The sequence below is a fragment of the Marmota flaviventris genome, chromosome 14 (genome assembly GCF_047511675.1).
Source record: "Marmota flaviventris isolate mMarFla1 chromosome 14, mMarFla1.hap1, whole genome shotgun sequence".
Classification (NCBI taxonomy): domain Eukaryota; kingdom Metazoa; phylum Chordata; class Mammalia; order Rodentia; family Sciuridae; genus Marmota; species Marmota flaviventris.
The window spans coordinates 86609497-86865901 of NC_092511.1; the positions used below are offsets into that span (position 1 = coordinate 86609497).

General features: G+C 37.9%; 4 protein-coding genes across 11 annotated transcripts in view; 3 read left to right on the forward strand and 1 right to left on the reverse strand.

Moving 5' to 3' along the window:
* The window catches only part of Aff3 (ALF transcription elongation factor 3), a 577149-nt gene extending 564206 nt beyond the window's left edge, over positions 1–12943 (forward strand). Inside the window, exons 22-24 of the mRNA XM_027950674.2 lie at positions 3601–3650; positions 3781–4004; positions 8459–12943. Of these exons, the coding sequence (XP_027806475.2) occupies positions 3601–3650; positions 3781–4004; positions 8459–8580 (396 nt within the window). The 3' untranslated portion in view covers positions 8581–12943. The remainder of the gene's footprint in view (positions 1–3600; positions 3651–3780; positions 4005–8458) is intronic.
* Positions 12944–66527: 53584 nt separating this feature from the next.
* Positions 66528–145125, forward strand: Rev1 (REV1 DNA directed polymerase). 7 transcript variants are annotated; one of them, XM_071601838.1, is made up of 26 exons: positions 66528–66723; positions 68482–68525; positions 79144–79227; positions 89791–89854; positions 90541–90667; positions 103371–103539; positions 109496–109648; positions 112403–113091; positions 115183–115290; positions 116806–116922; positions 121246–121354; positions 126306–126434; positions 127184–127338; positions 129345–129374; positions 130328–130447; positions 132412–132632; positions 133554–133726; positions 138817–138919; positions 140509–140674; positions 140886–141088; positions 142185–142418; positions 142913–143033; positions 143563–143783; positions 143887–144043; positions 144248–144350; positions 144721–145125. In XM_071601838.1, exons 4-26 carry the CDS (start codon positions 89801–89803, stop codon positions 144830–144832), a joined length of 3774 nt encoding a protein of 1257 aa, XP_071457939.1. In that variant the 5' UTR covers positions 66528–66723; positions 68482–68525; positions 79144–79227; positions 89791–89800; the 3' UTR covers positions 144833–145125. The 7 variants fall into 7 exon arrangements, with proteins under 7 accessions (XP_071457939.1, XP_071457938.1, XP_071457941.1 ...); XM_071601837.1 differs by lacking the exon at positions 79144–79227; XM_071601840.1 differs by lacking the exon at positions 79144–79227 and having other exon boundaries at positions 121249–121354.
* Positions 145126–145848: 723 nt separating this feature from the next.
* Eif5b (eukaryotic translation initiation factor 5B) lies at positions 145849–203843 on the reverse strand. 2 transcript variants are annotated; one of them, XM_027950637.2, is made up of 24 exons: positions 203623–203843; positions 187692–187817; positions 187506–187590; positions 186176–186851; positions 184393–184604; positions 183869–184019; positions 174393–174491; positions 173793–173882; positions 172113–172187; positions 168047–168330; positions 162346–162453; positions 162051–162161; positions 160717–160784; positions 159325–159466; positions 153857–153988; positions 153128–153310; positions 152832–152993; positions 151600–151731; positions 150608–150739; positions 150420–150496; positions 150162–150326; positions 148487–148625; positions 146907–147068; positions 145849–146558 (listed from the first exon to the last, which is right to left on the reverse strand). In XM_027950637.2, exons 1-24 carry the CDS (start codon positions 203655–203657, stop codon positions 146451–146453), a joined length of 3654 nt encoding a protein of 1217 aa, XP_027806438.2. In that variant the 5' UTR covers positions 203658–203843; the 3' UTR covers positions 145849–146450. The 2 variants fall into 2 exon arrangements, with proteins under 2 accessions (XP_027806438.2, XP_027806437.2); XM_027950636.2 differs by having other exon boundaries at positions 168047–168333.
* An 877-nt stretch (positions 203844–204720) lies between these two features.
* Txndc9 (thioredoxin domain containing 9) lies at positions 204721–214173 on the forward strand. Its single transcript, XM_027950664.3, has 5 exons — positions 204721–204879; positions 206808–207026; positions 208543–208661; positions 210184–210438; positions 213948–214173. Exons 2-5 carry the CDS (start codon positions 206838–206840, stop codon positions 214063–214065), a joined length of 681 nt encoding a protein of 226 aa, XP_027806465.1. The 5' UTR covers positions 204721–204879; positions 206808–206837; the 3' UTR covers positions 214066–214173.
* The last annotated feature ends 42232 nt before the right edge of the window (positions 214174–256405 follow it).

Genomic DNA, 256405 nt, shown 5'->3' on the forward strand with positions numbered 1-256405 from the left:
CCTTCTTGCCCAAGTATTTTTGTGGCCTCAAGAAAAAGAATATCCAGTTATTCCTTCCAGGGTCCTAGGAAATAGATCTATAGAGCAGACATAAATTCCTCACATCCAAGAGAAGATTTCTTCTCTTAGAAGATTTCTTCTCTTAGAAGTAACTACTTCCAAGCCATTACCCCTTCGTTATTCTCTAGTGGCTAACTTAACTTTTAATGGAGGTGCTATTTAAAAGGGTAAGAGATGGATGATTAGAAACTCAGAGACACTAGATAGCAATGTGTAACTGTAAGGATTGAATTCTCAACCATGGCAACTTTCACTTACCTCGGGGAATGAAATTATTTTCACTGGGAGAATTTTTTTAGATGGCAAAAAATAACAACAAAAGTCCCTATCTGGTGTACTGTTGTAAAGTGAACTTGAAATTCATCATTTGTTTGAGATTCCTGGGCCTGTTCTCTGTTTATCCGCATAAATCCAGTATCCTGTCCGCGAGCCTTATTTCAGCTACACCACCTTCCCTAAAAATCATTTATTCCCAACTTCCACTTCTCAGAGCTTGTCTGACCAGGTGATTCGGGGTCCCTTGGGATATTTTTAGCATGGTGCCTCCTTCCTGAGTGTGCAATTAGAATAACCAAGTTCAGAGCCAAGGAGATAACTTTCCTGGCCCTTTGGTGGGTTATAATGATGAGAACTGGCACAGAGCCTTCCCTCTACAAAATGAGTAGTTTTCAGAAATTCAGAATCTAAGAGCTAATACCAAAGAGAGTTGTTTCAATCAAGAAAAACAATGCTTGAAGAAATAAGGAAGTTGGGGCTGGGGCTGGGGCTCTGCGGTAGAGCCCTTGCCTGGCGTGTGTGAGGCACTGGGTCCGATTCTCAGCACCGGGTGTAAATAAATAAAATAAAGGTCTGTCAACAAGTAAAAAAGAAAATATTTTTTAAAAAAAAAGAAAGAAAAAGGGAAGCTGAATTCTGGAAGCCCAAGAGGGTTACAACCAGAACTTTTAAGGGACAACAGAAATAAAGAAGTTCTTAATTTACACATGCAGTCCAGGGGTACATAGAGAACAGGTAGAGAAAGGAACCTGAGCTTCAGACTTCTCCTTCAGGAGTTATTGGCATTTATCCTTCATCTGATCAACATTATTTAATATATTAAAAATATTAAATATTATTCATATTAAAAATGAATAAATTAGCCAGGTGCGGTGGCACACACCTGTAATCCCAGCAGCTCAGGAGGCTGAGGCAGGAGGATCGCAAGTTCAAAGCCAGCCTCAGCAACTTAGCGAGGCCCTGAGCAACTTAGTGAGACCCTGTCTCAAGAGAAAAAATAAAGAAAGGGCTGGGGATGTAGCTCAGTGGTTAAGCACCCTAGGATCCATCCCTGGTACCAAAAAAAAGAAGAATATATTAAAAATATTTGAATGTATTTTTAATCGGCCAAGGATTGATCCTATGTATTTCTGATGTGTGTGATTTTTGATACATGCATACATTGCAGAATGATAAAATCAAGCTAATTAACACATCCATCACTTCATATACCTGTCATTTTTGTGATGGGAGCTTCCAAAATCTACTCTGAGTGATTTTCAAGTGTACTAGACGTTATCTTTAATTTTAATCACAGTACATCTCCAGAATATGACCCTCCTCACTGAAACTTCGCATCCTTCCCTACCCTTTGTTAAGTACAAAGTTTCAAAACCTTCAGGTGACAGTGACAGTTCAGCTATAGAGAATGTGTTTTATTCATCCAGAACTGTCTCTGAAGGGGGACTTTGTTCCTGCCCATGTTTTTGCCATGGCGCTTCGTGGCTGAATGGGTTCAGCCATTCTTCCCATTGGACACCCCCTTCTAGGTGGTTTCTCCCATCCCCAGGCCTCCCTCCCTCTTTCCCCTTGGTGTTCTTATATCCAGAACACCCAGAACCATGTGGTGAAGTGAAACACCTTCTTGGGGCCCCAAGCACCCCACCGAGGAAGGTGCCAGTCACATCACAGCAGGAAGGGGAGATGCTCCCTCCAAAGAAGGCAGTCCCTTCTCTAGTTCTCTCCATGAAAATGGAGTCATTTCCTGCGACAGATAAAAGTGACTGGTTTGCAATTCTGTCCTGTATTTGTACCTTGCTGTGGAGCCTGAGTCCTGGCGGGCCATTTCCGGCCGTTTTGATAACTCCACGCTGACACTAAAGAAACCAGCCACCACCTGGTAAAGTGCCTTCCGACCCAAAGAGATGCATCATCTGGGAGGAACCAGGCTGAGGATGTTTTCTTGTCTCTGAAAAGGAAAATTCACAAGAGCATCACAAAGATGAGATTTCTCCGCCTTTAGTAGATTTCTCTCCAGGAAAACATTCTTGGGCCCTCAAAGGAAAAAAAACTGTGCATTTAGCAACTTTCTTTGCCAAAGGGGAAATTTTTCTGTTTTGGTTTGTTTGTTTGGTTTTTGGTTTTTTGCAATACTGGGAATCAAACCCAGGGCCTCACATACGTGGGCAAGCACTCTACCACGGAGCTGCACCCCACCTAGAAAAAAAAAATTCTATTAGTGCATTATAGTTATATATATTATTAGGGGTGACTTTGACATAATTATACAAGCATTCAATATAATTTGTTTCAGTTTAGTCCTCAGTACTACTTCTTTCCCTCCCCACCCACCCCCACCATTCCCTTTCCTATATATACTTTCTTCTATTTATACTTTTTTTAAATTAGTGCCTTATGGGGCTGGGGTTGTGGCTCAGTGGTAAAGGTCTCACCTGACACATGTGAGGAACTGGGTTCAATCCTCAGGACCACATAAATTTAAATAAATAAAATAAAGGTATTAAAAATTAGTGCTTTATGGATATATATAAAGGTGAAATTCAATATGGTACATTCAAATGTGGATATAGGAAAATTTGGTCAGATTCATTTCCTATTCCTCCCTTTTTAAATGTCTGATGCAAACACTTGGTTCCTGCAGCAGTAACATCTTAAATCAGAATATCCAAATCATTCAGAGCTTTTGAATGTCTTACCTGTTAAGAAACTATATTTTCATCTGTTCTTTTTGGAATATTTAAGATTAGATTCCTTTAAGAGAAATGCTTTTAAACTTTATAAGCTATGATGCAAGAATTTGATGACATCTACTTTCAGGCATTAAGTGCATAACAACAGTTCTTGCAAATAACCCCTAAATTTAAATATAGGGTATGCTCAGGAGGGGTTGGGGAGCTTTCCTACTCTGTTTATTTCCTTTTCAGAAAAATTAGAGTAATTTATGATGAGAACAATTAGAACTGTTCAGACCCAAAGACCCCCAGGACTGTCATTTAATTTGATACCTAAAGTTTGTACATAGAAGCCTAGGGGTGAGCCCTTCAGTTACCCCACTTTGGAGCCCCACAGTCCAGGCAGCGGCCCCTCCCCAGCTCCAGACAGGGAGCCAGCAGCCTTATTTCCCAGACCCAGTTTCTAAGAATCTGCATCTTTTCTGTGGTGCCTTCTGTGATTTCTCCCCACCGTCACCTGAGAACGTGTTATGGTCTGCTATTTACCCTTAAGCAGGTGGAACTCACTGTCCTTGTCTCTGTTTTCCTGCAGAATTCATCCAAAGCTGCCCAAGCCCCATCTCCGTGGGGGGCCAGTGGAAAGTAAGTTCACTTTTCCCAAATGCAGTAAGCCAGGCAGTGAGTGCATGGTGCTTTCTGTGCCCTGATGGGCTGCCCCACCTCGCCTGCTCCCGACCTCTCCACTCTGGTTTTTCTACCTCTCCCATTCCAGGAGCACTGGAACCCCATCCCCCATGTCTCCCAACCCCTCTCCCACCAGCTCCGTGGGGTCTCAGGGCAGCCTCTCCAGTACCAACGCCCTGTCCCCATCAACCATCGTCAGCATCCCGCAGCGCATCCATCAGATGGCGGCCAATCATGTCAGCATCACCAACAGCATCCTGCACAGCTACGACTACTGGGAGATGGCGGACAACCTGGCCAAAGAAAACAGAGGTGTGCATACTGCCCCCAGGGTGTGGGGACCTGCCGAGGCTGGGGAGAGCCAGACCTGGGGATCACTGCGCAACTTTACGTGGCCTTTCAAAGAAACAGAACCTGTCGTCTGCTGTGTGATACCTTTCCTGATCTCTCCTCTCACTCAGAGCCTTGAGTGTCTTTATTTACCTTTATCCTTACTGTGGAAGATGGTGTCACATACATCAGATACAGATACAGGTGCAGGTGCAGATAAAGGTGCAGAAACAGATACAGGCATAAATACAGGTATAAATACAGATACAGGTGAAGGTACAGATACAAGTGTAGGTACAGATACAGGTGCAGGTACAGATACAGGTGTAGGTACAGTTACAGGTGTAGAAATAGGTATAAGTACAGATACAGGTATAGGTACATATACAGGCATAGATACTGGTATAAGTACAGATACAAGTGTAGGTACAGATACAGGTATAGGTACAGATATAGGCATAGTTACAGGTATAAGTATAGACACAGGCATAGATACAGGTCCAGGTACAGATACAGGTATAGGTACAGATACAGGCATAGATACAGGTATAAGTACAGGTATGAGTACAGATACAGGTGCAGGTACAGATACAGGTATAGATACAGGTATGAGTACAGATATAGGTGCAGGTACAGATACAGGTGTAGATATAGGTATAAGTACAGATACAGGCATAGATACAGGTATAAGTACAGATACTGGTGCAAGTACAGATACAGGTATGGGTACAGATACAATTGTAGGTACAGATACAAGTATAGATACAGATACAGGTGCAGATAAAAGTGCAGGTACAGATACAGGCATAGATACAGGTATAAATACAGATACAGGTGAAGGCACAGATACAAGTGTAGGTACAGATACAATTGTAGGTACAGATACAAGTATAGATACAGATACAGGTGCAGATAAAAGTGCAGGTACAGATACAGGCATAGATACAGGTATAAATACAGATACAGGTGAAGGCACAGATACAAGTGTAGGTACAGATACAGGTGCAGGTACAGATACAGGTGTAGAAATAGGTATAAGTACAGGTACAGATACAGGTGTACTTACAGATACAGGCGCAGATACAGGTGAAGGTACAGATACAGGTGTAGGCATAGATACAGGCATAGGTACAGATACAGGTGTAAAAATAGGTATAAGTACAGGTGCAGATACAAATACAGGTGTACTTACAGATACAGGTGCAGTTACAGATACAGGCATAGATACAGGTATAAGTACAGATACAGGTGAAGGTACAGATACAGGTGTAGGTACAGATACAGGTATAGAAATATGTATAAGTACAGGTGCAGATATAGGTATAAGTACAGATACAGGTGTAGATACTGGTATAAGTACAGGTACAGATACAGATATAGGTGCAGATATAGGCATAGATACATGTATAAGTACAGATACAGGCATAGGAACAGGTCCAGGTGTAGATATAGGTAAAAGTACAGATACAGGCATAGATACTGGTATAAGTATAGATACAGGTGCAGGTACAGATACAAGTGTAGGTACAGATACAGGTATAGGTGCAGATATAGGCATAGATACAGGTATAAGTACAGATATAGGCATAGGTACAGGTACAGGTATAGGTTCAGATACAGGTATAAATACAGGTATGAGTACAGATACAGGTGCAGGTACAGATACAGGCGTAGATACAGGTATAAGTACAGATACAGGCATAGATACAGGTGCAGGTACAGATATAGGCATAGGTTCAGGTATAAATACAGATACAGATGGAGGTACAGATACAGGCATAGATACACGTATAAGTACAGATACAGACATAGATACAGGTGCAGGTACAGATACTGGTGCAAGTACAGATACAGGTATGGGTACATAAACATTTGTAGGTACAGATACAGGTATAGGTACAGATACAGGTGTAAATATAGGTATAAGTAAAGATACAGGTATAGGTACAGATATATAGATACAGGTATAAGTACAAATACTGGTGCAAGTACAGATACAGGTATAGGTACAGATACAATTGTAGGTACAGATATGCATATAGGTACAAATACAGGTACAGATACAGATACAGGTGTAGAAACAGGTATAAGTATAGATACTGGTACAAGTACAGGTATAAGTACTGATACATGTGCAGGTACAGGTATAAGTACTGATTCAGGCATAGGTTAGGTACAGATACAGATGCAAATACAAGTGTAGATATAGTACAGATACAGGTATAGGTACAGATACAGGAGTAGATACAGGTATAGGTATAGACATAGTCAGAAGTACAAATACAAATATAGGTACAGATATAGGAATAAAAATATATATACATTTTTCCCTTTAGACAATAAACAGCTACATGAAGGTAAAGACTATATTTCATTCGGCCAGAGGCTGAGGCAGGAGGATCACAAGTTCAAAGCCAGCTTCAGCAATTTAGCAAGACCCTAAGCAACTTAGTGAAACCCTGTCTCAAAATAAAAAATAAAAAAGGCTAGAGATATAAAAAAAAGAAAAATTAAAAGAAATAATATATATATATATATATATATATATATATATATATATATATATATATATATATATATATATTTCATTCAAATTTGGACTCCTGAGACCCAGCCCAGTGCCTGAGACCCAATTGGAGCTCTGAAATATCGACTGAATGAGTGAATGAATGAATGAATTAGGGTTAGTGCTAGCTCCCTAAGTGCCTGCTGCTGACAATTGAAAAGAGAACCCATTTTATGTGGAATGGTAAAAGCTGAATTTTTAAATAATTTTTTTTCTGATAATAACAATCATGCATGTTTTCTGTGACTAAATTCGTGAAGCATAATAAACCATAAAGAAAAAAAGTTCTTAAGTCACCAGTAATCTTAGAAATGACTGATAAGTAAATAAAACATTCTACCAAGTTTCTTTTAGCCTTTCTTCCCAAATATGCATTATTTTTACCAAAGTAAAACCATAGTGAATATAGTTTTAAATCCTTTTTTCACCTAACATTATAGCAAGCATTTTCTCATGTCATTAATTTGCCAAAAAACTCTCTTTGTAATCGTACTGTAATGCTACCATAACATGTTGGTTATATGATCACAAAATACGATATTGTGATATTTGTTATCACGGTGTTAGATATTTAGGTTTACTTCAAATTTTTTTTCCCACTTTTGGTAGAAAACACTCCCAGTTTTTTTTCCATATCCTGATAAGTATTTCTATAGAAGTCATTATCCATATTTCTGGTTATTTTCTTTGGGAGAATAAAATAAAAATAGAAGTAGAAATTTGGGGTCCACGGGTACAGATTATTTTAAGATAATATGTATCGTTTTATATCTTAATATATATTGTTACCTTTTCTCCTCAAAAATTGTATCAAGTTACTACTCTTCCCCCAGCAACAGGTAAGAGTACAAACCTGAGTTCACTTTCAGGCCCCTGAATGAAAATCATGTCTCTATGACAGCATAAACCTTTGAGGTCAAGAGCAGCATGTCCACAGTGAAATGAGGAATGGATGACAGATGAGTCACTAGTGCAGGAAATTGTTACCAGATAGTCTATAACATGCAGCCAAGCTGGTGCCCCTGGGAGTGAGTCCAGTAGGAATATCATGGTGGTCAAAGGCCACCAGGAGCAGCTCATTAGAGGAGCTAGAATGGAACAGGGTTTTGAAGAATACATATCACTTGCATGGCTGAAGTGGGTTGAGGTGGGTTTCCCAGGGAGACAAACAGGAGGGATAAATATATAGAAATACGTATGTCCAGCCGGGCACAGTAACGCACATCAATAATTCCAGTAGCTCTGGAGGCTGAGACAGGAGGACCATGAGTTCAAAGCCAGCCTCGGCAAAAGCAAGGCTCTAAGCAACTCAGTTAGCGCCTGTCTTTAAATTAAAAATACAAGATAGGGCTAGGGATATGGCTCAAAATATACATGCCCACTTTGGAAAACCCTGAGTGAGCCAGGTTCTAGATGGCAATACAAGCCATCCTCAGCACCACATAAAAGTAAATAAATAAAATAAAGGTTAAGCGCTGGGGATGTGGCTCAAGCAGTAACGTGCTCGCCTGGCATGCGCGGGGGCGCTGGGTTCGATCCTCAGCGCCACATAAGATAAAATAAAGATGTGTCCACTGAAAACTAAAAAATCAATATTATAAAAAACTTCTCTCTCTCTCAAAAATTAAAAAGTGAAAAATAAAAATTAAAAAAATTCAGGTAAAAAAAAGAAAAAGAAAATAGTAGACGTAGTTTATTTATTTGGGTATAGAATGAGTCCCCCACCCTTGGATCTTATTTTGTTCAAGGGTATGCAGAAGTCACAAGATGCAGCAGGAGATCTGTGATTTTGTTGGACCATAATAGTCCTGAGGATGAAGTAGCACACCTAGCCTGTGTGGCACACTTAACCACTCTCTCTGTCCCCTAGAATTCTTTAATGACCTGGATCTGCTCATGGGGCCTGTCACCCTGCACAGCAGCATGGAGCACCTGGTCCAGTACTCGCAGCAGGGCCTGCACTGGCTACGGAACAGCGCCCACCTGCCGTAGGGACCTCACCCTGGAGCCCGGCTGTGCTCTCATCTCCAAGATGGCTCCATGTTTCTGGACACTGTGCTGCTGAAATTCCCAGCCACAGCATTTATCAAGCTGCATTGAACACTTCCTTTGCATCAAGCAATGATCTTTTCCCAGGGCATGTGTGTATTTACGTGTGGGTGTATAAGAAGCTGCCTGTGTACGTAAGATACACAGTGCTTCAGAACACATATTCTTTGTCTGGTTTCCATAATCCCAGGCTAGACAATGTGATCAGGAGTTCCTGGTTAGAGGAACTACACATACACAAACACACACACACACACACACACAATCACACACACTTCCTTTTCCAATTGCTAAATCATGACTTCTCCAAAACTTCAACCAAAATCTGATGGGTTAGTTCACCAGGTGCAATACAGCACACCAAAAGCTTAACTGCCAGTGAAGATGAACCTGACTCTTATATTATTGATTACTTTTCAGTATTAATATGCTGTTTCCCAATTATTTTTGATGGGTGTGTATTAATGGGTAATTGAATAATGAAAACAAGTCAGTTATTTTTGTGCCAGAAGTTTACTAGATTGCATGTTACCAAATCCCCTGCCCTTCCTCTAATACCCCCTTCAACATTATTATCAACCAAACACATCGTAAGCAAAGAGATGGATTCACACAGCCTTCCCTGACGCCCCATGTCATGACAGCGGCACTGGGATTCAGTGACAACTCAGTGTCTTTAAAAATCCACACACACGGGAGCAACAGCCACTGTGCTTTGGAGCTGGGCTGGGAATTTAAATGTGCACTGTGACAACAAGCCCTCCAGGCACGTGCATTTCTTCCTCCTGCCACTGTGACTTGGTGGCTGTAGAGCCATGTGGCTTTTGTCAGCCAGTACATTTCAAGTCTTTTCTTTCCACGGTAGCTTTCTTGCAAAATTTCGTGGCCAAATGGGGACATTGCCTAGAACGTCCCTTCTCTAAGAGTCCATCTGCTGCCTATCAGACTGAGAGCTCTCAGCTGTCCTAAGGCGGTCTGATTCTCTCTGTGCAGAATGGGCCACCGCTGGCCTTGGCTGCGTTTTGATTTGGGGGATATTTTTAATCAGGCTTTGATTAGCAAGCTGCTTCCGGTGCGAGGGAACTTATTCCTGCACCGATTGCCATTCTGTCTGAGGTAGCACTGCCCAAAGCGTCTTGCTTACGTCTTGTGCATCTAGTATGTTTACGTCTTGCCTATGGCTCTTCTTTTCTTTCTTTTTTTTTCTTTAATTAAGTTTACATTTTAGTTTTTTGACATCTTGTTTACAGTTTTTTTTTTTTTGTCTGAATTTTATTTGTTTGGTAGTATTTTTGTCATGTCCTAGATTTAGTCTTCTTGTTAAATATATTTGGATATGAAATACTGGTAAACAGAAAATGACTCCTCAAAGTTAGGGTCTGTCTTGCCACCCTTTAACCACAAAGAGGATGTCCTTGAGGCCCCTTACTTGACAGAATTGCACCAGGACAGTCTGAGAAAGACAGGTGTTGCAATCTATGAAACAGTCCCTTGTTCAAGGTGATGGTGGCACCCACATGCTAAGACTGATATTTTTGCAGGTTTGGTTGCAGTGATAACGTTTTGTTAGCTTGGTCTTATGGTGGGTGGGAAATAAGATATCTACAATTTCTATGTTCTAAGCCATTGATGCAAAACTGGACAAGAGGTTGACCAACTTTGGTGATTTGAATTAATTGACAGTGAGCAAGTGAAGCGCCTGTGAAGTTTGCATTTGACTTTGACCTTCAAGCACCTGAAAAATACTAACAGTTCATATTGAGCATTCCTCCTCCAAAATGCATGGGACCAGAGTGTTTTAGATTTCAGGTTTTTGAATATTCACATACACACAATGAGATATCTTAGGGAGGGGACCCAAATCTAAACTGAGATTCATTTATGTTTCATGTACTCCTCAGACATACAGCCCAAAGGGGCTTTTATACACATTACCCGAAGGATATATTTTTAGTACACTTGTGTTTTGACTGAGACCTGTCACAGGAGGTCAGTGTGGAATTTTCCATTTATGACATCATAGGGACATTCAAAATATTTTAGACTTTGGAGCATTTTGAATTTTGGATTTTTATATGAGGGATTCTCAGCCTGAATTTTCATCTTACATTTAATTTACCCAAGTGAAGTTCTTCTTAAATCCCTTTCACTAATTGTTGGCAGAGTTCATGATCCCATCTTTGGCTGGATTTTTTATTTTGGTACCAGGGATTGAACCTAAGGGTGCTATACCACTGAACCACATCCCCAGCCTGTTTTTTTCTTTTTCCTTTATTCTTTCTTTCTTTTTTTTTTTTTCTTTGAGACAGAGTCTCACTAAGTTGCTCAGAGCCTTGCTAAGTTGCTGAGGCTGGCTTTGAACTTGCAATCCTCCTGCCTCAGCCTCCTGAGTTGCTGGGGTTACAGGCATGCACCACCACTCCCAGCTGGAAACTTTAATCCAAAGAAATATCTGATCTTTTTTTTTTTTTTAATTCTACTTACTTTGAGTGAATGCAGATGAAAAGTTTAAACTTTCACATAAAGTGGCCCTTGGTATCTGCTGTGCATCCCCAGGGAGCTTTCTTGCTCCTGCCTGGCTTTAAAGTTGCAGGCTTTATGGAAGCACCTCTGAGATGTGCTTCCCTGAGAAGCCCAAAAGGTGACCTCTGGGTGGTTGAGCTAGCACACGTTCAAGCAACAGGGTGATGATCCACACATTTCTCATCAACACTTCTAGAACCTGATCATTTGGGGAGATGGTCAGAGCATTCAGGTCCTATCAGTGTCTCTCTTTCCATCTACAGAGTGTGTCAGGCAGCAGTTCCTATTGGGTTTGGGTAGGTGATTTTGTTAAGGACCCCTCTTCTAATTGTTACTTCTGAAATCATTCATAACTTGTTCTTTTTCCCTAGTTTGGTTCCAAGTTGAAGCATCTTTCTTGTATTTTCTGATTATAAATGTGGTACCTGTTCATTGTAAATATTGAGACGGGTGTGGTGACGCACACTTGTAATCCCAGCAGCTCAGAAGGCTGAGACAGGAGAATAGTGAGTTCAGAGCCAGCCTCAGCAACAGAGAGGTGCTAAGCAACTCAGTGAGACCTTATTAAAATCCAAATAGGGCTGGGATGTGGCTCAATGATTGTTGAGTGCCCCGAGTTCAATCCCCTGTATCCCAAATAAAAAAAAAATTGAAACAATGCAAAAAAGTAGAAACTAGTGTCAGTCTCTGATTGTCTCAACCCCCTGAGACAACCATGGTTCATGGTTTGATGTCTATCCTTCCAGAGAGTCTTGTGTTTAAACATATAATGTTTTTTAACCCTTCTTTCTATTTGAAGACACGTTCTTTCCTCAGAAGTTCAACACAGGTTCGACTGACCTTGTCGCCATGACCTGAATGGGTGCCACCCTTTTATCACAATGTTAGAACTGTCTTTCAGAGAGAGCAGCCCAATTATATTCCTGATCAGACTTTGGCATTAGTTAATACTCTACACAGATCAGACTCATGTGCAGAATTGTGCCTGGAGGGAGAGATTTGGTTAAAACAGATATTTCTGGAAACTTTCAAATTTGCAAATGGAAACTTGGACCCACTATCTAAAAAAGAATGTACTGGAAAAATAATCTGAAGAGTTGACAAATTGTGTGCTAGATTGAACACATGGAATGCAATGCAATGAGATTTTTTTCTGCACCGAAACCTGTACAACAATGATGTGTGTATTATATAACAGTGATGTGTACATTTCTGACACCCCATACATAATATGCACAGTTTGTATAAATGCATACATTTAAAAATATATATGTACAATACAGCTAACATAAAACTGTAGTACGCCTGACGAATATTACTAGTGCCTAACATGGAGTATAAGTCACTGCGTGTTCAAATCACCTTGGAAGTGCAGTCATTGTTATAAAATTAATCAGTGAAGCCAACGTTATTTATGAACCACATCTTTGAAACTGTGCAGTAGCATATACATATATATTTTTAAATAACATTTTTCACAGTTTTCCAGAGTTACTGTTGAAATCTGTATCACCAAAAGAAAAAAAAAAGGCAAGATTTTTTTTAATGATGTAGACACTCTTCAGACCCAGTAATCTGCGTGTGATTTCCTGTTTGTAGATACCCAAGAGACTTCAGCGGTCACCAGCCTTAATGCATGTACAGGATATTATTGTGACTTAATTTATCTGCAGTTTTTAATCCATGTGAAATTGGAATTTATAAACGGACTTGGATTAAATATGTCTGCCTTTCTAAGGTTGCAAACGTTACATTAAATGATTTATGTTGTAAATGAGAGAAATTGAGTTGTACGAGAAAAATGTCCACCAGTTTCTGTGAATATGTTTACAAAACATATTGAAAGATGTTCACATCAGAGGTATGGTTCCCAGCTCATCATCTCTTTAGAAGCAGCCTTGTTTCCTGAATGTTCTCAGCATGGCTTCCATGGATTATCATTGCTAAGTCTGATAATTTTTCACAGAAAAAAAAGTATGTTTTTTTCTTTCATTATGACTGTAGTTTACTACCTGTCTTTCCCATGTCCCAACACTCGTGCACACACACACACACACACACAGGTGAACATCTTCCAGTGTCCCAGGGAACAGTATCTGAGAGGCTACAGAAACTGATTTGTGATTTCCTGGGTGCCTGTCCAGGAGCAGCCCTGGGACACTGTGCTACCAACATTTTTTAACATCACAAGCCAATTCCTAGCTCATGTGCCAGCCTTTTCCAGTTCAAACCAACATGGGGACTCATGTGAGAAATACTTGGTCGAGAGAATTAGGAACTAAAGACAAGGAAAATGTTAGTTAGACCCATGGCCTGACATGATACTGCCCCTGTGTGGGACGGTTGTTTTTGTTTTGTTTTGTTTGGGGCATTTTTGCTTTTTTTTTTTTTTTAATTTGGTATTAAGGACTGAATCCAGAGGCATATTACCAGTGAGCTACATCCCTACTCCTTTTTATTTTTTTATTTTGAGACATGGTCTCTCTAAGTTGCCCAGGCAGGCCTCAAACTTTCGATCCTCCTGCCACTGCATCCAGATGGGAGGGGGGTTTTGGTAGCCAAAGTTTCACTCTTACCTCCCTTCCTTCTCCTTCTCCTTCTCCTTCTCCCCAAACTAAAGAAGCAGAATAACAATGAAAACAAAATGAAATGTCAGCATATCCAACCCATATCCTTAGAATCAAATACCCCTTATCCTTTGCCCCTCACCCCATCTTACACAATTCACAGTGAGTCCTCACCACCAAGCAGAGGGGTCACCTTGATCTTGGTTGCCAAGGAGACAGCCCCTCACCCCAAAGATGACCACTGAGCCTAATACACTCTCAAAGGTGGACTAAGAAATACCTGGAAAGCTTCCAAACAAGACCGTCTCTTAAGGCAGCTTTGCCTGATACACCACTGAAGTCCATGTATTCACGATCAGAACTGTATTTTTTTAAAGTATCACATTTTCAACGAAACTCAGACCAACTGAAGTTTTGGAAAATATTTTTTTTAGTATAAGAAAAACAACAACAGGGGCTGGTGTTGTAATGTAGCTCAGTGGTAGAGTGCGCTTGCCTCGCATGCGTGAGGCCCTGGGTTTGATCCTCAGCACCACATTAAAAAAATAAATAAAAATAAAGATATTGTGTCCATCCACAACTAAAAAAAAATTTAAAAGAAAAAGTAAAGAAAAGAAAAACAACAATCACATGAACTGTATTTCCAACCATTAGAGTTTATTTCCACTCCCGGGAGAGCACACCTTGGCAAATAGCACAAGAAATGTTCAAATTGGAGATTCGTGTTCTTAGTCCAAATTATCCTGTGTTTATCTCCTCAGAAGGGGTTAATTCACAAACTTGGCATGAGGACATTTGAAAACTGTTCTCAAACTAATTACATCTGACCACAGTTTGGGTGTTTTATTATTTAATTGGCACTGTGAGGCAGCAGGGGATAAATTTGGGGTCAGCTACAGGGGGAGTTAGATTCACAGCTCTTACAGTAATGAGAATCAAGGGATTAAACCCCTATGCAGCACTTAGCAAATCCACCTCTTACAGCCAATTTTAAAGACATCGATCTGGAGAATGCATGTGGAAAGCTAATTGCCACGCGCACACGGAGCTCAGCATTTGTCTCTGAGTATCGATGAGGCCTGGAAAGCTGAGTCAAGTCCTTGCTCTTACTCACTTTTAAAATGGGAAAAGCTCGTTGAGAAATATTTAGATCCAGACACGAGGTAAAATAGCACTCATGTTTAGGATCTTCTCACAGTGCTGTTTGGCTATAAAAATCATTACAAAATTCTAGTCTCCTTATTGCTTTTCAGTGCTTTTTTCCTAGTCTTTTTTATTATTATTATTTTTCTATTTTTTTTTTCCTGCTTTTTTTAAACCTTTATTTTATTTATTTATTTTTATGTGGTGCTGAGGATTGAACCCAGGGCCTCACGTGTGCTAGGGAAGTGCTCCAACACTGAGCTACGTCCCCAGCCCCTGATCTCTTTATTTCTAGATACCCAAATAAGTGAAGAAAATAAAATCCTTAATACCGAGGAATGTGTATTTTCCGGAGCAACATTCCATCCACAGTAGCCAAAGGTGTTGGACTTTTTGAAGAACATTCTTTGAGTCCCCACTGTTGCCTTCGTCTGATGACATCAGTGCCCAAGGTCTGGACGTGTAGTTGAGATGCCAATGATTCTGAGGGCAGAGACTTTCAGATCATCGCCAGCCACAGCTGGGGCCTGTTTCCATGGGTGAAGTAGCCATACCGATGCTTTGCTTTGAGTATTTTGCAAACTGATTATTCATCCCCTGAATTTCCCAGGGCTTCCAGCTCAACCCTAAAATGGCCCTCTGGGTGATCTGAGTTGTGGGGTTTTTTTGTTCCTTTGGGTTTTTTCCTTCTGTAAATCAGATTTAGCATTTCAACCCTTTAGTAGAACAAAGCTTCGGTATAGGAGCTCACTGATGTTGGGGACTAGCCGTGGGAACTCTCACAGGGTGCCCACTCCCCTCCTTGAACCTGCTGCACCTGACCCTGAAAGAGAGCCCCTTACTTTCCTCTATGAAGTCTAACTCAAAACTACCTCACTGAGCAAGTGTGAGGATGAGAAGCTTCAGGCAAGCATTTTGGGAACCCCTGTTGCCACACTCATCAGGGTCTCAGGGTCAGGTAAGAACAGAAGCAAAGCATCCACTCCGTGCGCGCGCAGGCAGCAGCACGCACAGTTGTACAAGGCGGGAGGCGGGACTTCCTCAGAGGCTCTGGATCTGACAGCAAGGTAGCAAGAAGGGTGACAGGAACAGCCAGGGCAGATGATGGAGGGGAGCTCCTCCACCCACATTGTCACCACTTGCAGTTCTTCCAGGCTGAAGACAGCACTCTAATAGACCAATGGGGGTGGGGCAGCAGGGTACCCCTAATGGGTTCAGGTTCCTATTCCTTCCTCATCCAGCCCTGGCCTTAAAAAACCAGGAAGCACCCAGGTGGAAGAGGTCCAAGTCACCACTGGGTCCAAGACACTAGAGTCTGCCATCTTCCTTGCCTACTTTGTGCCACACATCAGTCATCCCTGTAGAGCTAGAAGTCCATGGCAGTCTCGTCCCCGGTGCTCCCGTGGGTTCCTTTGGAAGCCGTGAACCCTGTGTTTCTGATGCTAACTTTTTTTGTGGGGGAAGGGGTCAGGGGTGGAAGACAGCTGTTCTGGGAGTTTGTCCCCGAGAAAGGAGAGCTGTCCTAAGGGATTTGGTGTGTCTTGCGTGAGCTTCGAGAAAGAGGAAACCTCTCTTGGGAACCGGATGATTTTTTTTTTCCTCTAGGGGTTTAGGCAACTTGCTTCAACATAATCTCTTAATTGTAGGCAAAACCCTAGTCAGAACACCAGGGGAGAGGATCAGCAACAACCTAAGAACTCATCAATTTTTGTGACACCAAACTGGACACTGAATATTCCAATGCAGCCAATGAGCTGGATTCCAGTCTCATACAGCGAGGGTCAAAGCCCTAAATGGTCAATTGATTTTTTTTTCTTCTCTAATATGTTTATTATTTAGGCACAGGCCAATGTGTCTTCCATGTAGCTCTAAATCAGTGCTTTGAGCTTAACCAAAATAATGGTGAAATATGCATTTGAAGGAGCTCTTCCTTTCATACTCCCTGGAAATCCCTCTCCCAGCCTTTCTCTGGGAAAAAAAGAACAAAGGCCAGAAAGTCCAAGAAATCCAGCCTTATTTAAGCCCAAATCAATATTAACACTCTTTCCGCAGGAGCACAAGACCTTGCCTGGTATGAATACTGTGTATTAAGGTGAAAAAAAAAATTCACACTCATTAGCAGAAGAAGATACACCAACTGGACCCCTGGGCATCATCTTTTCTCAAGCAGGACATTCAGAAACAAATTCTCCCATTGCAGCATAAGTTACTTGTTTTTCTGTAAAAATTTAGTCACTCCCATGATTTGCCTCAGTCAGTGAAAGAATTTAAAATCCACCATTTTTCATATGCTATGTCATCTGGGAGGTTTATTGATGGAGCTGGCAACCCTAATTCAGTATCCCAATATCCAAGGCCTTGTGTGTCATATCAAAAGCCACTCCAAATTCTGCACCATGGTCTTGGGAAAGCTGTCAGCAACTTGGGAGACTTATCTCCTAGGGGACTTTGCCAGTGACACAGCTTCAGCAGCCCCTGAAACAAATTATAGTGCCTTCTCCTTCTCCTATGGCAACAAGCCTGAGCTGAGGAGGATCCTAATAGGACAATTCTGTAGTTATTTCAAATTTGAAAATGTACATATCATAGCATGCATGAAAATGCTGAATTAGGTCCAATACCATTTCCATATTTAGTCTAGTTACTCTTTATTAAATAGCTCAGGTTCATTTGGGTTATGTGGTACTCCTCAAGGGCTTCTTGTTAGAGCATTTGGAAACTGTTAGGACAAAGTCCAGGACCTGTGTTGACAGTCACTCTTTTAATCCAAGTAGCAATAATGGTTCCCATGAAGCATCAACATCACTACCGATGAAGTTGTATGCCCTTATCTGTGATTTGGGTACGTGACAAAAATCTTAACCCAAGCAATTAATAAAGACCAGCACCTGGGTTCAATCCTCAATACCAAAAAAAAAAAAAAAAATCAGTGGCTTTAGTAAGGATCACTTCCTTCCAAAAATTCATGAACGCTTTCTCAAAAAAAAATTCTAGTGGATCCCTGCTAAACAGGCCAGATCTCTTTTTCCAGTACAGGGGTCTTATCTCCCAAGCTGCTTCTAAAATGTCCAGAGCCTGGAACACAAAGTCTTGACTTTGGTGGTGGCTCAGATCTGCACGAATGTGCAAATGTTAAATCCTCTTTCACTTTCCCCCTCTTGTGGAAGAATAAAAGTTGCTCCCACACAGCTGAATCTATCATATTGCAAATAAATAAAACTTCACACTCATATCGTGAATAACTCAATAATGAAATATTCCAAATATCCAAATATTCCTAATATCCAATAAGATATTAGGAAGGACTGGAGAGCTCTTCTAATGTTAAGAATTTGTCTAGAAGCATCTTGTGTTTGTCCAAGTCTAAACTCTACAGGTACAAGATGGTGGAATCATTGACCACATGTTTCACTGTTTAGAGATTTTGCTGTTCTTATAATTCACATGAAATTCACTGGGCACAGTTCTGGAATGGGAAATGAGCCTTAAAGATTTGTAAGAATAGGGGCTTTCATATTATTTTTCCATATTTTTATTGGTGCATTATAGTTGTACATAATGGTGGGATTCACTGTTACACATTCACACAGGCACACAACATGACAATGTAATTTGGCCAATATCACTCCCCAGTATTTCTCCTTTCCCTCCCCTTGCTCCCTCCCCTTGATCCCTTTCCTCTACTCTACAGATCTCCCTTTCATGAGGTTCCCCACCCACCTTTCTTTTCCCTTTTCTTCTCTAGTCTCCAAATAAGATAGAAAACATCTGACCCTTGACTTTCTGAGTTCAACTTCTTTTCCTTAACATAGTATTTTCAAGTTCCATCCATTTTCCTGCTGATGAAACAACTTCATTCTTCTTTATGGCTGAATAAAACTCCATTGTGTACAGGAGTACAGGGGTGCCACATTTCTTTATCCATTCATCTATGGATGGACACCTAGACCGGTAAGTGCTTTTATATTTAAAGGGGAATATTAATTCATCAATAAAATTACTTTTTAAATGTCTTAGTAAACCTTGAAGTCAACATCATGTTTTTTTAAAGAGAGAGAGAGAGAATTTTTTTAATATTTATTTTTTAGTTTTCGGTGGACACAACATCTTTGTTTGTATGTGGTGCTGAGGATCGAACCCGGGCCACACGCATGCCAGGCGAGCACGAATACTGCTTGAGCCACATCCCCAGCCCTCAACATCATTTTTGTCTCCAAAACATCCTAGTGTCTCATCTTCGAACTTCTTTCCAAGTAAGGCATTGTCCTTTCTCATGTTACTGCATTTGTTTTAAATATAACCAACCAGTCATTAAATATTCCACCTTGCTGGACTCGGTGGCGCATGCGGCTCAGGAGGCTGAAGCGGGAAGATCAAGAGTTCAAAGCCAGCCTCAGCAACTTAGCAAGGCCCTAAGCAACTCAGTGAGATCCTGTCTCTAAATAAAATCAAAAAAAGGGCTAGGAGTGTGACTCAGTGGTTAGCACCCCTGAGTTCAATACTTGGTTTAAAAAAAAAACTATATATTCACACACACACATATATTTTTCCTATTTGCAATATATGTATTTATATTATATATAATATATTTATGTATATTACAGATTATATATATAACAAATAGACAAGAGTTCCCCGTGATTCCCATCCAGTTCTGCCCAAAAGAGAGCCATTCTTATCTATTGGATTTATCAGGTTTATCTGTCCATGATCATTTTATTTGTATGTTTGTGTGTGCGTGTATTTTAAACTTGCTAATATCATTTAATAGCAAATCTCGGGCATATTTCAATATCAGTACATGAAGATCTACCTCATTGTTTAGAAACTCTGCACAGTCCCTCCATAGAATCTTCTACCATAGTTCATTTAACATTTTATGGGTGAATTTTTAGGTTGACTCATTATATTTTTAACTTGAGATATAATTCACAGCTCATAAAATTTGCCTTTTAAAGTGTAGAATTCAATTGATTTTAGTATATTCACAAGATTGCAAAACCATCAACCCTAATTCCAGAACATTTTATGCCCCCCCAAAAGTAAATGAGTATCCATCAGCGGTCACTTCCATTTTCCCCTCCCCACAGTCTCTGGCATCCACCAACCCACTTCCTGTGACAGGGTTTGCCTATTCTAAACATTTCATCTATATGGAATCATGCAACGTGTGGCCCTTTGTATCTGACTTCTTTCACTTAACATAAAAGGTCCATCTCTGTTGTAGCTCGTACCAGCTCTTCATTCTTATTTATGGCTGAATGATAGTCTGTTGTATGGACACCACCAGTTGTTTCCCCATTTTTAGCTGATGAAGATTGGGTTGTTTCCACGTCTGTCTAGTATGCATAATGTTTATATGAACATTCATGGCACAAGTTTTTGTGTAAGGATATAGTCCCAATTTTCTTGGGTTTATACCTAGGTATGCAGTTGCTGGGTCATGTGGTAACTTTATAGTTAACTTTTTTGGGAGAGGGTGGTACCAGGGATTGAACTCAGGGACACTCGACCACTGAGTCATATCCCCAGTTCTATTTCGTATTTTATTTAGAGACAGGGTCTCGCTGAGTTGCTTAGCACCTTGCTTTTGCTGAGCCTGGCTTTTTTAACTCGTGATCCTCCCACCTCAGCCTCCTGAGCCACTGTATAGTTAACTTCTTGAGGAACTGCCAAACCCTTTTCCACAGGAGCTGCACTACTATACATTGCCACTAGCAAGGAACTCACTATGAGGGTTCCAGTTGCTTTGCATGCTTGCCGACACTTGTTAGTGTCCATCTTTTTTTATGATAGCCAACCTAGTCGGTGTTTAGTGTTTGTGGCTTCAGTTTGCATTTCCCTAATGACTAGTGATGCTGAGAATTCTTTTATGTGCTTATTAGCCATTTTTATATCTTCCTTGGAAAAATGTCTCTTCACATCCTTCATCCATTTCTAAGTTAGGTTGCCTCTTTATTGTTGTGTTTTTTATGTGTTCTGGATACCAGAAGTTTCTCAGATAAATCATTTGCAAATATTTCCTCCCGTTCTTTCTTAATAGTGCTCTGTGTGTGTATGTTGTTAATAGTGCCCTTTGTGTGTGTGTGTGTGCATGTGAGTGTGTGGGTTGTGCAAGTTTTAAATTTTGATGGAATCCAAATTATCTATTTAAAAAATTGCCTCTTGTGCTTTCATGTCATATATAAGAAAGCTTTGCTTATCTCAAAGGTCATGAAGATTTCCTCTATATGTTCTTCAAGGAGTCTTAAAGTTGTAGCTCTAGATTTTAAATCTAAGATCCATTTTAAGCTAACTTTGTGTGGATGAGAAAGGAGTCCAACTTTATTCTTTTGCATGTGGAGACCCAGTTGTCTCAACACCATTCATTAAAAAGTCTATTCTTTCCCCTTGGAATTGTCCTGGTGCCCTGTCAAAAGCTAATTTGGAATTACTTTTGAGTAATTTTCTGGCTTCTGGCTTCTCAATTTCATCCCAATGGTCTCTCTGTCCAACTTTTTTTTTTCTTTAGTTGGAGATGGATACAATAACTTGATTTATTTCATGTGGTGCTAAGGCTCTAACCCAGTGCCTCACATGTGCTAGGCCAGTGCTCTACCACTGAACCACAACCCCAGCCCTCTCTGTCCGTCTGTATGGCAGTACCACACTATCTTGATCACCGTAACTTTGTAGCAATATTTGAAACTGGGAAATATGAATCCTTCCATGTTGTTCTTCATTAGCTAGATTGGGACAAAAAATTTAATTAAATGTACTTTAAAAAAATGTAGTTATAGATGGACAGCATGCCTTTATTTTATTTGTGTATTTTTTATGTGGTGCTGAGGATCGAACCCAGTGCTTCCCGTGTGCAAGGCAAGCACTCTGCCACTGAGCTACAGCCCCAGCCCTAATTAAATGTACTTATATATTAAATTTCCTATAAGTAAATTTTTTTAAGCAGGTGACCCTCTATCCCAGTTTAAAACAAATACTATGTGCCCCCAGATGCCTGTAGACCATGCACACTTTGGAGACTGTCCACAGTGATCAAGTGCCCAGGCTCCCTACTCAGGTACCACCACAGCCAGTGTGCACCAGGTGGCCACCCTGCCCTGCGAGACACTCAGGTCTGACTGAGGTCACTAGATTGTCCTGTGCTTTCTGGGTAGGCTGGACCCCATGTGTTCTTGGGACTTTAGCTTCTTTTATATCTTTCTGGTCACTTTTCAATATATTTCTGGAGTCCAGTGGATTCTCCCGTGATGGTCAAGGATGCAGATTTACTTCATTGCTAGCATATGGACACAGTGAACAGGAAGAACAGGTTAATCCACAAGGAACAGGAGGAAAACTGCTTTCCACCTCCTACTACCAGCATTCAAAGCACCCACTACTGCCCATGCAAAGGTTCTGTCGAGGTCAGCTCTCACACCCTTGGATGAAATCTAGGGTGATTTCATAACATTTCCAGGGACCTCAGACAATAAAATCTTCTGATCCTCTAGTCACAAGGGTGATCTCATCTTAGCTATTAAAGAACTGGTCTGGGTTCCAGGTAAAGTTCATGATTTTCCCAACCCAGTGGACATTGGCAGTGGGCAAAGGAATGTGGCCGGCCTCTACTGCTTCCCTGCATGCTGACCTCCAGTGAGTCCCAGCTCCTGCAGCCAAGGTAGTGGAGAGGACTCTTCCTCCACCCATTGGTTGTGCCTGGGGTCAATTCCTTGCCTGGTACTGACTCAGTCCAGTGCTGTCTCTGGGAGATCTTTAGAAGAAAACCCCTCTCCTCCTTCCTCTTCTTCCACTCCCATAAGGGATCTCACAGGTGGGAACTCTCACCTGTGAGTCCCCTGACAGGCCAAGGCTAAGTGTGCCAACTTGTACGGGCCGAACCATGTCCCCTTCAAAAATATACAGATGAAGACGTCTTAACCCCTGTTCCTCAGAATGTGCCTGTGTTCAGAGACAGGGTCCTTAAAGAGGTAATTAACTTAAATGGGATCATTAACGTGGGCCCTAAACCAATCCAACTGATGTCCCTTTTTATTTCTTTATTTATAAAGAAGACATTTGTTTTTTATAGTCATGGGTCTGGCTTGCAGGGCCTGTGTCTGGTGAGGGTTTTCTTTCGGTATTAACATGGCAGATGCATCACGTGACCTGGTATTCTAGTAAGAGAAGATTTGGAAACACAGAGAGACAACCATGTGGAGCGACAGCAAGGGGCAGCCATCTGCAAGCCTGGAGAGACCTGGAGCAGATCCTTCTCACAGTCCTCAGAAAGAACCAACCCTGTTGGAACCTGGGTCTTGGACTTCTGATCTCTAGAATGGTGAGACAATAAACGTGGGAGGCTTAAGTCATCAGACTAGATTTTTGTTATGGCAGCCCTGGTAAAAATATCTACAGCCCTTCCTTAGCACCTGGGCATCTGACAAGATCCCCCACCCTCCTTCTGCATGCAGGGGCCTCCTGATCTCCCCAGGAGATATTTCAGGTAGAACTGGAGACCAGGCTCTAAGATGAGCCCAGGCCAGCTTTCTCTTGCTTTAGCCCCTTTGATCCACAGAACACAACTTGGGCCAAAGCATGACAAGACAATGGTTACCATCCAAACATGGCCCCTTCTCTGCTGCCACCTTTAACCCCCACATTTGCAAATGTGAGAAATCATTGTGTCCCCCACAGCTGCAGAAGAACAGGTCATGCTTTCTATGTGGCCCCTCTCATTGTATTTGAGGTGATACAGAATCTCTTTGAAGTGGGAGTGATACTCATAGTTCATTAACTCTTCCTCTTCTCAATTCCAGCCCTTCTTGTGGTCTCTATGGCTCTCTTTACAGGTCCGAGGAGGGTAGTCCCCTCAGAATCTGAACTACAGTTCCCTGACATCTCTGTTGTAATCCCTGTTTAGTGAGTCTCATCACACTTTAGAATATGGGAGTCGTTGGCACTTACTGTCTTGGAACTACTCAGAAAGGAGAAAGTCCTATTTCAAAGGACCTGGGTGGTTTCAAGCAAGGCTTAATTTGAGCAATGCCCAGTAAGGTGGCCACCTTTCAGGCAGAGAGTAAGGCCAACCACCTGGAGTGTACAATGTTACTGCTATGGAAAACAATTTGACAGTTCCTCAAAAAGCTAAACACAGAGTTACTATATGAGCCAGCAATTCCACACCTAGGTATAAACCCAAGAGAACTGGAAACATCACACACACATGAAAAGGTGTCCAAGAATTTTCAGAGTAGCATCATTCGTAATAGTCCAATGTCCATCAGCTTATGGTCAGATAAACAATATACCCATGGAATAATGATAGATGATGTGACATAGATGAACCTTGAAAGCACTGGGCTCAGTGCAGGAAGCCAAATGCAAAAGGTCATGTGCCATGTGAAATGTCCAGAATAGGCAAACCTGGGGGACAGGAAATGGGCTGCATTGCTAGACAGAGGGGAGGGTGGAGAGCAAGGGCTGATAGGGATGGGGGTGATGGAAATGTTCTGGAATTAGATAGCAATGGCGGTGGCATAACCTTGTGCATACACTAAAAACCACTCAACTGTATACACCAGAAGGGTGAATTTTATGGAATGTGTATCCTACCTCAATTTAAAAAACAGTCACCATGTGATTAGACATTCCAGTTTTTCTCTTACTTGTTGTTTCCTATTGTGTGAGGTCATTCCTCTTTCAGATCAGATCTGAAGATGTAAAATTTTTTAATCTTTGTGTGTGGGAAAATATCTCACTTGTATGTCTGCAAATTGCCAGTTCTCTTAATTCTGAATCAGTCTCACCTGTTATGGATTTTTTTTTTGTTTTGTTTTTTTGAGCAGGGGTCTCACTATTTTGCCCAGGCTGGCCTCAAACTCTTGGGCACAAATGACTGTCCTGCCTCAACCTCCCAAGTAGCCGGGATTACAGGCAGGCACCATCATGCCTGGCTTGGAATTCCAATTCAGGAATATTTTCCTCAGAAGTTGGAAGATATTGATCCACTTCTTCGTGCATTCTGTTATCTTTGTAGTAATATGGTCCTTCCTCTCCATACACCCCTCCCCTAGAGGCATTCGGGACTTTCTCTGTATCTTTCACCATGTCACCATGACGTGGCTTACTAATGCTGTTTTGTTGGCCAGGCACAGTGGCTGTGCACCTGTATGTAGTCCCAGTTACTCAGGAGGCTGAGGCATGATGGTGACTTGAGCCCTGGAGTTTGAAACCAGCTTGGGCAACACAGTGAGACCCCATCTGAAGACAAACATAGAAAAAGTGCTCTGCTTGGGTATGTTTGTCCTTGATTCCACTCAGCCGTCTGTGACAGGGCACTTCCACTCTGGGTCTCAGCGGGGTCCTCACTTGGGCATCTGTCTTCTCTTCTTCTTTATTCTGTCTGTCCTTTCCTCCCAACGCTGTTAGATGGATTTTGGGAACTTCGGGGTTTCTTCCAGCTCTCGTAACTACTTTGTCTACTTTCTATCTGCTTGTCCATTTGTGCTGTTCTAAGAGAATTCCTTTGCTTGGCCTTTTGACTTATTCTTGTATCCACTTTGATGCTTCTGCCCATTTATAGAGATTTTATTCCGATCATCAAATTTTTCATTTCCAAGATTTCTAGAATATTCCTTTTTATGGGTACAGTATCATTTTATTTCTCCCTGAGTCTAATTATATATGTACCAAATTCTTGTTCCATTTGCTCTATTAACTCTGCTTCTTTGGCATAAGCTTTCCCTCTCACTGGGGTTGGTGTTTCTCTTTTATGGCTTCTTTCAAATATTTATAGGTTAGGATTTGTGCTCAACTCCGCATTTTGTTTTTCAGCCTGGCCACAGATGCTCTTTCTATTCACTTCATTTGGCCTCCTGGATGTGGAGGACACCACCATCCCTCATGGGGTTGCCAGGACCTCACAAGACCTCTGAGTCCCCATCTTCTGAACCCACACTCCATATTTGAGAACTCTCACCTCTGCCTGCCTCCCGACCTGAGGCTGGAGAAGCACTGCTCCTATGTGGTGGCCCACGCAGTCACTGCTCCCACCCTGGACATTCTCCAACCTCCTCACAAGAGCAGGTTGAATAGCACAGAGTGGGTGTTATGGTTTGGATCTGAAATGTCCCCCAAAGTCTCATGTGATGAAGGCTCGGTCCCCAGTGAAGCAATATTCAGAGTTGAGGCTTTTTAAGAAGTGGTTGAATTATGAGGGCTCTGACCTCACCAGTGGATAGATCCATTAAGGGATTCACAGCTGAAAGGACTACTGGGAGGTACTAGAAACTGTAGGAAGTGAGACTTAGTTGAAGGGAACGGAGCCTTAGGAACATGCCCCTGGGGACTTCATCTTGTTCCTCTCTTTTTCTCTCTCTGCTTCCTGATGGCCATGGGCTCTGTTCTGTTCCATGATACCCTCTTCACCATGTTCCTTTGCCTCACAACCAACCATAGCAATGGAGATGACCGATCATGGACGGAAGCCATGAACCAAAATAAATCTTTGCTCCTTTAAGTTGACTTTCTTAGGTATTTTGACACAGCAACTAAAAGCTGACTAACATCCACACTGGGTAAACAGGAGTTTATACGGCTCATGGTTCTGGATGCTGGGAAATTCAAGACTTACGGCCACCTCTAGGTAGGGCCTTTTTTACTTCATCATAACATGAAGAAAGGCATCACAAGGTGACAGCACAGGAGCCAGAGAGCAAGAGGAAGTGGATTTATCCTCTTATCAGGAACACAATGACAACATCAATGCCCCCCTGAGGGCAGAGCCTTCATGACCTAGTCACTTCTTAAAAGTCCCACCTCTCAACATGTTGCTTGGAGATTGTTTCCAACACATGAACTTCAGGAGATAACTAAAACCACAGCAAGCCCCCATCTTTTTAGTTCTGCTCAACATCTGGACTGTGATTTCCTTCTTCATAATATCCCAGGTTTCTTCCATCTTTTAGAGATGCCTCAACACTCCTGTACCTTTTCAGGGAAGGCACTCTTTCTTGTTTTCTAAGTGCAGTCATAAATGTTATATATATGACATAAATATATATATGACAGTAATTTGGGGATAGGGTCTCACTATTTTGCCCAGGCTGGTCTCAAACTTGTGAACTCATGTGATCTTCCCACCTCAGCCTCCCAAGTAGCTAGGATCACAGGAGCGGACCACCATACCCAGCTCATTCCCTCTAGCTCACCCTCCCTCTCTCTCCTTTAGTAACATCAAGCCCTACTTTTCCCACTGGCAGGGGACTTTCCATGTAGGGCTCAGGCAGGAGGTGGCTTAGGCTTCCTCACGGGGTGCTCTGCATGTTGGTGGTCTGCATTCCTTCTCGTTCCATGTAACCTGCTTTCTGAGATTGTCTTGGACGTGCAAACTCAGCGTTGCTAGGAGTCTCGCTGAGACTACATCCCGATGGCTGCCACTTTTCTCTGCCTTCGGCTCTGGCCACCCTGGCTTCCTGGTCCCCTCTGCTGTTCATCCCAAGGCCTGCTCAGTATATCCAGTGGTGCCCCAGTGAGGTTTCTTCTCCCTGCTAGTAGTTCTTGGCCTTTGTAGTCTCAGCCACCCCCATGAACATAGTGTAAGATGGATGGGGGGCATTCGCCTCTAGTTTAGGCTTTAAGATACTCCCTGGAGGTAGAAATGGCATCTCCAGCATAGCCCAGGTTAAGGCCATTTCTACTCTGGCCTTGAAATAGCCACATGAAGAAGCCAGGTCAGTCCATCCTGTCGTGCACATAAATCAGGGACCTACCACAAGAACAAGGACACATTCTCCCTGTGCACAGGAAGTCCCCAACAGGTCCACAGCTCCCTATCACGTTCTCTTCCTCCTGAAGAGCTATGACAAGCTGGGTCACCAGGGAAGGCCAGAGGCCTGCGGAAGAAAGAAGGGGAAGGGCCCAGCAAAGCAGCACAGCGTGTGGCTGAATCTGAACACCACTCCAACTCTTGATTCTTCACAAGTCATTTACCTGAGGTCATCCGCCTGTAACATGGGACCTTGACTCCAGACATGGCTGACTTCCTGGGAACACTTCCCATCCATCCTGCGCACACAGGCAGAGCGGGAATCCAGGTGGAAACTCCCCAGTGGGTGAGTTCAGCATGTTGATCTGGGGCTTGAAATTGTAATTATGATTGAGTAGAATGCCGCTTCCTAACATCTTTTTCTTTGTGTCCTGTAAACTAAGCTCCCAGTGGCATGTGGGAACGCACGTGTCTCTAGTCCTGTGGGGAGCTGGAGAATACATTAGTCACTGTCTGGGAAGTGCTTCATAGATTAAAAAGCTCTGCAGAAATGCACAATATTATTATTAGGTGCTTTCGATTTGTAAATTGTCTTGAACGGGTTGTTCTGTTTCGTTCGGTTTTGTTTGGGTCTGATAGCTTCAAACCCCACGCTCAGCAATGGCCACAAATGTGCCAAAGATAATGTGTAAGACACAAATGCAGGTGTTTCAGTGGTCTTGATTTTTTTTTACTCCTAGGACTGGGAGGCACTGAGACTTCCAGCTGAGGAAACTGACACTCAGGGGTGGTGCCACTGGATAAACCTGACCTTGAAAAAGTGTCTCGACTTCTCTGGGCCGTGGTCTCTGCACCTGGAGGGTTGGGCAGTTGGGCTAGAAGATCCCTGGGGTCTGGTGTTCTGCGTCACACACCCCTGCACACATGCCTGCAGCTGATGACCGCCACAACACAGGGCCTGGGATGAGGGCTCCCTGACTTATCTGAGGTGGTTTTACACATAGGGAAAGCACAGGTGTGCAGCTTCTCCCCGGTCACACAACTAAGGGACTGCGGTGGCCATGCTCTCAGCCACTCTTCTCCTCTCCGCTCATGGAGCTTCCAAATGGTTCTAGAACATAAAGAAGAAAAATATAAGTAAATGGGCTATGGATTCTCCTTATTCTCTTGCTCCACTGCAGCCACATAACCCAACCTCAGAACTGGTCAGGAAGGATGAGGACTGTTAGAAGTTCTCATCAGTTCCGTTCCCATTTCCCCCTCCACATAGCTCTAGCCTCTTTCCCTACAACTCAGGTGATAGGAGAGACCTGTGGACTGCCCCTCATGTACACCTGATCACCTGAAGGAGGAGCAGGGAGGGAGGAAGAAGCAAGAGAAGGAAAGAGAGAGAGGGAAAGAAGAAAGGAAACACAGTTGAACAGACTTTAGATCTGCCTGGTTTATTTTAATTCCTATTAAAATTGGAGAAGAGGTCAGCAACTAGGTTAAGGTAAATATCTGTCGGAGGTCAGAAAAACCATTTTCCTGTTTGCAGGGATACGCCTACCATCTGGTTGTACTATCCTGACACTCACAGGAATACCCACAGCAGGTATTCTGGATCAGCCTCCGTCCTTTTCCACGGGATTCACACTTCAAAGCTATCTTCCTGTGACAGACTCATTCTGAAACGGTAAAAGTTTGGTCTGAGAATCCCCATATAGTGTGGCTTGGAAATTCTGCCTCTGGGGTTGACAAGTGGGTAGTAGAGAGGTAAGAGCTGTATACCCAAAGCAGAGTGTGTATAAAGATAAGGTGCAGGGAGGGGGGCTCTGAAAAGGAAGAGGAATGAACAGGAAAACAAACTGGGTGTGGGCTTTTGCATGAGGAATGCTGGTGCATGATCCTCCCAGGCTTTGGGAAGTTCCACAAACTTTCCCAATCTCCAAAACCAAGGTGAAGAGTTGCATGCAGCACACTGCACAGATGGTGGGCAAAGTACACAGTCTGTACCTCTTTGTCAAGTGAATGAAGGAAGGAATGAACCAATGAATTGGTAGATAAGTCCTGCCCTGTCCTCAATGTCTAGAAAAATAGGGCTTTTTCCCCTTTTGTAAGATGAGCTACTCTAGGTTTGTGGATTCACAGACCTAGAACTGAAAAGGAAGATTTTTTCCATTTGCTCTGAACAACAAAAAGGGAAAATGTACATGAGACAAACAGAGACACAATAATTGGGTAATGGTCCATTCGTGACCGAAGTGAACCCTGATGAGTGTGTGTTAGGTCAAATGTTGTCTTCCCCAGCTTCTGGAAATACTCATATTTTTTTCCTGTCCAAAGCTTTTTTTAAAGGTGTTGTTTTTTAAGAGAATTTTTAAGTTCACAGCAAAACAGAGAGGGATGTAAGAGATTTCTCATATACTTCCCTCCCCTATGCTTGCATGGCCTCTCCCATCTTCAGAGACCCTATAAAAGCAAGCGGTGCATTTGTTGCAAGTGATGAACCTACACCAACAAATAAAGTTTAATCACCTTAAATCCACAGGGCTCAATCTTGGTATTATACATTTTTTGAATGTGGACAAATGTATAATGACATGCACATATCACTACATATAGTATAGAGTACAGTAATTACCCTTCTTTGATGTTGCTTTCTCCAGTTTCAGTTACCCAGGGTCAACTGGACTCATCATGGCTCAATGATCCTCTCTCTGACATATCATCAGAAAATCGATATCACGGGTTACAAAATCAATATACAAAACTCAATAGCTTTCCTATATACCAATAATGAATCTACTGAGAAAAAATATCAGGAAAACAATCCTATTTGCAATAGCCTAAGGGGGGAAAAAAACTAGGAATAAACGAACCAAGGAGGCGAAAGACCTCTACAATGAAAACCATATAATGTTGAAGAAACAAATTGAAGAAGACCTCAGAAGATGGAAAGACCTCCCATGTTCTTTATAGGCAGAATAAATATTGTTAAAATGGCCATACTACCAAAAGCATTATATAGATTCCATAAAATCTCCATCAAAATACCAATAATGTTCGTCACAGAACTAGAAAAAATACTCCTAAAGTTCATTTGGAAGAATAAAACACCCAAAATCGCCAAAGCAATTCTAAACCAAAAATACATGCTGGGGGCATACTACAGAGCTATAGCAATAAAATCTGCATGATAGTGGCATAGAAACATACACCTAGACCAATAGTACAGAGTGGAAGACACAGAGACAAACCCACACAGATGCAGTCATCTGGTCCTCAACAAAAGACGCCAAAAACATAAATTGGAGATAAGAGAGCCTTTTAAAAAAATGGTGCTGAGAAAAATGGTTGCCCATAGGTAGAAGAATGAAAGTAGACTCTTATATGTCACCCTGTACAAAAAAAATCAAATTAAAATGGATCAAAGACCTAGAAAATGTAAGGTTAACACACTAATATATAGGCACAGGCAGTGACTTTCTCAATAGGACCCCTAAATCTCAGGTCGTAATGTCAAGAGTTAATAAATAGGATAGAATCAAATTTCAAAATTGGCTTCTTCTGCACAGCAAATAAATCAATTAATAATGTGAAGAAAGAACCCACAGAATGGTAGAAAAATCTTCTCTACTCTTCTGATAGAGAATCTAGAATATATATAAAGAACTCAAAAAATAGCAACAAAAATAACTCAATTAACAAGTGGCCAAATTTATTAAACAGATACTTCTCAAAAAAGAAAGACAAGTAAACAACAAATATGTGAAAAAATGTTCAATAGCATTAGTAATGAGGGAAATGTAAATCAAAACCACACCAAGATTTCATGTCACACCAGTCAGAATATCAAAAGCATACAAACAACAATACATGCTGGAGAGGATGTGGAGAAAAAAGAACCCTTTTACACTGTTGATAGGAGTATAAATTAGTACAACCACTATGGAAATCAGTCTGGAAGTCCCTCAAAAGACTAGGCATAGACCAACCTATACCAGCTATACCACTCCTTGGTATTTATCCAGGAATTAAAGTCGTCATACTGTAGTGACACATGCATACCCATGTTTATAGCAGCATAATTCACAATAGCCAAACTATAGAACCAGCCCAGGTACCCATCAACTGATGAATGGATGAAAATGTTGTGTATATACACAAGCTTTATTCAGCCATAAAGAAAAATAAAATTATGCCATTTGCAGGAAAACGGGTGGAACTTGCAAACATTATGGTAAGCAAAATAAGCCAAACTCAGAAGGTCAAGGGTCTTTTCTCTCATATGTGGAAGCTAGAGAAGAAAAAGAAAAAGAAAGGAAAATTGAAGGGACAACCGTACAGTAGAGGAAATGGATCTGGGGAGGAGGGAAGGGAAAGGGGAAATACTGGGTAATGATATTGGCCAAATTATAGTGTAATAGTGTGTACATGTACAAATACGTAAAAACAAATCCCACCATACACAGACACCATAAACAGACACATAGACCAACAGTACAGAATAGAAGACACAGAGACAAACCCACATTGTGCATTATATACAACCATAATGCACCAATAAGAATGTGGGGGAAAAGTATGTTTATCTTCTCACAGCATCACGATAAAGGTGAGCACAGCATAATGGGATATTTTGAGAGAGAGAGAGAGAGAGAGAGACCACATTTACATACATCCATTACCGTATATTGTTAGTCTTATTCTATTTTATTATTAGTTGTTATCATGAATCTCTTATTGTGATTATTAGTTAAACTTTATCACAGATATACAGTGTATGTATGCACTTAAAGAGGAAAACATGATATATATAAGATTTGGTACTGTCCATAATTTGGGGCATCTGCTGGGGGTTCCTGGAACATATCCCCCATGAATGAAGAGACACTATCATATCTTTGCTACCATAAAAATCCTTTGTGCTCTCTCTGTTCATCCTTCCTCCCATCCTAATGATATTCTGCACATTCTGTTGGGCGATCAATTAAGACCACAAGTGGCCACATGCATTTGTTTGGGGCACAATGCTGGAGAAGAGAAGAGTTCAGGGCTCCCCTCTGCAACACATGTGCTCAGGTAAAGAGGGTCACAAGCGCTAGCAGGCAGAATCTGGCTCAGCAATTGCTAGAATAAATCTGCTTCTTTCTATTTATTTGTACAAATCTAAAAGACATATCTTGAAATATGCATTTTAGATTTAAGTTATTCAGCTTCTAATGCAGTGTTTTGCTTCTAAGAGAAACATTGGATAGTTCAGGACAAATTTTTCATGGTATCTCTTCCCATCTCCTATATTAGACCACTTTGCATATCAGGGTGACATGTGCCTATTCTCAAAGCGACTTGTTAATGCTTTGTGCAATTCATGGCTTTTGTTATATAGTTCCTTGAAAGTAGTGAGTTTCCAGAGCTGTGAATACAAAAGAGATAAGCTTTAAGAACCTTTAAGAATTATCAGAAGCCAAACCAATTTTTAAGCATGTCTCACTGTGTTTATCTGTGTGCAGGAGGTATGTGATCTCTCCCATACCACTGGTTTCAGCCTTATAAAGAAAGGAGAAAGGGATACTAGACATGGCCCTTAACCCAAAATATCTTCCTATTCCACCAGATGCCTACAATGTAAAGGCTCATATCTTGGCCTGTTTAACTTTGCCTCCAGAGTTCCTCATTTAAAAACACTTGGGAAGCCACTAGCTGATACCTTAGTGGGGTGTATTAGTTTGCTATTGCTGGGTGATGAATTACTACAAAACTAAGGGTTTAAAACAACATCTTGTTATTATCTCAGAGTTCTGTGGGTCACAATCCAGGCAGATGACTGGGTTCTCTGCTGAGGTTTGAAATCAAGGTAAACCAGGCTCTGCTCCTAACTGTGCCTTCCCATTGTCTTGGATTGCTGACAGCATTCCATTTCATGCAGCTATAGGGCAGAAGTCCCATTTCCTCACTATTTGTCAGAGGTCACTCGTCAAGGAGAGGCTTTTCTGGCCCTTGCTTATGGCCCCCTTCTGTCTTCAAAACCAGCAACAGCACTTCAAATCCTTCTTAAGCATTGAATCTCCCCCTTCATCTGCCACAAGCCATAGAAAATGTTCTGCTTTTAAAAGGGTACAATAAGGTCAGGCCCGCCTGCATAATCTCCCTTTTGATTACCTCAAAGTCAAGTCATTATTAATCTTAGTTACAACTTCAACATCTCTTTTGCCAGTAACATAACATGAATATGGGCAGATAATCTTACCAAAATCCCCATCCCCAGGATTTAGATAGGAAATCTCAGGGCACCATTTTAGAATTCTGTCTACCACATGGAAATTGGTTGGTACCTGGCTACACACAAAACAGAAATGAGCAGAGAGAAGAACTTAAAGAAGATGGAGGAGTTCCCACAATTCGAGTCTGGATATGCAGTAACTCATTATGCACAATTTTCTGGTTCAACTGCATGCTAAGCATTGCCACCCTTACTTCTCCGTGGGACCCAAGGATAATTGAATCTCCAGACGTCTTCTGTACATAGGGGACAGAGTCACCTTCATATAACTTCAGTCTGGCATGATTGTGGGTAAGTCATATCCCACAAAATAGATATACTAATGGCAATACAGACCCGAAGGGAGACACTATAATGAGTAGGAAGTCAAGTGAGATGCAAAACAGTCCCTCTCTAACTGTGCATTCTCTCCGTTCCTTAACAAGACGGCACAACTCTCATATTTTATGTGCTATGGAGCAATTTACCACCCGGGATATTTTCAGTTGAGAATATCAGAAAACTCCTCTTCTGGTTACTTTCAACTGGAGGAAACCATAAAGGAGATTGTAACTAAGAGGCTTAAGAGCCTGACAGGGGAGCACTATTCTGCCAACAATGCAGCTCCATTTATTTGCAATTCTCTAAGCTCTGCTTTTCTTCTTGTGTTGGCTTTACCGCCATGTGGCTTCCTTCATGGTGACAATTTGGCTGCCAGCAGCCACAGCAACAGGGGCTCCCTGTTTACACTGAGGAAGAAGCAAGCAGGTTCAGAACATTGAGTTTCAGTTGCCTGTCAGTTGGGTACTCCTTTCCTGTGGCCTTAAGAATACCATTACTAAGGCCTCAGTTATACAAAGATAATCACTGTGGCTAGAGTATCCTAGGTGACTTACATAAGGCAGGACTCTTCCCTAGAGCTGGGATTGGGTCAATTCCCCATGCAATGTGGCTTCTATACAATGGAGTCAAGAGATACAGGATGTTGGAACAGCGATTTAAATGGCAGTGTTAACTCTCCACCCACCAGCATCTCCAGTGACCCAGTGAACCACTGCCCTGGAGTGAGCTTGGTACAGAGATGAGGTCTGTTCTTCTCAGTCGGTCTCAGTGCCCGTGGGCCCATCCTGTTGAGCATCTCACCATAGTGAGTGCTGTTCCAGTGTTGAAACATTTCCCACACAACACAGATGCTAAACACAAGCTACCAGCTCCATCGCCCACCATCTCAAATACAGGAAGAACATTCTGTACCCAAGCTGGAGGAAATCTGGTAGGTCTGACATGGCAAAAAGGAGTAACTGTGCCACTCGGTCCCCTCTTAAGGGACAATATGCAATTGTTTTTACCCACACTGATTTTTTTAATATTCACCCGGCAGAAAGATAGAACCACACAATCCCTACGTGAACCCAAATACTATATATCTACCAGAAAGATTCTTCTGAAGCATAATCTGCTCTTAGCACCTCTTCCCAACTTCAGTATTACCTGGCTGTATAGAATCCTCAGTGGCTCCCTATTTCCTTCAGAATACAGCTAAGATTATCTTACTGATGTTGTGAGACAGATGCAGGGCTGGATTCCTGGATGTGTGACCTGTGCGATCCCACAGGATTCCCACTCAGAAGGGCCCTTCTCTTGGTTTCATGTTCTGCTGTAGCAATCTTGAAATTCTCAATAATCTTATCTTAAAAATTGTGTTTTGTAAGTGAAATCCAGTAGGCAATACAGCATGCCCTGAGCAGAGGGGATACACACAAAGTGCATTCCAGGGTCCTTGCTGCCCTATCTGCAAAATAGACCTAGGAAGCCCCCTGAGAACAGAATTCTAGCAGATCCTAACGCAGGGAAGTTCAATGAGAAATCAAAACAAGTACAAAATATACATAATATACAAAATATACATTGTGTTTGAGTAAGCAGAGGCCTTAAGATTTCCCCATGCTTTCTAACCAGAAACTTGAATGCTGAAAGCAAGCCCTGGCCCCTAAGGAATGCAAATGACCAAGAACTCCAACATACCCTCTCTGACTCATGTTACCTCCCTGAACGAGCCAACCACTTACACTGAAATCATGACTTGGAACTTAGGTCATATTTAGCAAATAAAAATGTAAGGTACATGTTACATTTGAATTTCAGATAAAGAATAATTTCTTAGAATAAGTATGCCAAAATACTGTGTGGAACACACTTATACTGAAAAATAATTTGTTGTTTATCTAAAATTCAAACTAAACAAGTATCCTGTGATTTATCCCTACACAGAAGGAAAGGGAAAGATTAGAAGAATTCATGGTTACTTTTTTCCTCTCAGTCCTTCTTTGTTTGTTACTAAGCCAAAGGTGAAAGTATTGGTTGAATTTGTCAACATGAAGAGGTGACATAAAAACAGGTGGATGGGAGCTGGGGTTGTGGTTCAGTGGTAGAGCACTTGCCTAGCACGAGTGAGGCACTGGGTTTGATCCTCAGCACCACATAAAAATAAATAAATAAAATAAAGATATTGTAAAAAAAAATATTTTAAAAACAACTAAAAATTTTTTTAAAAAAACAGATGAACCACTTTTATGCATCATTTTAGCGTTCTGCTGAGAACAAAACACAACTAAAAAAATTTTTAAAAAACAGGTGAACCACTTTTATGCATCATTTTAGTGTTCTGCTGAGAACAAAATACACATGCATATATAAACTACAAAATATGAATAGTGTGATTTTGAAGTTTTGGCAGATGAATAAAATGTTCTCATATTTTTAGTTTAAAACTGGCATTGTATAATACAAGAGCAAATGGTAGGCTTTAGACTGGCAATTCAAATATTTTAACTTTATTTAGAATGACATTCAAGTTGGGCACAGTGGTATACACTTGTAATCCCAGTGACTCAGGAGGCTGAGGCAGGAGGAGCAAAAATTTGAGGCCAGTCTCAGAGACTTAGACCCTGTCTCAAAATAAAAAAAATAAATAAATAGAGGGCTGAGACTGTGGCTCAGTGGCAAAGCGCTTGCCTAGCATATGAGAGGCACTGGGCTCTATCCTTAGCACACATAAAAATAAACAAATAAAACAAAGAAATGCTGTCTACCTACAACTAAAAAAAAAAAATAGATGGACAGCATGCCTTTATTGTACTTGCTTATTTTTTTTAATGTGGTGCTAAGGGTTGAATAATTTGAGGCACCCAGTGCCTTATGAGTGCTAAGCAAGCACTGTACCACTGAGTCACAGTGACAGCCTCCTAAAAAAATAAATAAATAAAATTAAATAAAAAAATAAAGAGACCTGGGGATGCAGTTCAGTGGTAAAGCAACTCTGGGTTCAATCTCCAATACCACCACCAAAAATAAATAAATAAATAAACAAACAAACAAAAAAAGATATTAAGTAGGAAATTTAAAACACTGACAAATCACAAAAGAGAACATGGAAGAAAGAAAATATACATATTTTAGTACTTTCAGTGACATCTTTTCTCTGCTTCTTAAACAAGGGTTCCTCCTATTCTCATTTTGCACTGGACCTTGCAAGTTAAATAGCCAGATCTGGGAGCAGGAAGCGGGGAGATCCTGCTCTGTCCATTGCAGGATGTTTAGTGGTCACCTTAAGCTTCACCCACTTGAAGCCAGTAGCACCCTCACCCTGTGACAATGAATATTGTCTCCAGACGTTGCCAAATGCCTCCTGAGGGGCAAAGTCATCCCATAAGAAATAACACTGCTTTAGAAGAAAATCCAGCCTCCTTGACACATAGGACCCTTGATGATCTGGCCCTTGCCTCTCTTCTCAGCCCACCTTTCCCCACAGAGTGCTTTGTCTTAGTCAGATTTCCATTGCTGTAACAAATACCTGACACAAATCACCTTAAAAGGAAGAAAGGTTTATTTGGCTCACAGTCTTAAAGGTTTTGCTTCCTCATTTTTGGTCCCATTTCCTTTGGGCCTGTGGCAGCACAGTAAGTTATGACAGGAGCACATGGTGGAGGGGGCCTGTTCATCTCATGGCAGCTGGGAAGCAAAGGGGGGATCCCATATCCCATCATGGGCACACTCCTGCGATGACCTAACTTCCTTCCATTAGGCCCCACCTCCTAAAGGCCCCACCCCCTCCCAACAGTATCACAGCCTGGCAACCAAACCTTTATACAGGCCCTTTAGAGGACATTTCAAATCCAAACTATAGCAAGCTCCAGCCATGCTGAGCCTGCATGGGTTTCCCTGAACAAGCCACACTGGAATCCTTCCATGCCTTGGGACACCCTCTTCCCATTCCTAGACTGCCTTTCACCAACTTCACTCAACCAATTCCTTATTAGCTTTCAAAACTCACTGTGGCATCACCCAGTCACTCACCTCCAAATCCATCCTTCCTTGGATGTTCTCCTTCCTACCACCTGGGTGAAGCACCTATCCTTTGGATCCCCAAACTCCTTCCTTGTTCAGAGTTCCACCTGGCTCCCTCCTGCATCTGTGTGCAAAATTTTACTGGCACCAGACTGTGAGCTAGACTGTGAGGGCAGGGCAGGACTCATCTTTATCTCTTTATTTGTAATACCTAGCACAACACCTAATACATAGTAGATGCTCAATAAATGAATATGGGCAGAAAGAAGGGTAGAGAAGGATAAAGAATAAAAGAGAGAGAAAGAAGGAGGAAAAGAAAAATGGAGGAGACAGGCTGTTAGAGATTTTTCTGATGTTATGTGAGCAGTAAATGTTGCTCTATATATTCAACTTTTATTTCTAGAAGTCCATTAACTAAGCCATAAAAATAAATGCTGGCCCTCATAAAAACAATATATGTCAATAAAGTGAGGCCTTTAGTACTTACATTAGTTGCTGAGGATTTTTTTTTTAAGTCCCGGGCAGGGTACTTTACCCTTTCTCTGGTGGTTATTGCTTGTTCCAGATGGTCCTGTTCAAACACTGGCTTTTCTCAAATGTCCCTTCTTGCCTAATGTGCTCCCTGCAATAACTGGCCTTATGGCTGCCCATGCATGTGTATGGAGAAACCCGTTAGTGACCAGCTACAAACACTGAGCCCTCAGACCTGTTTCTGCTGCCAGACCTGCTCTCTGCTCCTAGACTAGTCCACTTTCTCATTGGCCACCTGAGCTGCACCTGCCACTTACTGGCTCCATCATCAAGTGATGGGAGCCTTGAAATCCCCTTAGATGCTACCAGAGTTCCTCTTCCTGTCCCCATGCACGAATCCTGGGAGGGGAACTGCCCGGGTCACTCCCTGAAACAACTGAACTGAATCCGTGTGTAATCCCCTGGCTCCCTGGAAATGGAGGGTCACCTTCCTATTGGAATTGAAATAACACAAGGCACCACAAAGGTGAATCCAGTCCCTGAACTTATGGCGGAAAAGTCATCATGGATGAGAAAACAATTAAAAAAAAAAAAAAAGGAATAGTTGGGGGGGGTGGTGTGACTCAGGGGAAAAGCAAGCCTAGCATGTATGAGGCCCTGGATTCAATCCCCAGCAATAATAATAATAATAATAATGCAAAGAATATACAGTAAATCAGCAGAGAGCTAACTGTAGTCCTCCTCTGTGTTCAGGGGTCCTACATCTATGGCTGCAAACAAGCATGGATCAAAAATATTTAAAAAAAAAGAAGGGGGTCCTACTGGGGACCGATATGGAGAAAAATAGGTTATAAGCATTTATGAATATGTGAAAATGAACCTCACTATTATGTATAACTACAACATACTAAAAATGGAAAAATAAGTGTTAAAAGCAAACAAAAATTTTTCAAAAAAATTGCTTCTGCACCAAACAAGCACAGACATTTTTCTTGCCATTATTGCCTTAACAACACACTGTAACAACGACTGACACAGCATTTGCATTGTATTAGGTGTTATAAGTCATCCAGAGATGATATAAAACATACTGGAGATCCTCCATGGCTTATATTGGAAATTCTATGCCATTTTATACAAGGGACTTGAGCATCTGAAGATTTGAGAGTTTTCCAGGATCTTGAATATAATCCCCATGGATACCAATGAAGGATTACATTCTCTTTTGCTGGAATAATCCTTTTTGAGGCATTTGCCAGTTTTTCCATTTTTTTAAAAGCCTACCACCTGCCCCCACCTTGGAATCCAAGCTCTCTTGCTCTTTGGGCTCACTCAAAGGAAGGATTTGTCAGGGAAAAAAGAGAACTGCTGGGTAAGGAGCAAAAAGCCAAAAAACCCAGGAGAGTGCAGAAGATTTTAGGACAGGGCCCTAAAATTAGCAAGGGTAAAAGCAGGGGGCAGGGTAGGGGTGGTTAGGGACAGTGGTTGTTTGCATGGAAGACTGAAAATTTATCCCCGGCTCACTGGGATAAAAACATGATCGTTGGCTAATGGGTTCCAGAGAGAGGGCCCTGCATCCACCTCCTGATAGAGCTATACAGACAGGGAAACCCCCAGACAGGGGTGGAAGCCAGAGCCGGGGGTAGCTGTGCCCTCCTCCCAAGAAGAGCCCAGAGACAGCAAACCCAGAGTGAGAGGCATGGAAGTACCCAGGCCCAGGGACGACGTGGAAATGAACAGAGACAGAATGGACCATGATGGAACCAGTCCATGATAGAGACCAAGGTTGTCAGGCACCGGGCCCCAATGGAGACCCCAAAACTTACGCAAAACTGAGCAAAAGAAGTTGAACAAGATGGAACATCTGTCACTCTAGGGGAAAACATGGCTCAATGCAAAAACAAGCTAGGAGATTATTTTGGCTGCTGGAACAGACACTCAAAATTACCAGTGGCCGCATCAGGAAAGAAGTTAATTTCTCTCTTGAAAATGTCAAAAGGTAGGTGATATCTGGCTGATCCAGCCCAGATGCCAGCTGTCTTGTGACCTGTCTTGTGTCTTTAGCAAGCAGCTGTAAGGACAGCATGAGCTCTTTTCTAGTCCTCACTCTTATTCCTTCCTCACTGGCCAGACGGTCTGGCAGCCTAGCTGCAAGGGAGGCTGGGAGATGTAGCCTGTGAGCTGTCCTGCTGGGGTGGAGCCCAGCTCATTGTCTTACAGAAAGACAGAACGTTCCATCTATTCCTGTCTTCTTCGTTTGTCCTGTCAGGCAAGAGATAAGAAAATGGTATTGTTTTTATTTCGGAAGTGCTTTGTCTCCCAAAGGTGTACGTACTGCAAGTTTGACCCCCACTATAATGGTATTGGAAGTAGAGGCCCCATGCTCAAAAGAGGATCAATACCTTATGGCCAAGGGGGTCAGGCCCTGTAAGATTGAAATGGTTCCATTGTCATAAAATGAGCTCAGCTGTCCTATGGGCTCCCAGATTTCCTCTTTTGTTATGTGATCTCTTCTGTATTTGCCACTCTCCACTTTTGCATGCATTTCTGCTATGATGCAGAAATCAATCAATCAATCAAGATATGGTCCCTTGATCTTGGCCTGTCAGTCTTCAAGCCAAATAAACCTCATTTCTTTATAAGTTACTCAGCCTCAGGGATTTTGTAATAGCAAAAAAAAAAAAAAAAAAAAAGACTAAGAAGTTTACCAGTAATATGGAGGTATCACGGTGCTTGTTTTTCACAAATCACAACCTGCTATCCAATGTCAAAGCAGGCCACAGATCAGACATGGAACAGACAGTGACAGTAATTGAGGCACTTCTGGAATGCTGCCAAGGATTACAGACTCTTCTGTTATGAATGACTTGGAGTCTGGTGCAACTTATAGGAAATTCATCCCTGGTCATTAGCAGGTGAAAGGAGTCCTGCTAATGACTGGGGATGAATTTCCTATAAGCCCCACAAATGGGAACCTGGAGATGAAAGTAACTTCATTTAGAGGAAATAAAGGTGGTAATGATTTTTGCTTGTCCAGGTTGTAAGTTGTAACTGAGATTCTCTCTCCAATTGCCTCCGCTGAGCCTCTTTTTTTTTTTTTTTTATATTACACTCTGCTGGCTTGTGGCATGCAGAGCTGGAGAGAAACTCAGAACACCCCAGTGGGGGTTCTCAGCTAGTTTGCCATAGTCCCCAGGAGGACCATGAACCAGATATGCCCTCAAGTCTTGATTCATGGCCAACATTTCGTTTTCTACCTCCAAGTGTACACAATCAGTTGTTTTGCCCCGTTGGAGGAGCATTGAGCTGAGCAGGTCCTGTCAGTCTGTTTAAAATTGTCACCTGACGGTCATCTTTCAAGCTAATTCTGGAACAGAAGAGGCCCAAGTTCTCCATCGACACTTTATTTGCCGTTTCATACAAATTATGTGATTATTTAGGTCACCATGTATTCTCAGTTGTCTTACAGGTTGTGGTTAAGAAGTTGGTAGCAATATTGGCTGTGGTTAATTGCATTAAATTTGGCCTATGTAATAATGCTGCTTGGGTGTGTATTTGAAGTGTAGCCTCTAGGTCTCTCTCCACATAGTGAACTGTAATCTAACTTGATGTATAAACATACTTAACCCAGTCTTGTACCAAGTAGAAGAGACTCCGCCAATCAGAGCAACAGAGTTAATCACATATAAGTGGAATCATTTCAACTGTTCAGTCCACTTTCAAATGAGGCAAAAACCAACCCATGACTCATTGAGCCATCTCTGGACCTCACTTCCACTTTCTGTATGCCTCTTCACTTCCTTTTCTCTGGCTATAAATATAACTTGTATGTGTGGTACAGTGGACCACTCTGAGTTATTTGTGGTCTGGATTGCTGCCTGACTCTAGAATCATAAAGCCAATTAAAATCTGCAAAACTAGCTTTGTTGTAACTTTTCCTTTCAACTGATGGAAGAGAACAAACTCATGTGCCATTCCAAAATGAAGATTTGAAGAGAAGCAGGCAACGGACCTGCAGTCCTGCTTGACCCAAGAGCCATACTACATCCACCTCAGGAGCCCCAGCACCATGTAGCTACCATGCACTTGAAATGGAGCTAGTCTGGACTGAGATGTGCTCTTAACTATAACATGCCCTCAAGACTTTGAAGACTTGAAGACAAAATAAAACAGGAAACTCTCATTGGCAACGCTTTTATAGATCTCATTTTGAAGGATAATATATTGTATACATTGGGTTAAAATATTATTTAAAATAAATTCACCTGCTTTTTACTTTTTTAATGTGACTTCTAGAAAATTTCAAATTATGCGTGTGGTTTGCACTGTATTTCCACCGGACAATGATATCCTAGAGAAAAGGAGAGAAGAAATGACCTTCAGCCAGCAGCAACTCCTTCCTTGAACTGCATATCAAGTCACCCAGCAGTGTTCTTCTGGGCTTGAACCAACATTTTTAATGTATGAAGAATCACACAAAGTCTTTTATGATCTCTTCATTATTTATGCATTGCCTTTAAAGTTTCATTTCATGAATTTGGAAATACATAAGTGGATATAATGTTGGATGATGGGAGTTGGGAATGTATCTAGTTGTTTTACATTAATTCTTAATGGAAATAATTATGTTTTGCCATTCTTTTGACTGCAAGTTGCATCGTCTTGTAATACAGTATGTGTGTTGAAGGCATTTTAATTTTGTTAAAATTGGGTTAGAATAGACTTTTTCCACTCAGACAAGGTGTTGTCAAGTCGTCTTCCCCTGTTTCTCCAACTAACTTACAATTATAATTCCTAGAAGCAACACTGAAGCAGATACATGGAAGGCGGGAGGAACCAGGACTGGAGGACCAACCTAGCCACAGTGTCCCAACGGATCACCTTCAAAAAGAGGGGAATCCAGGCCTGACCTCTCCCAACTCCAACCTAGCAACAGAAAATGACCCAAGTAGGCTCATTCCTTGCTTGATGGAATGGCAGTCCCTTTGACAGCAGGAAATACGCCCAACAATAATGGCAAGAGGGTTCCTGCCACACTGAGTATCCAGCCTGGAAGGCTCTCTTTCCTTGCTTGTCCTGAGAATGCCTTCCCCTAACCAAGAGATACCACCACATGTGGGGCTGCACAACTAAAATAAATTCTACCACAGGAAGTACCCACTCGGGGCAATCTCTTCCCAGGTCTGAGGTCTATCCAGAGACACTGGGTGGCCCAGAAGGCATCAGGAGAGAGAATCCCATCATGGTGAGTTTCTTGGACAATTCAAAGGTATGGGCAGATTGACTATGTTCATGGATTGTAAGGACTCGAACTAGTTAAGTTGCCAATTTTCCTCTACATTGATCTAAAGGGGTACAATGTAATTCCAAATGAAATCCCAGCAAGGATTCTTGTGTGCATAGACAAGTCATTCTAAAATTACAGGAAACCGGGGCTGGGGGTTGTGGCTCAGCAGTAGAGTGCTTGCCTAGTATGAGTGAGGCCCTCGGTTTGATCCTCAGCACCACATAAAAATAAATAAATAAATAAAGGTATGTGTCCAACTGCAACTAAAAAATAAATATTAAAAAAAAATTACATGAAAAGATACAGGCTAATCCATCCTGACAAGGGAGAATCAAAAGGCAGGATTCACTCTTCTGATGTTATCTTACTAAAAAAGCTATAGAAATCAACATAATGTTCTGTTATCATGGGTAGAGACATCAGAGATCAATAGAAATAGAAATCAATAGAGATCAATAGAAATGGAAAACCCAAAAGTAGACCCAGACAAAGGTGCTCAACTGATATTTTTACAAAGGTGAAAAAACAATCTAGAAGGAAGACAGCCTTTTCAACAAGTGGTGCTGGAGTAAATGGACATCTGTAGGCAAAAAAGTGAATTTAACTGAAATCTTGTTTTTTATACAAGAATGAACTCAAGGGCTGGGGATGTAGCTTGTTGATTAAGTACTTGCCTAGCACATCTAAGGTCCTGCATTCAACCCCTGGTACTACCAAGAAAATAATAATAATAATAATAATAACAACAACTCAAAATGGATCATGGACTTAAATGTAAAATGAAAAACTATAAATCTTTCAGAATCAAACACTGGAGAAAATCTTTGGCATCTAGCCCTTTGTAAAGAGTTCTTAGATTTGACACCAAAAGCACAATTCATAAAAGAAAAAAATTATAAATTGGATGTCATCAAAATTAAAAATGTTTGTCTTGCAAAAGATTCTGTTAAGAGAACAAAAAGATAAGTTACAGACTGGGAGAAAACATTTGTAAACTAATATATCTGACAAAGGACTAGTTCCCAAAATATATAAATAACAGAAACTCATCAATTAAAAAACACCAATAATCCAGTTTTAAAAATAGCAAAAGATTGGAACAGAGGCATTTCACTGAAATGTAATGCATGGCAAGTAAGAATGTGAAAAGAAGTTCAACCTCATTAGCCGTCAAAGTTATGCAAATTGAGATCACAATGAGCCGCTGAGGCATAGCTCCCTGGTAGAGCACATTCTTAATGTGCCTGAGGCTCTGGGTTCAATGCCCAGCACCAGAAAAATAAGCATTTGGAAAAACTAAATCACTCATGCATTGCAGATGATAATATAAAATGCCACTGCCACTCTGGAAAACATTCTGACAACCTGTAATCCCAGATGCTCAGGAGGCTGAGACAGGAAGATTGCAAGTTCAAAGCCACACTCAGCAATTCAGGGAGCCCCTAAGCTACTTTAATTTTTTTAAAAATATATTTTTTTGAAAAAGGGAGGAGGGACGGTGGCACCTGGGGATGTAGCTCAGTGGTTAAATGCCCCTGGTTCAATATCCAGTACCAAAAAAAAAAGCAGGCGGGGGGTGGGGGGGTGGGGGGGGTGGGAACCAACTAAGCATGCAGCTGTCAAATGTCCCAGCAATTGTGGTTTTGAACACTTATTCCAGATAAATGTAAATTTTTGCATACACAAAAACCCAATGTGAATGCTCATACCATTTTTTTCTATTTTTAGTCAAAAACTGGAAAAAGTCTAGATGTCCTTCAATGAAGAATGAGTAAATGGAATACTACTCAATGATAAGAGGGAATGAAGTATTGATACACTCTACAGCTGGATGAATCTCCAGAGAATTATGCAGAGTGAAAAAAAGCCACACTAGCAAATTTAGTTTATACACTCAAAAGTTTATACACTCACTCCATTTGTCATTTCTGAAATGATACAAGTTTAGAAATGAAGAACGATTTATCGTTCATCAGAGGTTAGGAGGAAGGGGGTGAGAAGGGAGATTGATGTGACAGGGGACAAGAAGAAGCCCCCTGGCAAAGGTGGAACAGTTCTGTATCCTGACCATGAGAGTGACTACAGAAACCTTCACAGAGAGTAAAATGCATAGAACCAAGTACACATCCATACACAGAAGTACAAGCAAAACTGGAGAGATTTGGCTAAAATGTGTAAAATCTGTGAAGTTGTGTTTTAGTTTGCAAGGTACTGCCATTGGAGGAAACCAGATAAAGAATATATGGACTCTTTCTGCACAATCTCTTACAACTGCATATGAATTTTCACTTTTATCAATAAAAATGCTAATTAAGAAATAAAATAAATTTAAAAATGGATCTGGGCACAGTGGTGGACACTTGTAATCCCAGCGGCTTGGGAGGCTGCGGCAAGAGGATAGTGAATTCAAAGCCAGCCTCAGTGAGATCCTAAGCAACTCAGGGAGACCCTTCCTCTGAATAAAATATAAAAAAGGGCTGGGGATGTGACTCAGTGGCTAAGCACCCCTGGGTTCAATCCCTGGTACGGAAGGAAGGAAGGAAGGAAGGAAGGAAGGAAGGAAGGAAGGAAGGAAGGAAGGAAAAGAAAAACCTGGAACTGGAATGGATTTATACAATTAAGACACCTTAAAGTGCAGCAGTGAATGAGAACCTTTTGGAACAGCAACCTGATACTTTCTTGTTAGGATTCAATTTTAATCCAATTTTGCAAATAGCAAAAATATGAAACAAAAGAGACCAGTGACAAACTAATGCATACATTCTGGATTAGTACCTGATGTTGGCTTTTTTTTTTTTATGCTCTTTCCATTTTTTCTTTTCGGAGGTTCCTGGGATTAAACCCATGGGTGCTCTACCACTCAGCTACATCCCCAGCTCTTTTCCTCTCCCAATTTTTATTTTGAGACAGGGTCTCACTATGTTGCTGAGGCTGGCCTTGAACTTGTGATCCTTCTGCCTCAGCCAACCTCAGATCACAAGCATATGCCACTGTGCCCCGCAGCTACCACTTTTTTTTTTTTTGTGATGATATAAAACAGAAATCATGATGTGGTACATAAACAAAAACTCAGTTGACAAATTACCCCATTGCATGAACCCCAACATTTGGCTGAACATTTTGAAAAGGCTCTAGAGACCCAAAATGAAAACAAAAAAAAAAAATGTAAAATACACCATTTTACAACTTAATTAACTAAATCCATCCTTCCCTCCTTCAGGAGATGGTAAAATTCTCCCTTTGACAAAGACATTGCTAGTATTTTAAAGAAAAAAAGAAAAAGAAGGGAGGGGCACTAGAAAAATAAAATGAAACAGAAATAGTGCTTCCTCCTAGTTATTCTAAACAAATAAAGAAGGACTCTGAATAATATTTTAGTGCTTGATTTCCAGTGATTCTTTTAAATCAAAGAAAACTATATTTTTTCTGGGCAGGGTGGGGTACCAGGGATTGAACTCAGGAGCACTGGACCACTGAGCCTCATGCCCAGCTCTATTTTGTATTTTATTTAGAGACAGGGTCTCACTGAGTTGCTTAGAGCCTCACTGTTGTTGAGGCTGGCTTTGAACTTGAGATCCTCCTGCCTCAGGCTCCTGAGATGCTGGGAGAGAATTATCTTAAATAAACATTTTGAAAAGGTTCTAATTTTCTGTTATTTCTAATAATAACAGAAAGAAAAAAAAAAAAAAAACCTTTCTGATAAGTACAAGTACTTCTCTGTCAATTTTCAATCCCACTACGATTTCTACCCATTTTCCTCTGAGAGGTTAAGCTTTTAGGAATTTCAAACAGCACTCAGAACCATCCCATAACCATTATGACTGTAACTCTTCACCCCCTGCCAGTCAACAAGAATTCCTTTTCTGTGACATCACACTAGAAAATTTAGTCAGGAGGGATCCTTTATGTACACAGAATTGCCAACTCCAATGTTCCACAGATAGACTAGATACAAAAACACGGGAGGGCTCTCTCCTGCATGAGCCTTTCATAGAGCCATTTATTTATTCTTTATTAATTTGTCTGTGGTGCTAGCAATTGAACTCAAGGCCTCACACATGCTAGGCAAGGACTCTACCACAATGCTGCACCTCCAGACCCCCAGTTGTGCAATTTTGATGGAACTTTGTTGATTTCAATAAATTTAACACAATTTCAATTTGAGGAATGATATCAGGACCCCGATTATTCTGGGGCAGTAGTTGTACTGATAAGAGAACTCTAAGGACCAAATCCATAAAAGAAGATGTTGACTTTTCTAAACTCTTACATTTTCTTACATTTTCTTGCCAAATACCCTTTAAAGCCTGAAGCTAAGAAAGGGTTGAAGTCTACCATGGAAGATTTTATAAACTAGGGACTCATTATTCCTTGCAGCAGCCCTGGTAATACTACAGTGTGTTCCAGTAAAAAGCCTCTCGGGCATAGACACTGATTTATGCAAGACCATAGGACCATAAATAAGATTGTGATTTCTTTTTTCCCAATGGTCCTTTAATCCAAATTCTATTTTGTCTTCAGTCCCACCTGAAGCCACTCACCACTGTGAAGGGTTTGTGTTCTTCTGACATCCCATTAGAGTCTGGAAGTCAATATTTATTTCCCTTCTCGTGGGGAAAATCAACAATACACCTGGACTCTTTTGCTTCTGGGTTTGACTGAGCCTCTTCTTACTTCTCTCACATTCTTTTTTTTCAAATGTTTTTATTAGTGCATTATAGTCATCCATAATAGTGAGGTTCATTTTGACATAAGCATACACACACGGAATATCATTTGCTCCATTTCAGTCCCCCGTATTTCCTCTTCTCTTACATTTCTAATTGGGAATTTGAGGATTTGAGATTTCCTTGTACATTGGTTCTAATACAATATGTAGGTGGTCTTTTACTATGTAAAAAAAAAAAAAAAAAGAGCAGAGCTTTAAGCCTGAGTGTGAGTATTTATTAGAGACCTTAGTTCAGAAGAGGTTCAAAGCCTTCAAAGAGAAATTAAAATTCTGCTGTAACAACAACAAAAATAACCATGGCAGCTTTGTGATTTAGGACATACCATATCACAAGAAGAGAACCTCTCACAATGCAAAAATTATAAACTATTCAGAATTTTCCCATACCAACTCTTACAAAACAACTCTTGGGTCACTTGGGTCACTGTATGCTATGACGATGAGAGCCAGCTCCTTTTGCCATGCATCCTCTTTGCGTGAATTGGGCCCCTGAACCTCTGCCCCAGGAAAATACCTGGGAACCTAAATAACACTCTGCCATAGCACCCAAAGAAGGGGGGGGTCCCTAATTATCATAAACCCTTTTCCCTTTTGTTTCAGAAGGATCTGAACACTAGGAATACTGACTCAATCACCTGAGAACACTCAGAGGCCCATGCTTTTTTTCTTCTTTTTTAAATTTTAGTTTGTTTTCAATTGACACATAATTGTACATATGAATGAAGTACCGCGTGGTGCTTCCATATAGGTACACATTATAAAACTATCAGTATATGATGTATAAGGCATACATATATATGAATAACATAGAATGTATAATGATTTAGCATATCAAGCACCTTAAGCATTTAACATTCCTTGGTGGTGAGAATATTCAAACTCCATTTCTCCTAGTTATTCTGAAATATAGAAATACAATATTGCTAACGAGAGTCATGCTAGTGTGCGAGAGAACTTTGGAATGTAGTCACCCTATCTGATGATTTTATACCTGTTGACTGTACTCTCCCCATCCCTTCCTCCTCTATCCTCCCCAGCTTCTGGATACCATTCTTCAACTTTCTACTTCAATGAAATCTCGTTTTAAAGACCCATTACCATTTTCAATCTTTCATTAGATCCAGCAGCTAAAACAGAGTTACCCGGTCTCAGCGGGAGTGCAGCGCTCTGGAAGCCTCACCTGGCTGAGTGCTGGGTTCTCCATCCAGTTTAACGGTGTCCCACCTGCATATTCTTTTACATACAAGTGCTCAGTATTTCTCAGCTAGTTGCCTGACATCCTATGAAGTACTATGCTTTCTCTCTCAAATACCACTATCCGTGCAATACACAAAACCAGCCATTTGGTCTGGGGCTGTAGCTCAGTGGCAGAGTGCTTGCCTAGCATTTGTGAGGCACTGGGTTCGATCCCCAGCACCACATAAAAATAAACAAATAAAATAAAGCCATGCTGTCCAACTACAAAAACAATCAAAAAACAACAACAACAACAACAACAAAAAAAAAAACCCTCAGCCATTCCCCTTCCTTTACTGGAAAAGAGACCTTCATGATTATTAAGTCTGTCTCACAGACTCACCTGTGTCTTACACCGATTTATTACTGATTCCCTAGATAACCCTGACCTGATTTTATTTGCAAAGGGTTTCTTTTTTAAAAAAAATAAAAATTTTAAGTGATTAGGCATATCCTACTAGCCCAAACCTGAATTCAACTTTGGAATATAAACCATTCCCAGAAACCTAATCAGCTCAGAAGGCTGACTTCATTGCCCTTGCCCAGATATGCCAACAACTAACGAATAAAAGAGCGAATACATAATATTGATAGTAGATGGGACTTTAAAATTCTTTGGAAACAAAGAGGCTTTCTTATGCTGACAGGATCCTCTACAAAAACTGGGTGAAAAATTAAAGAACTTTTAATGTTTTGATTTTACTTAAGACAATAGCTATAATAAAAGTGGAAGGTCATTCAAAATTCAAAGACCCTGAATGTCATGGAAAGGCTTGAGTGGACCACTATGCCAAAAAGGCAACATTGAACAAGATAATTGTTCCAGTAATCTCACAGAAAAGAGAAGTCAAAGAGGCTGCTGTTAGCTGTCAGAGACAAGCTCCTGATTCAGAAAAAAAGCAAATGGGAAAAATTAGGATACTTACTGCATACAAATTATATTTGACTCTTTCAGGGTAGTAGGCTGGTAATGCCAAAAAAAAAAAAAAAACTGAAAAGGGAGTTTAGCAAAAGTGTTTCATGAGGGCTGGGATTGTGGCTCAGCGATAGAGCACTCCTCTAGCATGGGCAGGACCCGGGTTTGATCCTCAGCACTACATAAAAATAAAGGCATTGTGTTGTGTCCATCTACACCTAAAAAAAATAAATATTTTTTAAAAAGTGTTTCATGATATTATACATAATAGCAGAAATAAATTGGCAACAGTGTTAGACTAACACAAGTGGGCTAATTTTAGAGGTATTGGAGAGAATGTTTTCAAAATGTGTTCTACCTGCAGTTATACAATTCTGGCAAAATCATATAGATCAGACAGGGACAGGAATCAAACCTCAAGAACCATGGGGGCACTATAGATGGACTTTATATAAAGTCCTCCTGCACTGGGTTATGAATAGATTCTGGTTATTGTCCATTCAATCTCAGAGTAGGTTAAATCTTCTCTTTGCCAAAGAGCTACCATTCTAACTATGCAAAAAAAAAAAAGTTACTTTTGTTTTTCCAACTAGGGAAATTTCCACTTCCATTCATCTTAATGTACTATTAATCTTTCACTCAGCAATTTGTCATCTATAATTCTCAGGAAAAAAAATAGACAGAACTAGTGGAATTCTAAAAATTAGCAAAGACCTTGGAAATCCGTGGCCTAAAGTATACCATTACCTGTAAAGTCTTTAATATTGGCTCTGTCAAAACCCACAGATTACCCTTTATGAATTAATAACAGATTGTCCCATGTGCTTGGGAATTTTACCACCAATCTTACATTCTATCTGCTGTGAGTTGAACTGTCTCCCTTTAAAAGATACTTTCAAGTCCTAACTTTAATACCTGTGAATATGACCTTATTTGGAAATAGGATCTTTGCAGATGCAATCAGGTTAAGGCTCTCCTCCAATAACAGGTGTCCCTACAAGGAGAGGAAATTTTAGACACAAAGACACATATCCAGGATAAAGAGATTGGCAGAGATTGGAATGATGCTTCTATGAACCAAGGAACCTCAAGGATTGCCAGGAACCATCTGAAGTTAGAGAGAGAGGCAAGGAAGGATTCTTCCCTGGAGTCTTCAACATCTTGATGCTAAGCTTTCTGCCTCTAGAACCGTAAGGAAATAAACATTGGTTGTTTTAAGCTACAACAAGTGCCCAGTTTTGGGCACTTCACTATGGCAGCCTTAAGAAGCAAATAGACTACCTTCTTTACAAACACCTGTGATTAATGACAACAAGGGACTTTATGATAGTTCCAGATATAACATCAACAGGCGAAAACTACACTTCCAAAATACTTGCTTGAATATGTTCCGCAAAATCTGCAACATGGAGATTTAGTCTTCTGGGTAAGACAGCAGCCTAAAACTGCCCTTGAACCTCAACCAAAAGGACCTTACTGGGCACAATTAATGAATACCACAGCAATAAACCTTCAAGATAATGGTCCTTGGATTCACGTTTTCCAGCTCAAAAGATACAAACATGTCCTCTTGACTACTGGGTTTCCATTCCATCTGAGACATTAAACGTGGTTCTTAGGCGTCCCCCAAAAGTTTCCAGCTTCAGAGATGGAGGAACAAAGAGTACATCTCAGAGAAGACAGCTTCCGCTCCTGGCTATGAAAAGAGGTGAATTTTCAGATTCTTCAACAATTTTACAATTTCCTTTTTAAATTGTTTTCTATTGCACCATGTTAACACCTAGAACACATCTAATCCCTCTCACCTTCATCCTTTTATTTCTGATCCCTGTGGTCTCTTATCCCTTAAAGAAAAAATTCCCTGTGTTAGGGCAACTGGATGGGTAAGGGGAGTAACTGTGAAATGAAATTGACCAAATTAGGCTGCATGCATGTGTAAACACATCACAGTGAATTCTACTTTTATGTATAACTACAATGTGCCAATAAAAAATAAACAAACAGGGGCTGGAGTTGTGGCTCGGTGGTAGAGCGCTTGCCTAGCCCGTGCGGGGCCCTGGGTTCGATTCCCAGAACCACATAAAAATAAATAAAATAAAGGTATTGTGTCCAACTACAACTAAAAATAATAATAAATAAATAAATAAACAGCCAAGCATGTGGTGCAATCTCAGCCTGTAATCTCAGAGGCTCTGGAGACCCAGGCAGGAGGATTGCAAGTTCAAATTCAGACTCATCAACATAGTAAGACCCTGTCTCAACATAAAAAATAAAAAGGGCTGGGGATGTGGCTCAGTGTTTAGTGCCCCTGAGTTCAATCCCTGGTACCATACAACAACACAAACAGAAAAAATAAAAATTTTAAAAAAGCCCACAATAAATAAATAAAAGAAAGACCAGCAGTAAAGTAGAGAAAGGGGAAAAGGCAATGGGGGAACAAGGAGAGAAGGAAAAGGGGAAATGCTGGAGATTGAGAGGGAGAAAACCATGTTATATGCACTTCTGAATAAGTCAAAATGAACCCAACTGTTATGTATAACTATAATGCACTAATACAAACACTTTAAAAAATCACTTGACAAAAACCAGAAAATAGTATGTATGTTACTTTGAAATTATTTGGATTTTTGGAATAAATTAGAGTTCTAGAATTAATTCTATTCTTCCTATTCCATGGTAGTAGCTTATTTTCTTCTTCTCTCTCTCCCCCTCCCCCCCTTCTTTCTCTCTCTCTCTCTCTCTCTCTTTCTGGGGGGGGGGGGCTACAGGGGATTGAACCCAGGGGTGCTCTACTATCAAGCTGCATCGTCAGCCCTTTTTATTTTTTATTTTGAGACAAGGTCTTGCTAAATTGCCCAACCTGACCCTGAACTTATGATCCTCCTGCCTCAGCCCCCTGAATTGCAGGGATTATAGGTGTGGACCACTGCGGCTGGCTCGCTTTCTTTCTTTTTTTAATGTGGTGCTGGGGATTGACTCCAAGGCTCCGTGCATGCTGAGCACACCACCTTCTCTATGCACTCTTCTCTTCCCTCCACTGTGAAAAGTTAAAAAAAAAATCAACTTTTAAGGATAGTTAAAAGGGAAGATTATAGCAAATTTTGAATTCTTGCCCTCTCCTATCTGCCTTTGACACAATAGACCTCCAAATACTGTCTGAAAAATGATAGATCATTGTTATTCCTCCTATGAAGATAGGATCAAGACAGTAACCAATGAACCTAGAATAAAAACCATTTCCCTATTTCTTCTATCTCATTTTCCGTCCTACGCTGTTGCTCAACCACCAATTTTGCATTCCATGTCAAACTGGGGAATTAGTTTTAGAAATGCAAAGTGTAAAAACAACCCCCAATCAAATATACAAAACCATTGGATGTTTCAGTCAACCCTGCTGCTGTCCCCGAAACTTTCATAGCTAAGTGGGATTAAAAAAAAAAAAAAAAAGACATTGAAAAAAATATGTAATATGTTTACATAACCTTGCATTGTCTAAAACAAAAACAAAAACAAATTAAAAAATAAAAACTGCTTTCTACAGGCCACAGTACTACTCTGAAGTCAAGGGCCGAATCTGTAATTTCTTAACTGACATTTCTGACAAAAAATATAACCTTGTTCCTTAAATAATTCAGGAGGAAAATGCCTTTATTTGGACTCTTGTTATTTAGTTACTTCCAAATTATCAATCCCAACCTCTAATCTCACAAAAATTGGATGTTGACTTAAATCAACAAATACTTCTGCTGAAATCCATAAGTTCCCATCAGCCAATTCTAGTCAATCTGGCACTGATATCGGGATCATCCTAACCAAGAGAGTTTGTTCTTTTCTGAGATATCTCAGTCTGCTTCGCAGGACGGTTTAATTCCACTCAGTAGGTATGTCCATCTTGAGAGAATTCATTCTGCTCCATTAAGAATACTGCTTCTTATTTTTTTAAATATATATATTTTATATGTATATGGACATAGTACCTTTATTTTATTTCTTTATTTTTATGTGGTGCTGAGGATCAAACCCACGTGCTAGGCAAGTGCTCTACCACCGAGCTACACCCCCACCTGAAGAATACTGTTTCTTATATAGACACCAAGCTTCTACCTGTCCATCGCATGCTCACCGATCCTGTGTATTTGGAGCCATTGATAGAGGTTGTCAGATATTTAAGCTACTGTCCTTCTGTGGGTTTTTGTTTCCTCAAGGATACCAGAAGCCTCCAAAATGAGGCAAGCACTAATTATTTGAGAGAACTTTCAGGAGGACTACCCCTCATTTCATCTTCACGCAGACTCTGAGAGCTGCAATTCCCATCATGAGAATAATGGGATCAGGAAACCTATTTGAACCTTGTCTCTGACTTTAGCAGAAGTCATAAATGACAATTCTGCTCTGGAAACCCAGAGAACTAGGCCAAACTCCTTAGCCTGAGTTGTCATAGACAATCCCATAGCCCTTGATTTTCTCTTGGCCAAGCCAGGGGGAGTTGGTGCCACAGCAAACACTCCTGTGGCACCTATATAAATACTACAGGGTACATAGTACAGTCTCTGACTGAGCTAAAAGAAAAGGCCATCTGTCTCCTCCAGGTGGATTATGGGACATGTTTTCATTGCCTGGGTTTCACAATTGAAGTCCATGACTTCAAGCCCTGTTATAAAGACTAATAGTCTTTTTACCTCTGATAACTGCCTGTGTTGCAGTTGGCTGATGGATCCCATCCAGGGTCTCACCAGCTCCTGTGCTACCTGCTGTTGTTACATCAGAGATTCAACGAGTCAGCCTACAACAGAAGAAGAAGGGAAGACTGACCTGTTCTATCATAGTCTGCATTCAAAGGACGCTCTTCTCATCTTACTCAATGGTTTCTTGGCAATGGCAAAAATCTGGATGTTGCGATTAATGGCCTGACTTTGCCCCTGACCAAAACAAAAAATAAATTTAAAAAAAGAAGATTTTTAAAAATAAAAATTAAGGAGCTGGGGATATGGTTCAGTTGGTAGAGTGCTTGCCTTATGCACAAGGCCCTGGGTTCAATCTCCAGCACCACCAAAAAAAGAAAAAGAAAAAATTAAAAAAGGAGCAGCCCGTGACATTCAGAAGCAGGCCTGGCTTTTATAGTTAGACATATTAGGTATCAACCACATCATAAAACCCACTCTCAGCTGAGGCCACTCTGAGACTGTGCCAAAATGACCAAAAGAAAAGGGTGAGGGGAAGGCCACTTCATCATGTTGTCTAAGCACCCGCTGAAATGAAGTCACTCTGCCTCTCACAAAATACACAATATCCCCTTTCTCAGGCAAATGAATGACTATTGCTTGTCTACCAAACACAACCCTGTTTTGGTTCTGGCCTCCTCTCCCTATGGATCAGATGTATTGAGACATGCAGTTGTAGAGTTACCCCTGTTTTCTGACAATATCCAATCTAGAGCATAACCTATTTTCCTAGGCCCATCCCCCAAATCACCCAACCAAAGCCAAACCACATCATAGGTTCTTTTCCTCCCTTTGGCTGAGATAACTCTTGATTCCCAGGGTGTATGTTTCCCTCACCCCAATGAATAATCGACCCAACTTGTTCAACTACAGGTGTGTCTTTGACCAACAGGCAACGAGGAAGCCACCATCGGAAGACTCATAAAAATAAGAGTGTGTATTAGGAAGAATCACCTGGAAAAAAAATGAATGGAAAAGGCCAGAGAAAGGGGCAGGATAATTATTTAGGAAACAATTATACTTATCTAGGAGAGAGGCGATGAGAGAGTGTGGGAAGTCTGTGGTTATTGGAAGAAAGAGAGGGAAATCCCACGAGCTATTTTGGGAGAACTGGTAGGAAATGACAAACTATCATGATGTTCTTCATGCAACCAGTGCATGCCAGGGCTGATAAGATAATAAGAGCTCATGTTCCAAAGAGGGAGGACAATAACTATACCACGTGGGCATGTCTTTGGAGAGACAGGCAATGAATGGGACGGGAGTGAACAAAATGCTGTGGTGGCAATGTGAGAAGGCTGGTCAGGGAAGGTCGCCCTGCCATGATGAGGGGCAAATTGAGACCCAAATGAGAAGCAAGAGCTGGCCAGTGAAGGGGGCACGGTTGTTATTTAGGAAATAATTGTGCCTGGATATAGAGAGCGGCAGATAACACGCTAAACTCTGATGCAAAGTCAAGGAGAGGCACAAAGCTTGGTTGCAGAGCAGAGAGCCAGGGGAGAGCTTAACAAAGGGACATTGGTGAGGACACAGAGTCAGAAGCCACAGAGGCTTGGATGCCAAGAGAAGAATCTTACTAAGGAAGAGGAACCTGATCCTGCAGATTCATGCTGTTCATTGCAAAAGCCTCTTTCCTTGCCCTTCACTCCTTCTTTTCTTCTTTGTGTTGCCCTTCCCAAGTGCCCCCCTTGGATCTAAGAGGCTTTCTGAGCAGTGGTGTCCTGGTCCCAGGGCCAACTTCCTAGCTTCTGACTCACTCAGCCTTTGAAATTAATTTCCCATGAGGTGATTTGCAAATAATCCTTACCAAAACCAAAAATCAATGTGTGCAGAATGGCCCCGTCACTGGCTTGCCTTCATAATTACAGATGACCTCTAGAGAGGCCCAAGGTTTGGTTAAGAGTAACCATTCTATGTCTGAGACCAAATATTGCTTTTAAAAAATTCCAGATGAGTGCAGTGGCCCACACCTGTAATCCCAGCAGATCAGAAGACTGAGGCAGGAGGATAGGGAGTTCAAAGTCAGCCTCAGCAACTTAGAGAGGCCTTAAGCAACTCAGCAAGACCCTGTCTATAAATAAAACATTAAAATGTGTTAGGGATGTGGCTCAGTGGTTAAGCATCCCTGAGTTCAATCGCCAGTATTAAAAAAAAATTTTTTTTAAAAATCGCAGTGACGTTCCCATAGCTTTGCCACTTTTCCCACAATAGATTTTTTTCATTTGTCTGCTTTGTTCTAGAGTCTGAATTATTCTTTTGGTGTTTTGTTTTTTTTCAGTTTGGTTTTCCCTCTTCAACAATGTTTGAATCATTTTTTTTAATATTTATTTTTTAGTTTTTGGTGAACACAACATCTTTATTTTATTTTTTATGTAGTGCTGAGGATCGAACCCAGCACCCTGCACATGCCAGGCAAGCGCTCTACTGCTTGAGCCACATCCCCAGCCCTACATTGTCTTCCTTCTATTGCTTTTTCCCCTTAATTTGTTTTCCAAGTTTCACCTATATTGCTGCTTATGCGCCCAACCACTTGTGAGACGATAATATCTGAGGTTGGTACTTTGCTTCACTGAAATGCATTCTGCCTGCTAATTATCATTTTTACTATTACTACCCTTTAACTCAGTCCCCTGAATGTCAGTTGTTGTTCCCAGACACAAGATCTTCATTTGGCAATTCTCCACTCTCTCCCTTGGCGAGTAATGAAATCGTCTTTTCAAAACCTATCTTTCTTTATACCTTTTGTACTCCAAACCCTTTTTTCCTCTGCAATAATATTTGATGTCTTGTGTATATGGTTAAAAAGCCCATGATTATGAATGCTGCTTGCAATATTGAGCCTCTTGATTTTTTTAATCTTTCCCTGATTAAACTCATATAATGATTAATTCTGCTTGTCTTTTGTAATTCCCTTATCTTTATTCTGGCTTCCTTAGATCTTAAAAAAAAAAAAAAGACAGAAACAAACCCCCTGTATTGTTCTATCTTTAATTGAATATATTTCGGGGGCCATGTTAGCTTTTTAAAATTATATTAAATGAGTTGCATTATTCTGAAAATTTCAGTACTACGTGATATAACTGTCACTTCAATTTATTCAGTTGTTAAATCTTTGAGATTAAGATTTTCATAGAATTTGGGAGCTGGGGATGACAGGTTAGTAGGACTTTCATTTATGGATCAGGATTTGGAGGTCTGGAGAAGTTAAACAATGTGTCCAAAATTAAGCAGCTCATTCATATGGCAGAGTCAGAAGTGGAAACTTGGTCCTGATTTCCTGTCTGCTGTTCTTGCTAGGACACAACTGCATCTCCTTTTAAGGTGTCATTTATATTCAAATGCTATCAGCAGGTCACCAGTTTTACATCCTGTTCATTGTTTCTCTCTCCTTCTCTTCTGTATTTGTACTTGGAACACCCACAAAAGAAAAATCTTCCAATAAAATCTAGAAACAGGCTCCATCCTTCAATGTCCCTGGAGGTCCCTTGAGTTTTTACTGATGGAGTGGGCAGTAAAAGTCCCTGGGTTTTATTTTCAGTTCTTCTGCTGATTTGGTGTACAACTTTGGGGATATTTGCCTCTTGGGCCTTCCTAATGTGTTGGATTCCAGTTAGAGAGAGACTCAGTGAAAGACCTTATCTAAGAAAATCAAAATGGGATGAGCAGCATCATTTAGGACATCTGATTTGAGGAAGTACAGTTATTTTTAATCCAGAAATTTGATTCTCGTGCCTCTCATGGTAGTTAGGAGTGCATTTCTAAACCTCTCATAATAAGCCCTAAACCCAGGATTTAGGGCATTTTAGACCTTAAAAAACAACAACAACAACAACAAAAAACTGTTTTGGTGAAATTGGAAAAGGAAGTGCTGATAAAAGAGGCCTACATCTTTAATGCAGCTTTTCTCTATGTGGTGGGACATGGCCATGGCCAGTGTCTGAGATCAAGTCCTGCTAAGCCTCACGAATGATCCAAGGTCATGGGAATTTGCTTGCCTCCAGGAAAACTGAGTTGAGAGCTGCCGTCCTGAGCTGTCCTTAGTAGTCAGTAGAGGGGGACTGCTTCAATTCTCTAGAGAAAGTTTAGTAGTAGTTTGGAAAGTTGAGTAGCCTTCCTGATCAGTGAAACTCACATCTTTGATCTTAGTAAGTACCCCTTGGCAGCAAGTACCTGAAACCAAGTTGATTCTGCTCAAACAAGAAAGAGAAATCTACTTTAAGTATATGGCCTGCGTCATATAGCTCAGGGCAGACACAAGGCTAGGCTAAGAAGATGTAAACTAGGGCTTAGAAAAATCCCTAGGAGGGAACCCAAGAGGGGTTCTCTCCAATTCTGGCTACTTTGCGGCAAGAATCAGCAATAGGTTTCATGCCCACCAGCATATGAGTTCATGAAGAGGTCCGGTTTTGATTCCAAATTCCCTTGTGTGAATCAGGTACCCATCCACTAAGGCTTACAACAAAAGGAGGGGGAGGGCAGGTAAATGCACACAAGTTTGTTGGTGGTGTTGTTGTTGTTTTTTATGACTCTATTCTCATCAAAGAATAAATGTGCATAAGGGCAAAGCTTTGAATTCAGACACACACACAAAACCCATACCCTCACATATTTTCATATGGCCTAAGCCACACTCCCTGTGGTTTTAAATGATTATGGCATACTTTGACTGTTTTCAGGGTGATGCTCAATGGTAGGATTCTCAGGAAACTCATAAATAAAATTCACTGCTTCATGCAAGGGAAGAAGAAATAGGAGGAAAGCAGGAAGAAATTCTATCACTTAAATGAATGATTGATTCCTTTAACTCAGTCAGAAAGCACAGGCTCTGGAATATCTGATATAAGCCTGATGAAGGGCCAAATGACCTGCTCAAACTATGATAATGATCGTTTGCTAATTAGAAAATAAATAAAACAAGGAGACTTCCCACTGAACTCCAGGTTGAACATTCATTATGTTTCCTTCTAAATATCACAGATATTTAGAAATGATTGTAAATGGATTTTTGTTTTAAATTCAAGGGACTAAAATACACAGAAAAAAGAGAATGGGGAAGGAGAGAAGTAAGCAAAGTTTGGAAGCTGGAAAGCAGAAGGCTTCATAGCCACACTCCTGGCTGATAGGGGAAGCTGAAGGCCAAGTGCCCCTGGTGGGCCAGAGGCAGGAGCAACCTGAGGACCCTTAAGAATGGGGATCAGTTCGCCTCTCTGAAGGCAGGGGTGAGGGTAAGAGTAGGAGCAGGTCTCTACATATGTAGCCTCATTCTTCTGGTCGTTCTAGCCAAAACCCAGAAATTCTTCATCCACCCTAAACCCGACTCGCAGTCCAACATCAAATTCCATTGACTCAATTTCAAAACCATCTTCAAAGCCTGCCTATTTCTATCATCTCCATTATGAACAACCTAGACCCAAACTGCTCTTGCCTTTCACCTGGATCTGACCACTTCCTCTAATTTTCTATTGTGTCAATCAAGCTTTAGTTCCCACTTTCCTGCAGGACTTACCCACTAGTGACCTCCACATTGTCAAGTATATTCATCATTCTCAGTCCTTACTTTATTTGCAACCCTCCTGACTTCTGATTTTCGGAGTTTTGCAGTCTTTTCCTTTTCTTTCTTTCTTTCCTTCCTTCCTTCTTTCTTTCTCTCCTCCTCCTCCTCCTCCTTTTTTTTTGGGGGGGGGGATTGAACTCAGGGGTGCTTAACTACTGAGCTACATCCCCAGATCTTTTTAAAATATTTTATCTAGAGAAAGAGTCTCACTGAGTTGCCCCGTACCTAGCTAAGTTGCCGAGACTGACTTTGAACTCCCGATCCTCCTGCCTCAGCCTCCTGTGCTCCTGGGATTACAGACAAGCACCACTGTGCCCAGCTTCCCCCCCCCCTTTTTTTTTCCATTGACATCGTACCCTTTTAAGCTTCTTTTGCTGGTTCCCCATTATCTGACAGCATCTAGGCATCAGAGTGCTCCCCGTCTTAGGCGTCAGTTGTCTTCTCCACTTAGTCTCTAATTGATTATATGTAAACAGTTTTAAGCATCATGCATAAACTAAGAACTCTAAAAGGTATATCCCAACCTGGATATCTCCCCAGACATCTAACTGTTTATTTAATATCTCCACTTGCATATCTCATGGATATCTCAAACATAACCTGACTAAAGCAGAATTCCTGATTTCTACCCCCTTCCTAACATGCTCTTCCTTAATTATTCCCCACACGGCTGCTGCAGAGATTCCTTTTAAAAGTAAACCATATGCGACATTCACCCCTCTGTTAAAAACCCTTCAATGGCTCTATCATACTTGGCATAAACGAGCCAGTGAATGATATGAAAGGCTTTCTGCCAGTCTGCACCCCCATCCAGTCATCCTGGTCCTTGTCATTCTTTTGCAGATTCATTGTCCTTAAATATCCAGGCATATTTCAAGCTTAGGGTCTTTGACCTCACAGTTTCCTGTGCTTGGATTGTACTTCTTTAAGAGAACTGCAGGGCATCTTCCCAACTTCAAGAGGTTCCCACTGGCTAAATCTGGGACAATTTGTAAAAATCTATGAATCCATTAGGACTTTCAAGAAAATGAAGGAAGAATAAAGAGAGAAAGAAAAAGTTTATTTACTGCCATTGGAGGTTACTATTAGACAACCCTTTTCTATATAAAACAGTAATTAAATAGAAAGCATTAAACATTTTCCCTGATTTCTAAGGAGGAATTATAATAAATACACCCCTGTGCATAAAGGAAAGTTCTTTAAAGAAGAATGCTAGCCAATAAATAGAAGGGATGATGGAGTGAGGAAAACTTCCTTTGCAACCCAATAAAATGGTTGACTGGGGCCAGGATCATCAATAGAGGCTGAAGATTAAAGAGAATATTGACTTGGTAAAAAAAAAAAATTTCCACCCCCACAGCTTACACAGGGGGAAATGTAGTTTCACACCCAATAGATTTGGCTGCCACTACCCAGCCAAGTGATCCAACTTAGTTATCACTAGAGGCAGGAAAATCGGTATTTCTCAGTATGATGGAATTTGAAGTACACAGCAGTATCATGAAACATTCTTGCCAATGTGGAATAGGAAATGAGAAAGTGACAGTGTCAACCTGATTTCAAAATTTGAGAAGTGATACATTGCCCATAGGACACACATGCCCCATTTGCAATGATGGTGAAGAATGAAATTAAAATATTATTTTTGCTTTCAATTTACATGTTGTAATGTTTTTCAATTAGTTGCCAAGTTGTTAGGTTAAAAATACTTGTTTGGCCCTCTCTATATAAAATGTTAGATATTTCTTTTGGCCTAGGGGAAAGAAAAAAAGACAGTAAGGATTCCATGAACAGAAAAAGCTTGGGAATCTCTGCCTTAGGGTCATCATTGTTTGAGAATTAAACATATGATATTCACCCTTTTGACCTAAAGTCATCAAAATGGTGCTCTGACTCACTTTCTCTTTCTCTGGTCTTTATTCCCGATGATTTTAACATGCATAGTAATGATCCCTCTGACCCTTCATAGTCTTGAACTTCTCCCTTTCAATGTCTCATCCTCCATCCTATCACAGCCACTAATTCCCTCTGCAGTATTTCCCTATTCTCTAGTTCTTGGCTCCAAAAAAATCCTTTGAAATGGTCCCCCATTGACCACTGACACCATACACCACCCACCCTTGGTTTGTCCTCTTCCCTCCTCTGCTTAGGTTCCATGATCAATCATTATATTATCTCTCCCTTGCCCATGTCCTCAACTTCCTTTCCCTTTTCTCATTTCATTATAGTTGCTTTGCAAACCCTACCTTAGGCAGATCTACTTCCCTGGCTCTTCTGGGTTACACCTGAGCACCTGGACTACTACAAGACCCCCATATTGCTTCTCAAACCTATTCTCCCTGCAACAGCCAGAGTGACTTTTTCTTTTTTTAAAATATTTTTTTTTCAGTTCTATTTGGACACAATACCTTTATTTTTATTTATTTATTTTTATGTAGTGTTGAGGATCGAACCCAGAGCCTCGCACATGCTAGGCAAGCGCTCTACCGCTGAGTCACAATCCCAGCTCAGCAGCTAGAGTGACTTTCTAAAGTTTCCTTACTGCTTAAACTCTTATTGGTTCCTTGCCCTTCAGAAAGTCAAAACACATGAATCCTCATGCTCTGACCCCAACTTACCTCTCCAACCTCCTTTATTAGCATTCACCCCCTTCCCACAGCCCATGTTACACTGTGTGAATCCTGGAATGTTCCCTGTCTTCCCTCCCTTTTCTGCTTTTCCCTAATTGAACTAGTCTATCAGTCCTTACTGTGATCTCACTTTTCCAGGAGACCCCTGATATCTTCCCTACATGCTCCATAGACTACCCTTAGGTGGTAGCCCTGAACCTGTATTCCAGGTGATTCTATCTCATTTGCCTTCCTCACTATATTGGAAGTTTTTTGAGGACAAGAAATGTCCTCATATGGAATGTGCACCATAACTAGTTGTGAAATCGTGCTGAATTTTGCGAATAGTGTCGTTTAAATACATATACCTTTGTATGTCTGAAAGAATTCAGTCTTGGCAAATCAATTCTGGCTTCAACTTCCTAAGTGTCCATGGGCTTAAGGTCATTTTCCCTTGTTATTTCATCTTTCAGCAAAATGTGCAGCATGCCTTGCAACAATCAGCATTATGACTTGAGTTACTGTGACCACATCACCCTAGGGACTGGAGTACCAACTTTTTTTTTTTAAATAGTTTTATACTCTTTTTCTGTATTGATATTTTAGACACTAGCTGTGGATGTTTCCAAGAAAGTTAACTGCTAGATACTGATATGAAAGAATAGCAGCAGTCAAGTCCTTATCCAGGGCTGTCCCATTAGGATCACTAGTCTGGACTTCCATAGGTCCCTTGAGATGTCAGTAATGAATTTTAATCAAGTTCAGAAAAGAGGGAAAAGGTGAAATTCCCTAAAGCACTCCCCTAAATGGAGGTCCAGGTTGACCATCTCATTTCCTTTCTTCAAAATTTGGTTTTCTTGCCTTATATGGGAAAGATAGTTCTTCTGAGAATAAACAGAAACAGATAAATGAATGTAGTGACTAGACAATGTTGAAATAAAAGGTTCTTCAGATATCATGAGATGGCATAAGACAGAATATTCTGGAGCAGACAAAAATAGAACCTCACAAAATTGTTCATACCAAGGATTTTAGTGTTTGTATACATCTTATTTCTGTACTCCTCATCTTTTTTAATATTTATTTTTTTAGACATAGGTGGACACAATATATTTTATATTTATGTGGTGCTGAGGATCCAATGCAGTGCCTCACACATGCTAGGCAAGCTCTACCTCTGAGCCACAACCCCAGCCCTTCATTTTTTAATCTAGAGAGCAAGGTGGTTTCTTTCCTCCTTACTAGTAAAACTTGCATACTAATTTGCCCTGAAGTGCAGTTTATACCCTTTTATATTCTACAGAGGTACTATCAGGGTGAGTTAGTTCAACATTTATTTCTTGCTTGAGAAAATTCAGAGAAAAAAATCTTTGACACAAATAATAATAGAAAACAAAATTGAAATTGAAATAATAATGATGCAGTTCCTATAGAGTTCACAGGCTATTTTTTAATTTCAAAATCAAGTCTTGCTATTTATTACTGATGAAAATAATGCCATGTAGAGAGAGAGATTCTTAAGCCTCATAAGGAAGAAGGTGTTGTCACTGTTTTTCTGTGGCATCTCAGCACATGAGCCTACTAAAATGACACCATTTGTTTTAAATTGTGGTGTCTCAGAAAAGCATGCAATCTGTATTTGCTTGGTTAGGAAGAGAGTACTGAAGTTGAAGGTTTATAGAATGGCAAGGAAAAAAAGGGAAAAATTAATAAACCATATTTGATTATCGTCTTTCTTACCAGTAATCAAGTCCCAGGCTTGCAAATTGGTTTTCAAAAGTATACTGAGTGTTTCCAAAGTACTCGCAAACTCGTTTTCAAGTATTTTAGGTGAAGAAATGAGGGGGAAAAGTATTAAGCCTTTGGAAGGAATGTGGACTTCATTTTTTGGGTATTAAGACTATTGTAACAATGTAGCGTCTCCCGCTGAACGGACACTGCAGCAAGGTGGGATGGTGGGGGAGAATGGTGCTTGTAGGACGCTTGTTTTCTGCTGGAAGGCCCTTAGTTAAAATTGTATTTAAGCATATATGACCTAGGATATTAATTGTTTTTCAACTTTTAATGGAAAATTGCCCATGTAATCAATCCAGGTGCTGCAGGTGAGAAGGGATACCTGATGGAGGCTTACACATACTCAAGTGCAATGCAAGACCGCACTTAAAAGACGGGGATGGTCACTGGCCTTCCTGGAGCTGACTCGATTCCTCAACCCCAGTGGCGCAGTGTGCATTCTCGCCGACCCACTAGGTTCAGGATTCTCGGGGCTCCCTGACACGGGAAAGTGTTCGTTCATATGTGGCCCTTTCTCCACTAGATGTCACTGCAAATCAAACGCTAGTGTTTGGACCCTCTTCAGACCGTACCAGGGTTTCAAACGCGGTCAGTCTCTGCACTTGTGTCCTCCGCGACCGGGGAGCCCAGAGCGGGCGGGGCGGCGTGGAGCGGAGCGTCCCTGCAGCGGGAGCAACACACCGGCCCAGGCTCCGCGACCCGACAGGGCGGCGCACCGGCAGCGGGGTGATGCTGAGCCTGGCCAGCCCCCTGCACCCCCGCCCCCGCGCGCGAGACGGTCACGTGCTGCCGAGGCGCTGCCCCCCGCGGGCGGCGGCGAGAGAGGAGGGCGGGGCCGCAGCGCTGCGCCGCGCCTGTCGCGCAGGGTCGTTTTGGGCCGGGCGCGCGCCAAGCGCGTGCGCCACGCGAGAGTGAGTGTGAGCCTCGCGCGCGAGCCGGGCGCCGCAGCCGGGGTGGGCGGGGGCGGGGCTAGCGCGCGCGCGCCCGCCGGAGGGGGAGGGGCGGAGCCGCCGCGGCGCGCGCGAGACCGGCCGCCGCGACTGTGGGGGAGCGTGGACCGCGGCGCGTTGGAGCAACTGCCTTTCCTCGCGCTCCTCCCCGGCCCCGGTGAGGGCACTCTGCAGCGGCGGCGGCGCTGGAGCCCGCGAGGCCGGAGCAGGCAGCCGGGCTCGGGCATGGTGGTCTGGGGCAACGCGGAAGGTGAGCGACCCCGGGCCGGCGGCGGGGTGGGGGAGGGGTGGCGCCGGACACGCGTCGTCCGGAGACGCCGCAGACCCGCGCGGCGGCGGCCGGCCTGAGGTGCGGGTGGCGGCGGGCGCGCCGGCGCGGGCGGCACGGGCCGTGCTCTCGCGGCCTGGGCTGCCCGCAGCGCCCGCCCCTCGGCCGGCGGCCGCCGGGTTATGTAACGCGTGACCTCCCCTTCCCCCTCCACCATGGCGCGCCGGTCCCGCCGCCGCCGCGGCTCGCGGCCGCCCCGACCCCAGCCCGCGGCCCTTCCCTCCGCGACCCGCCGCGGACGCCGCCCGCCGCCCCGCGCCGCAAACTCCTTCCTCCTGCGCCGGCGCCTCGGCCGGCCATTGAGTCCCGCGCCATTCATTCGTGCGCGCGTTCGGGCGTCCGCTCCCCGAGCGCTGGCAGAATGTCGGCGGGCGCCGCGCTCCTCCGCCCGGCCTCCAGTCACTGCCTGTGCCCCACGCCCGGGCCCCGCAGTCCCTGTCGGAGTATCCACAGGCAGTTTTTATCACTCGCGTTTCCTTGATACTTCTCTGGCCCTTAATGTGCAGCGCACCTTTCCCCAACTGTCCTTACAAGTGTCCCTTTCACACTTGCACACACTGTTGAAATGACTCAGCCCCGGTGTGGACGGAAAGTGGCGTTTCTGTGTGTTTCACTGCTCTTCCTACGTATTCCCAGTTGGAAAAGCAAGAACCTTAACATAGCCTAGCTCCTTAATTGAGCCCCCTTGTTTAATTAAAAAATGACAGATGATCTAGGTCCAACTCAGTCTTCATCCTCTCAGGTCATGTACTGGTAGAAATGGTACGTGGGTGACAAGAAATCGTGTAGACTGGCATGCCATAAAAAGCGCTTGTAACTATTAGCACTTTATGTAACAAGTCTTCATTCTGTGTATCTGCCTGGCCTCTCTGGCTCCTCTGGTCTCCAAGAATAAGCCATTATTTGCTCCTTAGGTTGAGTAATACATATCATGGCCTTGGTTCTTGCTGTGGAGTACCCAGTAACTCATTTTTTGGTTTTTACAACCTACCTGCTTTCCAAACGTAGGTTTGTGGTTTCTTATAGCCTTGGCTTTGCCTTTGCAAATTCTGCTAGCATAATGTTACCTCATGTGCTAGACTTCTGTGCTGGACACTTGGAAACTCACTTAAAGTCTCTCTTCCAAAGATCCAGTCTAAAGGTTATCTTCCCTTCAGTGGTTAGGCTATTTGCCATTTTTCATGTGTTGTGATACTTATCTTTTATCCCAATCCTGTTTTTCTCTATTTTATAGGTCCTTTAAGGTCAGACTGTACCAAACTCATAAAACTTTACCCTAATTTTATAGTAAACAGTACCTGTTAAGATTTTTTTAAGAGATGGAAATTGCTCTTTTAGTATTAATTTCCATTAATATTAAAATACTATGCTGTTTCAAGCATAAAATACAATTTTTTTCAAAAAATGTAAAATCACTCCATTTCCCCCATCCCCAACTCACAACTCAAATTTTACATAAGAGAATTAAAGAAATCCTATCCTCATCAGAAATGATTAGTCATTGTTAATGAGAAATTATAAAAGTTACATATTTATACTTGATAGTCTGGTCTTTGATAGCTTCTGTGGTGTAAAGATAAGAACTTAGGAGTGAGATTTGGGTTTGAATTCTGTGTTATGACCTTGGGCAAGTTAAGTTAGTAATATCATTGATTTTTTTTTTTTTTTTCTCATTCATAGAATGAAGACATCATTTTCCACCGTGGGTAGCTGAGGATTAAATGGTGAGACCTGGATATATACACATTGGTTACTCAATAAGTACTCCTTTGGTATATATCCCTTCACTATCTAGAATGAGCCTGAATGTGCTAGAGAGAAAGCATGAAAGGAAAACTAATCAAAGGAGACATTAGGTACCTCTTATCTCCAAATAAAAGGAGTTCTAGATTAAGAAACATTACGATTCTTTCTGCTTCTCCACATATGGATATCTGTGGCATAGTAAAAATCACAAGGTAGATTAAGCCGAGCTTTTTGTTTTTCCCCTTTCTCTGAACTGTTAACATGGATATTAATTTTCCCCCAAATGCAATTTGAGAAAGGGAGTGTGAGAAGAGAGGGATATTACTGTCTTTTTTTTTTTTTTTTTTTTTTAAAGAGACAGTGCAGTTGCAGCAGTTGCAGTCTCCTTTAGTATCATCTACTTGTAGACCATGCATGAATTCTAGTCTTAAGTTCTGTTATCTTTTGCTTGAATTGTTTGAATAGTGTCTTCACTGGTGTCCCTATTTCTCTTGCTTCCTGACTAGTCCCTACATAACAATCAGAGTGATGTATTTTTATTTATTTTTTGATACAGGGGAATGAACCCAGGGGTGCTTTACTACTGAGCTATATTCCCAGCCCTTGATATTTTTTTATTTAATTTTTATTTTTTTAATTTTTTTTTTTAGTTTTCGGTGGATACAACATCTTTATTTTATTTGTATGTGGTGCTGAGGATTGAACTCAGCACCCTACGCATGCCAGGCGAGCGCACTACTGCTTGAGCCACATCCCCAGCCCTAGCCCTTGGTATTTTTATTTTGAGATAGTCTTGCTGAGTTGCTTAGGACCTTACTAAGTTGCTAAGGCTGGCCTCAAACTTGTGTTTTTCCTGCCTTAGCGTCCACGGTTGCTGGAATTATAGGTGTGTCCTACCATGCCTTGTCAGAGTGATTTTTTAAAAAACAAATAAGATTTGTCATTTTCTTGCTCAAAATCCTGCAAAAGCTTCCTGTTGCATATAGAATTGAATTCAAGACCCTTACCCCAGTCTATCAAGGCATTGCCTGACTTGGCAACTGCCAACTTCTAATTTATGTCTTGCTCTAGGACTATTCATTACCCTGCTTCACTGGGTACTTAAACTGTTCATGCCTTATAATGTTATCCTTGCTGTTTTTTTAGCTGTATTACCCCTTCCTCTAAATGGTCGTGGCTCTTATCTTCACGTCTTCTGTTTGATGCAAAAAATTCATCACTTGGAAGGCCTTCCAATGATCTCTAAAACAGAACCTGGCTTCTTCCTCTGTCCCTTGATTTCATGGTATTTCTCCTTAGCATGTAATACTAGGTGAAGATACATTGTTCACTTATTTATTGATTCTCCCATTAGACTTGTTTGTTTCCCCTTCCCAACTAGAGGGTAGAGATCTTTTCTGTTGCATCATTCCTTAGAATTTTGCTGGTTTATATTAGATCCTTAGTCAAACTTGTTAAAGGAATGCATGGTATAGTTGATTTGAACATTGGTTCTGGAATCAACCTGGGTCAAAATCCTGGCTTCTACCCTTTACTGATTGTGCAGCTGTGGGCAGGCTTTGGGTGCCTTTGTATGCTCATCTATCTGTAAGATGACTATAAAGGATTACAGTGAGTAATAATTTGAATTAATACATGTAAGGTGTTTCTGTGAGAGTTATTTTATACTTTTTAAAAAATTACTTGGGGACTGGGGATGTGGCTCAGTTGTAGAGCACTAAGGCCTGGGCAGTTCAGTCCCTAGCACTGCAAAAAAAAAAATGTTTTGACTTAAGATTTGGCATGAGATAAAATATGAAGTAATTGATTTTTTTTTATACTTATGACCTTTCTTGGCTGAATTTTTATGGGCTACCAAATTATATTTATGGATTTATGGAACTTGTTTAGTTTTTAATAAGTAGATTTTGTATAGGTCTAGAAAAAATTAAAAAATAAACTGCTGAGAATGATGACCTGTATTTGGTCTTAATGTGTAAGTCAGGTTTTTATTCTTCGGATCTGTGGAAGATACTAAGAGTGATTATCTCAACAGCCACCCACCAGAGTGGCTTTTATATATTTCCCTTTGAAGTTCTGCTGGATATATGATTGTGGTGATGAAAGGACTTGCTGGAGGCTTCCTGTCTTTAGATAGGGAAGCCCTTGAAGATCCAGTTAAGGTATGAGTCTTGTAGTATTTGGGAAGGAAAAGATGTTTTATCCTCTTTAGTGTGTTGAATTTCTGCCTTTCATTTTGAGTTTTTCCCCTCAAATTGTGTTTGGTTCTTAATTGGAGCTTAACACAGTCCAGCTATAACTGTATATCTTTCTTTATCCTTCTGTTCTTTGCATAGTGTAATTGCTTCTTCTGTAGCATTTCCAGAAATAGTAAAGAATTTCTAGACACAGTGACTTTGTAATAATAAATAGTTTGAGCTAAGACAACTTGAGTTATTTTTGTAAACTTAAGATTCTTCTGTTTTAATTATATTTGCATAGTACCAGTTATTTTTACTTGATCCACTTGTCCTCTTTGTAGTAACATGTATTATTTCTCAGTCTGCCTAGAATCCTCGACTTTGGGCTTTAACTTTTTTAAAAAATTGAAATACTGCTTGTATTTACATTTGTCCAAAATCTAATAATTACTAAATTATTAAATTATTAAATAATTACTGGGCTCTTTGCTAAGTGCATTGTCTTGTTTAATATTCACAACCACCATATAAGGTAGGCACAGTTGTAAAGAGACAGATTTATAGAGGTGATGTTGCTGGGCTGGATCACACAGGTAGGTCAGAATATAGCCAGGGTTTCTACCTAGTTCCACCTGATTCTGTATTTCAAGGTCATAACCACTCTTCTGTGAGCCACATTAAAAATAACAAGGTTTCTGTTTGGAAACTTGCCATTTTATTTTATCACATTATTTGTGAGTAGGTAGCCTCTTAAACTACTGGCAGTTTTACCATTTTTTATGATTTTAGTTTCTTTGGATTTAACTATCACTACACTTCAGTGCCTACATGTTCCTTATGTGTGAGACATTAAGTTGGTAATATGCAAAATCATTTACATTTTTTTCTTATTCTAAAAAGCCATTAAAAATAAGTCAAAGCATCATATATCTCATGGTACATCAGCTTTGTAAATAGTTTGGAAAAGTTTTGAATGTAATGGATGTGATAGATTTGATTTAAGAAAACAAATGTCTTTAGATTTGCTGAAAATAAGTTTCAGGTAACATAAATATTTAATAAAATATTAATGTCTTTCTGCTGATTACAGAGCAAATCTTTTGTTATCTTTTTTTATAAGGAAACATTTGTGGAATATTTTAACGTAAGTTTTAATGATTCTTGATGTCTGTTTGTAAGACTTTCTTTTGTAAGAACAACTAAAGTAAAAATTGTTGAATTAATGCTTAAGTAGAGTCAGATTGCTGGTGCTAGAAAGAATCTTAGATTGTATCCCTAGCCTTCTGGAGGAAAATGAGATCCAGATAATTGTTCAACTGTGAATGAGGAGAAATTTAGGGCTATAACCTAGGTGTTTTGTTTTTTTTTAAATTCTAAAAGTGATGTTTTTTTCTATTACATTCTGCTCTGTGCATCTGTTGTCCAGGGAAAAATCAACACTTTGAAATCTCTTATTTAAGAGGGCAGAATATTGAACAATATGTTTTTGTAAAATTGTGATTTAAAGTCTTGAATTTTTTTTATCATTGGAAGTGAGTAGAAAAAAAAATTGTCCTCTATTTATAATGCAGTTAGAAAATTTGTTCTCTTGTGTAGAAAGGTAGTTGCTTTATCCACATAGGATGGTTTAAAAGAGTGAGAATGGGAGAAAAATATGGCTGTTAAGTAAGTAGTTTGTACTTGAATCCAGTATGTGAATAACCAAAATATTGCTTACTAGCTTCTGTCCTTCTTGGTCAGACCCAAGACTTAGGAGAAACTTCTTAGAGGTTTAGTCACAAAATAATGAGTGCACATTACATTTTCTAAACGCCATCATTCTTACATTTGATATTACTCAAAATTGACTTAATGCATTTTTATCTTTTAGACATTAGTCTGAATTATGTAGTTGAAATTATAATTATTCTTTGCCCTTTCAAATGCCTTTTACCAAGTTAGGAATCTTATTCTTATAATAATAGGCTCTAGTTCTTGATGACTTGTTGGCTCACTATTTTAAGCCTTTTTTTTTTTTTTAAGCTTGGATAGTCAATTTTATTTTAAACCCCCTTCCTTTTTGGTGGAGGGTGAGTACTGGGGATTGAACTCAGGGACACTCAACCACTGAGCACTGAGCCACATCCCCAGCCCTGTTTTTTTTTTTTTTTGTATTTTATTTAGAGATAGGGTCTCACTGAGTTTCTTAGCTATTGCTGAGTCTGGCTTTGAACCCTCAATCCTATTTGTCTCAGCCTCCTGAGCTGCTGAGGTTACATGCATGCGCCACCATGCCCAGCTCTCTTTTTTTGTTTTAACATGGATGATTTAAGGTAGATAATCTTTAATTTAAAAAACATTTTAATAATTCTTTAATATATTAAAGAGCATAGCTTAAAATAAGAAACTTTGTACTAAGTGGGATGTTTTATAGCTTAAAGAATGGTTTCACTCAGCTTTCCTCCTTTAAGTCCCAGAGTCCTGGGAAGAGAAGTAGGTCAGTATATTCTGTATTTTAGCTGCTGAGTAATTCTGGTACCAACTTCCCAGAGTTAAGTTAGGCATCACACTGAGGGCATGGCCTGCCAGAATCCCCTCGCTTTAGTTACCAGTCGCAAACTCTAGGATTTCCAGGCCACTCACAATTCTGATCAAGGCACTATAACTTCTGAAGTCCCCACTATCCCCTAAGCTTTGTTAATTTGCTAGAATGACTCAGAATTCAAGAAGCTTGGAAGAACAGGATATGATAAATGAGATGTGTGGGGGGAGGATAAAGCTTTCATGCCCTCAAGACTTTATGCTTCCAGTACACCAGCCAGAGAAGCTCACCCAAACGTAAGTGTCCAGAGATTTTATTGACGTTTTATTATATAGGTAAGACTGAACTACGTCTTTAGTCTTGTTCCTTACTTGGAGGTCAGGAGGTCAGGCTGGTATTACCTATCTCAAAGTTCCAGTTCTCTAATAACATCGGTTGACCTTTCCAGCATGACAGCCCCTGACCTGAAACTAGGGGTCCACTGGGAATCACTTTGTTAATATAAATTCATATGTCAGATATGGTTTGAGGAGCCCACATGGGTTACAAAGACACTGTACCATTTGGGAAATTTGAAACATTGAGTCTTTTAGGAACCAGGGACAAAAGCTAGTCAAATTCATTACTATACAACATTAGCTGAAAAAGTGAGAACACATACTTGCCAAATGTGTTACAGCTAAAACTAGTAGTAATGGTAGAAGCCTAAATTCTACTCATTATATATATTTTGACATATTTATATTAAATATTGAAGCAAGTTGTATTAAAGTATATTTATATAAAAAGATTACCTTCTGTTGAGGATTATAACATTTTCTTTCATTAATACAGTAGAATTAAAGCCTGGGTTGATACTCATTTAAGTCATATATCTTATTTATGTAAATTTTGTTGCAGGTTGGGTTATAAACTAAATATTTCTTGGTATTTTAAAAGTGCACTAATTTTTTCTGTGAAAAGTTTGATTTTTTATTTCTTTGTGAATTGTTTTTTTAGATTTAAATGATTATTTCCTACTACTAAGTGAAAAGAAAATAAATCTATGTGAGATTTTTGTGGGTGAGGTAGAGAGGTTGATGATCTATTTGTTTTTAGAGTTGCAGAATGTTTCGTAGTAACTTAATTGCTGTTTTGAATTTTAGCACTTGAGAGAAAGTTACTAACACTGTTTAACTTTATGCTTTTGGAGGAGTATTTTTTTTTTAATATTTATTTTTCAGTGTAGTTGGACACAATACTTTTATTTTATTTATTTATTTTATGTGGTCCTGAGGATCGAACCCAGGACCTTGCACATGCTAGGCAAGTGCTCTACCACTGAGCCACAACCCCAGCTGGAGCAGTTTTCTTTTGCATGTTGTTTATGCCCAATTGAAAATCTTATTTCTGATTGTCATTTAAAGATTGTTTTGGAGCTCTCACTGTTACATGGAGTCTATTAGTCAAGTATAGAGTGCTGAATAAATTGTTACATCAAATTAGACTTTTAGTGTCTTGGAGAATGTAGTATGTTGCCGGGGCTGTAGCACAGTAGTAGAGGGCTTTCCTAGCACATATGAGGCCCTGGGTTCCATCCTCAGCACTACATTTAAAAAAAAAAAAAAAAAGGAAAAAAAGAATGTAGTGTCTCCTTATGTTATATCTATAAAACTACTGACTCTTATGTTTTAAAATATATGATAGGGAGTTCTTGGCATGAAGGCAAGGAAAGAGTCCATAAGCAGTGGCAACTTTTTAAACATTCTATACCTTTTATATTCACTTGCAATTACATTTAATGTAAGGATTTGTGAGAAAAGAGATTGGTGAAAGATGGAACTGATAGCAGATCCAGAAAAGAGTGTTTGACCATATATTTTTAGTTGCATTTGCTCAAAGTGATTTGTTCAATATCATCATTTGCCAGTGTCATATGTGAGTTCAGAGATCTAATGAATTATATGGGTGGAATGCACAAGACAAGGACATCCGCTAAGACAGGTTTGTGGATCTTCATGTAGACTGAACTCATGAGGCAGAAACTCTCCATATGTATCCAACTCATTGTCTACTGTTTATATATACAATTTTATAGTTTCCTAAAGCTTAAAAAGTAAGGCTCAACATGCTTGGAATGACAATCAAGGCCTTAGTTACCTTGGTTAGTATTACATCTGGCCATGTATTTTATAAACCAGTCAATTCCAGAATGTTTTCTGCTTTTTTTGTGGTTTTGATGATGAATTTTCTTTCTGGCATTATTGCTCTCCTCTTCTTAGTTCCCTTTTGCCCCTTCAGATCATTCTAATCATTCTCATCTCAAATCTACCTACTAAGTGATGCTGACACTTAAGTGATAAGGGAGTCTGAGGAGAGCTCATCAGAGCCAGAAGAGACCCCCTCCTCAGACCTTCCAGGCTCTTAACCCTATCACATAAAAGAATTTAAGGACAGTCATGTTTTAGCAAACAGGAAAGAGGCTTTATTAGAAAAATGTGAAGGTGTACATTCTCAGAGCAGAATGTGGGCTATCTTGAGAGTGAGAAGTGCTTTGTTTTTTTTTTTTTTTTTATTGGGGGCATAATAAGGTAGACTATGTTCCAAATGGGCCAGACTTCCCTCTAGATCGGGAAATTATTAAACAAGATTGTGTTTCCTTTTTGGGTGGTCTGGACTGTTAGGTAGGTGTATTAGCTTTTTGTTGTTATCAAAATACCTAACAAGAATGACTTAGAGGGGAGAAAAGTTTATTCTGGCTCAAGGTTTCAGTGGTCCCAGTCTACTCCCTACTGACTATTGCTCTGGACTTTGGATGAGGCATAACATCATGGTGGAAGCGCATGGTGGAAGAAAACTGCTCAGCTCATGGTATCCAGGAAGCAGAGCAGGGAAGTGCATTGTGTTCCAGGGACAAAATATAATCCCCAAGAGTATGCCTCTCCCCTCATCCCCCCGAACCTGTGACCTACTTCTTCCAGTCACCCCACCTGCCTACAGTTACCACCCAGTAATCTATTCAAAGTATTAATCTGTCAGATAGGCTAATCCACTGATTAGATTATAACTCTCAAGATCTAATCATTTCACTTTTGAATGATCCTTCATTAACACACAAACTTTTTTGGGGACACTCATATCCAAGCCGTAACAGTAGGTTTCAGCTTATAACAGTGTCTCTGGCTTTTTTTTTTTTTTTTTTTTTTTTAATATTTTGTTTATTTAGTTGTAGTTGGACCCAATACCTTTATTTTATTTTTATGTGGTGCTGAGGATCGAACCCAGGGTCTCGCATGTGTGAGGCGAGCACTCTACCGTTGAGCCCCAGCCCAGTGTCTCTGGCTTTTAAGTGGTAGATTTGGATGATGATCAGGTACGTAATTGGGCCTTAGAGTTAACAGTCTAGTCAGATGTCAGCCTCTAGCTTCAAGGAGGTTAATGTCTTTTAATATTGAGGTCTTCTTGCTGCTTTGCTATGTACCAGAAAACTTAAAGAGAGCTGGAAATTTACAAAGTAATATATGGGTTGTTCAGTGTGCATATATATTTTGGTTCCTTTTTACCCCTTAGGCTCCTTTGTCCCACTCAGGAGTTGTTCACAATCCACCCATTCCACATTCAACAGGGACTTTTTCTTTTAGAGACTTAATTTTCTTTGTACCCCCAAATTTCTATGCTGCTGCCTTTTTGGGTCTCTTCTCTAATATGAGATTTGTTTTTCCTACATTTATTGCATTCTGTCAGTGCCATTAATATAGGGTCCTCTATTGTAGTTTTCCCTCTAGTAACCTAGAATTGTGGTTTATACTTATCTTGAAAACTGTGAATCATAGCGAATACGTGGTAAATATGAAGTAAACCGTGAATTCAGACCTGGAATTTTAGGGGAGAAGTGGGGTGCAGAGATTTTGTTACTGAACCAATTTAAAACCTTCACTGGGTGAGTTGTATTTAATCCAGTTGTGAAATTCATTCTACTTGGAGCACATAGTAGCAGCATTCTCTCCACTAAGTGTATACTACTTTGGTTACACTTTAGATATAGGCAAAATCAACCTAAGATTGGCTGCATCTGAATTACTTGGGAACTTCTTAGGAATGCAAATTAACAGTCCTACCCAAGCACCCAAAGTTTCTGAATCAGAAAGTTGGGGCCCAGGGGTCTATATTTTAATAGGCCTTTGCAGGTGATTCCGTACATGTTCAAGCATAAGAACCACTGTTTTAGAGAAAACTCCCCTCTTTGATCTTACATCCTTCATTCTTCAGCTAGGTTGTCTATTACTAATCCTTCTACTGTAGCCTTTGAAATCCCTGATTTAATGCATCCTGAACTTTCCTCTAGATAATCATTTGCCACTTCTCCTTAGTGAAGGTCAGTGACTTTACTCTTCCTTTAGGCTTTTTTGAAAAATCATGTCATCTCCAGGATATTTTTGCTTTCCTTTGTCACTGATCCTCCTTATAGACATGCTGACTTTGAGGTGCACCTGAGATATCCTAATGGAGATAGATGTTTAAGAAAAACTTTTGGGCCATGTGATTTGGAACATAGAAAACAGAAAACTGAGGGAGGGTTTTTGGAAACTGGGTGAAGAATTCTCTTCAGCTCTGGAAAGCCAGAAGAGGAAGTCCTCCTTGGTGATTCGTTAAAACAGTGTCTATTTCTTTTTTTGTCCCTTTGGGAATCTTGTGATTCCAGGAAAGAAAATTATAATTCTTTCAGAATGCACCCTTCAGTTTGTATCACATGGCCTTGTTAAATCAAATATCATTTTGTATTTTTTTTGTAGTTATATACCAAATGATGAGAGAGAGAAAGCTCTTTTATTTTGAGTTGTTTGGGATGGAAATTTTCCGTTCAATAAGATCCACCTCAGCTGGGTGCTGTGGTGTACACCTGTAATCCCAGCAGCTCAGGAGACTGAGGCAGGAGTCTCATAAGCCTCAGCAACTTAGTGAGACTCTTGTCTCAAAATAAAAAGTAAAAAGGGTTGGGATGTGGCTCAGTGGATAAGTGCCCCTGGGTTCAATCCCTGGTATACCCTCCACTCCCCCCCCCCCCCCCCAAAAAAAAAAGATCTGTCTCAAACTAGGGCATTTTACAAGTGTTTCAAATTTGCAATTTCAGTTTTTTTTAAAAATATGTGTCTTTTTATCTTTATTTCCTTTAATCTGTTTGGTTTACTTAAATATGGAATCAAAATCATAATAAAATGCTTAAGTATTTTTACATTTTAGGGGACAGGCTAAGCCTGTATAACAGAGACTTCTGCATACAATGAAATCAATATTGGAAGTTTTCTTCTTGCTAATAATAGTCTAAAAGTAGGCAGGAAGTACATAGCAGGTGAGCAACTCTGCTTTTTCAGGTCATTCAGGGTCTCAGGTTCCTCCTCTTTTTTTTTTTTTAGCTATTCCTAGGTTATTTTATTTTATTTGGTTCTGGGAATTGAACCTAGAGGTGCTTTACACTGAACCATCCCCCAACCCTTTCTTATTTATTTGTTTATTTGAGGCAGGCTCTCACTAAGTTGCTTAGGGACTTGCTAAGTTACTGAGGTTGACCTTAAACTTGTGATCCTCCTGCCTCACCTCCCGAGTTGCTGTGATTTGAGGCCTGCACCATTGCAACTGGCTATTCCATTGGTTATTGTATTCTTTTCCCATAGTTGAAACTGGGTTACTGCACAAGTGTATTCCTGAAAAAGAGGTAAACAACTCCCAGTCAGTCTTGAGCATGGGAAAGGGGAAGAAGAAAATAGCATATATATATATATATATATATATATATATATATATATATATATATATTTTTTTTTTTTTTTGTTAGGCATTGTTGTGTTTATATCTCAATGGTGAGAACTTAGTCACTGCTGATTTGATGCATTTTTATGTGGGCTCTCTCTCACCCAGCGAGGAGGTCTACAGAACAGGGTAGAGAAGATTGTGTCTGTGGAGTCACGAATCAAGACCTTCTGGAGACCAAGCTGGAAGCAGGTCTGATTTTATTGCATAGTTACCATGTATATATACTCTTGGGCAGTCGTTAAGCAGATTATAGGCAGCCACCAATACAATTTCTGGCCAACTATCCTTGCGGTGACCAATCGAGGAGTGGACCATGGAGCAAGCACTGGGACCACAACACATGGCCTCATGCTCAGGCGCTGTGCATACGGGGTAACCGTTTTGCTGCTCACGCGCCTACCATGAGGGGGGTGGTTTGCCACTCAGGCACCCTTAACATATGCCAGGTATGCAGTACTCCATGCACCTGTCTTCAAAGATTTTTGGTATTGGTGATTGAACCCAGGAATGCTTTCCCACAGAGCTATATCTCCAGGTCTTCTCTTAATTTTGAAACAGGGTCTCACTAGCTGAGGCTGGCCTTCAATTTGTGATAACTCCTGCCCTAGCTTCCCAAATTTCTAGGATCACAGGAGTGTGCCTTATGCCTCTCCTGATTTTAAAGAAGGCTGGGAAGTGTAGTCTCTAGTTGTCACCCATTTCCCATTAAGAGGGATAGGAATGGTATTCCATTTTGAAAGAAAGAAAGGGGGAGGGAAAAAGAGGGGAATGAAGAAAGAAAGGAAGAATGAAATTTGGAGGAGAGTGCCATTCTGTCAGCTGACCATCCTCACTTTTGACACCCACCTGCAAGTTTGGGGATCCTCATGATTATTTTCTGGTTCAGTAATTCTCTGAATGAGATCACAGAACTTCTGAAAGTTCTTGTACTGATGCTAAAAGTGCTTGTACTTATGATTGGATTTATTATAGTGGAAAAGGTACAGATTATAATAGCCAAGGGAAGAGATACATGGGGCACAAAGAGTTCCACATGTGGAATTTCTGGTTATTCTCCTAGTGGGGTCATGGACAGTGCTAATTTCTGGCACTTAACGTATGACAGTACTCACTGAATATTGACTAAAGGAAAATTCCAGGTCTTGGTGTCCAGATTTTGACCAACGTTTATATATAATTGATTGCTGGCATGGTTGACTTTTATAAAGTCTTCAATTTTTCAGGAGGTTGATAATACATGGTCCAAAGCTGCTACCTTAAATCACATTGTTAGACTATTTAGAGTGGTTTGCAGCCCCTGGTAAACAAAGGCTTTGGATATGCAGGACATTCCAAGGGTTTACAGATTACTTCCTGACTAAGGCTAGACTTAATTTTTAGGTTAATTCTTTACTACTATCCAGCTGTACTTATGGATAGGCACATCTTTTTTTTGGGAAGGTATATAAAAAGTTGCATAATATATGTATGTGTCTTAAAAGCTGTGTGTGTGTGTGTGTGTTTTAATGGCTACAATAAATGCAAGAGACTAGATTTGTCATGTCCAACTCTGTCCACATAGGAAAGATCTAAAATCTGGCTGATGTATGACTTGCTGGTTGTCAGTGAGCCAATTAGGAACAAAGTTGGTGTTGTCTCTGGGGTCTCTGTTTATCATGAATATAAACGAGATGGAGCTAATCTAGATGGAGCTTACTTGTAGCACCTGTTTTCTTCCCTAGTTCTATTAGAAGCATGGTTCCTACTATGTCTGACTCAGACTAATGCATAAGCATCTGTTTTGTTGAATTGTATTAGGTGAGTTCAATTCAGTAGGAGTGTTTTTATACACTTTTTAAGCAGTTCCTGGTGATACCATTGTGATTTTCTCCATTGAAAATTTGGAAACCTTCCTTGTTTTCAAGATGTATCATTTTGAACCACAAACTGCTACTTCGGCATTATCAAACATTTTAGCTTCTCTACCCTAGAAGGCAACTGTGTGCAAAATAGTATTTGGCCTGCCTGTTCTATAGAGTGCTATATAAACTTTAGGGCTGGGGATATGGCTTAGTGGTTGAGTGCCCCTGAGTTCAATCCCTGGTAAAAAACAAAACAAAACAAAAAACAACAACAACAACCACCCCCACCCCCCACCCCAAAACTGTAGATATAGCTTTTTGGAAAAAAGCGTTGTGGGAATGTGAGGTATTTCTAGTGGTGTAAAGAATTTTAAATTTAAATGTTAAAAAAATTTAAAAACCATGAAAGGAAGTAAATATAAAGTTAGTCAACAGGTGAATTTTTTAGATGGTGTATTATGGGTAATTCTTCCTCCCCCTTACTGTTTTTTGTTTATTCTAATCTATACTAAACATAAATTGAGTTTATAAATACAGCAGGGAAAAACTATTTTGAAAAGGAACACCCAGCAAGACTTAGCATAAAAAATAAATGTATAAAACACAAATCAGTGATCAAATAATAGAGAAGGTCCCCCCAAAAGAGAAAAATCAGACTGTAGCCTTTTAAAAAATTTTTGGATAGTGTTTTATGTCACCTTCATTTGATAGACTAAAGTTTTTTGTTTTTTTAGTTATAGATGAACACACTGTATCTTTATTTATTTTTATGTGGTGCTGAGATTAGAACCCAGTGCCTTACACATGCGAGGCAAGTGCTTTACCCCGAGCTACAGCCCCAGCCCTAGACTAAAGTTTTTGAGTTCTGTGTTTATTTGGTGTTGATCAAAATGGATCTCAGTTGTGTGTGATGACCAATTCCTGTAATTCCAGCTACTCCAGAGGTTGAGGCATGAGGATCACTTAAACCCGGGAGTTCTAGGCCTGCCTGGGCAACATTCTGGCTCAAAACAAAGCAAACAGACAGAGTAACTCATCTAGTTCAGGAGTTGTTTTATTGCAGCAGAAAAATTGGAAATAGAAAAATGTTTCTGTATACTGAAGGTAAAAAAATTATAAAAGACGGTTGGTTCTATTAGATTTGAAATAAAATCTAATGTAAATATCTTGGACTTTTATTTTTGTATATTTTTTAAAAAGGTATCTTAAATACATGAAATACTACTTGGATGCAACACTGTTCTTAGAAAATGTACACTGTTACTTGATTTTAGAACACCTAAAAATCAAGTGTAAAGTCTAAAGTTAGGTACTTCTGTGGAAATTGCTACAAGGGCATAGTGCACTCAGGTGTCTGATTTTTTTCCCCCCTAAGTAGCTTGGTGAGAGTCCCTTCAGAGAGGAAATCTGACTACAGTGTGTGCCATGGGTCTGAAAGAATGCTGTACTTCCCTGGTTATGAAATTCAGGATATTCTATAGTGCTCTTCTAATAGCAGCCTGAAAACTATAGCTTTTAGACAATGATGGTCTCAAAACAAAATATCCAATCAGCTATTTTAGATCTGAAAGTTACACAAAAAGCTGCTTCTCTGGTGTCAAAGCCTTTACCATTTAAGGACCAAATAAGAGCATTGGAGTAGGCATTGTCAGTTATTTTTTAGGCCTGTGGTCTAGCACCCCATTACTTAATTTCTCATAAGAACAGCACATGGTCCTTTTGCAGTTGGCCTCCCACTGCCCACAGTTCCAAGAAAGGATCCAAGTTTTGCAGTACAGATTGCTTGGAGAGGTAGCCTCTTTCTCAGCTTTGCACTCCGACTCCACACAGTGGTTACACCCCACCTCCCTTTCATGTATTTTGCCCATTTCTGTGATCCTAGTGCATCTAGCTTCAGAAGTTCTATTTAAAAAAAAACAAACTTCCTTTGCTCCTTTAAATATTATTTAAAAAAATTTTATATCTATGTAAAGTAGATACGATATAAAACTTACCATTTGACTGGTTTTTTTTAATGTTTTATTTTTTAGTTGTAGTTGGACACAATAATACCTTTATTTATTTTTATGTGGTACAGAGGATCGAACCCAGGGTCTTGGACATGCTGGGCGAGCGCTCTACCGCTAAGCCACATCTCCAGCCCCGTTTTAACTGTTTTTAAGTGTACAGTTTAGTGGATTAGTTACATTCACATTATCCTACAACCATCACCACGATTCATCATCAGAACCCTTTCACCTTGCCTAAAACTTAACCCATTGAATAATAACTCTTCCCTACAACCACCATTCTACTTTCTGTCTCTGAATTTATCTGCTTAAAGTAACTCATGAATAGAGTCATACATATTTGTCTTTTTACAATGGCTTGTTTCACTTAGACTTACGTCTTCATGGTTCATTCATGTTCTAGCATGTGTTGGAATTTCCTTCCTTTTTAAGACAAAATATTTCATTTTAGATATATACTACATTTTCCTTATCCATTTCTCCCATCAACAGACACTTCAGTTTTCCTGCCTTTTGGCTTTTGTTAATAATTAAGGTGTGAATGTGGACTAGAAATAAATAAATATGTGCTTGTGTTCACACTTTATTTTAGGGTCTATACTCAGAAGTAAAATTTCATAATCATGATAAGTCCATTCCTAATTTTTTCAACAACTGCTGTACTATTTCATTTCCTTCCTTTCTTCCCTCCGGGATTGAACTCCCAGGTGCTCTGTCACTAAGCTACATCTTCAGTCCTTTTTTTAAAATTATTATTTTGAGACAGAAACTTTCTGAGTTGTTCAGGCTGGCCTTAAACTTTTGATTTTCCTGTCTTGGCTTCCTGTGTTACTGGGATGGTAGACATGTGCCACCATACTGTGCTGCTGTAGTATTTTCTATAGAAGCTGCACCATATTTTATTTTCACCATAGTGCACAAGGGGTCCCAGTGCCTTTCTATCTTTGGCAATACTTTTCTTTTTTTTTTTTTAATAGTAGCTATCCTATTCATTGTGCTTTCAATTTGCATAATGATTAGTTATGTTGAACATCCTTTCAAGTGCTTATTGGCAATTTGTGTGGTTTTAATATTAAGTTGTAGAGATTTTTTTAAAAAATATACAACCCCTTATCAGATATAAAATTTGCATATATTTTCTCCCATTCTGTAGCATTTCCTTTTACTGTTCTGTTCTCTGCCCTTCTTTTTGTGATGCCAGAAATTGACCCAGAAACTTGCCAGTGCTCACTATCACTGAGCACACTCAGATCCCCTGTTGGGTCTTCTGATGTACAGAGAAGTTTTAAATTTTTAATGGGGTCCAATTTATCTACTTTTTGTTGTTGCCCGTGCTTTTGGTGTCATAGCCAAGAAATCAATGCTTTCTTAGTTCTAAGAGTTTTATAATTTTAGCTCTTATGTTAAGGTTTTTGATCCATTCGGAATTAATTTTGTATATGGTATAAGGTAAGGGTTCAACTTCCTTTGCATGTGATATCCAGTTTTCCTATCACATTTATTGAAAAGATTGTCCTTTTCTCATTGAATGGTCATGCAGAAGTCCTTTTAAACATAGATGTCCTTGGGACATCATACCTTAAGTCAGTTCAGTAAATACATTGGCAGAGAACTGACAGCTAACCAATTAAGATAAACCTTGAGGAAAAAAAGAAAGATGTTGAGAGATGGAAGAGAGCCAAAGGCAAGCTTATTTTATTTCAACTTTGCCTAAAGTAGGGTAGTAACCACAGGCTGCTGTCCTTGTCACATTCATGAATTGTGCTACACAACTTAAAATGTACACATTGCATTCATTCATTGCATATTTGCATATTAATTTCATAGAATAAATATGTCTTATGTAACTATTAAATGAAGGTAAGATAACACCATACATTTATAGATGACCATAGTAATGACACTGATTAAAAGCAATTTAAAGGCGGTTCCATTAATCTTAATATTCAGTAGACTTTAGAGTTTCAAATATGTAACCAACAGATTAATACTGGTGAATATTTGGGCATTTTTTCTCTATATGGGGTGAGTTTTACTTGTGTCTGATGAACTGTTTGTACTTAAAGTGTTAATAATTCTTTTGTAAATACATAAAACATCATTTTTGCATGAAAGTGATTGCTCCTTATGATGAACTTCATTTCCTTGGTATATGTTAAAATCCATCAGTAGCCATAGTAAAGAAGGCAGAATGATAGTCTTTTTAGTGGGATTTGACCAGCCTCTTAAAATGTACAGAATGTGTTCTAGCAAACGATGAACTAAAGTTAGGTAAAATGCAAGCATAAATAATCTTGTTATATTTTAAATAATCCCGTCCTTAATGAGAAACTTCCTATAGTTTGGACATCCCTTTTAAAAGAATAGAAGTCAGGAAGTCTTGCATTGTAGGCATTTCAAATCCTTGGCTCTTATAGACACAGCTGCTCTACCATTTGCCTTAAAATTGGCCTTACCTGGGCAGATTTCCAAAACATTAAAAAAAAAAAAAAAAAGTCTGCTTAAATTAGAAGGGTTTAGGGAGTAGAATCTTTCTTGCTTGCTGTTTCTTTCCGCCACATCCACTTTACATTCATATATGGCCACCTAAGGGATTCTTCTGAGTGCTGATTCGTTATACTTGTTTTTTTAGGTGAAGAGATGTCACGCCAAATGCTTTAGACTTACCCTGTGTCATAGCTAGGTAGTCCTTTGAACTGGGGTTTGAACCCAGATCTTGTGTCAGTAAATCTTTGCTTTTTGTTATGTTGTAGATAGATCATGGATGTTCATTTAAATAAACTGTTTTATATGTAGTCTCAAAATTTGATTTTCACTCTGAACTAGCAAGGTATATTCCTAGAATAGTAGCTAATGTTTATTGAGAACATACTCTATATGCTAGGAATAAAGGTACTATTACATATATGAATTCACTCATTTTCCATTTTTAAACTAATTTTTGGAGATCCATAACTACATTATCTATTAATGTTGCTGGATCAGAAGAAGATGGTAGGTTATTTAGGTTGCACAATACAGGTTTAGAATCCTTTAACGCTTGCCCCAGGGTCATCAAGCATTGTGAAATTGGCTTGGGAACCCAGTCTGCAAGAGTTGGCTCAGAAAACAAGAATGTGATATTTATTTACAAGTCTAATCTTGATAATTGGTTAGTTGTCAATACTAGGAGGTTGCCTCTCAATGAGCAGATTTAGTAAATAAGGCATAATTCAAAACATTGCTTGGAACCAAGAATAAAAACAGGGAACACATTATTTCTGAGGCATATTTCTGTCAAGTAGTATGCTGATTGATTGCCTTACTCCCTTTTAGGGAAAAGTCTAATTTGAAGAATCAAATCAGTCACCTAGAGGGAAGAACGTTTCCCTGGATGTATCTATAGGGACATTGGCAGAGCCACTTTCTTTTTATGATGGTCCTTACTGGCTTGCAGGAACTTAGGCCTTTTACATCTTAACACATTACAGTTTCTAAGAATAGGCACTTTTTGTTTGTTTGTTTTTTGGGTACTGGTAATTAAAACCAGGGGCTCTCTACCAGTGAGCCAAAATCCTCAAACTTTTTATTTATTTATTTTTTGAAACTAAATTGCTGAGACTGGCCCCAAACTTGCAATTCTGTCTCAGCCTGCCAAGTCACTGAGATTACAGGTGTGCACCATCATGCCCAGTTAAGACAGGGTTTTACATTTGCTCCTTCCTGATTTTACATTATATAAGCAGCTCTCTGGATGATTTGCCATTAATTCCCATCTATTGTGTGGATCTCGTTAGCATTGAAGGTGTGTTACTTGCTGTTTTACCTGTGTTACCACATTTTGGGGGAGAGGTATCTATGATTGATAAGTAGATTTAGTAAATATTTGAGTGTGAATATTTGGAAAAATGTTATTAAGAGACATAAAAGCTAAGATTAAAAACTCAGGATATCTTTTCAAATATTGATGTATTGGGCAACCATATATTTGGGATGTATTTCTGTTACTGTGCTTTATAGGTTACATGTAAGTTTACTTTCTTTACTCAGGAAGTATTTATTGCCTGACTACCTATCATTTACAGTGTATTTTAAGTGTTTGCAACATATAATGTTTTGAGTATCTGAAAGGAGGTGCATGTGGGTCTCTCAGTGAAGTATGAATTGTATGTATTAACAGAAGTGTTGATAAACATAGGGTGGTTTGTTTCCTGTTGCAACATCTTGCTTTTATTTGGCCTTACACTTGAGGTGGTCACATGGTGGCTTTGCTGCATGCTAAAATTTGTCCTCTAAGTAGCATTGTTTCCCAGCATTGTGGAGCTGAATCATGTAGTTTGCTTTGCGCTCCAGGGTGCCTCATCCTGTCCTGCTGAAAATCTTCCGTTTGAGTTTATTTGTAGGACTTGTATTTCCTTGCCTTGTGCTCATTTATTTTTTGGTTGGAAAAGTTTAGAACTTTTTTTTTTTTTTAAATCTCCTTTAACATAGTAATTATGCTGGTTAAAGTTTGTGTTAAATTCAGTATTTCTAGGTCTGTGATTTTATTATTCTGTTTTTACTTGTACTTTGTGTCACAGACTTTATATTTTATTTGCAAAATTGATTGTAGAAATATGTGAAGTTTAGGATGTTGCTATCTTCCATAGTGGATTTACATTTGCTTCTTCTAGTTGTTTTGAAGTTTTAGCAATCCAGGAGCACCTTAACTATTTTCAGAGATAGAAATAATGTAAGGTAGGATTCAGTTTCTGCAAAGTTGTAATCAGTTTACTTTCAGTTTATTCTTCTACCTAGGGCCCTAATCCCAAGCAGGGAGATACATGTGTATCTTTGGAAGATGCTTCAATTCCAGTTCTTATTCTCTTAGCACCATGCTTGTCAAAAACATTGCCCAGCCTTTCAGACACTCCTTGAGAACTGGTGAATACCTTCAGAGGGAAAAGTGATCCTGCTTTGGGGAGGAGAACTGAGTTGGTAGATTTTCTTTGTAGATTTTGTCTTGTGATTCTTGGCCAGTAATTTCTACTTTCCCTAGGCCTTCTATATCTGGAGGCAAGTTTTTTAAAAACAATTTCTATATAAAGTTCTGCATTCAGCTTTGTTTTATACTTGTATTCTCAAACCATCAGTAAGGATTTTCTTATTGGCTTTTTAAAAAAGTATATATTTTTGTTGTAAATGGACTCAATACCTTTGTTTTATTTATTTATTTTTATATAGTCCTGAGGATCTAACCTAGTGCCTCATACGTGTAAGGCAAGCGCTCCATCACTGAGCTAAAACCCAGCCCTCTTATTGGCCTTTTGCAGTGGGACTGTAGTAGAACTTAATAAGTGGGACACTTAAATGATTGAGCAAATGGATTAAGCTTTTAAAATATATTTTGTTATTTGATTTACCTTTAAATTTAGTAGTTTAATAGTTTTATTATTGTGAGTTTGCATCCTTGGCCAGAACTCCCAAACTCTTGACTTGTAAGATCAGGCATATGGATTCAGAGTTTATGTGAAGTCAAGAAATGTGTTAAAACATTTCTTAAACTCCCTTAAAATAAGGGGTGAAGACTTTGTTGGGGGGGCCTAGGCAAAGAAGAAATATTTAACAGAAAATATGGCACTTCTGGGACTTGATATTGAACACATCAGGTTTCTATGCTCCTGCGTATAGCAAACTTAAAGTTCTCTACAAAGAGTTAATCAGTTTACCTTCTATTTTCAGAGCATTTTATATATGCCCCTAAAACATTTATATTATCTGTCTCTCTGCTGGGACTTAACTCTTTGAGAATTATTTCTTTGTATCTTTAAAGTACAGACAGAACAAATTCATCATTCATATATGTGCCAGTAACTAAACCCCACAGTATACCAAGAACAAGAGTATTTGAAAGAAAATGCTTTGTCTTTCTCATCATGTTTTAAAGTGGTGTTAAGTAAAAGATTCTCATTAATCATAACAAAGCTCATTTGATGACTTTGATAATTTTTTAAAACAATTTTTAAAAATTCTCCAAATTTTTTTATTAATTTGCGCACTTTTTGTGGTGCTGCGGATTGAACTCAGGGCTCTGTATGTGCTATCAGCTGAGCCTCACTTTGATAATGTTGAAGGCTTCATATAGTAACCCATTGATACAAACCTATGCAGTGACTTGAAGAAAATCCTAAATAGAAGTTATATTAAATTTGTGAAGGTTAATGCAGTGTGGCCATTTCAGTTAAAAGATTTGACCTTACAGGGAGTTGTATTTTGTGCCATTTTGACGTAAATAATTTTTTGTCTTGCAAGTCATCAAGCTTGCCTAACACTTGTGATGGCCATCATTTGGTCATCCTGGTGGTTTTTACAATATAGTTGGCTGACTAAGTGTTGCCTTAAGAAGAATGCCAGATGTACTCGATTATTATACGTGATAATCTTTCTGCATCATGTCCTCTATGACGTATTGTTTTAATTGACTTCTTTTAGGGCTTTTTGTAGATTGGTGAATTACACTGGAGCACAATTGTAAGTATCCACTATGTAACAACAAAGACAGGAGTTGAAGCTGTTACACAATGGTTAATGAAAGGAAATGTTTTATTAATTAATGGTAACAAGTTAATAAGTGTGGCCATGTTTGTTGCATATGATGATGTTTTTATATGAGTGAACATTAAGATACCTATTTAGGAATGCATAAAAATTTATCTATAAAAATTGAAATTTACAGTAGTTAAACTCTAGGAGGGTGTTTTAGGGACAAATTTCACTTGTAAAGCAGTCTGAGAATAATATATTTTGGAAAAAATTTACTAGGTATTGGATTAATTGAGCATTTGAATTTATTTTAATTTTTTATTTTTCTTAATACTGAAATAAAATGATAATTAGGAGTACACTGTGTTATAAAATTGATGTTTTTTTTCCCCCCAATACAGAAGCTCCACCATGAGGCGAGGTGGATGGAGGAAGCGAGCTGAAAATGATGGCTGGGAAAAATGGGTGTGTTTTAAAGAATAAAAATATTTTTTATTCTTTTAGCTTATAATGTGGCTTAAGGCATAAATTTTAAATCACTGTGTTTTAAGTGATAGCTTTTGATATTTTGAGGTTGAAGTTACCTAGTGGAATTAGTGCTACTGTCGAGTAGATTAATTAGATCCAGAATTTAGCCATGGAATCATTCATTGTATTCTTAATTCCCATGTGTAGAGGGCTGCTGGTTTGTTTAATTGATTTATCTTATGCTTCTTGTATAGAAATAGTAGAAGGCACTCTAAAAATTTGCTCTTAGACCACTTGTTAAATATCTGATTGTTTTAAACTTTGGTGTAACTCAATCAATTGTATATGTAAATAAGAACAGTATAAATATGATAAATTTAATGTCACAAAAAATTTTGTGACATTAAATTTATTATGGTTGACTTTTTCCTTTTTAAAAGTAATATCATAAGAGTGTAATAAGGTTATTAATATTAAAATTGAGTTGACAGAGGGAAGAGTTTTACTTGATCTGCCTGTTTTTTACCTTGCTGTGTGGTTCAGGTTTAGGATGTCATTATTTTATCCTAGTAACTAGCATAGAATAAGGTTGTCTTCTTATTTTTAAAATTTAAGTTTCTTGAGTGGGGAGTGGAGGGAGAAAATATAACCTTTGTAATTGTTTTATCTTTCTTTAATTCTAGGGTGGATATATGGCTGCCAAGGTCCAAAAATTGGAGGAACAGTTTCGAACAGATGCTGCTTTACAGAAGGATGGGACATCATCTACTATTTTTAGTGGAGTTGCCATCTATGTTAATGGATATACAGGTTGAGTACTTTTTATTGTTTAGGTACCTATTTTGACATGTACTTTTTTAGGCTTGAGAATATATTTTGTTTCAAATTTTCTGCTTTTAATTATTTGTCATGTATATGAAAATGATTTTTAAATGATAAAATGCTGGCCATCTACAACATGAAGAATGAAGAATATTTTATGTTGCCCTTTTATAGCCATTCCACTTCCCTTTCTGTGCTTGTCATTATCTTAATTTCTTGCAACCAGTAATCTGGTCTCCATTTCTGTATTTCGTCATTTGTCATTTGTTCAACATATAATGATGTTGTATAAATAGAAACGATAGTATGTAAACTTTTGGGATTGTCCTTTTTTTTTTTTTTTATTAACTCAGCATTTGTCTCTGGAGATTCATAAAAATTGTTAGATGTGTAACTTGTTTTTTCCTTCCTATTGCTGAGTTGTATCCCATAGCATGACTATATGGCAGTGTTAACCATTTGCCCATTAAAGGACATCTGGGTTAGTTCCTGTTTTTTTGTTTTGTTTTTTGCTATAAATGTTGTGTAAAACTTGGCATCTTTAGTTTTTGTAAGTTAACAAACTTTTCTGAAGTGTTTACTGTTTTATATTCCCACCAGCAGTGTATGAGTGATGCATTTTCTTTGCATCCTTGCCAGCATTTTTTTTTATTTCATCTATTTTAGTAGGTGTGCAGTGATATCTCATCATAGTTTTAATTTATATAATTTATATTTATATAATACATAATTTATATTTCTTTGTCATATATGTGGTATGTATATTCTGTTCCCCATGCTATAGCTTGTTTCATCATCTTTTTGTGAGGGGTGGTTACTGGGGATTTGAAGTCAGGGCCACTTGACCACTGAGTCTCATCCCCTGACCTATTTTGTATTTTATTTAGAGACAGGGTCTCACTGAGTTGCTTAGCACCTTGCTTTTGCTGAGGCTGGCTTTGAATTCAAGGTCCTCCTGCCTCAGCCTCCCCAGCTTCTGGGATTATAGGCGTGTGCCACCATACCCAGCTCTTTCATCATCTTGACATGATTTTTTGCAGAGCATGAACTTTTTTTATTTTACAAGGTGTAATTTATCCATTTTTACAGACTGTGCTTTCAGATCTGCCGCAGTCTGGCTGGGCACAAATGCCGCAGTCTGGCTGGGCACACAATCACGAGCCACCACACAGCTTGTACATTCAAACAGCAACTCTTTATTCCCGAACTCACACCAGCCGTCTACAATCACGTTCTGGGGAAATCCACGTTCTCTGCCCAAATCCACCTCCACTGGGCTTCTATCTCCCAAAAATATACTGTCTGAATCCCGTGAGAACTCAAGGGGAACTCAGGCAGCAGGATACGCCCTATTCCCAGCAGGAATAATCTTAAACCTTAAACCTGGAACCTAAACTGGGAACGCCCTAAACCCGATTATCCTGAACCGGGAACACCCTAATCCGCCCTGGTCCTTGAGCAAGGTCACCTACATTCAATGTCACTGCAACATGGGGTACGCTGGCAAGGAAATTGTCATACCTACTTGGCTAATGGCTCCCAGCATCTCCCCCCTTCTGATTAATTAAACAACAAGCAATGTGGCTTAAGGACCGTGCCTGGTAAGTTGTCCAATTCAACATATGGTTCTTACCCGTCATCGGAAAACTGACATTTAGGCGTCAGCCTCCTGTCTTAGGTTGATACCACTGCAATTGGATCATACCCGTCACTGACTACCGGTCCAGCATACAGCCATTGGCCCCCAAATTTTAGACCATCACTAGCAGAAGGGAGGAGGATACAGAAATGCCACGACACCAAGCCAATAGATGGCTCCTTGGGAAAAATTGCATCACTGGTGACACCATCAGCAAAGATATGTCAGCACTACCACAATTAACATGGGGTGCGCTGGCAAGGAAATAAAAATTGCATCACTAGTGACACCATCAGCAAAGATATGCCAGCATTACCACAATTCGCTGCACCAAACGATAGTTACATAGTCCAGGCAAGTTCTGCAAGCAGTTCAAAGCAGAGGAATCTATCAATATGTCCATTTCCTCCCAAAATCCGTTTCCTCCCAAAGTAAGTTGACTCCTTGATTGAGCATTACTTGTTGAGTTATATTCATTGATGCATCAGTTTATACAGTTTACTGTGATAGCTATCATAGAAGTTGTAGTTTGGTTTTATCTTTGTCTTCACCGGCACTGGGATGAAGATAGGAATTCTGGCAATGATGCTAAAGAGACATTATCCTGAAAAGAATTATTAAATATAATGAAAAGGAAAGGTGAAAGTAAACAAACAGATCTGTTAACCTACTTTAAAAACAATCCTTAACAGCTGTTTACCTAATTTAAATTAGTAAACAAACAGATCTGTTAACCACCTTTAAAAACAATCCTTAACAGCTGTTTACCTAATTTAAATTAAACCATTTAAATCACGTGAATAAAAAAAAATAATAATTCGGATCCATTTTTTCATGAGCACTCCTCATAAGAAATATGGACATATGCACATACAGACATACAACACAAAACACAAGAGTGTACACAAACGTACAACACATAAGAAAATAGTAAAGGCCTTGTAGCTTTACCTGGGTGAAATCTCCATTGCAATGTTTAAAAACTCCACAGTCAAAAAATAAAACTGATCAGAAAAACATTAACCTAGGTTTGTATGAGCTCAAAAAATAAAAATAGAACCTTATGATGTGGAAAAATGCAATAATAAAATAGCCATTGAAAAAAGCATCCTGGTTAATCACTGTCGCAGATGTAAGAATGGCCAAGCTGGAGTTCTGGATATCAGCTGTTATGGATTTGAGTCAAATCATCTTCTTTTCGATCTGTAGAAATTGTTTTAGTTAATCTCTCTGGAATCCAAATCGGCTGCTGTTCTCCCTGTGGAAAAACACAAACAGAGCCCCGACTCCAGACAATCACTGGGTCAGGACCTTTCCATTGTCCTGTTAGAATATCTTTCCAAAGTACTTTAGGCTTATGTACATTTTTTGGATACATATGTCTTTCCGCAGCACTAAGTCCTTATGAATCCAGATTTTAAAAGTTTAGAGTAAAAAGGGTTATTTTAAGTTTATCTTTGGGGGATATATACCCCTTTTCAATTCCCTCTTTTTTGCTTTAATAAGTACATGTCTGTATCTAATAGTTGTCTTAGCCTTTTGCATTTTCTATCTGAAATACCTTTACTTGACATTTTCAAGCATTTTCTATCTTATTTCTATCTTCTAGTTTTTTTTTTTCCTAAGGTTTGTATTTTTACCCTTAGTTGCTTATTTTCCTCCTAGTTTTTTTTTCTTCCTATTTTGTGGGTTTAAAATTCTTGTCTTCCTACATTTTTTTATCTTTCTACATCTTGTTTATCTTTTTTCTTTTTAACTTTCTATACTTCTGTCTTTAAAGTTTTTCACTTCAAATTTTTAATCTTCTTTATCTAAATATCTTTTATCCTGTTATCTTCCCATTTTTTTTAAGTAATGCCTTTACGATTAACTAGGCTTCGAATGATGCAATCTTTCCTCCATCATGAAGGCATCTTAACCATCTTCAATTTAACCTTTTAAAGCCTTTTAATTATCATCTATACTGTACTTTTAAATGTACTTTTTCACCACCTACAACTTCACTCTTTTAAACGAGGCTTAGATTCTGTTTAAATCGCTTTAATGTTAGTTTACATGGCTGCCCTTCAACCAAAGGCCTTTTTTTTTTTTAACTCCATTGAGAAGCTTTGTCTCAATCTGCCATGTACAAATATCTTTTTCTTCTTTCTTCCTTTCTCAAGCTTTTAAAGTAAGTCTAGTTTCCTCAAAATCTTTTTAAATGGCATTTTACAACTTTTTCCTTTACCACACAGAGATTATCTCATCTAGAAACATTTCTTTTTCTTTTAACCTTCCATATTAAAATATATTCCCACATCTTGAATCTTTTTATATCTCTTTTTTAACTGTTAACCCTTTTTATAAATTTACATTCTGAAACAACTCTTATAAAATTTCTGATTTAGACAAATTACTCCACTTTAATAAGATGAAAGACTTTCATGTTTTTTATGATACTATAATTGAAACCCAACTGAAAATTTTTCTACTCTTTGTATATAAATTACACATGATAGAATCTTAACACTTAGTAACCTTGTTTTAGCAAAGACACAGACCAAAGCAATATTAAACATTTTTCCATTTACCAATTTATGAAAACACACATGTTTAAATATATTACCTTATGGGACTTAATAAGTAAAGAGTGGTTGCTGTTTCAACATTTTAGCTTTGTAAATTAATCAGAACTTTGTAGAAACCAAGATCTTAGACAAGTGTAGCAAACAGAACTAGCCCTCTCTTTCTTGTTGAAGAAAAATCTTTCTACAGGATACCATGATGGTCCCATTGATATACTTAATAACTTGTCTTTAAAAAGCCATGGGCTACATTTTTGTATTGTATCAACATATGCCCTAATTGTTCTTGGTCTCACTGGGGTGCCTCCTTCCTCTAACAATTCTCTTGCTCGGAGGCGAACAACTTCAAACCTTGAGTCAACCATTTTCCCCAGTTTGCCTGAGAAAGTTCTAGGAACAGGCAACTTGAAATAAAAACAAAATAAATCAAAACAATAACACATTGTTTTTTGAAATGTTCACCCATTCTTTCTCTCTTCCTCAAGAGCGAGAAATTTCACTTACCTCTAAGCTTCAGAAGTTCCCTGTATGGGACGCCAAATGCTGCAGTCTGGCTGGGCACAAATGCCGCAGTCTGGCTGGGCACACAATCACGAGCCACCACACAGCTTGTAGATTCAAACAGCAACTCTTTATTCCCGAACTCACTCTGGCTGGGCATTTGTGCCCAGCCAGACTGCGACAAGATCTAAAAACATAGCTTAGTGCCAGTCTCTATAAAGATTTTTCTCTGGGTGTGTGCGTGTATGCACACAGGAGTTTTTGTTTTTTGTAAAAACTTTTTTAAGTTTTGTGTTTTACATTTATTTTGAGTTTTGGATTAGTTTTTTTTTCCCCTCCATGAATGTCCACTTGCCTCAAAACCCTTTGTTGAAATGGCTATCCTTCCTCCCTTGAATTACTTTTTTCTTTTAAATACTTTTTTAGTTGTCAACGTACGTTTATTTTATTTATATGTGGTGCTGAGAATCAATTCCAGTGCCTCACACATGCTAGGCAAGCTCTCTACCACTGAGCTACAACCCCAGCCCTTGATTACTTTTGTACCTTTGTTAAAAAGTCATTTGGGTATATCTGAGTGGAACCTTTTTCTGAGTTTCCTACTCTGTTCCACTGTTTCCACTGTTCCACTTTATCAGTACCACACTGTTCTTGTATAGTAAGCTTTATGATGGTGTAGAACAACGTCTCTCAGTTACTACTTCTTTTGTCAAGATTATTTTTGCTATTATAAGGCCTGTGCCTTTCCATATGTATTTTAGAATAAATGATAAAATTCTGTTGTGTACCTTCCTAGGGTTTGATAGTAATTAAATTAAACTGTAGTTCATTTTGGGGAGAATTAGCATCTTTATTATGTTGAATTTTCCAATTAATAAACCTTCCATCACGTTTTATTCTACTTTAATTGACTAAGCAAACATATTTTGGATGCTGCTTGTGTGGAAAGATGTGTGAAAAGAGGTAGTTGATAGAGAACATGGATTTTGTGACTTATAAATAATCTCTGTGAATTAGAATAGAGATGAACAGAGGAAAACGGAAGCAGTTGCTTGTGGGAGCCTTAGTGAATCTCCTTCAATAATGCAACTGAATTTTTAAGCTGGGTCTTGGATAAATGGGTTGAGGCATTCTAGTCCTAGTCCTTAACCTGAATTTTCACTTGCAAATTCTCAGGTTTACTTTGATTTTCTAGATTTGTGTTTTTACTTTGCAAGTTTTGTGTTTCTATTCATTCTTTTGCTCTGATGAAAAGGTTCTTCTCCTCCGATTTCTGTAAATTAGTAATGCAGTGCATCCATGAAGACCCAGATTAAATCAGTTTTTGCCTCTTTCCCTAAGTCAGTTCATAGATGTAAATGTTAATATCATTACTGCTAGAAACATTTATTTTAAACCTGTGTTTTCAGGAGAGAAAGCGGACCGTCTTGAGCAAAAAGCAGCTTCCCCTTGGTCTGGTGTGTTAATATTTATGGAAGTACAGTAGCTAGAGCCTGCTGCAGTTTTCCCCATGCATGCTCATTGCCCTCTTATCGTATTACTTTTTGGGTGCAAACACTTGAGCCAAGGATGTGGTCTGGATTGCTTACCATTTGCTTGTTTTGCATTCTGGTGGTTCATGTGTTTCCTGCATGATGGCCACTTTTTGGTGGGATTCAATGTATCTTTTTATGTATCCCCACATTCTTTTCTTAACCAATCTCAGAACCTTAAATTTGCTTTTCTTTTTCTTTATAAACTAGTATTGAACCTAGGGATGCTTTAACACTGGGTTACATCATCAGCCCTTTTTATTTAAATTTTGAGACAGGACTTTGTCAGGTTGCTTAGGGCTTTGCTAAGTTGCTGAGGCTGGCCTCAAACTTGGGATCCTACCACCTCAGTCTCCTGAGCCACTGCAGGATGGGCCGCTGCACCTGGTTTGTTGTTCCATTTGTTTCTTCAGATCTTCATCATACAGACTGTTCTAAATACCTCTTTAAAGAGACCTTTTCAGACTGCCTTTATCCACAATTGGTGTCCATTGCTCTCCAGTTGCTCTCTAACCCCTAATCCAACTTTATTTTTCTTTATTACGTTTATCTGTAACAGGACTGATATTATTTTTCTGACCTGTTATTTTGTCTGGCCAATGAAATACAAATATCCTGGAGCACAGACTTGAATCTTGTTGATTGCTGTATCCTGTGCCTGGAACTTTACCTAATACACTGTAGATGCTCAATAAATATTAGTTGACTGAGCAAATAAGTAAAATGTTTTTGTATTTGTACATCTGAATGTTAAAATGTTTTCAGTCACAGTCGTCTTAAATATTTACTTTTTAATATGAAATGGGCCACATTCTAGGCCTACTGAAGTATAATAATCTCTAGAAGATAGACTGGGGATCTGTTTATTTTTGTGAAAGCTCAAGTGAGACAACGCTTTATATATAGTGGACAGTAATTGCACCACTGTATTATTGGTGGGATTGGGACAGTTAGAGAAAAGAGATGTTCTGGTTATCTTGTGTAAGCCACAAGATAACCAGAATATGTGGATAAAATCCAGGTTTTAACGACTTTAGCACGTTGGAGTTTGTAAAAAAAAAAAAAAAAAAGGCAGGTGGGTGGGCAAATACTTTGGCACAACTTGCAAAAAGAAATGAGAATATGCATATGTAACAGATGTACAATTCAAGTGACAGGGATTTGTTTGAAAACTTACAACCATACATTAATGTTTTCTGAACACATGAATGTGATTGTCACCAGAAGAAATCTTCAGATTTTGTGTGCTGGAGGTAATGATTTTAGTGTATGGAATCATGTAACAGTTTTATAAGGGACCTTCGTTTTCATCTAGTTTAGTCTCTCATTTTGCAAATGAGGAAATGAGGCTAAGTGAGGTGAGTTGAGCTGCCCAAGATCACATGACTTTTCAGTGTTAACCTGCACCTGGAAACCAATTTCTCATTCTAGGATTGCCACCTGTTAAGGTTGAGCAAGGGCTGGGTGTGGCACAGTGGTGGAACATTTGCCTACCATGCTCTAGACTTTGGTTTTGATTGGATTCCCAGCACTGTACCAAAAAGAAAAAGAAAAAAAAAAAATGTTGTTTGAGTAAGACTTTCACAAGACTGGACCTGAATCTGAATTTTGGCCATTTTCGTAGCTGCATGTGACTTTGGAAAGTTAACTTCATTTCTCCAATCTGATTTGTTTTTCTTTGAAATGAGGATTATATTACTTGGTAGGATTGTCAGGAGTAAACTATAATATAGAATGCAATGTTAAAGCATTCAGATATTTCCAGGCTTTTTTTTGTTGTTGTTGTTTTTGTATTTCTGATCTTTACACTATGCATAGAATATAACAATAAACATTGATTTTGAAAGGGTTCCACTATTCAAGATTAATCGGCCTAAAATTAATGCTATTTATAAAAACTTATATCAGGCACATTGAATGAATAATAATTTGTTATTTAAAACCTTAGTAGAACTTTAAGGAAATAGTTCTTTGGCACATGTTCCTTAAAAACCTCATTCGAACCAACACTTTATTTTTTTCTATTGGTAAAGTCACCTATGAAGCCATGAGCCTCAGAAACACTGTTTTATTTATTTAAGGTCCTCACTAAAAGATTTGTGGGTAATGATTTTGTTGGCTGGAATATTGTCATTTTCATACTCTTATTAATTTAAAAGTAATATGTTCAAGAAGGATGTGTAATGAGGGTTTAGGGATGTTAATTTTATCTGCTAACTATTTGAATTGGTCCAGTCTGTTTACTTTCATTAGGTTGTGTGTACTGCTGTGGGAAATGAAATGGTCATTAGACATCTGAAAAGCTCTTTTAGTTCTGACACTCCCTAGGGTGTGACATTGATTGTAAAGATGGAGGGTTGAATTTCCCTTAGTCTATTTTTGTTTTTTCATTTTCTATTCTTATTCCTTCCCATACATTAAGGACATTCTTAAATGAAGACTTACTGAAGGGTGAGCAATAGAGAAAGATTTGTTAGGAGGAATTGTGAGTTGGAAAAATTTTATGGGTGGAGCAGCCTCACCTGATGCTGCTTCCTTCCTGCTTTGGGATAAGAAATGGTAATGTTAATACTAATAACACTGGTAATAGCTGACATAAGTATTTTTTTCTGTCCAAGGTACTTTTCTCAGTCATTTATAAATTTTAATTCATTTAGTCTCCACAACAGCCCTCTGTTGTTATCCCTGTTCTACATATGAGGAAACTGAGGCTCTGTGAAAATAAGAAACTTTCTTGGGGTCCACATAACTAACTAGTGACAGAGCTAGAATTTGAACGCCCTTCATCTTTGGTGTCTGTCCTCTTAGTAAATGAGTGGTGTGTGTGTGGAAGGAAGTATTGCTGCCACATGCATTCCATGTGTGCCAGAGAGGTGGACTCCAGGAGGGAGCCTGTGATGCATTGAGGTTGTCAATTAATTCAACACATACTTACTGCACATCTGCTTTGTGTAAAGGATATGAAAACAAGACAGGGAAGATTCCTGTCCACAAGGAGCATATGTTACAGGGGTAATTGACAATAAAGTAAACAAATAGAGAAGGTAATTTCAAATTACCAGTGCTATGAAGAAAATTATCTGCTGCAGGCAGTATGTCACACAGTGCATACAGATTTCATGATTTTGGACACTATCTTCCAAATATTTTTTTGTAATTAACTCCACATTTGATGAATTAAAGGAGCATCTTACATATAAAAAATGAATTTATTATGTAAACCTTCATAGCTATTTGTTTATATTGTTTTGAGGTTGTAAGATGGGAGCATGCTTTACTACTGAAGAATTAGAACCAGAAAGAAATACTGTTTTGAGAGAGAGAGAGAGAGAGAAAGAGAGAATGTGTATGTGTGTTTTGAGAGAGAGAAAGAAAGTGGTGTGTGTGTGTGTGTGTGTGTGTGTGTTGCTAGGGATTAAACCCAGGGCCATGTGCATGCTGGGTAGATGCCCTTCTGCTGAGTTATAGCCCCTATTTTGAAAAATTTTTTATATCTCAAAATAAGAGCAGCCACCAACTACTAGGTATGCTGGAAGATACCATGCCAGGATATGTCTTGATAGAGTAATCCCTAGCCACTGTCCTTAGTACACTGTCAGCAGTTGTTGTTTTTTTTTTTTTTTTTTGAAAGTTAGGGCTACCACATGGTAGTCTATATATCATCTACCCCCACCTCTATTTTAATAAGGGTCCAGGTCAGGACCCTCAAATTATATAACTTGAAAGGAGTTCTGATGTCATCATATTGTACAGCAGCTTTCATATTGAGGGCTTCCTATGTGCCAGACTTAGATCATTGTTACTCTTTTATTTCTTATTTGTAAGAAAGAAAAAAGCCGAAACAGCTAAAGGGTGTGAAAGCCAAACTCAGGATTAAAGTTGGGTCAGTCTGATGACATAGTTTATGAGATTTCACCTTTTAATTAGATTGGTTTTTATGGTTCACTTCATGCTGAAGAATTTGCAAGAGCTTTCAAACTTGAGCTTCAGATAGGCTGTGTGTCTTCATGCAGTGCAAGAACAATGAACTCTCCAGGTTTTCCAGTTCCAAATTTAATTAGCTTTCAAAGATTGTATTTCAAGTGGTAGAGGGAAGAGTGCTTTAAGAGTATGTGTTTGCAAAGTTAGTGGGTTCTGACTTATCTTTTGACTAACTGAATAGAGGATAGCTAACTATTTTCTACTTAAATAACTTAAATCCTGTTAAGCCCCAAGTTTTCATTTCTGTGAATATTTCAACAGAGTTGACACAGGTGCATTACAATAATGTTGGAAGTAATAGTTTAGAGCTTATTTATCGTCATATTAATATCTAATTATAATTATGAAGTTATAAAATTATATATATATATTGTATTTAAGTTTTCATAGGAGGTCCACATAGGATGTGGAACCACATGGGTTAATAGGATTGGAATTAGTTTAGGAAAGTCAGAGATTAACTTGCAAAAATGATTTTTTAGATTTGTGTGCTTCTTACTGGATTTGGGGTTCTTATTGTACTGTACTCTAGCCTTTAATTTAGTATTTTTTATTTGTCATTTTATAAGGTCACTTAAGTTCTTGAATCTTTGCTTTAATTCAGAGAAAGTAAGTGGTAGATTCCTGTCTGTCTAGTTGTTTCATACCACCATTTTATATAGATTTATAAACTAAATGATAACTATTATTTAGTTTTGGGGATCTTTAAAAATCTTCCATTGTGAATTTTGAATTCATTTTATTCAGAAGTATATTTTTAATTCTCCACATGTGTTGAGCACTGGAGAAGTGGTTTAAATATAAAATTTAAAGTAAGGAGTGTTTTAAATATAAAATTTCGACTATATTCTGGAGATTTAATTTAAAAAAGAATGTAAATCTCAATTTTATATATCGATTATATCCAAAATAGTATTTTGGCTCTAATGGATTAAATAAAATATTACTAATATTAATTTCACCTTTTTTTAAATCCACTGAACTACATCCCTGGTGCCTTTTAATTTTTCATTTTGAGACAGGGTCATGCTAATTTCCCAAGCTGGCTTCAGACTTGTAATACTCCTGCCTCAGCCTCCTGAGTTGTTGGAATTATAGGCATGCACTATCATGGCTGGCTTTTTAAAAATGTTTTTCATGAGGCTCAAGAAATTTTTAAATTATATATTGTGCATTGTGGATTTCATTTCTGTTGGACATTGCCAGTACATGTAATAAGCATGAAATGAATACTATGCTTCAAGAATTTATCAATAATTAGACAAAACTGGCATGCATATATATATATATGCTATTAGTTCCCCATACCCCCTCTGTCTTTGTACAGAAGACTGAAACCTAATTAGAGAGGTGTCGTTATAAAAACATTTAAACACTTGGACATACATTGTTTGGGCTTAAGGAAAACTGTTGTTGAATAACAGGGCAGATACATAAGGCTCCTTTGGAAACTTCCCTCGGGTACAGTTGTTAGGGAAGGTGTGATTTAGAGCATTCATTAAGATGATAGGTGAAAGAATCAGAAAAGTGAAAATGGTTTAACATGATACTAGCATTGTAGGTTACAACATCACTTTAGTTAATCACATTTCTTTTTTATGGGAAAGCATACATCATATTGATTTTGATATTTCTTAAAAGTTTTGGATGTTTAAGATGTTTGCTATAGTTTTACTCAGAATAAAATAATTTCAAACAGTTTTTAAAATGGTGTTTCTTAGTTTTTGTTTGTATTGATGAATTTTATTTTTTGGCCTTGATGAGGTTTTTATATTACGGAATTGAATGAGATTAACTTATTTAATTGACTTTAAAATTTTTTTATATTTTAATTTATTTTAATTAGATATATATGACAGCAGAATGCATTTTGATTCATTGTACACAATTGCAGCACAACTTTACATTTCTGTGGTTGTACAGCTTGTAGCGTATGTGCGGTCATACATGTTTAATTGACTTTTTAAGTGTTTTCTTAAATACAAACTAAAATTGTTAAGCCTCATAAGAGCCAAGTCTTTATTATAAGCCCTGCAGTAAGTCTACTTATGGTAAGTATGAGTAATTTATCTGATTACTCTTTTATTATTCTGAAGGAGTTAAAAGATTATCGCTAATTTTTAAAAAAACGAGATACTAGTATTAAGGACATGTTAAATATGATAAAATATTTTAAAAATTGTTATTTGTAATTTCTGTGTGACTTGAAATCCTTGTTTGCTCTTTTAGGCATCTCTTAGAGTAGATGTTTTTATATTGGTTGACTGTTTCTGGTATCCATAGGAAGAGGATGTGCTAAGGTCAAATAGCTTTATCACTTTGTGATTTTCCTCCTACCTTTGTTTAATGGCAACAAAGCCAAGGAGAAAGTGAACCAGTGATCTTTAAGTTGGTGTATTTAAGGTATTACTCACCTTAGTGTTCTTCTTTCTCGTACATGAAACTCTTAATGTATTTTAATATTGACTTTACAGATCCTTCTGCTGAGGAATTGAGAAAGCTAATGATGTTACATGGAGGTCAATACCATGTATATTATTCCCGATCCAAAACAACACATATTATTGCCACAAATCTTCCTAATGCCAAAATTAAAGAATTAAAGGGAGAAAAAGTAATTCGACCAGAATGGATTGTGGAAAGGTAAGTTTAACTTTTGATGAAATTCAAATTAATAAGTTTTTGGAAATATGGAATACTTTTTATTTTATCATACATATTTGATTTAATTGCCTCATAATTGACAGAGTGGAAAATAATGTCTTAATACTACTGTAGTCTTAAACTCACATTAGTTCCAGTAGCCTAAGATTTGGCATCCTATTAAAAGTAGTGTGTTAGCCATCACGGTGACAAAATACCTGAGATAATCAACTTAATGAGAGGGAAAATATTTGAAAAATATTTTGTTCAAATATTTATGCATCTATTATGGGCTAGACTGTTTTGTGTATATGGGAAATATCAGTGAACGAAACAAAAATCTCTCCACTATCTCATGGAGCTTACCTTAGTCAATAAACTTAATATATGAGCAAAGTTCATCGTTTTTTATTACATATTATGTACTTTTTTTTAAGAGAGAGAGAATTTTTTAATATTTATTTTTCAGTTTTTGGCGAACACAACATCTTTATTTTATTTTTGTATGGTGCTGAGGATCGAACCCAGCGCCCCGCGCATGCCAGGCGAACATGTTACCGCTTGAGCCACATCCCCAGCCCCTGTTTTTTTTAACCTTTACTCTTTTATGTCAGGATAATGTGACCTGGAATGCTGGAAGTAGGGGCAGTGGAAGGAGAGCAGTTTGCAGTATTATTGTTAGCTTTTACTATGGATTATGTGTGAGAGAGAAATCATTTGTGTCAGTTATTTAACATAATTCTTAGAACATTGTAGAGGCATAATACACAAGAAGCTATTGTTATGTTTATTCTGTAAACTAAAATAAATTCTAAAAGTTAAAAAGTGCTTTTACTGCTTTCAGAAAACTAAATGTATTTTACAGACTAAGGGAATTTTAATCCTTGGGGGATTAAAATCAAAGGCCTTTCTTAAGAGCATCCCACTGATCTTGTTTTGTACTGTGTTCTCATGACCCAGCTACTGTCTGTCCATTACATAGGATTAACATGGCTTTTAGTTTTTTGTCTCCTTATGAAGTTCTCAGTGTAAGAAGTTAGCATCACTCCAGAGTTGAGCTGTGTTGTCAGAGACTATCCTGTCATTGTGTTAGAGCCAGAATTTTGTTCTTGAGGTGTTAGTTTGATTTGGACAGAATGGGGGAAACCAGTGGGTGGTAGGGAAGTCAGGGAGAAAGGGTTCTTTCTGGGTGGGGACCAGATTTGCTTTGAAAACAGTGTTTTTTTTCATTATAGCTATTTTCTTTACACGTATTCTTACTGAATGTGGCTAGGGAGATAATGCAGCTGAGATTAAAAGTTTAAAAATAGGATTTTATTTTAGTCTGGAGTTCTGCTTAGTTATCTGTTTTTAAATAACTGAAAGTGATTTTGAACATTATGATTATATGGTGTGTTGACCTCATTTTGTGTATGAGAAGGTAGGGCCAATAAGTTTGATTTGCCCAAGAACAGAGCAGAATTGAGAGTCCAGGTCCATATTTTCTGACTCCTATTTGGGTTACCTCTTTACCATTAATTTTGTTACAGATGAGTAGGCCCATGTAGAAATGGATCCTTTTGGGCACGTATCTTAATATATAAAATAAATTCCAAATGTCTTTACGTCATTATAGCATAGGATCATTTTGGTTAAATCATAGTACTGTTTTCTTTTACTTTTTAAAATATTCTTAATTCTAGATGGACACAATACCTTTATTTTATTTATACGTGGTGCTGAAGAGTGAACCCAGTGCCTCACATGTTCGAGGCAAGTGCTCCACCACTGAGCTCCAACCCCAGCCCAGTACTGTTTGCTTTAACACTCTAATTCCTGTCTTGTTGATCTTGTCTCAGCAGGGTTTTAATGAGATTTTGTTATACTTTTAAATTTTAAATACATATGTTATTTAATGGATGATAAATACTATTTTTTTTATAATTAGTTTTTCTGTTTTCATCTGAGTGGTTATAAAAGGAACTACACCTTAAATATGTAAGGCATTGCTTTCATTAGAATTCCCTTATGCCAGTGTATGTGCCATTAAACTTGAGTTAATACAGGTGTGATCGTAGGGCCCTAATATCCAAGAGGCAGGGGAGTCCTTTAATGAGAAGTCTGTGTATACTAGTTTAAGTATGAGATTATTTTACTAAAATTTATGCTTTGCAAGTCTTACACTCTTTTATGTAGTATAAATTATTTTCAAAATTTTGTCATAATCCTTTTTTTGAGACAACTTTACATTGAAATTTGAAATGTAGTAGAGAAGCTGCTAGCTTGCCAAACCTGAGGTGTTCATGGGAGCGCAGTTTAACACCATAGTCTTAAGTTACTACAGGTCGGTTTTGTTTTTGTTAATATTGATTTTTGTTTTGGAGTGTGGGAACCTGTCTCCTATGGTTAGATTCCCAAGTAGATTGTCTCTGAGTTGAGAGATGCTGGTGATTTATTGTTGCAACTAATGCCAGTTCACTTGAGGTCTGCTAATAGTACTGGTTCCCTATCAGAGTGTTTTCTTTACAAACTCCCAAACTGACGTTAGCATATTTGTCGTACGCTTAACAATACTCTGAAGATCTCATACTTGAAATGGGCTAAAACTCTGATTTCTAATTAGAGTGATTATTTAACTCATTTAAATGAAAGTTGATCATATCTTCAGAGAATATTTGCAGGATTCTAGTTTCTCCTATAAATTTCGCTTTTTAAAAAAAATTAATCATGATATCATTTTACATTTTCTCACGAACTAGAAAATTCTAAATTTATTTTTACTAATGTAAACAGTGCAATCATTTCGGGACATCTCTTAATGATTTGTGAGTAATATCTTCATAAAAATATATTCTCGGTTTTAGCTTAACTCCTAGTGTCTGTAGTGAAAACACACGTTTTCATCCTTACTTTTCTAAATACATGGTGTCTTGGTGAGTGGCTGAAACGTTCAGGAACTTGAGGGTGGGCCAAAAGGAGTTTCAGTTTTGAGTGCATAAAAATGATTTTTTTTTTTTTTTGCCTAATGGAGAAAAAATAGGCAAAGAACATCTTTTTTCTTGGCACATAATTAGATCCTTTCTTACCTTAAATTCACTTTTGAAGAAGAAGGTGGATACCTGAATGGTTGTGCAGGTGGATATATAGGTGTTAGATGCTGATTTTCTAATAGAGAAGGACTGGGGGGCATTGACTGGAACTATAAAACTTTTGATTTTCAGAATTATTCCTGAAACTCTAAAAAGAAAACACAGTTATTTCAGACTATAATAGAACCCAACACAGTGAATTTCTTTCTTTTTTTTCCTTCTTCTTTTTGGTGCCTTTTTTGTTGTTCTGTGGTGCGATGGATTGGATGAAGGGCTTTGGGCATACTCTTTCACTGAGTTATATTCTGGCCCCTTGTATCTTAAGTTTTGAAAAATTTTCTAGACTCTCTTTATAACTACCAGTTTAAAGTTGTTCATTGGCAGTTGATAGAAATAGAATATGACTCAGAAAACTGTTAGATACAGAATTTTTTTTCAGAGATAACTTTTCTTTGCTATAGGACAAAGCAAGAATTGATATTCCCCCAAGCAGATGAATATTTCACTTGCAGTAAACATGTGTCTGATCCATTAGATAGAATGTAAAAAAAACACTTTTATATATTTCAGAATATATTTGCAGTGAACAGAAAAAGCTATATACATAAAAAAACAATGTTGTATGTTTTGGTAAAGTGAAAGATTTCTTTATATTTGTGCCTTTGGGTTTTTATCTTTTATTTCTTTTTGGAAGGAAAATGGTAAAAAATGTAAATACATTTTCTTTGTTTTTAGGATAAGCAGGGAAATTAGTAAATGTTAGAAATTAATTCCTGAGAAAATATTTTAAAAGATCTTTTCAAAATATACTTCCAGATAATGTTTCTAGAGTGCGTGCATTGGGCTTTATTTCCTTCTGCTAAAATAGCTCAGAGGATATCTTACTTGAGACTTGTGGTATTTACGTTTGTCTAATTTTATAATAATCTCCATGGGCTTGCATAAGCCTAAGAATTCTTCTGGGCCACATGGCTCTCATTAGGAGCTGGACAAGGTGTTATCCCTTTGAGTGTGGTCAGTGTTGACCATAGGGAGCACCTGTAGAAGTCTGCAGCACTCTACATACTGTTAATAGCCTGAAGAAGTGAGTACACTATTTGGGTATTTTGTCTGGTTTCTGTCTTTCGATTTTACCTCAGATGTGTACTAATCCCTTTGTTATAACTATCCATGATGAAAAGTATTAAGTTAAGATGGGATTCTATTTTAAGTTATTGAGTACCTCCACTTTTTGGTAGAAGAGAAAGGAGGTGAATTGAGATAGACAATACTGTAAGAAGACAAGAGACTTGTAGTTTGGCAATTGAAACCAACTTTTAAGGGAGAAGAGTTGATTCAGTAAAGAATAAAAGTAAAGTAATAAATGGTCTAATTTTAGAATTTTGTTTCTAGTATTTGAATGTAACATATAATTTTGATTTGCCCTAATAAATCCATTTGAGTAAAATTGAAATGTCTTGTGACTTGTATATTCTTTACTACCATAGTTTACTAGTTTACGTATTTGGATATATTTTAAGGTACTGAGGGTAGAATTATTAAATAATTGATGTAATTGTGTATGTAATTGACATAGTTAGATGACCTAGGCTGTACCATTTTATGGCTCCATCTTTAGGAGGGGGAAAAAAAAAAATATATATATATATATATATATATATATATAAAATCTCATCAGTGTATTTTTTTGGATTCAAAGTTATTGACTCAAGTTTTTAAAAATAATTTTCTATAAGATTATTCTTTCATTTCTTTCAGGGCCTTTTTTTTTTTTTGAGTCACATAGAGTGCCATTTAAGAAAATGAAAGTGTCAAAAATCTTGGATTTATGAGACAAAAAAGTATTTTAGCCTGTTATTAATATGTTCTTTTCCTAAATAATTAAGGGATAACTTCCTTAGTATGTATTTTAGGTTTCAGAATCAAACAGTTTAAAAAAAATATTTCCAAATATTTAAGGACCTGCCTGTTTTAAAATTTGTATGTTTACACATTTGTTGGCAATTTTAAAAGTAAAAGGGGGAAATGACATTTTTAAAGATCCAGTAGCCCAAAATCAATTTAATACAATCTAATCCGGGTAGCTTTCCTTGGTTAGGAAGTATGACAGGAGTGCCAGTACCACCTAGTATCGCCATGCTGGTGGTGTTCCTCTGGGTGGTGATGTTTGCTGTGAAGTCAACATTTGGGACTATATATGTGTGATAATGTCTGCCTTCTTAAAGTTCAAATGTTCATGTTCTTTTGAAACCCAGATACACATTTAAATAGTATAAATTACTAATTAGTTTTAATGTTGAGATTCTTTATTTTGTCCTAAGTTCTTAGTTTTAGTTTTCCATATTTAGTAGACTAGCAGGAATGTAACATAGAATTTAGGAAAGTTTTTTTTTTTTTTTTTTTAATTTTGAGAGAGGGTTTCCATGAGTTGCTGTGGCAGGCCTTGAATTTTCGATCCTCATGATTCAGCTTCCTGAATTTCTGCGATTACAGACATGTGCTACTGTGCTTGACAAGAAAGTCTTAATGATTCTCTGTGGCTTAATAGGGGAATACAGGTAAATATTATAGTCATGAAGTTTAAAAATACCAGCTTAGTGCAACTAGTGCTTGGAGTTTTTCTGATCTGCCTCTGGTTTTATAAGATTATTAGCCACTAATTTAAAAAATTCCAGATCCCTTTGTTTTCATGGGCAGAATTTCTTATCCTTAAGTGCTTAAGTAAGATGGTAGTGTATTGGGGCCATTAAAATGGAGAAGGAATAAATTAGGAAGGCAGGTGGCCTGTTGCTAGTGAAGTACTTCTATGTTTAAGAACACTAATTTTTCGTGAAGATCATTTTCATCGAGTACACAAAGCTAAACTTGGCATTGCTTTCTTGTTTTAGCATCAAGGCTGGACGACTCCTATCCTGCATTCCATATCAGCTGTATACCAAGCAGTCCAGCATGCAGAAAGGCCTCAGCTTTAATCCTGTATGCAAGCCTGAGGATCCTGTGCCAGGTCCAAGCAATATAGCCAGACAGCTCAACAACAGGGTGTAAGTTTATCTAGTTTGAGAAAACAACAAAGCTGGTTTTTAGAAGTGAGGATGGCTCCTTGCCCTGCTGAAGATAGAAACAAATATAAAACCTGGCTGTTCACCACTAATAAATATGGAAATATGTCTATACAGATGTCTGTCCCCCAAATTAACTGTTCTTATGGTGAATGTTTCATAAGTAAATGTAAACAAGTTTTTCTGATTGTACTAGATTCTTGTGTTAAACTAACATCTTTTAATTCCTTAGTTTTTCTTGAATTCACATAAAAATAATTATTTCCCCACAGGGAATATTACTTTCTCAAAAATGGAACTAACTTTACCCACTGTATTTTTGTTATGTGCTGTGCACAGAAAGAATGTTTACATTTCTAATTATTTTTGAAAAATTCAAAATCTATACATATAATCCTTAAATATATAAATATTTTATACCATTGGAAGTTTGGTCAGTGATCTTCAGTTGTAGAATTGGGAGTGAATTTAGATTTTATTATGTGTGACTGATTTTTAGAAATATATTGATTTAAACTTTTATTGCAATAATCCTGGGTAAATTGGTTTCACAATTAATTGGTGTGTTGTCTTAACTTGTATATGAAGTGGTTCATTATCATTAACCTTCTCCTATTTATTAAATTGCTTGCTTTGGGAGTTGGATATATATTTTTTCCCAAAAGATCAAGAGTCTGATTAACCTGGGAGGATCTGATATCACAACCTTCTGTAACTCTGTTTTTGTCATTTGTTATTTAACTTGTGTTCACTTACAAGCATGTCCGAATGTTTTTCATGTTACTAAAATTTTTAATTTCTAAAATACTGTCAATGAGTAAACCAAGTAATATTAGTAAATTTTTGCACAAGTATACAGTTTATTTCTTAACCTACACTAATAAAATTAGAAAAATAGATATGTTTTTCATTGTTGACAATTTTAGGAAGACATCACATTTTACTTCTTAATATATTTATACTATTGTTTAATAAATGTATGTCCACCAATGTTTAGTACAGCTACTTTGCAAATGTTTATTTTTCTAGTCTGGGAAGCTAGTACAGAAAGAGTGTATATTGATGTATTTTCTTGCCAATATATTAATTTATTTCATGTGTTGGTAATTTCATGTAAACAGTCTTAGTGGTTTTGGCCTGGAAAACTAGATGCTAAGACTTTTCTTTTGACTTATCCCTTTTGTTCCTTGATTTTTGTTGGGGGGGTGTGTGTATATTCAGAATATTTTATAAATTTCTTTGAAGTGCTCTTAATGTGACTTTTCTGCTTCCTTGCTTTCTCTTTATCTTAAGGGATAGGCTTTCTTGGACATGTGAGAAATAAGATTTCTTTCTTTCTTATTTTAACTGTTTCCAGTTTTTCTGCTTATTTTCCATTCACTGGGCTGATTATCTGTGAGGATTGGATCTATTCAAAATTGGCCGTCATATTCCATGAGATAGTTGGCCAGAGCCTGAGCCAACCCAGAAATGGGTGGTAATGTTGTGCATCAGACTTACATGACCTTTGCTTATTTTCACACCGTCATTACTAATAAACCATGTTGATATTAGGATGAGGGAGTTTAGACCAGGTAATGTTACCTGTGTTGTGGTGCTATGTATGGCACCCCTTCATCTGGAGCCTGAATTGTAATTGGATTAATGCTGTCAACATTTCTAAATAGGATGAATTACTGCTTTTTAATCCAGGTTTTCGTATTTGTTTCTTCGATTATTTTATAAGTGTGGATGAGTTTTGTTGTAATTTCAGAGCATTACTAAGGAAACATCTAGAAAACCCAGGATGTGAATTTTTAACATAACTTTTGACATAGGTCCTTCAGTTATAAATCTGTCATTGGATTGCCTTTGGACCGTATCTTTTCTATTCCCATTTTCACTCCCTTCCCTTCACTCCCCTTTGTCTAATCCAAAATACTACTATTCTTCCCTAACATCCCCCACCCCCAGCATCTTGTTTTTCTTGGTGTAAATTTTACTGAATTATCCCTGTACATTTGTCTGGTTATTACTTTTCATCTATTTATTCAATAGTTAGTCTCATTTAATAGTTTGTCAGTTTTTCTGTCTGAATTTTAACTGACCTCAAAACTTTAGTCTCATATGTAGTGGTATTAAATGGAGTTAATGTGTGGGACAATGGTTTACATAAAGACTAAATTTAAAAGTAGGAATAAGAATTTTATTTTTTTGCCATGGAGTTGGGGTTTCTGGGTGTTGAACCTAGGGGCACTTTACCACTGAGCTTCGTCCCTGGTCCTTTTAATTTTTTTGAGACAAGGTCTTGCTAAGTTGCTGTGGCTGTCTTGAACTTGTGATCCTCCTGCCTCAGCTTGCTGAGTTGCTAGGGTTATAGGCGTGCGCAACATACCCAGAAGGAAAAAGAATTCATGTGAAGTTTTTTGCCCATTTTTGTGGAAGTTATTCATATTCTATTAATTTAACAGATATTTATTGCATATGTCATCAATAAATGCCAAGCACTATGTTTCAGAATTAGATATTTGTACTTTACAGAGTCTGAGTTTTTGTGGGAAAAGTAATTGAAAACCATCATCTTGCTATATTGGTTTGGCCAAGAATTATCTTTTGTTGGAACAAAAAGAAAATAAAGTTTATTATTAAGAGGGAAATATTGAAGTGTTATCAGTAAGAAAATATTTAAATGAAAAAAATGTTTTAACCTTAAAGTTGGATATTATTAACTTAAATAAATTTGTTCCCCTACTTTAGAAATCACATAATTAAGAAGATTGAGACAGATAATGAAGTCAAAGTCAACGGAATGAACAGTTGGAATGATGAAGATGCAAATAATGATTTTAATTTTGTGGATCTGGAGCAGACCCTTTCAGGAAGGAAACAAAATGGAATTCCGCATCCCAGAGGCAGCACTGCCATTTTTAATGGACACACTCATAGCTCTAATGGTGCCTTAAAGACACAGGATTGCTTAGTGTCCGTGGACAACAATATTGCCAGTAGGCTTTCTCCAGACTCTGTCCAGGAGGAGAAGGCTGAGAAGAGCAACACTGACTTCAGAGACTGCATTTTGCAGCAGTTGCAGCAGAGCACCAGAAATGCAGATGCTTTGCGGAATCCACACAGAACTAATTCTCTCTCACCGTCTTTGCACAGTAACATTAAAATCAATGGTGCTCACCACTCCACTGTTCAGGGGCCTTCAAGCACAAAAAGCACTTCTTCAGTACCTACTCTTAGCAAGGCAGCACCTTCAGTGCCATCCAAACCTTCAGACTGCAATTTTATTTCAGACTTCTATTCTCATTCAAGACTGCATCACATATCAACGTGGAAGTGTGAATTGACTGAGTTTGTCAATACCCTACAAAGACAAAGTAGTGGTATCTTTCCAGGAAGGGAAAAGTTAAAAAAAATGAAAACAGGCAGGTCTGACACAGGTAGATACTTACTAAAATTGTTTTCTTAAGAAGTAGTTATGCTTCATCGTTTCACTCTTATGCTGTCATTGGTATTCTGATCAATACTAATTTATCTATAGATGTCTCTAGGAGTGGCAGATTATATAAGTTACATGGAAAGCTTTCTTATTAAGATATTTTTAAAAAATTAGATTTAATCGTGGCTAAGTGAAAATTGTCAGGACATTTAAATATGACACTCTTGGGTTTCTGAACATTTCAGTTCTCATGTAGACCTTACTAGTTGTCAAAGTTTGGAACTGTAAATATAATGTGTTTTATATTCATTACTTAATCTCCTGTAAGAATGAAGTTGATTTGGTAGGAGTAATTGTTAATTTCTAGATACTTGCATCATAATGATTTTTAAATAATTAAATAATTTTCATATATAACTGTAATTATGTATAGTGAGATTAAGTTTTTTTATTTCTAATTAGATTGCTTGATTTGTATTTTGTTTAAGAACGCTTTCTTTGTCATCAAAACCAAACAAACCCAATAGAGGTGGGCTGTCATGTAGCAGTCATTATAAAGTAGCTTATGGTTTTTTATATTAGTTGTTTTTGACAAATTATAGGTTTTTGTTTTTAAATCTTTAGGGTAAGAGATCTCAGATTTATAGCTTTATAGTCGTGGTAACTGAGGCACAGAGAGATGCTTACTATCCTAGAAAGTTACAGAACCTCTCCATGTGTTTTGTTTTTTTTTCCCCCCTGTGGTATTTTACTGTATGATTTTAGTTAAAAAAATGCTTTTTTAACTTACAAATATTTCAGAATAATGTTATAGGTATTCAGTTATCCTTACTTTGTATCTTGACCTTGTAAACTGCTGAAGGTCATTTAATTTTGAAAGCTTCAAAGAAACCTCATGAATTAGTTCCACAGATGAGAATAAAAAGAAGTTTTTACATTATATAATAGCATTTGATATGGTTTATGCATTCTGTGCTTACTGGATGTTTAAAACCATTATTTTACATTGTTTGCATTGTGTTAATACTTTCATAAAGCAGAATTGTGATTGTTAAAATTTGCTTTACAAATTATTTCTCCAGGTAACATAGAGGGTAGTAAATAAGTATGTGGCTTTGGAGTTAGATAGATTAGCCTGAATCCAAACTCTGGTTCTGCCATTTTTCTCCTGTAGGACCATGAACTAGGCAACTTGCCTCTCTGAGTCTCAGTTTCATCTCCAGAGGAATGATAGGAATTGATGATGTTTGATTCACAGGATTGTGAGCTTAACAAAGATAAAATGAGCAGTTTCTGTACCTTGCACATAGAACTAGGTAAATGCTGTCAAACTCACACTTTGGCAGATGGACTGGCTGAACTCTTTCAAGGGATGAGTCTTAAGTTTTTAGAAGCCTATTATAATATTCTAACCCTCAGTAGAAAAACAGATTAAAAGTTTTATAAGCTCAGGGTTCTTATTTCCAGGATCTGTATTATCTTGCAAGGCCAGGGAAATAACCCTAATATTCTTTGTAATCCAAATAGTAGGTTAAAATAACTCTTAATGAATCTGTGTAGCTCATTGTTACTGGAAGCCATTGTCCATAGGAGAGGACATTCATTTTTATCTCCTCAAATGATATATATGTGATGGAGAACTAAATTTATAGTCCGGCACAAGGAGAGAAATTCCATTTGTAAACAGATCTTTGTTTTATAGACTATTCTTAGAGTATGTTTACTTAGAACAAGAGCTTGGTAGTTTTAATAAAATAATTAGTACACAAATAATTTTAAGTTAAACTTTTTGACAAACTATTGTAATTATTGACTTTATTAGGATATAGATTAGGAAAAGATACCATGGTATCACGAAAATTGATTTAAAATTATTGTTCAAGAAATCAATTTATATCTGTACTTTCAGAGCTAAAGAAACAGATTTCACTCCTATTAAGATGGTAGAAATAGTCTGTAATATATTTTATATTTTTTAAAGACTTTATTTTCCTTTTAAACATCTTTTAAGTGCAACTTCTAAGTCAACGTGATCTAATTTTTTAATATGAAAAATTAGTTTGGGGTTTGAATGTTCTCTTTTTCCTTCTAGGAAATATGTCAGTATTGAGTTCACCCAGACATCAGAGCTGTATAATGCATGTTGATATGGATTGCTTCTTTGTATCTGTGGGTATAAGAAACAGACCAGATCTCAAAGGTCTGTATTCTTGTTTATGTTTTATTAAGAAAATATTATTACGAATGTGAATATGTGTGTACGTACGTACGTGTGTGTGTGTGTCTGTGTGTGTATGTATTCAATCTAAGGGATAACAAAGGGTTCTTTGAAAAATATTTATTCAGATTTTCCTTGGCAAAAATCAGTTCCTGCTTCCAAACTTTCTGAATTGTATTGTCTAGAAGTAAGGTGAAGAGAAATTAGAAACTTTTCTCCAGGTAGAGATGAAGAGGATTCATTTTCAGCTGAGGGATATGTCCTCTAAGACTGATAGAGGCAGGGCCCTGCCTTGGGCATTTTCTGGATTTTATACTACTTGTTAATGAAAATTTTATGGTAACCTGTATCTTTGGCACAGGGATCAGCATACTTTCTTGTGTGCAAATAATTTGATAGTAGTCTTGAAGCAGGTGAACATGCCAGTGTTTTGGTTGTAGAATAATTTTGTATTGAGTACAGCTAAAATATATTAAGTTACTTGGGCAGGGTTTGTTTTAATGAAATTTCAGATGTTTGTGAACTAGTCATTACTTCTAAGAACATGTATTTTAGATTTTTCAGTAGTTATCTCTGTCTAAAACAGAGAGCTATATTAGCATTTTCTTCTGAGATCCAGTTCTTCGCTTCCGTAAGAATCCCTAATTATGGCACAGAAGATTCTGGGTTAATATCAAAGCTTTATCTTGGTCATGGGTAGATGCTGCTTCAGTTCTGAAGGAATTTTTAACATGTTAAAATTTTGATTTTTAACTTAGGAATAATTTTTAATGTATTTTCTTGTGCATGCTAATCAGAAGCTCTCCAACTGAGTTATCTCCTAGTCTCCCCTTTTTGTACCCTTCACAACAACTATATTTAATAAATATATAAAAATCATCTGTGCTAAAGCTTTACAACATTATGGTTACTCATGGAAAAGGAAGTGATAAGTGAAAGTAATTTTCTAACTAAAGCAAAAACTGAGAGACTATATTTATGCTTGGGCGAGGTAGGGTCAGATTGAGATCCTATACATATGAATCAAATTTATTTCTCTTACTATAAAATTGAATAGATGAGTGTAGATGTTGAACCTGCTCTTTGGATACCAGAAATATAAAAAGTGTGTGTGTGTGTGTGTGTGTGTGTGTGTGTATACATACATACATACATAACACAAATACATATATTAAGGTTTTCTTTCTCTCCCTCCTCTAATCTGAGTATCTGGTTTGAGTTGTCTGTTTTCTACCATAAGAAATCTTAGAAAGCTAAGTGATGTTGCTTTTAGGTTAAATAAATATATCAAAGTTGTCTTCAGTAGTTTACTTTTCAGGGGAGAGCTAAGGAACTTAAATGACATTTTCATAGTGATTGATAGTAATTTTAATTTCTTAAGGGATTAATGCCTGAAGGAGAAGAGTATATATTAAAAATATATGAAAATTTTTTCTTTACTTGCTCTTATCATTTCTATGCACTTAGATGTAAAATAATTTAATCTTTTCCTTACAGGAAAACCAGTGGCTGTTACTAGCAACAGAGGCACAGGAAGGGCACCTTTGCGTCCAGGAGCTAATCCCCAGCTGGAATGGCAATATTACCAGAATAAAATCCTGAAAGGCAAAGCAGGTACAGATGAGCTCTTTGAAGTCATAGTGCTCCTGTGGACGACTTCTGGATTTTGCTGTTGATATCATTTTAGAAATGAAAGCAGAGTTACAGAAACTAGCTTTTTCATTTTCAATCAAAACAAAATCTGAATACTACATAACTGGCTTGTAGTTAGTTAGGCTTTGTTGAATTGGATGGTTATATTTTCCTGGAACAGAGAGAAGACTGTTTTTAAAATGTGATTTATTTGCTTTTATATATTAAGATGGGGATGAAAATTATGGACATGCTTGAGAAACTTTTATGTGACTTGAGACTGAATTACTAGTAATTTGACCCCTGCATCACAGTAAGAGCACTGAAGTTTGTTAAGATTCAAATGAGGAAGAGGAATAAGAAAGAGTAGAACTTTAATTTATTGGAATAAGAATGTAAATACCAATAATAATTCTTCATGTCTTTTATTGAACCTGTTTCATATGAGAAACATTTTCTTGCCCCTTTTGGCTTTTATTTAGATACTAATAAACAAAAATCATAAATTTTACTACTCAAAATACTAAGATTTTTATGTATCTTTTATTGCCCCCCCCTATAAATTCCCTGAGAAAAAGTCTAGAAATTTCTTCAACATTGATCAATTTCCTCATGTATGTCTTGCAAAGCTCCCAGTTTTTAAAAATTAGTCTTTCAGGAAAATATTGATCAGAAAGTAGGTATACAAGTGATACAGAAGGCATGCAGTTTGATTTTATCCCAATTTTTTTCATTTCCCTAATTTGTCAGTCATTAAACTTTGGGCTTATTTTAGAAAAGACCCCTATTAAGGCAAAAGGAAAGAGAGTGGGCAGCTCTAAGGACCTTTATTGGGATTACAGTCTTTTTTATTGGTTTAGTCACCTGTTTACATGGTATGAATGTGAAAAAAAATTTGTAGATAACACATTTATGCTTGGTGTGTGCAATATTTTCCAAGTTTTCTTGGATTTTTTCTTGATCTAAGTCTTTGCAGAGATTTTTGAGATTGTAGGCTTTTGTGTGTCGTGAGTAGATCTTGGGGTAGCTCTTATTGAACTTGTATTGTGGTATGGTTAGTTTCTAAGTATTGTTAGTGTGGTTTTGTAGTAGATTGTTTTTGTTTTCTATATTTTCTACGTGATTGTTACAAAGATGAAATCTTCAGTTCTAGAAAATAAGAAAGTAGCCTAAGGAAGTGTACCATACTTGTCACATATTGGGCACTTAGTAAATGCTTTCTGAATGTCAAAAGAAGAAAACAATCCCAGGTGTATATGTTCGGTAGCATCACTCGGTTATTCAGTGCTCAGAGTCCTCGGTGGGTGGAGGACTTGAGTTTGCTACACATGTCCTTATTTCAGCTCTCTACATCTAGAGCTTGACCTTGGCAGGTACGTGTTCCTTAGGAGTAGCTGTAGCTGGTCCTCCTTTGTCTTTCCTTTCATCACTGTCTGACCATACGTTGTTTATGAACAGAATATTGTCATTGGTTACTTAATTATCTTCATCAATTTAGCCACTGGATTTTTATAATGTTTAATGACCTTTATAATTCACACACATCCCCTTCACCTCTATGTGTGGGTGGTATATCAGAAGGCAAAAAATAGGACAAATACTTAAAATTTCACTTGCTATTGAACACTGTCAAAAATAGATTTTTTTCTTACTGGAAGAGATGAATATGATACTTTGATGTTATACTCTTGCTTTAACTTGATGTCATTCACTTTTATATCCTAAGCTTTTTGACCTGTTAGGAGCTTACCAATATATTTATTACATAAGGAAAGGATTAGATTGTCCTTTATTATAATAAAGTAAGTTTGCAATTAAGCTTGTGCTCAGAACTTGTTTTTTCCAATACCTCTGTTCCTCTTTCCTTGTTATTCTCCAGTCTTTCTTTCTCTGGGTCATTATTAGACATGACACCAAAAATTTAAAAAATATTGAGGATCAATTTAGGAATTAGAATCTTTGGCTTCTTTTTTGAAAAAGTAAACAGTTCTAATGTTTTGGCTTGCATGTCTATGCAGAGGTTTAGGACAAATAAGCATCTTTAATCCTTTTTAGAAACTTTGGTTTCTTTATTGTCATATTCAGAAACATGAATTAGACCAGTGTAACCAGGGGATCTTATCCATCTGTGACTTCCTTTGGAAGCTGCTTCCTGAATAGTACTCGGTAGTGATGTCTCATTGATGATCTCATTATTTGGAACCTTTTAGACACTAGATTTCATGATTGGGGCCTTTTACCCCATTCCTGGATTCCTGGGATGGAGATGTTTTCTATCCCTTCAACAGCTTCAGTTTTCATTCTAAAGAACAACGGTTTTTAAAGTCATATTAGTCATAGATTTATTCTCAGCGATTTCTTTTTCACAGACTTGGGTCCTGGCCTCTGATTTCTCCAACCGTTCCTCCACATTCTCCATGTGCCCGTCTAGTTTGTCAAGTTTTGATGAGCAGTTCTCTACTTTGCCCTCCAGTGAGGACAGTGTGTCCCTGCATTTCCCTGAATCTCACATGAAGCAACTCACTCCGCTGGTGGAGGGACCCACGCACTCTGCTGCACTGTGGAACAGGTCAGCCAGCCCAGTGAAGAGGAACATGATGGTGCTGTCTCTCAGGCCAGGGCATTGGGGGCGCATGGACCACACTCTGTTCTTGCCTCAAGCATGAGCTTTCTATAACTTCCAGATGAATATTTTAGGTTAACTAGTCCCAGTAAAATAGTCACATAACTCCCCAACTTTTAAGGCATAACTCATGGTTACATTACTGTGGCTGTTCAAGCTTCCATACTCCTTGTTTTGGTCTAGTAGCACCCTCTGTTGGACTGTCTTACTGACAGTCCTGAAATTCTTACAGATTAGAATAATGGACTGTTATAGAAACACTGGATAATCTGCTCTGCATTCTGTCTTGAATTTGTAACTGTGACATGTTACTCACTTTTTATCAGAAAACCTAGCTCACATTGCATACTTTACTGTTTTTATTTTTTGATGCAAATAGGATTTGACCCTATTAAGATGCCAGTCATGAGTGTGATTTGCATTTATGCTGTGCGTACATGGGTGTTCCAGTCCAGAAGTGCCTCGGATGAGTTGCATAGTTAGGTATAAGACGTTAATGATTACCAGTTAAACAAGGAAGAGTTATTTTAGCGTATGAAGCCAAATACCTTGCTGTGTTTTTCTGGTGGTACATTAACTTGGCTGAGTTTTTATGGAAGATTGAGTCTCTTAAATAAACAGAATTGTAGGATTTGTTAGGTATGTATTGTTACAAGATACTCAAAATAGGCTTTATAGAACTAGAGGAAGTGGTATATTTTGGACTTAGTTTACTGACCATTTGTTGTTGTTGTTTATAGAAGAGATATGACTGAGATTGCGTTTGTAGAATGTGGTGTGTGTTTACAGCATATTCTTCTTGTAACCTAATAGTATTATCCGGAGAACCATGACTGGAGTTGTATTTTAGTCTGTTAATTACTGGGGAATGTGGTAAAGGAACTAAAGTGGCATGTAACCAGTAGATTTTCTAGACTGTGCTTTTATGTTCTTGTGTAAAGTGGTAACTTTGGTTTGGATATATTAGGCTAGAGTTGTGTTCTGTAAAGCAGTAGAAACTCTGATCACACTTGAATGGTTTTTACTTGAATGTGCATTTTTATACCAAAAGTAGAATTGCCTGAAAGGGGAAATACTGCCATGAAGCTCTTTTACCTGATGTGTATATAAAATGAAAAGCTTAAATTTAGGATGAAACCTCTTTATTGTTTTGGCCTATTCAATTATTGTTTGATCAAATGGTTGGTAGGAATTTGATGATTGTTGATCATATTAATTTGCCTTAAGTTCTGCAGATAGTTTTTTTAGGAAACAGAAACGTTCTGAGAAATGCGTTTTTTCCTTTAACTTTTCCCCCACTACGAAGAGCTGTGAAGTCTCTCTAAGGCTGTAGTTGGGGAGTTTGTTTCCCTGATGACTTTTCATCCTTGTCTACCTTCTGCGGGTTACAGGATAGTTATATTTACCTCAGTGTATTTTAAAAAAATTTCTATTATTAAAACAGGACACTTTAAATTTGTTATTATAAGTTTTTATCTGACTGCTGTTGAAGAATACAATGGAAGCAAGTAATTTTAGGTTACAGAATTTTATTTTATTAAGGAGATAAAAACAAGTAGATATAACCATATTAGGATTTTACTAAACATTTGTATTTAAAATAATGAAAAATAAATTTCTTGAATAAAAGTTAAGAAAAATCAATTTTTAACATATAGTCATTAAACTTTGTTATTTTAAAGCAGATATACCAGATTCATCAATGTGGGAGAATCAAGATTCTGCACAAATAAATGGAATTGATTCTGTTTTGTCAAAGGCTGAAATTGCTTCTTGTAGTTATGAAGCCAGGTATGTAGAAATACTAAGTGTGTTGTCTTTCCTAATGAATAGTTGATTTAATTATTTTTATATAATTTTTGGAAATAGATTTGGAAATGTCAGACCTCTCATTTGAATGTCACAAAACATTATGAAGTGTTTTTAACCTTAATTCCTTCTGTTCTCATCTACCCCTATCTTCCATGCTAAATAACTTTAAACAATTTAACAATCCCTTATGAACCTATAGGTCCTGCAGTGGAAACCAAAAGAAATTGGGCACTGTCATTTTTATTCTCTCTTAAAGCATGGAATTAAAGAATTAAAAAATTTTTAAAATGGGAGAGAGCCTTCATATTTATCTACTGAAATCTTCCCTTTTATAGATAAGGGAAACCCCTTGTAACAAAGCTGATAATTGGTTTGTCGTTATTTAAACTCTATTGCCAAGCTGTGCACAGTGGTACACACCTGTAATCCCAGCTGCTTGGGAGACTGAGGCAGGAGGATCACCAGTTCAAAGTCGGCCTCAGCAGCAGCAAGGCATTAAGCAACTCAGTGAGACACTGTCTCTAAATTAAATACAAAATAAGGCTGGGGATGTGGCTCAGTGGTTGAGTGCCCCTGAGTTAAATCCCTGGTATCAAAAAACAACTCTATTGCCTTTTTCAGAAGTAAATGATTTCATGCACTTATACCCAGTAATCATCTCACTTCAAATTGGTAAGAGTGGGGCTGGGGTTGTAGTTCAGTGGTAGAGCACTTGCCTAGCATGTATAAGGCACTGCGTTTGATCCTCAGCACCACATAAAAATAAATTTTAAAGAAAGGTATTGTGGGCCTGGAGTTGTAGAGAAGAGGTAGAGCACTTGCCTAGCATGAGTCTCTGGATTCAACCCTCAGCACCACATAAAAATAAAATAAAGGTATTGTGTTCACCTACAACTAAAAAATAAATGTTAAAAAAAAAAAAAAGGTGTCCATCTACAACTTAAAATTTTTTTTTTAAATGTTAAGAATGTCAACGTATTAGCACCAACTTTGTGTGTAGGTCTTTATCTTATAGTAATCTTACATCCTTATTGCAATCAACTGATTAAATACAAAGAGGAACACACATATGTATATTCCTTAAACATTAAAAAAATCATGTTTTAATAATCAATTACAGTGGTTGTGAAAATAGAGGGAGTAATAAATTAATTAATCGAAAAAGGAATCTATTTTTCCTATTCTGATAACTAAACCCAGACATTTTTGCCTTTATAACACAGCATACATTTATTATTGATGATAACTCTAAGTATTCAATAATTAAAAGAACAGCCTTAAATCAGTTATATTTTTTTCATTTTCATTCAAAGTTGGGGCTTTTCAAGCCAGTCTAATCTGAACAGAAAAAATGTTTGAGCTCAACATTATCTAATCAGAATAGTGTGTTTAAAAATTTGCTGATAGTTTTATTAATATGATATTCAAATTAAAAAGTTCAAACATGCATAATGTAAAATATAAAATATGTTCAGTTCTTTTCCATTATGACTGTCAACCTAGTATTCCCAGGCTAACTTTGCCTTTCTCATTAATAGAACCTTTTTTTTTTTTTTCATTGCCAGTTGATAATGTGGCCAGAGACTTAAACTTATTTTAACAATTAAGAATTAAGTGAAATACCAAAAGCATTTAGGATTGTTGGTACCGCTCTTTATTAGCACAGGCAATTCAGAGCTGAGTTTGTGTGGTGCTCAACAGGTTGATCTTTCTTCACCCACTTGGTTTTAGAAGGGTAACTTGTACTTTTAGTGGCTAGATAGCTGTGTGGAGTATCTGTCGGATGCAGTGACACCCAAAAATAAATATGTCCTTGGGTTTTGCTGGTTGGTGAAGTAAGAGTTTCTCCCTCTCCATGCTGCCTCTGCAAGGACACAGCAGCAGCACTCCTGGATGCCTGCTAGATGGATGCTAGACAGGGAGTACAATGGCTGCCTGGAGGCAGAAGCCTTCTCAGTTTCTGATGGCCTTGGACTTCACCAGCTAGGTTAAGTGTATCTAAGTGCTGGGCTTCTGGTGTTTGGAGTTGCATTCGTATTGACCCACATAGCAGCAGTGGGGTGACAATATATGAGCCCCAGATACTATGCTGGAAGCCATTTAAGTGCCAATTAAATAGCAAATGTTTATTTTAAAGACATGCATAAAGAGATAAATATGAATTTGCATGTAAGTTGCAAAATAAATTAAGTCTGTAGCTATGGGATTTTTGTCCTTTCATTCTAATTTTCCCTTTTCTAGAAGGCGGTTCCTAATGTTTTAATAACCAGTAGAAATTATTTTCTAAATACCTTTTTATTTATGACTATCCAACAGGTGTTTTTCTTTTTGTGAAAAGATTTATTAAAAAGCAAGTATAATTAATAATTGCATCAGAGAAATGTTTCTGAGATTGGAGAGGGGATTAGATGGTCATCACAGTTCTGTGCTTTGATGAGTTTTTGATAGACATGACCTAATCTGAAGTCTGCCAAGAATGGAATGTGAATATGAGATGAGATAAATCATTAAAAGTTAGACTATGTCATAGTATGCATTAATTTTAGAAGTTTTACCCATAATTAACCATAAAGAATAAGTGTACAGGGGCTGAGGCTGTGGCTCAGTGGTAGAGCGTTCGCCTAGCTTGTGTAAGGAACTGGATTCGATCCTCAGCACCACATACAAATAGAAACAAATTAAAATAAAGGTATTGTGTCCAACTACAACTAAAAAAATATTTTTTAAAAAAGAATAATTGTACATACTAAGTGAGAAAGTAGATATGTGGATGAATGTAGGTAATGATAGACTAATACTCTATAATCATAGGTTTTTTAAATTAAATCTCTATTTTCAGGTGCTTTTGTAAGGACCTTTACTGTTCTTTCTTACTAGTGACATGAATAGTATGTGGAATGGACAGTATTAATGAATTGATGGTTGATTCCCCCACACACACACATTGTCTGATCCAACACCAAATACCATTGTCTGAGCAAAGCCTATTGCAAGGAGTATGCTGTCTGCACTTTAAGCCCGGGAGTAAACTAGCATACAGTTACCAAGTACAGGGCTGGTAATTTATCCTTCATTGAATTCTAGTTGGGAGAAATAGACTAATCTAATTTTGTTAAGGGTCACTTCAAAAGTTTTTGTAATTATCTGTATTCGTTTATTTTCTGTGCAAAAAATGTTAATTTCCCAGGCATCAATTCAAAGTATTTTGCTTCCCTTACTTATGGGAAATCTTTTTGGTTTTGGTTTTGTTTGTAAATTCTTTGTAGTGTCTAGTGATTGTTAATCTTTTCTTTTTGCAAAATGTGCACAAGTACCTTAAAAGGTACTATATTTTTCTAATTAATGTGACTGAAAATTTTTGTATAAATGGAAATTTAGAAAGTGAAATTATAAGAACATGATATTTATAGGAACTGTAACACATTTCTTTAAAAATGAGTAATTTCATTAATTTGTAAGTTTAGATTTTACCTGCTGAACCTTTACATCTCACATAATTATTACTTCAAGTTTACCCTTTTTAATGCCAGATCTTTTTTTATTTGCTTTAATCATTTCTGATTAACTTTTCTAAATTATGTTTTCATATACACATCTAAACTATTGTATATACACTTCCCTACATTAATAAGCAAGGTCTATTTACTGTAATTCTTCTTTTGCTGGGTGAATGCAGGGTCATCCTTATGACCTTACAAAATAATTGGAGTGACTGTATATGAGCACTAAACATATCTTTTACCTAGCAACTTACAGAATACCTGAGACAAAAGTATTTGTTGAGAGAATGAAAAGTTCTTTCCTTTGCTATTTTCTTTTACAGTCATTCCTTCCTTTACTATCATTTTTTCCTTCTTACTAGATATTTTTTATTTACTAGAGTCTTAACAGTGAGATAGATTGTTATTGTTTTTGTAAACATTAAAAAATGCGTGCGGTTGGAGGATTCTTCCCTCTTGGCTCTCTCATCTGAATGATGGGAGAGTGCCAGAGGCCTTGGAGTAATTGAAGACTGTTTGTATTTGTTTCTCTAATGGGGCACATCTCCATACTAAGTAAGCTCTTAGTAAATAATTTGAGTGAATGTATAGGATAACCATGACCATACTGTATTATAGTATTATGTAATCTGGTGAAACATTGCTCTTATTACTTTGCTTGTGTTTTACTATAATATTTTTTTCTTGATTCATTTACAGAGTGATAAAGTGGAATTTTACTAATTATGTATAATTCCATAATTATAGTTTTGTGCTGAATGCTCCAAATATCAAAGGTAATGTGGGGCATTGAGACACACAGTAGATTTAAAATTTACCATTTTCAATTAGGTCCCTCAAAGTTCTGGAACCCTGGCTCCTGCCCAGAGTGATGTCCTACCATATACAATGCTGTTGGCATCTCAACCACTGTGGAGCCACTTCAGGAGCATGGAATTGGTCAATTGGGAATTGGGTGGTAATAGGATGAGTACATTTTGTCTGTTTGTCACATAGCACTGTTTTGTGTAGTTCTTGCGTTTATATTCTTTGTCTTTGGGGGAATGAACCCTGGCCAAACCGTGCCATGTATTAGGGGAAGAAAACCTTTTTGACGGCATATTCCTGCTCTGTGGTGGTTGTGATATCACCAGCACCAGCATATGGCATGCTGGCAACTCTGCAAAGGGGCCAGAGGTTGAGTCTTAGGAGAAGTCTTCAGATTCAGACAAGAGATATATAAATTACACTAGACAGACAATTGTGTCATTTTCCTTTGGGGGGAAAACAAACCTGTACATTTTCTAAATGCCTATTGTTAAGCCCTAATAAGAAGGGAGATAAATGGAAATTTTATATTAGTGGCATGGGGAGAACTTAACATATTCAATTTTGGCTTTTAGTTTGAGGCCTTCTAGTATAACCACCATTATGTTTTGTTTTCTCTCTAGACAAGTTGGCATTAAGAATGGAATGTTTTTTGGGCACGCTAAACAGCTTTGTCCCAATCTTCAAGCTGTTCCGTATGATTTTCATGCTTACAAAGAAGTTGCACGAACAATGTATGAAACATTGGCGAGGTACATGTATAATATAATCATTTCCATGTGTGTTATCTCCTACTTCTTTTTCTGTTATAAAGACAGTCCAGTGTTTTTGTTTTTTTACTGGGGGGTGGTGGTAGTATTGTTTTTAGCATTGTCAGGGTCACTTTTGCTAGACCTTTCTCTTAGAAGCCCTTTCTTCATCATCCCACTTTGACAACTTTCTTTAAAAGGAAAAACTCATTTTCAAGGGACATTTTTGCATTGCTAAAATTGTTCCAGTGCTTCTGATGGCCTCAGACTTGTGATCCCTCTTGCCTCAGCCTCCCAGGTAGCTGGGATTATAGGCATGTACCACCGTGCGTGGCATTGAGGAGATACGCTTCTTGTCTCCATCTTCACCTCTGCTGCTTCTTTCTTAGGCTTTATTTTGAGCATCTGTATCCATTTAATACAAATGGCTGCTAAATACTGATCTCACTGAGAAAAATAATTTTTAATCCTTGCCTTTGTGAGAGCTTACTTTAGTAGGGGAAAGAAAATATAAAAGGATAAATTAAGTTATCTGGCATCTATATGTCGGGGTTCTGTGCTAAATGGTAAGTGAGTTATAATCACAGTGGTCCTTAAGATCCCAAATAAAGAAATGTTGGTGTTATCAAGTAGAAAGCACTTTAAATGCTGTTCCAAAGCTAATCAGTGGTTTGTATACTTTATTTTGCAACATTTTTGTCTACCAGATGGTGCCCTGGCTGTGATTCATTGCCTTTGCTTTTTGTTGATAGCTACACTCACAATATCGAAGCTGTCAGTTGTGATGAAGCACTGGTAGACATCACTGAAATCCTTGCAGAGACCAAACTCAGTCCTGATGAATTTGCAAATGCCATCCGTATGGAAATCAAAGACAAGACTAAATGTGCTGCTTCTGTTGGAATTGGTTAGTATCTGGCTTATCTTATATTTTTAACTGTACTCAAAATAGTTGGTTTGGGATCCTTGAGTAACACTTAACCTTTAGAGTTTTTATTAGCTTGCTTGCTACATGTTGCATAGGTGGGCCTCTCCCTTCTGATATTTTTTAGCATTGCTTGCAGCTGCAGGTAAAAGGTTTGGGAATGCAAGTGAATGGTTGATGATAGAATATCTTTGCAGTGAACAAGATATAATAATTCTTGTTCTTCAAAAGTACGAAAAGTCTAGGGGCTGGAGTTGTGGCTCAAGTGGTAGAGTGCCTCGCCTAGCACATGTGAGGCACTGGGTTCGATCCTCAGCACCACATTAAAAAAAAAATAAAAATATTGTATCCACCTAAAACTAAAAAAAAAATAAATATTTTTTTAAAAAAGTGGAAAAGTCTAATTATATTTGTGGACTCCCCCCCCCCCCAAAAAAAAGGCACAGAGCTAAAATAGTATTAAAGCAGGGTGGTGATGTGGAATTTAGCGTTAGGTATGCGTATTGTTATTCTCTGTTATTCAGTTTCCTGAAACACATAATTCCTGGCTGTCTCAGTACTGAGAGTCACCCCAAATGACAGTGTTCTTATTAATTCCAGTTTCTTTTGACTCTTCTCCAACTGTTTTGAGCCTTGAATTTTGTTTCTTCAGCTTCTTCTACCCCCTGTCCTTTTTTTTTTTGATACTAGGGATTCCACCTAGGGGCACTTTACCACTGAGCTATATCCTCAGCCCTTTTTATTACTTATTTTGAGACAGGTTCTCACTAAGTTGCTAAGACTGACCTTAAATCAGTGATCCTATTCTCTTAAGCCTCCCAAATAACTGGGATTACTGTGTGCCACTACGCCTGGACCACCTGTACTTCTTTTGTCAACACTTCCAGGTGTGCTCTCTGGAATTCTTCGTCATACCTGTGCTTCTATGCGTCACTCTTCCTTTCTCCGACTTCTCAGTAGCTACTGTCAAAATAGCCCTGTTGCCCTGATCTCAGGTAGAGCCCGTCTGTCCCTGCTCTACTGTATATATGCCACAGGCTTGGAAGTAGAGATGATAATCTCTTAGTTTGCCGTTGTCTCTTCCACTAATAAGGCCTCTATCCTCATGCTGAAACTCTGAAGTTCCTGTCTCCTTACTACCCCTGGGATTTACACAGGTGTTTGAGTGACAAGGAGAGGCTAATCTCATTGAAAGAATTGGTTGCTTCCATTTCTCCAGAGCCAGACCACCACCATACAGTGGGGCCACCAGGGAAGCACCAGGATGGTCAAGAGGCAGAAGTAGGAAAACCAGCAGAAAACTGAGGCCAGAGTGTTCATTGAGGTTTCTGCAGGAAAAGCCAGGCAGGGCTGAGGAAGCAGCTTAGCATTAGCTGTTTGTCTAACCTGGCAGTTTTTCACTATGGGAGTGGTCTCTAACTGCTTGGTAGCTGGCACCGGGGGGATATAAGGGAACAGACAGAAACTATTACCTTGCTCTGTGAGAGTTTGATAAGGAGGAAGGTAGGGATGGCTGGCCTACATGTGAAAGGTGTGTTTTCAGGTAAGTGGCTTACCGTTTTAGGAGTTTAGCTAGTCCTGGGAGGGTGGTCTCTCCCAAGGCATAAAAGAGATTCGGCCAGCAAGATTTTTAAGATGTCACCATATCCCAGGATGTTAAGAATAATAAAATGATTAGCCAGGTGTGGTAGTGCAGGCCTGTAATTCCAGTGGCTAAGGTAGGAAGATCACAAATACAAAGCCAGCTACAGCAACTCAGAAAGACCCTGTTTCAAAATAAAAAATAAAAAGGGCTGGAGATGGTTCAGTGGTTAAGCTCCCTGGTACAGTCAATCCTTAGTACCAAAAAAACCCAAAAAGAGTAATAAGTTGGCAGTGTATTAATTCTGGCTAGTGTATTAAGTGTGTCACTTTTTAAAAAAAAAATTTTTTTTTAGTTGTACATGGACACAATTTTTTTATTTTGTTTATTTTTATGTGGTGCTGAGGATCGAACCCAGTGACTCTCAACATGCAAGGCAAGTGCTGTACTGCTGAGCCACAACCCTAGCCCCTCAAGTGTGTCATTTTATTCCTTGCTATTTGTCCAAAGATCCTTTTTGGTATTTCCTTTAGGTCTTGCCTTCTGTATTCCAGTGTCAGACAGATTTTAGTTATTTTGTTTTTAAATTGTACTTATTTTTAAAGTACAAATAACATTCTTTTAAGTTTAAACATATAATTAAAGCTAAATCTCACTTGATATTTCCACTCCGTTTCCTTTTCCCTTCCCAGAAATGCACCACTTTTATTATTTTGGTGTGACTTTCTAGAACTCCTTGTGAATCTCTGTATTTACCCTAGTAAAATATATAGTGTTACAGAAGTCTTCCATATGTTGTTGGTGCAGGTCTTCTCTAGTGTGTGGAGATGCCATTCAGGGAAAAGTTTGCCCATCAGCCAAGCTCCATAGCTCCCTGGCCCTTCTCAGTAGCCTTTCCCTCCTCCACCTTCTTGGTCCACACCACACATCAGGATGCACTGCCCATTTCTAGCTGTGTTTTGAAGACTCTCCTGTCCTCAGTGCCATGACACATGTCCTGGTTGTTTGGGTTTTCTCTTTGCCCTATCCAGTGGCCTCATTTTACTACCTATGCTGGATCTTATGGTTGGGAAAATGAACTACTTTCTCTTCATTGCCCTCAGTTCCTATTAAACCCCCAACACTCAGGGTTGCTTTCTCTCTCCTACATCCCAATAGATGTTGGAATGGTATGTGTTTTAGAAGAGAGAAAAACACTTACATCCACCAGCCATCTTAGCCAGATTCACATTACCAAAATTGCAAGGTGTATACTTGTTCAAAATGATTTGTATTTACTTTTATTATTTTTAGAAATTTGATAGTTAATCTTAAGTGTCTTTGTCAAGAAATTTTAAAGGTAATTGTAGCTATTTTTGAACAATACTTTTTCTCTTCTCAACTTTATAGGTTCTAATATTCTCCTGGCTAGAATGGCAACTAGAAAAGCAAAACCAGATGGGCAGTACCACCTAAAATCTGAAGAAGTAGATGATTTTATCAGAGGTCAGCTAGTTATTAATCTACCAGGTAAATACACATTTTTTTAAACTTTTATCTACTATAAAGGTATTCATTAGTGCTTTTCATAGTTCTATAATCTTTTTTTAATATAATATTGTGCCATGAGAAAGAAAATTTGAAATTCTATATTGATATCTTCTTGGTTTATCAAGATATGTTTTTTTGGGGGGGTACCTTCCAGTTAGCTTCCACTGGGGAGTGAATCAATTTGTTTTAATTTGTCTGTTCCACTTCCATACTGACCTCCCCCCTGTGTCATAGTCACTGCTTCAGAGGTTCTGGCAGAACCTGGCCTGGCTAGTTGTTCCTACCACTGAAGATCACACTGGGCATAGGAGCCAGAATTAACACAGCCATGTTGAGCAAGATAGTAGGCTGCACACTGAGCTCTTTTTTAATAATATCCTACAGAAGAATAGAAACACACATGCTATTTTCTTTATTGATAGAGAATATTTATTTGATGATGTGGGGGTTTTTGTTTGTTCTTTAGAGATAATAAAAATTGGACCCAAGGACATACAATTAATTATACCCCCAGCACTATTAAAAAAAAAAAAAAAAACAAACTTGTTTTATTGAGGCAAAACTCACATAACATTAACCGTCTGTAAGTGTCCATTTTCATGGTATTCAGTATATTCAAGTCCAGAAGAAGAAAGCCCCAGAGCCATTAAGCAGTAACTCCCTGAACCCCTTCCCAGCTTTCAGCTAGCACTCTGTGTACATTATAGACCTCATATTGCTGAATTTTAGAAACTTGTTTTTAGCTGCATTTTAGTTTTCCTGTGGCTAGTTGTTTTCTCATTCTCTCTCAGCATTCACAGAAAGGCAGACAGGCACCGAAGGAAATGGGGAAATGAGAAGAGAGGAAAAAGAGGTAGAAAGGAGATAGGGTAAAAGAAGTGGGGGAGGGTGTCATGGACAGAAAGAGAAGGAAAGAAGAGAGAATTAAGAGACCCCCCCAACCCTTTTTATTACCTATTTTGAGCCAGGGTTTTACTAAGTTGTAGAGGCTAGCCTTAAACTTAGATCCTCCTCTCTTAGCCTCTCAGGTGGATGGGATTATCCGCTTCCGCCACCATGCCTAGTGTGTTGAATCATTTTAATAAGAAACACAATTCAGGTTTCTAGGAAAGGCATTCCTAGATGTACATACCTTTATAAAGCTAAGGACAAATGGAGGAAAACCAAGATCCCAACTTAGAGCCGCAGAACTCATCAGCATCTTTTGGGTGAGATACAAGCCTTGTACCCTGTATCTTATAGTAAAGAACGTAGGGGGGCTGGGGATGTGGCTCAAGCGGTAGTGTACTCGCCTGGCATGCGTGCGGCGCTGGGTTTGATCCTCAGCACCACATACAAATAAAGATGTTATGTCCGCCGAATATTAAAAAATTCTCTCTCGCTCTCTCTCTCTCAAAAAAAAAAAAAAAAAAGATTGTGGGGATCCTGAAACCCGGCCCATTCTAGGAAGGTAGATACTACCTCTTCAGGGATATTATTCTTTTGATAAAATTGTAGGAGGTCTATCCTTCTCCCCCCACCAATATGTTGCTTAGAAACCTTCAAGCCCAGGTCACTGTTGCTACTATTGTCCAATATGATAGAAATAAACTGTTTTGGATTTTGGCCTATATTTACAAATTTTTGTTTTGTTACCCATTAAAGAAAACATGGCTGAAACCATCATGAAATTTTTAAAATTACCAGTATCACGGTACAGTCGCTAACACTGTGGGTGACTGAAAGTGTGTAAGTTGTACTGTAGCCTCATTTAAACAGGAATCTTTCTTAATTAGTTGATTTTGTGGATTAGATACCAATCTTGCTTGTCACAAATAAATTACATCCTTTTGATGACACTTAAATTTTAAATTGTTTTGACATGTTGGCTATTTTCCATTAATAAAATTATTTTAATAGTTTGACCTACATAACTGAAGAACTTCATATATTCCCTTTTCTAGGAGTTGGACGTTCAATGGAATCTAAGTTGACATCTTTGGGAATTAAAACTTGTGGAGACTTACAGTATATGACCATGGCAAAACTCCAAAGAGAATTTGGTCCCAAAACAGGTCAAATGCTTTACAGGTTCTGCCGTGGTTTGGATGATAGACCAGTTCGAACTGAAAAGGAAAGAAAATCTATTTCAGCTGAAATCAACTATGGAATAAGATTTACTCAGGTACTGATCATGTAACATTTTACTTTATGTTGTTAATATTTTCACATAGTCCTTTCCTTCCAGTTAACCATAACACTCTTAGCTTGAAATTATATCTTAAACCTCAAAAAAGTTTTGTGAGACAGTACATGCTAAGTTAGAACCCCAGGGAATTCTGATCTTTGGGAAGGATATTAAAAAATTATACTTTGGGGGTCAAAAAAGATTTGTGATTATAATTATTTCAATTTCCAGTGAAAGAAAAAGACCAGAAAAATGTTTTTAGTGTTGAATATTTTAAATTTTGAGTTAAAGTAGGTTTCCTCTGACTTATTCATGCATCTAGAAAGTAGTGGTACAGGTGATTGAGTTTTTGCTTTCTTTTAAAATACATGTTTGGGTTGATTATCTCTCTGGAATATAGATGAGAAACTCCCTCTTCCCTCCCAACACCTCGTAAAGATTTGGAATTTGATAAATGCCTGCCCTTTGGAACTCAGTGCTTCCCATTTCCTTTAGAATGGAAATGGTGCTGGGTTGGGGGACACATGCCTGTAATCCCAGCTTCTTGGGAGGCTGAGGCAGGAGGACCACAAGTTTAAAGCCAACCTGGGCAACTTGAGGCCAGTAAGATTCTGTCTCAGAATGAGTAAAAAAAAAAAAAGGCTGGATATGTAGCTCAGTGGTGGTGTGCTTGCCTAGCATGCATGAGGCCCTGGGTTTTATCCTCGGTACTGAAGGGGGAAAAATCCTTTAATTTTGCTTCATTGGGAAGGTATTTTTACCTAACATATAACAAGGTAATGAAAATGTTTATTTTTAATATATGCTTAGGATAGGAAATAGCATTCTAACTCAATATTACAGTTAAAATACTTGAAAAGAATGATTAGGCATATAAGAAAATAACATGGGAGTTTTTCCACGTTTGTCTTTCTGTAGCCAAAAGAGGCAGAAGCTTTCCTTCTGAATCTTTCAGAAGAAATTCAAAGGCGACTTGAAGCTGCTAGCATGAAGGGCAAACGTTTGACTCTCAAAATCATGGTACGAAAGCCAGGTGCCCCTGTAGAAACTGCAAAATTTGGAGGCCATGGAATTTGTGATAATATTGCCAGGTAAGCTCATCTTAAAAGGAATGTTGGTATTTACATTTTAATGCAGGTTATGATAATTCATAGAAAATAAAGAAAATCAAGAGTTTGAGTAAAAACCTAAATGTGGTGTTGTTTGACTTTCTTTAGTGCCAGGCCTTGGCCTAAAGTCATTCATCTTAGGTTAGTATACTTTTATCTGTCCATTTTCCAATGCTGTAACAGAATACCTGAGATTGGGTAGTTTGTAAAGAAAAGGGTTCTTTAGCTTATAGTTCTGAAGTCCAATATCATGACACTGGCAATTCCTTGGCCCTGGTGAGTCTTTTTTCCCTCAGCAGATGGTAGATGGTATTGCAATGGTAGGAACATGTGACAGAGATCACAGGCAAGACAGGAAGCCAAGGGAGAGGACTAGTCTTGCTCCTTTTTTTTAGTTGTAGTTGGACACAATACCTTTATTTATTTATTTATTTTTATGTGATGCTGAGAATTGAACCCAGTGCCTCACACGTGCCAGGCAAGCGCTTTACTGAGCCACAACCCCATCCTGGTCTCGCTCTTTTATAACAACTCTCTCTTGAGAACTAACTAGGGTCCCATGAAATGTATATTAGTTCCTTCCACTTACTAGTTCCTAACCCAGTTACTTCCCACCAGGCCCCTCTGAAGAAGGTCTCAACACCTCTCCTCAACCATCAGCCATTGAGTGCTGAGCTTCCAGCACAGGAACCCTTAGGGTACCGACCACATCCACACCACAGTAGCTGGCTCAGCAAGTTATATGCAGACTGACCTGTTGTTGGCTTCCTGACCCTTGGCAGCCTTTCCTTGGGTCTCCAGACTCTTTTTTAGTGTGTGGTCTGAAAGAAAGGGCGAGGCTGCCAATCTGCAGACCAGTGGGGACTGTTGTGGTTTGTAAAAGACTTACTGCTGTTTTTGCAGCAGATTGTGGTGTAGTACTTGAAAAAATGGTTTGAAAAAGACTATTTATGTAGGTATAATTTCTCTTCATGAAAAGAGTAATCATTAACGCTGAAAATTGGTAGAAAGCATTTTTTAAAACTCTGGTTTTTGTTGTGTAGGCCATTTAATATTAAATTTCATGTAAGATGTGTGACCAATATGAAAATGCTTGATTTTGCATACCATCTTATGAAGTGTACTACATTTTGGCTGTGAGATCACAGTTTTAAGACTTGACAATGAAAGCCACAAAGAGATTTATATCTTTTAGTAAAAATTACTTCCTCGTGCCAATCATATACATTCCATTCATGTTGTGGTGATACTGTTAAGTCATGAGATAACTCAAACAGAAGCTCCCAAATTTCTCATTAATGGCATTTGTTCGCTGTGAAAATAGGAAGTATAAATTATGCAGTTTATAAAATTTTTCTGCTTTTGGTTATCACGAACAATTATATGTTACCTACTTTAGTAAGTGTGCTAATGCCCACATCTTTCAAGTAATAGTTAAGTGTAGTGTTACTAGACATGTTTATACTGAACTGCTTAATTAGATCCTTACTCAAGAATATGATTATCTTCTTAAACATATTTTCTGTGGGAAAATCTGACTCATTTTAAAATACATTTTCTGGGAAAGAGGTCTTAATCTATTATTGAATTGGAAGTTTTTTGTTTTGCAGTGGAACATACTGTTCACACCAGCAAAGCCCCAAAGGCCCTGTAGGGAGTGGTAGGTGAGCTTAGTGTGTTTGGGGCACCTAAAAGTGCTGGCAGGTCCTCTGTTTTTCTTTCATGTGTTCTCAAAAATCCAAGAATCCGGCATTCTAGCCTGTGACCTTTAAACCCATATTTTTCCTTGTCATAGTATCCACAGAGTTGTTACTCCATTTATAGAATCTTTTAAGAGAAAATAGTACTAGATAAGCATATTCAAATGTTGAAATTATTCAGTGATTTGACTTTAAACATGAGTCAAGAAAGAACAGAAATTAACTTTTCATTCTGAATATTGACTGTACTTCAACTTAGAAATCTTATGAATTAAAAATTCTCTTAGAATCTAAAACCTTGGATTACCTTGTATTCACACTTTAATTGCAACATATATATTGTATATGCATTAACTAAAATTTCTTTTTCTAAATTTCTTTTTTTTATTTTTAGTGGATGGGGTCTTCATTAGAGAATTCACCTTAAAGTGTCAGTGTTCTATGTAATTTTTCTTTTCCCTCTTTGCTGCCAGTGTAATTAATATGGTATTTAGCTTCTTACAAGGGAGACTTTCTCATGCATTTTGTAAACTTTTACGTAACTAATATCGTGTAACTCTTTGAACAGTTCCATACTACGAGGTACTAATGAATACATAGGAAATGTAGCCTTTGTTTCTCTTAAAGTTATTCTACCACTTATCTGACTAGTTACATTTTTGGGGATGTGTAAAATCCTAATGAAGAGACTCTTGGTTACATATTAATACATGCTCACAGTATGATGTAATTTGGCCAGTATCACTCCTCAGCATTTATCCTCCCCTCCCCCTGTTTCCATCCCTGGTCCCTTTCCTCCTCTACTGATCTGCCTTTGATTTTGATGAGACCCCCCCACACACACACACATACACACACACCCTCTTTCTTTTCTGTTTTCCTCTCTAGCTTCCACATGAGAGAAAATATAATGACTTTTGACTTTCTGAGTTAGGCTTATATCACTTGACATGATGGTCCTCAGTTCCATCCATTTTCCTGCAAATGACATAATTTCATTTTTCTTTAAGGCTGAATAAAATTCCATTGTGTAAATATATACCACATTTTCCTTATCCATTGATGAATACTTAGGCTGGTTTTATAGTTTGGCTTATTGTGAATTGTGCTGCTGTAAACATGGACATACATGTATCCCTATAGGATAAATATAAAGGAGTGGTATAGCTGGGTCACATGATGGTTCCATGCCTAGTCTTTCGAAGAACTGCCATACTGATTTCCATAGTGGTTGTACTAATTTACAATCCCATTATCAGTGTAAAAGTGTTCCTTTTTTCTCCACATCCTCTCCAGCATTTATTATTCTTTGTATTCTTTTTTTTTTTTTTTTTTTTTTTGGTACCAGGGATTGAACCTAGGGATACTTAATCACTGAGCCTCATCCCTAGCCCTTTTAAATATTTTATTTTGAGACAGGGTCTCACCAAGTTACTGAGCCTGACTTTGAACTCTCAATCATCTTGCCTCAGCCTCCCAAACCGCTGGGATTACAAGCATGTGCTACTGTGCCTGACCTATTGTTTGTACTCTTGATGGCTGCCATTCTCACCGATGTGAGATTAAATCGCTGTAGTTTTGATTTTATTTCCTTAATTGCTAATGATATTGAGCATTTTTTTTCATTCATTTTTGGCCTTTTTACATTTCTTCCTTTTAGAAGTATGTTTAATTCATGTACTCCTTTATTGAGTTATTTGCTTTTTTGGTGATAAGTTTGAGTTCTTTATATATTCTAGGTATTAATTCTGTCAGAAGAGTAACTAGCAAAGATTTTCTCCCATTCTCTAGGTTCTCTCTTTGCATTCTTAATTGTTTCCTTTGCAGTGCTGAAGCTTTTTAATTTGATGCCATTCCATTTATTAACTCGTGGTACTAATTCCTGAGCATTTGGGGTTTGCCTGTGCCTCTGTTCAGGAGTGTTAACCCTACATTTTCTTCTAGGAGTTGCATAGTTTCTAGTCTAATTCCTAGGTCCTTGATCCATTTTAAGTTGATTTTTTTTTTTTTTTTTTTTTGGTGCTGGGAGCAGGGTGAGAGATAAGGGATTTTTATTCTTCTACATATGGATAACCAGTTTTTCCAGCACTATTTTTAAAAAGGGTGTCAAGGATCACATAACTGTAGATGTGTGAGTTTGTCTCTGTGCCTTCCAATCTATTCCATTGGTCTGTGTGTCTGTTTTTATGTTATTACCATGTAGTTTTTGGTACTATAGCTCTGTAGTATAATTCGAAGACAGGTATTGTGATTCCCTTTAGCTTAGAATTTTTTGGCTAATTTGGTGGCAATTGTATCGAATCTATATATTGCTCTTGGTAGTATGGCCATTTAGCAATATTAATTCATGCCAATACATGAACATGGGAGATCTTTCCATCTTCTGAAGTCTTCTTCAGTGTCTTTCTCAGTGTTCTATAGTTCATAGTAGAGGTCTTTTTACCTCCCTTTGTTAGTTTTGTGTGTGTGTGTGGCGGGGGGGGGAGGTATTGTGAATGAGATTGTTTTCCTGTTTACATTCTCAGATTTGTTGTTGATATATAGGAAAGCTGTTGATTATGTAACCTGCTACTTTGCTAATTTTTTAGTACTCTTGGAAGATCATCTAAATATAGGATAATATTATCTGCAAACAGTCATAATTTGACTTCTTTTCCTATTTTTTATTCATTTTACTTCCTTCTCTTGCCTAATTGCTCTGGCTAGATTTTCTAACACTATATTAAATAGGAATGACGAGAGTAGATATACACGTCTTATTCCAGATTTTAAAGGTAATGCTTTCAGTCTTTCCCCGTTCAGTATGAGGTTGGCTTTGGATTTTTCACATATAGCCTTTGTTGAGGTAGCTACTTCCCTAACTACTTCTGTGTTTTTATCATGAATGTGTGCTGAATTTTGTTAAGGCCTTTTCTGCATATATTAAGTATTTTTGCATCTAAGTTCATTAGTGTGTTGGTCTATTTCTTGATGTGTTATCTGGTTTTGGTATGAGTATGATATTGGCTTCATTAAATGAATTTGGAAGTGTTCCATCCTTTTCTATCTCATAGAATAATTTGAGAAGTATTGGCATTCGTACTTGTTTAAAGGTTTGGTAGAATTCAGCGGAGACTCCATCTGGTCCTAGACTTTTCTTTGTTGGACTATTATTACTGCTTCTGTCTCATTATAGGTTATTAGTCTGTTTAGGTTTTTTGTGTCCTCAAAATTAAGGGTTGGCAGGTGTATTTGTCTAGAAATGTATCCATTTCATCCGGGTTTTCCAGTTTAATGGAATCTAAATTTTCAAAATAGTCCCTAATAATCTGCTGTATTTCTGTGATGTCTGTGGTGATTTCTCCTTTTTCATCTCTAATTTTATTAATGCAGGACTGTAACTCTTGACCATGCAACAGACAGTGCAAAAATAATTGGAAAGGCTACGTTGAACATGTTTCATACAATGAAACTAAATATATCAGATATGAGAGGGGTAAGTGTGTGACATTAAACTCTGTAATGTTGTAAGCTTCATTTGTGGCTTGGTCTCTTTATCTACATATGGATAACCAGTTTTTCTGCATATTTCATGGTAGGGAATAGGAAGTTAATAGTTGCAGGTCTTCAGCTCCTTTGAGTTAATCTAAGGTAAATTTGACTTTCTCATCAGATCTGAGCTTTTTAGACTTGAGAGAGTAGTCTTATTTGCTATGGAAACTATTTTATGCTTAGATCAACAATTCTGTATCGTAGGATTTATTTTTGGTATTGGGGATTAAACCCAGTGGTGCTGTACCAGAGTTCACCCCCAGCCCTTCACTTTTATTTTTTTGAGATAAAGTCTTGCTTATTTGCTCAAGCTGGCCTTAATTTGAGATTCTTCTGCCTTAGCTTCCTGAGTCAGTGGGATTAAAGGCATATACCACTGTGCCTGGCAGAGACCTTATTATTTTTTCTTGTTTTTCTTTCTTTTTTTTTTTTTTAAATATTTTTACTTGGAATTGGACACAGTACCTTTATTTTATTTATTTATTTTTATGTGGTGCTGAAGATCAAACCCAGGGTCTCACACATGCTAGGCGAGCACTCTACTGCTGAGCCACAACCCCATTCCCAGAGACCTTATGTTTTTATAGTACCTTTCCCTCAGTTAACCAAAGGTTAATTTTTATATGCATTGTATTGTTTTTCCTGTTCTTGTTTCCTTAGAAGTAGATAGCACTGAGAAGTCTGAATCTGTAAACCCTGTAACTTTGAGGTCTTTTTAAAAATTTATTCTGATGTCTGTAGTTTGATGATCAAAAGAGAGAAATCACAGGCCTGAGCAAATGGCTTTAGATGGGCAGAAGGCCTCCCACCCCACCCAGATCACACCTCACATTTCTGTTCTTAAGATGAACTTCATAGGTTTACTTCTGGGTACCCAGATGAATAAGGGTAGTTTTTTGGTTCATTGTAGAAGGATTAAAGTCAGTACACCAGCCATAATTGAAACTTTTTCCTGAATGTTTTTTAATAGTTTATGGTGGGGGAGCTAGTAGTAACTTTGCAGTGTACCTTTGCTCATCTCCTCTCATTTTTTACTTGAAAAATATTTAATTTTTAAAAAGAAAAATGGTCAGTGAAGGAAAGTTGCCATAATATTCCCTATTTGGGGTGGTGGGGCTTTGAATCCTGGGCCTAGCATATACCCAGCACGTGCTTCACTACTAAGCTGCATCCCTAATCCTAAGTGAATTAATTTCTTACATTTAAATCCTACTTTCAAAACCTTAGTTGATTAGCATATCAGTGGAATATAATATTCTACTTGTTTGATTTTTCTGATTTTTGAAGACATTGTAGCACATTTGAGATGAGTTGGATACTCAAGGTTGAGAATAACTGCTTAATTGCTTCCCTAAAAGTCATATTTTTTAATGAATCTCATAGAAGACTGTGTATTTGAATATTTTCATTTAACCCTTTGTTCTAAAAACAAGATCTAGAAGATAGTTAAAAAAAAAAAGGATTAGATGAGAATTTTGCTGAGCAAAATTCATATCTGTTTTCCTAGAAACATACTCTTTATTCTGGTTCTAGGTTGGGATTCATGTGAATCAGCTGATTCCTACTAATCCAAACCATTCCACATGTTCCAGTCGCCTTTCAGTTCAGCCAAACCACTTTCCTGGTGGGTCACATTCTGTCCGTGACCTCTTCCAAGTTCAGAAAGCTAAGAAGTCCACAGAAGAGGACCACAGGGAAGGTTGGTGGTTGTCACATGGTTCTTGTTTGGTTCTGATTATGTCCTTGGGAAAGCAGTTAATTTTCAAATTGGCCTGACTCTGTAAATTTTTCCCTGAAGAACAGATTTACATTTTAACTATGGCCCTAATAAGTATTTACAGCAGACAAAGGGATGCCTGGGATTCAAATTACCTAAGGAGGCTATAAAGCGTATTTTTCTATACTTGTAGTGTTTCTGACGGCTGTGGATCTGGAAATATCACCTGCCTCTCGAAGTTGCACTTTCTTACCATCCTTTAATACACATCTGCCAGCTAGTGTGAGTCCTGACACTAACAAGGGAGAGTCTTCAAGGAAATGGAATGGTCTGCATTCTCCCGTCAATGTGCAGTCAAGACTTAACCTGAGTATAGAGGTCCCGTCACCTTCCCAGGTATGTTTTTATACTCCTAAGTACAAAAGTAGCTTACAAATGACATTTTTTATTCCATCCGTAGAACCAAAGGGAGAAAAGGCTACTGGTTAGAATAAATAAGGTTTCCAGAATTTTACAGGACAGTAATTCGTGTAGATGAAAGTGCTTTTGCAAATATTTGCAACTCTTGCAAGTTGTAAAAGTGTGGCTTAAAAGGCTGTCCTCATGAGCTGGCACTTTGTCAGTGTAATCATGCAGGCTTGCTGTATTCAACAGAGCAAATCTGGTGATCTTTAGTGAACTAGGATCTAATGTCAAAGGGGTTTGCAGCATTTGCAAACCTTTCTTTTTGTAGAGTGAATGTTTTAGAGTCTAAGCTTAAAATTCAGTTTGTGTAGGCTCTAAGTGTGGTTGGTACATGGTTGGCATCCTTTGCCCCTGGGAAATGATAGCACTTTTAAGCTCTAAAGGAAGTTCATTTGTGATCTCCCTCTATCCCGTACTAGAGAAGATATCAATGCTGGCTATAGTACTAGGGAGAGGGAGGGTCAATTTTGATATCCTTGCATTGGCTCCCAGTTGCTGGTGACACCCAACAGTTGTTTCTGGCTAGGTAAGATGAGTCTATCTAGGTTATGAGATTGCCATGTTTCCCAAGTACTGGATGTACGTGGGCAGAGAAAAGTATTTTCTAGAAACCCCCTTTTCCAGCTTCCTTTCAGACTAGATTTATTAGTATTTTGGGGCAGTCTCATACAGGAAGGTAAATTCTGACATTAACTGTCCCAGAAAGTTAATGTATCTTGGGCTCTGGCCTCTCCCATGGGTGAGCTCCTCCTACAAGACAGTATACAAGTATATGTGGATTTACCTGATTTGTGGTACTGGCAGGGTTCCACACTTACCTCCAGACTCCTAATGTCACATCAGGTGTCAATGGCAAAAGGCAAAGACATTCCAAAGATGTGCTTGTGGGGGCAGGGGCCCAGGAGGGACAGTAGCTTTTCTAGCCCAGTGGTTTGCACTCTGTGTTCATGATCTAAGAGGTTCCCTCCCCTAAACACCTCATGTCTAAGCACACTTTAACCTCAAATTCATGTTTGATATTTTACAGCTTGATCAGTCTGTTCTAGAAGCACTTCCATCTGATATCCGGGAACAGATAGAACAAGTTTGTGCTGTTCAGCAGGGAGAGCCACGTGGTGACAAAAAGAAAGAACCGGTAAATGGCTGTAATTCGGGAGTTCTAGCACAACCAGTTGGGACAGTATTGTTGCAAATACCAGAACCTGAAGAATCTAATAGTGACACAGGAATAAGTGTTATAGCCCTTCCAGCATTTTCACAGGTAAGTTAAATTCAAGCACCTTCTACCATAGTTTTAAGCATTCTCATCCATCCTACACCATCTTATTTCCCTTTCCCCTCTGCACCCTAATTCAGTAGCTCATGCTGTGTCCAATGGGGAGTGGGATTCTTGGTTCTGCCTCATCAGGAGACCATAGACTTAATGGAGCAGATGGTGCATGGGTGCCTACCTAGAATAATGAACATATTCTGCTTCTGTCGCATTGGCCAGAGCCCGTCACCAGGCGGGAATGTAGTCAGATATGGGGGACAGTAACAGTCTCAGCTCCTGTTTTAAGTTCCAATTAGTGCTCAAATTTAATTCCTGTTCTTACCCTAAAGTCTTTCAAGATTTAATATTTGATACTGAAGACCTAAAGAATTCATACAGGTCAGCAAAGGTTGACCTGAAAACAAAACCTTTGTGAAAAAATATAAACCAGCTGCCATTTAAAATTAATCCAAGTTTGACTCTGGGCTTTGCTTTCCCACTAGGTGGACCCTGAGGTTTTTGCTGCCCTTCCTGCTGAGCTTCAAAAGGAGCTGAAAGCAGCATATGAGCAAAGACAAAGGCAGGGAGAAGACACTAGTTACCAGCAGCCAGCCAGTGCATCTGGTAAGCCTGGGAAGTGGCTTAAATAAACGTTCATTCCATTAACAGATTTCATTACTGGAGAATATCTGAACAGGGCTACAGTAGGGGTGGGAGCTGGCATAGTCCTAGTTAGAGTCTTATACAGACTTTGTTTTAAAGAATGAAGTGACAGATCATTTCAATATTTGTCAAAGACTCACACAACATCATCTCAAGGTTTGTGGATGTGCATCACAAACACCTGAATCCACTTTTACTCTATAAGAGTAACAATTCTATAAAGTTTACAGTTTAGCAGACACTGTTATGAGGGCTTCCATCTGTTGATTCTTCTTCCAATCCTGTGACCACCCCATTATAAATAATCATACCAAAGGCTGAGACAGAGGAAGTGCCAGAGCTGAGACAGAGGAAGTGTGGAGCCTGTTGGCACTGCCACTCCTGGTGGGAGGTGTTTTAGGATGGATGTTCTGGGAGGTGGGGGTTGCATATTTGGAAAGGGAAAGAGCTTATGGTCCTGTCCAGACTCATTATACACCTCTTCCTTTAGTGCCAAAGAATCCTTTACTTCAGCTAAAGCCAGCAACAGTGAAAGAAAAGAAGAAAACCAAGAAAAAAACCCCCATGAGTCCCAAGAAAAAGATTCAGAGCCCTCTGAAAAACAAACTGCTTAGCAGTCCTGCAAAATCCCTGCCAGGGGCCTGTGGGAGTCCCCAGAAGTTAATTGATGGGTTCCTAAAACATGAAGGACCTGCTGCTGAGAAACCCCTGGTAAGTTTTTTGAAAAATACTTTTAAAACTCTTGAGTTGTATCAGGTCTTAATGTCCTTGATACTTCTAAAAATAGCATTTTTATCTTTTGTTTTTTCAACAGGAAGAAATCGCTGCTTCCTCCTCAGGAGAGCCAGGCCTTTCCACTTTGCAGCCTGACCTGGCCAGCTGTGTTAGGCCTGCAGCACCCAATCTAGCTGGAGCTGTTGAGTTCAGTGATGTAAAGACCTTGCTCAAAGAATGGATAACTACCATTTCAGGTTGGCTTGACCTGTGGGTGGCCCTGTTCAAGAGAACATGAACATACTGTACAGATTGAATGCGAATTTCTTACTGATCTTTTGGACTTGCTTTGAAAAAAGTCCCAATTCTGCAGCCCATTCTTTTTTCTTTTGTCCCTGCAGCTCTCTCTATTCTTTATATTAAACATCATGGTCCTTATTTGAGGTTTTCCCCCTTTCTAGATCCAATGGAAGAAGATATATTGCAAGTTGTGAAATACTGTACTGATCTTATAGAGGAAAAAGATTTGGAAAAACTGGACTTAGTTATAAAATACATGAAAAGGTAAGTTGTGTTTTTATGGAAGGGAATTCCCAGTGATATTGTATAAACAGTTAACTGGAAATATATGAAGGCTTTAAAACTTTCTCCTGGAAACTTATTCCTGGCAAAATATATTCTTCAGGATTATCAAAAAAATGCCATGTTTTGATAATAGAAAGTTTAAAATAAGGTTGTTGCCCTTGAGATCTATGTCTAATATGCGATTTAAAAACTATCGGAATGTATTTCCTTTTTAGTGTTCTACTTAGGATTTTAATTTCTGGCCAAGATCACCTTTTGTGTGTAAAAAATGAAGCAATGAAGACTTGAAAAAGGAATTAAGTCTTAGAATTCTTTCCTAATGATGGTTTTTCTTCTTTCCCGCTTTCAGGTTGATGCAGCAATCGGTGGAATCGGTTTGGAATATGGCATTTGACTTTATTCTTGACAATGTTCAGGTGGTTTTACAACAAACTTATGGAAGCACATTAAAAGTTACATAAATATTACCAGAGAGCCTGGTGCTCTCCGCTAGCTGTGCCATAAGTGCTTGTGAGGTATTTGCAAAGTGCATGATAGTAATGCTCTGAGTTTTTACATTTTCAGATTTCTTTTTAAAGCAAGTGTTTTTGTACATTTCTTTTCAAAAAGTGCCAAATTTGTCAGTATTGCATGTAAATAATTGTGTTAATTCTTTTACTGTAGCATAGATTCTATTTACAAAATGTTTGTTTATAAAGTTTTATGGATTTTTACAGTGAAGTGTTTACAGTTGTTTAATAAAGAACTGTATGTATATTTTGTACAGGCTCCTTTTTGTGAATCCTTAAAAACTCAACTCTAGGAAGCAACTATTTATTATACTTAAGAGGCTGAAAAACCTCCAGACCGTTTCTGGCTGGATCCATGCTAAGCTTTGAAATTCCTGAGAGGTCCCAGACCAGGATTCTACTTGAAAGGGTAAAGCTTCTAAATCATCTTATTCTTGTCTCCAAGCATGCACATGAACATGTTAAGTAAATTTTTTCTTCTTCTGTGTGGGGGAGCTTCTGGGAAAAATGAAGTCCCACAGATAGTTCTGAGGTGGTATTCGCTATGCCTCTCCTGGCCCTAGAGAAATTTTGATAATGAAGAATAGTATAGATTGTCAAACTATCTTTAAGAGAGCATTAACAGCATACAAATTTTATATATGTTTGAGTCCATGCTGCTAATTAATACTTATTTTCCCTCAACAAGAGTGTCTGCTTCTTAGATCCATATTAATCTAGAGCTAGCAATTTGGATCGCTACCATGAACAAATCACACTATGAGGTATCTGAAGTGACTCAGAGGCACCAAACCCAGATAAATTGCCCATCGTTACCAGCTGTCTTATCAGAAAGTATGTGCATGGTAAAAGGACAAACAAAACAGAACAAGATTAATGAATGAAAATCCCTCCTGTTGCCTTATGCTAGGATATAAGTTTGATGGTCTGATATGAGGATGAGAAGCTACACTGACATGGAAGCCTACTTACCAGTACTGCAATGTCTGTTTATTATTATTAGTTTTTGAACTGTGATGATTACAAGACTCTCATGACTATACAAGCAGTAAAAAGCAGCCAGCTATGCTTTACACCATGGTTTCACACAAAGCAGATAAATATCAGAATGCTTCATTTTCTATTTTAAAAAATCCCTAAGGGCTTATGGCGGAAGAATATGCATAAAGAAAGATGTGTATCTTACATCAAAAAAGTCCCAAGAATCACAAAATCTGCAGAAGCGAGGTTAATCAAATACTGCAGGACTGATTTAATCAGTATAAAATTGAAAGATCTTTAGATTTGTAATAAAAATCCAAATTTAGGGAAGGGCAAACTTTAAAACAGCAGCCAAGTAAGGAAGGGTGGGGTGAGGAGGGTGTGAACGAACAGGCACGCTGGAACTGTGGGGATGTGTAACTGACCACTGTCAAACCAGTGTAAGTTTCTTGGTTTCTCATGGAAAACGTTTTATACACCTAAGTCCATCAGTGTCCAGATACATCTGTTCCATTTTTTGTCTTTGTTTTGTTGGTGGTATTAAAACATAATATTGCATTTACTCCAATTCCTGCCCCATGTGAAAAATTTAGATGATTTCAAATACTTTCTTCAGTTCCACGATAAGCTGCCAGTCACTCTTCTGCATTTCATCTCTGAACCAGTCTTTGAGTGCATCGATGGACTGCCTGCTGATCTGCAATGCATGAGGCACAAACAGTGTGAACAGAATGTAACAAACAGGTGCACAAATGTTGCTCAGTGTAAAGAAAACTTCAGCAGCAGAAACAATGTAAGCCTGCCTAAGGGAGTAGAGCTCCCCCCCTCCAATACATTGCAAGGAACAGAGCAGAGGCCCTGGCATTCTGTCAGTGCTGCTGTACTCAGAGGTACTGTCCTTAACCAGGACAAGGCCCTAGAGAAGGATCCAGTACTATCAGATTCTACAGATCCAGACAGACTTCAAAGCTATTGATACAGGTAATCCAAAAAAGTGACCAGACCCCCACCCCAATTTCTGAAAACATGCCACTGAAATACTTACTTTACTGACAAGGATGTCTGTAGCTTCAAAATGTCTCCCAAACATTTTGGGAGATTCACCAGGGATGGGTTCTATTTTGACACACACTTCTTGTCCCTTTTTTGCAACATCCACTTGTTTGTGATTTATTTCAATGCTTGTTACTATTCCAATGTCGACAAACTGAAAGATAATAGAAAATATAATGTATGCAGAGGGATGTGTTACCCTCCACAGCACCTTGACAGCTGAGATACACACAGAGCCCACTCTAAAAACCTAGGCACATTATCCTGTGCTTACCACAGAATCAGGAAGAATTTTTGACTTATGCCCTTTATAAGACAGCTATAAGGATGAAGAGAGACCACTGATGAACTACTGCGTAAACCCTTACACGTGCTCTGCTCACCCAGGGTCACTTTCCCTCCTAATACAGCCTGTCCTGAGAGGACGGAGCAGTATTAGGAGGGAATGGCAGGCTCCACATCAGGAATGAACTCAAAGCAATCAGTGGAGATGAAGTCAGAAAGGCAGCTGGGGAAACATTATGCAGATTGAAAATGACAAGTCACAGTGACACTAGTTTACAGGGGAGGACCCCCTGGACTGCCTTGTGGAAAAAGGTACTAGAGAACAAGTGGAAAAAGTTAGGTGTGAAAATAGCACACCTGTAATTCCAGCCACCCCAAAACAGCAAATTTGAGCCTAGCCGGTCTCAAAAAAAGTAGAGAGGGGAGGCGGGGTCTGAGGGGACTAAAACCAGGAAGAGCTTGGCTTGGTTTAGGAGGTCAAAGTCACATGGAAAATTGATTTTACTGCAAGTAGTGTCCTAGAGAACACTGAAATGGTACGGAAGCACAAACTTTCAAGGGCCATGCGCTGGGGCAGGGTATCTTGGATGAGCCTGGAACTTGTCACTACCCTTTCCAGGAGGAAATGCTCCAGGAGTTGTGCAAGTTCCGTGATCTCACTGACCAAACTACAGTTTAAAAACCACAAAACTGAAGTCTATTGGATACTTGTGATTTTCACAATTATGCATCCATTTATGAAAGAACTTGGGTGCTGACTGACTGCAGTGGGTACTGAAGCCATTAGGAGAAGGCTGTTGAGAAACAGGCCATCATAAAGAACTCTCCCAAGAACCACGGAGACGGTTTTCTCTTTCAGCAATTTCCTCAGGGAACTGAGCAGACAGCAGCAGTGTGAGTGTGACACAGAAGTCACAAAACTCCTTTGTAAGTTCCTTCCCAATAATTCTAACTAGCTAGTGAGGAGGCAGACGATCCAAATGCAGGAGTGTTTGTGCAAAACCACCAGGTACGGCGCAGCCAACGCACACCTAGAAGGGAACCAGCTGCTGAGTGGAGTCACCAGAGAAATGAGGGACAAGTGATGATGTGTGAATGGGGACTGCAAACAGTGTACTACGCAAACCATGTTGATTTTTCTTTTGTTTAAAGACTGACATTTACCCATACTGAGGTGCAATAATACCAAGCTAAAAGCTTGGATGGTTTTTTAAAGTTCTGGAAACAAAACTTTTTTTCCCCCTCCCATGGAGATAAGACCACTTTCTCAGTACAGCTGGAACTTACATTTTTGCTTGGAACACACATAGGTGTTCCTTGTTTCACCTGACCTGCTTCCACAGTCACCCCCATCACTATTGGATCTCGAGAATTGAAAATATACTGAGGGAGGATTTTCATCTTGCAGGGAAATACTGCTATGTGCCTGAAATGAAAATGAAAGCAAGAATTTTTTTAAGCTTATAAAATAATTTCAACAAACACAGCAGATGGACATGAGGCTTTTTCCATTATATGAAAGCAGGTTGCTCAGGCTGAGTGAGAGAAGCAGGCCCACCCACAGAAGCTGGTTTTCAGCTGACAGCCCAAGGCCACCCTGCTTCTGTGGCCCTTCATCTTCCCTTCCTCCTCCCTCTTTCTATTTTATTGCTTCCCAAGTCTTCCCACATTCCACCCAGCCACACCCAGCCACACCCAGCCAGTAAGGAGCCAAGGAGCCCTTCACTGCTTTATTCCCAGCTTGGTGTTTGGGTACAGTAGGATTTTGTGCCAAAACAAAAGGTCGAGCCTGACCCCCAAAGAAGTCACTCTACAGCCATATCCTGGGGCTTAGAACCAGGACAGTACCTGCTGGCAAGTCTGTCACTTGTCTTTTGGGACCCCAAAGGTATCTACCCACTTCCTCCTCTTCACCATGCTCCTAAATTTTTGATCCAAAAAGTTGCTGCAAGGTTAATTTCCCTGCTTATTAAGCATATGCTGGAAGTGCTAAGTTTCTAGCAGTCTTCCCAAGCAAGTAGTTTTTCTTGCTTCAGATTTCATGGTCAAAAGTGACCATACACCAATTTAAATCCTAATGTTCACTAACTGGCTCTACCTTCAAGTGTATCTGAAATTAAGCCACCATTCTCTGTGTTACTCTGGTGTGAACCACCTCATCAATCATCTCTTGCATGGACTACAGCAGGCTCCTGACAGGTGCTCAACCCATAACACTAGCAACCAGTCTGACCATGACCAGGCAAACAATAACTACTCACAACTCAAAGGAAAAGCTCCATCCTTCCACTTCCTGCTGCCCACAAGTACCTTCCTACATCATATGGATCCTGCCAACTTGTTACCTGGTTTTCTACCACAGTCCCTACAGTGTAACCTGCCTCAGCCAAGGTGGGTGCCTCCATTTTTGGACCCAGTTCTGCTTCATGTGAGATTCTACCTGGATGCTCCAATGAGAGGCCTAAAGAGATGAGACCTTCCAACTACATATTAATCACAGCCCCCTTCTCTCCTTTTCAAGGCTCCTCCCTGCTTTATTTTGACTTTCAGCACCTATCTCCACTTAAGCATTAACTACCAGCTGCCTCTCCCAACAAGAGTGAGCACCTCAGCTCTGAAAGGAAGATGCCTGGCCTGGGTGAGACTGACCACTCCAGGCACATGGGCGCTCAGAATGTTTGTGCAGGAATGGACTTCTCACTGACTTCCTAATTCTCATACTTTGATTTTGTTAATCACATTCCGTGCAATTTCAGATAAGCAACTACTATGTTCATGACTAACAGGCCACAAAGAAAACTGGGTGCAGAGTTTCTGGTATAACAGACCATTTAGGGACACAACCTTAGGTAGATGTACAAATGCCATGCTTTTGTTGCCTACATGCCTTTCCAGGATTTAGTTAATTCTCAACAAACTTCATTACTAAAGAACCCAAATAAAATTAAAAATGCCAACTTACTTAAATTCTTCTTGTTTCTGTTTCTTGTAGTCTTGTCTATATTTCGTAAAGGCATCAAATAAATGATAAATAATTTCCGCACTAAAAATTCTAACTCCTAAACTATCGGCCATTTCTTGTGCATCCCGTTCAATTCTCACATCAAAGGCCAAAATTACTGCATATCTGAAAGATTAAAATACATCAAGGATCATTCAATAAAAAAGCCAATCACAAAGGACAGTTTGAAGGCCATAGGTAGCAGAAACAATGACTTACTGAGGATCATGTTCCAACATCACAGAAGCCTTCATAACATCTTTTTTATGGACAGGGCCAATGTTAATCCCTGCATACTGTAAAAAGGAAGGTTCCAGTTTTATCTGCTTGTGTCGAGTAATGGCACCAGCACCACAAACCACAACCAACCACCACTGACTTGTGAAGAGCTGGGCATGATTACTTACGGGCACTTCTGATGTTTTCAGAAATTCAAGTAGAGCTTCCAAGGAGCCTAGTGTAGATGCCTGGACATAGACTCCTTTTTCTTCTAATTTGATAGCATTTAGTGTCTGCTTTAGCTCATGGATCAATTCATCCTTAAAAAGAAATCAGATTTGACAAGGATATCAGTTTACCTCTACCCTCAACTGCCTAGAATGAAATTGCTCCTCTTTTGGGTTCAGTATTCATCTGAAAATAAGAAGCCAAAGCTTAGGGCAAAGCATAATAATTTGTGCCAGAAGAGATTTGGCAACTCTATCCTAGTCCTATCCCCACTTCACCTTTGTCTTAGGTTGACCAACTTTAAGGAAAAACAGTACATGGGTGGGGCAGAATGAAATAATAGATAAGAATGAGCGTTCAAAAGTAGTACCTCAAATGTTAGGGTAGCTTAATAGCTCTGCTTAGCTGTTTCAACAATGAAATACCCTAAACTTCATTATCTTAACAGCTAAATGTATTGACACCATTAAAAAAGATACAGAAATCTACTTCATACTTGGCACTGGGCTTGTGCTTTGCCCTGTTCCCACTGGCCCCAGAAGTGACTACCTGATGGCAGGACCTACCACTACATAATGGTGGCCCTGGCACGTAAGAGGTCAGTACTAGTAACACCTATATTTGTTCTCTGGCATGCAAACAAATAAGACTATAGCTAAAAGGTTCGCTTTTGTGAAACTGCTGGATATGGGCCAACTGCTATCCACAAATGGGCTTTTAAATGACTGTCTCTATAAATTAGGTTATCTAAAATTCTATTTTAAAATAGAAGGCATATCTAGATTCTAGTGGATACAAAAATATTTATGTCAATTCACAGTGATTGTATAAACTGAAGTAATTTCAACATATCAAGTTTGCTGAGAGATCAAGAGACTTCACAAAGGCAAAGATGTCCATTTTAGTCACATCCCCAGCATGTGCCTTAATGACATAATAACAATAAACTTACTTTAAGAACAGGGACTTCATCTTCTTTATAAGCCACCAGGAGAGGTAAACCAGCCAGTGTTTTCTCCAGGTCTTTTCCAAGAATCTTTACCCCCTGAGCTGCTTCTACTTCTTTATGTTTTTCATACTGGTTCTACAGAGATAAAAACATTTTCCACCACATATATTTGAAAAGTTGTAGCATTGCATGATATGAGAGACTATTTTCATGACCTGAGGGTCAGGAAACATTCCTTAGACTAGACATACACACAAACTACAAAATAATAAAAAAAGTAGTAATAATAGACCAGTGTCTCCTATAAATCTTTAAAAAAAAAAAAAGTGGAGAGAAAAATGACAAAGACCTGATAAAGATATGAAATAACCAGGACTCTAACTTGTTATTGGCTAATGTGGATAACAGTGCGACCTCATCTAGTGAAATGAGTCACACATGCAATCCACTCTACAGGGTGCACCCTGGAGACACTGGCAGGAGTCCACAAGACGGGAAGAACAGTCTTCCTGACACTACTGGTAATAACAAAGCCTACATTTTCAACAGAACAGATAATTGGAATTTTTTTTTTTAACAGAATGCCTTTATTTATTTTTATGCGGTGCTGAGGATTGAACCCAGTGCTTCACATATGCTAGGCAAGTGCTATACCACTGAGCTATAGCCCCAGCCCTGGAATACAAATCTTAAAAAATTATTTATCAGCTGGAAAGTCAAAGATACAAAAGTGCACACTAAGAATAACTCCTCTGATACAGAGCCCAGACACTTTCAGGGCTGCACACTCAGTTTCTAAAACTAAGGATGTTTAAAATGGAGATGTTAGCTATTCTCATGCAGCCCTAGCTAAGTCTTAGGTATCAGGGAAGAAAGGGACCTCACATCAGGAAGAAGCACGTAGAAGCTTCTGGGTGTCAGCAAGCAACATGTGATCTGTGGCAAGGCTGCTTCCTAAAACTTTATTATTATTAAACTTTTCTTCTATGTTTTATGCACTTTTCAGCATGGATGTTTCTTTTAACATAAAAAATGGTTAATAATAAAAAATCAATTAACACTGTGGAAGCAAAACAATGTAATTTATCTTTTAGGGAAGCCCTGGTCTTTTAAATATGTACATTTACAAATCTCTGCTGAGGGACAGCCTTCCATACGAAGACATCTAAAATAAAACTGCTCTCAAAGTGAGGAAACAACCTCAGAACTTACAAGTCCTGTGTATCAATGCTTACCTTCACTCGCAATTCCTTCATAGGAGGGGGTAACAGGAGTCCTCGAATCTGAGTGACAATGGGCCCTTCTACTCCAGGAACAATGATTGTATCTCCTTCCTTCAGACGCCCATTGATCAATATGACATCTATAGTGGTGCCCATTCCTGGGAGAGCTTTAACCTAACAGAAATTATTGCAAAGGAAACAAAACACATGATGCATCAAATTCATTACATCTAAAAGTCATAAACATCCTCTAACCAAGGAACTCGCTACTGGAGTGGGAAGTAAGCAGGAAGCCTGAAGATAATTACCTCCATCACCTGTGCTCTCAGCTCTTCACAGTGTGCCAGTCTCTTACTCAACATGGTCTGAGTTAACTCCACAAGAAGGTAGATCAGACTTCCCATGCCATCACCAGTATGTGCAGAGGTAGGTACCAAGGACACAAAAGTGCGGGGATCTTTATTCTCATAAAACAAAGCAGCATTCAAACCCTGGAAGCAAAAGTCATTCCAAAACACCAAGCTGTGAAAGGAGGTATCTAGAGGGGAATGACTAAAGAGAAGCTAGATAAGCAAAGGGCTAATCATTCTGCAACTGCTGAAGCACTCTTGAGGGCCTTGGGTTCGCTTCTGTATAGAAGTGATGGAGGCACTATATTAAAGGAAAGTGGCTTCCTTCTAAGGCACCTTAGATTTTTAAAAGGTTCAGACTGCAAAGAGTTCTGTAAGGTACTGGCTTTCTGATATGAAAAGAAGGAAGCCAAGCAAGCTGGTATGCATGTGCAGCCCCAGGTATTGGGGAGGCTCAGGCAGGAAGATCCCCCAAGTCCAGGAATCTGGGGTAAGCCTGGGCAACACAGCAAGACTCCATTCTCAACAAAACAAAACAAAAACCAAAGAAGGAATAAAGGAAAAATTCTATCCAGTTAGTAGGAGAACAGAGCCTATAATAAAAATGCTGAGGTTATTATAAAAATAATGTAATGAAAGAAACAGTCTGAGAAATGGCTTTTCATAAAGAAGGGAAGGTTTTCTTACCTGCTGTGCAAATTCTACAATAATGGCCTTTGCTCGCTCCTCAAACTCATCTTTTGTATTCTTTTTCTGCTTCTTTAAAGTAGCAGCCACATCAGAGTCAGGACTCTTTTTCCAATCATATAACCTATCAATCTGGAAAAGTTTTTTTGTAAGAAAAATGCTCAAAAATTCAGAACATTCAAGAATTTAAGATTAGTAGATCCAAAAATCCTTTTATTGTAACAAAAGCCCTTTATAGACTGTAATAAGAGTCCTCCTTTCAAGTGAGAGATTGCTGAGATACCAATCTCCCCTGCTAGCCCCTCCAAAGAGTTCAGGAGAGGCAGCCAACAGACTGCAAAATACAAGACCCTAGAATTATACTAACACTACACATGTGTGTTGTCAAGTTCCCAGAAAGTTTTGTAAAGTAGACAGAAGCAAGGATTAATTACTACAATACCATCACCAGGAAAAATTATACACCCAAAACTAGAAAATAAAAAATAAGTTATTGCCCTATCTCAGATCAGCTCGTTTTAGTTATACTGTTCAAATCAGAATTAAATCTGTTTAGCTAATAACAGAATAAACTTTCCCTCATGGTTTCAACAAGTTATGAGTGATAATAAATGTCTGAGGTGATAGATATTACTAATCATCTGATTTGGTCATAATTCATTGTACACACATACTGAAAAATAACATAAAGAAACATGATAAATATGTACAAATGTGTCAAAAACAAATTTTTTCTCAAAAAAAGAAACAACATGGAATTTGTACCCCCTCAAAAAATGACATAATAGCATAACAAAACAATGCATAATCTCAGTCTAGGTGATAATATAAAGGAGGTCAATCTCAATTTTACAACTCAGAAGCAGGAAAAATCTAAAATTTGTCAAGTTGAAATGAAAAATTCACTGGGTAAGTCTATCAGTAAATTATATCTGTAAAAGGAAAGATTAGTAGCCTTGAAAATATAATAAAAAGTACTATCCAAACTGAAGCATAAAGGAAAGACAGGATGGAAGAAAGAAACCTTTAGCTGGTCATGAGAAAAATTAAGAAACAGCTGGAATCCTAGTAAAGTCACAGAATTCTGTTATATAGTTAAGAAATGAAAGCAGGGAAATACCTGAAGAAATAACAACCAAGAATTTAAAAAATTTGATGAAGACTATAAACACATAAATCTAAGAAATTCAGTAAAATCCAAGCACAGTAAAAATTAAAGATAACTATTATAAAATCACATTGATAAAGTCCTTTAAAAGTCAAAAGTAGCCAAAGTAGAAAAGCACAAAGAACAGGAAGAAGGAAACTGTACATCACTGTAATATTCTTGCAATATACAAAGGGATATATGCAGGGTATAATATTTGAAGGTAGAATATTAAGTTAAAAAAAGAATAAGAAAGTCCTTAATTGCCCAAAAAAAGCAGGAAAATAAGTAAGAGAAAGGAACAAAATTTATTTGAAATAAGTAAGGGGGGAAAAAAGCAAGATGGCACAAATGTTATGGGGGCTGGAGCTCTTGCCTGGCACACATGAGGTACTGGGTTTGATCCTCAGCACCACATAAAAATAAAATAAAGGTATTATATCCACCTACAACTTAAAATAAATAAATAAATAAATATGAGAAAATTTAAGTATGCTGGGCTGGGGTTGTGGCTCAGTGGTAGAGCGCTTGCCTAGCACGTGTGAAGCCCTGGGTTCAATCCTAAGCACCAAATAAAGATAAACAAATAAAGGTATTATATCCGTCTACCACTACAAAAACATATTTTAAAAAATTTTAAGTATTCTGATACTATAATAAATGTAAATGGTTTAGAAAGGAATTCTTCACCTACACAAAAAAAGAGCAAAACATGCTATTTAGAAGGAAGGCATTCTACATATTATGAAAAAGACAAGAGGTTAAAAAAGTAATAGGATACCATGCAAATGAGAATCACAAGAAAGGAAGACCTGCTACTTCAATGTTAAAGGAAACTTGAGGACAAGTTATATTAACAGAGAAAAATGGGGGAGTTAGTAATGATAGAAGAGGGCAATTCATCAAGAGGAAGTAGCAGTAATAGAAAAAATAACAACCTTAACTGGGTATGCACATAATTAGAGATCCTGGGTATGCACCTAATTAGAGATCTTCAGAAAAGATGAAGCAAAACTGTACAGAACTCAGAGTACAAACAAACCTACAGCCTCATCTGCTCTGAACATTCCTAACAGCAACTCAATCAGTAGAGCAAGAAAATGGAAGAAAACAGTCCCACCATCACCTACGTGACTGCCTCATATAGAACATTCAACCCAACAGAAGCAGAATATTTTCTTTTCAAGTGAATCAAGAATATACATCAAGACTAATCATTTGTTAGTGAATAAAACAAATCTCAGTAAATTAGAGAAGAAAATGAGATCATACTGAGTATTTTCTCTAACCACAATGAAATTAAATTTGAAAAAAACAATAATGTGGAAAAAAATTCCAAGATAGTTAGAAGTTAAACAACATTCTTCTAAATAATGAATGGAATTAAGAAAATCACAAGATAAATCAGAGAAGTATTTGATCTACATGATAATAAAAACATGATATGTCTAAGCAATAATTAAAGGGGAAATTAATACCTTAATAAATGCTCATATTAGAAAATAAAAACTGTCATAGTATTAAAAAACCTAAAAAGCTCGTCTTTAAGAAATACTACACTGGTGTGGCTTTGCTGGTGAATTCCAGTGGACACTTAACTCCATCTGGCCACAAAAATTTCCATAAAATGGAGGAGGAAACATTTTTTAACTCATTTTATGAGGTCAATATTATTACTCTGATATCAAAACCAGACAAACAACATATAAGAAAACTAAATACTAATATCACTCGTGAACACAAAGATCTTCGACAGAATATTAGCAAATCAAAAATATTGAAAGGATACTACATGATGACGTATAGTGGGGTCTACTCCAGTAAAGACAGACTGGTTTTTAACATCTTTAAGGTTATTCATGTTGTAGAAACTCATGTTGTTCACGGAATGAAGGAGAGAAGTCACATGAACATCTCAATATAAGCAGAAAGAAAATGTGACAAAATCAACAACTATTCATGATCAAGCAAATCGCAACACCCTCAACAAGCTAGGAACAGAATAAATTTCCCCGCCTTATAATGTATTTACAAAATAATCTATAGAAAACATCACACCATGACAAAGGACTGAGTACTTTCCTCCAAAGACTGGATAGAAGACAAGGATGTCTAACGTCATTACTTCTATATTGTTCTTGAAGGTCTAGTTAAGGCAATAAGGAAGAAAAAGATTCAGGAGGCATACAGATAAGGAAAAAAATACAACAGCATTTATAAGAATATAAAAATTATGTAGGAAGACAATCTCACATTATCTACTAAAGAAGTTACTAGGGGATTGGGGTTGTGGCTCAGTGGTAGAGTACTTGCTTAGCATGTGTGAGGTACTGGGTTTAATTCCCAGCACCACATATAAGTAAACAAAATAAAGGTCCATTTACAACCAAACACTATTTTAAAAAAAGAAAAGAAAAAGAAGAAGAAGCTACTAGGACTAATATAAGTGGTTTTACTATCAGACACAAGATACAAAGTGAACATACAAAAATCAACTATTTCTACATAAAAGTGGTATCAACAGTTGGAAGGAAATTCAAATTGTTAAAATGTTATTTACAATAGTATTAAAAGCATGAAATTCACTTAGAGATAAATTTAGAAAAATAGGTCCAACATACGGACACTAAATGATAAGACATTGCCAAGAGAAAGCAACGGCAACCTAGTTTAATAAAAGAGTGATATTTTTAATGTTCACTATCAGAAGACTCTACATTGTTAAAATGTCAATTCTCTCAAAATTTATCTACAAAGTAAAAGCAATTTTAATCAAAATCCTGAAAAGCTTTTTGGCAGAAACAAGCTGATTCTAAACTTTACACTGAAATTCAAAGACCTAAAATAGCCAAAACAGTTTTGAGAAACAAAAATGAAGTTGAAGAACTTACCACTATTGGCTTTCAAGACTTGACTATGAAGCTACAATAATCAAGATAGGGTAGGAGTGGTGTTAGGATGAATAAAGACCAACAGAACAGAAGATAAATTCTAGGAACAGACAAATATGGCAATTAATTTTTGACAAAGATGCCCAAGTAATTCCATGGGGAAAGTATAATACTGTCAACAAAAAGTCTTTATGTAAGTAACCAGAACCTTTGAAAAAAATTTCAACAAACTTGGGGATAGGAAAAGATTTCTTATATAGAACAAATAAACAAAAATAATTAAAAACAAGTTGGATTTTGCCAAACTTGGAAATTTCTTCTCTTCAATTTACACCATTAAGAAAATGAAAAATCCAGTCCTGTACTAGGGAATATGTCTGGGATACATGTAACTGACAAAGGACTTACACTGAAAATACATAAGGAACCCTTAAAATTCAACAATAAGACAATTTGCCATCTAATTAAGAAAAGAGCAAAGCATTTTGAAAAGACTCTTCAAAGAGAGATGCTGCCATTTTTAATAAGTATTAAGTGCATGAAAAGATGCTCAAACCACTAGTCATCTTGAAAAAGAAAATTAAACGCAACAATACTACCACATACCTATTAGAATACTAAAGATGGGGGGGGGCTGGGGTTATGGCTCAGTGATAGAGTGCTCGCCTAGCACTTGTGAGATGCTGGGTTCGATCCTCAGTACCACACACAAAAAAAATAAAGGTATGGTGTCCAACTACAACTAAAAAAAAATACTAAACTGGAATTCTTACACAATGTTGGTGAAATATAAATTGGTATAATCTCTATGAAAAAAATCTGCCAGTTTCTCACAAAGTTGAACATACACTATATGACTCAGCAATTCTATTCCTAAGTATTTACTCAAAGGAAGTGATAATAAAATCTACTCAAAGAATTGTTTAGAAATGTCCATAGACATTTCTTATTAATATTCTGAAACTAAAATCAATCCAACCATCCTTCAATAGGTGAAAAAATAAAGTGTGGTATTATCCAGATACTGGAATATTACTCAGCAACAGAAAGAAAAAATTATGATACATGCAACAACATGAATAATGCTGTAGTAACACGAGTAACAAAGTGCCAAATTCAAAAGATTACATATTGTATGATTCCATTTATATGAAATTTAAAATAGGCAAAATTAGTCTAGAGTGACAGTGTTTGCATAGTTGGAGAACGCAGCAGATTGACTATAAAAAAGCATGAGGGAATTTTCTGGGAATATGAAAATAATCTATATTCTGAATGGCAATAGTTATGTATGTTTGAATGAATTGGTCAAAACACATTCAGTGATATACTTATCCTGGAGTGCATGTTCTTATATGTTGCAGTATAAATTTTTAGGCAGAAATTAAGAAGCGTTTTCCCAAATTAAATTTTTCAGAAGGAAGACTTACCTTATTAAGTGCAACAATGAAGGGACATTTTTTAGATTTGAGAAGGTTGATGGATTCAATTGTCTGAGGCTCCAAACCATGCATAATATCAACAACTAAAATGGCAATATCACAAAGAGAGCTTCCTCTGTTTCTCAGATTACTGTTATAAAGAGAACAAAGATGTATGAATAGAAAATTCCAATATCAATATACTTCTTAACTGTAATTTCTTTGTTAAACCTCAACAAAAAGGACAAAATGAGAACAGTTATGGGGGTCAGATGTCGTGGTGTACACCTGTAATCCCATGTGGGAATGATGAGGCAGGACAAACACTAATCTGGGAAACTAACTTAGCAAGATCCTGTCTCAACAATAGAAACACAAAAACGGTTGGGGATATACAGTCTTTGCCTTGCATCCATGAGACCCCAGGTACAATCCCCCCGTACCATACACAAACAAAACTGGGGATTGGGTCCAGGACCTGGACAGGTACCATAATCTAAGGATGCTAAAAAGTCCTTTATATAAAATGGCATAGTACATCCTCCTGTAAACTTTAAGGCACTTATAAATTACTTATACAAGTTAAGAATTGCCAATACAAAATTCCAAAATCAAAACCTTCAAGTACCAACCTGATGCTCAAAAAATTTCATATTTGGGAATATTGTGGATTTCAGATTTTTGGATAAAGTTCAAGAGCTGGGTTTGCAGCTCAATGGTAGAGCACTTGCTTAGCATGTGTGAGGCACTGGGTTCGATTCTCAGCACCACAAATAAATGAATAAAATAAAAGTCTATTCAAATACTACAATCTTCAAACACTTGGGACACTTCTGGTCCCAAACATTTTAGAAAAGGAATATTTAACCTATAATACCTAATACAATGTGAACAGTTATCATACTGTATTGCTTGGTGAATAAAAGACAAAGAAACAAGTCTGTACACATTCAATACAAATGCAATTTTTTTTATTATTTTCATCTATAATTGTTTGAATATATAAATGCAAAACCAGGGCATGAGGAAGGAAAACTATATGCATTAAACTGTTCAAGGGCCAGCCCTTAACTTGCCAAAGGCTCATCTGACACACAGAATTGACATCTGTTAGAAAGAGCTCCAAAAGTTTCTCTAATATTTCTGCCGATTTTGACTCAGTTTTTCATGATAATGAATATGGACAACACAATATAATCTTCTCTTTGTAATGGGTTTCACAGGAGTTAGTAAAAAGGATTTCCTTCTCTAGAAAACGAGGATACAAATAAAACAACTAAATCAATGAGGATTGCTATAGGGACCACAGATTTCAAATGATTACCCAAAGTTTAATGACTCTATTAAAATTTTAGAGTAAGTTTCAAGAAATTTCCTTGATGACAAAAGACTTGTTCTTACCTGAAAGACTCATGCCCAGGGGTATCAATAATTAGCATTCCAGGAATCCGAACATTCTCTCTGTCAAACTAGAACCAATGGGAAGTTCAAGAAGTCAAAACAATGAAAGCTTCTTTATAAAACAATTTATCTGCCATAAAAACTTAAAAATATCACTACTTCCTTTTCTAAATGAATGGTTTTAAAAGAAAATCAACAAGCAAAGCACGATGGTTAGTATTTTTCATTAATATTAAAAGAACTTTTCAGAAACAATGAAAAAAATAGCACCTTTAAGTCATAAAACTATATTATAAACTACATTTTGATAAGATTATTAAAGGTGATACAAATAGCAAAGCAGTCATGTAAGGTTATCTATAGGAAGATATTTGCAAAATGTATCTGGTCCAATTTTAAAGCTTACTTAATTACCAAAAAAAATTCCAAAAGTATGTTTCTTTTAAAGAAAGTTTACCACATCGATCAAAAATGTAAATAAATTTTAAAAAATGCCCTGCTTATTCAAATAATGTCATATGAATCTATAGTATCCTACTATACCAGATGTCATCGATACAATAAAAAACTAGGACTATCAGAATTGCATCAAAAAGACCTAGCAGCCAAACACTGACAGAGATGAGACTATCTCAGCACAATAATAACTGAAACAGACTGAAACTCAGTAAATAAGTTTAAATCCATGAGTTCACAAGAGAAAACAAAACCAAACTGGTCACTATTTTAAAAGCTGGCATATAAAAGTTGAAGGATCAGGTGCTAACTCTGCCTTTCCTATGCACTTCATCACTAAGCAATCAAACAGTAAATTAGATAAAGTTTCTCTAAAAGTACAGGAACATGGATGATGGGATTGAAATATCAACATTTTGCAACCCTGAGAACATTAAAAGGGTGCTTGCATTGGAATGATCCATCAAGCTTTACTTTTATTTTACTGTGCTACATTCAACATAAAAAAACTGGATACCTTTAAGCAAGTACAGAAAATATGAGAGTTAATGAAAGAAAAAAAAAATCAGTGGGAAAGGAAAGAATTCTTAAACATGGAGATCAATGTTAACAATGTTAAAACATGGAGAGAAACGATCAATTTTGACTTCAGAACAGTGGTTGCTTCTGGGAGAGAAAGGGAAGGAAACAGAACGTGATGGCTCCAATAATGATGTTTTATTTCTTGGAAAGATCTAAGGCAAAATAATACAGATATTAATTCTGAATGGTAAGTATTATGGGTCTGATATACTAGACTCTATTTTTTTTCTTTTTGAAATAGTTAATAGCTTAATTTTTGTTAGAGATGAAAACACATGATATACAATGTTACTTACATTTTTAATCATCTTAGTCTGTTCGTTAATAGCTTCCAGGGGAACATTGGTGGCCCCAATTTGCTGCGTGATACCGCCTGCTTCACCATCTTGGACATGTGTGTGGCGGAGCTATAAGACGACAGTAAATTTAGACTGGTATTTTGACAGGGAAAAAGATAAAAGCTATAAGAAATTAGCGAATTATTTATCGTAAAGAGAACTGCCTATGTGTGTTAATGAGTTTTTAAAGCTTTGTCAGTGCTTTTAAATTAATGTTTTTAAAGTTATTTCAATGCATACAGAGTTTTCTTACCTTATCTAGAATTTTTGTCTTTCCTGTGTCCACATGTCCAAGTACACAGATAATAGGGGCTCTTAGCTTTTCTGTATTTACATTTTTACTATGTTCAAGTCGCCGTTTCTACAAATGAAAAAAAAAAAAAAACACAAAATTAAATATTATTTCAAATCCTCACTATCCTTATATTTTTCCTATTTTGTCTTGTATGAGAATACCACAACCTGTACCCAAGTTCTTTGCTGATTTTATTAGACATAACTGCATTTTTCACAGCATAACCATTGCAATCTAGTTCTCATCACAGCTACGCTAGACAAAGAGAAACCTGCTTAGAATAGATTTCAAAGTAACACAGTTAACTATGAAAAGGAATGGTATCATTTCCAACTCTGATCATTTTTACATTCAGTTAATGTAATGGGATATGATAACTAGAAAAGGAACTGATCTTTCCATCATTTGACTATACAGTACAACCTCTAATTTATGTGTAGGTTTATTAAAAAGGTAATAAGAATTATAAAGACTTTTTTTTTAAAGTAATTTTTTGTCACACTTTAAAGAAGGGGCAGTACTGGGTAATGAACCCAGAGCCTTACGCATGCCAATCAATCACTACCATTGAGCTACACTACCAGTTCTTTTTTATTTATTATCTGAGACAAGGTCTTGCTAAGTTGCCAAGGTTGGCCTTGAACTTGCAATTCGCCTGCCTCAGCTTCCTGAGTAGTTGGGATTACAAGTATGCGTTGCTGTGCCCAGATAATTTCAAACTTTTACCCAATGTACTAACATTAAAAACTCCTCTCTCAGAAATATTTTAAGTCTTGGCTTAAATAAATCCAAACAGCATCACCTACCTTCCCAAAGCTCAAGAGCTTAATATATTTCTTTGCAACACTTAGCTAATTACCTCAACTTTCTGGGAAAAAAATCATAAGACTGCCCATTCTTCAAAATAACAACCTTTCCAATAGCTGGCATTCAAATGAAATAAGACTTTCATCAAAGCTATGAAGTAACATCATTTACAAATCTATTTCCTATCCAAATACCAAATTTATAGGAGCTCTGTCCTTTATTTTCTTATACTAGACACTAAATTTTTCATGGAAACTGATATGATAAAACTTTCTGAAATGTCAAAAGCAAGATGCAGTGGTCAAGTACTTGTTTACTAGTAAAGATATGGACACAACAGTCCTGCAGTATGCACAATTTAAATTTGAATATCATAACTGCAGTTACCATTTGACTTGGTTGACCACTACCATTCTCTCCTGTTTGACCAAATGTAAAAATTTTTGGAAACCATGAGGTACAGATTTTAACTCAGAATTTTTATCTCTAAGTATACATACTGAACCAAGACAGGACACTTGTACAAATACATGTGTACAACAGCGACTGTTCACTACAGTGCTGTTCATTAGGGCAAATTAAGTATGTATAACTACTTAATGTTCTGTAGTTGGAGATTTCTTAATGAGAAATCTCTGAGGTTTCCCAAGCCCCAGAGCTGACACCAATCAAGCATCTTGGGAAACCCCTATCTGTAGCGGAGACTCCAACCAAGGACTTCAGAGTGAATTTCAGAAAATAACATAAAGTAGCAAGATTTTGGATCCACAAAGGTTGTTATGGACTTAAGTGCATTTCCCCCAAATCCACACATTGAAACCCTAACCCTCAATGTGACTGCTTAAGGGATGGGGCCATGAAGGAGACAATCAAGATTCAATGAGTTCCTAAGGGTAGGCCCTTAATCTAATTGGACTGGTGTCCCAAAACAGACACCAGCAATCTCTCTCTCTCTTTCTCTCTCTCTCTATATATATATACACACAAAGAGGAACAGCCACATGAGAACTCGGGAGGGCAGGTGGATGTCTGAAAGCCAGGAAGAGAGCTCTCCCTGATAGCATTTTAATCTTGAATATCTAGCTTCTGAGAAGTGTAAGAAAATAAATTTCAGATATTTAAGACACCAATTTGGTGGTATTTTGCTGACACCACAAGCAGAATAATACAAAATTAAATTAGGATCTTTCAATAAAACTGAACAGAAGATGTGGCTGTTGACGCGTTGAGGCAGAACTCCTTGAATGACAAGAGGAGTTCAGCAATCCTCTCCCTAAAGTGAGATACAACCAAACCAAACAGTCTAAACAACTACTTAAACTCTAGTAAACGGCTAAAGGCATACACCAAATAGAAGTGTTTAATTCAAGAAAACTTATTGGGCCTCAGTAAGAGTGCTGGCATCCCATGGCATTTTAGTCTGAGCTACTCTATTCTTCTTCCCACTCCTACAGCTCCATAGGGAGACATGGTACAGGGCAGAGGGATGTGGTGTTCCATAGCTTAGGGCATGGCCACAAACAGCAGTGATCTCAACAATGAGAGGAGAAGATAAATCACAAACCAGACTAAGCTCTCCATCCCATTAGGGCAAGTGACAACCTGGAACTTCAGCTAGAAATTTAACAGAGAGGTCTGTGGAACAAGATGGCCAAGGTAGGCATTGGAAGATAATGTTGTGAGAGATGAGAGAAACATTTATATCCTCAGGAAGATATAAAGAAGAACAAACAAGTATGTATTTACCTTCAAAATAAATGAAGAAAAAATTGACAAGACTAATAAGATTCCACAAAACAATTTGAGAACTTCAATACCAAATAGAAAAACAACAGAAAATGAGGAAGTCCACAAACAATCTGACCATCAACAACAACCAAAGTGACCTAACTAAATGTTGGGTCCAGAGATGGAATATAAATTCTTCTTCAAGCACACAAATAATCTAAAAAGTGAATAAAACAAGTTTTCATTATGTTAAACTGACAGAGGACTGGAGATGTATGTTAGTGGTACACCACTTGCTTATTAGCATGTGAGGAGGCCCTGGGTTCAATCCCCAGCACTGAAGGGTAAAAAAAAAAAAAAAAAGACAATAAATATCAAAATTCAGAATTAACAACAGAAGGAAATTGGGCAAATCCATAAATATTTGAAATTAAAACACTTTTAAATAACACACAGGTCAAAAATGAAATTAAGAAAAATTAGAAAATGTTTTGAAAATAACAAAACTTACCAAATTTTATGGGATACAGATAAAGCAAAACTTACAGGGAAATGAATCAATAATATAATAATATAAGTTGTCACCATGAAAAGTTAGCAAAGGAGGAAGAAACTAAACCTGAATTCAACCAAAAGGAGAAAACAAATAGAATAAAAATTAACTGAAGGGACTGGGGATGTGGCTCAAGCAGTAGCGCGCTTGCCTGGCATGCGTGCGGCCCGGGTTCGATCCTCAGCACCACATACAAACAAAGATGTAGTGGCCGCCGAAAACTAAAAAATAAATATTAATATCTCTCTCTCTCTCTCTCTTTAAAAAACAATTAACTGAAGAGAAAATAAGAAAAAAAATTAAATAAAATCTTTGATTGGGTCTTTGAGAAAATCTTTAGCTAGATAGACCAAGAAAAAAAGAAGACAGACCAACAAAAGCAGAAGCAAAAGAGAAGGCACACTCACTGACATTATGGAAACCTGAAGAATTGTAAAAGAATACTATCAACAAGTTTATGCTCACAGATTAAGACAATTTAGATGAAATACATGATTAGAAATTAGAGAACGACTCCAGATGAAATAGAAAATATGAATGGCCCTACATAACAAGAACTTAGAAATCTAAAAATATTCCCATTAAAAAAAAATTAGTAAATTCTACCAAACATTTAAAAAAGGAAATAAAACAATCCCTCATAAACTTGAAGTAGAGGTAGGAAAACTTCCCAAACAATTCTATAATGCTAATATTATCAAAGCCAGACAAACATGAAGAAAGCTATTGATCAATATTCCTCATAGATCAATATTCCCCAAATACTCAACAAAATATTACCAAACTAAATCCAAAAACATACAAAAAGATTACATGCCATGATCAAGTGGGATTTATCCCAAGAATGCAACAATGGCTTAAGATTTGAATATCAATTGGTGCTATCACCATGTACCAATACAACAGAGGGGGAAAAATGTCACCCATGGGGATAAAAACCAGGAACACAAGGGAATTTTCTCAACTGATCTATGTAAAAAACCTACAGCTAACATCATAATTAATGATGAAACTTTGAATGTTCCCCCCTGTCAATTTGGGAGCAAGGCAAGTATGTATGCTCTTACGATGTCTATTCAACACTGTAGTACTTACTCTATCCAGGAAAATCAGGAAAGAGAAACAAGAAGCAATTAGAGTGGAAAGATAAGTGTTTTGATAAATGCCCTGACCTGATTATAGGAATTTCTAAGGAATCCATGAAGAGCTATTAGAATAAAAAATGCTTTTTTAGCACAACTGAATACAAAATCAATCTATCACTTATTTATAGTATTAATGGGAAATTTTTTGACATTCACAATAGAATCAAGAGGAATAAAAAGCTAACTAATAAATTCAACAAAAATTACAAATCTGGTAATTTCAAAACTAAAAAACACAGCTGGAAGAGTTTAAAAGATCTAAATAATACAGAGGCAAACTACATGCAAGGAAAATTAAATATTAAAATGAAATTCATTTATGTTTCATATATAACTTATCTCCATAGCCTGAAGGTAATTTAATATAATATTGTTAGTGTGTCTGAACTTTGTGACCTGCCTGTTGTTGAGGTCAAGTGTGGAATTTTCCACAGTGGCAGTATGTCAGTGCTCAAAAAGTTTTAGATTTTGTAGTATTTTATATTTTCAGATTAGTAATGCTCAACCTATATATTTATATGATAAAACACTACTTGGCAACAAAGAGAACAAAATAATGGCATATGGTATGACATAAGTGAACCTTAAAAACAGGCTAAGCAAAAGAAGCCACACAAAAGACCACATGGCTAGGGATATTGCCCAATATCCTCCAATAAAGACAGTCTCCAAAGAATTATCTAGCCCAAACATTAATATTGCTGAGGTACAAATAAATCCTAATTTGCAACAACAGACTCACTCAATCCTTTAGGAATTCAGACAATTTTTTCTAGAATTTAGAGAAGGAAAAAACAAATGATGATATGTAAACATGAAAATGAAAAAGTATAAATAAGTTATACAAGAAAAGATAAGGAAAATCAAAATATTTTTGGCTTTCTAACAGTTCAGTCTCTTCAAGCCAACTAAAATCATTTTTAATGTATTATTTACACTAAGTTGACAGAATTAAAGCAAACTTTCTCTTAAAGTCTACAACCTTAAGTAGGAAAAATATAAAAAGTATATTAGGTGTATGGATTTTATTAAATAGAAGCTCCATTTACCAGATTTAAACAAATAAAGTGCTGATATCAGATTATCTAAATAAGTGAGGCAAACACTTAACTGATGTTCATAACTAGGCAGCATATGCTCAGAATACTTTCACATACCTATAAACCATCAAAGAGCACACTGAAATTTGGAGAAAACAACAACAAAATAATGAAGCAGCCACGGTTCTGATTCAGGTAAGAGAGGGAGATAGGGTCCCTGGGTTAGACTGGTGTTGCAGATTTGTGATGTCTCAACACTACAAAAATTGGAGAAGAGTCAAAATATTTTTACAAGCGCTGCTGCTCAAGGCCTTTAGTTATAGAGTATAATCCTAATGATCATGCAAAAGTGGGAAGAAAAGGAATGAAAAGGGGAAAACAAATACCTCAATTCTCCGTTTTGCTTTGTCATAAGCCCTTTCTTCTTTAGTTCGATCATCATCAGAGTCATATTCGGAGTCTGAGCTCATTTCTTTACTTGGCTTTTTATCTAATGTTTTCCCTGAATCTTTCTCATCTGACATCTTTTCCTCTTCCTCATCACCTTCACTGCCTTCACTTTCTCCTTCTTCCTCTTCTTCCTCTTCACTCTCTTCTTCTTCTTCTTCCTCTTCTTCCTCTTCCTCCTCCTCTTCAGGGTTTTCTTTTACTTCTATATGAACTGTGTTTCCTTCTTTCAGAAAAGCAAATAAATTTTAAAATAAATTAAAGTTGACATTATACATTTGTATCAAGACAATGGAGATGTTAGGGTAAGGGAAAATCATACTGAAATGCATTAATTAAGACACTAACATTGTGTTTTCATGCCTCATAAATGCAAGTACATATCTCTATACTACAATGAAGAGAGTCATTTAACAGTAAAAAAACTTAAGGTAGAAATCCTTCTGAAGTTAATAAAAAAAAGCTCTAAGTCAGGAGCCAAGGGAAAATAAACATAGATGAGAAACATGTACTCCTTACCCAGGGGGTCATTAGCTGCCTCAGTGCTATAGTGCCAGCCACTGGGAGTCCAGACCTACCCAGGACTGGTGGGGAAAGGGGGATGGTGAATGGAGTGGGCAGACACTGGGTTTTACCCTTACTGTGGGGTGACATTCTGAAGAGTTACATCCTAAGGATGAATAAGAAATAAATTAAGACTTTTTCATTATTGGCAGATCACCTGTAGATTGTTTGAATTCTAAATTTATAACAACATGATTCCATACTGCTAGTTTATACTTACTCCCAGTGAACAACAGGTTGAATATTCCTAATCTGAAAATCTGGAGTCTGTAATGTTCCAAAATCCAAAACTTTTTGAGCACAACATGACACCATAGGTGGAGAATTCCATATCAATAAACCTTATTTCATGCACAAAAGTATTTGAAATATTGTATAAGATAACTTTTAGGCTATGTACAGCAGGCATATGTGAAATACAGTACATTTCATGTAGACTTGGGTCCCATCCTAAAGATATCACATTATATATATACACATACACACACACACACACACACACACACAAATATTTTAAAATGTAAACATCCAAAATCCAAGATTTCTGATCTCAAGTATTTCAGATAAAGAATATTCAACCTGTACATAAACAACTGGCTCTAAAGAACAGAGATCATTCTTGACTTTAAACTATTTCTACAGTTTTATAAGTGAACTATCTAACACAAGTTCTGCTGCTCAAGGCCTTTAGTTACAGAGTACAATCCTAATGATCGTGCAAAAGTGGGAAGAAAAGGAATGAAAAGGTGAAAACAAATACCTCAATTCTTGATACTTAAAAGTATCAAGCCACATGAGGAAAAAATTTATGTAAGGAAAATCAGCATATAAGATACCCAAAGGGTATACTTTAAGTTATAAAAGCAAGTATTTTTAAATGACTATGCTTCTAACATTCAGGGAGCAACAGAGTTAAAAATTTAAGAAGGTAAATAGACAATATACAAAAATAGCCAAATGTAAATTCTGAAACTGGAATACCAAGAAATAAAATTCAGAACTCAAATGAGATGGGCTTAACAACAGGGTAGAAACAGCTAAGGAAAATTAATCACCTAGAAGACAGAAAAAACAATCCAGAATGAATTATGAGAGTCAACAGGTAGAAACTACAGAAAAGAGGAAAGGAAACAGCAATATAGGAAGATCTATCACAGACACACTTACAACCCTATGGGAGATGATGACTTACACCATAACACTAACAAAAACAAAACCACACATTCATAAAGCCATATAAGCAGAATAAATAAAAACTTAGGCTGATATCTGATTTCTCAAAAAAACAATGAAAGCTAAGACAAAGGAATGATAATTTCAAAGTGTTAAAAGTTTCAACCAACAATTCCTCACTCAGTAAGTTTTTCATGATAATGAAATAAAGATATTTTTAGAAAAAAAAATGGAATGCCTGACTAGCAGATCTATACAAAAAGGAATTCTGAAAAGGGTTCCTCAGAAAAGAAGAAACAATCCCAAATCGAAGGTCAAAGATGCAGGAAGAAATGCAGCAAAACAAAATGCTAAGAATGTGGGTAAACTTAAATATTGAAAGTATAAATAAGAGTAACAAGCTAATACAGAAAAACATACAGAATGAAAAGAAATGAGAGCAATGATATATAAACTGGGAGTTAAGAAAATGTTTATGTACTCGAAAATCCTTCATTGCTGGGAAAACCGGGTAACATTAGCCTTGGTTATTCAAAAAATGCAGGTTAAAAACCTTTTAGAGCAACCAACTAAAAGAATTAGTAAAATATATAACTTCCAAGGTCATAAAAGGAAAATAAAATGGAATTAAAAAAATACAATTATCTAAAAGATGGCTAGAAAGGAAGGGCGTGGTGGAACAGAATAAAGGACTTAGTAAAGTGAAAAACTTAAAACCAATGTTTCATCAATACATCAAATGTTAATATACCCTAGGTAAAATATAGTTATTGACAAAACTAAGCTTGCTATGGTCTAAATGTGATGTCCTTTCCAAGATTCATGTTGAAACACAATATTCATTGTGACAGTATTAAAGAGGTGGCACCTTTTGAGAATTAGGTTATAATGAATGGGTCAATGTTCTTTAAAAGAGGCTTCAGAAGCATTTCAATCCTCATGCCCTTCAACCCTTCTACCATGTAAGAACAGTTTTCCTCCCCTCTGAAGGACGCAGCAACAACATACCATCCTGGAAGTAGAGAACAACTGTCACCAGACAATGTCAGTAACTTGATCTTGGACTCGCCTATTCCAAAACTTTAATCACCCCATCTGTGCTATTTTGTTACAGCAGCATACACTGAGACAATGCTTTTTAAGAATATAGAAAGAGTAATAAAGATAGAAAATGATCCTATACATCAAAGCTGGTGTAGCTATGAACAGACTTCTAAGGCAAAGGCACTACCTGAAAAAGGAAATATATATTTCAATATTATACAAAAGTCTCAGTGCATCAGAAAGATCTAAGATTGTGTTCACCTAATAACTTAGCATCAAAATATATATAAAGCACAAAATTAACACAACTTAGGGAGAAACAGAAAATCCACAATAGTGGTGGGAGTTCCTTTAATGTTTTATGTGATGGTCCCAGTAAGAGTAAAAACACAACAGAAAAAAAAAAAAAAAAAATCAAAAACAGAAAAGGCTAAAAAGACCAGCAAACTTGAGCTAACAATAGAAATCAAGGCATCCAAGTACTACAGAATGCCTTCTAATACATATAAAACATAATAACTGATCATATGCTGGGCTCTAAATCAAGACTACGTATTTCAAAAGACAGTTATCTTCTCTGATTACTCACTTTTATAAATTAAGAAATTCAGTAAATGCATTATTTGTAATATATATATATATATATATCAAATGTAAATTAGAAAATATCAGAACTTGTGGAATTTGATGAAAGCCATGCTTAAAGAAAACTTATGGCTTTAAACAAGGATTGGGTGGGGAAGGGAGACTGGGAAAAAAATTTTAAAAATCAAAGAGCCAAAAATTATTCTCAAGAAGACAGAAAAATAATAATAAATTAAACCCAAAGAAAGTGGAGATTTTAGTGACAAATGAAAAGTATTGATAAAAACAAAAAGAAAAAAAAACCCTGTGTACTTCTTATTCATAGTGATTAGAAGCTATAATTAGCCGACTTCTCACTGCATTTTAGGGCTTTCTGTAGGCTACATAAATAACAACCTTATTTATAACATCATCATTCAGGGAAAAAAATGTATTCTAAACCCTGAAAAGCGATCTTACACATGACTTTCTGAAAACCCATTCACTTGGATTTAGGAACCATAGCATTGGAGAATAATACTGGTCCTCATCCCCAGGAATGTTCACCTGTCTGTCTTAACCAGGAGACAGATTTTTATTTAAATATATAGATCTCTAAAAACGATGGAATTTATCAATGTGTGCTTATGAGTTATTCACCTTTTTCTCTTTCCTCATCACTGGCCATAGCTTCCCAATCATCCAATCCACCATCCTCAGTTTCCTCCTCCTCTTCTGTAAGTAAAAAAATTTTCATTTTAGACACATTTAGAAATATAAGACTTCCTATAGAAAAAAGTGGAAAATTATGTTGACATAAAAAAGAAATGCTTTACACAAAAAGTATGTATGCAGCTTTGTTACAATCTTTGGAACCATAATTAGGATGTTATAATTCACTTAATAAATGCACTACATTTCCTTCTATACTTACAACATACCATGTTAAACTTAATCCAGATTTCATATTTGAAGTAAATAAAATTACTGAAATGTTCCTTTAAATATTGGAAGGAGTACGTGAATACACTCACAGTTCTTCAGGATAAAATTTCACGTTTACCTTTTGTACTTTCAACTCATACTTTAGTCATAGAATTTACTTATTTTGCTCTAACCTTTACAAAAACATGCGGAAACTACTTAAATATCAAAGTTGAAGCTATAAAATTACCATCACCATGCCAGCTCAAAATAAAAAACGAGTACTATGCTTATAACCCCAAAATAGGGAGAAAGCTAAAATTTGATTATCTGAATATTAAAGAATTTAATAATTTAACAATCACAACTCTTTTTTCACTGAGATTCTAACCAGGCAAAAACTTATTAAATGAAGAGGGGCAGGAGTATACCTCAGTGATAGAGCACTTCCCTAACACGCACAAGGTCCTGGGTTCAATCACCAGTATAAAAAAAATTAACAAAAATACAAAGAAAGGAAAATAATTAAAAGAAAAAAGACAAAGATGGGGCATATCCTTTCCTGTAGTAATTATTATTTATAAACAAGTCTGGATAAGCCACCTTTAGGAGAAAATGAGACTCAGAAGCAAGTACCCAAAACACTGCTCTGAATTAGCAATTTTTTATGGTGCTACAATAGGTCATATCAACTTATTTTCTCTAATTCACCATATTAATGCTAAGCTGCAGCTGATCCAGGCAAAAGGGTAGGAAAGGATTTTGCCAATTTCATCATTTACCATCATGTTTCAGGCTTTACATTCTCTTTATTTTTCCCACTCTTATCCTATCTTTAAACTTTGGAAATTCTCTTGCATACAAAACTTCCATTTGGCTAGCCATTGGCGCTCTCATTAATTTAATGAGCTGGAACAATGATTCATTTAAAAAGGGTGAAAAAAAAAAAGGAGGCCAGAGATTTTCCCCAACCCTTCAACACAAGTGAAAAAGAAAAACTTAACTGCTTTTATTTATGTAGAAAATAGAAATGACCCCTGAGAAAGTTTTTAAATGCCAATTTTTAAAAAAACATTCTAATTAAAAATGCTTACAATCTGATTTGGGAAGCATTAAGTAAAGGAACTTCAGGGCCTTGAGATATCAAACCCAAGAATTAAAAACATAAAATCCAAATCCTTCTAGCATCTCCCCAAAATATGTTAATGATACTACTGAAAAGAAAACAGATTCAAGTCCCACTTGGATACTTTCTCAAAGTGAAAATAAAAAATGGTTTACAGAAAAGAACTATTAAAAAAAAGGGGGGGGGGTCGCCTAGCTAGATGTTTATGTGGTCTAAAACAACTTAATAAACTTATGACACATAGCACTATTTAAAAGGAATTAATTAACTAACAGGCTAATGTTACTGGCCTGGTTCAATAGGAGGTGCTGTCTCTTCTTTTTCTGGTATTTCTTGCTCCAAAACTTCTACGGCAGCACTTATTTCCAATGGTTCAGACACTGAAAAGGGGACAGAAATCAATTCAACATTTTTATAGCACATAATTTCTATTAAGATAGTTAACTACTGATAAAACTGCATAGTAAGAATCTATTTCTTCAGTAATCAGGCAAATATTATAAAGGAAACTACTCCTTCTGTTCATGGAATAAAGCTAAGTTGGAAAAACAACTGATATTTTTGCTTTTCAGGTAACAATTTTCTTAAGTAAGTCTCATATTTTTCAAACTAAAGAACTTTTCCCATTAGCCTTTCATTTGGATCAGCTAAGAGTGAGGACAATGTGAAGAAACAATATATGGGAAAGAATTTCAAAATGCATTTCTGGGGACTGGGGATGTGGTTCAGTGGTAGAGCACATGCTTAGCATGTGTGAAGCCCTAGGTTTAATTTCTGGCACCACCATCAAAAACTTTTTTGATTTGTTGATTTAAGACGGCATTTTATTTTAAAAGTTATAAGAAACAGGCAAAATAGTTTCTCAATCAGCCGCTATTTTATAAACAAACCTTCTTTATTTTCTAGTTGCTGTGGTGTTTTTTTCTTCTTTTTATCTTCATAAATTGGCCTTTTCTTTGGCAAAGAGTCTTTTGATGGCACTTCCACACCTAAAGGATAAAAATGGAAAACTTTAGGTTTGTATCATTTGTATGTCATCTCAGAATCAGTACTTAAAAAGGTAATATTTCTTTCACCTCATACTACCAAATATAAAAAATGGCATTCAAGGAAAACCCTCTTTAAAATATCAGGTCTTAAATTTATGAGTAAGACTCCACACAGTGAAATCTTTCTCACATCAATAGTCCCTGGAAAAACATTAATCTGTTATCTACTCCTAAAGATCTGCTTTTCCCAAATGTCACAAAAATGAAATCTTTTAGTCTGGCTTCTGCCATACTGGATTTGAGAGTCATGCACTTGGTTGTATCTATCAGTATCACTTCTTTGTATTGCTGAGTAGCATTCCATTGTATGAATGTACCAGTTTATCCATTCACTAGTTGAAGGATATGTGAAATGCTTTCATTTTGAGGCAATTGTTTCTGCACTAACATTTCTTTTGAATAAATGTTTCAGAATAGGAATGATGTAAGGTAAATACTACTCAATGTTGTTTACTTACTTGAGGTCCTGAGGACCAAACTCAAGGTCCTCCATATGCTATGCAAGCATTCAACCACTAAGCCAAACCCCCACCCAACACATATTTAATTTTTATCAAAAAAAAACTACAGTTGATTTCCAGAGTGGCCTTACAATTCTGCATTCCCACCAGAAATGCTGTTCTGCATGCTTGTCAGCATTTGATAAAGACGGGTTTTTATTTTTTCAGATGTATGTTATTCTAATAAATGTATAGCGCTTCCTCATTGGGGTCTTAGTGACTAATCATGTTGAGCATTTTATTCACGTTTATAACTTCCTGGTGAGCATGGCTGCTTAAATCTTTTTCCTACATTAACACATAAAGGTTTTCTTCTTGTTGAATATGAAGAGATCTTTATATTTTCTGGATATTAATTCTTTGTCAAGTATGTGTATTCTTTTTTGGCATGGAGGATTGAACTCCAGGGCACTTAACCACTGGAATTCTCTTAATGGTGTCTTCTGCAAAGAAAGTCAGACTTCCTCAAAATGTATTATTTCTCCCTTTTATGAGTTATACTTTTATACCTAATCACTTTTTTTGGCCTTATACATAACAGCAAGATTGTCTCCTGTGTTTTCCTCTAAAACTTTTATAGTTGTGTATTCAGTTAGGTCTAAGGTCCATTCTTCAGTAATCTGTCTATAATTAGTAGGAATTAAGATTTTTGTTGTCATTTGCATTCGAGTATCTGATTATTCCAGTACCACTTATGCAAAAACTTAGTTTATCCATTAAAATACCCTTCCCCTCTAGGAGGGAGGAAAAAAAAAGACAACACATCAACTAACCAAAATAGATTCTCTGTTCTCCCAGTCTATTTTGTTAATATCACACTGTTCTGATGATTTCCTGTGGCTTGAAATCCAGTCCTGAGTCTTCCAAACTTGTTCTTTCCTTTACTAAGAGTACTTCTGGCCATTCTAACTCCTCAGTGTTTTCATACATTTTGAAAGTAATTTATAGATGTCCACAAAACATGCTGAGATTTTGACTAGGATAACACTGACACTGCAGATTAATTCTGAAGAACTGATTACCTTAAAATAAGTCTCATGATTTGTGAATACAGTATTTGTCCATTTATACAGGTTTACTCACTGCTGTTGATATACTCAATACTACTTTATAGTTTTAAGCATGTAGATCCTACAAATATTAGGTTATAACTCTTCTGATTTTTTAAATTATCATGATAAACATTACTGTTTCAATTTTTTATTTTCAATTATTAATTGCTAACATAAAGAAATACATCTGATATCTCCATAATGGTCTTGTATCTCCAACCTTGTTGATCTCACTTATTAATGCTGGGCTGTTTGGGGTAAAGGAGTAGAGATTCCATGGGATTTGTTATGTAGATAACCATCATCTGTGCATAGACAAATTTACTTGTTTCATGGACTAATTTATTTAGCCTACCAGCAGTTAGGAACATTCCAGTGCAGTGCTGAATGAATTCAGTGAGAGTGGACAACCTAGGTTTAATGTCATCTCGCCAAGTTAAGGTTTAGCATTCTGTCTTTCATCATTAAGCATAATAGCTGTAAATTTTTGTAGATATTGTATGGACTTTTAATATATATGGGAGGATAAGATTGACCAAATAAATTTTCTGCGTTTATTGAAATGGTCATGGATTTTTCTTCTTTGGATTATTGATTAGCAAAATATATTTATTGATTTCCAAATATTAGTCCAACTTTGCATTTCCAGGACAACCACACTTGATCATGACAGATTTCTCCTTAGATGTAAATATATATAAATACATAAATATGCACATATATTGCTGGAATCAAAATGCTAAAGTTTAGTTGAGAATTTCTATATTTAAGCTCACAAGGGACACCAGTTTGTATATTTCCTCTCTTGAACTATCTTTATCTCAGTTGGCAACAAGGATAATGCTGTCCTCACAAAATGTGTTGGGTATTTCCTAATATTCACAACAGGTCCAACTTCTTTAAATATTTATTAGAATTCCTTGGTGAAATCTAGGGGGGTTGGAGTGTTCCTTGTGGGTAATGAACTCAGATGAAATTTAAATAGGATATATAGTCCTATATTTTAAAAACAGTTATATGACTGAATATTCAGATTGTGTTTCTTGGTAAGTTTTGGTACTTTGTCTTTTTAAAATGGCTCTATTTCATCTAAGTTTCTAAACTTCTCGGGTGTAGAATTGTTCATAGTAATTCCATCTAAGTTCCTAAACTTCTGGGTATAGAATTGTTCATAGTTATTCCTTATTATTCCTGCAAAGACTCCATGCTTCACTCCTAATATTAGTTGGGTTTTTTTTTTTTTTTTTTGGTACCAGGAATTGAACTCAGGGGCACTCAACCACTGAGCCACATTCTCAGCACTATTTTGTATTTTATTTAGAGACAGGGTCTCACCGAGTTGCTTAGCGCCTTGCCATTGCTGATGCTGGTTTTGAACTTGAGATTCTCCTGTCTCAGCTTCCCTAGCCATTGGGATTACAGGCGTGTGCCAACACACCCAGCTACCTTATATTAGTTTTGTTTGGTTTGCGGTTCTAGGGATCAAACCCAAGGCCTCATGTATGCTAGGAAAGAGCTCTCATCCCCAGTCCTTTTTTCGTTTTCTTTTTTCTTTTTTAAATAATTTTTAGATAGGGTCTTGAGAAGTTGTCTAGGTTGGCCTTAAACTTTTGTGTCCCTCCTGTCTCACCTTCCCAAGTAGCTGGGATTATAAGTAGTAAGTTGTGTGCCACCTGTGACCCACTCTAATACTGGTTTTAAGCTCAACTTTTTTTTAGTATAGCTAGTGGTTTATCAATTTTACAGATCATTTCAAAGTTTTACTGATTCTCTACTAGTTTTCCATTTGATATTTCATTATTTTTAATATTTCTTTCCTTCTGCTTATTTTGTTCCTTCAGTTTAAGATGGACTCTTAAACAAAGGATGTGAAATTTTTTTTTTTTTTTTGTATCTGAGGCTATGTTTCCTTCTATGAACTGTGTCAGTTGCATGCATCTCACAAATCTGGATGTGGTATACCTTTACCTGAATTCCATCCAAGGCTGTACCTTCATTTTCATCTGACCCAAGACAAATTTTCTTGGGTTTTTCTCTTTGACTTATGGGTTAATTAAAAGTATATTCTTCAATTTCCCCATATTTTTGTGTATTTACAAGATATTTCTATTATTCCTTCTTAGTTTAATTCTGTTTTGGTACAAAAAAAACATTATACATGATTTTAATTCTTTGAAAGGCTTTAAAATTTGTTTTATGACTCAAAAAATGACCTACTTCAGTGAATGATATGAATTTTAGGTTAGACACATACATACAGGATTGTTACAGCTTTTTTGGAAGATGAACTTTTTATTGTTATATAACTTCCTCTTTATTAGAAATTTACTTCTTCTGATGCATATTTCAGATTAATAATACAACCCCAGCTTTCTTTTGATTAATGTTAGCATTGTATCTCTTTCTATCCTTCTAATCTGTACTGCAATAATTTAAAATGGACTTCTTATAGATGGCATATAGTTAGTTCTTGTTCTCAAACAATCTGCCTTTTAATTGGTATGATCAGATCATTTGTATTTTAGGATTATGGTTGGTTTTAGGCCTATTATTAGATTTCTTCTTGTTCCCTCTGTGTTCTGTTCCTATCTCCCCCTTTTCTATTTTCTGTAGGATTATCTAAATATTTGGTATGTCACTTTGCCTTATCTACTAGCTTAATCAATTTTAGTGGCTCCTGCAGGGATTAAAATATTCATACCTAACTTTCCACATTATATTTAGAATCAATATTTTACCTGGCACATGAGCCACTCAGAGGTAAGTCTAGGTTTTGTTCATTGGTTTATATCATAGTTCAGTTCTGGAAGCTTTGGCTATGCTTCTTTGGGTCTGTTCCAAGCATACACAGCTTCCTGGTGAGCCTGGGAGTAATGTCAGTTCACAAACAGTTATAAGAACCTCTTTCTCCAGCTCTCTTCTCTCCAGTTTCCCCTACATGCTGTGGCTCCCAGGAGCCCTTCTTTCTGATTCCTCTGGCCAAAAAGATGAATCTCTCTTCAGGTTTTATGTTCCAAAGTTGTTAGAAAGTTTCATATAATTGGGGCTGCCATTTGGCGCAAGCAGCAAAAGAGAAAGAAAGAGTAAAAACAAAAATAATGGCAAGTCCCTTCAACTATCAGAGACCCCATTCCTGGCTCCTCCAGCCAAAGTAAAGCAGCCAAATGGGCCCATCATTCTAATGTTATAACAATGATTATACAACAATGTATTCAATTCAAAGAAAACCAAATAACTTAAAACTTTTACAGATGAAAAGATGGAAATTCTGAAACTTTTCCTCACATCCCCCTCAAAGACCACAAAAACCTCTGCTGTCATTATGTAATTCCATAAATTTGGGACTATAATTGACTGAAATAGAACAAAAAGTAGAAAAGCCCAAACTAGGCCACAGTTAAGAAGATAAACTCTACTTTTAACCTGTTTTTTTTCTCTCACAATACCAGAAAGACAAAAACAGATTCCATTCTAAAATCGGCTCTTTCAAAGTACTTCCTTAGTAGTAATGCAAAATTTGCCACCACTTATATATCTTCTGAAAATAATTATAATTTATCAGTTGTATTTTGCCTGACACACAGTATCAAGGACTAAAGTGGACAGGCATTCTGCCTTATAGATAAATAAATAGCATTAAATAACGTGCTGCAAGTTTCTGCAAAGGGCTATCGATCTCCAGTTAAACAAGGGATTTTGGTCTCTGAAAGATATGGTGAAATAGGACAAGAAAAAAATGTTTAATCTCTAATGAATTCACAAACAAGTTTTAAGTATATGCTGGGCAGAATTAAAGCCGCCCCCCAAAGAATATTAAAGATGTGCCTTAGATTAAGGACTCTGAAATACAGAAATTATCCCAGGTTAATCAGGTAGGCCCTACTTAATCACATGATTCTCTAAAAGTCAACAGCTTTTCCCAGAGTGGAGTCTAGTGTTAGAGTACATGTGATTATGAAAGATGGGAAAGAGTGATGCAATGGTACTGGCTTTGAAGATGAAGGAAGGAAGTCATCAGTCATGGAATGTGGGTAGCCTCCAAAAGCCAGAAAAACAAGGAAATATATTCTCCCCTACAGTGTCCAGAAAAAAATATGTAGACCTGCCAATATCTTACCCGACTAAGATGTGGGTCAGACTGCTAAACTACGGAATTGTAAGATTAAAAAAAATGTGCTATTTTAAACCACTAAATTTGTGGTATTTTTAACAGTAATGTTAGAAAACTAGGACAAAGTAAACAGACATTTTCATTATCATTACCAAAAAAGTTAATAACACTTTTGTTCACTTTGGCCAGCTTAATAACCAGATAAAAGCATATGCAAGGAAGATTCAATAAAGTAATATGGCCAGAATGAAAATTTTTCATGTCAAGTCAGTAATCTTTTCTTATTTTAACTCATGGTTCTTATCCAGCTTTAAATATTTGTTTTAATATTTTCCCTTAAATAGAGCAAATAAATAAATATGGTTAAATCAAGAGATGGCAGAGCAGGGCTGGGGATGTGGCTCAAGTGGTAGCGCGCTTGCCTGGCATGCGTGCGGCCCGGGTTCGATCCTCAGCACACATACATACAAACAAAGATGTTGTGTCCACCGAAAAATGAAAATTAAATATTGAAATTCCCTCTCTCTTTCTTTTTTTTAAAAAAAAAAAAGAGAGAGAGATGGCAGAGCAAATTGAGGTCAAATCTTATTCACAAGTACCATTACTAAGTCTAAGGAAATACATCTTTAATAGTCAACAGCTAATGGTAAATTCCAGCAGATATAGGAAACCAATAAGATGACAAACACTGAGCAACATTATGAAGAATACGAAGAAAGATCAGGGTCACAGATACCATTCAAGAAAATGTCTCTTCCAAGTATGTTCTATGTTATTTGACAAAAACACAATCGTATGCCCAATTCATTTTAAGTTAAGCTTTCCATCTAATTACCATAACTACATGTCTAACTACTCCTTAAAGTAGCATTTCTGAGACTGGTGAATTACTCCCATCCTAATTGCTTCATGAGTGATTTTAGCCTTTCGAATAGTCACCAGTCACATCTGATGTTTGTGCGCTAACAATACCCAAATTTATTCTCTAATTTCATTTTTTTCCCAAAAAAAGTATATGCCCAAATCAGAATAAAATTTTCTGCAATCTAAGAACTGTATTTCTCTACATCTATTGCCCCTAGCAGACATATAATATATAATTAAAGAGGGAGTCACACAGACAGTTTTAGATCTGGGTCACTGAGTCAGTTATTTAAGCGCCACGATTCACCATATCCTCACCTACATGTTGGGACTAAAAAATATATGTTAAGATTTTACAAGGGGGAAAAATAAACAATTTCAAAAGTTCATTAAAGCATCAGTTATAAACTAAATACACAATAAAGTATAAATATTACTATAATTATAGCCTAAGTCTCAAAAGGAACTATAATATAAAAATCTACAAATATTGGAATAGGAAATTAAGAGAAGACCCAATATAGTCTTCTTGATGGAGCAAACACACTATTTTAAACCATCCTATTTGACAAAAACAGAATTTGTCATCTGTAATCACCATTAATTAATGAACACTCTTAATTACAAGACTCCCTGAGACTTAGCAGCTGATTCCAGATCTAGGGTAGAATACATACAAGATAAACCTGAGATATCTTATTGTGTGAGAGAGCAAAAACCAATCAAAGATCAAGTAATGTGATTTATTTATTTGGGCACCAACCTGAATGAACTGCCACTGGTCAAAGATGTTATGATATGAGTATCAAACTATAAAAACTTCAAGAGATGAAAACACATCAATTATATGAAAATCTATTAACCTGGCACCCATACAACCAAAACACAAAATTAATCTCATGGGCCACCTATGGAGGCTACCATGACACCAACTTTTTATTTTGAAAACTAATAAAAAGAAGTAAAGAATTAAGCACTTATTCTGGATTTCATGTATGAACAGTATTTCAGGAAGTTTTTCTTTAGAGTCTAGCTAATTCGATGCAGAAGAAATGACAAAATTAGATTACCAGTCAATAATTCCTAAGGAATACAGGATATAAAATCACCAATTAGGCATTAAAAGTCTTAGGTTAAAAACTCAATGAAGGCTAGGCGCTGTTGCACACACCTGTAATCCCAGCACCTCGGGAGGCTGAGACAGGGAGATTGCAAGTTCAAAGCCAGCCTCAGCAAAGTGAGGCGCTAAGAAACTCAGTGAGACCCTCTCTCTAAATAAAATACAAAATAGGGCTGGGGACATGGCTCAGTGGTCGAGTGCCCCTAAGTTCAATCCCCGGTACCCAAAAAAAAAAAAAAAAAAAAAAACAAAAAGTCAATGAGGGCTGGGCACAGTGGCACACACCTATAATTCTAATTACTTCAGAGGCTGAGGCAGGAGGATTATAAATTTGAGTCCAGCCTCCTTAATTTAGCAAGATCCTGTCTCAAAATAATAAAAAAGGACTGGGAGGGAGCTCAATGATAGTGGGCCTAGGTTCAATCCCCAGTACCAGAGGAAAAAAAAGAGTCAATGCCTCAATGCACTAATCAATCTTGACGTCACTGTAAGAGAGACAGCCAGATTACGTGTCCCCTTAACATGAGGCGAGAGAAATACACAGCATCAGTAGTAGGAAGCAACCAAATCACTGGATTTAGGAAATTACAAGAGACAGAGAAGTATATTTGCCAACATCAGACACAATTAGACAAGTCCAGAATATGAGAAATTCTAAAGAATTATCTAGTATTATCCACAAACAAATGGCAAACTGAAATTAGAGGGCAGAATGGAGGTGATGTTAGTGAGACAAATATATCAATCAAATGCAATCTGTAGATCTTATCTGGATCCAGGTGTGAACTATTTGTAAAAAATAAGTCGAAAATATTAAAATATGGAGAGAAAAATCAGATATAAAAAATTGTTTTGCTAAATGTCACAATACATACTCTATGATAAAATGTATCTATTTATGATAAAATGTATCCATCGTCTGTTAGATACAGAAACTAAAATATCTATGAGTTAAGGGAAAAAAAGGAGGGAGGGGGGAAAAAAAAAACCTATCTGGGATTCCCTTTTAAATATTCCAGGACAAAAAAGGAGGCAGAAGGGTATAAAGCAACAATGGAAAATATTGATAATTACTGAAATTTGTTGTCAGGTACTCATTTTATTATATCTCTATTTTTGTTTGGGAGGGTTATTTATAGAAATGCCATCATTTACATATAAATTTTTGACCTAATAAAGAAGCCATCTTAGGCTCAGGTAGTGGCTGAGAGGTGGAACGCTGGCCTAGCATGAGTGAGGCACTGGGTTCTATCCACAGCACCACATAATTATTATTATTATTATTTTTTTAAATATTTATTTATTTTTTTTTTAGTTCTCGGCGGACACAACATCTTTGTTTGTATGTGGTGCTGAGGATCGAACCCGGGCCGCACGCATGACAGGCGAGCGCGCTACCACTTGAGCCACAGCCCCAGCCCATCACCACATAATTATAAAAATAAAGATATTGTGTCCACCTATAATTAAAAAATAGACATTTAAAATAAATAAAGAAGCCATCTTCCTAAGGAATGAAAATACATCATGTGTTTCTCATGTTTTAACTTTTTCACAATATTTCACAGGAATTTTCCTTCTGATTCAATTCTGTTCTCCTTAACGTTGTAAGAACATAACTGCATGAGAGAAGCTACCAAACTATTCAGCTGATTAAGTGTACAACTTACCCTGAGCTTGTAGAAGTTTAAGGGTAGCTTCGGCTCTGGCTCTGGCTTCTCTCTGGGATTTAGTTAAAAGCTTCCCCTCTTTTTTTAAACGTTCTTTTCTTTCTTTTTCTTTTTGTTTTTTCCTTTCTCTTTTTTCTTGTTCCAATCGCTCCTGTGAAAGAATACATATCAGATAAAAATTGTATTAGCTAAAAGAACTATAAAATTTAAAGTAAATAACTCAATAAACAAAAGTTCTTTAGATAAATGCAAAGTACTACTGTGAGATTCTGAATGAAAATGTTGTACACTATTATCAATTAACATCAGAGGAGCTTACTGTCAATAATATATTAGCAACCTTTGTCTCTACATGAGGAAATCAAAGGTAGGATTTTTTTTTTCTTTTCATAACATTATCTATAACAAAACAATAGTATAACTAAATTGCTATACAAATAGCAATCTTAGAAACGTTAGATACTGCATAGAGAGATTTTAAGTAAAACATAACATTGATGTTGCAAACTTCATAAAAGATATACCTCTTCTTTACGCTTTGCTTCTAATTCTTCCAGTCGTTTTATGCGTTCCTCCTCTTCCCTCTTCTGTCTTTCTTCTTCTTCTTTAAGCTTAGCCAGAGCTTCTTGCATAGCTTTTACAGTTGCTTTGCTAGGTCCTTTTTTCTTCTCTTTTTCTTCCTTTTCCACCTTCTTTTTCTTTTTATCTTTTTTCTTTTTGTCTCCTTCATTGTCGTCTACCAAAAAGAACAAAGATAAAATATTATTTTTTAAAAAAAAATGTTCTTTCCTATAGAGATAATGAACAAATCCTAGCTAGAGTTCAAAGACAATAATGGGCCAAGACTGATGCCATCAGTGGGCTAGATATGTGTGTGATCAAAGCATCCTGAGGGGGCTGGGGATATATAGCTCAGTTGGTAGAGTGCTTGTCGAGCATGCACAAGGCCCTGGATTCAATTCCCAGCACCACAAAATAAATAAATAAGTATACGCATGTGTGTGTGTGTGTGTGTGTGTGTGTGTGTCCTGAGCACCTGAATATTTAGAACAGCTCAATATAACCTGCAGTCAGTTTGCTGATGTGCCTACAATGCTGGTGTTGGTCTGAGCTATCCTAGTAAATATGAGAAGACAGAAGGATTCTGGTGGCAGCAGCAGGATGGCAATATTGTAACTCAGGTTTCTCTTATACCATGCATGGTACCTGGGCCAAGTGGCTGGCACATGTAAGATGCTTATCTGAAGTTCTAAAGAATAGAATGAAATAAATACCATTTAAGTTCTTTAGCTAGTTTCACTTTTACAAGATGGGGATGATGATAATTATGTCTACTTTAAGGGACTATTAAAAAAGAATGAAATACAAAAATATACATAATTATACTCCAAAAAACCTAATGAGTTTAAAAAGTTCTGAAGCTACTTTCAAGGTGTTTCTCCTCAAAAAAATTCAAGAAATAAAAACTTCAGTGGTTAAAAATTTTTCCACTGCATGTTTTGAAATCTAAAGAAAAACTATTCTAAATTTTAAGAATAAAGTGCTTCTGTGTAAATCATTTGATCTTTAGCTATTTTTTTCCTCTAGGTAAGTGAAGGAAATTTGAGTAGAATGTTTTTCTTAACTGGTTCTAGTATTAAAATGTGCTTCGTTATTGTTTACATGATGTTAACTAATTTTAGTATTTTAATTTTACTTTTCTATTTCACAGACCATACTGCTTTTACAGACAGGAAAGGATTTTAAGGTATCTGACACTGAGTTTTCAGAATAAAGTTTTCTTTAGCAATTTAAACAGTCTATTAACAACAAAAAATAGTTTTTACAACGAAATTCTATAAAACCACCCATCTGGGAAAATAAACCATTTGAAAGACATTTTATGCTATATATGTAAATGCATAACAATGAAAATCAAGCAAAAAGTTGTTAGGATTTTTTTGATTGTTTGTTTTTTGACATGCTGGGGTATGAACCCATGATCTTTGCACTCTAGGCAAGTGTTCTATTACTGAGCTACACTTGCAGCCCAACCTGTCTCCCTTAAATATATGCTACGTTGCCCAGGCTGGCCTTGAATTCCAAAGTACAAGCAATCCTCCTGCCTCAGCCTCTAAGTAGCTAGAATTTTGAGTGTAGTAGAAGCTAGCTTCTTAGACGTAATTTTTGAAAGGCTTCTTATTATTTAAAGTTCCTTTATAACCAAGGACAAATAACAAAATAACTCTAGGGCTCAGTGATCACAAATTAGGACTGGGTACAAATCAAAACATTTTTGTGCTTTCCCCTACTGCCCATATTACCAACCTTCAGCAGCTATGGGAGTCTCTCCTTTCTCCTCAGAGGTGGGGATAACTCCAGTGTCAAGAGACACTTTGGATTTTCCAGTGTCCTCTTCAGATTTCTTTTGAAATTCTCTTTGTTTACTCTGATCCTTTTTACCCGTTTCTAACTCTTCTTTTTCTTTCAGCTTCCTCAGTTTTGCTTTTTCTTCATCTCGTTTTTTTCTCTCTCGCTCTTTCTTCTCTGCTTTCTTTTGGGCCACTGTCTTAATCTTGAAGGAGGAGTCATCATCTTCATTCCCGCTCTCTACGTTAGGACCTGGCTTATTTTTTTGATTTTTTTTCTGTCCTTTTCTAGACTGCAAAAATTCATCTGATTCATCGCCACTTTCACCAGAAGAATTTACTCTGGAACGTGCTTTAATTTTTTTACTGTTATCCTCATCCTCCTCTGACCCATTCCATTTTTTATTTGATTTTTGAGCTTTCCCTTTAGCTTTTTTAGAAAGTTTATTACAGTCATCATCATCATCACTCCCAGAGTTCATTTCCACTTTTGGTTTTGCAGTCCTTTTTGATTTTGAATCTTTATCCTCTGATTCTTCACTATCATTATCATCAAAACTGTGTTTTTTGCCCTTCTGTCCTTTCTTCTTTTTATCTTGTTTTGAGGCAGATTCTTCTTCATTGTTTTCTGTTGGCTAAAAATTCCCATTGTTAGAAACATTAAACATTTTTTAAAAGTAACTGAGACCCCTCAGTCATATGCTTCACTAAGTACACATTTCTTAAAATTCTCTCAAAATAATTTCAAAATAAAGTTTCTTATTGTTTGTTTTCGACAAAACAACAAAAAAGCTAAACAAAGCACCAGAGGCTTGACTAGTCCTGAGATATCTCACTATACACACATTTTAAAATCTAGGTGCTCTGAAACAAGCACTAATCACCAGCCTACATTTATTAAATGGCATAGAAAACCTAAGGGAAAAATTTAAAAAGAAAATTATGTATAGGTTTCCCATTATTTGAGGCTTAAATAAATTCAAAGGATAAAAAAGAAAATATAGAAAATTAAAGGTGGAGATGGAAGATGACATCCTATGTCCAAAAACATACCAATTTTATTAATAGGCAACATTCAACAAATACCTTTAGATTCACAAGTAACACATTTTTGTATCTGTGAAAGGTTTTAAAGTACATTATTCTTTCCTAAAATTTGTTTTCTCCCTTTGCATCAGATTTTATAAACTAATATATCTACATTTATACATTTCCAAATGCAGCTCCCAAAAACAGCACTGGAAGAACTAATGGAACATGAAACACAAATGGGTAAAATAATGTTTCACCTTCACAGCAGCAGTTTCTCTGTCAGCTTTGATGCCTTGAGCTTCCAAAGACAATTCTTCCAGTTCCTTCAGAATATCATCTTCACTAGAAAAAGAATATAACACATTTTTGAAGCATTTGAATAGTTTATTAAGTGAATCCAGTACCAAAACCAACAAAAATCAAATGTATTCAAATATACTTACTCAAAGTCCTGCTTCTTTTTCTCTTTTTTCTTTTTCCCCTTTGACTTTTGAGGTTCCTGCTCCTTGGCAGCACCAGCTCCTTCTATTTCTGCAGCCAAGGCATCAAGATCAATGTCATCCTTGGCACTTAAATGAAAACAAAGAAGACCTAAATATTACTCAAGAGCAAATAATCTATCAGAGTCACACAAAAATTTTTATTATTTGAACTTCTTTCATGCACTGGCAGCAAAATGAGAAAATACTCAACAAGTTCTTTTCATGACAACACGAGTATCACGAGTACTTATCAGCCTCCTTGCATCCACCACTTCAATAAAGTGGCTGGGTTATATGGAACTCAGAAAGAGTTATAAGAGCTCAAAAATAAAAATCTAAGTAATCAGGCACAGTAGTGCACAGTTGTAATCCCAGGGATTCAGGAGGTTAAGGTAGGAGTATTACAAGTTTGAGACCAGATCTGGCAACTTAGCAAGACCCTGTGTCAAAATAAAAAAGGGCTGGGGGTACAGCACAGTGGTAGAGTATACCTTGGGTTCAATCTCCACTACCACAAAAAAATAAATAAGTCAATCCCCACTACCACAAAAATAAATAAATAAATAAAAATCTAAGTAATAATAATAATAATAAAACTTCCACAGATATTAAAGTTTTGTTTGTCTAAATGGAGAAATTTATAAAACAGAAAACTTTAAGGATACCATAGGTACAATCTTGACTATCATCAACATCTAAATACCTGGACTTTGTACATTTTTATTTAGGATAGCAGAAACTACAGAGCTGGAAGAAACTTCAAATATCATCTAGTCTATTGTCTCATTTTACCAACAGAAATATTAAAAAATTTAATGCCTTGAGGAAAATGACTACACTTTTAAATCTACACTGAATTAGCAATGATTCACAAAATAAAATCCAAAATCCAGATCCAAACATGTTCTGAACCTTTCACATTCCTGGTTTCATTTCTGGCTCCATTCCTGAATATCCTCACCTACTAATATTTCTTGGGGTATCCAAACTACATTCCAGTTAAAACCTAAAGAAAACCAAGGAAGTCAGTCTGAGATATTCAAGCAGAAAAGGTAGAAAAATTCTAAAGAATGACACAATAAGAAACCAAAGAACTCATGAAATAGATGAATGTCTTGCATGAAGATGCTTTATTCTGATAAAGATAAGTTCCTAAAGAGAAATATGTATCTTCTAACTATGTAAGATTATATAACAAGACATGGAAGATAAAAGATTCAGCTTCAAGGAGCTCAGTAGGGGAGGCAGACAGTAGTAGTAACCCAGGAATTATGAAATACTAAGTACCATGAAATAAAGAAATCTGATGCTTTCATAAACAGCCCAAAATTAAATATGTTCCCTAAAAATTATCCTATAATTTAGATAGTTTGACACTGAACTGCTATACTGGTGGTCACATCCTACAGCACCAAATCCAGAATGGGAAAAGTCAGAGGTTTCTTGACACAGAAGCTTGGAGTATACAAGAAGAGAACAAGCAAAGGGAATGCACATATCAGGCAAACAAAGTATAAAAACCTAAAACAACAAAGAGCACTGTGCCTCCTAAAGGCTTTCAAAAGGGTCTCTGAACGACTTGACAAGTTTTTTGTTATGCATTTCTTGACACCCTCCTCCCAAGAAACAAGCCAACCAGAAACTCAGGTTGGGATGTAGGCAGTGTATTTTCAGCAATATTTCCAATAACTGTGGTCCAGATTTGAACACTGTCATACTTTTTTAGGTAGATGAATTAACTAAGACACAGAGAATTTGCCCAGAATCATAAAAAATAGACCTGGGATTTGAACTCAGAAAGTCTGATTCCCATCAATGATAGCCTTGATGAGTACAGAAAGCAGGAAAATCAGCTTCTATAGTAACTGTGATGAAAAACAATGAGTACCTGACTTGCCACCAGTGGCAGTTAAGGATGTTAGAGTCAGTGAGCTCAGTATCAAGGATCAAATCAGCAACACTTAGGACTAAATGTATATAGAAAGGTGTAAGGAAAAAAAATCAAGGCATCAGGTAACAGCGACCTAAGTCCAGCTCTGTATCTCCCAGGAGTATCTCCAAAGGAATCTCTGTCAGTATTTGATACTATCTAGCAGGTTCTGAGAATTGGATAAGAGGGGATATTGGAGTTTGACACCTCACTTCCAAAAATTTGCCAGCCCTCACTCAAACTACGTTCACCTCAACAAAATAACTTGAAGAATCTTCTTTTGTGGACTATTTTTCTAGAGTATTCATCAACAAACATCTCTAGAATAATACAATATAGGGTTACATTTGTATGCTCCTAAGTTTGAAAGGCAGAATTCTTCTAATAAAAAATTAAGTTTTTTGAGTGTTTACCATCTATCAGGAATTATGCTGACCAACTGGTAAACATACTATAGTCACTTAATACATGTTAATAATTGAGATTTAGCTTAAAATGATAAAATTGTTTGTAAAAGGCCACAAAGTAACAAATACAAGATTACTCTAAAATTTATAAAGAAAGGCAAAGGCACCAAAATAGCTAATAACAATTTGGGGGTGGCAGAGGATGAAATGAGAGAAATTACTTTACTAGATTTCAAACCTGACAAACAGCACACTTCAACCAAATAACCAAAGCAACACATCAGGAACTCAAGCCCAATTCTGATTATACTCCCTTCTCTAGAAAATGGGAAATAATCTAATTTCTGAATTATTTGCTCAAAATTTCAGTTACAAAACTAAGCAAATATAATATCATGTACTCTAATAGCTTCTGAAGTAGCTTCTGAAATATTCTTTCAGTGAGCACCAACTTTCTATGGTTACATGACAAAGCAAAAGACTTAGTCAACTGAAGAACAAAGTTGGAAAACTCATTACCCAATACTAAGACATACAATAAAGCTATTACCAAGACACAGTGGTAATAGCTTTATTGTATTACCAAGACCCAGTGGTGAGAAAGAACATACATGGGCCAATGGTATGAAAAGCCCAAAAACAGACCCACACTAATGGTATCTGATCTGTGACAAAGGAGAAAATTAAATAGGAAAAAATAGCCCTTTCGCCATATGGTGCTTGTACTGGTTGTCCATGTGCCAAAAACCACCAGCACCATGAACAAGAAAAACTCCACAAAATTTGTTTGTTGACCTTGCATTCGGCAATGAGGTTTTAAATGAAACACAAAAAGCAAAAATCATGAAAGATAAAAAGGATAACTCATTAAAATTAAAAAAATGTCTGCTCTGAGAAGGATACTGGTAAGAAAATGAAAAGACTAGCCACAGACTGGGAGAAACACATGCAAAATACTATGCTTACATGTACTAAGACTTGTACATACTAAGAATTATATCCAAATTATACAAAAGAACTCTTAAAACTCAACAAGAAGAACCCAATTAAAATATGGGTAAAAGAACTGAATAATTACCTTGCAAAAATGATACATATATGACAAAAGAAAAAAGTGAATGAAAAAAAGTTTCATATCATCTGTCATTAGGGAAGTGCAAATTAAATCAAGGAACCAGCATTTCTTACCTATTGAAATGGCTAAAATCCAAGAAACTGACAATACCAACTGCTGGTAAGAATGCAAAAGTAGCTGATTACAGGATACAGACAAGGTAAGACTGAAATATCTTGTAGTGTCAGAAAGTAAGGAAGTAATTAAACAAAACCAAGAAAAGTCATGCGCTCACATACTTGTGTACACACATACACACGATGTTGAGAATATGACAAAGGGATATATAAACCGAGCTTCCAAGACAAAGGAAGCAATTGATTAATTAATTTGTTAGTTAATTAACTAGAGCAACAAATTAAATAATGTAGTACTAAATTGTAGTCAAAAATAGTATCTACAATTACAAAATAATATCCAAAAGTTCATATTGATAAATGGCTGAATAAATTAGGAAGAGACAATCTGTGCGGAGGCTAAATAAATTATGCAGAACTCCAACCTTAAAGAGGTACAATATAATTTCACACTCCTAAATTCTGAACTATGCACCATGACTTCCTACCAAAGAGTACAAAATGGAAACAGAAATTTTACAGTGGAGAAACCTGACAAACAGCACATTTCAACCAAATAACCAACATCAATATCAATAACAGGTTGAAATCTGAGTAACTATTACACACAAGATGAGTCTGAGAAATGACTACTCTAAATGTAACGTTATACCCTATATGGGAATCCTTGAACAGATACAGGACAGTAAGTTAAAAAATAAAGAAATCTATATAAAGTATTCATTTCAGTTAATATATAATTTTCCTTAGTTGTAACAAGTATACCAAGCTAATATGTTAATAGACAAGGAAAGTGGATATGAGGTATACGGGACTCAGTACTATTGCCACAACTTTTCTGTAATTCTAAAAATGAGTACTTTTTAAAAAGTGAAGGGGGGGAACCCATCACTTATATTCAATCCTAAGAAAATAAAATATTCAACTTTAACAAAATATGTACAGGACGTATATGTTGAAACTTACAAAATACTGGCGTAAGAAACCTAAAAAGATAGAAACAAATGAAAAGATAACAATCCTCCCCCATGACATACAGGTTTAATAAAAACCCCAGCAAGATATTTAGGATGTAACAAATACAAGATTACTCTAAAATTTATACAGAAAGTCAAAGAAACCAAAATAGCTAATAACAATTTGGGAGTGGCAGAGGATGAATGAGAGAAATTACTTTACCAGATTTCAAGGCTATATATATAACTATAATAGCAAACTGTGGTACTGGTACAGGGATAGATACAAATCTACAGAAAAGAGAAACCAAAATTAGCCCCAGAAAAGTATGGCCAACTGTTTGGTTTTTTTTTTTTTTTTTTTTTAAAGTTGTAGATGGACACAATACCTTTTTAAAATTTATCTTTCTGTGGTCCTGATGATCAAACCCAGGGCCTCACATATGCAAGACAAGCACTCTACTACTGAGCCACAACCCCAGTCTCCCAACTGATATTTTATGGGTACAAAATACAAAAGAAGTTAAATGTAAAAAGAATAACCATTCCAAAGAGCATGCTGGTACAAACTGCACCTCTCCTACAATTAAAAAAACAAACAAACAAACAATAAAAACCCTCAATCTCATTTCTCACACCAGAGTGAAAATTTAAGTGAAAAGCATAAAAACATAAAACTTTTAGGAAAGATACGAAATGTTTAGGATCTAGAAATAGGCAAGAGTTAAGACTTGAAATTAAAAGCACAATTAAAAAAAGATCCCTATCAAGATTAAAAACTGTTGCTGTTGGAAAGATCATACAAAGGGAATGAAAAAACAAGCTTCAGAGTAGGAGAAATATTTAAAGACCACCTCTCTGAAAAAGGACTAATATCTAGAATGTATTTTTAAAACTTTCAAAACTCGACAGTAACAATTCAAACAACCTAACAGAAAATGGACAAAAGGCAAGAAAAGGCATTCCACTGAAGAGGATATATAGATGCCAAACAAAAGACATCATTAGCCATTTGGGAAATGCAAATCAAAACCACAGTGGAATAACACTACACAATCAGATACCACCCTTCCAAACAGAGGTAATAATCAGTGCTGGTAAGGATGTAGAGGAACTGGATTACTCATATATTACTGCTAGAAATGTAAAAAGAAATTGCCACTCTGGAATAATCCATCCACTTTTTATAAAACTAAAAATGTACTAAACATACAACCCAGCAACTGCAGTCTTTCACATTTATCCCTAAGTAACAAAAATTTATGTTTACAGAGATACTCGTAGAAAAACTTTTGTGGCAGTTTAATATACAACAGTCAAAAAAACAGAATACAACCCAGGTGTCCCACAAAAGGCAAACGGCTTAATAAGCTGTGGTTCATTCCCATTCTGGGAATATTATTCAGCAATAAAATGGAATTATAAACTATGGATATATGCAAGAATTTGACTGGAAATCAAGAGAATAAGCTGCATAGGAAAATCCCAAAAGGTTACACACATACAGAATTCCATTTATATGACACTTTTGAAAGTACAAAACTTTACAAATGTAGGACAGATATGCAGTTACCACGGGTTAAGGACAGGCAGGGGAAGGATATGCAGCAGGGAGATGAGTGTGGTAACCAATGAACAACATAACAGATCCTTGCTGTGATGTTCTGCATCTAGACTATGGCAATACAGTTCTATACATGTGATGATAATGTATAGAATACACACACACACACACACACAGCATAAATGAAACCAAGCAAATCTAAAGGTAACCAGTGGATTTCATTAATGTTGATGTCTGGGTTATGATACTCTAGTCCAATTTTGCAAGATGTTACCACTGGGGGAAACCATTATTAAAATTGCATGCAACTCCCAATGATCTCCAAATAAAAGATGATTTTTTTAAAAAACACAGTGCTAACAAAATGAAAAGGCATGCTGCAGACCAAAGAAAACATATACAACACATGTATGTTATGATGAATTTGTTTTTAATATATAAAGAACTCCTAGAAACCTATATCAAAAAATAACACATACTTAAACACTTAACCAATGAGATGCAAGAATGGCAAATAAACATGTAATAATAAGATGATCAGTGCAACTAGTTAATAAGAAAATATAAATTGAAACCACAATGAGATGTCATATGCAGACACAAGAATGACTAAAATTAAAGACTGATAATACCAAGTGCTCAGATAGGATGTGGAACAACTGAAACTCTTGCACATACCCGGAAGGAATGCAAAAAGGTACAGCCACTTTGGAAGATACCACTTCTTAAAGTTAAACATACATTTATCATATGACCCAGCAATCCCACTCCTAGGCATTTACCTAAGAGAAAAATGTGTCCACACAGACTTGTACTCAAATGTTCACTATATTCATACACAAAAAAGATGGAAACAACCAAAATATTCATCTACCAGATAATTTATAAACAAATTACTATATATTTGCACAATGGAATACCACACAATGATAAAAGAACTAATACTACCTGCATTAAAGCAGGTGAATCTGAACGGCATCATACTAAGCCAAAGACTACATACTCTATTATCTACGTATATGAATTTCTAGAAAAGGCAAACCTAGCAAAAAACAAACAGAAAGTCCCAAAACTATAGTAACTACTGGCTAAAAGCCCTGCTGTATAGAAAGGATCACTTACATAGAGTCATGAGACAACACTTGGGATAATGGAAATAGTCTATTTATCATGATTAGGGTAAAAGATACACACTTAGAAGTTTATGAACTTTGTCAATCATACTTCAAAAATTGTTTCATTGAATTTCCAGTAGTATTATAAAAATGGTTAAGAAACAAATACAGAAAGTATTTTAAGAGTTTACTAAAAACAGTTAAGATTAAAATTCTGTAGGTCTAATGTAAGTTATGGAAATAATAAATCTTTACTCTTTTCTGGTAATTTAGTATACCATGTGTTAAAATAATGTTACTACAAAGGAAACTTTTTAAAAACATGATATCCATTAATTATGTGCAGGCATATATTCAACTTTGGTGTTAATTAAATAAAAATCATATGTAAAAATAAAAAGAATGGAATGGGGTGTAGCTCACTAGTACAGTGAGTGTTTTTTTAACAGTGTTTTTTCTAAAAACACTGTTAAAAAAAACGCTTTTTTCTAAACAGTGTTTGAGGTCCCCGGGTTCAATCCTCAACACCAAAAAAGTAAAACAATAACAGCAATAATTGAGAACAATATAGCATAAAGTCTTTTAAAGATACATGGAATTCCAAATAGAAAATTTCATTAAATGATGGGCATTTTCTATTGAAAAACCATCTAATGAATGTGAATTTAGTCTTGAAACATAAAAAATTCAACTCCTTTCCAAATTATTGAACAATTCAAAACCCCTAAATTTCTAAGACTCTCTTTTTTTTTTTTTTGGCGGTGGGGGGTGGGTACCAGTGATTGAACTCAGGGACACTTGACCACTGAGCAAATCCCTAACCTTATTTTGTATTTTATTTATAGACAGGTTCTCACTGAGTTGCTTAGCCCCTCGATTGCTGAGGCTAGCTTTAAACTCTAAATCCTCGTGCCTTAGATCCCAAACTGCTAGGATTACTAAAAACAGTTAATATTAAAATTATGAAGGTCAAATATAAATCATCATTTATATCTTCCATATCAGTAGAAGATGGAAACAACTCAAATATTCACCTACCAGATAATTTATAAACAAATTACTATATATCTGCATAATAGAATACTACACAGTGGTAAAAAGAACTAATGCTAAGTGCACTAAATGATAAGTCATCATTTATCATGCGCTACCACACCCAGCTCTAAGACTCTTACCAGCTTCTCTAGTGCCTCTTAACCAGCTGTAGAGATTTTATTTATTTTTAATATTTTTTAGTTGTAAATGATCTTTTATTTTATTATTTATATGTGGTGCTGAGGATCAAATGCAGGGCCTCACACATGCCAGGCAAGTGCTTGACCACTGAGCCACAACTCCAGCCCCTCCGCTGTAGAGATTTTAAAACCTGACTCAAATGTCTATGACACTGAGACTTGAGGGTCTCTGTCTACTCCCCTTTAATGTGGGGACTCTGTGATTGCTTGATCAATAGATAGGTCACGTTCCAGTTTCTGGGCCTATGCCTTAAACCAGCAGCTATACTGTCTCTTGGGATGCTCACTGCCAACCTACTGTCCAGGCCCCAGGGAAAGGTCAAATACAGGCTCCAGCAGACAGCTTCAGCAGAGGTACCAATGATCAGAAGTGAAGAACAGAGTGAGGAAACCCTTAAGATGATCCCATTACAATCACCACCTGACTGTGATCAAAGAGACCCCAAGCAAGATCTACCTAATTAAGCTCAGTCAACATCGAGAGCCATGAAAAGAAAGTGATTTTTATTGTTTTAAGACATTAAGATTGAGATGACTTGTTATGACACAATAATTTTAATTTAATTCCCAGTTCCATAAAGGAGGGGCCTCAAAATCAAGTTTTAAAAAAGGTATCAGAAAAATTAATTGAGCTTTTGCTAATACAGGAATGCTCAACTCAAAATCCATATGGATGCAGTGGCATGCACCTACAGTCCCAGCTACTCAGGAGGGTAAGACAGAAGGACTGCTGGAGCCCTAGTCTGGGCAACATGGTGAGAATCCTTCAAAAAGAAAAGAAAAAAATTCCATTACAGGGGACATTACATTCTAGTGGAAATGGTTACTAGGTCCTGCTATTCAAAGTATAGTTTCAGAAGAAGCAGTTTAGGTGTAGACTTGTAAAAAAGGCATCATCTCAGCCTCCATCCCAGTATCTCAGCCTCCATCCCAGATCTACTGACTCAAAATGTCCATTTACAAGATCTCCAGATAAACATAAAAAAGTTTGAGTTGCAACTGATTTAGATTCAACATAGCAATATCATTTCTCACATTAATGTAGCAAGTTTAAACTTCACAAAATTTTATATTTGCTACTATCTAAGAATATTTTGAGCCAGGTGCAGTGGCATACACCTGTAGTCCCAGCTACTTGGGAGGCTGAAGTGGGAGGATCACTTGTGCCTTGAGTTCTAGACTCATTTGAGCAAACCAGTGAAATCCCCATCTTAAAAAAATTTTTTTGGACTTTACAATTGCATAAGATATATACCTAGTATGTTTATAAATATAGATTATGAAAAAATAAAGGTAATATACTGATGAAAATTTAGGTCAACATTCTCAATAAATACTTGAAGGATACAACTTATATCCTGCAATAACTAATCACAAAATAAACACTAACTTCAACTCATAATCTGTGTATTACACAGAAGTGAATCTGGTCCCTGATCTGTTTAAAAGATGAGTTCAACCTAACTTACTTTGTATAATGCCTAGCATAACCAAATAAATATTAATAAAGATTTCATATAAATAACTACTCTCATGAGAGGGTAATTTTGAATAACCAACTTGCTGAACACCACCATCATTGGAAATGATTGGAAATGGTATACTTGTACAGAATTATTGACAATAGAGTAGCAACTGAAGTTCTTAGTCACCCCTTGCTACTCAAAGAGACCTAGAAACACAAATCATACTCCTGCTTCTTCCAATTTAACATGCTGTTCTGATATCAAATTTAATTAAAAAATTAAAATAATAAAGATGCCAAGTGTCCCAAATAACCAAATAAAACTTAGTGGACTCCTAAATAAAACCAATTAAAAACATTTTAATAGAATACGGTTAAGTTCACCTATTACATTAAGAACAAGAAAATCCTAAGTCAGAAAACATCCAGAGCGTTAACATGCCCATAGATATCTTAAATTGTCTTTACTTGTGACTCTAGAACATTCTAAGCACTTGTAAGACACAACATTAATGATGGCCAAACAGCTTGGAAAATACCTCACAATTGCCTAGATCTTGTTTAGAAATCCCTAAATAGCAATTCTCAAATTAGTACCCCAAATCTGGTTCAGAAATCTAAAACTAACTTGGGAGGTCAAAATTATTTGCAAAATAATAATTTTTGAAGGGCACTGGTCTTTTTCATTCTCATATTCTCACAACAGTACAATGGAGTGTTTCTGCAAATGCCACATATATGTAATATATTACAGATCAAATGCACAAACAGAATCTAGTGATCTTCTTTTTAAACCGGAAAGTAAATAGATTTGCAAAAATGTTTAACAATGTCACTCTTTTCAGGACTTTGTTGAAAATTAGATTTGGTATTAATTATATTAATATGTAATGTATTTTAATTTTTAAATAGGTATATTAAAAACTTCACTTTTAATATGCAGTGTGATAAGGATTCAAGAGATAACCACATGAACAAAAGCCCTTCCATTCCTTAGTCATTTAAGAATTAAGGGCCAAAAAGTTAGGAAACTATTATTCTAACTTAACCACTGAGATAGTTCCTTGTAAAACAATGCTCTGTCCAACAGAGATCAACTGCAAAGACTGCAATAAGTTGACAAGGATAAAGCACTGCTAAAGGGCAAGTAACATTAAAAGTGGCTGAATCAGCTTCACACAGAGATCCCCAGCATGGAAGGCTGGAGAGCTTACTACCAAACAAGTGGGTAAGCTGCTTTCTTCTTCATTTATGCAAAGTTAAGACTTTTTCCCTATTAAATTTTCTGAAGTTATAACAGAAAAAAACTAAACCAAGTGAATTTTCAGATTATGCATTTTTAACCTTAAAAAGGTCCAAAGATATACAATATAAGTCTTTCAAGTTAATTCAAATATTGGCAAGTGAGAAATGAATACCTTTTTTTTAATCTAGACTATCTAAAATACAGGTTGAATATCCTTTATCCAAAATGCTTGGGACCAAAAGCGGTTTTGGATTTCAGATTTTTCTAGGTTTTGGAATATTTGCATATATATAATGAGACATCTTAGGGATGGGACTCAAGTTTAAACACAAAATTAATTTGTTTCATGAGTATACCTTGTACACGAGGCATGAAGGAATATTTTGTACAATATTTTTGGTGCACCTGTGTATTAATGAAGTCAGGAATGGAATCTGCCACTGTGGAACCACATTTGTGCTTAGTTTCAGATTGAGTACTTAGATTTCAGATTTTTCAGATTAGGAACCTTCAACTTGTACTTTCAATTTCCAGAGATCGTTCCCTCTCCAGAAATATTTATTAGTGCCTTCTATAGACCCATTTCCTTTCAGAACATGAGTTCCTTAAGCATATCACCTTGTTTTCTATCACAGGGTCCCTGCTACACTGATCATACCTAACTAGCATAAAATGTCTGATACTAAGGCAATTATTTAAAGGTTAGGCAGCTGTCTCAGATAAGGAGAACTCCCACTACAATGGAATTCATAAGTAGTTACAAGAGTATCATCTGTAGTGTAAAAAACCACAGCAACAAATAATCTGATGCTTAAACTACACAGAACTTAACTCAATCCCAAAAGATTCTCTAGGACCTGAGTGACAAGGTAACTGAGTATGGGATAAATGAAATAATTATCTTCCTCCCCTCTATTTTTAGGAGGGGAGTACATCTGGGAGACTTGGTGGGGGAAAAGTTATATCAATCTCATTAATTAAGGTAACATGCCAGATGCCTTATATTCTGAAAAATCTACCACACTTACTACCAACTTTAAATAGAAAGAAAAAAAAAAAAAGACCAGAATGAAAAATTGGTGAATAGGAAAAACTAGATAATACAAATCTTTTTTTCTCTGCACACATCATTTAGAGACCACCCAATATACTGTGTAAAAGGAAATAGTAGGACATCACTAGCGCATACAAATCTCCATAAGGTCTTCTCATGCAAACTGATGACTAAGAAGGATATGAGAATAAATGGAAATACTGCCTTATATTGTTTCATCTGTGCATACTGAATCCTATCCTTTGTCTCATCAAAAGCTTCCCCAGTCCAGCCAGGGCGTAGTGAAGCACGCCTATAATCCCAGCAGCTCAAGAGGCTGAGGCAAGAGGATCCCAAGGAGTTCAAAGCCAGCCTCAGCAAGGGCAAGGCACTTAGCAACTCTGTGAGACACTGTCTCTAAATAAAATACAAAATAGGGGTGGGAATGTGGCTCAGTGGTTGAGTGCCGGAGTTCCATCCTGGGTCCAAAAAAAAAATGCTTCCCTAGTCAACTGAAAAAAGGCAAGAAAACTTACCAAACACCCTATCAGGAATCTCATTCCCAAAATTACACAAGATAAACTAGAATTCTAGAACTTTTTTTTTTTTTTTTTTGGCACCAGGGATTAAACCCAGAGGTGCTTAACCATGGAGCCACATTCCCAGCACTTTTTATTTTTACACAAGGTCTCACTAAGTTGTTTAGGGCCTCACTAAATCACTGAGGCTGGCTTTGGACTTGCTGATCCTCCTGCCTCAGCCTCCCAAGCTGCTGGGACTACAGAGGCATGCACTACTGTGCCCAATTAGATCTTGGTCTTTAAACAGAGTTCTTGAATTCAAAAAATACTATAAATATCTCAGTCACTGATAAACATATGCTAAACAAATAAAATTAGATAAATCTGGGGTCCCAGCTCAGTGGTAGAACACTTGCCTAGCATGTGTGAGAACTTGTATTTAATTGGAAATTAACACTGAGCAACTAAGAAGTTAAAAATAGTCACTAAACAGAGTTAAGAACACTCAAGAATTTATGAAAAGTGGCTTCACGCCTTCCCTACTATGACAACTAATAAGCAGCTGCTTATTTTTGTACCCAGTTCCACCTGTCTAGAAATGTGTTTGGTTTAGGACAGCCCGGGAGAGGCGGGGAGGTGGAATACAGTAAAATATTTATAAACTGGGGATCTCCATACAAGTTTGATCAGATATATCTCATATCTCAAAAAGAATAGTAACCTAAAATGGTATTTTCTCCTCCCAGACCTTCTACCTAGTCTGCATTCCTTTCCCTTTTATGAATATTCAAAATATTCTTGAAGGCAATGGCACACACCTGTAATCCTAGCTGCTCAGGAAGCTGAGGTAGGAGGATCACAAGTTCAAGGCCAGCCTTGGGAACTTAGTGAGACCCTGTTTCAAAATAAAGAATTATAGGGCTAGGATTGTGGCTCAGTGGTGGAGTGTCCTTCTCTCCTGTGTGAGGCACTGGGTTCGATCCTCAGCACCACATAAAAATAAATAATTAAAGGTAGTGTTCCATCTACAATTTAAAAAAAATAAAAAGTAAAGAATTTAAAAAGAGGCGAGGGATATAGGTCAGTATAAGTACCCTGCCCCTGGGTTCAATCCCCAGCATCACAAGAAAAACAAAACAAAATATCCTAAAAAAAAAAAAAAAAAACGTACCGTTGGAATATACAAAGGGAAAGGAAAAACTCCCAAAGTTGTAGAACTCACCTTCCTCCCACTCTTTAATATCTCATGTACAATACCAAAGTAAAAAACCAAGCCATTCTGGTCAAAAGGGTCCTTCCACAAAACCTCAGGATTTCTTAGGACAATTTGAAAGATACTCAAGCCCAAGAGTTCATGAAACAATAAAATAAACACAAACTCCCATTCAGAGGGAATCCAATGCCACTCTTTCTATACTACTAAACCATTTAACAGGCTCTAAAGTGTGTATTCTCAACTTACAACATCCATGAAAATCTTTTATAAATCAAATGAGACATTCACTTTTCCTTTAAAAAAAAAAAACACCATAGACAACAATACATATCTCACCTTCAAAATACATATTTTTCCCATTGCAAAAGAGCCTAGAAAGTAAAACCTGGAAACAGAATAATACAAACATGTATTTTTTTTTAATCTAAACCTGTGTACCTGTGTAATCCTGAGCCAAACAAATGATTGGAAAAACAATTATTATAAGAAAATCATGGAAATTAGAAAACTGACTGAATATTGTATAATGTTTAAGAAATCATTGTTAACATTCCTTAGGCTTGATGATAGCACTGTTGTTGTAGAGTAGGTAGTTTCTGTGGTGGTCCCCCACAGCCCCCAAGGGTTCTTTCAGATACACCTGATGGATTTATAGATCAAAGACCCAAAATCTGCTTTAGATTATCCAACAGGTGGATGAAACAGGATTGATCATGTCCTACTAAACGGCTCAAAACAGGTAACAAATATGTAAGTTTATATTATATTCATTTCTTTACTTTTTGCATATTACTGAAACTTGTTCTCAGCAAGGAAAAAATGTATTGTATACATCAAAAAAAATATTGTTAAACATACAGAAATTTTTCTCATTAAACCACCCAGAATTCTACTTATTTCTTCTTATTTATTCTTCTTATTCAATTAGTAGTTAAGTTCTATTCTTTGTTGTTTTTTAATTCCACTCATGAGCTGGACAAGTGCTAAGGGAAGAAACAATCCAATTTAAAATAATCTTAACTTCAAGACCCCAACTTGAGTCAGAATGATGAACTAGTACAGGTTTTGTTTTGTTTTTAATTTGCCTTACTCTCTCCCTAGTATTTAAACTAATTTGGGAGGAGAGTGCACAAAGGTGTAAAGTAACAGATGGTTGTTCACTCCCAGGAAGCAAACTCTTACTGAAAAGATAAAAAACTCAATCGGATGTGACACACAGAAATGTTCCAAAACATCTTCGGGTAAGTAACTCACAAACACCCTTACACACTCGCACCCCCAAAAGCCTTTTAAGTGATTAGAAAGCGGCGACCCTGGTGGTTTGTTTCACCTCCTCCTCCTCCTTTCTTAGGGGAGGTGCTAGAGAGCAAAGAAATGACCAAAAGACAGGCCGGAAGAAGGAAAACGAAAAGCATGGAGTTTGGACCATCAACATTTAAAATAATATGAGAAATGTGTTCGAACTGAATTAAGTCAAGAAGGAGTGAACTGGCAGACCCCTCTCCGTAACTCCAACGTTCCTAAGCGGCTTAAAGAGTAGAAAAAGCTGGCGACACGTACACGGGGTTCGGACTCCCTCCTCCCCAAGTCTTCACAGGTACAAAGGCAGAAAGAGAAACTTCCCGACCCTCGACAAGAGTAGCGCCGGCACCTCAACCCCGCCTGGGCCACGCAGGCCGGACCGCCCCCGGCCCGGAAAGCTGCCCGATCCCCCCGCGCGCGACCAGAAACCCGCAAACGACCGCCCGGCTCCTCAGGCCGGGAACTTCTCTTTCCAGACCCGGTGAACCGCAGCGGTGGGACTGTGCCTCGGCGGGGAGGACCTGCCTGCCTCCGAGGCCCTCGCGCCCGCCCGGCCCTGGGGTCTTGAACCCGCGCCGCCTCACTCGGCCCAGGCCCAGCGTCCCGCGAGCTCCTCGCGAGCCTAAACCGGGTCCGAGCCCGCGCCCGGCGGGACCCGCGCGCCCCACAGAGCGGCGGCGGCGCTGCCATACGGACCCAGCCACTGCCTACCTGTCTTCGCTCTTGTTTTTCTGTTTCTTCCCCATCGCTTGTCAGAGGCGCTCGTGGCCCCTGCCCCTCTATTCGGCTAATCACAGACACACTGTCTCCCGTTCGACTTCGGTCTCGGCCCGGCTCCGTCCCCCGCCGCGCTGCCGCTTCTCGCACCCGGCTCTCCACAGACCCGCGCACTGGGACAGGGCACATATGGTGTAAGCTCTCAATGCGCAAGCGCATCGCCCCGCCGCCTCGGCGTGGGGACGCAGGGCGCGGCTCATCGAGAGCTGCGCTTCGGGTAGAGCGTCGCCAGTGGACCCTTTGGCCAGGCAGGAGCACGAGCGCCCTCTGCCGCAAGGATCAGCCGCGCACCGGGGTTTCCAGGTTCTAGAACCCGGCGGGAGACAATGAGGCTGTTCACTCCCCACGTCAACTCCTTTTCGGCAGGGAAAGCAGGATTGGCATTCGGTTCAGAAGAAAGCCATGGACTTACTTTCCTTGTAATCTTTATATTCTTAGCTGCACGAAGTTCAGTAAAGAACCACAGAAACCAATGATGAGGTCTGGGGTTCTGGAGGACAAAATTGGGACCTTTCAGTAACAGCAATGGATTAAGAACTATGTACGGTCACAAAAGGAAACACACAACAGGACATAGCCACCAATTCCCTACTATAAGTCCTAATCTTTATAAGCAAAGTGAGGCCAAGTCCTAAAAATTCGTGTGTCCAAATACACGAAAGTCAGGAGAGAAGCTACGGGTGTTCCACACCTCCATCTGGGCGATGGTATTATAGGAGTTAATTAAAAATTCATCGTGTAGTACGGTATAATTCAAAAGGAAAAAATGGAAACGTGTTCAATAAACATAAGAGAAACAAAGTTCGAGTGTCAGTTCTGAACATGATCTCATTTCTGATGTAACATTCATGAGTAGAAAGTCAAACAACTCCAGCGTGTGCATTAAGAAACTACAACTTCCAGTATACTTTGCTCCCTCTCCCTCCCAGCAATTCACCCGGAAGAAAGAAAAGGATCGGAAACACAGGTTCCGAGTGGCAGAGGAAAAGCGCATGCACGGAAACCCTCCTCACTCGGCGGTCCACCTCCTCTTCAGGCGTCTCAGATTGTATCGCGAGAGGACCGGACCCAAAGAGAAGGCGGAAGTGAAGGCCGATTCCTAGTCCCCGGCAGCTGTAAGGCTGAAACCAAAGTGGGGTGCTGTCCTGGAGCTGCTGGTTTGTCGCTTGTTAAATATCACCGAGCTCTCAGGTGAGGCAACGGATGGTGTGATAAATCCGGCCACCACGTCCCAGTGCTGAGGGATACATAGCCACTCGATATTCGGCTGGGTCGGGGCAGGGGCGCGGCCCGGACGCCGGTGTCTGTGCAGAGGCCGAGGCTCTGGCGCATGCGCCCCAAGAGCGTTACGGTGGGTGCTGCACAGTTGGCCGCGTCTGTCTGCCGGGTTTCGGGGAGTGGCCAGGATGCTATTGGAAAGATCCCGGGGGACGGTTAAGGACGAGGCCCTTGGGTGTATTGGTGGGTGTCTCCAGAGGAACCAAGGAAATGGCTAGGAAGTTTGAGGACACTCGGTGTCCTTTCCCCATCCTTGAGGTATGAAAAGTTATGGGGACCACCGCACCATGTCCTTCACCCCGTTCTGAATGCAGTGCCCACCGCCATCTGAGCCCAACACTGCTCTGCTTAATCATTTCTGTTCCCAGTTAGCCCAGAATTAAATTTTGCGCTCATCCTATAAAATTCTAGGATAAGCGTCAGCTGTGGTCACATTGATACTGACATTTGAGGCGAGGGGAGTTGGAAATCTTATTTACTATGTTTGAAGTACGTTCCTTTTTAATTGTATAGCATTGATGAGGTGCTTAAAGTTTGGTTTTTAAAACTCAAACCTTTGCTACTTGAACAGTTGACAGAAACGATGCTATGTTCTTTTAACATTAAACACATTTATTGAATACCTGCTGGGTCTAAACATTGCTAGATCTGGGGATACAAAAATAAAATCAGCATTTCATCTGCTTTTCCTGTAAAGAAAAAGGAACTAGAAGTGATGTTTGGAAGAATAATATTTCCCTAAACTCAACCTTTCTTCACAGAGGCTCTTTGAGGGCCAGGTCCAGTGTCAGAAGCTGACTGAATGAGTTTACATTTTGTTCAGATTTTTAAAGTGCTCCAATATTATTTGTAAATGTGTTTTAGTTTATTGAGATGCAACAGCTTCTTGCTTTGATAGGCAAATTATATTTCTGGGATAATAACCGGGGGATACACATTAAATTGCCCTTTGATAGTGGTAGAAAATACTCTTTAAATATACAATTGAGATCTTTTTTAATCTGAGTTCTGTTTTAAAACTTACTTTTCATAAAGAATGATTAGGGAGAAAACATCTAAGAAAATATTTAAAGTGTTACATTGTTTTACATTCAAGTTAAGAATACTGAATTTCAACAAGCTGAAAACAGTATCAATTTTTGCAATCTCATAGATTTTGTCAGGTAACAGAAAAGGAATGGATATTAATGCTTATGGAACAACAGGCAACATTCTTTATAGAAATTATAATGAGACTTCTTGTAAGTTAAAGGATTTGAAACTCACAGGATGGTGACCGTGAAAAAGCTGTCTTTTGCACAGCCAGTGTTGAAGCAAATTTTGGCACATGTGTGAACACCTAAAACCATTGTTCACAGTTGTTTCTTGCTTTTCTTCCCTTTACCTTGGTAAAAAACATGATTGTCAGTATACAACCCTAGGTTTAACTGCACAACTCATTTCTCTGTAGTCTGGTGATGGTTCTAATGATTTATCTTTGTTTTAATGTAATAAAACAAACTAAATAGAAGCACCTGACATTTGCTCTGAGTACTTGCATTTCAGTCTTCGATTGAATTTCAAGTTAAAATTGTTTCCTTGGTTTAATTTGTATAGAAATACATTATCATCAACTCTAGTTCCTCCTTAGTTGGCTATGACAAAAACATAAAAAGCTTTAATTTTTCTGAAGTTTTGATGTGACTGTAACCTATTGAAAATGAAATTTTAACACATAAAATCAAGTGCTTGGGTGTTGGCAGAATACTCTGTAGAGTACACCTTGCTAGAATTTTTGCAAATGAGAGAAAACTTTGCTAAATGTTTGCTTTATTTCTAAAGTTTGTCAACCTTCTTCCCAGTATCAGGACTGAACTATACAATTTAGAAAAATGGAAGCTGACGCATCTGTCGACATGTTTTCAAAAGTCTTGGAGGACCAGTTGCTTCAGTCGGCCAAGCTAGTAGAAGAACATCTGGATTCTGAAATTCAGAAACTGGATCAGATGGACGAGGACGAATTGGAACACCTCAAAGAAAAGAGACTTGAGGCACTAAGGAAAGCTCAACAGCAGAAACAAGTAACCTCTCTGACCTGCTTTCTGAAATTGCTATAACAGTATGCTCCTAACAACTTATATATACATGGGCTAGACATTTCAGTCCTCATTTTTAGAATTTTCTTAATTTAACATCCATCACTGTTAAAAATTTTGGTAGGAAGCTGGGAGTGTGGCTCAGTGATAGGGTGCTTGCCTACCCCTTGAGCAAGACCCTGGGATCAACCCCTAACACCACCAAAAAAAACCTATCTCTATGTGTATATTGTATATGTATATGTTTATATGCACACATATGTGTGTGTGTAAGGGTATATATGTATATACATATGAAAATTTTAACCCAGGGAAAAGAACATCAGGGAAAACAGGCCACGTGTAATACTTGAGGTGCTGACATATGGAAGAAATGTAAACTTTTCTCTCTAATCGTAGTCTAAGCTGGGATCTGCACATTAAAGTTGCTGTTGCATTCAGTATGAGAAGACTTTTGTAAAACTACTCCGGGCCCGGGTGCTTGTTACGCATGTGTCAGGCGCTGTTAGGCATGGTTACATAGATGTCTTTCTTTCGTTTTCACAGCAGCCCAAAAATGAAGTGGTTGCTCTATTGTGTCCACTTTACAAATGAGGGCATTGAGTCAGGAAAGTCATTAGAATTCTAGCCCAATATGTGGTGGAACAGGTATTGAAACCTGTGCCTTCTGCCTGCAACCAGTGTTCCTTTTCATTAAAACCAGATTACTAAAAGGGGGGAATGAGCTTCCAGTAGAGGTGATATGCTTCCTGCTGCAGGAATGGTTCAAAATCTCTCAGGCTTGGTTGATAATGGGTTCTGATATTGGTTTGAGAAGTTGGATTAGATGTGAGATCTTTGTTGGTTCTAGACTGTGAGAGTAAGACTACTCTTTCTTTTCATTGTCCATCAGTGGCCAGTATAGAACCTGTCTCTTATGAGGTAATCATCAGAAGCACACAGGGTTCCCAAGCTTCCAAACTGCAGTAACCTCCCTGACCCCAAGACTGACTGGGTTTTTTTGTTTGGTTGGGTTTTTCTCTGCATGGAACTTCATTTTTAAAATTTTTGCCCGGTTAGATGGGTAGCTCAGTGGTGGAGCACTTGCCTACAAGCATGAGGCCCTAGACTGTATCCCTAGCACTGCCAAAGAGGATAAAAAGCTTTGTATAACTTGAATCAAATGCTTTATTAGCTTAAGAATGTAAAAAAATTAAATGTACATTTATATTTTAAGTCTCTTGAGTCTTAAATTTGTATTTTGAAAATTCTGAGAAAAGAAGTGTTTTAAATTATCAAGAGAGCTAATTGTCATAAATCTGAGCCATGCTATGGAGACAGTCACTGTCCACAGACTAGTTTTGCATTGATACTAGAAACATAGGAAAGTAAACCTGCTAAAAGTAATTCATTTCCCAAGAAGATAAAATTGACTTCATTACAAAATAATATAGTGACAAAATATCAAATGGTACTGAAAGGGGAATTTCACGTGTATAATCTTTTCTTCTCTCCAAATTAGGAGTGGCTTTCTAAAGGACATGGGGAATACAGAGAAATCCCTAGTGAGCGAGAGTTTTTTCAAGAAGTCAAGGAGAGTAAAAAAGTGGTTTGCCACTTCTACAGAGACTCCACATTCAGGTAACTTTGTTTCCTTCCTTGACTAACTCTTTAAAATATGATGAGATGTTTGGATGAAGATATACTGCCTTGATAGAAAACTAAAAGGAACAACTTGTATCAAAACATATTTGAGTACATTTTTTAATATTCTAATCAGCATGTTAAAGTTGTGATTTTAGTGATTAAGTTAAAGACATGCAAAAAAAAATGAATATTATCAAAAGGCAATAATATTCCCTTATAAATGGCTCCTAATTCCTCAATTATGTTTTCATGACTCTAAAAACATCTTGGAAATGTACACTTAAGCCAGGTGTCGTGGAGCATACCTGTAATACCATCTACTTAAAGGATGAAGCAGGAGGATCACAAGTATGAAGTCAGCCTGGGTAACAGTGTTGCCCTGTCTCAAAATAAAGGTTTTTTAAAAGAGCTGGGAGTTTAGTTCAGTTTTAGAGCACTTGCCTAGCGTGCATAAAGCCCTGGGTTCAATCTCCAGTGCAACAGTAAAAAAGAAAGAAATGTACTCTTACAATTCTTAGTAGAGGGTTGGGGTTGTGGCTCAATGGTAGAGCACTCACCTAGCATGTGAGAAGCACTGGGTTTGATCCTCAGCACCACATAGAAAAAAGTAAATAAAAATATTGTGTCCACCTACAATTAGAAAATAAAAATATTCTTCATCAGAACAGAATTATTCATTTCTGCTTTTTCCCTTTTTAATACATGTGTGTGTTTTTATGTGGATATGTGTGGATATGTGTGTGTGTGTGTGTGTGTGTGTATTCTCAGTATTGGGGTGGGCGGGCACGGCTTTCTAATTGGTGGTGTTTCATGATATTTGAGTATGTTTTTATGTATATTAATATTATATATATGTGTTTATATATATATTATATTCTAGTCAGCATGTTAAAGTTGCTCCTTCATTTCTCTATTCTTCAGAACTAAAATGGCCATATTGATTGATGTATTATTTGTAACCCTTAACCTCATGTGCTTCTCAATGATACAGTCAGAAGAGTTTTGGTGACACTCTTCAGTCTTTCTGGACTTCAGATATGACACGATGTATACTTATAAGTCTTATAGGTCTCTTCTGAGCTCTCTCAAGTTCAGCTTTGTCCTTCTTCAAACTATCCTGTATAAGATGCCATAAACATCCATAAGTGAAACAACATCTTAATTTTTGGCTCTTACCATGAATATGACTCCTTTTATTCAAAAAGCCCTTTATGACTTAAAGCATGTATTTAATATTTTGGTTTTTTAAATAATTATCATTAGGGCCAATTTTACTTTCTAGGATGCTAGGGTGTCTTTATACATCTCATGAGGCAGTTAACTCAGGACTTGGAAATGTGGTCATCCAACACAAGCTTTGGTTGGCTGCCACATTTTAATGCTCAAACAGAAAAACTTTAAAATCAGATGCACACTGATACTTGTTTTTTAAAAAGAAAATCAATAGCTTTAACTTTTGACTTGGTATGTTATTACTTACTACTTACAGGTAATAATTATTACTTATTACTCACAGGTGTAAAATACTAGACAGACATTTGGTGATACTCTCCAAGAAACATCTCGAGACCAAGTTTTTAAAGCTGAATGTGGAAAAAGCACCTTTCCTTTGTGAGAGACTGCGTATCAAAGTCATCCCCACACTCGCGCTCTTGAAAGACGGGAAAACACAAGATTATGTTGTTGGATTTACTGACCTAGGAAATACAGATGACTTCACCACAGAAACATTAGAGTGGAGACTCGGTTGTTCTGATATTCTAAATTACAGGTAACCTTTAGCAAAAGAATAGGTTTATTTTAATTTTTCTTTTTATTTCTTTGTAGTTGTAGATGGACAGAATGCCTTTATTTTGTTTATGTGGTGCAGAGGATCGAACCCAGTGCCTCACGCATGCTAGACAAGTGCTGTGCCACTGAGCTACAGCCCCAGCCCAATTTAATTTCTATCTAGTTGTTATATTTAGAGAGGATTTTTGTGTCTTAATATTTATTTTATGAAATTAAGACTTTTAGGCTGAGATGGGAATAGTTTCTCAAAGGAGAGGCTTCTTTTATTTTATTTCTCCTCTTTTTCTCACCACTGAAGATTGAACCCAGTGACTTGAGCATGCTAGGCAAACTCTCTACCACTGAGCTGCATCCCTAGGCCTTTGTATTTTATTTTGAAAACTAAGTTGCCCAGGCTTCCTTGAAGACTCCTGATTGAACCCAGAGGTGCTCTACCATTGAGCTCCATCCCCAGCCTTTTTTACTTTTCATTTTGAGACAGTGTCTTGCTAAGTTGCTAAGGCTATCCTCAAACTTGTGATCCTCCTGCCTCAGCCTCCAAGTATCTGGGATTACAGGCATGTGCCACTATTCCTGGCATAAGAGCATCTTTGAAGCATACATTAGCATAATCTTAAAGCAAAATGAGATTTAGAGATAAAACTTGAGTCTTGGAGTACACCTGACTAAAAAAGTTTTCAACTGAATATTGAAACTAGTTCTGTATTAATCTGGAAACACAAAATGACACTTCCAAGTAGACTCTTCCCAATTTTTTCTTCCTTTATTTTTCTTTTCTTTCTTTTTTTTTTTTTTTTTTTTGCAGCCCTGGAAACCAGAGCCTTGTGCATGCCAAGCAAGCACTCTATGACTGAGCTAGCCCCATTTCCCCAATTTTATACTGACATAAATTATTCCCTTTGATGAAATTAAAAATGCTGCTGTAAGGGCTGGGGATGTGGCTCAAGCGGTAGCACACTCGCCTGGCATGAGTGCGGCCCGGGGTTGGATCCTTGGCACCACATACAAACAAAGATGTTGTGTCCGCCGAAATATTTATTAAAAAATAAATATTAAAAAAAAAATTCTCTCTCTCTCAAAAAAAAAAAAATGCTGCTATAAGGAAGATTATATTGGGGGAGTTTGTTTGTCTGTTTTTATTTTTCAATGCTAAGGAACAAACCCAGGGACTTATTAGGCAAGTGCTATACCCTGAAGGTTATATTTTAAAACATTAGATTTTTAATGTAGATACTCCTGTTGCAGAATCTGAAAAGTAAAAATGTTTTCTGTACTTAGCTTACATTCCTTACTATGGACAATTGTCTTAGTAAACAATGTAAAGTCAACTTGACTTTCTTAGATATTCATCTCTTTGTCCACCTCTAGATAAATAATTTATCTAGTTCCACAAATCAGAACCTACCATCTTGGGTTTGTTCCTATTCTTTTTTTTTTTTTTTTTTTAATATTAGTTGTAGTTGGACACAATACCTTTATTTATTTATTTTTGTGGTGCTAAGGATTGAACCCAGGGCCTCATACATACTAGGCGAATGCTCTAACACTGAACCACAACCCCAGCCCCTGTTCCTGTTCTTGATTTGAAAAAATAACAGGTGGGCTGGGGATGTAGCTCAAGCAGTAGCACACTCGCCTGGCATGCGTGTGGCCCAGGTTCGATCCTCAGCACCACATACAAACAAAGATGTTGTGTCTGCCGAAAACTAAAAAATAAATATTAAAAAAATTCTCTCTCTCTCTTTAAAAAAATAAATAAATAAATAACAGGTAAAATTGTGTAGTTAGTTAGCATTCCAGAGTCATAGTGCCTTTCAAAACACATGGAAAAGTCTATTTTGAAAAAGTTCAAATAAATAAGTTGCAAAATAGGATAAGGAAATCTCATGTGTCCTTTACCTATAACCCCCAATTTTAAACTTTCTTATTTTTTTAATATACTCTTTGCACATACATATAAATGTTTTTCAGAACCATTTATGTGGAAGTTATAAATGTCATATCTCTTTACTTCTATGTACTTACATATGTATATTCTAAGAGTAAAGAAATTTTCTTATGTAGCCATAGTACAATTATTAAAACAATTAGTAATTTATAAACCTATTCAAATTTTACCATCATCCCATTATTGTTCTTCATACCGCAAAAATTCTCATTTAGTCATTATGGGCCTAGTTTCCGTTAACCTGTAACAGTTGGATACTTTTTCATTCCTTGAGGCATTGACACTTTTGAAGTGTACAGATTAGTAATTTTGTAAAACCCCCCCTAGATTGGGGTTATGCTATGTTTTCTTAAGGTTAGATTCAGATCATATGTTACTGTTAGCCATATTACAAAGGTGATATTGTGTCCCTTCTCCTTGGTGCATGATATTAGCAGGCATATGATGGTTTGTCTCATTTCTGGTGGTGACTGAGAAAAGGTTGACCACTTTTTTATCTTGCCAAAGGGTAATTTAATGAGGAACCATTCTGTCTTCTACATTGATTATTTAGAGATGTTAGTATGAAGAGGGACTAATTTTTATTCACTGAATTATAGTCTTTTTCTGTTAGCACTTACTTGGAAGCTCAAATTGCCTCAAATTTGGCCAATGAGAGCCCACGTCATACTGACCTCTGTTCTTTTAACATGTCCATAATTCTTTGAGCCCTACTTTCCTGCTCCAATGATAGGGAGGCTATCATTGTACTCTCCCTGGAAGTAGCCATTTCTGCAAGGAACCATTCTTCTTTTCAATGTCAAATGATTTTCAAAACCAAGATCTGGGTGCTAGGAATACTCCCCAGACACTTGAAAGAAGAAATTATCTCATTTTGTCTATTTCTCAAGCATCATTAAAGGGAGTTTAAAAAGAAAGAAAAAAGTTCTATACCAATTCCAGATTAATAATAATGACTTCTATGGGTTTTGCTAACTTGTACATCTAAACATGTAGAAATGTTCGACAGGACCAGACCAATCATGGCAGCTGTCATTCTGCTAGTAAAATGTCTCACCCAGGTTAAGCATCTCCGGAACCAACGAACCAAAACACTTGCCTTCTTTCTGAACTTTTCAGTCAGAAGTTATATCAGCACGGCCTGTAAAATGTTAATTAATAATTAATGGTAAAAAAAAAAAAATCTGAAACATTTGGCAGTACAAAATAAGGTATAAAACTATTATTCATTAATATAAATATTCTACTTCTTGGGAGAAAACCTGCTATTGGGTCTCCTTGTACTTCAGTGAGTTCTATTCCTGTTCTTCAATAAATCCTGTGCTTACTAAATATAAATACACACACACACACACACACACACACACACATACACACATATTCTACTTCTGACACTGGCGTTTAACAAGAAATATTCCACTATTACAAATGTTTGATGTTACAGTGAAGAAGAAAGTTTTTTTTTTCTTTTTTGTAATTAAGTATACCAAATGTATTGCATCATAAAGATAAAATGCTTTTCAATTTTCTTTTGTTTTTAGTGGAAATTTAATGGAACCACCATTTCAGAGCCAAAAGAAATGTGGAACAAACTTCACAAAACTGGAAAAGAAAACTATCCGAGGAAAGAAATATGATTCAGACTCTGATGATGATTAGAGTTCAATTATAATTCTTTGTAAATCATCTATTTATTTCTGCTTTCTTCACATTTCTGTTTGTTTTCTAAATCCTATTGATTTTAATAAATTGGTCTTCTAACACTCATATTCTGTAGTTTTGTACAATTCTTGTTTAAGATGAGGAAAACTTTGGAGTTCTTAAGTTACCTGGGAAGGGTCAGGATTCTCTATTTTTGAGATTGACTTTATCTTTGATTTTATTACACTATGATTCTTTTTTTTTTAAGAGAGAGAATTTTTTTTAATTTTTAGGGTTTTTTTGGCAGACAGAACATCTTTGTTTTTTGTATGTGGTGCTGAGGATCGAACCCGGGCCCCACGCATGCCAGGCGAGTGCGCTGCCACTTGAGCTACATCCCCAGCCCCTACACTATGATTCTTAACATCTTTGAACCATTTACAGTTGTAGTTTTTAATCTACTAAGATGGAAATAAAAATTCAACAAACTATTCCAGGACTAATTCCCCCCCCCCCCCCCCCCCGACCAGGGACACATTACCACTAAGCTTCATCCCCAGTCCTTTTTATTTTTTATTTTATTTTGAGACAGGATTTCACTAAGTTGCCAAAGCTGGCCAGGAACTTGCTATCCTCCTGCCTCAGCCTCCCAAATAGCTGGGAACAGGCACACCTCATTGTGCCCAGCTCAGTACTACTTGTTGATCGGCATTGTTTGTACAGTAGGTCAAGTAACATTTACTGGTGCCGTTGTAAATAAATTGTAAACTCTCACTTATGGGATATATTTGAACAGCTATTAAAGAACTGATTATTTATTTTTGATGCATGTTGATATTCAGTCAACTGAATACCACAAAAAGCTCTCAGGCTGTTAACATATTTATTTAAAGGATCCGCATGGCTTAGGTTTTAAAACATTAAAGAACAATCAGGAAACACTTGGAATGGCAGGATGAGGACTCCTCTATCACTTCACAATAAAACAACCATAACTGGCAAAATTTTGAAACCAAATCTGGAAATTGTCACAAGAACATGCAGCAAACAAAAACATTTATTCAAGAAAATCTAAATCTTGTTTAAAACGAGTGAGACTGCCATCTGAGTCATGACCCCACTCCTCCTCCCTCCAGTTCCCAGTCTTGAGCTTCAAGATTTTCATTTCCCATGCTCTCAGTTATAGGGGGTTTTTCCCCAGTAAGAATGGCTGCTTTCCACCCAGTCCCCACTGTGAAAGAAGCACTAACCTAGGAACAACGCACAGAATTCTGGGCCTCAATTGTCTATTCATAAAGTGAAGGTTCCATGGGACCAAAGGCAAGAGAAAACCAGATGCCACTGCTCCACCTACACACATGGGGGCAGGGAGGGTCGGTCCCTGTCTCTGAAGTAATGGCGCTTAGGTTCTGTCCAGTGGAAGTGATGCCATCAAACAGGTCCATGAAAAAAAAAGTTCCATAGAACTCCTTAAAGGGACTAACTGACCAACCTTATTCAGGACAATAACAGAAGGTCAAGTGGAAGGGTGCTGCCAAATATGAGGGATATTAATGTGAGGGAACAGTTAAGGGGACAGGCAACTCTGATGGTAACAAACAACAAGGAAGACCAAGGAGAAGCACCCAGGAAGGAGAGACGCAGCCAAGAGTCCTGGGGTTAGCAAGCCCCAAAGGTACCAGACAGGGTCTGTATCTAACTGGATCAGACTGCAACTGGGGCTGGAAGTATCGCTCAGTGGTAGAGAAGCCCTGAGTTTATTGCCAGTACCACATCAGTTTCATTCTCTTTTTTTTTTTTTCAGAATACTTTACACCCAAGAGCACTGTCAAAACAACACCAAGTTGGCTAGCAGTGTGAACGCTAATAGGATTCCATGGCTATGGAGGCAGACCAAGTCGAACTTTACCAGTGAGACAAGGAAAAAAACGGTGTCCTCAGGGAGGCAAGGAAAAGAGTAGCTCCAGTGCCCAGGCTGCGCTCTAGGGAGGAACATCAGAGGCTGCCACTTCAGGTGGTTAACTGAAATGGTCTGCCTAAGGAACTAGAGCAAACAGGGGCAGCAGGCTTCGGGCAGGGAGGGGCACTTTAAGAGGCCCTGGATTTTGGGAGCAATGTTTGTATACATTTATTCAAAGTAACTGAAGGGAAACTATGCTGGAGGTAAAAGAAGGTGTGGTGAAAATGTTCTACCGAATAGAAAATATCAATAAAGAAGGGAATTACTTTAAAAGGACCAAATGGAAATTCTGTACTTCAAAAAGACGAATGCAATGAAGAATTCATGAGAGGAGCTCAGTAGATTTATAGTAGAAAGAATCAACAAATGTAGAGATCTATCCATATAGTGCTATCCAAACAACAAGAAAGATGAAAAATCAACATCCAAAGAGAAATATGGAACATCAACCATACATAATAGCAGGGTCAGGAGGAAAAATATCACCAGGGCTGGGGGTGCAGCTCAGCAATTGAGTGCTTGCCTAGTGTGCCCAAGGTCCTGGGCTCAAAGAAAAAATTAGAAGAAATGACTGAAAATCCAAAAATTTTTAAAAATTAATGTAAGAAGATCAGCAAATTGCATAAAGTTAACACAGACCCATACCTAGAATATATCATAGTAAAAAAAAAAAAAGAAAGAAAGAAAATCTTCAGAACTGGAAGAGAAGGAAAACTACTCTCTCAGTATACAAGAAAACACCACTAAAATATCCCTTTAGCTTTCCAGAAACAGTGGAGGCCTGAAGGCAGAGGGATGGCATACCAAGTTCTGAAAGAAAAACCCAAGCCTGTCAACCAAGAATTGGGTATCAAAACTATCAGAAACCAAGGCCAAATGAGGAATAGGGTTGGTTGTATAGGAGTAACATTTCCATGTTTCACTGGAATTAAATTACTACAAAGCTGAAGTAGATTCTAACAAGATATACAAGTGAAGGACTAAGTGAGCATTAAGGAAATAATTTTAAAAATATATACTGAAAAAAAATCATTAAAATATTGCACAAGGAAATGTTTCCTTAATTCAAAAGAAACTAGAAAAGAGATACTATGAGACATGTGGACAGTAAAAAGGTATGTAACATATAACAATAGTAACATATATAAAATGTATATATAAGTATATATATATGTATACATATAAAACATATAACAACAATAGTACCATTAAATGTGAATGGATTAAATAATCATGAGGCATAAATTGCCAGACTAGTTTTAAAAAACAAGATCCAACTATTCACAGGAAACTACTGTAGATTCAAAGATAAAAGTATAAATGATGGGCTGAGGGTATGGCTCAGTGATAGAGCACTTGCCTAGTATATGTGAGGCACTGGGTTCAATCCTCAGCACCATATAAAAGTAAATAAATAAAGATATTGTGTCCATCTATGACAAAAAAAAAGTTGTTTTTTTTTTAAGTACAAATGAAAAATACCAGGCAAACAGCAATCAGTAGAGAGCTGGGGTGGCTAAACCAATATCAGACAAAATAGATGTGATAAAAGTTTGTTAGAGATACAGAGGGTAATTTTACAATGATAAAAGAGTTGATACAACAAGAAGCTATAATGATTACAAACACTTATGCACCTCACTACAGAGTCCATAAATTTGTAACAATTCTGTATTTTGCTATTAACACGCTGAAGTACAGATTGATGGGTTGAGGGTGTGGCTCAGTACAGAGCACATGGAGTGGCTGGAGGAGAGAGGTCACCAGGGGCATGTCCCTTGTGAGTGGAGCCTCTCTCTGCTTCCTGATTGCCATGTCCTGAGCTGCATTTCTCCACTAAACCCTTCCACCATGTTCTACCTCATCTTAGACCCAGAGCAATGGAATCATCCTTCAATGGATGGAGATTTCTGAAACCATGAGCCCCAAATAAACTTTTCTTCCTCTGTATTGTTCTTGTCAGGTCTTTTGGTCACAGCAGCAGAAATGCTGACTAAAGCAGAAAATAATGAATGATGCTTGGCATGGTAGCACACTTTGCAATCCCAGAGACTTGGGAAGCTGAGGCAGGAGGATTACAAGTTCATAGCCAGAGATCTATCCATATAGTGCTATCCAAGCCCAGAAACTTATCAAGACTCTGTCTCAAAATAAATAAATAAATAAATAAATAATAATAATAATAATAATACCAGAAGCAACACAGGAGAGAACTGATGAAACAGAAAGAAATAAAAGACTTTTTTTTTAAAAAAAAAAAGTGTTGAATACAGAATCCAGGCAAAGAAAATCCAGCATAAATATGAATTCCCAAAGGAAAAATACAGAGTAACTTAACAGGAAAACATACGAAAATGACAATTCAATAAAACTTTACCAAAATGAAAAAGCTTGAAATGCACTGCAAGTTCTTGATAAAAAAAATCCACCAGAAAGATCAACATTGAGAAATATTTTCATAAAACTACTGACTCTTAAAGGAGAAGAAATAAAGGGAAGAAAATAAAAAAACTGAAATTTTGTATACCAAGCTTAATGTCAAAAAATAGCTCATGAAACAGAGGAAGGAAAGAATCCATACTTTGGGACTGGCACCAGAGGGTTTGAGAAATGGCTCTCTCAAGACTACAAATGAATTATGACTCTTGACAGGGCACAGCTAGAGTGTAGCCTTTGTATCCTCTTTAAAGACCACAGTTACCACGGCAGTGAGGATCACAGCCTCAGGGACAGGAGTCCAACATGTATTCTCCTTTGCTAGCAAAGCAATAAAACTTCCTTTTCCTTTTTCTCACAACATTGTCCTATATGTTAGACAGGCACTAGGGACAAGCACAGAGCTTTCAGCAACAGACATACCTAAGACTAGGGGTGTAGCTCAGTGGTAGAACAAAGCATGCATGAATCCCTGGGTTCAATCCCCAATATTGGAAAAAAAAAAAAAGACTAAATTTAAGAATATGAAAGATTAGGAATATTTTAATAAGTAACTTACTAAACAACAAGCTTCAGACAATCAGGAAAAAACTGGAGGAATTCCGGTCAAAGATATTTGGAAGTATTAATATATTTACCTGTAAAAATAAGTCTCATCCCTGTCAACAAAGATAGAAGAGTAGGGAGCTCAAATGGCCTATCCCTCAGCCCTCTGAAACATTGAAAAATCAAGCAAAACCTCCCAGAACCAACAGTTGTTGCAACCCTGGAAAACAGTCAAAAGTTTACAGAAAGGCCTTGTTAAAACAGTGGGATGCTTCATGCCATTTTAACTTGCTCCAGCCTCACATCTTCCCCAGCTCAGTAGTGATCTTAAAGACTGTCAGTCTGTTTTCCAGCGGGGAACTTCAGTCCTTGGTGTTGGAAAGAGCAGCGCAGGCCTTATTCACAAGAAATCATCGGATCTAATATGTCTGGTGGCTACCTGAAGGCTGAGGCAAGGAGCTTGTCTTGTTTTGCAAAACTCTCTCAAGGCAGATGCAGTAATTGGATCTTAGATGTTAACAGCCTGGCCAAGCACAGAACAAGTGCCCCAGTGCAGAGCCAATCTGCAAAAACTGACAAAGGCATTTATCCTTCCCCACCTCTGTGCATTCTCCCTCCCTCCCTTAAGGCTAGCTGTATTCAAGCTAGAGACATAACGAATGTGACACTTCATATGAAAGAGAATACAGACTTTACAGAAACATCACTAAACATCTACGGCCTACACACCAAGCAATGAAACTTGAGAAGAGGGCTGGGGCTGGGACTCAGTGGCAAAGCGCTTGCCTAGCGTGTGTGAGGCCCTGGGTTCAATCCTCAGCACCATATAAAAATAAATAAAATAAAGGCATTTTGTCCATCTACAACAACAACAACAAATTTTTTTTTTAAAGTGAGGAGCGTGAAGAACCTGGTTTTCAGTATGGGTACCTTCTAATATTAAAAATATCCAAGTTTCAACAACAACAACAAAAAAAAACATTATAAAACGTGAAAAGAAGCAATGGTCTATTACACAGAAACAAATGTCTGTAAGGGAGTCCAGTCATTGGACTTGCTAAACAAAACTTTAAATCAATGCTCTCAATATGCTAAAAGACTTAAAATAAGACATGGACAAATTAAAAAAAAAACTAAAGGAGTCCAGAGGTAAACTACTTGAATGACCAACTAATTTTCTTTCACAGTCCTGGGGATCTAACCCAGGGCCTTATGCATACTAAGCACACTGTGTACCACTAAGCTACACCCCCAGCCCAGACAATTGACTGTTGACAAAGATGTCAAGGGTGTTAAATTGGTTTGATTTAAAGCTGCTTCCATACATATTTTAAATTTGGACTAAGTGTGTCTCCATACATAGCAAAATGCAACTTAACTTGATATGCAAACAGACTGTAACCTACTCTTTTTTTTTCTTAATCTTTAACTTTCTACAGCAAAATCTCTCTCTCTCTTTTCTTTTTCCCCATGACCCTTTAATAGGCTATGTAGGCCTGTGGACTCCTTCTCAAAATAATGCTTCTAAAATAAAATATATGATTACAAAAGACCATCATATTATTAAAAGACAATTTTTTTTAAAAAATGTGATCTAATAATAGATGCTCCTCTTTATTTGCTCATCACTAACATATTAGTGGCAGGGGTTAATGATCAGCATAACTTTGAAATAGTGATGAATGTGAACAATATTTTAAAATAATAGGAAAATTAAGTACAGCATCAAAAAAAAAAAAGAAAAGAAAAGAAATAACAATAAAAACCCAGGCATGACTAGAAATACTATGGTTGTTCATTATTCCAAATGTCAGATAAGAGTGAGTGATAATGAATGTGTTTTTCCCCCCATATTAAAGCTGAAGGATCCTATGAATTCAAGTTAAGGAATCTGTCTTGACAGGAGAGATCAAAAGCAATTCACTGTCATTTTCTAGTAAGTAGTCATTGAATGTTAGCTATTTATTATAATATATGTTAATATATTATAGAAAAAAAAAAAAAAACGTTTTCATAGTATCTAAACCTGAACCAATAAACTGACCTTGTTAGAAGTCACGTTAATGTTGTTGGCCACAAATCTGCTTTATTTTTTATTAATTTTTTTTTATTAGTTGCTCAAAACATTACAAAGATCTTGACATATCATACATTTGATTCAAATGGGGTTGTAACCTACTCTTGTAACAAGTAGCTAAGTCCGTCAATAACAAGCAGCCAACTGTTCAAATCATGTTCAAATGAGATGGATTTCAGTTGTAACCAGTTGTGTTATCTCTGCACCTCACTTCCATTTACTGTACGTCTCTTTCTTTACTCTAGTTATAAATAAAATATGTTGTGGAGCTAAACATTTCAAGCCATTTTTGGTTCAGACTGCTGCCTATTTATAGAATCACAAATAAAGTCAATTATCTAGATCTGCAAAAGTAGATTTGTGGTCATTTTCTTTTTTAACAAGACCATTCAGCTGGGCATGGAGGTGCAGGCCTATAATCCCAGTGATTCAGGAAGCTGAGGTAGGGAATCACAAGTTTGAGGCTGGCCTGGGCAACTTAGTGAGACCCTGTCTGAAAATAAAAAACAAAAAGGGCCGGGACATATCTCAGTGTTACAGCACACCTATATTTAATTCCCACTAATACAGGTTGTGGGGGAGGAGAGAGAACTCCCCCAAAACAAAGCATTTAATTGGGCAAATAATAGCCTTCAACAAATGGCTCTGGGATAACTGGATATGGACAAGCAAAAGAATGAGCTTGGACACTTACTTCACACACTACACAAAAAGTAATTCAAAATGAGCCAACTACCTAAATATAGGAGCTAAAACATAAAACTCTTAAAAGAAAAAACAGCTAAATCTTCATGATCTTGGGTTTGGCAATGACACCAAATACATGACCAACTTAAAAAAAAAAAATGATACATTGAATTTCGTCAAGATCAAAACTTTTGTGCATCAACGTAACACGAATTAGAGGCTGTGTTTGGTAAAAAGCACTGACTCTTCACTTGGGCTGTAGATGCCCAATGGGCAGCTGAAAGCAGGATAAAGCTTGGCATCTCTGCCTTCATTTTGCATCTGCCTCCTTTGCCCTGAGTCATTTCCTCCTGCATCACCTTGGATTCCAAGAACAATAGGTCTGATGGGTAAACATCTTGTGATGGGTTGAAACTCCCCACCTGCCAGGTTAACAGCTATTTTCTAATTGCAGAAAAGGCCCTGCCTGACTAATCTTGAGATAAGGATCAGCAAGACCAGTTTCACTGTGCATAAACTATCCAGTGAACTGTGTACTTCTGACTATCCAAAACCGCTTGAATATGCATATTTCTGCCCTCCCTGGTCTATTTAATCTGGGAGAACATGTCAGTCCTCCTGAAGACAGGGTTAAGGAGGCTGGGCCTTTGTCTTTCTTTTGTAACTACACTCATTCAAGTTCCTTTCCTGCCATCACCATTTCTTATCTCTTGAATTAGCATCTTGAGATGAGTGGCAGAATCTAGTCCATTGGCACCCCTGCTGGGACTTTCACCCTAAAACTTTGATTAAGAAAAAAAAAAAAGGACATAATCAAAAAAGTGAAAAGAGAGCCCATCCAATGAGAAAAATGTTTGCAAGTCATTTATCTGACAAATGTCTAGTATCCAGAATATATAAATACACTTACAACAGAGCAACAAAAAAACAAAGACAACTCAACTTTAAAATGGGAAAAAGATTTGAATAGAGATTTCCCCAAAGAAAGTATACAAATGGACAACAAGTATGTGAAAAGATGCTCAACATCAGTCAGGGACAGTGGCACATGCCTGTAATCCCAGCAATTTGGGAGGCTGAGGCAGAAGAATCACAACTTTGAGGCCAGTCTGGCAACTTAGTGAGACCCTCTCTCAAAATAAGAATAAAAAGGGTTGGGGATATAGCTCAGTGATAGAACATCCCTGGGTTCAATCCCCAGTAGTGCAAAGAAAAAAAAAAAATGTTCGTCACTATTAGTTATTAGAGAACTATGAAGTAAAGCCTATACCACTTCATACCCACTAGGTTGGTGGTTATGATTTTATAAAATGAAAAATAACTACTGTTAGCATTGATGTTTGTGTATTGGAGATGTCAAAATATATATATATCAAGGAGAATTTCCAATAAAGAAATTTTTATTTGGAAATGAAGAATAGGATTATAATCTGGGATATACATGTATAAACCAGGTGGCCTCTGATATGCCCAAAGAACAAAGAAAAGGTTGAGGACTTCCTTAGGACAGAAAAATGTATGTAAATATGTTGAGAATCATCCGTGAATTCTGTATGGGCCAAACCAGCACTGAAGCCATTGAATAGGAAAATCTGGTATCTAGGAACTTCAAACAGCAATCCTGCTGGCAAGACTATCCAGATACATGTGAACTCTTATTCAGCTCTAAGGACCCATACAGCACCGGAGATGGGGTGACCTGCTGCAGCCACATAGCCACACAGCATCTCAGAGTTGGGTGTGGCTTGTCAAGATGCCAATCAACCTGCTGACTGCAAGACACCAAGAAGCAAGACTCTACCCACTGAAACCTTATCCCTGCCTTTGATATCCTCCCTTAAATAAGGAATTGGAGGGCTGGGGATGTGGCTCAAGCAGTAGTGTGTTTACCTGGCATGCGCGGGGTGCTGGGTTTGATCCTCAGCACCACATAAAAATGAAATTAAGATGTTGTGTCCACTGAAAACTAAAAAATAATTATTAAAAAATTCTCTATCTTTAAAAGAAATGTTAAAAAAAAAGAATTGGAGTAATTTTTTTTTTAACTGTTCTGTTCCAGCTCCTACCAGGACTGGAAGAATCAATCAGGCACTCTGCTTTTAAAACCTATTCTAAAGTTTGTCTCATTTATTTATTTATAGTCTAATTTTTCAGACTATATTTTTCTCAGGTGGCTTATTCCCTCTGAGCAGTAAAAATCACCCTGGCCACTTCACAATACAAATTATAATGAAAGTTCACTAGTACTTTCAGTGCTTTAGGGAGTTGACAAGCTCTGACTGGCAAATAGCAGAAGTTACTATGTAGAACTAAGCTTATGGTCATAGTTGGAAGTCCACAGTTGATAAGAATATGAAATAGAATCTTAAAAGATAAGAGATTCAATGGAACCACCATTTGACCCAGTTATCCCACTACTTGGTATATATGCCAAAGGACTTAAAATCAGCATACTACAGTGAAGCAGCACATTAATGTTTATAACAGCTCAATTCACAATAGCCAAGCTATGGAACCAAACTAGTTGTCCATGAATGGATAAGGGTAAATGGCTGGAACTAGAGACTATCATGCTAAGTGAAATAAGCCAGTCCCAAAAAACCAAAGGTTGAGTGTTCTCTCTGATATGCAGATGCTAACACACAATAAGGGAAGGAGGGAAAGATGGATGTTCATTGGATTAGACAAAAGGTAATGAAGGGAGGGGAGGGGGAATAGGATCAGGAAAGACAGTAGAATGAGTTGGACATAACTTTCCTAGTTCATATATGAATGCATGACCAGTATAACTCCACATCATGTGCAATCACAAGAATGGGATCCTAATTAGGATAAGTTATACTCTGTGTGTGTGTAATATGCCAAAATATACTCTACGGTCATGTATATCTAAAAGGAACAAATGAAAAAGCTAAGATTCAAGTTAGAGGAAGTGCATTTCCACTTGCTCTGTGGCTTGGAATTCAAGCAGTGGGAATATTACTTCTCAATGAGGTTGATGAAAGAGGGATTTCACTAAAATTCGATACTGGAAAGGGTGTCAGAGACTCAGAAATTTGGGTGTATTGAACAAAGAATAAGAAAGAGCCCATTGAAGCTAAGCCAGCTTGTGGCCGAGGCAGTGGGGTTTGTTCACCACAGAGGGGAAGGAGAACATACAGAGAGAACACAACAGAAAGATTTGGCACAGGAAAAAATGCAGATCAGAAAAACAGCCTGAACTTAGCCTATCCAGCGGCTGCACAGTGGACTGACTTTTGAAAAGTTTTCTGTATTTCTCAACTGGCAAGTGGGGGTCTGAGGTGGGAGCCATCTTGAGAAAGCTATGCCACAGCTGCTGCTGGGGAGCTGGGAGATCATAGCAAACATTGCTGTAGTGTCCCAGGAAGCCCCTTCCAGTGGCCTTGGGTGTACCTAGCAGAATGTGAAGTGAAACAGGCACAAAGAAGATTGTAGCTAGGGAGATTCTAGTCAGAAAAAAAAAAGGGGGGAGACCAACTCACTTTCTCATTAAGTCTGCTGGCTCCTGTGACCAGCTGAAGAGGGTCAGGAATCAGAACAGGTGAGTGTGAAAACACTCAGGGACTAAGCCTGAGAGCCTTTTAGAACTATTTGGTTTATATCACTCCTGCCCTCACCGTTCATGTTGATGCAATTCTTACTGCTGTGAATGACATAGTTGACACCTGCTGCTTACTTTACCGCCAGATAAGTTCACATTTATTTATTGTTTTGCTCTTGACAATTGCTGACCCTATTATTCCTCTTTTTGTGGTAATTAGTGTTGTGGATATCATAGAAGGCACTAGGTATTTATTTTAATGCTGTATGTTGTTTGAATCAGTTGTTACTATTGTTTGATTTCCCTTCTTTCTGAGTGGTGCTGGGAATCTACAGGGTCATTGCAAGTCCATAGAATAGAGACTCAGCTGCTGAACTAAACTCAGCCAAAAGACAGCACCCTTTTCTCCTTGCACAAATTAACAACACTCAAGCTTCAGCTATTCTTTCATACAAGGAATACAAGAGGCAACAACCCAAACTAATGACCAGGTCCCAAGTAGGAATGGCAACTGGTGGGCCCTTAGCCCCTCTCATGGACATCCACTCCTACAGCAAAAACAGAATTAACACAAAGTCTGTGCCTACCGCACCCACGAGGGCATCTCAATCTAGATCACTCTAGAACACTTTGGCAACAAAAAGCTGTGTACTAAAAATGCCCACTCATAAGAGTGGAAGAGAAATCCACTTCAAAAGATACAAAAACCCTAAAATAGGGATAAAATAAATATGAAAAACAAGATAACATAATGCTTCCTACAGTTCATAATTCATCAGCAACCAAATCCAAAGATGTTGAAGTGAATGAAATATCAGATAAAGAATAATTATAAAAAGGATCAATGAATTCTAAGAGAACACAGAAAAACAATGAAATGAATTAAGGGAATTGGTGCAGAATATGGATGAGAAATTCAATAAAGACATAGAGTTATTAAAAAGAAACCAACAGAAATCTTGGAAATTAAAGACACAATAAATTAAATAAATGTTCAATGGAAAGTCTCTCTAATGGCGTAGATGATGCTGCAGACAGAATCTCAGAATTGGAAGACAAAGTGGCTGGCCTTGAACATTCAGACAGTATTAAAGAAAAAAAAAATAAGTAACCATGGCCACAATATACAAGAACTGTGGGACAACATTAATAGACCAAATTTAAGAAACACTGGAATCAAAGAGGATTGTGAAATGAAGGTTAATAGAATGGATAACTTCTTCCAGGAAATAATAACAAAAAAAAAATTCAAACCTTGAGAATGAAATGGATATCTAGATAAGGGAGGCACTCAGCACCCCAAATAGATAAGATCATAAAAGAATTTCTTCATGACACATTATAATTAAAGTGCCTAAATACAAAAAAGGTATAGAATTTTAAAAGCTTTAAGAGAAAAACATCAGGTCACATTTAGAGGCAAGCCAATAAAAATTACTTCCAATTTCTCAGCTCAAACTATAAAAGTCAGGAGGGCTTGGAATGATATGTTCCAAGTCCTGAAAGAAAAAACCTAACATATAACAAAGATTGATATATCCAGCAAACCTATATTTCAGAGTCATAGAGGAAACACAAACCTTCCAAGAGAAGCAGAAACTAAAAGAATTCATGACTACTAAGCCAGCATTACAGAATTTACTTAAAAGTCCCACACAGAAGAAATAATAAAACAAACCCCAGAGCTCACAAATGAACAAATCTCATTTGCAGAGCAGCTAGGCAAATGAGAAACAGGACCAAGTTATGCATTATTAATAAATCAAAATGACATGAATTAATAAACATCTCTCTATAATAACATTGACTATAAACGGTCTCAACTTTCCAACTGGAATACATAGGCTGGCAGAATGGATTTAAAAACAAGACACAACTGTATGTTGTTTGCAAGAGACTCACATTATAAAGACAGGTTGAAAGTGAAAGGATGGAAATTGACATACCATTCAAATGGTGCCTGTAAAAAAGCAGGAGTAGTTTACTCTCATATAGAACAAAGCTGACTTCAAACAAAAATTAATTAGAAGAGACAAAGAATGTCACTTTTTTGTAAGGGTAACAATCCAAATATAATGATAGTAAATATCTATTCCCCAAATGTTGGTGCACCAAATTACAAATTAAAACCTCAGATAGACCCCCAGTACAGTATCACTGGTTGTTTTCAACACACTTCTCTCACCAATATATAGGTTGTCCAGACATAAACTCAGTAAATACTCATTGGATTTGAAAAACATCATAAATTATATAGACTTAACAGACATTTATAGAATATTTCATTCAACAACAATTCCTCAGCTGCTTGTGGAACCTTCTCCAAAATGGATCATATTTTAGACCATAAAGCAACTCAGCAAATACAAAACAATTGATATAATTCCTTTCATCTTATAGACCATAATAGAATGAAATTAGCAAATAACACCAAAAAGCCCTATAGAAACTATATAAACTCATGGAGATTTAGTAGTACACTTTTGAATGACAAATGGGTAATAGATAAATCAGGGGAGAAATTTTTAAATTCTTTGAAACAAATGAGAATATTGATACAATATACCAGAACCCCTGGGACACTATAAAGACAGTTCTCAGAGACAAGATTATAACTCTGAATGTCTACACAGAAAATCAGAAAAATTCCAAATAAAACAATGTAAATATGCATCATAAGGCCCTTGAAAAAAGTGGGGAAAGGGACTTCTACTGTCTGACTCTTGGAACATTTGCTCTTGGAACCTAGCCTAGCCACCAAGCTGCCCAGCTCAGAAACTCAAGCATCTCTGTGGAAAAGCCAATGTGGAGAGGAGGCAACACATCTGGCCAGCAACCCTGGCTTAACTTCAGTCACTTCCCAGACAAGTGAGTGAGCCTTTTTACAAGTGGACTCTTCAGTCCCCTAGAAATGGCAGAGATCATGAAGAGAGAAGCCGTCCCTGCTGCGCCCAGCCAAAATTGCCCATTCATGGTATCATTTGGTTGTGGTTTGAAGATACTAGGATTTGGGATGATTTGTTACATAGCAATAGATAATCAAAACACTTATGTTTTCTGCAATGATTTCTGTTTACTCTTAAATATGTTTTTTTTTTTTTTTCTGGCAGATCTTTCATGTCCAATTTCTTTAACCAGAATTTGTTTTTCCTAAAACTATGTTTTTCTGTTTTGCCCCCTTATTATACAGGAGACTACTTATTAAAGAATTTAGGATAGGCAAGCCTGATGTTATTGGAATCAAATGTCCAGGCCTCCTGCCACAGGCGTACCAATGTTCAGGAAGTGAGAGTTGTTGGGAAGGAGTGAAGTCTGTTCAAAGCTGGCCCTAAAAAGATAGAGGTGCTAGTTACTTAGAGCTCTGTCTTCCCAAGCTCAGGAGCTGGAAGGGGTTTTATGGGCGGAAGGGGGAATGAGGTTACAGGCTGAGGGGTGTCTTCCTCAGTGAGGGTTGTGACTTTTCCTGAGCATCACAGTGGATTTTGGCCTCCTGTGGCTAGTTACTAAAAAAGGATGTTACCAAGGCCATCTGGGTTCTGGGAAGCTAAAGAAAGGTTTAGCAGTTACCATCCAGGTGGGACTTCTCTTAAACCAAAGGATGAGGGAGGTGTGGAAGGGCAAAAGGGAAAGGGAGTCAAGGATCATTTTAAGGGAGCCCTTGTTACAATGTAGTTGTGTTATGAGTTCCAAGCCAGAGGAGACCTGATTTCCTGGAGTTGTAACAAATCAAATGTAGCCACTCACTCCAGAAACCAAACAGAAAAAGTAATGGGGGAAGGCCACATGGAATTTATTTATTATTGCTGTATCAGGAAGACAAAGAGGAGCCCCTGGCTTCAGCCCTATCTTTGGGGAGACTGACATGAGGTCCCAGAAGATATGGACCAGGAAGGCCAAAAGTATGCATACTCAAGCAGTCTTAGTTAAACCAAGGTCTGGTTGATATCATCTCAGAATTGACCATGTGAAGCCTGTGAGTAGTGATAAGGAAGATGCTGCTGCCTGGGTGGTAGGGGTGGGTGGGATTCCACTCATCATAAGATGTTTATCAATCAGATCTATTGTTCCTGGAATCAAGATGATTGCAGGAAGATGTGAATCAGAGAAAAGGACTGGTCAGAAAAGCAAGATGGCATTAGTTCTTTCAATGGGCAATGACTGGAGAGTTTTCCGTGCTGCTGCTTGGAAGAGGGTCTCATGAAAGCTGGCAGTTGACAACCTATTGACAACCCTGCAAATCCTGAAAAATACCTTCGTCACTCTTATCTTAGTGCCTTCAAAGGGAGGATTGCCAGCTTCACCCTTGGTTTAAGGTAGCAAAGGAGACAGATGCAGAATGAAAGTGGAGATGCCAGACTTCTATCCTGCTTTTAGCTACCCTTTGGGCACTGCAGGCCCAAGTGGAGAATAGGTGCTTTTAGGAAAAGCAATCTCTAAGTTCTTGTTATAATTTATTTTACATTTATTTTTATGAATTTTGGGTGGCTTGTGTCTGTGTGAGTGATCCTTATCTGAGTTTTGTTTCTCCCGTATTTTTTTTTTTCCTATTTTCTTTGATCTTATGTGAAACTCCAAATTTTTTGGCTAACAATTACATTTAAGTGAGATGCGTTTTTTTCTGAAAGTGCTCTTGTTGCCTAGCCCAGTTGCCCTGCCAGGATTCTGCTTTCTCCCCAGTTTGATCAAACTGTATAAAAGCTATTTTTCTAACTTTGGTCCATTTCGTATTGGTGGGTGGCCACCTGTCAGTTGGGATCCAGGCAGGATCCCAGGCTGGGCTGCTGAGAACAAAATGGCAACTCCACCAGGACTGGAATCTTAGCTGCCTATGGCCCACCGACCTTGGAAGCAAGGAACTGGTAAGGAAAGTCTGTGCAGTTGCAAATGTAAGTTTGGAACTCTTCTTCTTTTCCCTTTGAACTGGCACCAACTGCCCTTGGAACTGGCACCAACTGCCCTTTGCTGCTTTTGATGGAAAATTTGAAACAAAATTTAATAATACCACTAAATAACACTCTTTACAGCAGTCTGAGAGGAGGGCCACACTGGGTTCCAGGCTAGCAGGAAGTCCCTATGACACAGGATTGCATGCAAGTGATTTATTTTAGCTTTTCCTTCTCCTAACCAAAGAGATTAGTAGGTCATGCTGCTCACAGTGCAGAATTTCTGTCTTTTAGGCAGCTTCTGTAGGGGAGGGAAAACTTCCCCTCTACCTTCTGAAGACTATGAAATAAAAAATGCATAGTAGGAAGATGAACAGGAGAAAAAGTATGTAAATTTACTACCTGCATGGGGGCATCACATGAAAGGATAGGGACTACCTAAGAAACCACTGAGATCTAGAAGTTTATATGCCCTCTTCAAAGGGCAGAGAAGAAAGGGGGGATGTAGGCAATTAAGGGAGAGTAAATGATTTTTGAGAAAGAATGGACCCTCAGTAGAATAGGGATAGCCTAGGATGAAGCTTGAGCAGGGTGTGGGCCTCCAGTCTTTTTATGATAGGATCCAATCGTCCCTGGTTGATGAGATTTCCAGGAAGGGGCCCATGACAACTGAGTTCCTGTCATAGGTCTGTCATTAGGAAGATAAGGCAAGTTCAGAGAAAGTGCCTCCCTGCTTTTGCTGCTCCCCAGGTGCCCTTAGTTTGGTGTCATCAGCTCACCAGAGTGGCACAGTTAGGAGTGGTGTTTCCTGAACTCCTTTACTTCCTATACACAGGGCTTGTCAGTGTGTCATTTAGCCCCGCCTCTTCCGTATCTTCTTAGTACCAGGCTAAGTTGAGGGATGTTCACAACATCCCACACACCCCAAGCAAGGGGTGGCTGGGTCTGCCCACAAAAGTGTGCTTCACCATCATCGCTGGGCACCTTATTTCAGCTCTTCAGAATTGGCTCACCTCTATCATGATGGAATTTGAAGTGTTACCTGGTTTTATCCACGATAGATTTTTCTCTTTCTGCCTCTGCGATCCAGGTCATTTCCAGGAAAAGTTGCTGCCTAATCCTCATTTCTTGGACATTCATTTAATAGTAACAATCAAAATATTCAGGGTTGGGATGTAGCTCAGTGGTAAAGTGCTTGCCTGGCTTGCATGAGGCCCTGGGTTCAATCTCCATTACCAAAAAAAATAAAATAAAATAAAATAAATCCTTCTATTTATTTATTTTTTGTTTGTCTATTTATTTCTTTATTTATTGTAGTTCTAGGAATTGAACCTGAGATGCTCTACCACTGAGATACATCTCCAACACTACTTATTTATTTATTTTTATTTTGTTTGATACTGGGGATCAAATTCAGGGCCTCGTGCATACTAGGCAAGTGCTGTACTATTGAGCTACATCCCCAACCCTAGCCTTTCTTCATTTTGAGACACTGTCTTGCTAAGTTGATGAGGCTGTGATCCTCCTGCCCAACCTCCCAAGTAGCTGGTATTACAGGCATGTGCCACTGGGCCCAGCAATTCTCTTTAAAAAGTTTTTAATCAACCAGGCATGGTGGTGCACGCCTCTAATCCCACTGATTCAGGAGGATCACAATTTCAAAGCCAGTCTCAGCAATTTAGCAAGGCCCCAAGCAACTTAGCGAGATTCTGTCTCAACATAAAAACGAAAAGGGGTTACGGATGTGGCTTAGTGGTGAAGTGCTCCTGGCTTCAGTCCATGGTACCAAAAAGAAAAAAAGATGTTTTTTTGAATCAACTTTATTTATCAGTACTCATTTATAATGTAGCATTCTATATACTCTATACATGAAGAGAACCAAGCAGAAATAAGTTGGTTTTGATTCTAGTTCAGGCTTCTATCATCATCATCATCATCATCATCACCAACACCACATTAGGTAAATTGGCTGAAAATCCAGTTGAGAAACAATCAGAGGGATTCCTTTAAATATTTATACTTTCAAAAGAGCTGAAGTCTCTTATTCACCTTTTCCCATGATGTTACCTAACTGGTGACCAGGCAGCATTGCAATGCCAACTGCACTGCCTTTCTCAATGCACTGAGGTATATGACCCACTAATATGCCTGACACTAGGTGGTAGTGGTGCTGGAACTCAAACTCAGGGCCTTTCATGAGCAAGGCAAGTTCTCCCACTGAACTCCATCCCCAACCTCTGCTTGCTGCCTTTTCTTTCTTTTTCTTTTTCTCCTCCTCCTCCTCCTCCTCCTCCTCCTCCTCCTCCTCCTCCTCCTCCTCCTCCTGTACTGGAGATCTAAACCAGGGGCACTTTACCACTGAGCTACATCCCCAGCCCTTATTTAAATTTTTCATTTTGAGGCAAGGTCTCACTAAGTTACGGAGGCTGGCTTCAAACTTGAATTCTCCTGTCTCAGCCTCCCAAGTTGCTGTGATTACAAACATGTGCCAATGCTCCTGGCTCTGCCTGGCTCCTGAACAAGTTATTACTTCAGACTTTTACTTGATTTCAATTGGAGAAGTTTTTGTTGTTGTTGGTGGTGGTGGTGGTTGTTTCTCTCTCTCTCTCTCTCTCTTTCCACTCCAGTGTTGGAGATCAGGAACAGGTCCTTGTTCCTCTGGCATTGAAGATTAAAAACCTGAGAAACGTCAAGGCAAGCATAGAAAGCAAGTTTTATTTAAGAAAGATCTGGACAACAGACTTCTCTGAAGAGAAGGGGGCCCAGGGCGGGGTGTCCAAGGGAGTGGGTGTGTCTTGCTCTTTTAGATCCAGAACTCCCCACCTTCTCTTTCTTCTCTGAGTGTCTGAGGATAGGAAGGAGCAGGAGCACAGGGGCTAATCTTTAGCAACTCCTCAGTAGCTCCTCCTGAGATGCCCCCTTAGCAAACCATTGTCTTTTCTTTGATAACCAGCCCTCATCTTCCCAACCCCCATCATTCACTACCTACACTGGCTGCCAGACCTCCCACCCCTGCCTCAGTTTGTCAGTTTGTGGAAGAATGTGATGTACTCTGTCCCTTTGGGCCAGGCAGAGCTGCAGACAAATTGCTCTTTGGCTAGGAAAGTATGTGGAGGGTCAGCACATTGGGCTCATTTTATAGAATTATTCTCATTCTCTCTCTCTTTCTCTTTCTCTCTCTCTCTCTCTTTCTCTCTCTCTCCCCCCTCCCTCTCCCTCTCCTCCCCCCTCTCTCTCTCCCTCCCTCCCTCCCCCTCTCCTTCTCCCTCTCCCTCTCCTTCTCCCTCTCCTCTCCCCCCATCTCTCTCTCTCTCTCTCTCTCTCTCTCTCTCTCTCTCTCTCTCTCTCTCGTAGTACCAGGGATTGAATCCAGGGGTGCTCAACCACAGAGCCACATCCCCAGAATGTTTTTATATTTTATTTAAAAACAGTGACTCACTAAGTTGCTCAGGGCCTTGCTAAATTGCTGAGGCTGACTTTGAACTCATGATCCTCCTGCCTCAAGCCTCGGGAGCCACTGGGATTAGAAGCATGCGCCATGGCACCCAGCTAGGATCATTCTCTTAACCTTGTTCCCACCATCCTCGTCTATTGCCCCCTTACATGAATACCCAATCCTATTTTGTTTTTAAGCTCTGTCTTTCCTTTACAGCTGTGATTCTGAACTTCCACATACATGAAGGGTATGAATGACAATTACAAGAGGCTATTGTTTCAGATTTTGCTTCCCCCAAAGAGAAGAGTAAACATCAAAATGGGGTTGCTGAAGCCACAGAAGCAGAATGTTTCAGAAGATGAAATTGTTACTGTGGGAAAATGTAAATAAACCCTCTAGTTTCATTTGTTCTTAAATTAGTCAATTTTAAAATCCCTAATTTTGGAGGCCACACAGCTGGGCAATACATTGTTAATTTCCCAGTAGCTTTGCTGTACACAGCACCCTCATGTGTGGATCATGTTGATAATGGTTGCCTAGGTTACTTTTCAGGAACTGAAGACTGCTTTTGCTGAAAACACTCTTCACGTTGGGCCTGCAGATGTCTGATTGGTGACTGGAACCGGATGAAGAGGCTTGGATCTCTGACTTGATATTATGTCTGTGCCTTTTGCTGCCTTAACTCTTTGGTCAGATTCTATCCAGCTCTGCATGGAGACATGTTGATTGCCTGCTGGTCTGTGTTCCCCTGTCCCTTCTCTCTGTAAGTAGCTACAACAGTCCAAGTATTCAAAGTCCTTCAGCCCTAGCAGAAGGCTCAGATTGAGCCACAAGAGCAGGATGTTTACACAGAATGATGGCAGACACCAGCTCTAAGAGTAACTCAACAATTCCTGGGACAATTTAACTGCCCATACCTAGTGGTCTGAGTCTCCTGCAAGAAGGAATATCTTTTGTAACAGACCCCTGGCTGATGGAAAATGACTCAATGTTTGCCCACCCCAGAAAAATCAATAAAAGTTTGCATCTTCCTTTGTGTGTGTGTGTGTGTGTGTTTGTGTGTGTGTGTGTGTGTGTGAGAGAGAGAGAGAGAGAGAGAGAGCAGCTTATCCTTGGGGACTTTTGCTCAGTCTCCAATATCATGAGGATTAAAGGCAGAGGAAACTCATTATAATGGCAAATGAAACTAGATTGCTTGATAAATTTGGCTGTTATTTCTCATTTCTCCTGTTTCTAAGAAGGTCAGATACACGGCTCAGTTTCAGCCCGGTAAGGTGGAACTCACATCAGAGACAGGAACTTTTGACTCAGTGACCGTAGAAAAGAAATTAAGTCAAGTGAGCATGAATATAAAGGTAAGGCTTTATTGGGGCATCAATCAAAGGGGATAACTGGGGCTTCAGCTGAAGGCAGACAGTGCTGAGTGAGGGCTGAAAATAATGAAATAGAAACTAGAAGAACAATGCAAAGAATCAATGAAATAAAGAGTTGGTTCTTTGAGAACATAAGCAAGTTTGAAAAGCTCTTCACTAAACTCCTAAAAGAAAGAGACAGAAGACCTAAATTAATAAAGTTAGTGACAAAAAAAAGGCATATTAAAAGATGCCACTAAAATCTAGAGGATCATTGGGGACTATGTTAAACTTATTTTCCAGTCAATTGGAAAATCTAGAAGGATTAGATAAATTTCCATACACATAAGGTCTACCAGTGAACCAAGAGAACATAAAAACCTGAACATATGAGTAACAGGCATTGAGATTAAAGCAGTAACAACATCTTCCAACAAATAAAAACCCAGGACCAGATAAATTCATTGCTAAATTTTACCTGATTTTAAAGGATGAATACCAATGCTCCTCAAACTATTCTCTGAAATAGAAAGGGAAGGAATCCTTCCAAACTCATTTTATAAAGTCAGTACCATCCTGGTACAAAAACCACACAAGGATGTAATAGAAAAAGAAAATTACAGATCAATATCCTTGATGAACATAATTGAAAATACCTTCAATAAAACACATGCAAACTGGATTCAACAGCACATTAAAAATGATCATGCACTATGATCAAATTGGTTTCATTCCAGGGATGATAGTTCAAAATATGCAAGTCGATAAAGGTAATATAACATATAAATACAACCCAGGACAAAAAAAATCACATGATCATCCCAATAGATGCAGAAGAAAAAAAAAGGTTTTTGGTAAAATTCAAAATCCATTCATGATAAAAACCCTGAGGAAACTAAGTGTAAAAGGATCTTACTTCAAAAAGTAAAGGCCTTATATGAAAAACCCAAACTAATGTGATAATGAATGGGGAAAAACTAAAAATATTTCCTCTAAAATCAGGAAAGAGACAAGCATGTCTATTCTCACCACTGCAAACAATACAATCCTCAACATTTTAATAAGAGCAATTAGGCAAGAAAAGGAATAAAGTGGGGGGATACAAATAAGAAAGGAAAAAATCCAATTATTGTTTGCAGATGATATGACCTATACTTAGGAGACCATTGGCAGATGATATGACCCATAACTTAGGAGACCATAAAGACTCCACCAGAAGACTTTCAGATCTGATAAATTTAGCAAAGTAGCAGCATACAAAATCAAGACAAAAATCAGTAGATTTTCTATATATCAAAAATGAGCTCCTTTAAGAACAATATCAGAAAAACAATTGAATTCACAATAGATTTAGAAATAAAATAAAATACCTAGAGAAAAACTGAACCAAAGAGGTGAAAGACCTCTACAATGAAAATTATAGGATACTTAAAAAAAAAAAAACATAGAAAACATTAGAAAATGGAAAGATCTCTCATGTACATGGATAGGCAGAATTAATGTTGTTAAAATGGCCGTAATACCAAAAGCAATACACAGATTCAATGCAATTCTCATCAAAACACCAATGACATTCTTCACAGAATTAGAAAAAAAAAATTTAAATTCATACGGAAGAACAAAAAATCCAGAATAGCCAAAGCAAATCTGAGAAAAAAGAGCAAGATTAGAGGCATCACCATACCGGATCTCTACATATATTACAGAACAATAGTAACAGAACAGCATGGTACTGGCATAAAAACAGACATGTAGACCAAAAAAATATAATAGAGGACACAGAAAAAAACCTATGCAATTACAACCATCAGATTCTTGACAAAGGTGCCAAAAACTTGCACTGGAGAAGCCTCTCTAACAAATGGTGCTGGAAAAACTGGCTATCCATACATAGAAGATTGAAAGTAAATCCCTGTCTCTCACCCTGTACAAAATTCAAAATGGATAAAAAGTCTAAACATGAGACCCAGAACTTTGCAATTGCTAGAAGAAAACCGAAGGGAAATGCAAGACATAGGCACAAATGACATCCTGAATAGGATTCCAATAGTTGAAGAAATGATAGCAAGGATCAACAAATGGGACCACATCAAACTAGAAAGCTCCTGTACAGCAAAGGAAACAGTTAACAGAGTGAAGAGACAGCCTACAGAATGGAGAAAATCTTTGCCAACTACTCTTCTGACAGAGGATTAATATCCATAATATATAAAGAACTCATAGATACTGATAAATGCATGTTTGCTGGCACAATTCACAACAGCTGAGTTTTGGAATCAGTGTAGGTGCCGGTCAATGGAGAAATAGATGAAATGTGGCGTGTACACATATATGCACACACACACACACACACACACAAATACAAACAATAGAGTCTTGTTCAGTCATAAAGAAGAAGAATATCATGTCACTTGCAGGAAAATGAATGGAACTAGAGATTATCGTGTAAAACAGAATAAGCCAGACTCAGACAGCCATATGTTTTCCTTCATATGTGGAATCTAGATTTTAAAAAGAAGTCAACGTGGAAGTAACAGGGAGACTATTGAAGGAGAGGAAGAGGATGTGGGGAGGGGGAGGGGAAGACAAGGGAGGACAATGGAAGGACTGACATCACAAATACGTTATTCGAAGGTACAAATATGTTTCCCTCACCTGAGCCTCCACTCCTTTAATGTACAGTAAGTTTCCAGTCTCCATGTTATAGATTGGAACAGCTCATTGTGTTTGGACAATGTTTGCCGCATCGCAGAGGCAATGTGCATTGCCATCTGAAACATTAGTTCCAAACAAGTTTCTCTGGGGTGTTACTTAATCCTCAACAAATAGACAAAGAAATGAGCCTCTTCTCATCTTAATCTGCTGTGTTCTTTTGTTCGGTAATAACACAATACCACAGACAAAGTAAGTTTTCAAGATAAGGTTTCTTTTGGCTCCAAGATCTGGTCCAAGGTCAAGGGGCCACTTCTGGTAATGGCCTTTTTGCTAGCAGTCCTGACACAGGAGCATAAGATAGATTTAGCCAAATTGGCTTTTATGGCAGACTCACTGTCAAGATAACCCATTATCCTATTAGTTGAATGAATGAATGATTCCATTGTGAGGGCCAATCCCTATTATCTCATGGGTTCCCTCACCTCTGGTTCCATCTCTTAAAAATATCTGATAATGGGGATGACATTTGAACATAAGTTTTGGATGGGACAAACCACATTTAATCATAGCACTTCACAATACAATACAGGGCAGTTCTTTTTTTTTGGAGGGGTGGCGGGGGCGGGGGTACCAGGGATTGAACTCAGAGGCACTCGACCTCTGAGTCACATCGCAGCCCAATTTTGTATTTTATTTAGTGACAGGGTCTCACTGAGTTGCTTAGCACTTTGCTTTTGCTGAGGCTGGTTTTGAACTCTAGATCCTCCTGCCTCAGCCTCCAGAGCCGCTAGGATTACAGGTGTGTGCCACTATACCTGGTCTCAGGGCGGTTCTAATACTGACTTCAACCTAACTCGTTCATTCATCAACTGAGACTAGAGTACACAGTCACAGGTCCGCTTAGAGAGTCAGTCAACACATAGGAAAGCCTGGCTGCTGTAGGCTCTGAAACTGGCTCCTGGAGACCTCATTTTCTTACATTCCTTACTGCCCACACCAGCTGTGCTGGTTGACCTAGGTCTTGGATTTTTTTTTTTTTTAGTACCAGGGATTGAACCCAGGGGCACTTTACCACTGAGCTACATCCCAAACTCTTTTTATTTTTTATTTTCAGACAGAGTCTCACTAAGTTGCTGAGAGTCTGGATAAGTTACTGAGGCTGGTCTCAAATTTGTGTGATCCTCCTGCCTCAGCCTCCCAAGTAGCTGGAAGTATAGTCGTGTGCCATTTTGTCCTGTGAAGGTTTTGGATCTTTATATGATTGCTGAGATTAGAGGACCCCTTCACCTCATTTGATTACCCCACTTACTCTGTTCAAATTCTAGTTGAGCTTTGAGTATGGTTGAATAACTGCTCTGCCTTTTTGAATGCAAATTCTGAACTCCTCCAAGATGAGACTAGTTGTTGGGACTGTGATCACAGGAGATTAGAGGCAGAGCAGCAAGGGATGAGGGCAGTGTCAGAGGTAGTGAAGCCAGAATTAGATGGGCAATCAGTTATACATAGGTAATAACCAGTCAGATCCGATCAAGGAGGCCAATTTGAGTCCAGGAAGTTGGAGACTGTCCCCTGAGGGATTGACATGCCTTCAGAGTCCTTTCTTCACCCTTATCAAGATAACCTGCCCCTGCTCCCACCTGTTGCTAAGGTAATCTGTCTCAGGAATTGTCCTTCCCTACAGGGAATTATAAGAGTTGTTAATTAATGTGTCCTGGGCTGCTCTATCTGGCCCTTCCCCCTGTCCATCTGCTTCTCACCTTTTGGCCGTCCCACCAGGAAGGATAGAAATTAGGGGAAGAAAGCAGGAGAACAAAGGAAGCCTCAGATGATGATGATGATGATGATGATGATGATGATGATGATGATGTTAATAATAATAATAACAGAATACACTCCCTTCTTGAGATACCAGTATACCAGCTATGGCCCCCTTTTCCCGCCCCCAGGAGAAGTCTGTGTTATCCCTTTTTTTAAATAAACCCTGATTTATATGCTTGCCTTGGCCTGCTCCTCTAATGTTATATTTCAACATGTGAAGGAGCAGAACTCATCACCGGTAAGGGACGGAATCAGTAGTAGAACACAAGGAAAGCTGAGGGAGATATTAGTAGGTAGAATATAGTGACCCATATATGTGGATGCCCAGGTGTTGGGGTGGGAAGGATGGAGATAGTAGTTTGAAAATAACTCACCTGAGTACCTCTCTTTTACAAACCTAGGGAATCCAAGGAGGGAGGTTGATAATTGGGAATACGTTCAGCTGGAGACAGACTAAGAGGATTTGAAATTCAAATACACACACACACACACACACACACACACACACACACTGGGTGTTGTGGCACACACCTGTAATCCCAGCAACTCAGGAAGCTAAGGCAGGAGGATTGTAAATTGGAGGCCAGTCTCAGCAATTTCACAAGACCCTGTCTCAAAATTTAAAAAATAAAAAGGGCTGGGGATGTGACTCAGTGGTAGAGCACCCCTGGGTTCAATCCCTTATACCATAAAGAAAATCAAATATGTACATAAATTAATATATAGTATTAGTTTTTTATTAAGAAGCATTTACAGAAGAAGCAAAGTGTGGATTCATGAAAACTAAAGGAGGAAATCTGAAACATGAAGGCTTTTTTTTTTTTCTTAATTTGTAGATGGACACAATGTCTTTGTTCTATTTCTTTTTTTTTTATTTTTATTTTTTTAAAGAGAGAGTGAGAGACAGAGAGAGAGAGATAGTGAGAGAGAATTTTTTTTTAATATTTATTTTTTAGTTTTCGGCAGGCACAACATCTTTGTTTGTATGTGGTGCTGAGGATCGAACCCGGGCCGCACGCATGCCAGCGCGCTACTGCTTGAGCCACATCCCCAGCCCCTATTTCTTTATTTTTATGTGGTGCTGAGGATTGAACCCAGTGCCTCATGCATGAGGGGCAACAGCTCTACCACTGAGCTATAACCCCAGCCCCCAAACATGCAGACTTGATTAGCACTTTTCTTCTTGCAGCAAAGTGCTAGGGATGGACCTCAGGGTCTTGCACATGCTAATAGGCAAGCATTCTACTCCCAAGCTACAACCCCCAGGCTTTGATGAGCAATTTTAAATACTATAAGAGTTAAACAGAAAGAAGACTGAGAAGAGGAAATGTGAATATCATCAGCAATCATCAAGAGAGAAAATTCTATAACACAATCATCATAAAAATCATATGTTCACTGTCAGAAATGTGAAAAACGTGGTCTAATGAGAGAATTTGATGGATTTATTAATTTATCTATAAGAAATATTACAAAAAAAGAAATACTCCAAAGTCCAAAAGTGAATCACATTTATTTAGCGACTCATTATTAAAATGTATATGTACTAAAAAGGGATTATACTGGAAAACCTGTAATATATTGTCATTATCATGATTGGGAGAGAAGTTGGAAGGTACAGAATTCTAGGAATGAAAAGGCAAGGGATGTGAACAGCTAGAGGAATCTTGAGGGGATAGGGGTACCCACTCCTTGCTGTCAGTGACAGGCTGAAACTACTGTAGCTGATGGGGACTGTTAAACCCCTGCAAAGAAAAGACCACCAACTCCAATTTTAAATCAAATTAAAGCAAGCTTGTATTAGTGTACACCAGAGCTGGCCAGGACTGTCTCTCCCGAAAACCCTCGGCTAGAGATCAGTACCTCAGTTCTCCAGGAACACAGTTTTATAGCATAAAAAGTTGCAAAAGAGGATAACAGGATTTTGACAAGCATAATACAAAGGCAAACAGTAGATTAATGATCTACATGGCTTAACATTTCAAGGTAGGGAATAAATTTAGGTCCCAACAGCAGAATTTATGAGGCGCCACTGAGGTTTCAGAGAGGGTTGTTATCTGGTCAGGAAAAGCCAGGCATGGGTGAGTTCAAGGCACAGGCAGGAATTCCAAACAAGTTTAGAAATCTCAGTAATTTATAGTAAAACAGAAATTAAATTTTCATGACTTTGTGATGAGATGGCTCCCAAACTTAAGATGGAAGTAGGCTGGGTTCATCAGGACCCCGGGTACCCTGCAGAGGAAATAAATCTCCAACCTCACATGGGCTTTTCCCAGTGACCCACACATTTTTCATCAGGTAACAAAATTTTTTTCTTTTGCTGGGAATTGAGCCCAGGGCCTTGTGCCTTCTAAACCCGTGCTCTGCCTCTGAGCTACACCCTCCAAACCCTTAACAATGATTTTGACAACTGATCTGGTGAGAGAAGATAGTTGTGAAATAAAAAGATGGGGATAAAATTGAAAGTGATTGAATTTGGATGGCCAAGTTACAATATTCTAAATGTCTAGGGGAAAGTAAGAGAAAAGACTTGGCAGTTCTTACCATTCATCATTTTTCTGATTACAACTGTTGTAAGGTATTCATTATAGAAATGAGAAATGTAAAAAGTTAAAATAGCCTGCTATCTCATCTTTCACAGAAAACTTCCTTCTAGATTTGGTGCATTTTCCTAATTTTGGTTTTATGAACATGCCAACATTTGTCTTAATAAGAATGTCAACATCTAGTTCTATTTTGTAATTTACTCCCCACTCCATAATTTAATTGTACACCCTGAACATTTTCCCACATCACTACATTAGCACTACTTCTTTCTCTTTGAGACGCTGGGGATCAGACTCAGGCCTTGCACATGCTAGGCAAACTCTCTGTCACTGAGCTATACCCTAGACCTTTGCTGTTAAAGGGTGCAAAGGGTTTTATTGTATGGATGTGACGCGTAAAAACATATACATCCATTGGTGGATGAATAGATAAATATCTATGCCTATACATGTGTTTTATATGGTATAATGCTTTACCACTGAGCTCCAGACCCAGGATGAAAATATTTCTTTGCTTTCTCCTATTTTTTCTTGGTGTATTATAATTATACATAATAATGAGCTCATTATGTCACATTTGTACATGCACATAATATAATTTGATCAATGTCACTCCTCGGTACCTCCCCATTCCCTCTCCTCCTGCCTCCCCTAAACCTTTCTTTTTTCGCACATACTTTTTCCACTGGTGTTGTGGGATTTGCTGTACATGCTCACAATGTAACAAAATAATTCAGCCAGTACTACTCCCCAGCACTTCCCCTTTGCCCTCCTCCTAGTCCCTTTCCTTCTCTCCTCATCTCCCTTTGACTTTCATGAGACCCCCACTCCAACACTTTTCTTTTTCCTCTTTAACTTCCACATACAAGAGAAAACATGTGCTCCTTGACCTTCTGAGTTTGGCTTATTTCAGTTAACATGATGTTCTCAAGTTCCATCTATTTTTTTGCAAGTGACTAATTTTATTTTTATTTATTTATTGAATAAAACTCTGTTATGTATACATACCACATTTTCTTATCCACCGATGGACACCTAGGCTGGTTCCATAGTTTGTCTGTTATGGATTATGCTGCTGTAAACATGGGTAAGCATGTATCACCATACTATGATGACTTCAATTCTTTAGAGTAAATACAGAGGAGTGGTATAGCTGGGTCATATGGTGATTCCATTCCTAATTTTTTGACAACCCTCCATACTGGTTTCCAAAGGGGTTGTTCTATTTACAATCCCACCAACAGTGTGTGAGGACAACTTTCCCCTGCATCCTGGCCTGCATTTATTGTCACTCATATTCTTGATGATTGCCATTCCAATTGCAATGTGAAGAAATCTCAGTGTAGTTTTGATCAGCATTTCCCTGATGGCTAAAGATGTTGAACATTTTTATTTATTTTTTTAGTTTTCGGCGGACACAACATCTTTGTTTGTGTGTGGTGCTGAGGATTGAACCCAGGCCGCACTCATGCCAGGCGAGCGCGCTACCGCTTGAGCCACATCCCCAGCCCCTTGAACATTTTTTTATATATTTGTTGGCCATTCATACCTCTAATCTTAAAAAATGCCTGTTTAATTCATTTGCCCATTTATTGATGGGGCTATCATCATTATTATTATTATTTTGGTGTTAAGATTTTTAAGTTCTTTATATATTCTGAATATTAATCCTCTGTTGGAAGAGTAGTTGGCAAAGGTTTTTATCTATTATATAGGTTCTTAATACTATTGTTTCCTTTGTTGTCTAGAAGCTTTTCAATTTGATGCCATCTAATCTTTGAATTCTTGCTATTATTTCCTGAGCTTTGAGAGTCCTATTGAGGAAGTCATTTCCTGCACTTGTATGATGGAATGCTGTCCTATGTTTTCTTCTAGCAGTTGCAGTTTCTAGTCTAACTCCCAGGTTTGTGATCCATTTTTGGAGGGGCAGGTACCAGGGACTGAACTCAGGGGCACTCAACCACTAAGCCCATCCCTAGCCCTTTTTGTATTTTATTTAGAGACAGGGTTTTGCTAAGTTGCTTAACGCTTTGCTGTTGCTGAGGCTGGCTTTGAACTAGCGATCCTTCTGCCTCAGCCTCCTGAGCTGCTGAAATTACAGGCACGTGCCACCACGCCCAGCCTGTGATCCATTTTGAGCTGACTTCTTTCAGGGTGAGATATAGGAATCTAGTTTTATTGTTTTACACATGGATATCTGGTTTTCACAGCACCATTTATTTAAAAGTTTGTCTTTTAAACATATATTTTTGACACCTTTGTCAAGAATCTGATGGTTGCCGTTGCATATTTCTTTGGTCTACATGTCTGTTTTCATGCCAGTTCCATGCTGTTTGGTTACTATTACTCTGTAGTGTATTTTGAAATAGGGTATTGTGATGCCTCCAGTCTTGCTCTTTTTGCTCAGTGTTCCTTTGGCTATTCTGGATTTTTTGTTCTTCCATATGAATTTTACTTATTTATTTATATTTTCTTCCCTTTTTAAAAATTTATTTTAATTAGGTACATATGACAGCAGAATGCATTTTGATTCATTGTACATAATTGCAGAACGACTTCACATTTCTATGGTTGTACACGATGTAGTGTCACACCATATGTGCAGTCACACATGTACCTAGGGTAATGATGTCCATCTCATTCCACCATCTTTTCTATCCCCACCTCTCCTCCCCTTTGCCCCATCAAAGTTCCTTCATTTTTCCCAGGTCCCCCCCATTATGGATCAGCAGACACTTATCAGAGAGAATATTTAGCCTTTGTTTTTTTTTGGAATTGGCTTGCTTCACTTAGCATGATATTCTCCAACTCTATCCATTTATGTGCAAATACCATAATTTTATTCTCTTTTAATACTGAGTAATATTCCATTGTGTATATATGCCACAGTTTTTTTATCCATTCATCTATTGAAGGGCATCTAGTTTACTTTCACAGTTTAGCTATTATGAATTTAGTTGTTACAAACATTTATGTTGGTGTGTTACTATAGTATGCTGATTTTAAGTTCTTTGGGTATAGACCAAGGAGTGGGACAGATGGATCAAATGGTGATTCCATTCCGAGTTTTCTAAGGAATCTCCATACTGCTTTCCAGATTGGTTGCACCAATTTGCAGTCCCACCAGCAATGAATGAGTGTGCCTTTTCCCCCATATCCTCGCTAACATGAATTTTATAACTTTTTTTCTAGCTCTATGAAGAATATCATTGGTATTTTGATGAAAATTGCATTGAATCTGTATATTGCTTTTGGTAGCGTGGCCTTTTAAACAGAATTAATTCTGCCTATCCATAAACATGGGAGGTCTTTCCATCTTCTAGTGTCTTCTTTGATTTCTTTCTTTAGTGTTTTGTAATTATCATTGTAGAGGTCTTTCACTTCTTTGGTTAGGTTTATTCCTGGATATTTTTTGAAGATGTCATGAATCAAATTGTTTTCCTATTTTTTTCTCAGTGGGTTTATTATCATTGTATAGAAAAGCTACGGATTTTTTAAAAATATGTTTTTAGTTGTAGATGGACACACTATCTTTGTTTATTAGTTTATTTTTATGTGGTGCTGATGACCAAACCCAGTGCCTCACACTCTACCAGTGTGAAGCACTGGGTTTAGCTCTACCACTGAGCTAAAGCTGCAGCCCAAAAAGCTACTGATTTTTGCATGTTAATTTTGTATTCTGGTTCTTTGCTGAATTTATCAGCTCTAGAACTCTGCTGGAGCTTTTGAGGTCATCTTAGTTTAGGATCATATCATCTGGAAATGATAATTTGACTTCTTATTTTTCCTCTTTATATACCGTTTATTTCCATCTCTTGCCTAATTTCTCTGGCTAAATTTTGAGTGCCATCTTTTATAGGAGTGGTGAGAGTGAATATGTTTGTCTTTTTCTTGATTTTAAAGGAAATGCTCTCAGGTTTTCCCACTTCAGAATGGTGTTGGCTTTGGGCTTGTCATATATAGCCTTTATGACATCAAGGTAAGTTCCATCTAGTCACAGTTTCTTCAGTGTTTTTATCATGAATGGGTGCTGAATTTTGTTGAAGGCTTTCTTTGCATCTATTGAGATGATCATGTGATTTTTGTCCTTGATCCTACTTATGTGGTGAATGACACTCCCCCCCACCACAATGCCTTTATTTTATTTATTTATTTTTATGTGGTGCTGAGGATCAAACCTGTGCCTCACACGTGCCAAGCAAGCACTCTACCACTGAGCTACAGCCCCAGCCCAAATGATACTTATTGATTTGTGTGTTTTAAACCATCTTGCTTCCCTGGAATGAAGTCAACTTGCTCTTGATGTAAAATCTTCCCAGTGTGTTGTTCAATATGATTTGCTAATATTGATCAAGAATTTTTTGCATCTATATTCACCAAGGATATTGGTCCAGAATTTTATTTTCTTGATGTGTCTTTATTTGGTCTTGGTATCCGGGTGATACTAGCTTCATAGAATGAATTTGGAAGTGTTTTCTCCCTATTTATTTCATGGAATAATTTCAGAAGCATTGGATTTAGTTCTTCTTTAAAGGTCTTATAGAATTCAGCTGAGAATCAATCTGATCCTGGATGTTGTTAGAAGAATTTTTATTACTTTTTCAATATCATTGTTTATTATTGGTCTGTTTATGTTTTGGTTCAATTTTGGAAGGTTGTATGTGTCCTGAAATTTGTCCATTTCTTGTAGGTCTTTCAACTTATTAGAGTTGAAGTTTTCAAATTAGTTCCCAAGAATTCTCTGGATTTCAGGGATGTGTGTTGAAATACCCACCTTTTCATTTTTAATTTTATTAATTTGAATCTTCTCTCTTTTTCTTTTAGTTAGTTTGGCTAAAGGTTTATTAATCTTGTTTAACTTTTTCAAAGAACCATGTTTGTTATATTGATTATTTGTATTTTTTGTTTTCTATTTTATTGATTTCAGCTTTGACCATAATTATTTCCTTATTTATACTGATTTTGGAATTGGTTTGTTTCTGTTTTATTAGGACCTTGAGATGCATCATTAGTTATTTATTTGGAATCTTTCTGATTTTTTTTAAATGTAGGCACTTATAGCATAAACTTTCCTCTTAGAATCGTCTTCATAGTGTCCCAGAGATTCTAGTATGTTCTCTTTCTATTCTTTTTGAGTCTAATAATTTTAAAATTTCTCTCATGATTTCTTCTATGACTCAGTCATCATTCAAAAGTGTGTTGTTCAATCTCCATGTATTTATATAGTTTCTGTAGGGTATTTTGCTTTTGATTTCTTTTTTTCTTTTTCTTTTTCTTTTTTTTTTTTTTTGTATTTGTAGATGGACAGCATGCCTTTATTTATTTATTTATTTTTGTGGTGCTGAGGACTGAACCCAGTGCCTCACACGTGCCAGATGAGTGCACTACCACTGAGCCATAGCCGCAGCCCCTTATTTGTTTATTTTTATGTGATGCTAAGGATCGAACCCAGTGCCTCACATGTGCTAGGCAATCCCTCTACCACTGAGCTATAGCCCCAGCCCCTTTGCTGTTGATTTCTAATTTTATTCAATGATTATCTGATAAGATGCAAGGAATCCCTCGGCCCCCAGGTGGCGATAGCACCAGATGGCACGGGCTTTGTCCTCTAAGGACAGCCTCTTTCCCAGGGCCATGTGCTGGCTGTTCTGTTCATGGTGACAGGACGCCACGTGCCAGTCTTTGGAGATCTGCACCTGGCCCAGCCACAGATTCAACCTGCAGTTTTCAGAAGAGGATGTCAGTGCTGTTGGCCCTTCATCCCCAGGGAACTTTGGCCCTGATCTCAAATTTGAAGATCTCTGTACCCTACCAATGGGCTATCACCCCTGACCCGTGGCTTAAGTAACTGGCAGAATGTTGCGTCAGTGTGTCCTCTAACACCCTGGTGTCTCCATCACCTCCCACGCCTGGGTCACTGGCTCCCTACTGAGGAGTCTCTGGAATAGTCTGTTGGGCAGTGGGGCTTGTAATGGGAGAATACATGGGTAAGCTCTCCCCATGCTCTGACTGAGGCCCAGGGAGTACACTGGACTTATCCACATCTTAGTGGGTTGTGGGGTTTGCTGGCTTGATGTGGACCCTAACTCACATGCTAACTCAGCCATCGTGTTTGTGGTGGGCTGTGGGACTGGACTGCTTACTTCCCATGTCGGCCCCCCCAAACATCCTCAGGAAGGTCCTCATGCATAAGCTGGTAGCCTCTCCTGTGGTGGGCATCTGGTTCTTCATGGGTCAGGAGCCCATGAACTTGGGCTTTGCTCCATAGATCAGGATAGGTGGAGCCAGCTTTGTGTTAAGAAGGATGCTGAGGCGCATTTCTGATGTACCTCCTTTTTGGAGGCCCTGGACTGTGGAGCAGATCATAGTAGTAACTGGACAGACCAGCCTGACCATCAGGGAGCCAGTGGGGGTTGGTGCTTTAGTCAGTTCTGTGTCACTGTGACCAAAATACCTGACAAGAACAATTATAGGAGGAAAAGTTTATTTTGGTTCATGTTTTCTGAGGTTCAGTCAATGATCAGCTGATTCCATGGCTCCAGGCCAGAGGTGAGGCTGACAGAAGGGTGCGGCAGAGTAAAGAGTTCTACATACAGAGCTGTGTTCACCAGGGACAAAATATAAACCCCAATGGCATGTGACCAGTGACCAACTTATTTTAGCTATACCCTACCTGCCCACAGCTACCACCCAGTTAATCCTTATGAGTGGACTGACCCGCTGATTAGGTTACAATCTCATAATGAAGACATTGCACCTTGGAACATTCTTTCGTTGCCTCACACATGAACTTTTGGAGGGACACCTCATATACAAACTATAACAATGTGAATGTTGTAAGTGTAGGAAGGATGAGGATTCTGTCTGGGGACTCCCTGGGTTAGAAGTCTGGACACCGTTGAAACTTGAAGGAGGAGCTTAAAGATGGCAGGTCAGCCCATGCAAAGTCCCTGGGGCCTTAAGGAAGAGGAGCTGAAGTTGAGGTTGATGGGGTACAATTATCCCAACCCTAGGCTCTGCAAACAGAGTCTTAGCAGAGTTGTTCCTTCCCCATCCTCCAGGCTCAGTGTTCTCATCTGTAAAGGAGAACTAATAAAAAGAACTTCCACCTCAAGGTGTGTCTCCTTCTTTGGGACAAGCGTTTTTATATATTTACATGTGACTCAAAAAAAAAAAATGCAAGGAACTACACCAGCTTTTTGTATTTGCTACAACTTCCTTTGTGGTCTAAAATATGATCCATTTTGGAGAAACTTTCATGGGACTCTGTTGTTAGATGGAATATTCTATAGGTGTCTGTTAAATCCATTTGATTTATTTTCCATTTTATGTTTGAAGTGTCCTTGCTGATTTTCTATAAGAAAGGTGTGTTGAAGTCACCCAGTATTGTTGTACTGGAATCTATCTGAGCTTTTTTTTTTTTTTTAAGAAGAAATAAAAATCAGATAAAGCATACTTTATTTATAGACTATCAATGAATAAAAATTTTCGTGAACTAGAACAAATTCTAAGATAAAATTGGTTTTACAAAGGAGGAGGACCGGGAAGCTTTGAGCTTGAAAGCCTTGCCAGAATGACAGCAGTTAATAAAGACATCCAGTTGAATCATACCCAGGCTCACCTTCCTGCCTGTGCACAATATATGGGTCTGTGCACGCCTGAATTATGAAAATACAATGGCCCAGCAATGCCAAGCAATACCTGTGGCTGAGCAGCTGCCTAGAGCCAAAGGATGCAGAGTAAAACACTGTCTGGGCCTTGATGTCATGTAGCATCTATGTAATTAGGTGCACTAACATTTGGGGTATAAATATTTGCCATGATCATATCTTCTTCTTGTATTGTTCCTTTTACCCGTCATACCACTTTGGAGGTCAGGAACAGGTTCTTTCTTATTCCCCAGTGTTGAAGATTAAACACCCAAAACACAGAGGCAGGGGTAGAAAGCAAGTTTTATTTAAGAAAGTGATAGAGACAGACTTCTCTAAAAGAAGTGAAGCCTCAGAACGGAGAGCCCATGAGGGGTGCAACATTTTTTTTTTAGAGACCTGAGAGCCCTGCTTTTAATCATTGCCTTTTCTTTCTTCTCCCTGTGTGTGACTGGGAGAAGGGACACAGAGGTGAATTGTTAGCAACCCAGAGTGCCCAGGAGCATGATCACAGAGGTTAACAACCATTGTCCTTTCTTTGATAACCAGTCCTCATCCTCTTTCAACCCCCATCATTCATTACCTACGGTGACGGCCTGACCTTTGTACCAGCCTCAGTTTGCTGAGGAATGTGACATATCTTGTCCACTTAGGCCAGAAGGGGCTGCAGGCAGATAATTTTTTGGCAAAAAAAAAAAAAAAAAAAAGCATATGGGGGTCAGCAAAGTGGGCCCATTTTATCAAATTGTTCTCTTAACCTCGTATTCCCACCATCCTCACCTATCTGTCCCCTTACACCAGTGTGCAGTGACCTCCTTTGTTTCTTCTGATTGATTTTGGCTTGAAGTCTACTTGTTAGATATGACAGCTACTCATACTTACTTTTGGTTTCATGGAATATCATTTTTAATCCTTTCACTTTCAACCTGTGGATGTTTTTGAGGTGTGTCTCTTGCAGGCAACATATAGTTGGGTCTTGTTTTTCTTCCTTTCTTTTTTTTCTCCCTAGTGAAGCCTAGTTTTATTATATCCTTTCATCTTAGGGAACAAAGAAATACCCAGCCTTTTGGCAAATTCAGTAAGAGATGAGAGGTGTTCTTCTTGTCATCAACTTCTTTCCTTGGGAACTTTAAATCATCTCTTCTAGCAATAAACTTGATGACAGTAAGTCTCAGTGGCTGTGAGGAAAGGCTTCAAGTCAGCAGCATTGAAGAACTTAAAGTCATTGCATCTTTGAACATTCTTTCATTGTCTCACAAATGAACTTTTTGGGGACACTGCATATCCAAATCATGAAGATTTTATAATATATAATCAATGTGAACGATGGTAAGCGTAAGAGGAATCCCCTTCTGGATCAGAATATGACATGTCACCACCTCTGCCACCCACAAGCTTACATTCTGGGATACTAAGCTTATTTTTCTTAGATTAATAATGACAACAATAATGAAGAGAAGTAAAAAATACGTTTTGCTGCTTACTGAAGCCAGGTGTGTTTTCCCAAGGTAGAAAAATGGGTGACATTGGGAAGGGTCAATTTTTAAAGAAATTATTTATCTTCTTGTTTTTATCTTTAACTACATGTAGAATTTATTTAAGTATCCTCTGTAATTCTTCCTTAGTAGTCAGGAATTCTTTTAATTTATACTTATCCTGGAAGGTTTTTATTTCCCCTCAATTCTGAAGGATAACTGCTGAGTTTCTGTTTTTGCGACTAAAAGGCTCAGGGGTCACTCCAGAAAAACTGGGCTAACTGGGCTGCGCAAAATAACCACACAAGAAACACAAATACCTTTTTGTTTGGGTTCGCTGTGACAGCTCCTCTGACCTTAAGGGTCCACAGGTAAAGAAAGCGAGAGCACGCGCTGACCCCTTTTATTGAGGAGAAGCTATTCAAATGAGGCAAGGGGTCAGGTTTCAGGGGGCTGAGTCTATCTTCATGATGTCCACTGTCAGCAGGTTGACTGACACCTGGGTAGGCCACACCCAAGAGCACAGTAAGAGAAGGGGACACACACAAGGCACTTCCATGGAAGATTCTATCCTAAACAGGGCAAGGGGTTATATTACAAAGCAACAGGTGAGCATAGCTTCACCCATGGGGCTGTAGCAAGACACACCCATGCACAAGACACTGACCCTCGAACCCAAGAAGGGTGGGGAAAGCTCTGCCACATTTCTGTGATAGAGCGCCTCAGCACCCAGCCGGGGAGTGTGACCCAGTCATGTGCAAGGTTGAATATCCCACAGATAACTGCTATAGTAATCTTAGTTGGCATTTATATTCTTTCAGGGTGTGAAATACATTACTTCAAGCCCTGCTGAAATACTAGGGTTTCTTCTGAGAAATGAAACATTATTCTGATTGGTTTTTCTCTAAATGTGACCACACATTTCTCTCTTGAGGCTTTTAAAATTCTATTCTTATTCTTCATATTTGGCATTTTAATTAAAATGTATTGAGGAAAAGTTCGTTTTTGGCCTTGCCTATTTGGGCTTCTAAATGCCTCCTGTGTCTGGATGACCATTTCATTCCTAAGATTTTAATTTTTTTCTGTTATTATTTCACTGAACATGTTATCAGTGCCATTAGTTTGTATCTTTGCTCCTTCCTCAACTCCAGTAAGTCTTATTTTGGTCCCTTACTGTTGTCCCAAAGTTCTTATATCTGCAGATCATAGTTTCTTTCTTTTTTTCTTTAATATTGCCAAAATATTCAGGACTGGCAACCTTGTCTTCTATTTGATCTAATCTATTAAAGACATTTTCAACTGAATGTTTTATTTGGTTTATTGAGACTTTCATTTCCAATATTTTGGCTTGGCTCTTTCTCAGAATCTCTATTTCATTATTGAAATGCTCTTGTATTTTCTTCTTTCGTTCATTCCATATATCTTCTTTTAATGCACTAATCATTTTAACTTTTTGAATTCTTTGTCCAGTATGCTGAGCTCCCCCTGTCCTAGCCAGGCAGCAAGTATTGGGGGACTATTGTCTGCTTCAGCATAGAATCCACCCTCAATATGTCTGACTTTGTGACCAAGGACAGGAGCATACCCCTGGCAGGGTTGCTGGCCATCCCTCTCAGCCTGTCGACCAACCCAGGTTGTTCAGCACCCCTCATTCCAAGAGCCGCTGTCTGTGTGCTGGTGGGAGGTGTGTAGGAAGTGTTTTGGGAGAGGCCAACCTGTCCTCCAGAACTTTCTGGGCATGGGGGAGGTGGCAAGAAGCCCTCAGTAAGATGCCCCAGCATCACTATTTTCCATCTGACTCTGATCCATCCCAGTCCCCCCCCACACCCACCTGCCACAGCCACACTCCTTATCACAGAGTCCAGGCTGCCAATCTAAATCAAAGTGTCTTTCTTTCCCTCTGTTGACTTGCTGACCAAATCTTGTAGCCACCTAGAGCTCTCCCTCCAGTTCAGTGTTACTGCCTCACTCCTGGCCTATTAAGGAAAAGCTGATTGAGGAGCAATTTTAGGCTGACTCACCTCTCTGGCACCCACAAATCGAGTGAAAAATAAAGCCTAAGTGGCTGTTGGGTCTTGAGTAATCAAAAAGAAAGCAGACCACAAACAAGACAAAAGAGAATTAGAGGAAAAAATAGAGGTTGAAAAATGGAAAACAGAGGTGGAGTGCAGAGATTTCTAGTCTCTCACTCAGGACCTCTAAACAGTCTTTTCCACCAGATCTTCTGGAAAGTGCTGGGTCTCTCCCACGCCAGCTCACCTTACAGTCTCTGAGTGTGTTTTCTGCTCAAATGGCAAATTTGCTGGACAGCGGAACTTATTTTTCTTAAACTCTCTGGGAACTTCTCTCAACTCTTAAAATGTTTCTTAATCAGGCAACTGGGAAGCCTCTAGCAGTGGCCCAGCAACCTCAGCAAAACTCTATTTTCTCTTCCACCAAAGAAGAGGAAGTTAAATCTCTACAGGAGATCTCAGGGCTTAAAAAAACAAAGTCTTGACCAAAGCACCAAGTTGTAGAGGTTGACAAAATGCAAAACTCCTACTTATGATGCATTATGAAATAGCTTGAAGAGCTGTCTGAATTTCAAATTTTTATGGTAAAAATTCATTACTGGAGGGGCTGGGGTTATGGCTCAGTGATAGAGCGCCCACCTAGCACACATGGGGCACTGGGTTCTAGCCTCGGCACCACATAAAAATAAAATAAAGATATGGTGTCCTCCTAAAAAACTAAAATATAAATTTAAAAATATTTTAAGAAATTCATTACTGGATGGATATACCATGCTCACTGAGTAGAATTTAAGGCAGGAAATATCTCCAGTGTTTCTAAGAACATTGGAAAAGTGACCCACAGGGTGAGGAAGATGGGTTTATTTGGGGGTGAGAAGGGGGAAGAGGGGCTCTCTCTGCTGTTTCTTCACTGTTGTAACCCTCTTCAGGGGGCTTCCTTCCCCTAGAGACCACAGCCAGGCCCTTTCATTCCTACTGCCCGCCCCTTCTTAGAGGGTTCAGACCACTTAGTCTGCTCCTCTGCCTCCCAGGTCCACCCAAGGAAGCACCACCACATCCCTTCACAGAGTTGTCTTATTTTTCTACACATGATATAAATTATTTATTTTTTGCAGAGCTAGGGATTAAACCCAGAACCTTCAACGTGCTAGGCAAGCAGAGTACCACTGAGCTATACCCCCAGCCCATGATATACATTCTTAATTCATTTCATGTATCTTCTTTTCCATTTAAAATGTTTCTGTGCTGGGCTGGGGATGTGGCTCAAGCGGTAGCGCGCTCGCCTGGCATGCGTGCGGCCCGGGTTCGATCCTCAGCACCACATACAAACAAAGATGTTGTGTCCGCCGAAAACTAAAAAATAAATATTAAAATTCTCTCTCTCTCTCTTTAAAAAAAATGTTTCTGTGCTTCTGGGATTGAACTCAGAGCCTCATGGATGTTAGGCAGGTATTCTACAAGTGAGCTACATCTCCAACTCTCATTTTACATATTTTTAAACCAGATGACTTAAATTTTTAATTTTGTGCTTTGAAAGAAATCTATTTTACTAATTATAACTATGTTCTTCTAAGTTTTATTTGTTTATTTTTGTGGTACTGGGGATTGAACCCAGGGGCACTCTACCAGTGATACATCTCCAGCCTTTTTCACTTACTTATTTACTTTTTATAAGTTTTGAGATAAGGCCTCACTAAGTTGCTGACACTGGCCTTGAACTTGCAATCCTCCCTCCTCAGCCTCCTTAATTGCTAGGATTACAGACATGTACCACAATTACCCTGGTCTTCTCCATTTTCAATAACGTATTAAAGATAAAGATTTGATCCTTTATAAAAGAGAGAGACAAATAAAAACCTTAAAACTAAGCTAAAGCAAGCTGAGTCTCACAAAGGAAAAAAATTTCAACTGAGAAAACTGGAATAATTCCCTGCCTTTCAGGTAAACTATTCCTACAAAGAGCCAAGAAAAACTTGGAAAGATGATAGACGAGAGCCAACAGAAACTCAGCAGAGATGGATTTCAGCTTTGGTTGTACTTCCTACTGTTACTGTGAAAATCACTACCAACTTGGTGATTTTAAATGGCACATGTTTGATGAGTGTCGTGGTGTGCACCTGTCATCCCAGCGACTCAGGAGTGAGGTAGGAGGATTGAAAGTTCCAGGTCAGCCTCAGCAACTTAGTGAGGCCCTAAGCAACTTAGTGAGACTCTGTCTCAAAATAAAAAATACAAAATGTTGGGGATCTGGCTCAGTGGTGGAATACTGTGGGTTCAATCCCCAGTAACAAACAAACAAACAAACAAAAAAAGCACATGTTCATGGTGAGGTTGTAGCCGAGTGGTAGAACACTTGCTTGACAGGCACCAGGCCCTGGGTTGGGTCCCCAGAACCATAAAAGAAAACAACAACAAAAATAACATAAATGTATTACCTTACGATTCTGGAGGCCAAAAGTCCACAGTAGAACTGAAGGTGTCAGGACCACCTTCCCTTGAAAGTCTAAAGAGATCCCTTTCCTGACCTTTCCAGCTTCTAGAACTTCCCCACTGTGTGGCCATGGTACCTTCCTCTATAACTCTTCCACCTCCCTCTTCTGCATTTAAGAAGCTTTAATATCTCTTGAAAGAAATTGATCTTATTCCTTAACACTATGTTCTTCTAAGTTTTAAAGCACATAGGAAGAACAAGGATCCGATCCTTTATGGAGACAGATCGAAAAAACAACAATAACACAACTGAGCTAAAGCAGGTTGAAATTCACGAATAAGGCACAATTTTCAATTGAGAAGACAGGAACGGTCCCCTTGTGATTACATTGGACCCACCCTGACAACCCAGGACACTCTACCTCTTTAAAGGCCAGTTAGTTAGCAGCCTTATTTCTATACTTTTTGTATTTTTGTTTGATAAGGGATCTCACTGTGTCATCCAGGTGGGTCTCTAGCCTCCTGCCTCTGGCTCCCAGGTTGCTGGGATGACAGGCGTGTACCACCACACCCTGCTTGGTTACCTTAATTACATCTGCTACTTTGATTTCTCTCTGGCATGTGACAAACTCCTCACAGTCCCAGGGATTAGGGTGTGGACTTTTGGGGAGGATATCATTTTCTCTACCACAGCTTCAGGAAGTACAGATGCCCTGAAATACAGACCTGCCCCTGAGATTCTGCTGTAATTGACCTTGAGTGTGGCCTGAGCATCAAGATGCTGGGAAAATTCCCCAGGGGATTCTAATGACCCACCTTCAAAAACCACCTCTC

Bases quoted from the DNA above. Each gene is read 5' to 3' on its own strand.
- Rev1 (XM_071601838.1), top strand. From the start codon at position 89,801: ATGAGGCGAGGTGGATGGAGGAAGCGAGCTGAAAATGATGGCTGGGAA. The intron at 90,668-103,370 runs GTTGAGTACTTT...TTGACTTTACAG, and splicing joins CTATGTTAATGGATATACAG to ATCCTTCTGCTGAGGAATTG. The intron at 144,044-144,247 runs GTTGGCTTGACC...CCCCCTTTCTAG, and splicing joins ATGGATAACTACCATTTCAG to ATCCAATGGAAGAAGATATA.
- Eif5b (XM_027950636.2), bottom strand. From the start codon at position 203,657: ATGGGGAAGAAACAGAAAAACAAGAGCGAAGACAG. The intron at 159,467-160,716 runs GTAAGAACAAGT...TCTTTATAACAG, and splicing joins CCTGGGCATGAGTCTTTCAG to TAATCTGAGAAACAGAGGAA. The intron at 150,497-150,607 runs GTAAGTAATCAT...TCCTTTTTACAG, and splicing joins TGAAAACATCAGAAGTGCCC to TATGCAGGGATTAACATTGG.
- Txndc9 (XM_027950664.3), top strand. From the start codon at position 206,838: ATGGAAGCTGACGCATCTGTCGACATGTTTTCAAAAGTCTTGGAGGAC. The intron at 208,662-210,183 runs GTAACTTTGTTT...TATTACTCACAG, and splicing joins TACAGAGACTCCACATTCAG to GTGTAAAATACTAGACAGAC. The intron at 210,439-213,947 runs GTAACCTTTAGC...TTTTGTTTTTAG, and splicing joins TCTGATATTCTAAATTACAG to TGGAAATTTAATGGAACCAC.